Raw genomic sequence first — 288,358 nt, forward strand, 5'->3', positions numbered from 1 at the left:
AGCCGGGCAGCAACACCCGCACAGGCGCTTGCCGCTTCCTCAGCGGCACTCACACGTGCGCCGGCTCAGCACGGCGCCTCAGCCTCCGATCCAGCTGCAGCTGAGCCCGGACGCACAGCTCCCGGAAGGGCGTCACTCGGGCTCTCACTTCCGAACCTAACTGCGCGGTAGTTCCCCCGCCAGAAACTTCAAAACTACAGACCCAGAGCTGCACCGAAGCCCCCTACGCGCGCTCCGGACGGGCCGGCTGCGCGGCCACGCCAGCCATGTTTATATAGCCACGCGGAGACCTCGCGCAGGCGCTCAAGCCGCCGCCGCCACCCCGGGTTTCCCCGGACTCCGGCTGCCTGATTGGCCACGGAGCGGAATCGCGCTCGTGACGTCATGAGGGAAGGCTCGAAAGGGCGTTAGAATCTTTCCCAGAATCGGGAGGATGGAGGGGCAGGTTACTTAAAGCTTGTCACGTGTGAGGGGCAAACTGCGGCCTCCGCGGTCCTCTCCTAGGTGTCCGTGCGAACAAGAAGCCTAAACTAGATTTTCCCCCACGCTTTTTAAGGGAAAAATGTAGAGGACTGGTTTTGGAAGTGTAATTCATCAAGAACTCAGTCGCACTTCTTCAGGGTTTCTCTGCGGCTTCACGCAAAAGCGTCGCTAAAATTAACATTGAGGTTGACATTATGAAAATAAGAACAGTGTATAATGTTATCGTCCGTAAAACGTGCTTATTTTCATATCGCTTTAGAGTAGAACTACCTAAAATCTAGAACTACTTAAAATCTAAAATGAAAATTTTGTTTCTTCCTCTCTGCTGCTTTATATATGCCTCTGTCACCTCTATTTAAATTGTATGCCTGTCTCCTAAGAAACAGGTCAGTGACTTTTGATTCTCACACAAATTCTAAGATCTTAAGTTCTGTCAATGAAATAGTGTTCCTTGAAGGAACCAATACTAAAATTCAATTATGGAAAAAAGTGCCCCTTCTTAAGGTAGTCAGAGAAGATGCCTTGGTTTCAGACCTTTGTCGTAATAGTATATGTTTGCAAGATATAACGCTATCCTGAAGGAGATTTTGCAAGTAGACAGGTGCTATGCTGGGAAATGTGTTCCCCCAAAGTTCGTATGTTGAAATCTTATGGTATTAGGAGCTGGGGGCCTTTGGGAGGCAATTAAATCTTGAGTTCCTTTTAAGAGGGAACCTAGGGGCTGAGGCTGCAGCTCAATGGCAGAGCACTTGCCTAGCATGTGTAAGGCACTGGATTCGATCCTTAGCCCAACATTAAAAATTGAAACAAATTAAATAAAGACATGTTGTCCATCTACAACTATAAAAAAAAACTTAAAAAAAAGAGACAGAACCTACCCATCCACCACAAAAATTCTAAGTATGAATTAATTAGCAATCATCCCGCATTGTGTACATTACTCAGATTATCACCTTGTCACCCACAATTGTATAATTATTACTTATCAGTTAAAATTAAATTAAGCAAATAAAGAAATAGTTTGTTTTTTTTAAAAAAAAAGAGAGAGAGAGAGAGACCTGTTAGAGATCGTTTATCACTTCCACCAAGTGAGGTTAAGTTGCAATGAAAGGACCATCATTCTAGGAACCACCGTCCCCGCTCAACCAACACCAAATTCCTTTTTTTTTTTTTTTTTTTTTTTTTAATGTTTATTTATTTATTTTAGTTATCGGCAGACACAACATCTTTGTTTTGTATGTGGTGCTGAGGATCGAACCCGGGCCGCACGCCTGCCAGGGGAGCGCGCTACCGCTTGAGCCACACCCCCAGCCCCACCAAATTCCCTTTATCTTGAACTTCCCACCTCCAGAACTCTGAGAATTTTTTTTTTTTTTTAAAGTACCAGAGATTGAACCCAGGGGTGCTTCACCACTGAGTCACATCCTCAGCCCTTTTTGAGACAAGTTCTCACTTAGTTGCTCAGGACCTTGCTAAAGTACTGTGGCTGGCTTTGAACTTGCAATCCTCCTGCCTCAGCTACCTGAGCTGCTGGGATTACAGGCATGCAGCCACAGCACCTCTATAAAAATAAATTTGTTTATAAGCTAATGAGTTTATAGTATTTTTGTCCCAGCAGCCCAAACCACTAAGACAATGGGCAACCTGACATTTATAGTTTGTGTTAGCTTTTCGTCACAGTGACCAAACTACCTGAACAAGAACAACTTGGAGGAGGAAAATTTTGTTTTGACTCAGAGTTTCAGAGGATTCAGGACATGGTTAGTGGCCTTCAGGGAAGCAACATCATGGTGGAAGAGCATAGCAAATGAAGCTGCCTAGCTCTTCACAGTTCTGAAGCAGAGATAGAGAAATAATGGTGGGAGGGTCTGGGAAAGGAGATGAAGCCCTCCAGAGTATACCCCCAGTGATCTACTGCCGCAGTCTGGCTGGGCACGTCCCATCTTCCAGAAGTCCACTGGATTATCATCAAATGTATTAATCCACCTATGAGGCCAAAGTCCTCGAGATCTAATCATTACCTAAAGATCCAACTGCTAAACCTTGTAGCATTGAGGACCATTCTTCCAACACCTGAGCTTTAGGGGAATGCTGTAGATCTAAACCTTAGCACAACCTTATTTGCTCCCTTGCTGTAAACCTCTACTCACATGATCTAGAGAAGTCATGGAGACTTCTCTGCCTTAGTCATCTGTCTCCCATCTCAATCAATCTAAATCAAATCAAAACTCATGACCCAAATCAGTCACAAGATTTTCAGGAGGATCACCAGTTCAAAGCCAGCCTGTCTCTAAATAAAATACAAACAGAGCTTTGAGGAAAAAAAAAAAAAGTAAAAAAGGCCAAGGAGATGTGGCTCAGTGTTTAAGCACCTCTGGGTTCAATCCCCAGTACCCCCTCCCCCCCAAAAAAAAGTTATGTTTCCAAGAAGCTTGAACTCAAAACCAGTTCGTAGGATGCCAAAGTATAGTGACACACAACTAAATCAATCAGAGTCACTCCAGGTGAACTGGACTGGCACAAAATAATCACATAGAGACAGAGAAATACCTTTTTCTTTGGGTTCTGTGATGGCTCCTCTGATCCAGCTCCCACAAAGGAGGCAAAGCAGACAAAAAAAGAAAAAAGAAAAGAAAAGAAAGAAAGAGCAAGCCTCCAACCGCTTTTATTGGGGAGAAGCCATTAAGAGAGGCAAGGGGTAGGATTACAAAGGAACAGGTGAGTGTAACTCAACCCCACCAGTACTCCTGCAACCTGCCTCCTCATACCAGCAGTGCAAGTCATTGCGGGGTGCCATAATTGTTCAGTATCTCTTACTCAGGACTTAAGGGCGTGTATTTCCACCAAAGTACATCTCTTTCTACCACTGCACAAATGTCTGATTCATCATATGTCCCACAGAGTCTCTGGCAAAATGCCTTGAACATAAGCAGTGTTTCATAAATATTTGTGCTAAGGGGATCGACTGAATGGAGCTATGCCACACTTTCAGTGAAGCAAAACCCTGTAGTGGATTTAAATCTTAGATCTACCCTTCACTAGTAGAATAAATGCTTAACATTAATTTTTCTCACTTCAGATAGTAATGTAAGTTTCCCTAAATACTTGTGGAAGGAAGGCTCAGTTTACTTTGAGAACTCCACCTTCCTAAACTTCCCTTAGGACCACCCCCAAGTCACATACTTTGTTTAGTTATGCAATTAGCTTCAATTAAATAACAAAGAAGTAATACTATATACTTTTTTCTTTAAGGGGACCTTGCAAATTTTCTTCTAATGGTTTGTGTTGCTTTTATAATGTGTCCCACTGATGGGAACTTTAATTTTCTTATTCCAAAAAAATATACTCCTCTCTATCCAGCACTGGTAACCACTGTCCTGAATTTGAAGTTCAGTGACAGTTATGTTTACATTGTCATTCTTCTTCTTTTTTTAATATTTTATATTGTTTACATTTATTTTTTTAGTTATAGTTGGAAAGAATATATTTAATTAATTTATTTATTTTAATGTGGTACTGAGGATCAAACCCAGGGCCTCACCGTGCTGGGCCAGCGCTCTACCGCTGAGCCACAACCCCAGCCCCTGTTTACATTGCCTTTCTATAAAACTTAATAAAACAGGATATTAAGAGGCAAAATAATGCATTTTATCTCTATGTAAGAAAAGAAAAAATGGGTGGGGTGTAGTGGCACAGGCCTGCAATCCTGGAAACTGGAGAGGCTATACAAGAAGATCAAGAGTTCAAGGCCAGCCTTAGCAACTTAGTGAGAACCTGGGCTCAAAATTTTACAAAGTAAAAAAGGCTGAGGATGTAGCTCAGTGGTAAAATGCACCTTGGTTCAATGCCCAGATTTGGCGGGGGTGGGGGTGGGGGTGGGGGGAATGAAAGGAAGGAAGGAAAAAAGAAAACAAAATCTGCTTGAGGTTAAAGTGGTCATGACCTCAGCTTCAAAGTAATTCAGAAACAGATGCCTTCAGTTCTCTGCCCTTGAACTTGGCGCACTAACTGAGTGCCTTTACGTCAGAGCATTTAAATACCTTTTGAAACAAAACACATTCCTATAACAACAGGATTCACTCTCTCATTCCGTTCCTCTCTAAAAAACTGATTTAAACTCTTAAAAAGTTTTGAACCCATAAATGACATCCATTTCTTACTCAATCTCTGTGGAAATTTTAATAGTCTGAGACACCTTTTTAAATTGTGCTACTGCAAATGGAACCCCAAAAGCACACTACCACTGAGTTACATCTCCATTTTATTTATTTATTTATTCATTCATTCATTTATTTATTTATTATGTAAAGACAAGGTATTGTTAAATTACTAAGGCTGGTCTCAAACTTGCAGTCCTTCTGCCTAAGTCTCCAAAACAGCTAAGATTACAGATGTGCACCACTATATCCAGCAGAAGAATTACTTTTAAGTACTAGACAATCAAAAGTTTCTCAGATCTTGGCTCAGCGATGCATGCCTGTAATACCAGCAGTTTGGGAGACTGAGGCAAGAGGATCACAAGTTCAAAGCCAGCCTCAGCAACTTAATGAGGCCCTAAGGAATTTAACAAGACCCTGTCTCAAAATAAAAAAATAAATAAAAAGGGCTGAGGATATAGTTCAGCGGAAGAGCACCGCTGGGTTCAATCCCCTGCACCAAAAAATAAAAATAAAATGCAAATAAAAAAGAGTAGGGGCTTGGGCTATATTGCTCAGTGGCAGAGCGCTTGCTTACCTAGCATGTGTGAAGCATTGGACTTGATCCTTAGCATCACATTAAAAAATAAAACAAAATAAAGGCATTCTGTCCATCTACAACTACAAACAAAAAAAAAATTTTAATGACTGGGATTAAAAAAAAACAAATGCTGAATGTTTTCTCTGATATAAGAAAGCTGATTCACAGTGGGGTAGCTTGGGAGGAATAGACTAGATAGGGCAGAGGGGTGGGAGGGAAAGGGAGAGGGCAGGGGATTAGCAAGGGTGATGGAATGTGATGGGCATCATTATACAAAGTATATGTATGAAGGCAGGAATTGGTGTCAACTTACTTTAAATACAACCAGAGATATGAAAATTTGTGCTGTACATGTGTAATAAGAATTTTAATGCATTCCGCTGTCATTTATTTTTTTTAATTAATTAAAAAAAAACCCCAAAACAAAATACACACAAACAAAAACAGCAACAAAAATGACTGGGATATAGCTCAGTAGTAGAGAGTCCCTGAGTTAAATCCCCAAATATTAAAAAAAAAAAAAGTAAAAATAAATAAATATTCTTAAAAATGAATATAACTGAAATATCCAAACATATGAAATACATATGAAATATCCAAATAGTATGAAAAACTAATCAGCCTTTAATATTTATACTTATAAAGGTAAATTTATTGACATGGGAAAATGATCATGATAAATTGTTAGGGAAAAAAGGAATTCATAAAATATTATGTGAAGTATTCTCTTTTTTGATTTAAGACACCTTTAAAACCAATAATAGGACAGATTTATGTTTAGAAAAAAAAAATTAAAGACTATACACCAAAAATTAGAGGACATCTATCTGGAGACACTTTTTATTACATATGTATTTTTACTAACAATTGAAATTTATGAGTACATTTAAGTACTCTCCATCTGCTCCATTAGCACCTAAAAAACTTCACTGCATTTCACAAAGCTGGGCAATGTGGTAGCTTGCTAAAGCGACACCAAACCAAAGCTCATTACAAATATTGCCTTAACCTAAAAAGATAAGTTGTTTTATAACAATGAGATTAACCATTCCTTTCCTATTAAGTGTAGCAAAAGCAATGCATTTGTTTTTCCATTACTATAATGAAAAACTTGAATTGGGCAATTTAATAAAGAATCAAAGTTTATGGTGGCTCATAGTTCTAGAGATACAAAATCAAGTGACCAAATCTGATGATGGCCTTTTTGATTACAGAGTCCTGTAGGGGAGCATATGGCAAGAACATGGTTTCCTCCCTAAGTTTCATCATTTATTGCTTATAATTTAAAATGAGAGATGTGTAACCCTTCCTTTCACTTGAACAATTATAGGCAATGGTATGGTTATCAATTGGCTTAATTTCAATGTTGCTGTGTCTCAATAAATAGGGAGGCCCACAAAGAGGAAGAGAGATGGAGAAAGAGCCAGTGGATGGTGTAGTCAGAACACAAACAACATTTACTGATTTAAGTTCACCATCTTAAATGAGCACATATTTTATAGTCCAAACCTGTTATTAAAATAGGAACATCAGCTGGGCAGAGACATATGCCTGTAATCCCAGCATCTCAAGAGGCTGAAGCATGAGAACTGCAAGATGGAGTCCAGCCAGGCCAGTTTACCAAGATCCTGTTTCAAAATTTAAAAAGCAAAAATAGAAGGACTGGGATGTAACTCAGAGTCCAAGACCCTGAGTTCAATTCCCACTACTATATTACTAACTTCAAAGATGAATAATCAGCCCGGGTGTGATAGCACATGCCTATAATCCCAGCAGCTAGGGAGGCTGAAGCAGGAGGATCACAAGTTCAAAGCCAGCTAAAGCAAAGCGAGGCGCTTAGCAACTCAATGAGACCTTGTCTCTAAATAAAACACAAAATAGGTCTGGGGTGTGTCTCAGTGATTGAGTGCCCCTGAGTTCAATCCCTGATATCAAAATAATAAAAAAATAATATCCAGGCACAGTGGCATATGCCTATAATCCCAGCAGCTCAGGAGGCTGAGACAGGAGGTTCATGAGTTCAAAACCAGCCTCAGCAACAGCAAGGCACCAAGCAACTCAGTGAGACCCTGTCTCTAAATAAAATACAAAAAAAAAAAAAAAAGACTGGGGATGTGGCTTAGTGGTTAAGTGCTCCTGAGCTCAATCCCTGGCACCCAATACATAAATAAATAAATAAATAATCAGAGATGGGGATATAGCTCAGTTGGTAGAGTGCTTGCCTTGCAGGAACAAGGTCCTGGGTTCAATCCCCAGCACCAAAAAAAGAAAAAAGAAAGAAAGAAAGAAAAGAAAAAGAAAGGTTCAATAATCATCATGGATAAAATAATAATAAAAAAGTTTGAAATATTCCAAGAATTACCAAAACATGACACAGAGACATACAAAGTGAAAACAAAATGTTGGTAAAATGGTACCAACATACTTGATAGATGCAGAGATGCCACAGAAATTCAATTTTTAAAAAAAAAATAACAAAAAACAGTACCTGTGAAGCACAATAAAACAAAGTGCAATAAAATGAGATGTGTGTGTGTGTATATGTGTATATATACATCTATATATGTATAGATATATATATCTACGTGCTGTCAAATATATATATGTGTGTGTGTGTGTGTGTGTGTGTGTAACTGAGGATTGAACCTAGGGGCATTTTACCACTACCGTTTTACCACATCCTCATTCTTTTTTATTTTATTTTTTTTCACACACAGTCTTGCTACATTGCGTAGGCTGGCTTCAAACTTGTGATCCTTTGCCCCAGCCTCCTGAGTTGCTGGGATTACAGGTGTGTACCACTGCACCTGACTATCAGTGGTATTTTTAAAGCCATTGGATTCAGTTAGATCAAGGAAGAAAAGGGAGTATAAGTGGAGAATTCAAGAGGCAAGGGTCCAGGATACTCTAATGTTAAAGTTCAGGTTGATGAAACCAACAATAAAGGATGGCAAAATAATCTCCATTGTTGAGAGGAAGAGTAAGAGAGCGTGGAATCCTGGAAGGCAAGAAATGACTGAGTTTCAGATGAAGAAAGTGATCAGTTGTGTCAAATGCAGTTGGTAGGAAAAGTAAATTGAGTGCTTCTTATGCCCTGGGGATGTAGCTCAATGGTAGACTGCTTGCCCATGCACTAAGGCCCTGGGGTCAATCCCCAGTACCAAAAAAAAAAAAAAAAAAGGCAGGTTCAGAGTGCTCTTTATGTACAACAATGCAACGTGGAGCCTTCAGAAACCTTAATAAGAAAGGTGGAACTAGAAGGCGAAAACCTGATTAGAGTATTTCCAAGAAAAAAGAGAGAGGAAAAGGTTTGTATTATGAAGTTTGTTTGTTTGTTAATTTTTTTTTTAAATTTTTAGGTGGACACAATGCCTTTATTTATTTATTTTTAATGTGGTGCTGAGGATCAAACTTCACACGTGCTAGACAAGCACTCTACCACTGAGCTAAAACCCCAGCCTGACTCTGAAGTTTTAATGCAAAGTGGAGCAGGAAAATGGGAAAGTAGTAGGGTTGGGAGAGGCCAAGAGAGATTTTCTTTAGGATAACAGCATGTTTGTATGCTGATACTGTAGGGAAAATTGCCGATAAAGGAGTCAATAAAAGAGATTTGTTGAAACCATGTCCTTGAAGGCAAAATGGACTAGATTCCCTCTCTAACCACCAGGACCTACACACATGCCTGGCAAGCACTCTACCACTGAGCCCCATCCCCAGCCTAGATTGAGCTTTGGTAAGAATAATAGGCACCCAGGTGTGACTCCAGAGGTTGAGGGAGAAGGATCCAGGTCCAAAACTAGTCTCAGCAACTTAGCAAGGTCCTAAGCAACTTAGCAAGACCCTGTATCAAAATAAAAAATAAAAAGGGCTGCGGATGTGGCTCCGTGGTTAAACACTTCTGGGTTTAATCCCTAGCAACTCTCCCCTGCAAAAAAAGAGTAATAGGCAAATCATGTATGGCAACAGAAGTTCTTGGTCATAGCCACTGGTAGATGGATATTTGTATTGATGGAAACTTGAGTACGTTCTCTTTTATGGGCCTGTCTTCCTTCAATCCAGTCCACATCCCTCACTCTTTCTCAGATGATCTTACTACCAAGCAAATCTAATTAACTCTTCTACATAGAGCTTTTTAACATCTTCCCAGTACCCACAGGATAATAATTATGAACAGTTAGCATGGCACACAAAAGTTCATTATGATCTCACATCTGCTAAATTGTTCAAGAATTTCACTAGGCCATGTTCTCATGAGCACTTTTCATTAGCATCATAGTTAAATTAGGAATTTCCCAAATGTCCCAAGAACTTTCAGTTTCCTTCCTTGCATACAAGGACACCTCTCTTTGAAAACCTTTCCCCATTTGAAACCCTTGTTTTACCTGGCCAATTCCTATTTGGCTTTCAAAAGTCAATAATCAGCTAAATGTGGTGGTGCTGGCCTGTAATTCCAGCTATGCAGGAGGATCACACACCTTTGATCCTTTCTCCATATAAAATTTAAAACTGGCCTGGAGATATAGCTCATGGTAGAGCACTTGCAAGGCCCTGGGTTCAATTCCCAGTACTAAAAAAATAAGTCAAAGCCAGGCATGGTAGTGTATGCCTATAATCCCAGCAGCTTGGGATGCTAAGGCAGGAGGATCACAAATTCAAATCCAGCCTCAGCCAAAGCAAGGCGCTAAGCAACTCAAGTGAGACCCTGTCTCTAAATAAAATATAAAATAGGGCTGGGGGGCTGGGGTTGTAGTTCAGTGGTAAAGAATTTGCCTCGCATAGGTGAGGCACTGGGTGTGATCCTCCATACTGCATAAAAATAAACAAAAAAAGATATTGTATCCATCTACAACTAAAAATAATTTTTTTAAAAAATAGGGTTGGGGATATGGCTCAGCGGTTGAGTGCCCCTGTGTTCAATTTCCAGTACTCCCCCCTCCAAAAAAAAAAGTCCATAATCTACCTTGGCCCCTGTGTTAGTCAGCTTTGCTTTGTCACTGTGATCACAATACCTAATAAGTACAACTTAAAGGAGGAAAAGTTTATTTTGGACTCATGGTTTCTGAGGTTCAGTCCATAATCAGTGGAATCCATTGCTGTGGGTTTGAGGTGAAGTAGAACATCATGGTGGAAGGGTTTGGTGGAGGGAAGTTGCTCTGCTTCCTGTGGCAGCAGGAAGCAAAGGCAGGGAGAAGTGGGTGAGTAGGGTAGGAAGAAGATAGGGAGGAGCCAGGGACAACAAGTAGCCCAGGCCACATCCCCAGTGACCTAGTGACCTACTTCCTCCAGCCATGTTCCTCCCATCTATAATCACCACCCAATATCCTTTCAAATTGTTAATCCATCAAGTGAATTAATCCACCAATGAGGTGACAACTCTCATCATCTAATCACTTGACCTCTGAACATTCCTGTATTGCCGAACACAGGAGCTTTTCAAGGGACATTACAGATCCAAACCATGACAGCTCCCCTGAATAAGGTCAGTGCCTCTCTTTCTTCTCCCATAACTTTTTACCAGACCACTTACTAAGTTTCAAGTTGCTTTTCTTGTCTATCATCTCCCATTAAACTGTGAACTTTCTGATCACTAAAACTGTGTCAGGTTTTTCATGTGACCAGAAGAGAGAACCTAATATATAACAGAGTGTGTGTGTGTGTGTGTGGGGGGGTATATATATAAAATGTGTGTGTGTATATATAATTTTTTCCAGTACGGGGGATTGAACCCAGATGTGCTCTATCAGTAAGCTACAATCCCAGCTCTCTTTTATTTTTTATTTTGAGACAGAGTCTCACTAAATTGCCCAGGATGACCTGGAACTTGTGATCCTCCTGCCTCAGCCCTCTAAACTGCTGTGAGTACAAGAATATTACACCGGGCTTAGATTCATCAATTTTTAACATTTTGACTAGTTTTGTCCTTTGCCTTCTCTCTTTGCCCCTCAGTTAAAACTCTAGCACTCCTGTATCCTTTTGATGTATTCCCATCTTTCTTCCTTCCTTTCTTTTTTTTTCATTCTTTCTTTCTTTTTGGGGGCCTCCCTAGGTTGCTGAGGCTGGCTTTGAACTTGCAATCCTTGTGCCTCAGTTTCCTGAGTTGCTGGAACTACATGGACAAACACACAAAAATCTAACATTTATAGATTCTGTAATTGTGAATTTGCCTACTTGCTAACATTTATTTGTAACCCCCAAATCAGTACTTGAAGCACATTTACAGTCTTTTGTAGAAGGCACAGAGCAACAAATATTTTCAGTCCTGACTTGCACATTCTGGGCTGAGGCTGAACTTCTTATTTCAGTGTCCATATTGCAAACAAGTATCTTTTTTGCTGTTGCGTGCCACATTCATTTTTGCAGGGGTGAGTACTGAAGATGGAACTCAGGAGCACTTGACCATTGAGCCACATCCCCAGCCCTTATTTTGTATTTTATTTAGAGATAGGGTCTCACAGAGTTGCTTAGAACCTTGCTTTTGTTGAGGCTGACTTTGAACTTGCAATCCTCCTGCCTCAGCCTCCGAAGCAGTATTATAGGTATGCGCCACCGCGCCCACCTTTTAGCACCACATTCTTCATATTTTTGTGCCTTTTGTTGGCCCACAGGCATAACACTAAAGAGATATCTAATGTTCATAGGTGCAATTAGGCTGCATTTACAGACAAAATACACAAACTGGAGAATCTCAGTACAAGCACAAATTACAGTGCTGTTGGCTGTGAGCACAATGGTAATGGATCATTGATATATGCTAAACAAGGTGCCTTTAAACAGAAACACACATAAAACAAGGTTATATATTGATAATGGACTCTAAGTGTTATAACTGGAAGCCACGGGAGCCTAGCCCTATATTTCTCCTGAGAGCGATGGTCCTAGGTCCTAGGAGTGTTGCTACTTCAGCATCTGCAGAGGCTTACAGACCAGAGCAGCCTTGAATGAGGAGATTCAACTGTATATACACTTTTTCCTGAAATCACTTGAAAGTAAATCATACGCGTGCTCCTTTACCCCTAAATACTTGAATGTATATTTCCTAAAAACAAAGACATTCACTGAACTAACCACAGTTAACAAAATTAGGAAACTCACTACTGACACAATTATTTAGTCAATGGTTCTTAAATCAACAGAGATTCTTCAGTTTTTGCCAAAGGTCCCAATAATGTTCAGCTAGTAATTTTTGTTAGTCCAGGATCCAACCCAAAATCATACATTACCGTCTTTCTATATCTTAAATCTCCTTTAACATAAAACACTCAGCCTTTCTTTGTTTTTCATGACATTGGTTTTTTTGTTTTTTTCTTTATTTCTTAAGAGAACAGGCCACTTATTTTGTAGGATGTCCTCAATTTTGGTTTGTCTATTTTTTTCTTCATGGTTAGATTCAGGTTATGCTTCTTGACAGGAATACAATGTGAGTAGTATTATGAGCTCTCTATCATATTAGGAGACACATGGTATAAGTTCATTATTGTTTATGCTAAATTTGATTCCTTATTTATTTATTTTAAATATTTATTTTTTAGGTGTAGATGAACACAACACAGTGCCTTTATTTATTTTATTTTATTTTTTAATGTGGTGCTGAGGATCGAACCCGGGTCCTGCCCATGCTAGGCAAGCGCTCTATCACTGAGCCACAATCCCAGCCCCCTATTTATTTATTTTTGATGCTATGGATTGAACCCAGAGCCTTGGGCATGCTAAGCACTGTGCTCTGCCCCTCAGTTAAAACTCCAGCACTCCTGTATCCTTTTGATGTATTCCCATCTTTTTTCTTTCTTTCTTTCTTTTTTTTTTTTTGGTGATGGGGGGTTCGAGGGATTAAACCCAGAGGTATTTGACCCCTGGGCCACATTCCCAGATCCCCAACTCTTTTATTTTTTGAGGCAGTTCTTGCTAAGATGCTTGGGGCCTCCATAGGTTGCTGAGGCTGGCTTTGAACTTGCAATTCTTGTGCCTCAGTTTCCTGAGTTGCTGGAACTACAGGCATATACCACTGTGCCTGGCCCCCATCATCTTCTTTCCTTTTCTTTAAGTAATTTGAATTCCTAAATGACCCTTCTAATTCCAATTATGATGTGGAGAATAGGCTTGGGGAAGGCATAAAAGGAAACCAAGAGACTGCTTACTTACATGCCTCTTGCAGCAAATGAGTTGAGAAATGAAGGTGGTTTGAACTGTGGTGGCAGTACTGGATATGGAAAAATGTGCAGGTTTTAGAGGTAAAACCTATAGACCTTAGGTGTTGATTGAATAAAGTAGCTGAGTGATGAAGCTTTAAGAATGTCTCTCTAACCTGTACACTCAGAAAAATGAGAAATTATACCCCATCTGATTCAAATGTATGATATGTCAAGATCATTGTACTGTCATGTGTAACTAATTAAAACAAATAAAAAAGAAAAAAAAAGAATATCTCTCACATTTCTAGCTTAAGTACCTGGATAGATGGTGAGTGATTTTATTCATGGTGATGGGGAAGATTGGAGATGAAGCAGCTCTCATGTGAAAGATCAAGAGTTCAAGTTCAGAAAAAATCAAATGGAACTTGAAAGTGAAAAAGCAGTCTAGGTTTCATGTTACCTTTACACTTGCACTTCCTGGTACAATATAGATTATACTTGAAGGGATGAGATTCGATTTTACCACTGAGAAAGAAAAGGTACTGCAAAGACAGAGAAACCCATATCGAAGCTCAGCATTTCTCAGTAGCATAGAAAAAAGAGCCAATAAAGGAGACTAGAGAAATAGGAGAGGCTGCAGAGGTAGATGAAAACAACCAGCCAAGATAAAAGCTGCGGAAGAGAAAAACTAAAAACAAAAAAAAAAAAAAAAAAAAAATAAGAGTAAAACTGTTGTTTTGGTTTCAACATCCCCACCAAAATACATGTTGAAATATAGTCCTCATGGTTAGGTATTGCAAGGCAGGACAAGGTGAGAACTTCGTTTTATTTTACTTGGTACCAGGGATTGAACTAAGGAATGCTTAACCCCTGACCACATCTCTAACCCTTTTCATTTTTAAAAAAATTTGAGATAGGTTCTCAGTTGCTAAGGCTGGCCTTGAAATTGTGATCCTCCTATCTTGGCCTCCTGAGCTACTGGAATTATAGGCGTGCACCACTGCATTCAGCAAAGTGGGAACTTTAAAGGCAATTGGGTCAGAGGTTTTTTTCCTTGTGAATCAATTAATATATCCATGGATTAATGTATTATCAAGAGAGTGGTTTTCTTATTTTTATTTATTTATTTATATTTATTTTTGATATTACTGGGGATTGAACCCAGGGTCTCACACATGCTCTGGGTAAGAGCTCTATCCTCAGTATTTTTTTTTTTTTTTTTTTCGGTACCAGGGATTGAATCTGGGAGTGCTTAACCACTGAGCAACATCCCCAACACTTTTTATTTTTTATGACAGGGTCTCACTAAGTTCCCCAGGCTGGCCTCAAACTTGGAATCCTCCTTCCTCAGGCTTTGAAGTTATGGTTTCTAGCTAGGTATGGTGGCATATACCTGGAATCCCAGTGTCTTGGGGTTTGAGGAAGAAGGATTGCAAGTTGGATACCAGCCTCATCAATTTGGTGAGTCCCTGTCTCAAAATAAAAAATTAAAAAGGCTGAGGATGTGGCTCCGTGTGTAAAGCATCCTTGGGTTCAATCCTTATTACAAGAAGACACAAAAGGAAAAAGTAGGGGGAGGGAGGAGGGGTTCTTGCAAAAGCCAGCTGTTGTTGGGCATGGTAGTGTAAGCCTGTAATCTCAGCCTGCTACTCTGGAGGCTGCGGCAGGAGGATTCTAAATTCGAGGACAGTCTGGACAACTGAGCAAGACCCTGTCACAAAATTCAAAAAGCAAAAAAACAAGAAGAATTGTAGGTCAGTGTTAGTGTGTGTCCCTGGATTCAAGCCCTAGTACTGAAAAAAAGAAAGAAAGAAAGAAAAAGAGAGGAGAGGAGGACGGAAGGAAGGACAAGAAAGAAAGAAAAAAGGAACCTGTGTCTGGCTAGCTGGTTCTGTCTCTCCATATGGTGCCCTGCATCATCCTGGGACTCTGCCAAGTCTGTATTACCAAAAAGGCTCCTGGCAGATGCTCCTTGATCTTCAACTTCCTAGACTCTGGATCTGTAAGGAATCCATTTCTTTCTTGATAAGTTCCCAGTTTGTAGTATTCAGTCATCACAACAGGAAATGGACGAAGACAACCTAATGTAGAATGAAAGTCTCTCCTGACATGCTCACTGCCTGGCATCACTTCTGACTTCCTGCCTTCCCACACTACTGTCCACGGGAGACCATGTTCTTTTTTGCCAGGGAGAAGAAGGGGAAGAGCTCTCCACAAGAAGTCGTTGATCCTAGCTAGCCCTGACAAACACCCTTCCTTGTATTCCTGTTCTCCGTCTGGTATGTTCATTACTTCTCTGTCTTCCCCATAGACTCTCAAAGTTCCTTGACAGAGGGTCTGGGTTCTTTTCCTGTTTAACATGCAGCTTCTTCATAATATGGCAAAGATTTTCTGGTCTCCACCTACCATCATCTCTCTGGAATTTTTTCCCTGGGCCTCCCCAGAGACTCTTCCCTGTCTCATAAGTGTGAATATGTTTCATTTTCTTTTCCTTCTACTATGAAGCAATGCATTCCATTTTGATTTTATTGTTAGCTAATAAGTTATAATAAGTTCCTTTTCTTCTTTTTTTTTTAAAAAGCAACTTTTGAATGAAAAACGAAAGGCTTCAAGTTTTAAAGTTTAAAAAATCATGTTTCCTATAGTTTTTAATATATTAAATCTGGATTTAAATTTAAATTGCAATGAGCATTCATATATCAAGGACTCTTGAGAAGACTCACAGTAAAGCAGCTATTCTTAAAATATTTTTTATATCCAGGCATGGTGGCACATGCCTGTAATCCTAGTGATTCTGGAGGCCAAGGCAAGAGGATCACAATTTCCAAGCCAACCTGGCAACAGTGAGACCCTGTCTCAAAATCATTAAAATGGCTGAGGGTGTAGTTCAGTGGTAAATCACCCCTGGATTCTATCCCCAGTACAAAATAAAAGAACAAAAAAATCTTTTTAGTCTCAGGAAATGCTTATACTTTTGGAAGGGGCGGGCAGGGTGTACTGTGGATTGCTCAGGGGCACTTGACCACTGAGTCACATCCCTAGCCATACACACACACACACACACACACACACACACACACACATCTCATAAGTTGTTGATGGGCCTTTATTTTATTTATTTATATGTGGTGCTGAGAATCAAACCCAGTACCTCACACATGCCAGGCAAGTGCTCTACCACTGAGCCACGTCCCCAACCCTTTTTTTTGTATTTGTCTCACTGAGTTGCTTAGCACCTCCCTGTTGCTGAGGTTGACTTTGAACTCATGATCCTCTTGCCTCAGCCTTTCAAGCCACTGGGATTACAGATGTGGGCCACCGTACCCAGCTTATACTTTTAAAGTTAGTGAGGAACCCATAAATATTCCATTTCTATGGGCTATATCTATCAATATTTGTCAGGTTAGAAATTTAAACTGAGAAGGTTATAAATTATTAATTAGATCATTTAAAAAGAAGAATGCAAAAATCTCATTACATGCTATTTTAGAAAGAGTCCAGTCAGGAGGCAGATATTGTACTACTTATTTGAAGAAGCAAATTCTAATATAGAGAATCATTAGCTGGTAGAAGATGGTTCAGTACTATAAAAGGTAGAAGAGAACTCCAACATGTCCAGATGCAGCAGATGCAAAACTCATTGCTATGATTTGAAGGCATCTCCCAAAAGTGCACATACAGTATTTTGGGATCATGGTGTCTCCTTTGCTAATAAGTACCATGTGTTGTACAGTCAATCCCGGGAGTTAGCAGTGTTGAGAGGTGAGGACATTTAAAAGCTGATAGGTCAATACTGTGACCTTGGGGATGGGTTAGTTATCTCAGTGCTGATTCCTAATGAAAGGATGAATTAGGACTCTGACTTCTTCTCTGACTTCCTCTTCCTTAGGATCTTCTCTGACTTCCTCTTCCTTAGGATGCCTTCTACCATGTTATGATGCAGAAGGAAGGCCTTCACCAGAAGCAGCCCTTCCACCTTGGGCTTTCCAGCCTTTAAAACTGTGAGCCAAAGACATTTCTCTTCCTTATAAATGACAGCCTATGGTATTGTTATAGTAGCATAAAGAGGACTAAGACAACCATCTCCTCCCTCTTGAGAGAGAGAGTGGGCAATAAAAGAGCCACAGACTAGGAGAGGACTACTCCCAGGACTGAGATTCAGATCCTCAAAGAGATGCTGATAACGAAAAGAAACTTGCCAGAGGGACTGGGCCTCCTCAGATCTGTAAGCCATTGCAGATGGAGAAAGCATTGCCTGGGGGGTGTAACTGGAATAATAATAGAGCGCCAGAGTCCGGAAACCCTGGGTGTACCTGCGGCTATAGCTCTGCAGTGTCCCTCCAGTGCCCTCTATTGACCAAGTTTATCATTTCGCCATTTGGAAAAGGAGAAAGTTTTTCCCTTTAGGCCCAGCTCCACTATCACAAAGGAGGGCAAAGGAAAGTGGATTTCTATTCTAGAGGAGAAACGGATCATTAGCACACATTATCAATATTTCATAAATATTTTAATCAAAGTAACAACCCTTCCCCAAATAGTGAGAATAAGGTGGTTTTACATTGTTGCAAATATCTTTTAATGTCTGGCATAACTTCAGACAGCTGGATTGCATATCTATTTTTTTTAAAGATTAAAGATTGTTGTGGATATTTTTCATGCTGCACTAAAATGGTGAGTACAATAAAATACTTTGAGAAGGGACTAATTAAAATTAAAGCGACTAATTAAAATTAAAAATAAAAAGGAACCGGTGGTTATATAGTTTTTATTACAGAGTATTAAGTATAATTGTTCTTTTATATTATCAGTTATTGTTAATCTCTCATTGTGACTAATTTATAGATTAAATTTTATAATAGGTATGTATGATTTGTGTGTGTGTGTGTGTGTGTGTGTGTGTGTAGTGCTGGGGATGGAACTCAGGGCCTTGTGCATGCAAGGCAAGCACTCTACCAACTGAGCTATATCACCAGCCAATAATAGGTATGTATGTATAGGAAAAAATCAGCAATATATGGGGCTAGATACTGTCTGTCCATGGTTTCAGGCATTCACTGAGGATCTAAAAGTATATTGACCTGAATAGAAGGGAGTCTTCTGCATTCTCCATAACATCATCCATCTTACCAGCTTTATGTATAGGGAAGCTGTCAATCTCATAGTAATATAGATAAGTCTTCCAACCTTTTTTTTTTTTTTTTTTTTTTTTTGGTACTGGGAATTATAGCCAGGGGCACAGGGGCACTTTACCACTGAGCTACATTACAGCCCTTTTCTTTTTTGTATTTTGAAACAGAGAGTCACTAAATTGCTAAGGCTGGCCCTCAACTTGCCTTAGTCTCCCAAGTTGCAGAGATTACAAGCGTGCCCCACCTTATCTGACCAAGTCTTCCAAAATTCTAATTTCTGCTTGAAATGTTAAACTTTGTCATTTCAATAAATAGTATCCATGGTTTCCTTGAAGTGATGGGTTTACTATTTTCATTTCTGAAAAAGTGTTTACCAACTATTCAAGTCTGAAAAAAGCAATTTGTTCCTCCATGGTTCTTTTAAGAAATAGTGGTCCATGACAGGTATGACGGTGACTCGGAATGCCAGCAAAGAGGCCAGACTTAGCAGCTTAATGAGACTCTGTCTCAACATTAAAAATAAAAAGGAACCCGTGGTTATACCTGTAATGTTGGTGGCTCTCGAGGCTGAGACAGGAGCATCACAAGTTTGAGGCCCTATCCAACTTAGACCCTGTCTCAAAACAAAAATATAAAAAGGGCTAGGAAAGTGGTCCAGTGGTTAAGTGCCTCTGGGTTCGATTCCTGGTACCATAAATAAATAAATAGGGCTGGGGAGGCAGCTCAGTGGTAGAGCACCCCTGGGTTCAATCTTGATGGTAGGGGCAGGGTTGTGGTGACGGGAGGCATTTCATTTAAAAGTGGATAGGTGGCACTTCAAAAATCACTTAAGGTACTTATCTTTAATTCAGTTATCTTATTGTGGTAAATATGAATGTCTCACTTTATTACACAGAATATTCAAAAAGACATCTAATTTTACTGCTTCATCAAGATCGATCTTAAGTAAAACTACATTTAAAAAGAAACTGAGAGCTGGGTTTGTAGCTCAGTGGAAGAGCGCTTGCCTCGCATGTGGAGAGTGCTGGGTTCAATCCTCAGCACCACATAAAAATAAAATAAAGATATTGTGTCCATCTACACCTAAAAAATATTTTTAAAAAACCTGAATATGTGGCAGTAAAGAATATAACTACTGTGCATGTACAATATACAATACTATAGTATAGTTTGGTGTCTACATTAGGGTTCTCCAGACAGAATAGGATATTTTAAAGCTATAGACATATGAGAAGGGATTTCTTAGGGGAATTGGCTCATATGATAGTGGAGGCTGACAAGCCCATGATAAGCTACCTACAAGTTGGAAAACCAGGGAGGCAACAATGCAGCTCAGTTCAAGTCTGAAGGACACAGAACCAGGAAGTCCATGGTGTAACTCTCAATCTAAGGCTGTAGGACTGAAGGTCTGGGCAGACAAAGGCAGGAGAACCTGCCGTCCTGATGTCCCAAGAGAGGAACAGAACAATGTTCCAGTCTTGGAACAGTGAATGTGCCTTTTCCCTGTCTTTTTTGTTTTTGTTTTTGTTTTTGGTACCAGGGGTTGAAACTCAGGTCACTCAACCACTGAGCCATCTCCTCAGCCCTATTTTGTATTTTATTTAGAGACAGGGCCTCACTGAGTTGCTTAGCACCTCCCCGTTACTGAGGCTGGTTTTGAACTCTTGATCCTCCTGCCCCAGCCTCCCAATCAGCAGGAATTATAGGTGTGCGTCACTGCACCAGACTCCTCTGTCTTTTTGTTCTGTCTATTAGTAAATTGGATGGTGCCTGCCCACATCAGGTAAGAGCAGATCTTCTTTACAAGGTCCACTGTTTCAAATGCCAATCTCTTCTGGAAACTCTTATGGACACACCCAGAAAGAATGATTTACCAGCTACCTGGATATCACTTAGCCCATTCAAGTTGACCTCCAAAGTTAACCATCACAGTGTCCCTGCTCTGATTTGTCCTGAAGCCCCAGCAAGGGTATCCATCTTTGCTTTTGCATCATTAGTGGAAATGTCCAAACTGTAAAAAAATTAAATAGCATTAAATAAAAATAATTAAAACACCCAAATGCTTCTTGAGATGGTCTCAGATACTAACTGGTATACAGACTCCACTTCAATCACCACTGCAATAAAGAAAATTGCTTTCCTTTCTTTCTTTTCTTTTTTCTTTCTTTCTTTTCTTTTTTCTTTCTTTCTTTCTTTCTTTTTTTTTCTTTTTCTTTTTCTTTTTCTTTTTTTTTTTTTTTTTTTGATACAGGGCACTTAACCACTGCAGCACATCCCTAGCCTTTTTTAGTTTTTATTTTGAGACGGAGTCTCGGTAAGTTGCTCAGGGCCTCACTAAATGACTGAGGCTGGCCTTGAATTTGTGATCCTCCTGCCTTAGCCCCCAGAGTCATTGGGATTACAGGCGTGTACATGCCCAGCTGCTTTACTTTCTTTAAGCCAGTGTTTCACACATTTCCTTTATCAGGAACATGACACATGACATTCATTAGCATCCTACAAAGGATGCTTTGTGGAAGACAAGTTTTGGGAAACGGCTGCTCATTTGCCTTCAATCTTGCACTTTCCTACGAGGACCAGTTCTTAAGGAGGGTCACCTCTTTAATGGTGTGTGTACTTTTCCTATCAGAAAGAAAAAATCCTTCTGCACTATCTCCTCTTTTTCAGGAGTTGGGAAGCATATAGGCTTTGTTTCCTGCTTCAGGAGAGTTAAAGCTTGCTTATTTAGTAATCTTATTTTTTGGGGGGGTGGGGTGGATACCGGGAATTGAACTCAGGGACATTCAACCACTGAGCCACATCCCCAGCCCTATTTTGTATTTTAGTTAGAGACAAGGTCTCACTGAGTCACTTAGGACCTCGCTAAATTGCTGAGGTTGGCTTTGAACTCATGATCCTCCTGCCTCAGCCTCCTGAGCTGCTGGGGTTACAGGTGTGCTCCACTGTGCCAGTTTATTTAGTAATCTTAAGTTGAGGCCCACATATAAGACCTTACACCTGGACCTGAGAGGTCTAGTAGGAGACACAAGCATGAAACAAGTTACAGCAAAGAGCTGTCAAGTCACAGAGGTCAGGCTTTCCACCTCGCTGTGGATAAGCTTCTTGGAGTCAGACTACAGAGGTGAGTCATGATACATCCAGGCTGCTCAGAGGAAGGGAAGAAACAAGTGTTCCTGATGAGAGGAAGCACGTGCTTACACTGCATTGGTCAGACATGATTCCCATTCACTTACTTGCAGAAGAACTGCTTTACCTACACTGAGGGCAACTGCTGATGGAAACATTTGACCTCATACCACTGGCCACTGCTGATTGGACAAACAACAGAAAGTTGCTCCAAGAACAGCCAATCCTTTGGCCACAGTAACCCTTATAAAGAAAAGAAAAGAAAAAAGGAAAGTCAGCTGGTCCAAGGACATTGCAGAATTGGAACTGAGAACCTTGGAAAGAGAAGGCAAATTAGCCATGGCACTGTTCTAGACATTCGCCATGTTTCCAATGAATAAAGTGACATGGTTAGCATGTCTGAGGAACAGCAAGAAGGCCACTGTGAATGTAGCTGAGGAAGGAAAGAAATGGCAGAAGATGAAGTATCTGGGGAGTTGGGGGAAGATCACTAGATTAGTTAAGCTTTCCATTACTCCCAGAAAATACCTGAGGCAATTATAAAGAGAAAAGGTGTTTTAGCTCACAGTTCTGATGGTTCCAGTCCAAGATCATGTGGCATCCACACTTTGGGTTTCTGGTGAGGCACTGGCTGGCAATGGCAGGGGGTACATGGTGGAGTGAACTGCTTACCTCAGGAACCAAGAACAACAAAGACCCCCTGAGAGACTGGGTTCCACAATCCCCATTAAGAGCACACCCCCATGACCTCTAAAGGCCCCACATCTTAAAGGCCCACAGCATTTCCCAGCCACAGCATCCTAGGAACCAAGTCTCTAACACATATACCCTGGGGGACACACTATTCGTATTCAAACCACAGCAATCACCTAACTACTCAGCTAATAAGATCTAACAAGTTCCCACTTAATGTCAGTCTATCTTATTCTTGGGCTATACTGTAGGCCTTTAATGGGAGCTTGCATTTTAACAAAATCCCAAGGTCTGTATACACGCTACAGCATAAAAAAGTTATAGTTTAGATTACCTTTTTTTACAGAGAAACAAATTACAATTAGCATTTTTAAAAAAATTTTCCTAGGGGCTGGGGATGTGGCTCAAGCGGTAGCGTGCTCGCCTGGCATGCATGCGGCTCGGGTTCGATTCTCAGCACCACATACAAACAAAGATGTTGTGCCTGCCGATAACTAAAAAAAAAATAAATATTTAAAAAAAATTTTTCATATTAGGATGGAGTTTTCTGTTTCTGCAAAATACATCTCTGGGGCTGGGCTCAGCATGCCTATAATCCAGTGACTTGGGAGGCTGAGGCAGGAGGATCGCAAGTTCAAAACTTATTGAGACCCCGTCTCAAAATTAAAAAAATATATATAAAGGGCGGGGGATGTGCCTCTGTGGTTCAGTACCCATGGGTTCAATTCCCAGTACAAAAAAAAAAAAGTTGAGATTTTGATGGGGATGGTGGTGACTTTGTGTATAGCATTGGGTAGAATTGACGTCTTAACCATATTAAGTCTTCTAGTCTGTGAACACAGAACATCTTTTTCTCTTTTGTCTCATTTCTCTTTAACAACAGCAAAGTTTTGCATTTTATAGTTTACAAGTCTTTTACTTCACTGGTTCAGTTACTCCTAAGTATTTTATTCTTTGTGATGTTATTACAAATAGAATTGTCTTCTTAATTTCCTTTATGAATTATTTATTGTTAGTTAATAGAAACAAAACCCATTATTTGTGTGTTAATTTAGCATCCTGCAATGAATTGCACTGAAATCGTCTATAAGTGCTAGAACTCATAAACAAATATCTTCTGTTTACAAAAATAATTTTACTGATTTTTTTTTTTTTTTTTTTTTTTTTTTTTACAATTTGTATGGTTTCTTTTGGTTGCTATTGTTGGTTTTGTTTGTTTGTTTGCTTGCCTAATTGTTTTGGTTAGAGCTTTGCATACTTCAAAATTGCTCTTTAGACTACTGAGGAGGTTCCCTTTTCTCCTTCAGTTACTGAGTATTTTCATCACAATTGATCCTTTAAAGGTTTTCTCCATCTTGTGGCTTATCACAGATAGAAAAAGAAACCTTAAGTGTGTTTGAAAATGGGGAGCCACAGAACGGTACCTGGATTTTTACTTGCAGATTGCTGTCTACAGCAGTGGGATTTGTTATTTAAGAAATAAACTCTATTATGTGAATTCACCTATCATAGTACTGGTATTTAATGCAAAAGAAAGAGGGTAATTTCCCAAATATATAAAAAGCTCTTATAAATCAATGAGAAGAAAGACTAAAATCCTATTGGAAAAATTAAGCATAGGATCTGAACAATGAATGGAAAAATTCAAAAGGCTTTAAATGAACAAAATATTTGATATCATAATGGGAAAAGCAAATCAAAAAAAGCAAATTGTATTAATTTAAAAAAAAAATAAAGACACATTGGGGCTGGGATTGTGGCTCAGTGATAGAACGCTTGCCTAGCATGTGGAGGGCCCTGGGTTCGATTCTCAGCACCACATAAAATAAATAAATAAAGTAAAGATATTGTGTCTAACTACAGCTAAAAAATAAATATTAAAAAAATAAAGACACATTAATTCTTAATGTGAGATTTCCTCTATTTTGGAAAAAATGTTTAAAACTACTGTATCAGTTTGGGTTCAATTAGTGAAGCAAAACCACTGTGATATAGAAAAAGCAATTTCTATGGCAAATACACCTCAAACAATTGTGGGAGTCTATGTAGATTATGCAAAACTATTGCCCCTTTGTCTGGTATAGGAACTGAAGGCACAATGCTCAACTCTGTCTGGTAATCAGAAAAAAAAAATTGGATATGAATTGGGAGGAGAGAAACCACAAGGTCAAACTGGTGCCCACAAGTATCTTTTTACTGTTTGCAACTGTGATACCAGTGACCTTCAGGAAAAGCTGATGTTCTTTCCATGAAGAAGATCTCTCTCTCTCTCTCTCTCTCTCTCTCTCTCTCTCTCTCACACACACACACACACACACACACACACACACACACACACACATATGCCTGGTCGGATTGCCAGAGAATCTGAAGGAAGAGAAGAGCAGGATTTGGAGGAACTGGAGTAGTTATAGGCTTGAATGTCTCTCCACACCAAGGCAAGCCAGCTAATCAACATTTGGGAGTGCTACCATGCCTAACTCAAGTCGCTGAGCTGCTTCCTTCAGCCTTTTGAATCCTGTTCAAATTTCCCTGGTGGTCAACCCTAATCTGGAGCTATAGAAGAAAGAGAATTCTAAGAAACAGAACTCCTGTTTAAATGAATTAAACTAAGCCAGTGTAACCACAATGGGAAGATGTGAGAAAGAGGGATTGTCACTGTTAGAAGTAGCCTAAATTCATGTAATTGTATAAAATACTTTGATCTTGCAATTCTACTTCTAGTGACTTGCTTTATAAAAATACCCTCACGTATGTGACATGACAAATGCAAGTTTATTCATTGCAACATTATTTGCAGTGACAATATTATGAAAACTAATGCTTATCAATGGAAGATTGGTTATTAAGTTGTTATGTAAATATAATGGAAGGAAAGACACATGAAAGATCCTCAGTCTTCCATTTTCATATTGTTAGATATATAAGGTATAGGGGCTGGGGATGTGGCTCAAGCAGTAACGCGCTCACCTGGCATGCGTGTGGCCCGGGTTTGATCCTCAGTATCACATACAAACAAAGATGTTGTGTCCGCCGAAAACTAAAAAATAAATATTAAAAATTCTCTCTCTCTCTCTTAAAAAAAATACAAGGTATAGAACACTGTACAATATGCTACCATTTATATAAAAATATACTAATATTTGTGTGTACATATATGCATCATATGTATGTGTATATATATATATATATATATATATATATATATATATATATATATATATATCACTTGATGAATACTGAAAATATCAGTGGAAATTTATTGATAGTATGAGTTGCCTCCAAAGAGTATCTTAGTTGCTGAAGGGACAATGAAATGGAGATATTAAAAATATTGGGCTGGGCCAGGTGCAATGGCTCACACCTGTAATCCCAGTGGCTCAGGAGATTGAGGTAGAAGAAGGATCATAAGTTCAAAACCAGCCTCAGCAATGAATGGCAAGGTAGTAAGCAACTCAGTGAGACCCTGTCTCTAAATAAAATACAAAACTGGGCTGAGAATGTGGCTCAGTGGTCAAATACTACCCTAAAAAATAACAGTAATAATATAAGCCAGGCATGGCGATATAATCCTGTGATCCCTACAAATTGGGAAGCTAAGGCAGCAGGATCACAATTTTGAGGCTGACCTCAGAAATATAGTGAGAACCTGTCTCAAAAGAAAAAATTAAAAAGGCTGGGATGTAGCTCAGTGATAAAGCAACCTTGGTTTCAATCTCTGGTATGAATAAATAAATAACAAAAATTCCTTTCAATGAATATTACATTCATTTCTTTAAATTGTTCTTTTATCTCATATATACCTCTATGTGAAATTAAGATCTTAAAGAAAGTCTATTACCTGTATTTTTCTCCTTCTCCTTCTCCTTCTCCTTCTTGTGGGGGGACTGGGAATTGAACTCAGGGGCACTCAACCACTGAGCCTGATCTCCAGCCGTATTTTGTATTACAGGGTCTCACTGAATTGCTTAGCGTCTCGCTTTTTGCCGAGGTTGGCTTTGAACTTTTGATCCTCCTGCCTCACCCTTCCAAGCTGCTGGGGTTACAGGCGTGTGCCACCATGCACAACTACCTGTATTTTTAAATATGTAAAATGTATAACATGATGTACCTTTATATACATGTTCTAAAACTACAGTGAAAAATCTTTTTGTAGTTAGGTTTTTTCATAAACCTTAGTATACTGAAAATTTGTGGAGTTATGACAATTGCTGAATTTCTCCCTAAGGGAGTTAGTTAGTCTCAGTAGATGTACATAAAAACAAGCACACAATCACACACACATACAGAATTTTTCATTAAATTACATAAAGCATAGAAATAACCTCTTGTCTCTAGGAAATATGAAATACATGAATTTTTGGCAAATTTGGAGAAGCATATATTTCAATCATACCCTTTTGTCAAAGATCAAGTAGAAATTTATTAGGTTCTGAATGTTCCTTAAGTCTTATACAAATCAGTTTCCTAAGAGGGCTGATAAAGAATCATTTCAAATAATAGTGAGATTGTTATTATTTCACCCATTTGTTCATCTCTTAATGTCCAAGATGAAAAAATAAATTTTAAAGTGCTAAGCCTTCGTAATAAATCAGAGAAGACTTTGGCTCTGTTAGATAGTTACTTGAACATCTTGAAGACATACACAAATTAGAGTGAGTATTACAATGAGCATTCCATCCACTGTTTAATAAATATGACGTGTTGTGATGTACTGTCAAGTGAGGGTGGGAAACATTGGAAAGAATCCACTGCTTTAAAATTAGCCCAATTTATGTATGAGAATTTGCGATCTAAGCCTTACCACAAGTACAAACTTGAACGTGTATAACCCCTTTGAAAATCAATTTCCTCATCTTTAAAAGGGGAATGTTGACATCATCCAAATGATTTTCATGCGGATTCAATTATAGAAAATGCAAAGTTGTAGCTATCTCAGGTGTTATTATTTTTGAAAAATTGGACTTTTTTCCCCTAGTCTTTTCAGTTTTGTTCTTGCCAGAAGAAAAAATGTAAAAATTCTGAAACAAAAGGAATGCAAATATTCACAATTTATTTTTCAATGTAAACAATAGTAGAATCAATTATTCATTGATAATGTATTTGAGACATAAAAGATCCCATTCAGATGACCAGTAAACCAAGTAGTATCGATATCTTTCAGCTATTCAAATAGTTCATCCCAATTGCTATATTTCAATTTCATTAAAAGAAACAAAGTAAAAAAAAAATACTGTGTGTTAAATGCAGTTGAAGCTTTATGTTCCATTCTTTTTTGTTTTAGAGTTGTTTTTTTAAGTTGTTGATAGACCTTTATTTTTTATTTATTTATATGCAGTGCTGAGAATTGAACCCAGTGCCTCACACATGCCAGGCAAGCGCACTACCGCTGAGCCCCAGCCCCAGCCCTATGTTCCATTCTTTTTGAAACTGATTTTGCTTTTTGTTTTTACTACATGTAAATACGTTCATAGACATCACTTGACATATTATGCATGCTTTTAATTTTTCTGTGTTTCTCTGTGGCAAAGTATGTTTACATTTGTCCTAAAATTTATATTTAAATTGAAATTTTTTGGATTTGTAATTGTGACATACAGCACATAGTAAACAGAGTAGATAATTGTATGTGCAGTTTAGGGAATAAGGAAGTGAACACAAACAAAAGCCAACACCCAGCTTTCACCAGTTCTTTTGCATTCCCCTCCCCAGCTCCCAATAGAAGTTCTCACCATCCTGAATTTTCCAACTATCCCCGCTCCTTTTTTTTTTTCAATTTTATTTCATTTTATCTTTTAAATAATATATTCAGCTTTGCAGATTTTTTTTTGTGTGTGTGTGCCCAGGATTAAACTTAAGGACACTCAACCACTCAGCCACTCAGCCACATCCCCAGCCCTTTATTTTTTATTTTGATAGGGGGTCTCTCTGAGTTGTGGACCTCACTAAGTTGCTGAGAATGGTTTGGAACTTGTGATCCTCCTGCTTCAACCTCCTGCGCTACTGGGATTATAAGGTGTGTGTGACACTGCACCAGCCTGGCCTAAATTTTTTAGAAATGTTATTATATATTTGATGTAGTTTTTGCTTAATATTGTTTTTGAGACTTATTCATGTTGACACACATGGCTGTAGTTCCTTCCTCCTTTCCCCTGCAATATGGTATGCTCCTATATGAATAAATCATAATTTGTTTGCTTATTCTGTTGATGACTGTTAATTACTTCTCATTTTTTCCTGTCAGGAGGAATTTGTGATTATTTTATCCACATATGCAAGTTTTGGAAAGTTTATATACCTGGAAGTAGAACTGCAGGCACATGCCTCTCTGACTTTACTAGATGTCACTAACTTGCTGCCCCAGACTGTCATCTCATTTACTGTTCTAAAAGCAGTAGATAAAAGAGTTTTTGGGTTCCATGTATTCCCCAACAATTCATTTTTATTTTTGGGGGGATTAAACCAGAGGCACTTTACCACTGAGTCATATCCCCAGCCCACTTTATTTTATTTTATTTTTTTATTTTGAGTTAGTGTCTCACTAAGTTGCTTAGAGCCTCACTCAATTGCTGAGGCTGGCCTTGAACTTGTGATACTCCTGCTTCAGCCTCCTGAATCGCTGAAATTACATATGTGCCACCATGCCCAGCATAACCAACACTTTATACAGTCATTTAAAATTTGTATAATACAGTCATTTTTATTTTACAGTCTGATGGTTATAAAAAAGAGTAATTCGACATAGTTATGTGTTTGCTTGATTATTAGAATGACAAAGCATCATTTAATAAGATCCTCACAAGAGAAAATAATGTGGGTGTCCCCTCCTGTAAACTGTTTATACATTCCATTCATTTTTCTGTTGCATTTTATTCCTTTGAATCAATAGTTCTCTGAGCTGGAGTGAGAATGTAGCTTAATGGCAAAGGACCCATTCAATATACTTGAATTTCAGGGCTTCATTCCCAGAACTACGAAAAAAGGAGAAAACAGTGTTAACATCAGCAACAAAAACAGATCAAGAGCTGGGTTTAGTGGTGCATGCCTGTAATCCTAGCAGTTTCTGAAGCTGAGGCAGGAGGATTTTGAATTCCAAGCCAGCCTCAGCAATTTAATGAGACCCTAAACAATTCAGCAAGACTTGGGATGTGGCTCAGTGGTTAAGTGCCCTAGTTCAATCCCCTGTATCACCCCCCACAACACACACACACAAACAAAACAATCAATGGAGTAGCTGGGGCTGGGGGGGCTGAGGCAGGAGAATTGTGAGAACATAGCCAGTCTCAGCAATGGTGAGGTGTTAAACAATTCAGTGAGACCCTGTCTCTAAATAAAATACAAAAAAAAAAAAAAAACATAGGGCTGCTGATGGGGCTCAGTGGTTGGGTGTTCCAGAGTTCAATTCCTGGTATCCCCTGGAAAGAAATGAAGTAAAAAAATTTAATAAAAACAACAATCTCAACACTGCCACCAACAAAGGGGCAAATATAATATGGAATAAATGAAAAAGTAAAAAAAAATAAAATATAAACAAAACTTTAAAAAGGAAGAAAAAATAAAATGAAAAAAGAAAAATTAGACAATTAAAAAGAAAAAATGAGGAAAGCTGGAGAAAGGTAAGCAAGTGAAAAAAAGGAAAAAAATTAAATACTAAAAGAAAAAAATTTAAAAATTTAAATTAAAAATTAATTTTAAAAAAATGTATGTTCACTTGCTCTCCTTCTCTTTTGTCTTCCTGGCTGCCATATGTAAGAAACTGTGTTATTCTTGTGCTCCCAGAAAATTAAAAACCAACAAAAAGAAGTAATTAAAGAGTAAAGTTTCCCTCTGAGTTTCGGTGCTTAATAGTGTTTTGCAGAGTGGATGATCACAACCTATGTTATCTGAGCTTCTTCCTATGGCTTCTTAGGCTGCCTGTCCATTGGCAAGACCAAAGGCTAGGGATTATTCACCCTTCTTTTCCTTTGTTGTACTCACCAGACAACCAGTGAGAATTGTTTGTGGTCAGTAGAACACCTCCTAGTTGCCCTGCATGGAGAAAAAGACAGTGCAGAACCAAGCTTTCCAGGCAAAGATTTACTCTGGAGTTTGGGGTTGTGCACTCTGAGGGCCAGGCAGGTGCCTATGTTGCAGCAGGTCAAGGACTCTGGAGACTTTTGTGCTTTCCTCAGAGTTCAGGAGAGGTTATGAAATCTGTGATAGTTTGAATATGCAAAATCCTCTAAGGGCTCATGAGTTGAAGGCTTGGTCCCCAATGCAGCAATGTTTAGAGGTGGGGATTTGGGGAAGTGATTGAATTATGAGGGAACCGAATTTATCAATGGATTAATCCATTTGATGGCCATTGGGAGATGGTGTAAAGTTCCAATGTAGGTTTTTTGGAAGAGATAGGTTACTGGGGGCATGCCTTGGAAGTGTACACTGCTATAGTATTTTATTTTTGAGACAGGGTCTTGCTAAATGGCCCAGGATGTTCTCCTGCCACAGCCTTCTGAGTTGCTGGGATTACAGGCAGGAGCCACTGTGCCAGCAGGAGCATATGTTTTATCCCTGGCCACTTCCTTGGTCCTTGGCTTCCTGGCTGCCATGAAGTGAGCAGCTTTACTCCTCCACAACCTTCCACTATGATGTGTCTACAGTGGAACCAACTTAACCATGGACTGAAATCTCTGAAACTATGAGCCAAAATAAATCTTTCCTCTTCTAAATTCATTATGTCAAAGTGACAATAAGCTAACACAGACTCTGTGCTGGGTGTGGTGGTGAGCCCTGTGTAGTCCACTGCCTTCTGCTCTGATATTCTTTTGTGTGTGTGTGGGGGGGTACCCAGGATTGAACAGGGGAGGGTAGGTACGTAAGGTGGGGGTCTTAACCACTGAGCAACATTTCCAGTCCTTTTTTATATTTTATTTAGAGACAGGGTCTCACTGAGTCAATTAGGACCTTGCTAAACTGCTGAGGCTGGCTTTAAACTTGAAATCCTCCTGCCTTGGCCTCCCAGGCTGCTGGGATCACAGGCGTGGGCAACTGTGCCCAGCTCTGCTGTGATATTCTGATACTTAGCTCCCTTGCAAAATCACATGTAAATGCTAATTTCTCTAAAATCCTGCTTATAGAACCGCTGATTTTTAAGGGGAAGCACTCTCCATTCCATGTTACAGTATAGTTTCCCACAAGAGAATTCCCAGCAGCTTTGTGTCTGGGGCCCAACTCTCTAGGCAGCTGCCTATTGAGCCAGTACAGTAATATTGCTACAGGGACCTGCAGTCAGAAAATGTTCACTCCCAGAGCAGTAAGCTCAGATAAGACCTTCTCAAGATTGCCCCTTAGAGCATCAAGAGACTACACTGCAAAGTGAACTTCTCCAGAACCAGTTTCATGGGGATATTAGTTCTTTAGACTATTTCTACAAGGTACAGATTCCTGTGCTAGTGTCACTGAGACTCTTTCATCCCTACTCCTTGCCTTCCATCACACTGCTGCGTGGCATGTATTAGGATGCTCAATTTCCGGGGGTTTCTTCAAGTCTTTGTGTATTCTCCATTGAACTTCAGCATTCTTCCAGTCACCCACCTTGACTAAACTTTGTGGAGAAGTGTGTGAGTGCTGGGTGTGGTGGTGCATGCCTGTAATCCCAGACTCAGGAGGGTGAGGCTGGAGGATCACAAGCTCAAGGTCAACCTCAACAGTTTACTGATGTCCTAAGTAGTTTAGGAGGTCCTGTTAAAAAAAAAAAAAAGTCTGAGGATTCAGCTTGTAGTAAAGTGGCCTTGGGTTTAGTACTCTCTGGTACTAAAAAAATGTGTTAGTGCTGGGTTGTTATGCTCGAATTCGGGACCCCCAAAAGACCACCAGAGACCAAGATCGATGTAAACAGCAAAGAGGTGTTTATTTCCAGCTAGCTCGGTCCTCCGCGCGCACACACACAGCAACTGGTGATGCTGAGAGGCTCCGAGCCCAGGGTTTGCAGCAGTTTTATATATTCTTTGGAGAAGGCCACATACATCATAGCATCTCTTAGCAAATCATCACATACCACAGGAAAATCAAATAACAACTCTAAAACATGATTAGCACATTCACTGGCGGGAACAAGTTGGGTAAGGGTGATTGGTCAGTACAAAAGGGGTATTCATTTGAACTGATTGGTTTAAGCCAAGAGGGGTATATGTGCTGAACTACATGGTTTCCCAACATGTTATCAACTACCATAAACTACTGGAAGGGTCATCTGGCATCCCAGGTATTTCCCTGTCTCATGCTGACTGGTGGCTGCTAGGGGGCTGCTAAGGATCCCCACCTAGCCTGACTGAGTCAGGGACACCTGGTACAGCAGATCTCTCCTGTTATTTGTAGATAAACAACTTAGCAGGGTGGGAATGTGCCTAGGAGCGCTCTGTGGGTCTTTCCAAGGACAAAGGTCATGTCCCTTCCTTGGACAGGCTTTGCTCTGAGATAGAGGCTGGTTTTTCAGGTGCCTCTAAATCTACTATCTTTTTAAAAATTTTCTTAAAATTTTTTTTTTTAGTTGTTGATAGACCTTTATTTTATTTATTTATATGTGGTGCTGAGAATTGAACCCAGTGCCTCATACATGCCAGGCAAGTGCACTGCCACTGAGCCACAGCCACAGCCCCTGAATCTACTCTTTTAAACCTCAAGCCTAAGTGATGTCTTAAATTATAGCAGTAATGTTTGAGTTTTTTTGTGTGTTTATTTGTTTGTTTAAATCTTACATTAAATAAAAAATTGCTTTGTTGGTCTGGGGATATTGTTCAGTGAAAAGCAAGCACTTGTCTAGCATAAACAAGGCCTGGGTTCAACTCTCAGTACTGCATAAACAAAAATTGCTTTCTACAGATGAGTAAAACTTGGCCAAAATTAACACTTACACTTCCAGTCAAGTAAAGCAGTGAGCCAAAATATAACCAGACTCTGATGCCTGAGAATAACTGAGTCACTGGAGGAAAAAAACCCAATAATTAAAAAAAAAAAAAAAAAAAAAAGCTCTTGCCTCTCATGATGCATCTTTGTGAGGGAGAGACTGGTGAGAAATTACTTCATTTTGATGGACAGTTGTGTTGACAAAGCACTGTAATCAGCAGCACCAGGAGGGCATAAGTTATAGAACTTGTCTCATGAGGGTCATTAAGAAAATTAAATGAGTGAATGTTTGTAAAGAATTCAGAACAGTTTCTGGCATGCAGCATTTTATGAATATTTGTCAAGTAAAAATAATGGGTAGAATTACAACCATATCCTGAGACGATGTATCCCTATTTCTCCCAGAGAGGAAATGTAGAAATGCTCAGAGCTGAGCTATGGTTTATAAAAGAGCCATTAACATTTTATCTATTTACGTCAAATCCATCCGGAGGTGTAGAATGTTCTGTCTTCAGATATGTGGTGGAAACTGGGATACAGGGAGGTCTCACTCCCTCTTTTCTTTATTATCACCCAGAATAGATTTAATTTCCTTTTAAAAAGATCTGGTGTTGTTTGTTACATTTATTAGGGAAGATTCGAATAAGTTGCACGGGAAACACTAGCAACCTACCATACTATATTAAATTCACAGCTCATGAGGAAATAGACATTTTAGCATTCATATAACTCATAAGAATAGGCTTCACTATTGGCATTTGACTTCTTCAGGACAAGGACTGTATCTAGGTCATTTCTGGTACCTGCAAAGAGAATGTTCAATCAAGGATGAATAGTATAGAATGCCACTTCAAATTACTGCACCTTCAGGTTTCCCAGGATGTAGAGACTTACTTTGTTGCTTGTAATGCAGTCCTCTCTTCCTGGAAGTACTCCCATTTTTACTTAACTAGAGTCTGAATCCGCTGTTAAATATGTATTTATTGACTATGTGGTATCTTACCATCACTATAATGTTCAATGAGTGTCAAAGAGATTAGGCTTCTACAGTGAGTAAGTGATTAGACTAGTTGATTAGTCTCCTCTTTCTCTCAATATCTGATTTCTTTTTTGAAAACAGGGACACTCTAGTTACTTTTTTTGGAGACAGGATCTCGGTAAGTTGCTTATATGGCCTTGCTAAATTGCCAAGGCTGGCCTCGAATTTGCAATTCTCCCGCTTCAGCCTCCTCAGTTGCATGCTCCACCATACCTGGCCCAAAATCTGATGTTTTAAAGAATGCAATCTGCAAGTTAACAGTCCTACAAGCATGTATTAAGTCATAACTTCAGGCAAGCTGTGGAAACAAAGATGAAAAAGACTCAGATCCCAGCCCTAACATTTCTTACATATCTTCTAGTTTAAAAGGGAAGACAGAAACATACATTGGAGAAGAGAGAGTTTTCAACAAATGGTGCTGGGAAAACTGAAAATCCATATGTAGAACAATGAAACTAAATCCCTCTCTCACCCTGTACCAAAATCAATTCAAAGTGGATCAAAGACCTAGGAAACACTGCAACTGCAAGAAGAAAGCAGAGTCAACACTCCACTAGTGCAGGCACCAACTTCCTTAATACTCCCTAAAGCTCAAGAACTTAAACCCAGAATCAATAGAGGGTTTATTAAAAAGCTTCTACACAGCAAAGGAAACAATTAAGAGCAGGAAAAGAGCCTACAGAATACAAGAAAGTCTTTCCAGCTACTACTATTCCAACAAGGGGTTGATATCCAGAATATATAAAGAACTAAAAAAACAAAAACACACACCAAAAAACCAAAACAAAACCCAAATAACCCAATCGATAAGTAGGAAAATAAACATACATTTTGCAAAAGAAGAAATGCAAATGACCAACAAATATATGAAAAAATGTTCAACATACTTGGCAATCAGGGTAATACAAATCAAAGCTACAGTGAAATTTCATCTCATTCCAGTTATAATGGCAATCATTATGAATACAAATTATCAAATGCTGGTGAGAATGTGGGAAGAAACACACATTCATGCATTGTTTGTGGGACTGCAAATTAGTACAACCACTCTGTAAAGCAGTATGGAGATTCCTCAAAAGACTAGGAATGGAGTCACCCGCATGACCCAGCTATCTACTCCTTGGTATTTACCCGAAAGAACTAAAATCAGCATACTAAAGTGATACATGCATACCAATGTTTACAGCAGCACAATTCACAATAGCTAAGTTATGGAACCAGCCTAGGTGTCTATCAACAGATGAATGGATAAAGAAAAAGTTTGTATATACATAATGGAGTTTTACTCAGCCAAAAAGAAGAACAGAATTATGTCATTAGCTGGTAAATGGATGGAATCAGAAAATATTATTGCTAGGTGAAATAAGCCAGACTCAGAAAGTCAAGGGTTGAATGTTTTCTCTCACACATGGAAACAAGAAAAAAATAAGGATTTTTAAAGAAAGGGTATGTCGGGGCTGGGGATGTGGCTCAAGCGGTAGTGCGCTCACCTGGCATGCGTGCGGCCAGGGTTCGATCCTCAGAACCACATACATACAAAGATGTTGTGTCCGCCGATAACTAAAATAAATATTAAAAAATTCTCTTTCTCTCTCTCTCTCTCTCTCTCTCACACTCTCACTCTCTCTTAAAAAAAAAAAAAAGAAAGGGTATGTCATGAAAATAGAGGGGAGAAGAATGGCATAGAGGCATAGAGAAAGGGGGAAGACGGGGGATGTGAAAGGAGAGCGATTATGGAACAAAATTGACAAAATTATGCTATGTGCATGTATGAATACATTAATTCTACTTTATGTATAACTATAATACATCAATTAAAAATAAATAAGTAAATAAATTAAAGACCAATAAAGTAGAGTAAGGGGACTGGGGAAGGGAGAAGATAAGAGAAGGGGTAAGCACTGCAGACTGAAATGAAGCAAACAGTGTAATAAGTAATGACTTATTATGGAAGTCATTCTGGAGTTACAGAACCACTGGAAATTCCGTGGCAGCAAAGGACAGGAAAGACTACACCAAGGCTGGTAATCATCAGAAGCAATGTTAATTCCCTCAGGAATGTGTCCCCAAGCATTGAAAGTGCAAAGAACCTCACAAGGAATCTTCCAATCAGGTCTCATGGAAGCTACTTTGAATATTATATATACAAAATAAGTGACTGATGGTTACTTTCCAGCGAGCTGCTGTGAACTGAAGGTCTGCCATATGCCCATGCTGCTGGCTGGCTACATACAGAGAATAATGACCTCATCTTCTTTATTGCCTTCCAAATTTTACATAAAGGTATGTCATAGGTACATTCCAACCTGGAACCATATGTAGAAGGACATTTTGGAAATACAATTCTTATTCTTATTCCTAGGAAGGGGTGGGAGGGATGCTGAGTTGACAACTTGTACTTATACAGCTTGCACAGAGGAAACTGTTGTTTTTTTTCCTCTCCATTGGTTTCTCTAATTGTATATACAGTCCTTCTAATATCTTCTTGAATGAATAAATAACAGAGAATAAACTAGGAAAAAATAAATGCAACTCAATATTATATTCAATTTATTGTGGAACAGCCAGCTCTCTAACTGAGGGTGAATACTCAAACTTCACCCAAATTACTCATTTCTTAAAATTAGAATTTTTTTCTTAATTAAATCTGTTTATCTAAAGAAACCTTCACACCAATCTATGTAAGACTGAAGACAGCCACAAATTTGGCATTCTCAAAGTAGCACATTTGAGTACTAAAGGTAATACTGCAAACTAACTTATTTCTTTTAACTCTTCATTAAGTAATTCCAAGCAGTACAGCAAAACATTAAAAGCTCCCAGTGCTCATTCTAAGAATTAGGCATTCTTCTTTGATTTTTTCTTCTCTGCTTCTTCCTTTTCCTTTTCTATTTCAGTTACTTGTAACTCAATTTCTTTAGCACTAAACATCTGAAAAGAAAAAAAAAAATAAAGCAAATTTCAATTATGCCAATGTCTAAATATTTACAACATGAAGCAATCCCATTTTCATAAGCTTATATTTTGCTTATAATTTTGCATTTTATACCTTCAAGTGTACAACAAAATGGTTCAAAAAGTTTAAAAGCCACATATGTGTAATAATTATTGTAAAGATATTAAGATAAATTTAATTATCTTAATAATAAAAAAAAGAGAATCTGGAATTTGAAAAAAATAAGCAACTTAATGAGAAGAAATATTGTCAAAGATGTTAAGAAAACAGAGTAATTTTGGCAATTAATATGCCACCAGATTTTGCAATATAAGGAAGTTTAAATTCATAAAGTTTATTTATCTGGTCAAAAATTCAAGAGGGTTTAAAAATCAGGTCTCTGTGACTCTGATTTCAATTCCAGAATTCTTTTTATTTCACCAATAAGATATGTGGCAGAAAGTCTATATTTGTCAATAATCTGTAAAACATACTACCTGGACATATTATATTTTATATATTTTAAATGTAATTTTCCATGATTTGAGTGCCTTTGTACTCTCAGCTAGAGAGTTTGCTGGCAAACTAGACTGAACAGAGTTTTACCTAATGGACCCTATTCCAAATGCTATTTTAGCCAATAAGTCCTCTATCAAAATACTCGGAACAGTTTATTTTGTGGCTCAAGGGTTTTAATCCATAATGGCTGGAAAAGGCATATAGATAATGTCAGATTTGTCACAAAAGAGGTATGGAAAGATTATCATGCTAGGGACTAAAATGTAAGCCTGACAGAGGTTCAAGGAGCTCCAGGTGAAATGTAGAAAAATAGATCAAAACCAGCAGACAGAGGCTGAGGACACAGCTCAGTAGTAGAGCCTGTGCTTAGTGCACACAAGGCTCTGGGTGCAATCCCCAGCATGGCAAAAAAACGAAGCCGAAACAAACCCCCAAACCAGTACACAATCAGAAGAGGGTAGGAGTTTCCTTGATATAAGGAAGGATAACATTTATGTTAGAAACCTGGAGCCCCAACAATTATATAAAAGTAGTAGCTGAATGACACTGATACATTCAGGAGATCTAAAAGACAGGAAGAGTAACTGCTCTCTTAAGCAATGAATTTACAGAGGGTACATGTTCTCTAATGGCTAGGGGGCTGGCTCAGTAAGCCTTCCTTACAGAAACACAGTAAATGGTGGAGGTAGAGATCAAGTACCTCTAAGTCTTCAAAAAGAGCCCGGGACTCATAACTGCTTCCAATGAGTATGTATAAATTAGTGCATTAGCTTTCAGAAGCTAATACTATATAAAACAGAAGTCATCATGGTGTCAAAGGGTATGAAAGGATATCTGACACTTAAAATGAAGATTCATAGTTTCAACATTTTAACTTCTCAAACTGAAAGAATAAGGTTTGTCCTGAAAAGTTTTTAAGTTGCATTCGGAACCTAAAATTCATGTGGCAGTAAAACAATTCCCGGAACTGCCCATTAGATGTGTGTCGAAATCTTCCCTGACCACCTAGTTGCTCAACGAGAACAACCACCTTTCCTCAGAAGCCGTGCAGTCCCGCACGTATACACCTCAGGGCTTAAACCAATCAGTTTGAATGTATACCCCTTCTTAGTACTGACCAATCACCCCCACCCGACCTGTTCCCGCCAGTGAATGTGCTAATCATGTTTTAGAGTTGTTACTTGATTTTCCCTCGGTATGTGATGATTTGCTAAGGGATGCTATGATGTATGTAAAGTCCCTGCCCTCTCCAAAGAATGTATATAAACTCTGCTTAAATCGTTCTCGGGGCTCTTTTTTCTTTGCTTCTCTGAAGTGAGCTCAGAGCCCCAGCATGCTGGATCCCCAATAAACCCTTTGCTGTTGCACGAGACAGTCTCTTGGTGGTCTTTTCCTCCGACGTTCGCCCGACCTTTACAAAACTATATTACTGATATTTTTTCTTCTTTGGTTAATAACATACCTTCAAAGGTTGATTTCTTCTTATTATAGCCAGTTCAATGTTTTTTCCACCAGACTGGACAACCTAATGTAGAACAAGTATATATCAGAACTACTTCAGCTGGCTCGGGGTCTAGTTCAATGGTACAATTGTGTGCCTAGCACGGGCAAGTCCCTGAGCTTGATCCCCAGCACTAAACACACACACACACACACACACACACACACACACACACACACAATCATTCAGTAAATGTGTTTAGTAAATTAAAATGGATGAGGAAAAGTAGCTAGTTTTCTGAATGTGATCACTTACTTCTAGCAAAGCTCTTATTGCTAATTTAATAGCTTCGTTGTCATTTGCTATAGCATCTTCTGTGTAATTCTTTTCTAGAAATTCTCGAACAGTTTTAGCACTTCGGCCTATTGCATTTGCCTTTAAAAAATAATAATTAATATCATTACAATATAAATGAATTTATGATTTTAAAGTTAGGATTTTGAAGGTTTTTATTTCTTAGTAAAAATTATGGACTTGGTAACTTAGTAAACATCTCACAAACTCATTTGGTTATTATATGAATAATCCATAATGGTGACATTACTTTTATTTGCAAATATACCAATGTTTTGTCCTGATAAATGCTTTATATTAGTTCAATGGCTCCTAAGTCCTTCATAAAAGTCTTTTTTCAGTCATTAGAAAACACTGAAAAAGTTGAAACTCCAAAAGGTATGGAGAAGAAAGGAGGTATAACTTTTCAATAGGATGCAAAAGGAAGAGATAAAAAAGACATTAATGTCAATGTGAAAAAGAAAACTATTAACATGAATAGAACCAAACAGCATTTTCTTAGACTAAATATGTACTTTGAATAAGGTGTACTGGTCACTTACTCTTTATTTCTTTGACTCTATAAGCAACAAGGGCTTCTGTCCATTTCCTATTCTTTAGAAATTTCCCTCAGATGAAGGAAAGAGGTAAACTGATTTCCCTAGTTGCATGGCTATAGGTAGCAATTAGTGTGTTCTTTTAATTCAGATTAAATACCCCGATCAGTTTAGATTAGGATGATTAGGATGATAATTCATATTAACAGAGCACTTAAGGGCTAGAAATCATGCTGTTTTAAGTGGATTGTCTCATTTAACCATCATAAAAATGATTATGAACTCCAATTCTTGGATGACAAAATGGAGGCTTGGAAAGGCTAAAATAGGATTTCTGAGCCTCAGCACTATTAGTATTTTGGCCAGATAATTTGTTGTGGGCTGTCCTGTGAGTTGTAGGATATTTAGCAGCCTTTACTAATTGGATGCCAGAGGCACTTTGTTATATATATGCAATGTCTCCTAACGTATCATATGTCCCCAATGCAGTAATGTCCAGAGGTGGGGATTTTGAGAAGTGATTGGATCACAAGGGCTCTAACCCCATCAGTGGATGAATCTATTGATGGCTGGATGATAGGTGGGATTTGGTTGAAGTAAGCAGGTCATAGTGGGGGGTGGGGGATGGAAGGATTATCTTTTCCCAGTTTCTTCCTTTCTCTGCTTTCTGGCTGCCATAAGTTGAGCAGCATCCTCTGCCATCTTCTGCCATGATATGTCTTACCTTAAACCCAGAGCAATGCAACTAGCCAACCTCTTCTAAGTTTGTTTGTTTGTTTGTTTGTTTGTTTTTTGGTACCAACACAACATTCCATCCCAAGGGCACTTAACAACTGAGCCACATCCCCAGCTGTTTAAAAAAATAATTTTTTTTGAGACAGGTTTTGCTAAATTACTCTGGCCTCACTAAATTGCTGAAGCTGGCTTGAACTTGTGGTCCTCCTGCCTCAGCCTCCTGAGCTGCTGGGATTATACGTATGCACCACAGTGCCCAGCTCTTAGTTTTTTTTTTTATCAGATATTTTGGTCAGAGGTGAAAAACTGACTCATATACTCCCCCACACCCCATAGAAGTTGTGACAACCAAATGTCTCAAATCTCTTTTTTATTTTGCTACTAGGAATTGAACCAGGTGTTTACCACTGAGCTATGTCCCCAGTGCTTTTTATTTTTTGAGACAGGGTCTTGCTAAATTTCTGAGGCTGGCCTCAAACTTGAGGTCCTCATGCTTCAGCTTCCTGAGTAGCTGGGATTTTAGGTGTATGTCACCTCACCTGGCTCAAGTAGCTTTTAAACAATCCCTGATAACTATTGGCTCCAGTAATCTTGCCCTAAATCACACAGAACTGGGTTTTGAAACCAAGTGGTCTAAATCAACAAGTCATGCATTTAACTCTATACATGTCTTGCCTTATGCCCCTTTGTTATGATGATCTATAGAGGGGAAAGAATCAGCAGAAAGCCCCATCATTTTACTGGTGTTAAATGGGGGGAATGTCATAACAGCTCTACTGTGATCACAGGAAAGGAATCTCAAAGCAGATTTTAGGAAGTGGTCATGAAAATATATCTTTTTACTACATGAGATTACACTGCTCTGGCTAGTAGAAAGATTTTTCTACTTCACTTTTTTCTACATTATTATATTTCAGAGGATTAAAATAAGTAGCTGTGAATTTTTACATAAAATTTTGCAGCCCTGAAACTTTTCTAAGCTCATAGGGAAAGCCTGTGATTTTGGATTGTACTTGCTTCTATGTCTTTGTATTTATTTTTGATTCTTGCAGTACTGGGGCTTGAACCCAGGGGTGCTCTACCACTGATCTATGACCCCAGTCCTTTTCATTTTTTATTTTGAGACAGGGTATTTCTAGTTTGTGATTCTCCTGCCTTAGCACTGAGTCGCTGCTGTTGCAACTGTGTGCTCTGTACCCAGGTGCTTATAGTATTTTGTTGTTTTGTTTTTTTGCAGCTGGTTGCTGCCCAGCAAGGCACTTTAATAGTGGTTTATCCAAAAATATCACTGGGGGCTGGGGATGTGGCTCAGCGGTAGAGTGCTCACCTAACACATGTGAGGTGCTGGGTTCAATCCTCAGCACCACATAAAAATAAATAAAGGCATTGTATCCAACTACAACCAAAAAATACATATCTTTTTTTAAAAATCACTGGGTCCTTAAGGTCACCCTGTAAATTCCTGGTGGCTTTTTTGTCTACCTTCTCCAAATGCTGATGTTAAAATTCTTTAACTCTTAACAGGGCAGAGAAGCTCACATCTATAATCTAAACTACTTAGGAGGCTGAGGCAGGAAGACTGCAAGTTGATGGCCAGCCTGGGTAACTCAGTGAGATTTGGCCTCAAAATAAAATATAAAAAGTATTAGGGATGTATCTCAGTGGTAGATGCTTCTGGGTTCAATCCCTAGTACGACGTAACAACAATAAGAAAACGAACTTCAACTCTTACCTTCCAGACTGGTTTCCTAAGATCTAGCCTGTTCTAACACTCATATCCTCTGCCCCCATCACCTACTCTAGCCTATTTCAATAAAGGCTCTGATAGTTTTGCAATGTTTTTCCTTCCTATCTGCATAGCACATGATTTTTTTTAATGTGGCAAATACTAACAGTGTCAAATTTAATATTCATTTTTCCTTTGTGACAGACCTCTAGATAATGTGACTGCAGAAAAATGTCATTGTCTAGTGTGTGCTAATGAATAGGTAAAAAGCACAAGTATAATGGAGCTTCTGGAAATCTTTGCTGCTTGGAATTCACACAGGTTGGCTGGAGGTCTAGCAGCCACGTTGAGGGCATGGGGAAAAGAGTTAAAAAAAAAAAAAAAGCAAAATGCCAGCATCTTCAAACTTCTTATTATGTGAGAAAAATCAATCCTTATGTGTTAAGTGTTGTCAGGTCTTTGTTGTTAGTAGGGCTGGAGTTGTGGCTCAGCAGTAGAGCACTTGCTTAGCATGTGGGAGGCCCTGGGTTCAATCCTCAACACCACATAAAAATAAATTTAAAAAAAGGTACAACTAAAAAATAAATATTAAAAAAAATTTAAAAATAAATACCTCATTAATAACCCACTGAGCCTGATCCTGTGACATACTACCTCAAACTCCTTCAGAAATAAAAACTTTTTTTCTTCTTCTTCTTCTTTTTTTTTTTTTTTTTTTGTCCTGGGGGTTGAACTCAGAGGCACTCAACAACTGAGCCACATCCCCAGCCCTGCTTTTGTTGAGGCTGGCTTTGAACTCACGATCCTCCTGCCTCAGCCTCTCAAGCCACTGGGATCACAGGCATGTGCCACCACGCCCTGCAATTTTATTCTTGCAGCTATGAAAATACTACCGGCAGAAGGCCACAGCCCTTAACCCTCCTTGGAAAGTTCCTAGATTAACATGCGCTGCCTTGTGTAAGGTTATGGCTCTTTCAGAGGCAGCCCTAACCAACGACTCCAACCTGGAACAACTCTGAAGAGCCACCACAGATACAGAGCTTCCAATGGGGTCATTTGAAGTCTGTACTGAGACTGTGCCATAGGTGGCCCAACTCTTCCTTCTACCCTTCAACAGATGCTCATCCCAACAGCACTTCCTAAGAAATTTCCTAAAAATAACTGCCTCTTTTTGGAGCTGGTTTTTAAATGGAACTTAATTTGTAATAATCTTTCAAAGTCTAGAAATTACTTTTCTGTCCTGTTCTTTACTGCCTGTGTTTTCTGCCAGTGATCATGGTTCTCATGAAACACACATTGAGGAAGTCAAGGCCAGGTCCTCTAGTCCCCTGGATGACTTTCCTTGAGGTTGTGTGACTTCAGGAAGACTGAGGCCTCAATTGACAGAGGTCAGGCAACTTTCTTAACTGAAGACTTTCTGACTCCTACAGTGAATCTTGAACATATTCTCCCATATAAGAAAAATAGATATGGTAACAAATAAGGAACTTTGCCCATAATAAATCAAGTTAATCATAATTTCCATTATCTTTTGAAAGCAAAACAGGCTGTTTTCAACACAGTGAATTTAATGGTTATATTAAACATTCTTTGAAGTATTTTCTGCCCCGAGATTCTGTCCTTACAGCAACATTTTCCAAAGTGGATTTCACAGAGTACTAAAGTACAGAAAGAGGATCTATGAAGAGAGTTCTAAATTTAAGGAATTTTGGACACTACTATTTTACCTGCATTTAAAAAATTTATAGATACTTTCAGAAGACCCAAAAGTATTTCAATAATGAAAATTATTGAAAAATTTTAAAGAAACATCTCCTCAAATTATCTAGCTAGAGAGTTTGTTTACTTTATTTAATGCATCAAAAGAAAAATACTTTGAGCATTGGTGGTTATACTGATGTGCAAAGCTGCCTTGCAAAAGAAAAACACTTTAAGGCTGAGGCAGGAATATCTTAAGTTCAAAGTCAACCTCAGCAATGGCAAGGCACTAAGCAACTTAGTGAGACCCTGTCTCTAAATAAAATAAAAAATACTATTCTTAAATAAGCAACACATTAACTTTACTCACACTTTTAAGTGCTATGGTTCATACCCAGAACAGCAAAACGTGTCCCTTTATAAATCATTAATACTCTTAGTCACAGGGGGTCTTAAGTCTATGGATGTGTGTCTCTTTAAAGTGGTACAGGGTTATTTTGTTTGTTTGTTTTTTGGTACGAGGGATTGAACCCAGGGGCACTTTAGCACCTAGCTATATCACCAGCCTTTTCTTTTCTTTAACTTTGAGACAGGGTTTCACTAAACTGCTGAGGCTGATTTTGAATTTACAATCTTCTTGCTTCAGTCTCCAGAGTCACTGATGTTGAGAGCCACAGCCGAGTTGGGATGGCGCCTGGCATTGTCAGAAGGAGTGGTTGAGAGGTGACGCCAGTGAGCCATTAAGATGATGATAATTAAGTTAAGCTGTGTATAATTGCTGTGACTGGATGATGCTGGATTGGGGCAGGCTGTGTATTCAGTTGTATTTGGACCCCTGCTGTCCAGCAATAGGGTGGCTCCTGCTGCCTCCGGTGCCCACTACTTTTGAGTTCTTGCGGAGTTTCCCGTTGGGTTCTCACAGGGTGCCGTTGAGTGCTCTCCGCCCGGTGGAGGGCGTAGAGAGTTCCCGGGGAGTGCGAGCATGAGGAGTGCTGGTGAAGTTCGGGCAATAAAGGAATTCCTGTTTGAACCTACAAGTGCCTCTTGGCGGCTCGGTTATTTTGTGCCCAGAGTGTGGCAACTGGGATTATATGTGTGGGACACTGCACCCAGCCATGCTAGATTTCAGAACTACTAAGCAAAAACCTATTAATTCCCTCAATTAAATGTCTATATTATTTTGAAAAAAATCAATAAAACAGGACTACAGAAAAAGGCACTTGGAAGTAGAATTTCATGCTCTGAAGGCTCTAAGTGTTTTAACCATAAAACATGAGTAGTGATTACTGTAAAACAAACCTTAAATGCTTAAGACATAAACTTTCCCTCATAAGTTTTTAGTTAAGAGAGAAAATAAAATAAGCAAAAAAGGAAAGCATTACTTGCTGGCACACTGGCACACGCCTGTAATCCCAGTGGCTCCTAGGCTGAGGCAGGAATATCTCAAGTTCAAAGTCAACCTCAACAATGGCCAGGCACTAAGCAATTTAGTGAGACCCTGTCTCTAAATAAAATACAAAATAGGACTGGGGATGTGGTTCAGCAGTAGAGTACCCCTGAGTTCAATCCCTGGTACCAAAACAAAAACAAAAACAAAAAACATTACTTTTTTTTTTTTAATAACTACAAATGCTTCAGAAGTTCAAAAGAGCCAGTCACAGTGGTGCTGTAATTACAGCAACTCAGGAAGGTAAATCAGGAGGATCACAAGTTAGAGACCAGCTTCAGCAATTTAGTGAGGCCCTAAGCAAATTAGAAAGAACCTGTCTCCCCCCTCCCCCCAAAAAAGGGGCTGGGATTGTCGCGACCCCTTGTCCGCAAGGAAGACGCAACTCAGGAATCTTCTTTCAGCAGTTTATTCAGGCTCTTGATATTTCTTCTAATTCCTGGTCGGATGCTCCTCCCAGCCTTAATAAAGCATCCCAAGCCCCAATGCGAAGCTGCCACGTGGAACTTTCTCACAGGGTGCTGAAAAACCATGCACCAACTCTCCCAAACAAGAAGTTGTTTGTTACAGACCACAGTGGAGCCAGCGCCATCCTGCAATGGCGACCATAATCTGCAGAAGCGGCTCACCACATGGGATGCCATGGATTCAAGTATCTGATTACTGTTGATGGGGCAGAGGAATATGTCAGGACCATGTTAGTAGCAAACAACCTTGAAATAGGAGGTAATGTCTCCCTGCAGAAAGAGGAGACTTGATCACTACCTACTATAAAAGTGGTACCTTCCCCAAGTTTAGGGTTTCTTGGTACTAGGATAACCCATTGGTCCATCTGGGTCCTCTGTTTTGATTATGGCATTTTGAAGAGCATGGAGAACTGGCACAGTCATTAAGTTCATGTTGCTTGTTATGATGAGCTTGAAAGATGTAGTGTGATTGACCAAGGCTTGGATCTTCCTTTTTTTTTTTTTCTTTAGTGAAAGATAAAAGAGTATTTTTAGGTTGACTTCTTAATTTGTTGTTTTTAGATATACATGGCATTATAGCATATTTTGACATATTATACATACATGGAATGTAACTTCCCATTCTTGTGGTTGTATATGATATGGAGCTACACTGGTCGTGTATTCATATATGAACATTAAGAAAGTTATCAATTCATTCTACTGTCTTTCCTATTCCCATCTACCCCCCCCTTCCCTTCACTTCCCTTTGTCTAATCCAGTGAACTTATACTCTTCCCCAGGGCACCACCCCCCCCATTGTGCATTAGAATCTGCATATCAGAGAACATTTGCCCTTTGGTTTTTTGGGGTTTGGCTTATTTCACTTAGCATGATAGTCTCCAGATCCATTCATTTACCAGCAAATGCCATCATTTCATTCATTTTTATGGCTAAGTAATATTTCACTGTGTATATACAGCACATTTTGTTTATCAACTCATCTGTTGAAGGGCACCTAGGTTGGTTCCATAGCTTAGCTATTGTGAATTGACCTGCTATAAACACTGATGTAGTTGTGTCACTATAGTATTCTAATTTTAAGCCCTTTGGGTATACATTGAAAAAATTTTCTGAGGAATCTCCATATTACTTTCCAGACTGGGTACACCAATTTGGAGCCCTACCAGCAATGTATGAGTGTGTATTTTCCTCCACATCCTCACTAACATTTATTATTATTTATATTCTTGATAATTGCCATTCTGACTGGAGTGAGATGAAATCTCAGGGTAGTTTTAATTTGCACTTCTTTAATTGCTAGAGATGTTGGGCATTTTTTCATATATTTGTTGACTGATAGTATTTCTTCTTTTGCGATATGCCTGGTAAGTTCCTTTGCCCGTTTATTAAATTAGGTTATTTATTGTTTTGGTGGGATTTTTTATATATTGTGTACAAAATCATCTTGTTATAACTTCATAAAACAAACACATTAGAATATTACAATTTTGTATTAGTGATCTATAGACTTTTATCTTTTATCTAATGTGCAATCACATAAAGATTATTAAAAGTTAAAACATAACTGATTAATAAGCATTTTATTACTGTTTAGATTTTTTTCACTAAAATGCCCATTTCTATTCTAGTTTTATTTTTAAAGCTTACTAAACTGGTTGAGTATTTATTTTCCTGAAGGTATTTTAAAGACTCAGCTTTATATTGGTCTGTAAACATTGAATATATATGTAGTTTGATACATGTTTTTGCATTTGAAAATACTGTGCATTGTAGTGATTTTATACAAAATACTGAGTAGTAAATATTTTAAAATTACAATAATGAACTTAAAAATTTTAACCAAACAAAAAGTGGCTGTCAGAAGTTGAGGAGTCAGTCTTCTGAGATGTTTGTAATAATGTAACCTGATAAATTTGTAATTTTGTGTATAAATAATTTTCATGATTTTTTTCTCTTTATTAAAAATTTTCTGAACTTTCTTCTCTTTTAATTTCTATTTCTTGTTTAAAATTAAGTATTAACTGTCTTGGTATTCATACCTGTTCTTTATCATGTTTTGCATAAAATATTTTATTTCGTGTTCTGAAAATTCTTGGTTTGGATTAGAAGTCATACCAATAAAGAGTAGGTTTCTACAGATCTCTAACATCACATCTCCATATAAAGTCTGCCGAGAAGGGTCCAGGCATTTCCATTCCTCTTCTGAAAAATCAATGACCACATCCCTTAATGTCAATGGTTCCATTTTCTGGCTTTCAGGATGCTTAGTGTTCCCCATGTATATATTTTTTTCAGCTCCAGTGTAGCACAGAAACCTACAATGAAAACCTGAATTGAATATTCACAGGTTTATATTTAAAAGAATTTGTAGCTTGAAACCTTCCCTTAAAATTTTTTTTCAGATCCAGATAGCTTCACACTTTCTGGATTTCAGGATGCTTAGTGTTCCCCTTATATTTTTTTTCAGCTCCAGTGTAGCACAGAAACCCAAGAGACAGATTGAAAAGGGCTTCAGGAACTTCCTCCAAAATTGAGGCTGGTAGTGACACCACTGGTTACTGCTGACAAGTCTTACTTTTCCACATGTTGAAGTTTGAATATTAGAGAAGCATATTGAGGCAAGCATACAAAGCAGGGTTTATTTAGAAAAGGGTAACATAGACTTCTCCCACAAGGGAGAAGGAGGCATAGCTGGTATCAGGGTATCCCCTGTTTTCGTGGTTTTTGAGTACTTTACATATCCTGGAAATTAATGCTGTATCTGAGGGGCAGTGGCAAAGATTTCCTCCCATTCTATAGGCTCTCTCTTCACGTTCTTGATTGTTTCCTTTGCTGTGAAAAATCTTTTTACTTTGATACCATCCCATTTATATATTCTCAATTTTACTTCTTCCGCTTTAGGAGTATTGTTGAAGAATTCAGTTCCTAAGCTGACATGACGGAGAGAGTTGGGTCTACTTTTTCTTCTAGTAGGCACAGGGTCCCTGGTCCTTGATTTACTTTGAGTTGAGTTTTGATCAGGGTGAGACACGGGGTTTAATTTCATTTTGCTACATACGGATTTCCAGTTTTCCTAGCACCATCTGTTGAAGAGGCTATCCTTTCTCCAATGTATGTTAATGGAACCTTTGTTTAGTATGAGGTAATTGTATTTATGTGGGTTTATCTCTGTGTCTCCTATTCTGTACCACTGGTCTTCATGTCTGGTTTTGGTGCCAATATCATGCCATTTTTTGTTACGATTCCTCCGTAGTATAGTTTAAGGTCTGGTATTCTGATGCCTCCTGTTTTTCTACTAAGTATTACTTTGGCTATTCAGGGCCTCTTATTTTTCCAAATTAATTTCATGGGTGCTTTTTCTATTTTCATGAAAAACATCACTGGAACCTTAATAGGAATTGTATTAAGTCTGTATAGTGCTTTTGGTAGTAAGACCATTTTGACAATATTAATTCTGCCTATCTAAGAACATGGGAGATCTTTTCATCTTCAAAGGTTTTCTTAAATTTCTTTCTTTAGTGTTCTGTAGTTTTCATTGTAAAGGTCTTTCATCTCCTTTTTTAGATCAATTCCCACATACTTATTTTTGAGGCAAGTGTGAATGGGATAGTTTTCCTATCTTTCATTGGTTTATCACTGATGAATAAGACTGCATTGATTTGTGGGTGTTAATTTTATATCCTGCTACTTTGCTGAATTCATTTGTGAGTCCTAAAAGTCTCCTGATGGAGTTTTTTTGGTCTTCTAAATATAGAATCATGTCCTCAGCTAATAGGGATAGTATGAGTTCTTCTTTTCCTATTCATATTCCTTTAATTTCTTTCTTCTAATTGATTCCTCTGGCAAGAGTTTCCAGGACTATGTTGAATAGAAGTGGTTAAAGACGCCAATCCTGTCTTGTTCCAGTTTTTAGAGAAAACACTTCCAATTTTTCTCCACTTAGAATGATGCTAGCCTTGGGTTTAGTATATATAGCTTTTACAATGTTGAGTTATGTTCCTACTGTTGCTAGTTTTTCTAGTGATTTGAACATGAATGGATGCTGTATTTTGTCAAAAGTTGCATCTAATTAAGATAATCATATGATTCTTGTCTTTAAGCTATTGAAGTGATGAATTATGTTTATTTATTTCCAGATATTGAACCAACCTAGCATCCCTGGGGTGAACTCCACTTGATCATGGTGTTCTATCTTTTAAATATATTTTTGTATGCAACTTGCCAGTATTATACTAAGAATTTTTGCATCTGTATTCATCAAGGATATTGCTCTGAAGTTTTCTTTCCTTGATGTGTTTTTGTCTGTTTTTTGGTATCAGGGTAATACTAGCTTCATAAAATGGGTTTGGAAGGGTTCCCTTTTCTATTTCATAGAATAATTTGAGGAGGATTGGTGTTAGTTCTTCTTTAAAGGTCTGGTAGAACTTGGCTGAGAATCTGGTCCTGGACTTTTTTTTTCCTGGTAGGTTTTTTTTTTGTGTTGTTCTCATGAGTTACTTTGGTAGGCTTTTGATGGTGTCTTCAACTTCACTGCTTGAAATTTATCTGTCTAAATTTTCTATGTCCTCCTGACTCAATTTGGGCAGGTCATATGTTTCTAGAAATTTGTCATTGTCTTCAAGATTTTCCATTCCATTAGAGAATAAATTTTCCAAATAAGTTCTGATTATCATCTGTGTTTCACTAGTGTCCATTGTGATATTTCCTTTTTCATAGTGCATTTTAGTAATTTGAGTTTTCTCTTTGTTAGCTTGCCTAAGTGTTTATATCAATTTTCTTGATTTTTTTAAAGAACCAACTTTTTGTATCATCTTTTTTTTGAATTTTTATTTGTTTCAATTTCATTAACATCAGCACTGATTTTAATTACTTCCCATCTTCTACTGATTTTGGTGTTGATTTGTTCTTTTTTTTATAGGCTTTGAGATGTAATGTTAGGTTACTTTTTTGGTGACTTTCTGTTCTTTTAATAAATGAGCTTACTGCAATGAACTTTCCTCTCAGAACAGGCTTCAAAGGATCCCAGAAATTTTGGTATATTGTATTACCATTCTCATTTACCTCTAAGTATTTTTTTATTTAATCTGTGATTTTTTCTGCTAAATAATTTATTATTTAGTCTCCAGATGTTAAGAGTAGCTTATTTTATCTTTAATTTCTAATTTCATTCCATTATGATATGATAAAATGCAAGGTATTGTCTCTATGTTTTCATATTTGCTGAGAGTTGCTTTGTGGGATAAGATATGGTCCATTTTAGAGAAGGATCTGTATGCTGCTGAGAAGAAAATGTATTCAGTCCTTAAATTATTACATATGTCTGTTACATCTAAATTATTAATTGCATTTTTTAGTTCTATAATCTATCCAGTGATGAGAGAGCATGTTAAAGTCACCCAGTATTATTTTATTGTGGTCCATTTGATTCTTGAAATGGAAAGGGGTTTGTCTTATGTACATAGATGTTCCATTGTTTGGGGCATAAATATTTGCAATTGTTATGTCTTGTTTATGTATAATTCCCTTAAACAGTTATGAAATGTCCTTTTTATCCCTTCTAATTTGTCTTGAAATCCATTTTACCTGATATGAGGATGGAAACCTCTGCCTGTTTACATGATCCATGTAAGTGATATGTTTTTCTCTATCCTTTTACCTTCAGTCTGTGGATGTCTCTGCCTTTGAGGTGAGTCTCTTGGAGATAGCATGTTGCTGGGTCTTGGTTTTTAATCCAATCTACTAGTATATGTCTTTTGATTGATGAGTTTAGGCCATTTACATGCAATGCTATTATTGAGAAAGATTTTTATTCCCTGTCATTTTGAGTCATTTCTGGTTTTAATTTGTATTAGTTTCTCCTTTGATTCATTATTCTTTTAGTTTAGTTCCTCCCTTTGCTGGTTTTCACTTTCACTTTTCATTTTTCATCATGAAATATTTTACTGAATATGTTTTATAGTGCAGGAATTCTTGCTGTAAATTCTTTTACCCTTTGTTTATCATGGAAGATTTTTACTTCATGGTTAATTCTAAAGCCTAATTAGAATTTGCTGGGTATAGTATTCTTGGCTGACATCCATTTTCTTTCAGAGCTTGGTATTTATTATTCTACGACCTCTGAAGTTTGAATGTCTTCCTTGAGAAATCAGCTGATATCTGGACTAGTTTTCTTCTAAATATATCTGGACTAGTTTTCTTCTAAATATGACCTGTATGACCTGCTATTTTTCTCTGGAAGCCTTTAAAATCCTATCTTTATTTTGTATGTCAGGCATTGTACTTTTGCATATTTGGGGTTCTGTAGCTCCTGTATTTGACTTTTCCATTTCATTCTTTAGGTTTGGGAATTTTTCTGATACTATTTCATTGAAAAGATTGTGCATTCCTTTGGTTTGCATCTCTGAGCCTTCATCTATCCTGATAAATATTAAATTTGGTCTTTCATGTTATCCCATATTTCTTGGGAAGTTTTGTTCATCAACTTTTTTTATTTTTTAGTTTTAGGTGTACACAATATCTTTTATTTTTTATTTTTATGTGGTGCTGAGGATTGAATAAAGTGCCTCATGCATGCTAGATGAGCGTGCCAACACTGAGCCACAACCTCAGCCTTTGGTTCACTGTCTTTAACTTCTTTTCTCCATGGTCAACTTTATTTTCAAGATTATATATTTTGTCTTCTTTGCCTGAAAGTCTTGTCTTCCAAATGATTTAGTCTGTTGGTGATGCTTTCCGCTGAATTTTTTATTTGGTTTATTGATTCCTTCATTTTCAGGATTTCTGATTTTTTGTTCAGAATCTTTCTTTATTGAAGTAATCTTTCACTTCCTGTATTTTCTGATTTCACTCCTTACATTGTCCTTTATCTTGCAGATCAGTTTAACTATGTACATTCTAAACTCCTCTGATGTTTCTTCCATTGTGTCAAAGGATTCTGTTGTTGAAGCATCTTAGTTTGTTTTAGCAGATTTGCTCCCTTGCTTTTTCATTTTGTTTGTTTCTATGCATATAATAGTACAGATATGAGGCTGTAGAGATTCTACCCTGTGGACTTAATAGTGTCCCCAAAGATTTCCAGCACCTCACCATTTAGGGGGAGACAAATAATAACAACAATCAATGCAAACAATATAAGCATTAAATCAAAAATTCCTGCTATGACATCTACAACGTCAATTGTCACAATAAATAGAAATGAGGTGATTAGTTACTGCCTACAATAAAAACAGTAAATCTACAAAAAAGGTTTTACAATTTCAAATGGTAGACAAGGAGAGAACAGAAGTGATGCAGAATCTAATGATTACTAGGGAGGGGGCAGAGAAGATAGAAGTAAAAAAATAAAGGAAGAGTGAAAGAGAGAATAATAGTGATTGAACATCAGTAGAAGAAAAGAGAAATGGAAACAGATAAATGAGAGTAAAAAATACATACAAAGTAAAATTTTTTAATAAAAGTAAAAGAAACCAAAACTGAAATATACTTAACATCCTAGTCCACAACAAATTGATCCATGAAAAATAACTAGCTTCAAAAATACTAGAAATGAGAAAAAACAAATATAAATATATATAAATATCTATGAACCATTAAGATTACAGTTAAATAGAGAAAAGAAAAAAGAAATCTCAATGAAAAGTTAAATAATTGTTTCCATGGAGTTCAAAAGATTCTCAGCTTCCTTTCTCATCAGTGTTAGGTGGGGTCATCTGGATTATGATGCTTGTTCCACCCTCAGGGCGGGATCGCTGCAGTTAGTGTGGTAATCCCATAGGCAGAACTCCTGGAGGGAAGTTTAGGTTTAGGTATGCTCCAGGTTCTTCACTGAATGCCAACTGATCTGGAGAGTTTAAACCATTGTTCTTCCAGGGACTAGCAACTGTCAGTCCACACTGGAAGACTGCATTCCAAGGATCTCCTTTGGGTTCCACTTGTGTGGTGGAGGAGCCAATTCTTAGTTCACTATGGTACCTGTGGACCACATGTTTCCTGGTCTTTGAGCTCTATCTCCAAACTCAATCTCTCCTGCCCCTGCCCTTTCCAATTCCTGGCCTGGCACCTCTCTCCCAGCCGTCCCTGCAAGCAGCTGGATTAGAGCAGGAGGGGAAGAGATGGGTAAGTTTCCATGACCAGAAGTTCCCTGTGTAAACCTCTCTCCATATTTGATTTTCTCCTGGTGACTTAGGCACACTGTGTCGTGCAGTGTGGGTTTGCCAGGAGTTGGCTCCCATAGCTGTCAGCCCCTGCGCTGAGGCTGCAAAATGGTTCCTTCCTCTGTCCTCTACAAGTACCTGGGGGAGATGCAGCTTCTTTCACACACTAGGATATTGTGCAGTACACCTTTCAGTTTAGTTGGGCAGCGTCTTTGATCTCTAAACTCTCTGTACCCACACACACCTCAGTCACACACTAAAAATGCAGGTTCCTTTAATTCCCTTATCCCTGGCTTGTGGAGGGACCACTCTGGCTGATGCTTCTGGCCATGGCAGTGGCTGTGGCACTGAGGATTTCTTCCTTATTATATTCGATCTCCTGAGTCCCCAGTCTCCTTTGAATGTCCAGTATTATATTCCAGTAAAGTCCCCCTGCTTCCTTTTTTTGTTCACCCATTTTGCTGAGAAGCTGCCTATCTGCTTTCTTAGTTTCTAGGAAAGTGACGTTCTCTATTCTACCATATGGAAATCTCTCTAGATTGATCTTATTAAATAAAAATAGTCTGATTTATGGTTTTCCAATTGATCTCTAAGAAAGATTATTTCCATACATAGCTTAACTTTATGTTCAGTAACCTTTCTCAAAAAAGATCTGTATCAATGTATTACAGATATATACACCAGTGCTAAAATACGGGGGTCAGAAATTATAGCCTCTGGGCCAATTCACTGTTTTTATAATAAAGTTTCATTGGTACATGGTCACACACACTCCTTTACATATTGACAATTTCTCATTTTATGCTATTATAACAGAGCTTAGTAATTAGAGCAGAGACTACCCTATAAGCCTAAACTATTTACCACTTGGCTTTTTAAGAAAGTTAGCTCATTCCTACTATAGTTTATACTCCTAAAAATTACAGAGACCTGCAAAATGCTTTTGTTTATTTTACCTATTGGTATTTACCAAATTAGTGTTAAAAGAGTTCTGTTCCTTGGCCCCAAGTAAGGTCCTGTTTTTCAGAGTTGTCTATGTAGTTGGTAATCTTTATCTTTTTCAAACAGGAATATCTAACTTCTTTTATTTGCCAGTCAGCGTCCAATATAAATTTCCCCCAAAGCATATAAGAACTGCAAATTTCTGACCAGTTTACAAAACCACAAACTGACACTTTAGCATGATGGTCAACAGCTGCAGATCTTGATACAAAGTAATGTCTTTTTTTGGATACAGAGCAAGCTAGTTTACTCTTTGCTCTAAATGCAACTGATTCTCTTTATGTTAAATGTTCCTCAGCTGTGAAGCAAACCAATGGTGTATGCAACATTCAACTACTAGAACACATGACATCAACTATGTGGGACATGAAGACAAAGGGAATCTATGAAAATATGCTGATACTCATGCCATTTGCTGTGTCATTAGGAATAAATTCCTTTGTTTCAAACCCAGTGGGTCTTGTGGTTTGGGCCCCTATCCTTGAAATAGCAGCAGGCTACTTATTAGCATGTAAGTATTATAGTATAAAATCAAATCCAGACAGAATTAGAAATCAAAACTGAAAATTTAAAAACAATTAACTAACTTATAAATAATATATTACATATTTATTAGCCTCTCTGGTCTGCCATAACAAAATACTGGGTGGCGTAAACAACAGAATTTATTTTCTCAAAGTTCTGGAGACTAAAAATCTAAGGTCATGGTGCTGGCAATTCTGGTTTGTGGTAGGGGCTCTCTTCATAGCTTGCAGACAGCCACTTTCTTACTGTGTCCTCATATGGCCTTTTTCTCTCTATGTGTACCCACAAAATGCAAAAGAAATATCTCCTTGGTATATCTGTCATCTTATAAGGACACCAAAAATTAGGGCCCCACCTTTACAGCCTCATTTAACCTTAATTATCTCCTTAAGGCTCTGTCTTCAAATACACTAGTTCAACCTATCAATTTTGGGGGACACAGTTTAGTCCATAACATGTAATGTAAATAACATTTTTTAATGAAAAAATTGTATTTCCCCAAACAACAACATATAACTTCATGAAAAGATTGGTTCTGTTTTATATTTTTGTAATGAAATTTAATGTTTGCCTTTATTTTAAAAGCTGGATTCTTCTGTTCTGCATTCAACAATTTGCAATACTATTATTGTGGTTAAAGTGCAGTCTTATGCGAATGTACAGTTATGAGAGGGAGAAATATTTTATTTTAATTTTTTTTAGAGAGAGAGAGAGAGAGAGAGAGAGAATTTTTTTAATATTTATTTTTTAGTTTTTGGCGGACACAACATATTTGTTTGTATGTGGTGCTGAGGACCGAACCTGGGCCGCACGCATGCCAGGCGAGCGCACTACCGCTTGAGCCACATCTTCAGCCCGGGAGAAATATTTTAATACCCTCTCAGAAAGTGTGCATATTCAGAGATGACCATGGTGGTACATGCCTGTAATCCCACTGACCTGGAAGACTGCAAGTTCAAGACCAGCCTCAGCAACTTAGTAAGACGCTGTCTCAAAATTTAAAAGTGCTGGGGATATAGCTCACTCATAAAGTGGCCTTGGATTCAAATCATAGTACCAAAAGAAAAGTATGAATATTCCACTCAGAAGGTTGTTTGTTTTGGGTACACTGGGGATTTAACCCAGGGGCACTTTACCACTGAGCTACATCCCTAATACTTTTCATTTTTTATTTTGAAAATGAAAAGTGAGACAGGATCTTACTAAGTTCCTGAGGGTTTCACCAAGTTTCTGAGGCTGGCTTTGAACTTGAGACTCTCCTGAGTCAGCCTCCTGAGTGTCTGGAATTACAGGTGTGCATCACATGCCCACCCTGGGGGTGCACCGAGACCTGAAGCCAGAGAACATCATGGTAGATGCCAGAGGCAATATCAAACTCATTGACTTTGTCCTTAGAGCCAGGTTCATAGCTGGGCAGAAGCTGAACAATTTCTGGAGTACTCTGACATACCTTTCCCCTGAAATTGTCCTAAAGCAGGAGTATGTGAGAGTTCCCCAGTGGACATCTGGAGCCTAGGTGCCCTTCTGTACTTTATACTGACAGAGAGCCACCCATTTAGGGGAACCACTGATCAGGAGATGCTGATGGAGGTATCATGTCCCTAGCTCTGTTTCCATCAAAGCACAAAGGCTCATCCGCAAAATATTCACCATGAAACATAAGAAGTGGCCCACACTCAAGAAAATCTCACAGCATCCATGGCTAAAGCAGGATGAGCAGTGTGTACCCCATCATTCTTGCAAGGCACTCCCCAAAGACACAGACCCTATGATCATGATCATCCTGTTTGACATGGGTTTTGATCCATACCAAACCTGGGTGTTTCTGGCCAAAAGGGAATATGGCAGTGATGGCCACATACCTGATACTGAACCACAGCAAGGCAAAGGGGGTAGGGTGAGTGTTCCAGGGAAAGCCTGTGCCTCCCAAGCATCTTTCAGATGTCCCTGTCCTCCCAAAGGGGAGTGCAGCTTAGCCTGCCCTTTGTACCTTTCCCTTTCCCTATGAGTATCAGATGCCTGAGGAGGCCCAACAACTAGAGCCCAAGTGTGAGCCTGTCTACCATTCCTCCCATTTCCTGCCTGCAAAAGCCCCCAACTCTCAGCAGTTACTCCCAGTCTGATTCTGCTTCCATATGCTGGATCCCTCTGCCACCTTCATTAGGCAGTCCAGAACAGAGAGCAGCAGTTCTTCTTCTCAGGATACATCCACAGAGCAAGACCGTGGCAACAGAAATGGTTGGAAGTGGGTGAAGAGGAGGATCACTGCCTGTGTCTGACAAACGTGTTGCTGCATGACTTGCATCAGCAATAAAGTGGCTCCAATGACACAGAAAAGAAACGCATTACATCCATAAGCTGCAGCATCCTTCCAAGGAAGGGGAAAGCTGATCAGACACCACAAGTGGACAGCTCATCTCTCTTCTGCCCCCACTTGTGGAAGACCTCAGAGACTTTTCTGCCTGGGACACTTTGCCCTGCTCTGCTCCTCTGTTCTTTCTCCCATTTCTTCTGACCTGTTTCTTAAATTGGTTTTAGAAAATTGGATCAGAACATTTTTGTTCCAAAGATTAAAATGTAAGCTGATGAAAAGAAAGGTGGGGCCCCAAGCTGAGGGCAGGATCTCATCAGTTGTCCTCTCCAAGGTCTGGACCTTTATGCCTCTCTCTGCAGTGTAGATAGATACTCACTGGCCTTGAGCCAGAATACATGGGACTCACATGCCTTAAGCAGTATAGAGCATTTCTCTCCATGAACTAGTGCAGACAGTTTCACTCCCCCGACCTGGTGTGGAGGGGGTCTCTCCCCTTGAGCCAGTGTAGACATGACTTTTAGTTGGTGACCTTGGCCAGAAGGAATTCCTCCCTGAAGGTGTGAACAAGGTAGGTGGTAACTGTTGGTGGCAACTGAGAATGCGCAACCTCAGTATTCTATGGCGGCATCTTCATGATACTGTGTTCAGAGAAGGAAGAGATGGATCAGTGGGCAGCATGGACCTGCCTGAGTGGGCCAGGGCAGAGATGAAGAGACTCAGTGCCAAGATGAAGAAGGAAGAGTTGTAGAAAGCATTGCCAGTGCCAGGAAGGAGAGACGCGAGGACGGTACACCCAGGCATGTGTGTGCCCAGCTCTGACATGGCAAGGTCTAATGTCACTGCCCCATTCAAAGCATTCTTGATGAGGGAGTGGTAATTTCTTAAAAGTTAATTGCAATTTGGAATCTGCAACCATATGAGTGAATTTTTTTTTTGTATTTTTGTTACATTAAAGTATCTTGTCTTTTTTAAAAATTTTTATTTATTTTTTTTAGTCATACATGACAGTAGAATGCATTTTGACATATAATACATACATGGAATGTACATACATCAATCAAATTGTCTATTCTATTCTGCTGCCCTTCCTATCCTCCCTACTCCTCCCCTCCCATCCTTTCTCTCTACCCAATCTAACTGACACACTTTTTTTTTCTCATTACAACATCATATACGTATTCTGTATAACAATGAGGTTCTCCTTCCATCTTCTGTGTAACTCCCCTTCTTCCTCTTTTTTCCTCCCACCTCTCTTCCCTATTTAGTGGTAGTCTTCTTCTCATGCTCTTCCTCCCTATCCCATTTTGAGTCACCCCCCTTATATCAGAGAACACATTCGGCATATCTTTTTTAGGGATTGGCTAACTTCACTTAGCATAATCTGCTCTAATACCATCCATTTGCCTGCAAATGCCATGATTTTATTATTTTTTAGTGCTGAGTAATATTCCATTGTGTATAAATGCCACATTTTTTAATCCATTCATCTATTGAAGGGCATCTAGGTTGGTTCCACATTCTAGCTATTGTGAATTGTGCTGCTATAAACATTGATGTGGCTGTGTCCCTGTAGTATGCTCTTCTTTGGTCTTTTGGGTATAGTCCGAGGAGGGGAATAGCTGGGTCAAATGGTGGTTCCATTCCCAGATTTCCCAGGTATCTCCATACTGCTTTCCAAATTGGCCTTACCAATTTGAAGTCCCACCAGCAGTGTACAAGTGTACCCTTTTCCCCACATCCTCGCCAGCACTTATTGTTGTTTGACTTCATAATGGCTGCCATTCTTATTGGAGTGAGATGGTATCTTAGAGTAGTTTTAATTTGCATTTCTCTGACTGCTAGAGATGGTGAGCATTTTTTCATCTATTTCTTAATTGATTGTATATCCTCTTCTGAGAAGTGTCTGCTCAGGTCCTTGGCCCATTTGTTGATTGGGTTATTTGCTTTTTGGTTGTTTAACATTTTGAGTTCTTTGTATACTCTAGAGATTAGAGCTCTATCTGATGTTTGAGGGGTAAAAATTTGTTCCCAGGATGTAGGCTCCCTATTCACCTCGCATATTATTTCTCTTGCTGAGAAAAACCTTTTAGCTTGAATTCATTCCATTTGTTGATTCTTGGTTTTAACTCTTGTGCTATAGGTGTCTTATTAAGAAATTTGGGGTCTGCCCCCACGTGATGATTAGGACCAACTTTATCTTCTATTAGACGCAGAGTCTCTGGTTTGATTCCTAGCTCCTTGATCCATTTTGAGTTGACTTTTGTGCATGGTGAGAGAAAGGGATTCAATTTCATTTTGTTGCATATGGATTTCCAGTTCTCCCAGCACCATTTGTTGAAGACGCTATCCTTTCTCCATTGCATGGTTTTAGCACCTTTGTCTAATATAAGGTAGTTGTAATTTTGTGGATTTGTCTCTGTGTCCTCTATTTTGTACAAAACAGGTCTACCAGCCTGTTTTGGTGCCAGTACCATGCTGTTTTTGTTACTATTGCTCTATAGTATAGTTTAAAATCTGGAATCATGATACTACCAATTTCACTCTTCCTGCTTAGAATTACTTTAGCTACTCTGGGTCTCTTGTTTTTCCAGATGAATTTCATGATTGTTTTTTCTATTTCTGCAAGGAATGTCATTGGGATTTTGATGAGAATTGCACTGAATCTATAAAGTGCTTTTGGTAGTATGGCCATCTTAATAATATTAATTCTACCAATCCATGAGCAAGGTAAATCCTTCCATGTTCTAAGGTCTTCTTCTATTTCTTTCTTCAGGATTCTGTAGTTTTCATTGTATAGCTCTTTCACCTCTTTTGTTGATTCCCAGGTATTTTATTTATTTATTTATTTTTTTGAGGATATTGTGAATGGAGTAGTTGTCCTCATTTCCATTAGAGAATTTGTCACTGATACACAGGAATGCCTTTGATTTATTGGTATTGATTTTATATTCTGCTACTTTGCTGAATTCATTTACTAGTTCTAGATGTTTCTTGGTTGAATTTTTTGGGTCTGCTAGGTATAGGATCATGTCATCAGCAAATAGTGCTAATTTAAGTTCTACTTTTCCTATATTTATGCCTTTAATTTCTTTTGTCTGTCTAATTGCTCTGGCTAGTGTTTCAAGAACTATGTTGAATAGAAGTGGCAAGAGAGGGGATCCCTGTCTTGTTCCAGATTGTAAAGGGAATGCCTTCAATTTTTCTCCATTTAGAATGATGCTGGCCTGAGGCTTATTGTATATAGCTTTTACCATTTTGAGGTAATTTCCTATTATCCCTAATTTTTCTAGAGTTTTGAACATAAAGGGATGCTGTATTTTGTCGAATACTTTTTCAGCATCTATCGAGATGATCATATGGTTCTTTTCTTTAAGTCTATTGATGTGGTGAATTACATTTATTGATTTCCAGTCTTGCATCCCAGGGATGAATCCCACTTGGTCATGGTGCACGATCTTTTTGATATGTTTTTGTATCCAATTTGCAAGAATTTTATTGAGGATTTTTGCATCTAAATTCATTAGGGATATTGGTCTGTAGTTTTCTTTCTTTGAGGTGTCTTTATCTGGTTTGGGAATCAGGGTGATATTGGCCTCACAGAATGAATTTGGAAGTTCTCCCTTCTTTTCTATCTCCTGAAATAGATTGTAGAGTATTGGTATAAGTTCTTCTTTAAAGTTCTTGTAAAACTCTGCTGTATATCCGTCCAGTCCTGGGCTTTTCTTGGTTGGTAGTCTTTTGATGGCTTCTTCTGTTTCCTCACTTGATATTGGTCTGTTTAGGTTGTTTATATCGTCCTGATCAATCTGGGTAGCTCATATGTCTTAAGGAATTTATCGATGCCTTCACTATCTTCTATTTTATTAGAGTATAGTGTTTCAAAATAACTTCTAATTATCTTCTGTATTTCTGAATTGTCTGTTGTGATGTTGCCTTTTTCATCCCATAAGCTAGTAATTTCAGTTCTCTCTCTTCTTCTCTTTGTTAGCGTGGCTAGTGGTCTATCAATCTTATTTATTTTTTCAAAGAACCAACTTTTAGTATTGTCAATTTTTCGATTGTTTCTTTTGTTTCAATTTCATTGATTTCAGCTCTGATTTTAATTATTTACTGCCTTCTACTGTATTTCCTACTTATTTGTTCTTCTTTTTCTAAGGCTTCAAGGATAGTGTGAGGTCATTTATTTGATGGCTTTTCCTTCTTTTAAGGAATGAACTCCATGAAATGAATTTTCCTCTTAGTACTACTTTCATAGTGTCCCAGAGATTTCAATATGTTGTGTCTGAGTTTTCATTTACCTCTAAGAATTTTTAAATTTCCTCTTTGATGTCTTGTGTAACCCTTTGTTTATTCAGTAGCATATTGTTTAATCTCCATGTGATGTAAGATTTTTTCTTTCTTATTTTATTATTGATTTCCAATTTCATTCCATTATGATCAGATAAAATGCATGGTAGTATCTCTACTCCTTTGTAATTGCTAAGATTTGCCCTGTGACATAATATATGGTCTATTTTTCAGAAGGATCCATGTGCTGCTGAGAAGAAAGTGTATCCGCTTGATGTTGGGTGGTATATTCTGTATATATCAATTAAGTCTAAGCTATTAATTGTATTATTGTGCTCTATGGTTTCTTTATTCACCTTTTGTTTGGAAGATCTGTCCAGTGGTGAGAGAGGTGTGTTAAAATCTCCCATGATTATTGTGTTGTGGTCTATTTGACTCTTGAACTTGAGAAGAGTTTGTTTGATGAATGTAGCTGCACCATTGTTTGGGGCATATATATTAATGATTGTCAAGTCTTGTTGGTGTATGGCTCCCTTGAGCAGTATGTAGTGCCTTGTTTATACCTTTTGATTAACTTTGGCTTGAAGTCTATTTTATTTGATACAAGTATGGACACACCCCTGCTTGCTTCCAGGGTCCATATGAGTGGTATGATTTTTCCCAACCTTTCACCTTCAGTCTGTGTATGTCTTTTCCTATCAGATGAGTCTTCTGTAGGCAGCATATTGTTGGATCTTTTTTTTTAATCCATTCTACTAGCCTATGTCTTTTGATTGGTGCATTTAAGCCATTAACATTTAGGGTTACTATTGAGATATGATTTGTACTTCCAGCCATATTTGATTATGTATGTTACTTAACATGATTTTTTTCCTCTATGATTAGTTTTTCCTTTACTGTAGTACCTCCCACTGTTGGTTTTCATTGTTATTTTTCATTTCCTCTTCCTGTAATGTTTTGCCAAGGATGTTTTGAAGAGCTGGTTTTCTAGCTGCAAATTCTTTTAACTTTTGTTTATCGTGGAAGATTTTTATTTCATCTTCAATCCTGAAGCTTAATTTCGCCGGATACATGATTCTTGGTTGGAACCCTTTTTCTTTCAGCGTTTGAAATATGCTGTTCCAGGATCTTCTAGCTTTCAGAGTCTGTGTGGAAAGATTAGCAGTTATCCTGATTGGTTTACCCCTAAATGTAATCTGTGTCCTCTCTCTTGTGGCTTTTAAGATTCTCTCCTTATTCTGTATGTTGGGCATATTCATTATTATGTGTCTTGGTGTGGATCTCTTATGATTTTGTACATTTGGTGTCCTATAGGCTTCTAGTATTTGGATTTCTTTTTCCTTTTTTTTTTTTAAAGAGAGAGAGAGAGAATTTTTTTTTAACATTTTTTAGTTTTCGGTGGACACAACATCTCTGTTTGTATGTGGTGCTGAGGATCGAACCCGGGCCACACGCATGCCAGGCGAGCGCGCTACCACTTGAGCCAAATCCCCAGCTCCTCTTTTTTATTCTTTAAGTCTGGGAAGTTTTCTAGTATTATTTCATTGAATAGATTCCTCATTCCCTTGGTTTGGACCTCTATACCCTCCTGTATCCCAATAACTCTTTAAGTTTGGTTTCTTTATGTTATCCCATAATTCTTGGATGTTCTGCTCATGATTTCTTAACATTCTCACTGAGCTGTCTGTTCTTTTCAAGTTGAAAAACTTTTGTCTTCCTTGTCTGAAGTTATATCTTCTAAGTGTTCTACTCTGCTGGTAATACTCTCATTTGAGTTTTTAATTTGGTTTATTGTTTCCTGCATTTCAAGGATTTCTGTTTGCTTTTTATATTCTCTATCTCCCTATAGAGTTGATCTTTTGCTTCTTGGATTTGTTTATGTAATTCACCGTCAAAGTGATCTTTCATTGTCTGAATTTGCTGTATAATGTCTTCCTTGAGACTCCAGATCATCTGAAGCATGTATATCCTGAACTCTTTATCTGACATTCCATCAGCTGAAGATATTACCTCATGTAATGATGAATTGACCTGTATTGTTTGTGGTCCTTTCTTTCCTTGTCTTTTCATACTGCTCATGTTTCTTTCTAGCTTTTTGAAACTGTTGTGTTAATGGTTTTCTCCTTATATATTTATATTATTCTTGTGTATCTCTAAAATCCCTCTTTTGTGGAGAAAGACAATGTTAACAGTTCCCAATATCAACAGTACATCATCTAAGCACAAGTTTTCATTATTAATAAATTTATAGTTAGAGTCTAAGTCTATAGATATTGGTTTTAATTATTATTTAAGAATATAGCCATTAGCTTCATAAAAGGCATACCATACCTGGTGGCATAAAGAAAACTTAATTTCAGATGAAGGATGTTATACTTAGAGGGAAAGGAGTGAGGGTATGAGGTTAAACTAACTTAGCACCTTTGGAGAACAGACTGGTAATTTATGGAAGAATGTATAGACTCAACCTACTATCTGTATTTAGATAGTTACCCTATGTATAGATAGCAAAAGTTAGGAGGTTGAAAGTGGGATAGAGGGAATACAAATGAAAAAAAGAAAAAAAATAACAAGGAAGTAAAGAGAAATGAGAGAAGGAAAAGCAAAGTAAGATGGGAATAAAGAAAAAATGGGGGGAAGGTGGGGTATATGCAATTCCTCTGTATTATATTACTTTGGTAATTTGGTTGTTCATGCACAGTTCTTGGTTTCACATATGTTGAAGTTGTGAAAGAGAGAAGAAAAGAGAGAAAGAGAAAAAAAAAAAGTCTCTCAGAACACTGTTTTTCTTGCTTCCAGTAGGTGGCATTGTCTATTCCTAGTTTGAGCCTCTGTGTTCAGGGTGGTGGGTATAGCCAGTGTGAAAGGACATGAGTTTCCACCTGTCTCTTCCCTACTCTAGTCTCTGAGGTAGAAACCAGTTGCCTGTACAGTTGTTGTTTTGCGTTGATAGCTACAACCCTCAAAAGTTTGTGGGAAATATTTTGAGTTATCGCAGCTAAGGGTGGGGGAGTTGGAAACCACCGGGTACCTGGATCAGCCGCAGAACCCTGCTGGTAGCCACACCCCCTTTGATGGGTTTTAAGGGTTGATGGGCTTCCTCTGGCCTAGCACAAGGGGCGGGGCCGGGCTTCCTCCTCCGGTCTGGGCTGGCGCCGGGCTTCCTCCTCCGGTCCTTGTCTTATTATTTTTAAATAAGTTAATATTTAAGCAGGTTCACTACATTATGCAGATCTTTTAAATGTTGACCTATTTGATTTCTAATATCAAATAATTATGCTTGTTAATTTCTCCATCAGTCTTATCAAAGAAGTTTGTATGTACTGAGTAACTACCAAGCTTATTGTGGCACATGCATGTTTTCCAAAAATTTGCGTGAAAACCTGAATTTTAACGTTAGCAACAAATAGTATCAGTTATTTTTTTTAAAAAAAGATTCGAGTTTGCTCATTATTGAGAACATGGCTTCCAGAGCTCCATATCTCAATAATTACTGTTGTTGTCTATTTTTCTACCAAGCAAAAATGAAGTTCAAAAAGAATGCAAAGGGGGGGCTATTTCATCTTACAATTCAAAACAAACACATAATTACCTTTCCTCAGGGAAGTGGTCCATAGACCCAGCAGCAGACAGGCCTTCTATGTACTTCCATTTCATTGGACAGAATTAAAAAAAAAAAAAGTAGTTGGACACAATACCTTTATTTTATTTCTTTTTTTAAAAAATAAGTAGTTGGACACAATACCTTTATTTTATTTCTTTTTATGTGGTGCTGAGGTTTGAACCCAGTGTCTCGCATGTGCTAGGTGAGCGCTCTATTGCTGAGCCACAACCCCAGCCTCCCCAATCATTTGACAGAATTTTAGAAAGATGTATATGTGGGTCAAGATTTAACAGAATTAACTAATAACTTTTACTCTTTTCATCAAAGACAAGTTATATGAAAGTTGAATTTATTCATTTTAACACAAATTCATGGTGGTAAAGAATAAAAATGAGTATTAGCACAGATGGATGCTAAAGTATCAGAAATTTTATTGCTTTTATACCTTAAGGCACATGTCCACACAAGAAAAAGTGAAATACTAAAATGTGGTATATATACACAATGGAATATCACTCAGCCATAAAGACGAATGAAATAGGTATTTGCTGGTAAATGTATGGAAATGGAGACTCTCATGCTAAGTGAAATAAGCTAATCCCAAAAAACCAAAGGCCGAATCTTCTCTCTTATATGTGGATGCTAACACACAATAAAGGGGAAGAAGGAAAAAATATAAGTTCATTGGATTAGACAAAGGGGAATGAATGGAAGGGAAGGGAATAGGAAAGGCAATAGAATTCAGATGTAACTTTCCTATGTTCTTTTTTTTTTATATCTCTGTTTGTATGATGACACCCAATTAGATTCTTCATACATGTACTTTGGATAATGATGTCCTTCGCATTCTATCCTATGGTCTTATATGAATACACGACCAGTGTAACTCTGTATCATGTACAACTGAAAGAATAGGGAGTTATACTCCACTGTATATAAAATATGTCAAAATATACTTTACTGTCATGCATATCTAAAAATAAAAAATTTTAAAAAGTGAAATATCATCTTGGTATTATTATGAAAATCGGATTTTCCTCCTTCATGGGTCACTGAGATGTTTTCTTTTCCACACAAAGCCACTGAGCATCTTCCCTACTGACACCTTGGAAATACAACATGGGCCATATACCTGGTTCTAAATACGAAGTGGTTAGAAGAAAAAAACAATGTTTTGAGCCAATGGCATGATCACAGTGATGGGGTTTCCAGGAGGGTCCAAGTGGTCAATCTTGACTTTTATGTAAGTTGTAAGGAACCAATGAGAATATCACAGGGATGGGAAAGGGGAGCTAACTACCATAATTCTTGACAAGTACTAGTTGGGGGTCTCAAGCTCCCTACGTCAACATCAGGGACAGGAGCTAAATAGTCAGCTGGTACCTGCAGGTCACCGTGAGATCATTCCTGGTAAAAGGGATCTTTGACAGACAATACTGAATATTCCTTGATGAAGAACTTGTACAGGCTGGACAGCTATCAAGTGTGATGTACCTCTAGTGTCATCAGAAGACTTGAAGTCCAACTCATACTTCGCAGACCTGAAGAACTCAGAGACAGCTATATCCATGCTAATTACAGTCTAAACAGTATAACAGGTTTTTATTGATTTGATTTTTCCAGTAGCTCCAGCATTTCTTAATTTTCAGGATGTTAGGTGCAAACATGCACTTGACCCCACTTTTGTAGCATCTTTACCATCTCTCTTCTTCTTCTTCTTCTTCTTTTTTTTTTAACATATTTTTAGTTGTAGATGGATACAATACCTTTATTTATGTGGTGCCAAGTATGGAAGCCAGTGTCTCACACATGCTAGGCAAGTGCTCTACTATTGAGCCACAACACCAGCCCCACCATCTGTCTTTTTGATGACATTTTTCAGGTTATGGTAGTCTTCTACTCCAATATGCACGGATGAAGTTGGCTGCACTGACAGGATCATGAACTCCTGCCTGAGTTCTGACACCATGAAAGCCAGCAAAAATCATACTAAAAGCTGGAACTGGCAGGAGGAATTCAGAACTGGCAGTCTTCTTTTGGAGTTGCCAGTAAAGTCTGTGATATGGCAATACAGTGTACCTCCTTCTCAGTGGTGACAGTTTGAGAGAGCCCCAGAATGGGACTCACACGAACTTGGATTTATTTTCTATTTCACCCATTTTGATCACCATCTATTTATCAATTTATCAATCTCTCCCATGACACTCCCTTTATTGCTAACCAGGGAAGGCGCAATACTATTGATGTGCTCAGCAGCCTTTTAGACACCCTTCTCCATAGAACAAGACTTAACATCAAGATCCTGGTGCTATGGCCTCCACATATACCAGTTGAGACACTACTGGGTACAGTGGCTCTAAAAAGGTTTTTTTTTTTTTTTTTTTTTTTAAAGATTCTTATTTCTATTCTATTTTATTTCACTTGCGTCCATTTCACTGATATAGTTCCAGAATTGAAATTTTAGGGTTTAATGGGCTCAAGTGTCTTAGGACCTATAAAGGGCTTCTTAGATGTCTTTGTAACTGGCTGTGGAAACTCCATCTTTTTTTTTTTTAGCTGACTTTTTTTTTGTTTTAATGTTTATTTTTTAGTTCTCAGCGGACACAACATCTTTGTTTGTATGTGGTGTTGAGGATTGAACCCGGGCCGCATGCATGCCAGGCGAGCGGGCTACTGCTTGAGCCACATCCCCAGCCCGGAAGCTCCATCTTAAATGTGGATTTATTGTTACTCTCATGTCTGCATATACTTCTCTCTTTAATATAATTGTTGTCCTTGCTCAATCCCACCCTTCCATTTTTGCCTTATTTCAGTATGCATTCTGTGTTGTGGATCCAGAATCCTGAGTCATTGTTTATTCCTTGTACACATTTTGTTGTCTGTGTCTTTGGTTTGGTTTGGTTATGTATCTGTAGTGTTACCCAAGGAATATGCTCCAGAGTCTGTATTTTGATCTCCCACCCTTTACATCTGTCTTCCCTTTCTGCTTGCCTGTCAGGTGAACTTCAAAAGAAATTTTTGTTGCAAAGACTGGAATATTGTGTTCAGTGTTCAGAGCTGAAAGGCAGCTTTACTTTTCTGAGATTCTGGATTTGGTTTCAGAGGTCTTAGTCCAGAAAAGGCCGGCTCCATTCTGCTGGGCTTGAGGTGAGGCTGAACATCATGGCAGAAGAGTGTGGTGAAGGGAATCAGCTCACATCATGGTGATCTAGAAGCCTAAAAAGACTATCTTAAGGTGAAAAGAACAGCTTCAACATGAGATTTTCATAAGAGTAAAAGATCTCCCTGGGATGGATTTTGAAATAGACACGATGAATTTCTGACCACCAGCTCTTATTGCCCAGGAAAGAATCAGCAGAGGGTGCTGTGCTGCAGATGAAGCAAGCATTAATCTAGTGAGGTCTCTGAAAATGATTTTTTATTTTTTTACCTTATGGACCAGGGATTTGCAGATGGAATTTTGAGAGTTGCCACTTTAGAATTTTCTTTCTTTTGAGTTAAATATACATTTAAAAACTTATAATGAAAGTCATGCATGGTGGTACATTCCTAAAATCTCCATGACTTGGGAGACTGAGACAGGTGGATCACAAGTTCAAGACCACCCTCAGTAATTTAGCAAGGCCCCGAGTAACTTAGCAAGGCCCCATCTCAAGATAAAAATAAAAAAGGATGGACATGTAGCTCAGTGGTAAAATGCCTCTGGGTTCATTCACACTATCAAAAACAATAACAAACCTCATAACATATAATGACTATTCTATTCTAGCATTGGAGGTTTTTATAAAAGGATAGTTTTTAGTTAATGTAATTTGACAAACCCAGGAACCTATTACAACAATTTTAAAGAAGTTTCTTCTAAGTCCCAAAACACAAATAGTCAATGACCTCACTTACATTGAATCTAAAATAATCAAACTCATAGAATCAATAGAATAGCAGTTACTAGAGGCTGGTGGAGGGAAGGAAATGGGAACTTTCTTGTTGAAGAGTACAAACTTTCAGTCAGGATAAATAAGTTCTGGATATCTATTGCATAGCATGGTGGTTATAGTTAATAATAATATACTGGGGACTTAAAAATTGCTTATAGAGAATAGATTCTAGGTATGGTGATAGGTGTGTTATCAAAACATCACATTTTCACCAATACATAAAATTTTCATTTGTCATTTTTTTTAAATTAGGAGGCCTAGAATGCAGCTCAGTGGCAGAATGCTTACCTAGCACATGGGAGGCTCTGGGTTCAAGAAACAAAAATTTAAAGTTGACTTGCCAACATGACTAACTGATTTTGCTGAACTCTTCCATCATGGAAGGAGTAGCAGCATTATCTCACTGGAAGAGGAACTTACAGTTTACCCTTACATATGCCAAATGTACATTTACTGAATGCTTTTCAGTATTATACATCATGGTATCCCACAAAATATTGCTTCTAAGCAATGAATTAACTGTGAAGAAGCAGGGAAACCGACATATGCTCAGGGCATTCACTGGTTCTTATCATATTTTTTATCACCTTGAAGGAGCCCGTCAGATAGAAATATGAAGACTCAGTTACAGCAGCAGTTATATGACAACATCTGTCAAGGCTAGGATTCTGTTCTATAAGATCTTTCTCTGTGTCCTGAACCATGCACCAGTAATTAATTTCTTCCCAAACCTACAGATACAGAAACCAAAGAATGGATGCGCCTCATTAATATCCCTAATGGCCCACTTGTAAAATTTCTGCTTCCTGTCCCCATTTGGTTCTACTAATTTAAAGATCCTAGTCCTCAAGGTAGGGAAGGGGTTATATTTGTACCAGGAGACATCATAATTTTAACGAACTAGGAACTGAGACTTCCTCTTGGCTATTTGGGCCTTTTCATGCCGTTGAACCTATAGAAGGAGTTGTTATCATTGTAAGGATGCTGTTTTAGTCAGCTTTTTTTGCTGCTGTGACCAAAAGACCTGAAAAAAAAAACAATTAGAAGAGGAAAAGTTTATTTACAGGCTCATGGTTTCAGAGGTCTCAATCCACAAATGACCAACTCTGTTGCTCTGGGTCCAAGGTGAGGCAAAATATCATAGTGTAAGAGTGGTAGAGGAAAGAGCTCAGGAAATGACAGTTAGGAAGCAGAGAGATAGAAACTCCCCTCTACATGGACAAAATATATATCCCAAAGGTATAGCCCCAATGACTCATATCCTCCAGGCACACCCTACCTGCCTACAGTTACCACCCAGTTAATCCCTATCACAGGATTAATGCACTGATTAGGTTAAGGCTTTCATAACCAATCATTTCACCTCAAAGCTTTCTTGCATTGTCTCATACACAAGCTTTTGGAGGACACCTAAATCTAAACCATAACAGATACTATGATTTATTCTGATTATCAAAATTAAAAATGACTACTATACAATGGGACCAGGGAGAAGAGATTAGAACTCAAAAGAGATTTTCTGAAGGTTTCTCTTAGCTTCCACATAAAGTGAAAAAGTTAATGGAAGGCTCTATAACCCACTAAGGCAAGATCACTAATGGACCAGAACCTTCAGAATTAAAAGTTGTGAGCTGGGTTCAATGGTGCATACCTATAAACTGAGCCATTCAGGAGCCTTAGGCAGGATCAAAAGTTCGGATGCTAGTCCCAGCAACTTAATGAGACCCTGTCTCAAAAAAAAAAAAAAAAAAAAAAAAAAAAGGTGGGGTTTCCTGGGTTCAACCCCCAGTGACAAGGAAGGAAAGCTGTGTCATATGCCAGGTAATGATCCCTCAACAAACTAAAGTACTGGCATTAGCTACTTCTATTCTCATTTCTATAACAGGTCATGAAGCCAGTTTATTTTTATAACTTCCCATTTCTATTTCCTATTCTACATGTTATTCTTCCTGTACCTTGTAAGACTAAAATCTAGCACTGCAAAGTGTTGTAATTCCAGTCAGTGCCATGGCTGTTCCCAACAGTTTATTGCACCATTTTGTTAGGCTACGAGAAATAATATGTCATCATAAAAACAAACAAATGGAACACAGAAAAACAAAACAAAAAACTTGATCCTAGATAAAATGCTATGACTCCCTCAGAAGTAGAAATCCAATCAGTTTTTACTCTATCTTTCAAAAATGGATATCAGAATTTATGTGTACAGAGTGTCAATTGGCTAAGGGAGGTGACATGTTATGGTGGAAAGAATTAAATGTTTATTCCAATATTGCTTCAGTATGTACTGAGTTTTAATTTTAATGTTGTGGGCTGGGGATGTGGCTCAAGCAGTAGCGCGCTCGCCTGGCATGCGTGTGGCCCAGGTTCGATCCTCAGCACCACATACAGACAAAGATGTTGTGTCCACCAAATACTAAAAAATAAATATTAAAAAAATTCTCTCTCTCTCTCCCTTTCTCACTCTCTCTCTTTCAAAAAAAAATTCTTTAAAAAAAAATAATAATTTTAATGTTGCTATTAAATAGGGATGTGAACCTAAATCAATCTCTTAATCCCTGAATCTCAATTACCAAATTCATAAAATAAAAAATTTTTCAAATGTTTTGTTATAGATGAATTTTTTAAGTTGCATAATACTTCCTTCAACCAAAGCCTTACAAAAAAAAACATAGTATAAGAAGTGAGTAAGGGGCTGGGGATGTGGCTCAAGCGGTAGCGCGCTGGCCTGGCATGCGTGTGGCCCGGGTTCGATCCTCAGCACCACATAAAAAGATGTTGTGTCCGCCGAGAACTAAAAAATATTAAAATTCTAAAAAAAAAAAAAAAATAGTGAGGCACATGTGTGTGCATATTCACAACTGTTCACATGTTCTTAACTCTATCATGTGGCCTGAAGACACCACAGCAGAGCACAGTTCAGATCAATGAAATGATCAATAAAATTTACAATGATTATAAGAATTCCAGGGCTGGGGTTTTGGCTCAGTGGTACAGCGCTTGCCTAGAATGTGGGAGGCCTTGAGTTTGAGCCTCAGCACCACATATAAATACATAAAAGTATTGTGTCCAACTACATCTAAAAATAAAGATTAATAAAAATAATTCCATAATTTTCCCAAGAGAAAATTAAAATACTTCTCTGTAAGTCCCTAGAAAGCAATTTAAAATAAAAACTTCATTTAAACTTAGAAATTGCTGTTATAATATTGAAATAAATAGTAAATGTAATGATAAATGCAAACAGAAGATGGCAGGCTTGAAATTATTTAAAGATGGGAATATACTAACTTCTTTTGTTTAGGTCACTTATTTGGAAGGCACAGAAACCTAGTAGATGTTAAAAAATTCTTGGCATGAAAAAGTTCTGATATTTGCAGCAGGTAAATCCATACCTTCTGATTACCAATTAGATTACACAAACAGATTAAAAGATTGCATCTGGCACAAGTATTCTGGTATTTGTTGGAAGATTACAATCCACTGTTTTAGTGATCTGGTTAAACAGATTTATTTTTGTGGTACTGAGGATTGAAATCAGAGGCACTTTAACACTGAGCTACATCCTCAGGCATTTTTATTTTGAGATGGGGTATCTCTAAATTGCTTAGGGATTCATTAAGTTGCTAAGTCTGGCCGAAAACTTGGAATCTTCCTGTAGTAGTCATCTGAGCCTCTGGAATTACAGGTGTGTGTCACTGCACCCAGCTGGTTAACTGGTTTATAAAACAGTATCTTACACATATGGTCAGAGTCAACCAATTTCTTAAGACATGCATAAAGACCATATCAATATTTCCCACTTAATTTATTTGGCAATAGTAGACTAAACTCAGCAGGAAATTATTTAAAACCTATGTACTTAAACTTTTGATAAAGTCACATTTTTGAACTGTCATCTTATTCTATGAGAATATATAAAAATTCATTTCTAGAAACTGCTACTAGTTTTTCTGGGCTTTTGTATTGGATTTGAGTGCACCATAAACAAAGCAGTTCGGTACAAATACAAGAATAACAATTTATCCAAGAAACAAATTACATTCCACAAATTATGTACAGGTCATTGCTGCATACTAACAAGTAAGTATATATCAGAGTTTAGGGTGCTCTGATTGACCTAGAATAGAGAACACATTAAGAATTTCAGTACGGAGTTTAAGCGCCCATCTAGTTCTTCGCTAAAAGCAAAAACACTATTTTACTCAAAACAAACATCTATATGAAGCAATACTAATTTGGAAAAAAATGAATGCTCAATAGAAACTAGACAGTATTTCTCTTATTTGGCCATTTAGGTTTGTCAGTTAGGTCTGTCACATCTTTTCAAAAGTAAGGAAAGGATCCTGTGATTAATAAACACCAAGGCATTTCATTATCCAAAAATTGTAATTTCTGACCAGCTGACTATATTTATAAAGGTTTTGACAGTGCAAACATTTGTTTTTTAATTTTAATTTGTTATATGACAAGATTCATTAAATTAACATTACACATATAAAGCACAATTTTTCATATCTCTGGCCAGTGCAAACATTTTAATGCAACATAATTTTGTCATGTTCCTGAAAGCTATTAAGCATTTATTTATTTATTTATTTATTTTAAAAGATATTTTATTAGTTGTTGGTGGCCCTTTGTTTATTTTCATGTGGTGCTGAGAATCAAACCTAGTACCTCACACATGCTAGGCAAGTGCTCTACCACTGAGCCACAACCCCCGCCTGCTATTAAGCATTTAAAAGTGAAAACATTTATTTAATTTCTCAAAAAGTATTAACAAATTGAAGACTCACTTTCCATGCATGGTAAGTACCAGAGGGATCTGTCTGATATAATCTTGGGATACCATCATCATCAAAACCTACAATTAAGGCAGAGATTCCAAAAGGTCTTCGTCCATTGCTCTGGGTATATTTCTGAAAAATAAAATTTATTTTTAGAATAACACTATTAACTATTACATAGAAATTCTAATAATTAATAGAGCATTGCTATCAAAATGATCTCCTTTCCTAATTCTTATTCTACACATTTTTAGAATTCTTTCTGGACTAATTTCAATTCATAACAAATTTTGAAAGAAATTAATGTATACAATCTATAAAATAAAACCAACTTTATATAACTGTATAAAATTCTGTGTCTGTGTTTAATTATGTGGCTTGAAATAGCTTAATAGTATCTTTCTTCCTGGTCTTGTCTATATATTGTTTCTATTTTCCTTTTGTTTTTTGCAGGGGGAGGTACTCCGGACTTACATGTTCTCAAAATGTTTTCCTATTGTGTTGAGTACATTTTGGTAACAAACTAGACTGTAACCTCTTTAATAGTAGAGAACAGTGTTCATGCCATACCCATCTTGGTTCTCAGCAAAACTGACTTCAATGAGTTGTATACTTTTGAAGCACATCCTTGGTTTATCTGGAGGAACACTATAATTGCTACTATTATCACCCAGTATCCTTACTTGATACTATTATTAACAAATATATTCTGTTCACTTATACTAAGTTATCTTTACTTAAAAACCCAAATGAGATATTTCTTTCAGTCCCAAGACAAGGGACTCTTTGTTTCTCTTGAATAAAAAGCATGTTGTTTTTTTTCTCTCACAGACAAAGTGGCACTGGAAACCAATTATATTTCTTATTACTTCAGTGCCAGGGAACTTCCTGGATTTGTGCTCCAAGGATGGAATTCACACTGAGACTGGTGCCTCCTACATGTTATACAAAAAAGCAGCCATGATAGAAGGCTAAGGACTAAAAATTTGGGAAACTTTATATCTTTATATAACTGTATAAAATTCTGTGTCTGTGTTTAATTATGTGGTTTGAAACAGCTTAATAGTAGCTTTCTTCCTGGTCTTGTCTATATATCGTGTCTATTTTCCCTTTTTTTTTTTTTTTTTTTGCAGGGGGAGGTACTTGGGACTGAATTCAGGGGGACTCAACCACTGAGCCACATCCCCAAAATCTTAGTTTGTATTTTGGAGACAAGGTCTCACTGAGTTGCTTAGCGCAAAATCTTTGCTGAGGTTGGCTTTGAACTTGTGATCCTCCTGTCTCAGCCACCCGAGCTGCTGGGATTATAGGCATGTGCCATGGCACCCGGCTTTGTATTTATTTTCTTACTTTTCAATTTTATTATATGAATTTTTTAAAAGCCACTTCAGAATTCAATGTTAATAGTTAAACTATGAACCTCTTTCAAAATAAAGTTATGTGTTAATTCCTCTGTACTTCCTAATGTGCCTAGTGTACCTCTAGGCATGAAGTAGTTGCTCTGTAAATACACCTTAGAGGAGAAGACTTTTTACTTTTTTTTTGCTTAATCAACTTTGTGTGTGTGTGTGTGTGTGTGTGTGTGTGTGTGTGGTCCTGGGGATTGAACCCAGGGCCTTGTGCATGCGGGACAAGCACTCTACCAACTGAGTTATATCCTCTTCATCAATTTTTTTAAATAAAAAAATTATATATGCACAGGGTTAAAATAATATAAAAGTACAAAAGGTGCTCATGAGATCTATCTTCTGCCCCAGACCTTACCAGTCCCAATCCCATTGTTACAAATTTACAATTCTTTTCATAAAAATTCTATGCACAGCCTCTGCTGCTATAGACAAAATGCACGTAAAACAAGAGAAAAATAATACTTGTATACATCATGATTACATTTATCATTAAACCATGTATCTATGCATGGGTTCCAGAAGAAGTCATATCTAAACTTGATCAGCTGTGTTTAGGTTCATAGGTGAAAAAAATGGGCATTTCTTTGGAAAAAAAAATTAAAGAATGCTAGTATCTGTATCTCCAGAAGTGTAGAAATTGCCTTAAAAGATTATAGACTTATGTTCTTTTAAGTTTTATATAATTTCCAGAATTGAAATTGACTGGGATATCTAGTGATTAAGTCAATGCATTTTTATCTGAATAAGAGTGTGACTGTGAAGTAATTGTGAGAAAGAATAAAGTATCTAGTAGACTAATAGATCAAATGCTTGGGGTAGCTGTACTGTTTCTATGACAGAACCTAAAACAATGGATTATTACTAGATTAGATATTTTAACTTATTTGAAGAAACCTAATAGAATATTAGCTTACCTGCTTTAAAGTTGCTATGAAGCGAGTTATATATTCTACAGTTACTGGGTCTTCAACCGTAAGCTTATGGCTCTGGCACTCCACCCGGGCTCTGTTTATTACTACTCTAGCATCAGCAGTCAATCCTATAAAAATAGTCAAAATTTTACAAAAATACTTTTTTTCATAATACATATTTTCCTTCTCCAATCAAACCTTTCTATAACATCTTTTTTCTCAATACATGACCTTTATAAAGGAATTATGATATAAGGTGTCACTTAAACATTCTGATTTATTTCCTTTTCAAACTTAATTTGATGCATTCTTTTTTGTAAAAAAAAATAGTTTTCAAGATTAATGGTTTAGGGGCTAAGGATGTAGCTCAAAAAAAAAAAAAAAAAAAAAAAAAAGACCCAGACATGATGGCACACACCATAATCCCAGCGACTTGGGTTCAGCTCCTGTTAAGGCAGGAGGATCATGAGTCAAAGCCAGCCACAGCAAAAGCAAGTTGTTAAGCAAGTCAGTGAGACTCTGTCTCTAAATTAAATACAAAATAGGGCTGGGGATGTGGCTTAGTGGTTGAGTGCCCCTGAGTTCAATCCCTAGTAAAAAGAATGATTTAAACACTAATAATAAGCTAGATTTAATCTCCTGAAAATAAAGAGTTTTACTTTATATTGTGAAACATACTTCCACTGAATTAAAACTGCATTTAATAAAACCATAATTTTTTTGGCCTAAGATCAAGATTTAAAAATCAAGATGTTGAAACAGAAAAAAAGAAACTTTTTTTCAATGTTGGGGAAAAATCCAGGGCCTATTACATGCTGTGCAAGTATTCTACCACTGAGCTACAACCCAACTCTAAATTTTTTATTTTGAGACAGTCTTGTCCCAATGGCTGAGCTTGTCCTCTTGCCTCAGCCTCCAGAGTAACTGGGATTATAGGTGTGCACCACTACACCCAGCCAGAAAAAGAAAACATATGACTTTGCTTTTACAATATAAAAATGTCTTGTGATTAGTTCTCAATACTTCCATAAGGAAACAGGTGTGTTCTATCAAAGGAATAACAAACTGACTACAAACTTTAACTGATAAAATGGTCACAAACATTTGTATTAAGGATTTATTTAGCATTTGACTTTTATTTGGCCATTTTCTTTCCCCACTCTCTTAATACTAACTAGATTGCCAAAAAAACAAAAAACACAGTTTTATAAAATCTTTCTCACATAACTATCCATCTTTCATGGATTCCCTTCAACAGAGTTTCAAAACCTATTTCTAGAAACCTGAAAGAATCTGAAGACAGATAATATTAGCTAACAATGAAGAAACTGTCTAAACCTCTGTTTGCAATCCCGCTAACACTCATGTAGGGTGTGAATCATCATCACATACACAGTTAAAGAAAAGAAACCAATTCTCTTCTCTTTGCAAAAGTTATCGAAGATAAAGAAACAGCAAGAGATTGATTAGTTTACCCTACAGATGAAAACTTCAGTTAGTTTGCACTAGGAAGACTAAGCAGAAGGACTAAAAGTTCAAGGCCAGCCTGGGCAACTCAGCAAGGATCTGTCTTAATTAGTCAATTAATTTAAAGCAATGGGGATGTAGTTCAATGGTAGAACACTTGCCTAGCATACGGGGAACCTTAGGTATAATAGTCGATACTGCAAAAAATTTAAAACAAAAAAAAATCTTCAATTAGAAATATAATCAGATAGATAATTTTGTATTGAATCAAATATATGATATGTCATTGTACTGTCTTGAGCAACTAATAAAAAAAATTTAAAAAAAAAGAAATATAATCAGATATGGTATGCCAAAGTATTTTCTCTTTACAATGTGAAATGTGATACAAAACTAAGTGACATAAAGAAGTAGTAATATAACTGATTCAAGGAAAAAATAATCAAAGATAAATTTGCCAAACTTTATAAGTAATATAGTTTTATATGTATGTTTTGAATATAAGTGGCAATTATATCCATCATTTGGTTAGGCAAAAGAAAACAAATTCTATTTGGGGAAAGCATTTAAAATCATAATTTCATTTTGTTTAAAAGCAAGGCACATATAGAACAAATGAGCTCTCAATTTATTTTAAATTTATACCACATTATCTTGAAAATACTATCATCATATAAAATTTATACAATGGAACTCCATATGATATATAATTTAAAAAGATTCTTTCATTCTTCTGAAGGTTTGTTTCCTAAACATTTAAAGCACAGTATAACAATACCAACAAAATGTCATTTTCTTCAAAGTGAAACTATATATTTTTTATATATGCTCACTATAAACTAGGAAACAAAAGCTACCATTCCAAAATTCATAAATATTATTATATTATACATGTTCTTCTGTAACTTGCCATTTTATATTATACTTGCTTTATATTATACATGTATATTCATATAAATATAAAGTGGATACTTTCTTAAGCTAGTACATATTTTGCCACATCCTTTCTTGTTATTTATTTATTTAGGCACCAGGGATTGAACTTGAGGGTGCTTAACCACTGAACCACATCCCCAGCCCTTTTTATGTTTTATTTTGAGACAGGGTCTTGCTAAGTTGCTTAGGGCCTAGCTAAGTTGCTGAGGCTGGCTTTGACCTCATGATCCTCCTGCCTCAGCCTCCTGAGCCACTGGGATTACAGTCTTGTGCCATTGTGCCTGAGCTTTTTATATATTAATCATATATGGTACCACTAGTAGTAATAGTAATATCTGTTCAACACATGTCAGACATCTTTTTTTTCTTTGGTACTGGGGATGAATTCAGGGACACTTTGTCACTGAGCCACATGCCAAGATCTTTTTATTTGTTATAGAGACAGGGTCTCACTATGTTGCTTAGGGCCTCACTAAGTTGCTGTGGCAGGCCTGGAACTTGTGATTCTCCTACCTAGCCTCCTGAGTCACTGGAATTACCATTGTACCTAGACACTATTTCAATGAATCATATGTATTACTCCCTTAATTCTTGTAACAAATCAATGAAGTACTCAAATGGATGAGTAAAGCGAGGAAAGGGGCATTCAAGTACTCTGTCCATAGTCCAGGTATAGTAGATAAAGAAGTCTGGCTTTGGGCTGGGGATGTGGCTCAAGTGGTAGCGCGCTCGCCTTGCATGCGTGTGGCCCGGGTTCGATTCTCAGCACCACGTACAAAGATGTTGTGTCCGCCGATAACTAAAAAATAAATATTAAATCTCTCTCTCTCTCCTACTCTCTCTAAAAAAAAAAAAAAAAAAAAAAAAAGATTTAAAAAAGTTTGGCTTTGAACTCAGTGGGAATAAGGACTTCAGAACGTGTGTGTGTGTGTGTGTGTGTGTGTGTGTGTGTGTGTGTTTTTAGGTACCAGGGATTGAACCCAGGGGTGCTTAACCAGTGAGCAACATCTCTAACCCACGTTACTTTTTATTCTGAGACAGAGTCTCACTAAGTTGATGAGGCTGTCTTTGAACTTGTGATCTTCCAGCTTCAGCCTCCAAACTGCTGCAATTACAGGTGTCCTCCACCATGCCCATTTGTATTGAGGTCTTTTTTAAAAAGTACTTATTTATTTATTTTTTTTTTTAGCTGTAGTTGGACACAATATCTTTATTTATTTTTATGTGGTGCTGAGGATCGAACCCAGGGCCTCGCATGTGCTAGGTGAGCACTCTATCGCTGAGCCACAATCCCAGCTCTGTACTGAGTTTTTAAATCAAGAAATATGAGACCTCCAGCTTTGTTCTTTTCTAAGATTGGGCAATTCAGGACCATTTGAGATTTCGTCAATTTCAAATAGATTTTATTAAAAAATATCATCGGGATTTTGATAGGAATGCCACTGAAGCTGTATACTGCCTTGGATAGTACTGGTATGTTCATAATAAATTAAGTCTTCCAGTTCATAAATGAGGGGCATTTACTTCTTTGTATCTTCTTTAATTTCTTTCAGCAACATTTCATATTTTTCAGCATAGAAGTCTTTTACCTCCTCAGTTTAATTTATTCTAAATAGTATCTTATTCTTTTTGATGTTACTGTAAATGAATTCTGTGTATGTGTGTGAATACAGATTGAAACTAGGAATATTCTGCCTCTTAGTACCATCCCCTGTCAGAATTTTGAGACAGTTCCGTCTGTCTCAAAATAAATAAAGAACTAGTAAATGGTGCTTACTAGTTCTTTATTCGAGACAGTCTCCCTAAGTTGTTACAAATTGAACTTGTGATCTTCCTGCCTCAGCTTCCCAAGTAAGTAGGATTAAAGGCATGCACCTCTGTGCCTGGCATGACAAAATTTTTAAAGGTTACTATTCAAATTTCTCACTGTTAGGTTTAGAAATGACTGAATTCTTTTATATCTTTTTTTTTTTCCTTTTCTGTACTGGGAATTGAACCCATGGACTTGAGCATGCTAGGGTTAATACTCTATGAAAGCATGCACCTGATTTTTTGAGTTTTGATTTTGTGCCCTGCAACTTTGTTCAATTCATTATTTATAACAATATTTTTGTGTGGAATTGATAGAATTTCTACTTATAAGATCACAATGTCTGTAAACATTTTACTTCTTCCTTTATAATTTGGATGCCTTTTGTTTCTTTTTCATGCACAACTACTCTGAATAGGACATTCATTACTATATTGAATAGGAGCAGAGCAAAAGAGGCACCCTTTTCTTATTCTTGATTCTGGAAGAAAAGCTTTTCAGTGTTTTACCAATAAGATATGTGGTTTTTTCATATGTGATCTTAATTATGTTGAAGTAATTTCCTTTTATTCTGTAGTTATTGAGTATTTTTTAAAACTTTTTCGTAGTTGTAGATGGACAGCATGCCTTTATTATTACACATGTTATTACTATGTGTATTTTTTTATGTGGTGCTGAGGATCGAACCCAGTGCCTCCCATGTGCAAGGCAAATAATCTGCCATTGAACTATAGCCTCAGCCCCTATTTGAGTGTCTTTTGAGGAGTATAATTTTGAATTTTGTCAAATGCATTTTTCTGTACCAAATGATAAGATCATGTATTTTTTCCTTGAATATTCTTTTCCTGTTAACATGATGTATTTTATTGATTATAGTTTTCTTATGCCAAACCATCCTTACACTCCAAAAATAAATTCCACTTGGTCATGAGGTATGATCCTTTTAATATGTTGAATTTAGTTTGCTAGTATTTTGTTGATATTTTTATATCACTGTTCATCAGCAATATTGTTTCTATAATTTTATCTTCTTGTAGTATTTTTGCTTTTGGCATCTTGATAATATCAGTCTCATAAAATTAATTTAGAGGTGTTCTCTTTAATTTTTTGAACAAGTTTGAAAATGATTTATTAATTCCTCTTTAAAATGTTTGGTAGAATTTACCAGTGAAGTCATTAGATCTTGGACTATTCTTTGTTGGGAATCTTTGGTAACTAATTCAATTTCTTTGTTATGCCTATTGAGATTTTAAGTTTCATACTGAGTACTTAAAGGGATCTGTGTATTTGAAGAAATTTTGTTGGTATACAATAGTACTCTCTTAAAATCCTCTATTTCTCTAAAATTGGCAGTAAACTTCCCCCTTTTTTTCTTATTTTGATTGAATAATCTCTTTTTTAGTCAATGTAGTTGTCAATTTTGTTCACCTTTTCAAAGAACCAATTTTTGGTGTTATTAATATTCTATTATTTTTCTATTCTCTTTTATTTCACTCTGTGCTGACCTCTATTATTATCTCCTTTTCTAGCTTTGGAATTAGTTTGTCTCATCTTGTTTTTAACCTATAGGTTGTTGAGTTAGGTCTCTGTTTTTCAATATAAGTGCTTGCATCTATATTTCCTTTGTAACACTGCTTTAACTCTATTTCCTAAGTAAGGCTGCTGTGTGTTCAGTTATTTATTTCTCTCAAGATACCTGCTAATTTCCCTTGGGCTTTTTTTTTTCCCTCCCACTCCATGGATGATTTAGGAGTATTCTGCTTACTTTCCATTTATTTGTAAAGTTTTAGGTTTTATTCTTCTGCTACTTATTTCTAGTTTCATTCCATTTTGATCAGAAAAGATACTTTGTATGATTTTTATCTTTTATATTTATTGACTTGATTCCAAAAGGAAATAGGATAAGAGCTACATTTTGCTGAATAAGATTTTTAAACTTCAATATAAAATTCCAGCTTAAAATACACTTAAAGGGACCCAGGTTGTGGCTCAATGGTAGAGAGCTTACCAAGCTTGCTGAGGCACTGGGTTCGATTCCTGGCACCACATAAAAATAAAATAAAGGTATTGTGTCCACCTACAACTAAAAAATATTTTAAAAATACACACTTAGAATATGAGCAAAAACAAAATAAAAAAGATAATGTCTTATCCACTGTACAAAGGGAAATAAGCACATGAAAAATATGTTCAACATCATTAACCACGAGGGAAATACAAATTAAAACCACAATTAAATATTACTACATGCTTATAGGAATTTCTAAAATTAAAAAAAAAAACTGGGCTGGGCATGGTGGTGCACACCTGTAAATCCCAGTGGCTCAGGAGGCTGATGCAGGAGGATTTCGAGTTCAAAGCCCCCCTCAACAACTTAGCAAGGCCCTAAGCAACTCAGTAAGACCCTGCATCTAAATAAAATATAAAAAGTGAGGGGGATATGGCTCAGGGTTAAGCACCCCTGGGTTCAATCCCCAGTACCAATAAAAAATAAATTTAAAAAAATTAAAATTAAAAAAAAATTAACGAGCTGGGGATGTTTGTTTAAAAAATGAATAAGGCCAGAGATGTGACTTAAGGATTGAGCACCTCTGGGTCCAATCTCCAGTATCCCCCTCTCAAAAAAAAGTTTATAGTAGCTAGGTATATAGCTTAATGTTAGAGTGTTTACCTACCATGCATAGTCCTGAGTTTAATCTCTAGAACTACAAAAACAAAACAAAGCGCGTGTGTGCGTGCGCACACATACACACACACACATACACACAAACAGCTTAAAAGAAGAACTGCTCCCTAAAGTTCTAAGGAGTTAAAATACTTCTTCTAACATTTATGCTTTATTATCAAAGCATTATCATAAATCCCAGTTTATAAAGTCACAATTTTCTTTTACAAATGTTATATTGTTTGTTTTCAATAAGATATGAAGTATAACTATATATACTGCATATATACAGCAAATTGCAGTAGTAGGGCCAACTGTGTTGCCCCACTGCACTAGAATACTATGCATCATTATTGTTGGTCCATAATTACCTGCAAAAGCCATGCAGACGTGATCATCAAGAGCACAAATTTTCCTCACAGTTCTTTCATCTTGAAGTTTAGCAACAGATTTTTTTTCTACTCCAAGCACAACTATATTGGTGCCTCTAATTCCAACCTGTTGAGTCATTAAAAAAACAGTTAATTTGAAACTTAAGACTGACAAGTTATTCTAATAAATGACTTTTCTTTAAGTATTCAATAAAATGAGAAAAGCAGACTTCTAGGAAAATAGTTGCATAGATACTACCTTATGGGAGGCCCATTCCCTAAACTCAAAGCAAAGATAAATAGATAGGTAGAAATTGCAAAGAAAACACCACCACTGAGAAACTACATGAACATCCTAATCACACACAACACAACTGAAAAAGTACTATCTAATTACAGTACAATTTTAACTAAAACAAGATGGTAATCCATGTGAATTCCTTAGAGTGGCAGTACCAGAACTGATAATGAAAGTAGTTAAAAAAATAAAACCTGAAGTATACAAAATTCTGCAAAAGCTCTCTCAAGTATCTCACAATTTGGAGGGATAAAAATTAGAGGTTGTTGTAGCTCCACTCCAAATACACATGTTGAAATCCTGATCCCCAAAGTGATAATATTAGGCATTCGGGCCTCCGGGAGATAATTGGTTCACAAGGGTGGAGCGCTCACAGATTGGATTAGTGCCTTATAAAAAGTTCCATGGAAGCTCATTTGCTTCTTCTACTGTGTGAGGACAAAGCAAGTAGGCACCATCTGTGATGTAGGAAACAGGTCCTCATTGGACACCAAATTGGCCTTGATATTAGACATCTCAGTCTCTGGAATTATGAGAGATAAACTTCTTAGTTTATAAGCTAATCAGTTTATGGTACGTAAAGCCAAATGTGATGACATTAAAAATGCTTTATATAACAATGCAAAGAGGTGTTCTCTGAATCAGCATTTTTGAAGTACAGGTACACAACAGATTAAATAGAAAGACAGATTTGAGATTAAATCTTTCAGTTAAGTAAAACATAGACAATTTATCAAGGCATTTGCTTTTATTGTTCCCTCATTTCATTTAAATCTGTCAATTTATCCAAGAGACCTTCCCTAACCATCCTAAGATAAGCAATGCTCTCTGCATATCCCATCCTCATCGAATGGACAAATGTTTAACTTCATATATTACAGGTATTCTTCTCATGGACATTATAACAATTTAACATACGTTATGACTCAAAAACATCCCAGCATATTCCCCAGATTAAAACAAATCAAATGAAATTTATTGATCATAAGTTATTTCTATAACTCTCATTTAAATAATTTAACTCCCAAGGCAGATTATTTAGAAAATGTTGATAATAAATATATTAATATTAAAGTCTTTGGGATATGGCCAAAATTATGACCAGGGAGAAAATTCATTATCTTACGTTTCTAATTAAATAAGAAAAAAAAATTAAAAATGAAGTAATAAAGCATTCAAAAAGTACAAAAAGAAATTCAAATATTTAAGCTTAGCTAAAGAGGAAAAATAAAGAAGCAAAAATGAATGTTTAAGGAGAAAACAATAAAATTGATAAATAATACCAAGAGTTTTTTTTTAAACAAAAGAAATCTCTCTATTAATCTAACCATGAGGACAGAATAAAAGAAATGTATTCAGGGGCTGGGGGTGTAGCTCAGTGGTAGAATATTTGCCTCGCACGGGTAAGGCTGCCTCGCACGGGTAAGGCACTGGGGGTTTAGTCCTCAGCACCACATAAAAATACATCAATCAATCAATAAAAGGTTAAAAAAAAACTATTTAAAAATGTATTCAAATGTGAAAAAGTAGCAATTTAAAAATTATAGCTCTAATTTAATAAACTTGGAAATCTGAAAAGGATGACAGGGAAAAAATAAATCAACTCCAGAAAAGACAAGTCTGGGGTTGTGGCTCAGTGGTAGAGCGCTCACCTAGTACATGTGAGGCCCTGGGTTTGATCCTCAGCACCACATAAAAATAAATAAAATAAAGGTATTGTGTCCAACTACAATTAAGAAATAATTTTTTTAAAGAGAGAAAGAGAGAGAGAGAGAGAGAATTTTTTAATATTTATTTTTTAGTGGACACAACATCTTTATTTTTATGTGGTGCTGAGGACTGAACCCAGCGCCCCGTGCATGCCAGGCGAGTGCGCTACCACCACTTGAGCCACATCCCCAGCCCAGAAATAATTTTTTTTAAGAAAAAAAAAAAAAATACAGACACCTTAGTCTCGCTAATAAATACGGATAATATTCAGAAAAAGTATTGTTCTTCAAAAATAAGTATGAGACTTGGAGGACTCAATGGTGAATTCTTTTAATTTTCTGTTCTGAGTAATTCCTAAGCTATTTAAATTATTCTATGTTAAAGTTAAAACTACAGTAATACAATTATATTAAATATAGAAACAAATGTAAATAAGAAAACTTACAAAGGTATCTGATAAAATTCAACATCCATACCTAATTTACTAACAACAGAAAAACAAAGAGTATATTCCACATGATTAAATTTGTCACAAACTAGAAACCAGATTAATGTTTCTGATTCATCTCAGAAAATGAATCTCTATCTGCTCAACTGTTTAAACAAATGCCCAGTTGCTATGTGTAGTAGTCAGTTTTTTGTTATTTTAATAAAATATCTGAGATAATTAACCTATGAACAGAAAAGGTTTGGTCTGACTCATGGTTTTGGAGATTCCAGTACAAGTTCAGGTGGACTCATCATTTTGGGTTTCTGATGGGGGTGCTAGATGGTAATGGTGGGAAGCAAATAGGGAGCAAACTACTCACATCGTGAGCCAGGAAGCAAAAGAGAAAAGGAAGAGGAAAGAGATCAGGATCCCATGATCCCCTTCAAAGGCACAATTCCAGTGACCTAAGCACCTCCTACAATGTTCTATCTCCTAAAAATTCCACCATCTCCCAAAAGAGACCAAAAGTAAACACATGGGTGGGGGGTGACATTCAATATTCAACTATTAGCACCATCCTTTATCACTCTCTGTCCCTCCCGATCCTTTTTCACAATTTCCAGGGGTCCAAGCATCTGTCCATTTTACCTACAGAAAATATCTACTACTTTCTATCACCAATGCAGTACAAGCAACTACCATTTTCATCATCAGGCTACTGCAACAGCCTAACAAGATTTCTCAGTTTTTACCCTCGATTCCCGACTATCTGAATCCACACAGTCCCCACTGGACCTTCATGCAGTTTCCATAAAGCAGCCAAGGTGGGCATTTAAAAACATCAACAGAGTCAAATTATGTTCCTATTGACTTCCCTTTCACAATTTGCTAAGGCACTTAGTTATCTGACTCCTGCATGTGTCTCCAAAAGCATGTCATATTCTTCCTTATTCATCAGGTGCCAGCCAAAATAAACTAGTGTGTTTTCTTCCTCCAAGTCTTCATGTGTTACATTCCTTCTACCTGGAACACTTATCTCTCAACTTAAATTTTAGCTCAAAAAGTCCTTCATTTAAAAAAAAAGTTCTTCTAATCAACAAATTTATAATTATTTGCTTATTATAGTTATCTTTCTAAACATTAATTCTGCAAAGGCAAGGAAACCATGAGCTGAATCTAGAAAGTGCAACACTCTACAAACCAATTAGCCCAGTCTCTTTAAGTCAAGGCATAAGAATAGGGGAAGATGTTGTTCAATAATAAAACAGAAATATTTAACAGCTAAGTGCTGTAAAAAGATATTTTGTGAGCAATTAGAAAAATCAGAACACAGGCTATTATAATATATTAAACAGTTATCATTAATTTCATTCATAGTGAGAATGGTTTTAAGAAATATCTTTATATATATTTTAGAGAAATATACTGAAATGTAATGATTATCTAGGATTTGTTTTTAAATACTTCACCCAAAAATAAATTTCATTCTGAAGCTGACATCTACATAAAAATTAATTCAAAATGGACTGCAGATTTAAATATAAGATGTAAAATAATAAAATTTTAGAAAAACTTTGGGATTAAAGTTAGGCAATAATTCTTAGATTTGATACCAAAAACATGAACTACACAAAGAAGAAATTATAAATCTTCTTTGAAGTTACAATTTATCCATGAAGTTCTATGAAAAAATGATGAAAATATATGCAACAGACTGGTAGAAAATATTTGCAAAACACATATCTGAAAAGGACTAGTATCTAGAATATGTAAAGAACTGTCAAATATCAATAGTACAAAAATAAGCCATTCATTAGAAAATGCTCAAAAGATACATTTCAACAAAGACAGATGGCAAATAAGTACATGAGAATATGTTCAACCATCTGTCATTAACCATTAATGTCCAACTTAGTTAATTTAATTAAAACCACAGATACGAGCCACTACACACTTATCAAGATGATTAAACCAAAAAACAGTAACACAACCAAATGCTGGTAAGGATGTAGGGAAACTAGACAACTCATACATTGCTAGTAGGAGTATAAAACTATGTAGTTACTGTAGGAAACCATTTGGCAGTTTCTTATAAACTACCCAAGCAATTACACATAACCTGCACACTGAGGCACTTATACCAGAGAAACAAAAACTTGTTTTCATGCTTTGGCTTCCTTTCTAGGGATTGTTCTATCACTAGGAAAGGATCAATGCCATCAATGTGCTGCTTTCCTCTTTACTCCCTCTTCCCAGGCCACACTATTTGGGGGTTTGTCATTTTCCATATCTAATATTAAATGTGTAAGAGATTTAAGGCTATCCTTTGATTTTTGTTAACCAATTCACACCTGTGATTATTGTTACCATACACTCTGGATTCTAAATCGCACTTTAAAAGTTAAGCTCAGTTAAATGTAAACCTTTGGAGAACACTTTGCCAAGTTGGTGTTCTCCAAACTAAAAGTTATGTGTGGCAAAAGTCTTGGGTTTGTATGGAAATAACAAGTTTTGTTGGTATTTATTCATGTATTTGATGTTTTAGAGCTGGATAAAATAAACTATTGCCAATAAGTTATAGATACAATTTTGTGTTATTCTTCACACTGGAATTAGATTTCAAATTTTTTTGGGAAGGTATTAAGGAGAGTCTGATTTAAAGGTGATATTGTAAAACATGAAAGCATTCTTCCACTCTTTCCATAAAAAGAAAGTTAAAAGCTCTTAGCCTTTCTTTGACGTATCAGATATAATATTGTATTGTGTTATTTGTGAAGAGCCCCTCCCTATCTGAGATAGGGCTCTGGCTCCTATCTTACAACATGTTAGAATGGCTCCAAAATAGGCTAGACTTCAGCTCATTTAAAAGTTTTGTTTAAAAGATTGATTTCTGTTGTAAAGATTACAGTGATCTCAAACAGGGGATATAATATATAACTAAGTAAAGGTTCAAGATTTTAAAAACTTATTTTCACACAAAGCCTGCATAAATAAAACTATAAAATGTTTTCATACTATGAGATACTATTTATATAACATTTCTTTTTTTTTTCTTTCTCTCTGTGTGTGTTTGTGTGTGTGTGTGTGTGTTAGTTACTGGGAACTGAACCCAAGGGGTCTCTACCATTGATCTACATCACCAGTGCTTCTTTATTTTTCATTCTGAAACAATATCTCACTACATTACCCAGACTAGCCTTGAAATTTCGATCCTCCTAACTCAGCCTCCAAAGTCTCTGGGATTACAGGTGTGTGTCACTGTGATCTGCCTACATAATATTTCTGAAATGGCAAAATTTTAGATATGCTGGACATATGAATGCTGCCAGGGGTTAAGACATGATGAGAAGGATATGATGACTAGATATACAAAGGTACATGTACAATAAGATCTGACACAAATTTATATACACATTAGTACAAAAGAAAACTGGAGAAATCTGAATAAAATCGGTGGTGTATCAATTACAATAACCTGGCTGTGTTTTTATTTTTATTTTTAAGTTGTAGATGGACACAATACCTTATTTTATTTATTTATTTTTAGGTGGTGCTGAGAATTGAACCCAGTGCCTCACATGTGTGAGACAATGAATCATGGCTTTACCACTGAGCCATGACCTCAGCCCCTGTGTTATTTTTACTACAGTTTTGCAAAATGTTATAATTGGCAGAAAATGGGTAAAGCATGCAAGGGCTTTCTCTATGTATTATTCCTTAAAACTACATGTGAATTTATAAGTACTGCAATAAAGATTTAATTTTAACAAACTCCAGGCCTGGAAGCTAGGAAGTGGAATGCTTGCCTAGCATGCACAAAGCCCTAGGTTCAATCCTAGGCACACCAAAAAAAAAAAAATAACAACAACAAATATCCCACAAAACTCTAATAGAAAGCGAAATGAGTTTAACTGGAAGCAAACTGATAAAAATGTCCATAACTTTAACTATTAAAGCTGGGTGATGGACATAGAGCAGAAATTCATTTTTCTATTATGTCTTTTTAAAAAAATATATTTTATTTTAGTTGTAGCTGAACACAATACTTTTATTTTATTTTTATGTGATGCTGAGGATTGAACCCAGCTCCCCACATGTGCTAGGCAAGCGCTCTACTGCTGAGCCACAACCCCAGCCCTCTATTATGTATTTATGTATTTAAAATAATCCAAAATAAAAGGTTAAAAATAAACTTCAAAACAAGTAAACCTCAACTTTCTCTATTAGCCCTTTCTCACCAACATTTAAACATATTCTAGTCTCTCTTAAACATAATCTTAAAAATCCACTCCAGGGCTGGGGATGTGGCTCAAGCGGTAGCGCGCTCGCCTGGTATGCGTGCGGCCCGGGTTCGATCCTCAGCACCACATACAGACAAAGATGTTGTGTCCGCCAAATACTAAAAAATAAATATTAAAATTCTCTCTCCTCTCTCTCACTCTAAAAAAAAAAAAAAATCCACTCCACTTTAATCCAGCTTTTTTCCCCCCTCAACCCCTCCAAAGTCACATATTGTCATCTTCTCTCAGCTCACAGCAACCTGATTTCTATCTCCTATCTCCTCTGAGAGTTCAGACACAGGTCATTAAGGTCCTTCAAGGCACAGGCTATCCTCTCAAAGGAAGATGAATAGTACTCAAGAATTTTCATTTATTCAAACTTAACATAAGTGTTAAGAATGGGAGAGAAACGATACACTTCAAAATTATAATCTCCAGGAAAGATAAATTCCCTCAATTCTAAACAGGTATATTTCATAGCCTCACAGTCTCTGTGCGTCAGGAATCTGAACATCTTTTAGCCAGTGGGCTCTGGAACTCACAAGGCTGCAATCAAGTTGTGCCCCAGGACTGCGTTTATCTCATGGCTCCACTGGAAGAGGAACCATTTCCAAGCTCACACACATCATTGCTGGCAAGATCTAGTTTCTCCTACACTGCTGGATTAATGGTCTTGGTACCACACTGAATTTTGAGCAGATGTTTCTCTCAGGTCCATTGCCACGTAGTTCCCTTGGTAGGGCAACTAACAACATAAGAAGCTGGGTTCTATGACAGTGAGCTAGTAAGAGAGCAAGTAATGGCAAGCAAAAGTGAATCATCTCTTCATAATCTAATCTCTGAAATGACATTCCATCAATTTTGCATATTTCATTCCTTCAAAGTCACTCATTACAGGGGCTGGGGTTAAGCTCAGTGGTAGAGCACTTGCCTAGAATGCTTGAAGCCCTGTGTTAAATCCCGGAACCACACACAAAAATAAATAAATAAATAAATAAATAAATGGCTGGGGATTTAGTGGTAGAACACTTGCAAGGGGTTCAATCCCAGGACTGAAAAAAATTAAATCATAAGATTCATCCAACACCCAAGGAGGGGCATGAAAAACCAGGAAGTAGGGATCACTGGAGGCCATTCTGGAAGTGCTCAGAAATATCTCAATCTCAGGAAGACCAAAAATATTATATTCCTGCTCAAACCTGGTGCTTCACATTCTTTATCAAAAAGACAACACTATTAACTTAGTGGTCAACCCCCCAAACAAACAGAAGCAGCATCTTTGACTCTTCCCTCTCCAATACCTCTTTTTACCCCATCCCACAACCAGCAAACACCATCCAAATAATCATCACATCCAAAACTGCTGACATCTCTTTGGAATCTGCTGTATTTCCATTTCTACATCAACCCTAGCAAAATCTAGTAACATCTTTCATCTACACTATCTCCATAGTATCCTATTTCCCTGCTTCTAGTTATGATTTCATCCAATCTACAGATCACAATGTAGTCTGAGAAATCTTTGGAAAATGAAATGAAAGAGGAGAGAGTGTATGCACACAAGCACACAAAAGAGTAAAATGAAAACCTCAATGTGCCATTCTTCTACTTAAAACTTTACAGGTAGGGACCATTTCTCACTAAGCAAATCAAGACAGGACAAACTTGGACAAGAGGATCTATGAATTATAATATTTATTCTTTGCATGTTGTCCTTTAGCACTTCTAAACTAGAGATTTTCTCTCTATAGAAGCAAACATAGCCACCAGCATCTTGAACTCATATCCCAACAGCTCTCCCACAGAATAAAAGTTACCATTATCTCTAGTCAGAATTAACTCCCAAAGGTAGACTTATAGCACTGAGTCATGTGCTCATGACTGTGGCCAGGAGGAAAGAAACTATGATGACTCTACCTGGCTTATGTGAGTACCTACGAGGTTGGATAAGTGTACTCATGCTACTAGAAGGATAGAATAGCAATAATCTAGAAAGTTACGGTAGTCACATCAAACCCTTTTAGGCCTCTTATCTCTCAGGATCAAATATATTCTACTAAAACAGTTTTAAAAGTATTCCATGATCTGGTTCTGGTTTCTAGCTTCTTGTGTTCATATATTTCCATTACTTCACAATGTTAAGTGTCCTCCAGTTCACAGAACACAGGTGTCTTCTGCTACTGGTCCTCCCACATGCTATTTCCTTTGTCTAAAATATTTTTTCCTTTTTTAAATATCACTATCTCAATGGGGCTTCCCTTATACCTAGAATTCCCATAATTATATTCAATATATCCAATGTGATATTCTCTATTACTATATTCATTATTTATTCATTTTCTCAATCATCTAACCTTCCTACTAAACAGCAAATTCTATAATAAAATACTGGGGTTCAACACCCAGTTTAGCATGTTAAAAATGTCTTGAAGAAATAAATAAATGTGCTTAAAGAATTATAGACAAAATTGAACTGAAGGAAAGAGAGAAAAACCAAGAGAACAGTAAATAATAATGTCTTCAATTTATTAAGTACTTTCTGTGAACTAGGCACTATGCAAGATGTTTAACATGTATTACCCCAACTCTCACATCAACCCTAGGAAACAGGCATTATTCTGATGTCTATTTCCTACCAAAGACATTGAACCTCAGAGAAATTAACTGCCTTAAGCAACATACATCTATTTCCATATTCATGATAATGACAGCTTATTGATATACAAATATTTACTGAACAGAGTAACTTTGAAACTAGAAAAATATAAGTATGAATATGGACTCCCTTCACTTTCTGGCTGGGTACTTTCAGCAAACTATGAGAGCTTCCAAATCATGTTTCTCACAAATGTAAAAAGGTGGTTAAATGCTGTCCTTGATACCAGATGTGGTACATAAAATGCCTGTTACAAAATAGTGCCTAAATGTTAGTTCCTTCCTAGTACTTATATTGTGCAGCAGAATATAAAACAGAAATTACACCATTTAAAACCTCAAAGATCTTACTATCCAGTTGATGAGATTATTTCATTAAATATTTCTGAAATTAAATAGAATCTGATGTGAAACAGTAAACATGTACAACACCCAGCAGTACAGATTATAAAGTCAGAAAAAGAAAATGATCCACGATGAGTGTGTGAATTAGAAAAAGCTTTCATGAAGGAAGAGAAATGTATGGAGACTCTTAAAATATAAGTAAGGGCTGAGAAGGTAGCTCAGCAAGAGGATGTGTGCTTAGTATGTTCAAGGCCCCTGGGTTCAATCCCCAACACTGCAAACAACCACCATCACAAAGTTAAAGGGATATGTAAGATGTACAACAGTAGAGAGAAAGGTGTTTTCCCCTCTTTCTCCTCACAGGGGAAGAAGCATATATTAATGAAATCAAGGAACTGCTCTTCAATTAAGGCAGATTTAAAACAAACAAACAACAACAACAACAACAACAACAACAACAACAACAAAAAAACTAGGCATGGTGGCACAAGTTTTAATCCCAGCTGCTCAGGAGGGTGAGGTAGGAGGATGACAAATTTAAGGTCAGCCTAGACATCTTAGTAAGATCCTGCTTCAAAAATAAAAATAAGATGTATCTCAGTGGTAGAGCACTCCTGGGTTCAATTCTCAATACTAGGAGGGAAGAAAAGAAGAGAGAGAGAGAGAGAGAGAGGGTGGATAAGGATTATGGAAAACTTTGATGGCAGAATTGTGGAGCTGAGATTCATAAAAGAAAGAAATATGGAGCCAATTAAGAATTTGGGGTCAGGGAAAGGACAGACTGAGGAATGATAATAAATCTTATATTTTTTTCCACAGAAATAGCCTGGTTCATTTTTTTCCCTAAGAAGGAAGGTAGTACTTCTCCAAAATATAATTCAACATATTTTGCATTTAAAGAAAAAAAAAAACTAAAACCAAAAAAAAAAAAAAAAAAATCCAACAGCTTTCTCACCCCACGTCATGCTGTCAGGTAATCATCTCCAGAGGAGAACCCAAGCCCTCTAAGTATGACCCATATAACTTTTGTATTGCTAAACAATATAACATGTACATACTGGCCCAAATTGGCCAATCCTGGTTTATTTGTAATTCTTCATATTAACTGTTGTTTATAGACATACTAATTTACAATCTGTTTTAATAAACAAGTGTCAGTATAAACTTTACCCTATGCAAAAGGTCATAGCACCCTCAAGGAAACACAATGAATAACTTCATACAAAGATGCAAATTATAATTTCAGAATCCTGAGACAAAATTCTCATCCTTCCAATGTATCTTTAAAAATGCCCACTATAGGTATTTTTATATCCTTACCCTTTTACAGCTCATTACAAAGGAACTATCAATCAGTTCTATAGCGTTCTTAAAACATTTTAAATGAGCCAATGTGGTTTCTTATTACACCCCAGTCTTCTCCCATTACACCCTTTATTTTAGGCTCTAAAACTTGGGCATTATTTTCTAACCATATGCTACATGTCATGCTGGGGATTATATAACTTTTGTTTTTATCAAAATGGTACCCTTTTGGTTTAAGCTACATCAGGCTTTTCTTAAATTTACAATTCTAAAAAAATTACTTATAAAACAGAAGCTAAACTAGTGGGCCTAATTAAATAGAAAAATACTTTTAAATGATTCTGCTTTCTAATGTTATTTTTGCCCCATCATATTTGATAGATTTATAATGAAAGTGAATTATTTCCTTCCATTATCAAGTGGGTAAGAAAAGTGAGAGTAAAGACACTTGTAGACTCAGAAAGGCTATGTATTCTCACAGCTACTAATTTCCAAAACATACAACAAACATGCTCATGAAATTTTAGATATTTTTTAAAAATCAGATCCTTTTAAATTGATAGGCTAGGTCTTGAAAGTTTGGGGATAATAGATCTTTGGTCACCAGGGCACTTTTGTCCTTTTTAATTTTTATAAATCACTAAGCTTACTGAACGTAGTTAAAATTTGGCAGCAATATTACTGCTACCTTGAGTATTTGAAAGTTTTTCAGTAATGTGGTACCTAACTCTAACAAAGTATAATCTCTCATGAAACTTCCATTATCACTTAAAAACATCAACAAAGGTGGCAAAAAGTGGAGATTCTTGGGATTTTGAGCCTCTAAAAGGCCACCAAATATTGGGGTGGAGATTTTGGTACAATTATTTTTCATGGATGTATCTGGACTACCATTTTTAGCTGTTTCCTCACGAATAAGAGTTTAATATTATGTAGGTTTAAACCATATAAAAGGAAAATTTTAATTTGGGTGGGGGAAGGTACTGTGGATTAAACCCAGAGGTGCTTTATTACTTAGCTACATTCCTGGTCTAAGTGCCTTGCTTAGCATCTGGGTGGCCATTTTAAGGCTTTCCCTCCCTAGGGTTTTTCTGAGAAAGGCTCCCTTCAGCGCCTGCATTCTTTCCCCAGCCAAGGGCATAACACCACTCCCTCCTACCAATCCCACCCTTAATCGTCCACATCAGGACCCGCCCTATGCGGCTCTGCATTCCTGAGCCACCGCCATAAATCTCCAACCCCAAGCCCGTGTGGCCTCTCGCGGGCTATGGACTGATGCCCTTGGTCAGCTCTGACAGACTCTCCTGTGTATCTCCGCCTGGTCTCCGTCTTTCATTTCTCGCTGGCCCTTCCGGGTTCCTCGCTTTCCTGTCACCCAGCTCTTTTAAATTTTCAGACATGGTCCCTGTAAGGTGCTTAGGACTTCAATGAATTACTGAAGCTCGCCTTGAACTTGGGATCCTCCTGCCTCAGCCTCCTGAGTGGCTGGGATTGCAAGCGCGCACCACAGGGTCTGGACCCCTTTTTAATTTTTATGATGATTTAAACAATGGCTTCTGACATAAAGGTACCGTTAGGTTTCCCATGATTCTGTGAATTCCTGAGGCAGTGGTCTATGAGCATTCAGGTTAGCTGTGCTTGACTTATTTACGGTCAGACACAGCATTAATACACGTTGGGGTCCAGATTATCAAACACAAGTAGTCTTTGGTCTATAACTATCTTTAAACAAAAACCAATGAAATCTACCAGATTATACTCCGCCCAAATCTCAGAGGTAGCATCTCCTTCAATTAAAAAAAAAAAACAAAAACCAACAAACACTTTCCACAAGTGCCGGAATCTCTCCAACACTGAAGCACTAAGCTGGGGCAGTGCGGGGCGGCCTGCCAAGAACCAGGGGAATGAAGGTCGGGAAGTCGCTGCTCACCGCAGTGGATCCCTTCTTCACTGCTTCCTGGGCATATTCCACTTGGAAAAGGTGTCCGTCTGGGGAGAAGACGGTGATCGCCCGGTCATACCGAGACGCCATCGCATAAAACTAAGATTCCCGCGGAGCCTAAGACGCTACCAGAGCTACGCGTGGCTGGAAACCGCTTGCACCGCCACGTGCTGGCTCCCGGAAGTGCTCACGCACGCCCCGCGCCTCGAGCCGCCTCCCAGAAGTCTTTGCGCCTCACGCACGCGCACGCGCCTCGAGCCGCCTCCCAAAAGTCTTTGCGCCCACGCCTTTGGCCGCCTCCCAGAAGTCCTAGTGCCCGAAGGTCTAGGTGACCCCAGCCTCTTCCTTTCCCTTCTTGTCTCATAAATCTCCCAGATTGCCACCAGTGTAAACTTGGGCGTGGTGACAGCTCACTGATTTATAAAAATGATATGCAAGATTAAGGGCTTAAAGATAAGATCTTCAAAGGTCAGATATTTTTGTATGCACTTATTAACAGAAAGAATGGTACGTACAATTTCAGCCTCTTGCCTTTGGTTTTAAATTCTAAAGTCCCCTACCACCACCCCCTTTTTCTTTGTCTGGTTGTCTTTGGTCACTTGAATCCAAGAAATGATAATTTTCAAAATAGTGTTGTTTATTCTTTTTTGTTTTGTTTTGCCTTGTGAGCAAATAGATCCTGTGAGCAAATGGTCCATTAACTAGAGGAAATTGTCCATCAAACTAATACTAATGACAGTAATTTTAAAAAATACTCTTTTCATTGAAGAAAATTTTTAAAATCCAAAGATGTGACTTGAATGATTTATGGAAGTTTAGCTATATCTGTATTATGTTGTAAAACATTACTACCTGTGAAACAGCTCTGTCTTTATCAATAATATGAGAGTATTAAAAAATTCTTCAGCAATGTGGTCCAAAGGTCAAACATTAAATGTGCATTATAAAAATGATTCCAGGAGGTGCTAATGACCGAGTAAATTTGGCTATTATTACTTACTCTCTATTGTTTATTAGATGCTGTTTTACAATGGACAGGATCTTAAAGTTGGTGAAATCAACTTGGACTTAAGAAAAAGAGCTAGGCATGGTGGTGCATGTCTGTAATGCCAGCAACTTGGGAGGCTGAAGCAGGAGTATCTTAAGTTCAAGCCAGCCTCAGCAACTTAGCAAAATCCTGTCTCAAAAAGGGCTGGGGATGTGGCTAAGTGGTTAAGTACCCCTAAATTCAATCCTGGTACTGAAAAGAAAAAAGAAAGAAAGAAAAATTATCCACAAAAGAGGAAACTCATTTTTCTTAATTCCAAAAAGCTAGAATTGAGTTGACTCTTGAGAGCAATTTGTATTCATTCCCCTTCTGGTCTCTTTTTTCCATTGGAAAATAAGTTAATTCATTTTGGGGAATGGGCAGACATCCAATCTCAGAACTTCTGGAATTGCTTCTTGGTGCCAGCAGCCTTGATGACCTTGAGCACATTACAGTGCACTATCTTGTTCAGGGGCCCGCACTTGACCAATGTGATAATATCACCAATCTGGACATACCTGAAGCAGGGGGATAGGTGCACAGACATGTTCTTGTGGTGCTTCTCCCAGTAATTGTACTTGCACATCTAATGGAAATAGTCCCAGAGGATAACAGTGGTGCCTGCATCTTCATCTTGGTGACCACACCCAGACAGAATCTGCCCTTGGATGAAAATGTTACCAGTAAAGGAACATTCTTATTAATGTAGGTGTCCTCAATGGCCTCCTTGGGTGTCCTGAAGTGCAGGCTAATATTATTGTGGTATTTAGAGGCGTCTCCTTGCCAGTTTTTCCCAGCAAGACCCTCTAAGACCCTCTTCTTGTTTTGAAAGATGGTTAGCTGCTTTTTTTTTTTTAAAGAGAGAGAGAGAGAGAGAGAATTTTTAATATTTACTTTTTAGTTATCGGCGGACACAACATCTTTGTTTGTATGTGGTGCTGAGGATCGAACCCAGGCCGCCCACATGCCAGGCGAACATGCTACCGCTTGAGCCACATCCCCAGCCCCGGTTAGCTGCTTTTGATAGGCACACTAAGTCTAAATGTCTGCCACCTTCTCGGCTACCTGAAAAAAGAAACCCTTTTCTTTAATGTGGGAAACTCTAGAAAAGTTTGGTTCTACTGAGAAAAACAAAAATTTCCAACAGAACAATTTATTTTGTGGTTACAAAACTGTTGTTTGCCAGAAGATGTTTTTTTTGAGAAGTATTTCATTATTCTTGTTAAGTAACCCCCTTTTCTGTTCTATATTGAAATAATAGAAAAATAGTGGAGAGAAGTCTCCTCTACTCTTCACCTAGTTTGGTCCAATAGTAATACCTTACATACCTAACAAAGCTATGAAACTGACATTGGTAGAACCCATAGAGGCTTTTCAGATTTCAGCAATTTTACATGTACTCCTATATGTGTTTCTGTGTAATTTATCGTGTGCTAAAACAACTACCACCATTAAGATATAGAACTGTTTCAAATCACAAAGATGCCTATGCTGTCCACTTAGAAAACATAATATATCTCTCTACCATCCCTGACAACCACTAATCTGTTCTCCTCTATAATTCTGTCATTTCAAAAAATGTATATAAATGTAATTCTACATTATGTAAATGTTTGTGACTTTTTTTTAAATTGTGGACTCAGCCAGGTGCGATACCAAAACAACAACAACAACAAAAACTTATAGACTCACAAAAAGTTAAGGACATGTTACAGAGGGTCTTTGTACCATTCATTTAGTTCTCCCAGTTGGTGACATCTTATTTGATTATGGTATAATATGAAAATCAGAAAACTGACATTTGAATAGAGGATTTTTATAACTTTGATTGAAAGGAATTTTATGAATGTTATAACGTGTTATAGTGTACATTTTATAAATATTAACAAGGATTAATTCACACATTCAGGCTTCATATTGAGACTACAATTTAACTGTTTTGTGGTTTGGGGTAGTGTTTAAGTCAACTTTTTTATTACTGTTATCACAAGACCTGACAAGAACAATTAGAGGAGGAAAAGTTTATTTGGGGGCTCAAAATTAATTTTATAGAAGTCTAGTTCTATTCCTTAGGGCTTGAGGCAAGGCAAAACATCATGGTGGAGGAGTATGGAGGAGGGAAACAGTTCAGGACATTGCACCATGAAGGGGAGAGAGAGAGAGAAAACGAACACTCCATTCTTCAAGGACAAAGTATATACCCCTAAGATATGTTCCCAGTGACCCACGTCTTCCAGCCACACCCTACTTGCCTACACTTACATTCTGGTTGATACCTATCAGGTAATTAATTTACTGGTTGGATTAAGGCTCTTATAACCTGGTCATTCCACCTTTAAATCTTCTTGCATTATTTCACACATGAGCTTTTGGGGAACACCTGATATCTAACCTTAACAGGTAGATAAAATTAATTTTACTAAAACTCATTCCTTACCTGTAAAATGGGGATAGTATCTACTTCACAAGGTTGTTGTGAAGAATAAATGAAATAATACATTAGTCCCCAGGTCTACTGGATACAGAGTAAATGCTTACAAAATGGTAGCTATTGTTATTTGACATTGAGTTAACTAATGTTATTTGACATTTAGTTAATGCATTGTCAAATTTGGAAGTGTAAAGCTATAGCATGAACCCATTTATACTTTTAAAGAATATATGTATACAAATATATGATCCTAAATATGTGGGGAAAAGAGTGAAAGGACATACATCAAGTTGACAAAAGTGGTTTTCTTTGCAGGAGGACAGAGATTGGAAAGAAATGGTAAACAAAGAGAAGTTACCATTTTAAACTGTTTATGTGTAACTATATTATGTTATTTTTTACAACAAGCATAGTTTAGACTAACAAAAACAATGGTCAGAAACAATTTAATGCCTATAGATTTTTAACGATGGTAATCTTAATGATTTGAGCCAAATCTTCTATTGAGAATAACTAGAAATATGGGACAAAATATGTTTTAAAATCCATGTTGCAGGGTGCAGTGGTACATGCCTGTAATCCCAGCGACTGGAGAGGGTGAGGCAGGAGGATCCCAAGTTCAGAGCCAGCCTTAGCAATTTAGTGAGCCCATGAGTAATTTAGGGAGACCCCATCTCAAAGCAAAAAATAAAATACGCTGGGGATGTGGCTCAGTGGTTAAGCACCTCTGAGTTCAATTCCTGGCACACACAAAAAACAAATAAACCAAAACAAAAAACAAAATCTATATGCTATTCCTAAAGAGATAACAAGGAATGAGCATTTGTGGTGCTTATATTTAAAGGAGAAGGAAAACCCAGAGATATTTGCCTGTTCCTGATGTCTAGTTTAGAAGTTAAAGCAGATCTTTTTTTAAGTGTCCCTGGATTGAACCCAGGGGTGCTTAACCACATCCCCAGTGCTTTTTATTTTTTATTTTGAGACAGGATCTTGCTCAATTGCTGAGACTGACTTTGAACTCTTGCCTCAGCTTTCCAAGCTGTTGGGATTATAGGCTTGTTCCACTGTACCCAGCTGCCAACATGCCTTGTGTGAACACTGCCTTCTTATTTTACTTCTTTTAACTGTTTAGCTTGTAAGATGCAAAGAGGTTGGATCAAGTCTAAATAACTGTGCTGCCCCTTTCACATCAAAAAATTGAGAACTAAACCAGGTGTGGTGGTGCACACCTATAATCCAGTGGCTTGGGAAGCTGAGACAGGAAGATTGTGAGTTCAAAGCCAGCCTCAGCAAAAGCAAGGTACTAAGCAACTCAGCAAGACCCTGTCTCTAAATAAAATACAAAATATGATTGGGATGTGACTCAGTGGTCAAGTGCCCCTGAGTTCAATTCCCAGTACAAAAAAAAAAAAATTAAGAACTACTGACAGGGAAGGCCACATCTGCTCCTCGAGTATGCCTATCTAGCTGGCAGGTAAAGAAAAGAACTTGAATGTTGGTGTAAGAAATGGGGATGGGGTGGGATGATAATTGAAATCCAGAATAAAAACCAGACTGGTTCAAGGTGTCCTGAAGGCTGTAAAATGCAGTCTAATAGATTCTTTGTGGGTTTTCTTTTTTTGTTCAAAGATTTTAATTATTGGAATGTACAATTTTACAATATTCAAATAAAGTTTAAAGCTTAAAAAAACCTTTTTGCACAGAGACTAATAACTAAACACACTAGAAGTGCTTTATTACAGTGCTTTCCACACTTTGCCTTTTAAAAAATTACTGAAGACACCAGAGTGCTTTCTAAATGTGTGTTATGTCTATCAATATTTATCATATTAGAAATTAGAAATTATTAGTTCATGAAAAATAATAAATTTATTACATAATAATAATAACTAAGTTTTAAATTCACCTCAATCCCTGATTGAAATAAAGCAGTGGTTGTCATAAACTATTACATAGATCTTTGGAGCAATACCAAAAACTTTCAAGGGATTCTCAATGTTAAAATTATAATAATATTAAGACAATATCTTGTTTTTCATTACATGAATATGTATATTGACAATGCAAAAGCAAAAGTGGGTGAATCTACTGGAGTCTTAGCTGAATCAGGGCAGTAGCACCAAACTTACTCTAGTGCATGCTGTATTCTTTAGTCCTAAACACTCATGGGGGGAAAATAACCAATTTCATTTTAGAATCTGATTTAATAAGCATTAAGTTATTAATTATTTTGTTTTTAACTCTTGAATATCTATCTTTTTTAATATTTATTTTTTAGTTGTAGTTGGACACAATACCTTTATTTTATTTATTTTTATGTCGTGCTGAGGATCAAACCCAGGGTCTCGAATGGGCTAGGTGAGCGCTCTACTGCTGAGCCACAATCCATGCCCCAGAATACCTATCTTCTTACTCTTCATAATGACAAAGAGAGAAGTCCATATAAAGCACTTCTACTGTCTTTAAAATAAGATGGCTAGCTTGAAGCACCTGTGTAAATCTTTTAGTTGCTGGCTGAATCAGCCCCCTTTCTCATGGAACACCTTTTATATTAGAAAGAATGACTGACAAACTATGTTTATTCAGAGTTACTTATTTAGACAGACATTTGAAGATGAACAAAGTGAGTCTGTCTCTTCAAGAAAAACAACATTAATGATCGTATCTATTTCCAAAGATAAAAATCCAAGCTTTTAGGCAATAGTTGGGATTTTTGAAGACTTTCATCACTATGAACTTAACTGTTTCTCAATGATTAAAGACTACTGATAAGATTGATGGCGATGTGATTTTTTTTTTGATGTACTAGATTTGCAAGATATAAGATATTCATAACTTTGTGAGCCAGTATTTTCCAGAACTAAAGTATGATGTACAGTTGTGCATAAGTAAAAGCAATAGTCAAAGTTTTTTTTTTGTTTTGTTTTGTTTTTGTTTTTGTTTTTTTGGTGTGTGCTTGTGTGGTGATGAAGGGGATCAAACCCAGGGCCTTAGCACATGCTATGCAAGCACTCTACTACTGAGCTACAGCCCCAACCCTTAGAACTAATATTCAAATAGACGAGTGGATTTTAATGCAAAAGAGTACTAAAAGTTCCTTAATAGGATTTTAGATTACATACTTCAACTGATGTCTAGGAAACTAAATAATTGTATACATGCTTTGAAGGGATCTAAAAGGCCTATTTAAATAATTATCTTCTTTGTTCTACTATATATCTTTTTAAGGTTAGATTTTCTCCCTATATTTCAAGCAAAATAACATTGCAGCAGTTTGAATATAGAAGCAAATATGAGAATAAAGCTGTTTTATTAAGCCAGACATTGAGAGATTTACAGGGCTGGGGATATAGCTCAGTGGTAGAGAGCTTGCCTAGTATATATAAGATCCTGGGCTAGTCTCCAACACACACACACGCACACACACACACACACACACACACACACACATATAGGCAGAGAAGAGACTTGCAATGTCATTCTCATTTTTTTAAATTTAGAAAACGTAATTTTCACAAAAATGTGTTAACTGTGTAAATATATAATGAGTTTATTACTTTTCATGAACTAATAAAAGTAAAGCTTCTTTTAATTTCTAATATGATAAATATTAATAGACATAACCCACATTTAGAAAACACTCTGGGTTCTTCAGTAATTTTGTAAAAGGCAAAGTGTTGGAAGCACTAGAACAAAGCATTTCTAGTGTGCTTAGTGAGTAGTTGCCTACCAGAAGCAAAAGTAAATTCTGTGCATAGAAAGATAATGTCATGCAGAGCTGCATATAATTGTTGTATTGTTGCATTTTTATATGCAGTATTCTGTGCTCAATCAAAAATAATCATGCACACTTAAAGAAAAGATGGATCAAACAAGATGAACAATAGGCAACAGAAAGAGGCTCATATAATATATTAAAGTTTTCAAATACATATTTTTTTTGTACCAGGAATTGAACCCAAGGGCACCTAACCACTGAGCCACATCTCTATTTCTTTTAATTTTTAATTTTGAGAAAGGGTCTCACTAAATTGTTGAGGCGGCTTTGAATTTGTGATCTTCCCAAGTCTCTGGGATTACCACCACACCTGGATCAGATACAGATTTTTGAAACAAATAAGATAATTATAATCAAGGGATTAAAAACTAGATTGAGGGGTTTGTTTATGTTTTTATTTTGTTTTGGTAGTACTAGGGATTGAACTGAGGGTTGCTCTACTTCTAAGCTAGATCCCCAAACCCTTTCTTGGTCTTTTTCTCCCCCATTAAGCAGTCTATCTCTAAGCTACATTCCCAGTCCTTTTTCTTTTTGTTTTGAGACAGAGCCTTCCTAAATTGTTGAGGCTAGCTTCAAATGTGGGATCCTTCTGCCTCAGCCTCCTCAGAAGCTGGGATTACAGGCTTGTGTCACCAGGGCAAACCCCTTTTCAGACTTTGAGACAGGGCCTCACTAAATTGCCCAATATGGCCTTGAATTTGTGACCATCCTGCCTAAGACACTTGAGTAGCTGGAACTACAGGTGTGTGCCACTATGCCTGTCCTGATTGAGATTTTTTAACAGGAACTAGAACTATTAATAAATAGTCAATTGGAAATTGTAAAAATGAAAACTATATTAACTAAAATTAAAAGGTCAATAAATGAATTTAAGATTGGAGATTTAGTTGAAGAAAAATAAGAAGAAAAATCTATATTAAAGCACAGAGAAAAGAATAGGGAGCACTGAAAAAAATATCCTGGATATATTGAAAAATCTAATGTATAGATAGTTGGGGTGCTAGAAGAGTAGGAAATAAAGGTCAAAATAATACATAAAGATATTTGGTTTGGAATTTTTCAAAATTAACAAAAGAAACAAAAGATTTAGGAAAAACTGAATACTGAGCAGGATAAAATTCACATTTAGAAAAACCATAATAAACCTGCTATAAACTAAAAATTTACAGCAAGAAAAATTTAAAGCTATCCAAAGGGGGGAAATTAGCATATTACCAATATGCAATAATTGACGTTCAACTGATTTATTTCTATAATGACATACAGGATTCTATCTTCAGCATGCTAAAAGAAAAAAATGCAAACAAGATATTCTGTATCTAGTGAAAACTGTCCCTCAAAATTGAAGGTAAATGAAGGTATTTTTCATACAAAGAAAACCAGAAAACATTACTTAAATACTTTTTAAAGAAAATACTAAATAGTGTTCTTTAGACAGAAAAAAAATGATCAAAGATGTAAATTTGGAGATGTAGGAAGAAATGAAGAGCATTAAGGTAAATACATGCCTAAATTAAAAAAATAATTGACTAAAATAATAATAATCCTTTATGCATGTATTAAGATAAGAGTATTAAAATCAGTGACGAAATATAACTTGGGAAAGAGTGCAAATGAAATTAAGGTGTCCTCAATTGCCTTTCATTGCTGCCCAGTGTTCAAAGAGTAAATGTATGTTCATTTCACAGTACTGGGGATTGAACCCATGGGCACTCTGACACTGTGCTACATTCCCATCCCATTTTATTTTTTATTTTAAGACAAGGACTTGTATGTGTTAACATGCCTGTAATTCCAGCAACTCGGGAGACTGAGACAGGAGGATTGCAGGTTCAAAGCCAGCCTCAGCAACTTAGTGAGATCCTGTCTAAAATAAAAAATTTAAAAGGGCTGGGGATGTAAGTGTCCCTGGATTCAATCCTGTACCAAAAATAAAAAATAAAAAGATAGTGTCTTGCTAAATTGCCCAGTCTGGCCTCCAATTTGTGATCCTCCTGCTTCAGACTCTGGTCTGGTATTGCAGGCATATACCACAACGTTTGTAATATATTAATTTTCAGGTGGTCCAGAAGACATGTTGTAATCTTTGCAAAAATCACTAAGAGAATAATGTAATATTGTGTAAACAAATATAATAATAAAAGATATCACTAGAAAGAAGGGGTTGGGAGTGTAGCTCAGTGGTACAGCTTGTGCCTATCATGCAGAAGTCCTTGGGTTCAGTCCCCAGCCCCCAAAAAAGATAGAAAAGAAAGAGAAAGGAATAATTACAAGCTGGAAAAATAGAAAGCAAATAGTATTTAGTAGATTTAAAGATAACTATATTAATACTTTTATTCTCTATAATTATGTAAACATTTTAATTATAAGAAATAGTTGTAGGGGCTATGGCTGTGGCTCAGTGGTAGCATACTTGCCTGGCATGTGGGAGGCACTGGGTTTGATTCTCAGCACCACATATAAATAAAGAAAATCCAGGTCTATCAGTAGCTAAAAAAATAGCATTTATTAAAAAAAATTTTAATAAATAAATAAAGCATTTATTAAAAAATAGTTTTAGAGTAGATAAAAATAAATGCACTTATGTACTTACTGCTTAGAATAAATAATAAAAGAGTTGTAAAAAGTGAAAGTGAAGAAGATACATCATGCAACATTTAACCAAAACCTCCCCAAAACAAAAAACTACTAAAAAGTAGATCTTACCTCAAGATGCATAGCAAGGAGTTGGGCATAGTGGTACATGACTGTAATTCCAGCAACTCTGGGGACTGAGGTTGGAGGATAACAAGTTAGAGGCCACCCTGGGCAATTTAGCAAGAACCTGTCTCAAAATTTAAAAAAAGTTCTGGGGATATAGCTTAGTAGTTAAGTGCCCCTGGATTTAATCCTGAATACTGAATAAAAATTTTTTTAAAAAAGTATAGCAAGAGATTCTGAGGAATATTTTATAATGACAAATTTAATCTAGAAGATCCAACAATTCTAAATTTGTACCCAATACCAAGTATTATGGTTGGAAATTTCAATAGTTTTCTTGGTAATTGATAAAATAAGCAGACTAAAAAACAAAGAAACAAACAAAAAACCCAATAAATACTATTCAAACAACATGATGAATAAAATTGGCATGCTATCTCTGTCACTGTCTTTCCCATCATGTATGTACACACTAAATATATTAGTCAATGAATGTAATTTACCACTTTATAGTGTGTATAAAATAACTGCAGACTTCATTTACATTTTGAACAAACATTAGATATTTACAAAAATTGACTGTATAATAGGTTTTGAGGAAAGTTTGACAAATCTCAAAGGATTAAAAGTATACAAAGTATTTTCTCTGCCAGTAGTGAAATTAGGCCAGAAATCAGTAACAATATAAGTAGAAAACACCACATATTGAAAAATTTTTAAATCTTTTTCAAAACTATGGATCTAAGAGGAATTAATAATGGAAATTAGTAAATACTTTTAACTGAATCATAACAAAAACATAATATGTAAAAGTTTTGTGTTAGGGCCAAAATAGTGTTGGAGGGTGGTGGTTTAAAACAGCATTAAGGGTGCCGGGGATATAGGTCAGTTAATAGAGTGCTTATTTCATATGCACAAGGCCATGAGTTCAATCCTCAGCACCACAAGAAAAAACAAAAAAAAGCATTATAAAAGAAGAAAGGCTAAAAATCAATTTCTTAAGCATCCATGTCAAGATGTTATATATATTTTTAAGATGGTATATTTTAAAAATAGCATATTAAATCAAGGAAAGTGGAAGGAAAAAAATAAGAATAGTGGCTGTGGCTGTGGCTCAGTGGTAGAGTACTTGCTTAGCACATGTGAGGCACTGAGTTCCATTTTTAGCATCACATAAAAATAAATAATATAAAGATATCATTTCCATCTACACTGAATTAAAAAAATAGACAATAAACCTAAATTTTGGGTTATTGAAAAACTAATAAAATTGATAGATTACTGGAAAACCAAATCAAGAAAAGAAAGTAGTATGAATAATAGTAGTAACAAGATGAATCTTAATACCATGAAAATATTTTTGTAACTTAATGACAGTAATGAAAAATTGAGGTAAAATGAGCAAATTCTTAGAAAAGCATCAAAAACCTAACACAAGGTGGGGGTGATGGAAAGAAATGTCTTATATATCTCAAATTTGTTAAATCCATAAATAAAAATTCTATCTTAAAGAAACTCTTGACCCAGGGATATCATCACTTGTGAATCCTATAAAACTTTTAAGAAACAATACCAATCTTATTCAAATTCATCAAGAGAATAGAAAAAGACTTCTTCCATACTTGTTTTATGAAACAGTATAATCTTAACAAAACCCAAGATAAGAGAAGAAAATGAATGCATACAAAAATTCTAAGCAAAATAACAAATAGAAACAAGCAACATACAAAAAGATAATTGTATCACAAGTTGAATTTATTCTATGAATTAATCAATGAATGTAATTTACCACTTTATAGTTTGGATGTGAGGTGTGTCCCAAAAATTCATGTGTGAGACAATGCAAGAAGGTTTAAAGGAGAAATGATTGTCCCACACCAACCTTAATCCAATCAGTGATTTAACCAGTGATGGGATTAACTGAGATGGGGCTGAAGGTGGGTAGGCTGTGGCTGGAGGAAGGGGGTCATTGGGAGCGTGGCTTTAGGATATATATTTTGTATCTGGCAAGTGGAGTCTCTCTGCTGTCTTACCATCAAGTGAGCTGCTTCCCTCTGCCACTGTCTTTCACCATGATGTTCTGACTCACCTAGAGTCCTGAAGAATGGAGCTGGCTGTCTAAGGACTGAGATCTCTCAAATTGTGAGCCCTCAAATAAACTTTTCCTTTTCTAAAATTGTTTTGGTCAGTTTTTAGTCACAGCAGTGAAAAAGTTAACTGAAATACCACATTAACAGACTACAGCAGAAGCTGGCAAAGTACTGCTCCGGGACCAAATCTGTCCTACTGCTTCCCTTGTTCTTATGAGTAATGTTTTATTGGAGCACGGTTATGCCTATTCTTCTTTATATTGTCTATCATTGCTTTCCTGCTAAAATGGCTAAGCTGCATAATAACACAGGGCCTGTATAGCCTGCAAAACCTAAAATATTTACTATCGGTCCTTTATAGAAAAGGTCTTCTGATTCACAGAATAAAGGGGAAGTTTTTACTCAACAAATGCAGAAAAGCATACAATTCACCATCTCTAGCAATCTCATTGACTCAAAACAGTCTAAGAATAGGAAGACATTTCTTTAATGTCCCAAGGTCCCTCACAAGAACCCTTAAAGCTCCACGTTCCATCCCCATCACTGGGGGAAAAAAAATTAAGCCAGGCACAGTGGTGCATGTTTCTAATTCCTGTGACTCAAAAAGCTGAATCAGGAGGATTGCAAGTTCCAGGCAGCCTGGACAATTTAGGGAGCCTCTGTCTTAAAATAAAAGGGACTGGGGAGGTAGCTCAGTGGTAAAGTACCTGTGTTCAATCCCCAGCACCAAAAATTTTTGTTAAAAAGAAACCTTAAGTAAACATGATATTCAATGGCAAGGTGTTGGAACTTTTTTCATTTAAAATCAACGTAGCCAGGTGATGGTGTACAACTATAATCTCAGCAGTTTGGGAGACTGAGGAAGGAGGATCTCAAGTTTGAAGGCAGCTAGGACAATTTAGTGTGAACCTGCCTCAAAATAAAAACAAAAAGTGTTGGACTGGGAAAGTAGCTCGTGGTTCAATTATGTTCAATTCCCAGTACCAAAACATTTTTTAATTGAAAAAAATTAATTTTGTTGCTAGGAAGTATGCTATTAGGGTCTTTGGAGGTTCCTTTTACCTTTTGAAAGGTCTAGGAGGTGGCCAGTGTGGTGCTACATGCCTGTAATACCAGCAGCTTGGAAATTGGGAGGCTGAGGCAGGAAGATCCCAAGTTTCAGGTCAGCTAGGCCAACTTAGTGAGACCCTGTCTTGAAATTTAAAAATAAATGAATACATAAAGGGTTTGTTTTCCTTTGCTTTCTAAAACTCATTTTCTCTTAGGAGATAATGGAATTTTCCAGAGGTACAAGATGTTTGAGGATCCAGTAGCTATCAGAGCAAATGGAAAATGTTGAAAGACTCCAAATTTTCATATTCAATCAGGTAAATAATTGAGAGCCGTGACTCACTTAAACAAAAGATCTTTAAGACACACAATATTTTTAAGGGTGCTAAGGGATTCTGAGGCCAAAATGCTTGAGAATTACTACCCGTGGGTTTGCAATATTATGCTTTTTATTATCATATATTTTAACTTTTTATGCTATAATTCTTCAATTGTCATCATCATTTTCTTCTTTTATTATTATTGCAGTGCTAGGGATTGAACCCAGGGCTTTAGGGAAGCACTCCCAGCCTCTATTATTTTTCTTCTAAGATAATGTGTAAGAAATGTGATTATTAGTTTAATTTAATATATATTAGGATGGTAGTTTGCAATATATTCAATAACATCAACATTTTACTACATATTGTTGAAATCCCACATTATATTGGAAAACATTATATTAGTTTCTTATTACTTTTATAGGAAGTTATCACAAACTTAGTGACTTAAAATTACATATCTTTAAACACTGTTTTGAAGTTTGGTAAGCCTGATACCTGGGCTAAAATTCAGGTGTTAGAGAAGTTAACAGTGTCAGAAAGCTAGCAATGCCCATCTTCCTCAAGATGCCATCTCTCTGATTCTGACTTTTAAGTCTTGTTTAAGGGCACTTGAGATTTCACAAGTTCACCTGGATAATCCAGGTTACTCTTCACATTTTAAAATCAGTTGGTTAACCACTTTAATTCCATGTAGAATATTAATTCCAATTTGCTATGTCACATAACATAATCAATAGTTTCCAGGGATTAGGGAGTAGTCATCTTTGTGAAATTGTTCTGTCTACCACACCCATGCCTAGGGAACTTAGTTAATAGACAATATATTATAATCCTCTCTATAAATTATGAAGTAATTGGAGAACAGTTATATGTGTGTGTGTGTGTAAATATATATATATTATTTTTTTTAACTAAGGGTAGAGAATATACTAAATAACAGAGAGGAGTACATAAATTCTGGCCAGAAAAATTTCCAAGGATAGACTCAATATCATGTCTACTCTTGAAATGAACATTTTTCTCCTTATTACTTTTTTTACTTTATTTTTGCAGTACTGGGAATTGAAACCAGTGCTTTACATATGCTAGGCAAGTGCTGTACTGCCGAGTTATATCTCCAGCCCTCGAACTATATTTTTATGTACAAATCTAATTCTTGTAACTTACAGTACCTGATGTGTTTTTACATAGTTTATCTGTTAAAATTGAAACAATCTGTATTGAAGAATCCAATGTAAGTTAAGGCAATCACCAGCATACTGGCAAGTACATAATAAATGCTAAATAAATAAGAATTGATGGAGGATATTGCTGTATATTTATCATATTGAGTTAAGTTGGGTGAAACTATCCATGAAACTATGTATTTTTCAAAAAGCAATTCTTTTTTATATCATAAAATCCCAAAATATAATTGATTTGATTTATTCTTAATTCATTTAATATTTGATAATAAGAAGTGAAAATGTGCCAGATAGGCTATGTTATAATCTAAGTTGAATGAAATTTGCTGGAGTATTGAAAATAAGTCTTTTATGGAGAATTATGAAAAGGGATTTGTTCTGCCTAGAACAATGATTATATAAATATATAGCATATGCTTCTCTCCTTGCAATCTTGAAATCTGTGGAAGCCACAACTCAAATTGACTCATCAAATGCCACAGAGACTGTGAGCAGAAATATTTTGAAAGATATTACCTAAGGGATTGTGCCCTGAGCCCAATTATGGGCAGACAGGCTGGGTCTATGCCTTCCCAGTGTATTCTAAGAATTTATGGCAGCACAGGGGCTTAAAATATCAGCAAATTTGGTAGTACAGATGTTCTATTAATTATAACACAATAAGTGTTAAAAGAAATTCTTTTTTAAAACAAAGTTATCTCCATTATCTGCATATACATGATTTATTTGGGGAGAGGATTAAGATTTTTAATCCCATGATTACAATTTCACTGAATATTGGACATTATCCAGCAGCTCTTCATCAGTTCATTGAAATATATTTAAGGAATACAAACAACTTCATAGAAAGTAAATTAAAAATTGAAACATTTGAAAATCAAATAAGCAATTTTCTATAGCTACACTGTAAAGTACTATTTCTATTTTCAATTTGTTAAAAACAGTCTACTATATATTCATTAGTGTGAATAAACAAGAAAGAATTGTTAATATAGATTACTTATTCTGAGTCTCTTTATACATTCTTCTATTAGTATTATTCAAAAAAATCTCCCACCTCTTGATTATGTGACTTCAATTCCTCCTTCAGATATCTCTTTGCAAGAGTAGTCTGAATAAAGGGACTGATTTTTTTTTGTTTGGGGAGATGGTTAACTGAGGAGCTATTTTTTTTTTAAGTCCCCAGAGTCATTTCCCAGATTTAGGCTAACTTTGCATATTCCTTCTTCATTCCTTTCTTAACTAAATGCCAGAGGCTCTTGATTTTCCTTTTCCTCCCAGCTCTTCTATCAATCTACCTTGGGATTCCTCTCAAAACTAATGGTGAAGTGAAAAACAGGATTTACTACATTCCCTAAGACACTTCTGGCTGAGGCAACTCCTTGGTTTCAATCTTCCTTCTGTCTGAATTTTCAACTTTTGCAGGTAAGACTGAGTTTTACCAAGAAAGCCTGAGAATGAGGCAAGGTTCTTTTTAAGTGTCTTCTTTCAGTGAGATCATTTACATTTCCAGCTGAACCTTTTGGCTAGTGCCTTCCTACAGATTTCATGTAATGAGACACATAGAAAATTATAGTATTTTTTCCCCAAGCCAAACTGTACTCAGATTTATTAAAAATACTCTTCATAAACAATCATGGTATTTCATGTAGGACATGGATTGATGATATACCAGAACTTTCAAACTCCCTCTTGGATGGACTGCCCAAATCAGGAAGCCACCATAAAACCCAGTGAAGTCTTCATTTAATGTTCCGAATAGGAAAAGTTTGGACTGAGGTTTGATATTTTACATTTAGCATGTTGTTTTAACAACTTTTCATGAGTTGACCCTGAAATTCAGGAACTGAAATGAAAATGGCAGAATTACCAATCTGAAGATTCACAATCTAGAAAAGGAACTGCTGCACTTTTGAGGGACATCATCTCCCTAATGTCACTGGAAAGTCCAGATTGACAGGTCTTCATGAAATTGGTGAAACCAATAATGGGGAGTCAGGTCCCAACAAGTTTCTGGGTTCAGAGGAGTTAAGTCTATGTCAATGGCAGAGAGGGAGAGAAGAACATAAAGATGAATTTGAGAAAATGATTGTATTTTTAAGGCATACATAATGTAAGCACAAAATAACCTGGTCAGATGCAGACCTCACAAATTCAGCAAAGCCTTTATTCAGCAGCAGAGTCTATCAGTCAGGCACCAGAGCACAGCTTTCTGGACCAAAAATGGTCCCCAATTACAGCAGAGGTCTGTGTTTATATAGGTTACGCACTGGGAGATGACTCAATCTTAACAGAATATATCAGTTTGGGCATTCAGGAAGCATTTTCGAGAATTTGAAATTTGTTTTTACTGGGTAAGAATGGAGGGCTCAGAGTATAGCATTTAGTACTTATCTCTTACCCTCCAGGGTCTAATTGTACTGTCACTGGGAAAGGATTTATATGGGGAAAGATCAGTGTTTTGGCTCCTTCCCAGAGATTGTCATTTTTAGGCCTGATGGACATCTCCTTCCTAGAGATGGTCTTGTCACTGGGTAAGTTTTGTTTCCCTCCCAGGGATTGTCCTTTCACTGGGAAAAGATGTTTTGGGAAAGGATCAATGTTATTAATATGTTGTTTTCTTCCTCCTTCTCTCTTCCCAGGCTACACTGTTTTGGGGGTTGTCATTTCTATATCCTTCCCATAGAATCACTGTAGTTATTTCTGCATGGGGTCCTATGAGTGCCCTAGGCTGCTACTATGAAGGAGTAAAATACCTCAGGAGGACCCATAACCTGTTCTTAATGGATTTCCCTTCCCCATTGTTGGGAATTTGTAATTTAAAGAAAGATGGTACCTATCCCTGGGTGTCTTCCTAGAATGGGAGTTCCATTGGGGGATTTTTTTTTTTTTAAAAACTGGTTAGATAGCTGTTCTTATTGGTTCCTGTTGCTTTTTAAGATTTCTATATTATCTGCCAAGTGGACGTAACTGGAGCAGTTGGAGTATTTAGGATTTGTTTTTTCAGCCAGGCATGATGGAGCATCCCTGGAATTCTAGCGACTCTGGGGGTGGAGGCAAAAGTATCTCAGGTTCAAAGCCAGCTTCAGCAATGTACCATTGAGCTACATACCCCAGCCATTTTATTTTTGATTTTGAGGCAGTTTCACTAAATTGCTTAGGGCCTTGCCAATGTACTGAGGCTGTATTCCTCCTGCCTCAGCCTCCCAGTTGATGGGAATACAGGCATGTGCCATCAGGACTCTGGGCTTAAATAAGGTACTTTTGTGTAAACAAAACATGACCTTACATACTAGATGTTAGACTCACAGCCTGGTGGTAGGCAAGAATTAGTTTCTATTCTGAATTCAATAGATTATTTTTCAATTCAGTTTGATACATAAAGTACAAACATAACAGTGTTTTCTTCAAGGCTTAGAATTCTGAAGAATATTTGCCATTTGAAGGGAGGCAGTATAAACTCCCTTCCTTTATTTTTGGAATGGCTTGAGTTTTTTCAGGTTTCAGTTTAGATATAATGGAGGCCAGGCACAGGGATGCACACCTGTAATCCCAGGACTAGGGTGACTGAGGCAGAAGGATGGCAAGTTCAAAACCAGCCTCATTAACTAACCCTGTCTCAAAATAAAAACATAAAAGGACTAAGGAGGTAGTTCAGTGATGGAGTGTTTGGGCGCAATCCCTAGTGCTCCCTGCTCTCTTTATAAAGATGTCCCACTTTAACTTACATCATTCTCTTGTTTGCCAGTCTTTCTTTGGGCTTCCTATATACGCATATTAACTTCATTTTTGGTCTGTCAACTTTATTCAAATACAAATCATTGAGCAGAGGTTCCCTGTCCAACTCTTTCAGTTGTGTCTACCGGTACCTAGCATAAAGCCTGGCAAAGACGACACACCCAAATTTGCTGAATGAATGAAACTGAACTTATGCAAAACAATTTATTTGAAACAAAATTTAAAAATGTCTTTTTTATTTGTAAATATTGAATTTTGAGTCTCAACGTTGGGTAACATTTTATATAAACTTTTATTTTTTGTTGTATGTTAGTCTAGATTTACAGAATAATTTAAAAATCCACAGCAACACATTACCCACATTTGCTTGTGTTCTTCACTCATTGGAAAACTTTTTCCCCTTCACACTGACTTGAAGCCTAGTAGCTTGGGAGTACTTGACAAACCACTAAGTGTATCATTGAAAACGAGAGAGCGACAGTGCTTTCAAAGCTTAATCCCAAATTAGATGAAATCGACCCACTTCTCTGCTAGCCGTATTGGACGACTGCCCCCGAGTACGGGACACAGCCTTGGTGTCCCAATTTTGGGTCAGCATTACTTTCTAATTGTTAGACACGACTTGGCGTGCGAGCGAAGCTGTGGACGCGGAGGTGCGCTTTTGGGGCGTAACCGAGCCATTTAAATCAGCGAATCCGCGTTCACCGAGTTCTTCCACCTCTGGCTCATCTCGGCAGATGCTCCACGGGTCCGCACGAACTCCCGAGTCCAGACCGTCCTCCTCCCCTCTCCCGGCTGCCCGGACAACTCAGGGCCGCCGCTTCTTCTCAAGGAAGGGTAGCGATGAAGTTGGAAAAACTGAACTAGGTCTGTAACAGCGTACGAAACGCACTTCTGAGGCTGCTTCAGGGCGCCGGGGAGGGCGGCGAGCAGCACCCGCGCGAAAGGGGCGGGCCGGCTCGGGCCGCTCGCATTTCCTGTGACAGGGGCTGCCCCTGCCTCTCCCTCTCCCGCGGCGGCGGGACCATTTCCTGAATCGCTGAAGCGGAGGGAGGACTGTGGCACGGCTCTACCATTAGCACAAAGGAACGGGGGTGCTTACCAGAAAAGGTCGGGTGTGCTCCAGAGCATTCAAGAATGGAGAAGTTTTTCGGAGCTGTGGTTTGTAAAAACCGCACAAAAACAAGATCTCCACGACCCGGAGTTCCTTGTTGAGGACAGACCAGTTGGTTGTTTGCTCGGCACTGGAGCATCCCCCCTCTCTGCATTCCCGAGGTGGTTCCGCCCGAGAGGCCGGCGTCTTTCCCCCAGTTTGCCGTTCACCCGGAGCGCTCGGGACTTGCCGATAGTGGTGACGGCGGCAACATGTCTGTGGCGTTCGCAGCCCCGCGTCAGCGAGGCAAGGGGGAGATCACACCCGCCGCGATCCAGAAGGTGAAAGCTCGCGGGGCTGGGGATGCCAGGCTCATCCCGTCTTTGCGAGAGACCCCGGGGGTAGGGCCGGGCGGGAATCGGCCCGGCCGGGGGCGGAGGGGGAGGCGGAGGCGGGCCTGCTGGGAAGCGGCAGTCTATGGGAACCCAAGCCGCGGGCTGTGCCTGAGTGGGAGGCTGAAGAGGGCGAACCGGTTTTTTTCTTTCACGGAGTCTTCCGCGCGTTTAGGCTCTTAGAGGCACAAAAGCCCACGCAACCGTCGCCCGATTTCTCTAGGGATGGGGCGGCGTTCGGACGGCGGGGCGCGTGCGCCCGCGCGGGGAAGGGCAGTGTGTTGGAGCCTGCGGCCCCGCGCGTCGCTCAGAGTTACTTTGGCGTCGCTCCGCCCCGCCCCGCGCGCCGCTGCTGCCTGGTGCGGACCCGACCTCAGGTCGCCCCGCGCGGAGGGAGAGTCGGAACCCCGTAAACTCCCGCGGAGTTGGGGATCTCTCTGGAGAACTTGAGAACTTTAATAGAGTCTTTGCGGGCAGACGAGGAAGAACTCCATGGACTTTGGGGGTCATCCTGGGGCCCCTTTCTGCCTTCTGGATCACCCCCTGTACATTTATATCTGCAGCAAATATTTCTGGAGTGCCTATTGCAAGCTTTGGGGTTACTGTGGTGAGCAGTGAACCCTGCTCTCCTGGAGCTTGCAGTCCAGTGGTGGAGACACTCCTGACCAATTACATAAGTCGTGATAAAAACACAAGGGGCTGCGTCCTCCTTAGAAAAGCTACCGCAGTCGCTGCGGTATTACTGCCAGTTGGGGACACAAAGATTCTGTATTATCCTCCTCCCTGTTGTTGCCTACGGAGCAAAGCAGCTTTGTAAATTGTAGTGGGCTGAACTTGGAAAAGTTACTTGCTAATTTTAGCAGTTTATGTGAAATATTTCCATTTTCTTTTCTGCACTGGAGCAAGGATGAAAACAGAAGAAAAGTCAACTTTTAATGCCACTCAGGGAACCATTGTGTGCCCGTAGAATATGTTAATCGGTTTCTGTTTACTGTCAGGTTCTTTGTGGTGTGGCATTTGACATTTGCCCAACTGTTGCTTTAGCTCATGAACAAACCGGCTTGTTAGTGCCTGGAAAAGCAGTGCTTTCACGTAGTGCGCTGGACTAAGCCTGCAGCCTGGCAAACGGCGTCAAGTACACATGCACACAAAACATGTTTCTGGAGAAGTTCTGTCTTATTTTTGGACTCTAAAAAACTCTGGAATTTTTCTTTGTTCCTACAAAGTTTTTCTTAAGTAAGTCTCAGGCTGTTTATCATGAATAATTAATTTAGAGGATGCTGATTATCATGACATGAGAGGAGAAAAATGAATTTCAAACAGTGCCTCATCTTTAGTGTTGAATTGATATTATATATGAGACATATTTTAACGTCAAGTTTGTTAGATTGACGAATATACTGGAGAAGATACGTTGTGAATTCACTAAACTGGAGTTTGGATTAGGATGTTGAGACATTAAGTGCAAATTTTTTTTTTGGCATCCAGGAATTGTATTTATTGCAATCTTGTTAGACGGTTTTTTCCTCCTCAGCAAGGGAAGATTATGTTGACGATACAGGAAAAAAGTCACAGCTAATGTTATTTATTTATTTTGGTACCAGGGATTAAACCCAGGGGTGTTTAACCACTGAGCCACAGCACCTTTTTCATATTATTTAGAGACAGGGTCTCCTTGAATTGGTTAGGGCTTTGGTAAATTGCTGAGGCTGGCTTTGAACTGTCATTCCTTCTGCCTCAGCCTCCTGAGCCGCTGGGAGTACAGGCGTGTACCACTGTGCCCAGCACATCTAATGTTAAATGGGTCTTTTTTAATGAAAAAAAATTAAGTTCTTTAGATAGCGATTATAGCATTGTTCTTTCATTGAATTCTGGAAGACTGGGATAGGTGTATAAGGAACGTCTCATGTTCCTTGATCTTAAACCTCCTGGAAACTTAAGTGGTTTGTTCAGGATAGCAAAGTTGGCACTAAAACTAACTGACCTTTAATTGCCATAATTAGTACTCTTTCAAAGAGTGTGACTTATTTAACTTTCAAAGCCAAGATGGCTTCGAATTGTTACAAGAAGAATAAATTGCTATTTTTAAAAAAGTTTTGAGACAACATATATCTGGTAATCTTACAGGTCTGTATTAATATACATGTATAAAAATCTTTGTACTTTATTATTATACATATTTGGAGAATCATAAAATCATACTGGTATAGAACTTGGAAGCTAGCCACTACCTTATCAAGCCTCTTGAGCTGAGATTTTCATGTATTTACTTAATTCTGTATAATAAGGACAGACTTTCTCCTTACTATTACTAAGCTGTAGAATGATGCAAAGCCAACTTGGACTCTTAAATTTTAGTCTTAACTCGCTAAAACTATTTTTACAGATAGCAGAGGTAATTAAATGTTTGAATATAAAAGAAACCTAAATTTTCCTTTCTGGGCTTCAGTTAATAATACAGAGGGAGAATACTTACAATAGGGATATTTAAAATTATTGATTACGTATGATATCATTCCAAAGATATAAAATAGTTTTTTTGTGGTAAACCATAGTAGGTGCAGGAAAAGACCTAAATGAATTCAGTTTCTAAATAAATAAAGTATTTCTAGAAATCTGAAGGAAGAAATATCACTTGTTTAATACATTGTCCATATGAACTGTGTATTGCATACTTTTATAAAAGAGATTTCTTTAGGGTGTAATGAAATTTTATGTGAGCTGATTCACTAATCCCCTTTATAATTTGTTATTAAAATGAATTTTAAAATATAGCAGCAGGTAGCAATATTAACAAAGTATTTTTAAGAGAATTATGTTTTTTGTGTTTTCATGTTTGCTTAAATGATTTTAGAATATATAACAGTTGTTTCCGGGTAGCAATATATTGTTAGGGGGTGCACTTTAATGTTCTTTTATAATGACCTCCCTCAAATTTTCTAGTTTTTTATTTTACTTGACAGACTTTACAATAAACTTTTTCTAATTTTATTTCAGATGTTGGATGAAAATAACCATCTTATTCAGTGTATAATGGACTATCAGAATAAAGGAAAGACTTCAGAGTGTTCTCAGTAAGATTGATAAGAAACATTTTTTGTATTCATTTTTCTGTGTGTGTATTTTCTTTTTTTACTTTTTCATTTAAAACAGGTTGAATTATAACTATTTTAAAGTGTAAAGTTCAGTGTTTTTAAAATATTTTGTAGAGTTATACAGTCAATTTTAGAAAGTTTTCATCAACCCAGAAAGAATTCTTATGCCCTGTGGCAGTCATTTCCCATCCTCCTCTCTAATCTTTGAACTTCAGATCTACTTGCTATTTTTATAGATTTTAGATTTGCCTATTGGATCCAGACAATATGTGGTCTGTTCTGAGTTTTTCACATGGTAAAATGTTTTCAAGATTCATCCATGTTGATGCACATATCAGAACTTCATTTTCATTGCCAAATGTTTTTCCACTGTACATTATTTGTCAGTGATAGACATTTGGGTGGTTTATAATACTGCTATGAACCTCTGTGTACAAGTTTCCATGTCTTTCTTGGTATTTTACAAAAGAAAACTTTCTTTGTGAGGGAGGTGGGTATCAATTTTTTTTTACACTTCTTACCCTGTTTTATAAGTAATGAATTCAAATCTGTGTATTGATCGATCTATGGAAAAGTTAGATATTGATCTATGTAGTATGTTTGTTTGCTTCTCTGATATAGATGAGAAAGCAAAGCCTTTGTTTAATAAATAATTGGTTACTGTTTATGAGAACCACACTTTTAAAATTTGAAATGATATGTCTGAAGTAAATGGTATATCCTAATTGAAACTGATATGATAGAATAAGTTGAATATTTTATCAAACATCTCTGGGGTAGCATTGTCTAGCAGATATTTAAATGTAGGCCACGTATGTAATATAAAATATTCTTGTGGATGCAGTATATAAATAAAAAGAAAAAGGTGAAATGAATATTAATAATATATTTAAACTCATTATTTCCAAAATGTAATTTCTTTATGTAATCAACATAAAAAGTATTAATGAGATATTTTACATTGTTTTATTCATACTAAGTATTGAAAATCCATTGTGTATATTACTGTAATGACACATCTCATTTTGAATTAGCCATATTTCATTTTGTGTAGTACTGCTGTATTGGACAACACAGCTTTTGGATATCTTATTGAGACCATTTTGTGGGGCACATCTGTATTTCTTAGCAATCTTACTAGTCTATTTCCAGGCAGACATTCCCAGCAACCTCTGGCTGGCTTGCTTTTCCTTTTGTGCTGGTCTCTTGGTTGTTGTTTGATTCACTACATATTAATTTCAGGTCTTTGTTACTTTTTCTTCTTTGTGTAGAACTATTTTGAAATCAAAAAGTTGTATTTTGTTTTTGTAAAAACAAAATCATCCAGATTTGATGGTGCACACCTCTAATCCCAACTACTCTACAGGCGGAGGCGGGAGAATCACAAGTTCAAGGCTGACGTAATTAGACTCTATCTTGAAATAAAGTGAAAGGCCTGGGGGATAGGAGGATAGCTTTATGGTGGAATACTTATTTAGCATGTGCAAGGCTGTAGGTTCAATCCCTGCTATTGTAAAAAATTTTTTAAAAATTAAAAAATCAAAGTATAAAAACAGAGAACATAAGTATTCTTTTTATTCCTAGTCTTGTTTCTCTCCCTTCCACAGCTGACTATTTTTAATGCTTTAGTATGTATCCTTCCAAAAACTATGCTGTACATTTACATGTTGTATTCATATCTATGTAAACATACCCGGTTAAATATGGTTGTTCCAATATTTTTGTAGATGATAGTTTTATTTTTTGTGGTGCTGTGGCGTAAACCCAGGACCTTGCACCTGCTAGGCAAGTGCTGTACCCTGACCTGCATCCCTAGCTGTAGGTTACAGTTTTTAAATGGAATTACTGGGTCAAAGACCATGCTAAATTGCCAGATTACCCCACAAAGAGATGGTATTGGTTTGCTTTCCCTAATCAGGTTTTCAGAGTCCTGTTTTTAAACCATACCTGCCAGCAGTGAGTATTAGCCATCTTTTAAATATTTTTGTACATGTGATTGGTGAAAAGTGGTGTCTTTTTAAATAAAGCATTATTTTGAAATAATTTTCACGCTTAATGAAGGTTCAAAGATAGCACAAGAGACCAGGGGTGGTGGGGTAGGGGTGCTGGAAGGTATGGTGCGTGCCTGTAATCTTAGCAGCTAGCAAGGCTGAGGCAGGAGGATTACAGGTTCAAAGCCAGCCTCAACAACTTAGCAAGGCCCTAAACAAATTAGTGAGACCTTGTCTCAAAATAAAAAAAGTAAAAGGGCTGGGGATGTGGCTCAGTGATTTACTCCTTGGTACAAAAAAAGAAAAAACAACAAGAAAATTCTGTGTGATATTCACTGAAATTCCTCAAATGATAACATTGGCCTATTTGCTCTTTCATTTTTTTATCATAGTGTTTTTTTTCTGGAACATTTGAGAGTAAGTATAGATGTGATTCTCTCTTCTTACTTTGAGAAATCTCAGTGTTTCCTAAAAACAAAAATGTATTTTTAAATTGCCAGAATGTAATTGTCAAAATCAAGAATATAATACTATTATTCATTTTTTTTTAACATATACCTGAGAGCTTTATTGAAATATATTTTACATCCTTTAACATGCAACTTTTTAGAGTACACAATTCGGTGGCTTTCAGTATATTCATAGGTTGTACCACCATCACCACTGCCTTATATTATAAACATTTTTTCATCCCTCTGAAAAGAGATCTCTACTATTATTCAGTCTTTATCACCTTTTCAGATTTTGCCAGTTGTCCCATTAGTGTTTTTTTTTTTTTTCCTGGTCCAGGATCCAATGCAGGATCAGATGTTGCATTTAGTTTGCATGTCTTAATACTTTAATTTGGAACTGTTCCTTTGTTTTGTCATTATACTTTAATATAGAATTATTCCTTTCTATCTTAAAATTGATGTTGAAGAATACAGACCAGTTATTTTGTGGACTGTATTCCTTTTAGGATTTGACTGCTGTTTCTTCAGGATTAAATTCATACTATGTACTTTGCCAGTAGTACCACAGACACAATATTCTGTCCTTCTCAGTCCATTCTTAGTTTGTCCCAATATTGGTGATAACTTTGAGTTAATTTAGGTGGTGGCTACTATTTTCTCTACCATAAAGTTATTGTTTTTTTCCTTTGTAATTTATATGTATCTTGATGGGAAAATACTTTGAGACACACATATGCTCTTATCATACTTTTACACATTAATTTTAGCATCTCCCAGTGATTTTTTTCCTTATGTAGTTATTATTATAGTCATTGTCAAATGCTAACTAGACCCATCATTCCTTCTGTATTTATTTGGAATCCTACTTAAGAAAGATATTTTCCCTTCTCTCCCCCAATTCATTAATTCATTCCTTTATTTATATCTGAAAGGATTTGCACATTTTTGTTGTTTTCTCTAGGTTGTAATTTATTACACTAATAATACTATTTTTTTAACTGTTCCAGATTCAGTCACTGGGAGCCCCTCTGTATTCTTGACATTTCTCCATTATTTTTTGAGATTTTCTTATTTTGTTGTAACACAAAATGTTCTAGTTTTATCCCATCCTTTTTCCTGTAGAAGAGTGGAGTCACCAATTTCTGTAAGCCTAGTTCTTTTTTGTAGGATGATATTTAGAAACCAAGATCTGAGTATTAGATTTTTAAATTTTCTAATCAGCTGTCCATTTTGCATTTTATATGGATTGATTCAACTTGGGAGGCATTGATTAGAATAATTATTTTTACCTTTGGCTTTAAAGAACCCAAAATATGGCCAATGGATTTTATGGCATAGAACAATTTAACTTCTTTCTTTGTTTTTTTGTATTGGGAATTGAATCCAGGGCCATTTAACCACATCTCCACCCCTTTTAATTCATTTACTTATTTTAAGACTGGGTCTCACTAAATTGCTTAGGGCCTTGCTAAGTGCTGAGACTAACCTTGAATTTGTGATTCTCCTGCCTCAGCCTCCAACTCACTGGATTTACAGGCCTGTGTCAAAGCATCAGATCACCAGATTTAGTTTCTTATTGGACCCAGCAGCACATGTCATGAGTAGTAGATGTTCAGAGTGAGAATTAACTTTTGTAACTCAAGTCAGCAAAAATTTATACTGTATTGTTTTGTATATTTTCAACTTTTTCAGGAGCATATGATCACTTCCTTTGTTCTCTGTATATTGAAATAGACCTCATTTTCACATATGCTCCATGCAAATGGGGCTTAAATTGATTTAGGCTAGAATATTAAATTCTGCCCTTTGATGAATTTCACAACTTTCTTTTTCAGAACCAGGGACTCCTTGTGTTGCATAGGGTGAGCCTGAATTCTTGGGCTTAGTTTTCTGTTTCATTTGCCTAAGTAGCTGGGAAATGGGCATGGGCTACCAAACCTAGTTTGTAATTTAACTTTATTTTTTGTATTAAAGATTAAGTACCACTGACCTACATCCTCAATCCTTTTTTATTTTGAGACAGGGTCTCGCTAAATTGCTTAGTACTGTACTAAGTTGCTAAGCCTGGCCTGAAACTTGTGATCCTCCTGCCTCAGCCTCCAAAGTCCCTGGGATTACAGGTGTGCACCACTGCATCCTGCTTCAACCCAGCCTTGATGGATTTAATTTTATTCTTATTGTTCTTTAGATATTCTTATTTAAGTTGTCAGGGTTGGTTTGTGAGTAAAAAGAAAAAATTTCCTCTTACCAACTTTAAAAAATATTCTCAATTTTCATAATTAGAAAAAGAAAAAGGAAAATATGAGATGTGTTTAAAATTACAACTATTTAAGAATTAATAGGGGCTGGGGATGTGGCTCCAGCGGTAGTGCGCTTGGCTGGCATGTGTGCGGCCCAGGTTTGATCTTCAGTACCACATACAAACAAAGATGTTGTGTCCACTGAAAACTAAAAAAAAAAAAAAAAGAATTAATAGGCTAATTTTAATTAAATACTTCCTTCAGATGTGATAACTTTGCCTGAAGCAGTTTTTTTTTTTTTTTTTTTAAATTAAAAGAACTATTTTGGGGACTGGGGTTGTGGCTCATCGGTAGAGTGCTTGCCTAGCATGTGCGAAGCCCTGGGTTCTATCCTCAGCACCACATAAAAATAAATAAAATAAAGCTATTGTGTCCAACTGCAACTAAAAAATAAATATGTAAAAAGAAAAAGAATCAATACCTTATTAAAAAAAAGGAAATATTTTGCCAGGCATGGTGGCGCACACCTATTATTCCAGTGGCTGAGGTAGGAGGATTATGAGTTCAAAGCCAGGCTCAGTAATTTAGCGGGGTCCTAAGAAACACTGAGAGACCCTGTCTCTAAATAAGAATACAAACAAAGTGCTGGGGATGTTGCTCAGTGGTTAACGCCCCTGGATTCATTCCCTGGTACCAAAAACCTATTTTATGAAAAAAATATATGCATTGTAAAAAATTAGAAAACAAATATGTTGAGATAAGTGAGTGAATATCATATTTCTACCACCCAAAGATTTTTCACTGGCAGTGTGTTTGTATATATTGCTTTCTCCAACTTTATTTGCAGACATATACAAACATACCATATATTTTTTTTCTGGTATAGGGGGGTGTCAAACAGATATGAATCAATGGTCTGAATCACTTTTGGACGACCTCTATGTCCAGATCCTCTTCCTTTTTCATTCTGGTAACATGAGAACGCATTTTTAAGCTGTTATGGCAGTTAAGCATTTTCTAAATTGACCAACTGATTACTTCAGTCAGTCCTTATTTTTTGCATTTTGTGTTGGGTCTAGTTTTTTCATGATACTGAAAATTTAAGGGTTTTTCTTTTTTTGGGGGGGGGGTGATGTTAGGAATTAATCCTGGGGCCTTGTGCATGCTGGACAAGCATTGTACCACTGAGCCACATCCCTATCCCAAGGGAACTTAATTTTAAATTTCTACTTGGGAACATCACTTTTATTCTTTAAAATGTATTCCTGTTGTCTAATAGAAATGTATCCTTTATACCTTCTAGGTAAACTTTTTTTTTTTTTTTTTAAGAAATCTGACCTTTTCAGATTAATTTTTTAATTATATCAATAAATTTAATGGTTGTTATTTTACATTATGCAAGGTAATTGATGTAGTAGTGTGTTAGTGGAATCTTTAAGAGGTGAACATTCTCTCACTTAATATCTTAATAATAGTAAGTATTTGGGGATAACCATCAGTATATGAAAACAGTATTATCACCAAACATAAAACATTTTGCTAGGTATGGTTGTGCACAAATCCTAGTAACTCAGTAGGTTGATGCAGGAGAATCACAAGTTTGAAGCCTCTTGGGACCTCAGTGAGGCCCGAAGAAACTTAGTGAGACCCTGTCTCAAAATAAAAAATGAAAGGGCTTAGGATATATAGCTCAGTGGTAAAGTGTCCCTGGGTTCAATCTCAGTATCAAAAATAAACAAATAAAAACCTTCAAAATCATAAAATGTAGAATATATTTTGTATCTGCTGCTAGCTTAGAAAAGAATTACCAGCATCAGATTGAACATGTTTTATATGTGCCCTTAGCTTATATATTCAATTTTCTGTTCTTTTTTTTGGGGTAGGGGATACCGGGGATTAAACTCAGGGCGCACTCAACCACTGAGCCAAATCGCCAGCCCCATTTTGTATTTTATTTTAGAGACAGGGCCTCACTGATTTGCTTAGTACCTCACTTTTTGCTGAGTCTGGCATTGAACTCACAATCCTTCTGCCTCAGCCCCCAGAGTTGCTGGGATTACAGGCGTACAACACTGCGCTCAGCTACGCTTTTCTTTTTTTAAGGCACTATTTTAGAAATCATAAGTGTATACATTAAGAAAATGCAGTCATGTTGCTTAATAATGGGATATTCTGAGAAATGCATCATTAGTCAATTTTATCATTGTGCAGATGTCATGGGGTGTACAGTGTACAAACAAAGATAACTGGGTTACTTCATGAAATAATCTTATGGGATCACTATGATATATAAAGAGATATACGTCCATCATTATGTTATTATATGGTATGTAACTAAACTACACCAGTGACAAATGTAATGGTATTTATGGAATCTCAGGAAGATATTTAATTTTTTATTATTATTTTGTGTCTAACTGAAATTAGACTCTTGAATCTTTCCTGATTGCATTTAAGTTTACCTATACACAGACTTAGAAAACATAAATATATACTATATTTGTTAATATTTGTCTTTGAGCCTTGTTTTATCTTAGAATAAGTTTATTTGATGAATGCTGTAAAAAGCATGCAGTTTTGGGCTGGGGATATAGCTCAGCTGGTAGAGTGCTTGCCTCACACGCACAAGGTCCTGTGTTCAATTCCCAGCACAACAAACACACACACACACACACACACACACACACACGCAAATGCAGTTTTACCAAAAAGAAAAACCTATTGAAGTTAGAAAAGCCCAGTTAAAATGTTTTGTTTTTTTTCCTACCTTTTTGTATTGGGGGAAATGACTTTGGGGAGGTATCAGGACAAATTTAAATGTGCTTTGTGGGTTAGATGGTAATATTGTTAATGTTAATTTTAATTTCCTTATTATCATGGTTATACTGTTCTTTAAGGGAATGTCCTTATATTTGAGAAACTGACAATGAAGTATTAGGAGTAATGGGCTGTTATATCTGCAGCTGACACACAAATGGTTTTGGAAAAAAGTATGTGTGCATACCTGTGTGTATTTAGAGACAAATGATAGGACATGTGTTAAAATACTAAAATTAGGGAATCTTTTTTCTCTTTTCCCTAAAGAGAGAGAGAGAGAGAGAGAGTGTGTGTGTGTGTGTGTGTGTGAGAGAGAGAGAGAGAGAGACAGAGAATTTTTTAATATTTATTTTTTAGTTTTCGGTGGACACAAAGTCTTTGTATGTGGTGCTGAGGATCGAACCCGGGCCGCACCCATGCCAGGCGAGCACGCTACCACTTGAGCCACCTCCCCAGCCCCTAAAAATTAGGGAATCTGAAAGAAAGATAAATGGGACTCTTTACTGTTCTCAAAACTTTTCTGCAAGTTTTAAGTAATTTTAAAATTAAAAGTTAAAAAGTTTGGCGGGGACGGAAGGATTAAATGAACACAGATAAGGAAAGGGGGAGAGGGGAAGGGAGAGGGCACACTGGTAGGAAAGATGGTGGAATGCAATGGTCATCATTACTCTAAGTACATGTAAGAAGACACGAAGGATGTGACTACGTCTCTTGTGTACAACAAGAGACGTAAAAAATTGTTCTCTATATGTGTAATATGAATTGTAATGCATTCTGTTACAACAAATCAAAATTTAAAAAAAAATTGATGGTTAGAAGAAGGTTAGGGGAATTAATCTACTTCATAAACAATGCGCTATTTATAGTTATTTAAAATTGCAAGGGACTTTTGAAGAAATCTACTTTAACTTCATTTTTAGATAAGTGAGACTGTTGAGTGGCAGATTGGATTTAATAGTACTTCAACACTGGCTTAGTAAGTACTAATCAGCATAACAATATTTTAATTAAAGAATCATGAATACAATTTCGTAAGTTGCTTTCTGAGGTAAAGTGCTGGTTGCTTGAATCTTTGTGAGATTCTACCATGGCTTACAGTTGTGAGGGCCAGAAAGGGCAGAAGGTGATGGTGTAGCTCATCAGCCTTACTTTAGATACTTGCAAAACAGAAGCTGGATTCAGGTATGGTTCTGTGATTAAGCTAATATGCCAGTGGATGGCTGAATTTATTGGTTTTGATGAGTACATGAACCTTGTATTAGATGATACAGAAGAGATTCATACTAAAATTAAAGAAAACAATTGGGTAGGATCATGCTAAAAGGAGATAATATTATTCTGCTATAAAGTGTCTCCAACTAGATATGATGAATGAGTGAGAAATCACAGAGAAAGTTACATTTTTTTTTTTAGATGTTCTTTGCTGGGAGTATAGTTCTAATACATTTGTTTATATTGTTTTGATTATCCTTACATTATTATCAGATGACAGTGAATGCTGCGGGACTCTTTATTAAAAAAAAAGAATCATGAATAAACTATGCCTTTTAGTACAACTTATATTTCTATTTTTGGTGTGGTAGTCAGTGGTCCTCAGAAAATCTTGTATCTGAGTATTTAATACGACCATAGTAATAATTAAATATCAGGAAAGCATGAAGGAAGAGACTTTGAAATGAAGTATATTTGTTCTAATAAAAAAATGACAGATTGGCAGTATGGAAACCAGTATGGAGGTTCCTTAAAAGACTAGGCATGGAACCACTATCTGACCCAGATATGTCCCTCCTTGGTTTTTATTCTGAAGGTAGTGATTAGTGATACCCACATACCCATGTTTATAGCAGCACAATTCACAATAGCCACACTATGGAACCAGCCTAGGTGTTCATCAACCGATGAATGGATAAAGAAAATGTGTATATGAACAATGGAGTTTTATTCAGCCATAAAGAAAAATGAAATAGCTTTTGTAGGAACGTGGATGGAACTAGAGACCATTACATTAAGCATAGTAAGTCAAACTGAAAAGTTTAGGGTCCTGTATTTTCACTCATATGTGGTAGCTAGAGGGGAAAAGGAAAAGGAAGATGGAGGCAAACCTCATTAAAATCAAAAGGGGATTAGAAGAGGAAATGGACCAAGGGGTTGGAGTGGGGAGGGAGTGGGAAAGTACTGGGGAGTGATACTGGCCAGATTATATTGTTGTATGTTGTATAAGTGTATGAATATATAACAACAGAACTATCAGTATGTACAAGTATAATGCACCAATAAAAAATGTGGGGAAAAAAATGACAGGTTGGTTTTTAAAGAATTCTGTATCTTTTTAAAATTTAAATTTTTAAAAATCTTTTTCTGGTGCTGGGGATAGAACGGAAGGCCTTTTTTTCTTCTAGGCAAACTCTCTACCACTGAGATACATCTTCAATCCTTAGAATCCTGTATCTTAAATTCCATTTAAGCTGTCTTCAGAATACAAAATGGTTCCAATTACTTGTTGCTGTTAGTACAATTTGAAAAACAAAACTAATCATCTGAGTAATTCAGTACAACGTAATAACTTTTTTTTGGTCCTTGTTTAAGACTCATTAAAAAATAGATCATGTCTGACTAGGTACATGTTGAGGAACAGCATTAAATGTATAGACTTGTTAGTAAACTAAGGTTAGTGAGAATTAAGTTTTTTCCCCTTAATAAACAAAAATTGTGAAGCCAGTTGTTTCTAACAGGAGAAAAATATGTACCAAACAATTTACTATGGTTTCTTTTAAGGTCTTTTTCTAGGAAATAATTTCATTTTGGACCTGAATTCATATACTTTAATCTGATAAAACTTTTGACTTATTTTCATTATTTTAATTCATAGTTAATATGTGGTGAGATCTTTGTTAATTTTTACCTTAAATATTGTTGAGAACCACAGCCCAGTCAGAATGACCCCTGGCATTTGCCAGAGGGAATGGCTGAAAGGTGACCAGCGAACCATTGAGATGATGATTTGAATTAAGCTACATGTAATTGCTGTGATGCTGGATTGATTGAATTGTATATTTGACCTTTACTGTCGGGCAATAGGGCACCCGCTACTTTGGAGTTCCCATGCAGTTCTTGGGGTTCGGAGAGATTGGACTGGCCCAGTGGTGTGTGCAGTGCCGGTGAGAGTTGGGGAATAAAGAGTTGCTGTTTGAATCTACAAGGCTTTGTGGCAGCTCGGTTATTTGTGCCCAGCCAGACTGCGGCAAAATATATTATTACTTGGAATTATTTTGCAGAGGAAGTAGGAAAAATTGAAGTGTTATTGATGTTAAGCTAACAAATCTTCTATAGAAATGATTGGAATGTTTATATTTAAGCATATAGGAATAGTTTTTTTAATACTGATATTTGTTTTGTTTTAATAGGTATCAGCAGATGTTGCATACAAACTTGGTATACCTTGCTACAATAGCAGATTCTAATCAAAATATGCAGTCTCTTTTACCAGCAGTAAGTACCTTTAAAATAGTGTGAAGTAGATAGTCTTTATAGTCTTTATAGTTAAGGTATAACACATTTTTGTTTAGTGATTTTTGAGTTTTGTTTAGTAAACCTTGAATTACTTTGAGAACTTGAAAGTACACAATATTATTTAAAAGCTTTATTATTTTGCTCTCATTTAATTTGAATTAATCTATCTAGAATCAGTTCTTATCCTCAGAAAGTTATATCTACTCACCCATGCACCCACATACTTGCCCGCCTACCTATGTATTTATCTTTTTAATTTTAATTACACAAATAATTTGCTAATGTATCTGGAATATTTCACAGCAAATACCAGACGTCCTATAATTTCACTAATAAATGTTTCAGTATACATTTCTGGTAGATAAGACCATTATCCTACCCAATAAAATTAACTATAATTTCTTAACATCTTGTGATAACCAATCTGTTTGCATTTTTCCATCAGTTATCTCATAATGTCTAAAAGTTTTAAAGTTCAGTTGCTTCAGAATATAAACAAGGTCTGTGGATTGCATTGGTTGGTATATGTATTAAGTTTCTTTCAATGTATATCAGTTTGTCCTTTTAGATTTGCATTTATTAAAGAAATTGAGTCATCTACCATATAAATTTTATCACATTCTGGATTGTATCCTCCTGATTATTGTACATGTTTCCTCAATCTCTTATTTCATGTAAATTGATAATTGGGTAGAGAGGCTTAATTATAGATAAGTTTGGTTTTTGATTGAGAGTATTTATTGGTGGTAGGTACTATGTACTTCTTAGGGTATCACATCAGGAAGAACATGTTTGATAATGTTTTTAGCAGTGTTAAAATTGATCAGTGAGAATTGATAATGCCAATCTGATCAGTCCATTTTGAAGCTTACGATCTACCTTTCACCGAATTGTTTTAGTAGTCATTTATGTTTATTGAGGGTCCTATATTTCATTTTGGGATCACAGAATGGCAGATTTCTATTTTACAATTCTCTTAAAGTTAGTAAAATAAGAACTTCCTTTTATTGAATTCTTGGTTATACTGAAATTAAAAAAAAAAAAAAAACAAACCATTAGGAAAGTCAGGATAAAGGCTTGATGCTATCCCTTTATGAGTTTTCAGAATAACCAGTTGGTCCTTACAACCTGCCAGTGTGACCAATGGTTTTGTTTTTACATTTATTTGAATTTACAGATTTTAATTTGAGAATTAAAAAAAAATTGATCAATTGTACTGGGTTTATTTAACCCAAGGTGCTTTACCACTGAGCTATATGCCTATTCCTTTTTATTTTTTATTTTGAGATAGGGTCTCACCAAGTTACCCAGGCTGACCTTGAACTTGAGTGCCTCAGCCTCCCAGAGTTGCTGGGTTTACAGGCATATGCTGCCATCCTCAGTGTTTTTATTAGGTTATTTTGTCCAGGCTGGTCTTGAACTCCTGAGCTCAAGTGATCCTCATGCCTTATCCTCCTGCATGCTGGTACTATAGGTGAACAATACTGTATTCAGCTTCAATTTTTATATTTTTAATATTTAAATTCATTGCAATCGTTGTTTTTATTTTTTAATTTTTCTTTTGGTGCTAGAGATTGAACCCAGGGGTGTTTTCTCACTGAGTTACGTCCATAGTCCTTTTTATTTTTTATTTTTAGATAAGGTCTTGCTAAGTTGCTGAGGCTAGCCTCAAAGTTGTACTCCTTCTGCTTCTGCCTTTAGAGTTACTAGGGATGTGCTACCATGCCCAGTGTAGTTATTCGTTATGATACTCAAATTATCTTTCTTTGATCAGTGGAAGCCTCTTCATTTGGCTCCTATGTGCTTCTGATGTGACTCTGGTATTATTTTATAGCTTCTTTGATTTTGTGATTTGAGAGATCAGAGTGATTTATTTTATGTCTTAGGCCTGGAATCAATAGTGTTTTCAAGAAGTTTTTTTATTTTTCTAATGACAACTGGTATTTAGAGATCAAAATTTGAATGCTTGGAACATTCTTTATTAATCAAATATTGTGATAGTTCTACTTTAGGAAGGGATTTTTATTTAGTTTTGAGTTTATGTATTTCTAGCTTTTCTTTTAATCTAAAAATCTATGTTCCTTAATGACATTACTATAGTTCCTTATTTGCTTTGTACTCCTTTATATAAGGAATATTTTAAGTACAGTGATACCAAGATTACTGGTAACAGTAAGATATTTGTCTGTAAGATAGATCTTATTGTGTTATTTAATCAATTTTATTTTGAACTTGAAATAGTTCTTTGTGTGATTTTTGTCATAAACTTCATTATCAACCAAGTATAAAATTTAGTTTTGTGATTAGGAGGAGGAGTAAGTTTATTTTCATTTGTTTCCATATGAGTAGCTCTTTGTCCCAGTGTTATTTAGTGGAAAACTAAAACATTTTTTCTCTGTTTTGTGATGCCACTTCTGGCATATATCAAGTGTCTGTACATTTGTTGTTCTGTGTCTGATGTCTGTTCTGTTCCATTGGTCTATTTTCATAAATTCTACATTATCTTGTCACATTTGATGTTTATTAAACGAGTTCGTACTCTTTTTTTCTTTTCCTCAAAAAATAAGTGTCTTGGCTGTTAGTCATTTGCATTTCTATATATCCTTAAGTATCATCATGTCATGTTACATACATACATACATACTTATATTGGGATTTTCATTGATATCACCTTGACTTGAAATTAATTTGTGAAGAATTGATCTTTATAAAATTACGTTTTCCAAATCATGAGTATTGCACATATTTTCATTTATTTACTTCTTTCAAGTCTGTCAAGGAAGTTTTATGATTTTCTTTCAAGCTTTGAATATCTCTTATTGGACTTATTGCTAGGTATTTTATATTTTTGGAGTTCTTGATTTTTAAGTTTTATTTTCTAACTACAGTTGCTATTTACATGGAAATGCAATTGTTTTGAAATCTCACAATCTTGTTCATTTTTATTTCTAACAGTTTTTCTGTAGATAACTTTGTTTTCTATATTCACAATCATATCATTTGTGAATAGAAAAAAAAAATTTTTTTGCCAATCCTTACACCTTTTATTTCTTTCTCTTGCCTTACTTCTCTGGCTAGGATCTCCAGTACATTCCTGAATAGAAGTGGTACTAGAGAACATCCTTGTCTTGTTCCGGATCTCAAAGGGAAAGTTTTCACTGTTTGACTATTATAATTATGATGTTTAATAATGTTCATCACATTTCACCATCATTTCTAACTCTAAGCCCCTTCCCTTCCCCGTCCACCCCTCTTTGTGATGGATATTATTATCCAAAGTACATGTATGAAGACACGAATTGCTGTGAATGTACTTTGTATACAACCAAAGATATGAAAAATTGTGCCCTATATGTATAATAAGAATTGTAATGCATTCTGCTGTCATAAATAAATAAAAAATAATTAAGAAAAAAGAAAGATAGAATGAAATATAAAAAAAATAAGTATGATGTTTGCTGTAGTATTGTATAGATACCTAATATCAGAATAAAGAAGTTCCCTCTATTTCTGGCGGGCCAAGTAAGAATTGATACCTTGAATGGATTTAAAACTATCATATAATTTTATTGCATTTAATGAAATGATCAAAAGTTTTTTCTTCTTTAAACTGTTAATGTGATAAATTACACTGATTGATTTTTAAATTTTTAGTCTCTCATTCTTATAATTAACTTCCTTGTTCATGACATACTTGGTCACAATTTTTTTTTTTAAAGGCAGTTTATTTTTTTTTAAAGAGAGAGAGAGAGAATTTTAATATTTATTTTTTAGTTCTGGGCGGACACAACATCTTTGTTTGTATGTGGTGCTGAGGATCGAACCCGGGCCGCACGCATGCCAGGCGAGCGCGCTACTGCTTGAGCCATATCCCCAGCCCTAGGAATTGTTTTTATTTTTAAAAAGAGAGGGAGAGATAATTTTAATATTTATTTTTTAGTTTTTGGCGGACACAACATCTTTGTTTGTATGTGGTGCTGAGGATCGAACCCAGGCCACACGCATGCCAGGCGAGCGCGCTACCGCTTGAGCTACACCCCCAGCCCACTTGGTCACAATTTTAAAAAAATTGCTGCACTAGCACAATTCACAATAGCTAGATGGTGGAACTAACCTAGATGCCCTTCAGTAAATGAATGGATAAAAAAATGTGGTATATATTCACAATGAAATATTACTCTGCATTAAAAGAGAATAAAATCATGGTGTTTGCAGGTAAATGGATGGAGTTGGAGAATATAATGCTAAGTGAAGTAAGCTAATCCCCAAAAAACCAAATGCTGAAGTTTTCTCTGATATAAGGATGCTGATTCATAATGGGGATGGGGTGGGGAGCATGGGAGGAATAGATGAACTTTAGATAGGGCAAAGGGAAGGGAGAAGAAGGGAGGGGGTATGGGAGTAGGAAAGACTGTGGAATGAGATGGACATCATTTCCTTAATAAGTACATATATGAAGACACACACACACACACACACACACACACACGCAAAAATTTTGTTGCACTTAGTTTATTAAATTTTGATCAGGATTTTTGCATCTTTGTTCATGAGTGTAAATTTTCCTTTCTTATAATGCCGTTGTCTGTTTTTTTTCTTATTTTTTATTTGAGATTATGTGGTGTCATAAAATGAGCTGGAGAATTTTCCCACTTTTTTTTTTAACTGGAAGAATGTACAAAATATGACTGCCATTTATTTTTAAAATGATCATTATATTATTTTAGAAAAGCCACGTTTTCTTTGTGAGAAAACTTCTGTTTACTTATTTCTTTAATGATTGATTATAGGATAGCTTATATATACCCATACATATATATTCTTTTTTCTTTTTGGTACTAGTGATTGAAGCCTAGGGTGCATAACCACTGAGCTACTTTCCCAGTCCTTTTTATGTTTTTACTTTGAGAAAGAGTCTTGCTGAGTTGCCTAGGCTGGACTTGAACTTGTGATCCTGCTTGTTTCCCAGGTTGCTAGGATTGTAGATTTGGGCCATTGTGCCCAGCTATTTTAGTCTTTCGAAGAATCATTTTGGGCTTTTTTGAGGCTGCTTTTCTTTTTGAATTTTTTTTAGTTATAGATAGATACAATACGTTTATTTATTTTTATGTGGTGCTGAAGATAGAACCCAATGCCTCACGCATGCTAGGCAAGCACTTTATCACTGAGCCACCACCCCAGTCCTCATTTTTGCCTTTTTTGTCTTTCTCTTTTGTAGCATTTTTCAAATTTTTTGCTCTCAGAACCCCATTATATTCTTAAAATTTTTTGAGAACTCCAGAGAGCTTTCTCTTTATATCTTTTCTTTTTAATTTTTCTCATATCTTAATTTAATATTGAGAAATGAAAGAATTATTAATTCTTTAAGTAACATTCTTGAAAGGAAAATAAATGAATAGCATCATTTTTATATTTTTGCACATTTCCTTTAAATGTCTGGCTTAATAGAAACCACCTGTATTTTTATATCTATTTATGAATTTAGTAATTTGGAATTTTTTTTTTCAATTCAAGTAAAGAAAATCCAGTCTTAGGTATATAGTTGGAAAAGGGAAAGCTGTTTAGTAGCCTTTTCAGATTGTTCTGTATAATTTTCTTTGATGTTACAACAGACCTCCAAGTTTTTTTTTTCTCCAAAGCTTAGTTGTAGTATAGAGTCCTAAATTATATTGATATATGATTTTACTCTGGTACATTAAATTCTGTTGGTTTTATACTTTGAATAGATCTTTTATTCATATATAATTTTACAATATCATGCACTGGTTATTTGGAAAATAAAAGTTTGCTGAGTTAGGCAAATTTTCCGTACATTGACATTTTGTGATGTGATACTGAAGATGACATTTGATAAAATTACTCTGGTCTCACCAGGAAAGCATTGGGAATTTGTTAGAGACTTCAGTGACCTCCTGTTGTCATGCGTTTTAAATCTGTATGTTAGCCTACAAATGATTATTATTTGTTTCTTTTTTTCCCATGTTGGTCTTTTTTTTTAATATTAGTTCAATCAATTATACATGATAGTAGAAGGCTCTTCAATTCATTGTACACAAATGGAGCAGAATTTTTGCTTCTCTGGTTGTAAAAAGAGTCAAATCATTTGTGCAATCATACAATTCGTGTACCTAGGGTAATGATGTCCATCTCATTTCACCATCTCTTCTACCCCTTCCTGCCCTGCTCCCCAACTTTGCTCCATTCAGAGTTCTTCCACTCATCCATGCCTCCCTACCCCATTATTGATTAGCACCCACTTATCAGAGAAAACATTTCTGCTCCTGTTTTTTTTGGATTGGCTTATTTTGTTTAGCATGATGTTGTTCTTATTTGTTTCTTCTTTTCTTTTCTTTTTTTAGTATTTTCTAGTTGTAGGTGGACACAATACCTTCATTTAATTTTTTTATGTGGTGCTGAGGATTGAACCCAGTGCCTCATGTATGCTAGGTGAGTGCTCTCCCTCTGAGCCACAACCCCAGTCCCATATTTATTTGTTTTTTGAAGTTAACATTCCTTAGACTCATCTGAATAGTTGATGCATTTCAGTTCTTTCTTCAGTTTCTCTTAGATCAGTTTCAATTCTTAAATCAGTTTCTCTTTTTCCTTCCAGAAGAACATTCTGTAATATTGTGGGAGTACAGGTTTGCTGATGACAAATACTTTCAGGGTTTTTGTTTTTGCCCAGTGGCATGGTGGTTGGGGAAGGTATATTTTTGAAAATTCCTTTATTTCAACATAATTTTTTTTATTTTTAGTTGTAGGTGCATACAATATCTTTATTTTATTTATTTATATGTGGTGCTGAGGACCTAACCCAGTGTCTCACACGTGCTAGTCAAGTGTTCTACCACTGAGCCACAACCTCAGCTTAACATCATTCATCATTCTTGTTTTTTTTTTTTTTTTCTTTTTTTCCTCTTGGTGCTTGGTCAACATCATTCTTCTTCTTCTTTTTAAAATATGCTTTTAGTTGTCAGTGGACCTTAATTTTATTTATTGATAATGTGGTGCTGAGAATCGAACCCAGTGCCTCACACATGCTAGGCAAGCGCTCTGCCACTGAGCCACAACCCAGCCCAACATCATTCTTTAAAACACATTTTTTTTGCCAAGGACAGATTCTGGTTTGGCACTTGTTTTCTATCAGCATGTTGAATTCATCCTGACTTTGTATCTATTGAAAGTACAGATGTCAACCTAATTGTTGCTACTTTGAAGGTAATCTTTCTATTTTTTTTGGACTGGATTTAAGATATTTGGTTTTGTTTCAGGTTTTCTCTGATATGTCTTGGTGTGGATATCTTTTTATTTATCATGTTTGGTGCTGGTTGGAAATTTGGAAATCTGTAGGTTGATGTCTTTCAACAGTTTTGTGAAATTTTCAGTCATTATGTCTTCAAGCAGATCTTTTCTGTAAAAATCCAACTAATGTTAGACATCATAACTGAATTTTTGTGTCTCTTAATACCTCCAGATTTTTCCAATCTTTCATTTTCTGTATATATATATATATATTTTTCTTTTTCTGAGTATAATCTGATACTTACATTTATCTGTTGAATTCTTAATATCTGCGTATAGTTTTTTTGGGGGGGGGTACCAGGAATTGATCTCGGGGGCATTTGACCACTGACCCGCATCCCCAGCCCTATTTTGTATTTTATTTATAGTCAGGGTCTCACTGAGTAGCCAAGCACCTCACCGTTGTGGAGGCTGGCTTTGAACTCTTGATCCTCTTGCCTCAGCCTTCCGAGCTGCTGGGATTACAGGTGTGAGCAACCATGCCTGGCTCGTATATTTTTTTTTAGTTCTAGAATTTTTAGTTTTAAAATCTGCTCTGCTCTTTGCTGAAATTTTGAACAGTATTGGGTAGATTTTAAAACATACCAAAATATTTTAGAGATGAGTCACATACCCAACAACTAGATTCTGCAGTTAACATTTTATTATGTTTGCTTTGTCATACATGTACACACACAAACACATATTTGTTCATCCTTCTATTAATCTGTTTTTCATTTTTTAGGATGGCATTGTTATTTTTAAAGTCTGTCCAAAAATTCTAATATTTGAGATTCTTGTGGATTTGTGTTCTCTGTCTCCTGTCTCTGTTAGTTGTCATTCATGTTATATTGCCTTGTCATATGATTTTCTTGATTGTGAATCAGGAATTATTTCGGATTTTCATTGTAGAAATAATTTGCTGAGTAGGGTGATACTATCTTCCTCTAAGCAGCATTGTCATTTTCTTTTGCCAAGTGTCTAGGGACATAAGCCATCTAGTATCCCTTTAATGGGATTTCATAGATTGAGTGTTCTAGGTATCTTTAGATGAACTGAATTGGGTATACAGATGAAGCAAAGTTTTTTATACATCTGAGTGGGTCAATCTCACTGAGTTTTTTTTTTCCTTTTCCAGGATCTTGGATTGATCATTTTTCAATAATTGGCCTGTGCTTTCATATCTGTGAGAAATTTAAAAAATATTTTTCCATCTTTTTTTTTCTTTTGTTTCATTGTTTGAAACAAAAACCTTGTCTGCCTTTGTCTTTACTTTAAGTATTAGAATTGAATTCCATTTCTTGTCTATAGAATATTAGTTACTTTTGGCTTCTCAAATGTGATCATTTCTTTGGAGCAAGAACTAACACTTGAAGAATGACTAGTATGTATTAAGGCCTTTGAATACTTTATTTCATCCTGATAAAAACCCATTCTGTGGTTAAGGAAGTTAATTAACTTGACTAGAACTTATAGTTGTTAAGTGGTAGCACTGAGATTTTAACATAGGTCTTACTGAAAGCAAAGTTTGTGCTTTATGTTGTATTGCTACTAATATGAAATGGAAATAAAAATGTGACCCATCTACTTTCCTCCCCAGCTGTTTAACTTAACATTTTTTAACATGTTCATCAGTGTTAATGGTACATTCTTGAACATTTTCTCACTGTATATTTTTGTTTGTGGGAGATTTCATCCATGCTGTTCCTTTATTCTTTTTTTTTTTTAATTTTTTAGTTGTTGATGTACTTTTATTTATTTTTATTTATTTATATGTGACACTTGGTGTCTAACACATGCTGGGCAAGTGCTACTGAGCCACAACCTCAGCCCATGTTTCTTTTATTCTTGACTTTAGTTTCCATTGATACATAGATGATCCTCATATATGGATTTTCTTGCCGAAGTGTGAGTCATGAATCCAGCTTCCATAAGATATATGCATTTGGGTATTCTATAGACAAAACTCTTTTCTCCTCAGCCTGCCTTGTGTTGTTCTCTGCTATAAAAAGTTCACAGCCTGTATTTTCATATTTCCTATTGCAAGTGAGTATGTCAAAAATAGGATTATTGTCTCAATCCTCTCCCCTTTCTTTTACCTGCCCACAACTTGGTCTCCAAGTCTTTTTTTCCCCTTCTTGTACTTGGCATCGAGCTGCACAATAAAGGGCATCTAATTGCAACATTTAATACTAAAAACAGGAAGCAGGTTTACAGGTGAAATGTCTTTGAAGTGTTTGTAAGATTCAGTACAAATTAAAGGCATCAATATTTGTCTGATCTTGAGGTGAGACTTTGTTGAGAACAAAAGCAAATGAGAAAACTACAGAAAAATCTGATTTGACTCTTTTAAAAATGCAAAACAACCTTTTTACATGCTAAGAATTCTATAAGCAAAAGACAACAAATAGTCATTCTACAGTGTAATAGGGTGTGATTTTAGAAATACTGTGCATTTAAAGTATATTTGAAACAATAGGAGAGGTTATTAATTCTTTGATGAGGGGCTATTGAGGATAAGGGAAAGATCCCTTATTCTTTACATCCCAAAAGTGTAGATTCTCCCAAAAGGGAGAATTTTACCATGGTAATTATTTGCTGAATAGTATATATAAAATTCAGAAGATTGTCTGGTTGAACCTTGGTATGTAAAGATGTTGATAGGTCTTACTGTATATAATAGAAATGTTTGTGTGTGCATGTGTGTTTGAAATTTCTTTCTTTCTTTCTTTTTTTTTTCCCAGAACTGTATTAAAATCAGAGTAGCTTCTACATGTATTGGAAACCTAAAGATTATCCCTTGATATTAATTGAAAACAATAGATCTAGTTCATCCCTACGGGATATATAGCTGACAAAGAAACAATAGCAACAACAACAACTAGATACTAGAAATTAAGTAATTCACTATTATTGGCACAAATAACAACAGTATTTGTACAGCTAGTTGTGATGGTCTACACCTGTGGAGATCCCAGTGGCTGGGGAGACTTAGGCAGGAGGTTTGCAAATTTGAGTCTAGTCTTAGCAATTTAGTGAGACCCTGAGTAATTTAGCCAGACCCCATCTCAAAATAAAAGGGACCGGGGATTGTGGCTCAGTGGTTAAATGCCCCTGGGTTCAAATCCCAGCACCCTGCTCCCTGCCTCCACCCCCCACCACAAAAATAAAACCATAGTTGTAAAATATTATTTATTGAAACATTGTTTATATTAGCAAAACCAACAAACTGGAACAAATGTCAGCATTGAGGATGAGTTAAAAAGTGAATTTTAACTGTTCAGTTAAATTCTACACTTTTGAATGAGATCACCATATATACTGGTGAAAAGTAATGTCTACATTAGAATAAAATCACAGAATCATGTTTCCCTATTTTCAAAAAGTAACTTTATGTCTGAATTTTTAAAAAGTTTCTGGAAATGTGCACACCAAGTGTCTAATGGTTCCCATATTTATTATTTCTACTTTTTATAATGATCATATATTTTGTAATTGAAACAAATAGGCAGATATAAAAATCATATAAACAATGGAAGTTTAAGCATGTATATCTGTTCTGGTTTTGTTTATTTATTTATTTATTTTTTTTTTTTTTAGAGAGTGAGAGAGGGAGAGAGAGAGAGAAAGAATTTTTTAATATTTATTTTTTAGTTATCGACGGACACAACATCTTTGTATGTGGTGCTGAGGATCGAACCCGGGCCTCACGCATGCCAGGCGAGCGCGCTACCACTTGAGCCACATCCCCAGCCCTGTTTATTTGTTTTTGGTACCAGAGATTAAACCTTGGGGGACTTAGCCATGGAACCACATCCCCAGCTCTTTTTTACGTATTTTTTTTGAGATTGAGTTTTGCTAAATTGGTTAGGGCCTTGCTAAATTTCTGAGTCTGGCTTTCAACTTGCCATCCTCCTGCCTTATCTTCCAGAGTTGCTGGAATTACAGACTGTCTGTTTCTTAATGTGTGTTATTATTAACAACTTTAAGATGTGTGGTATTATTAACAACCACAGGCGCCACCTGTTGTTCAAACCTGTAGCTCTAGGGACTCTGGAGGCTGAGGCAGGAGGATCACAGGTTAAGGCCAGCCTCAGCAACTTAACTCTGAGACCCTGTCTCAGAAATTAAAAGGAGCTGGCATGGCTGGGAGGCTGAGGCAGGATGATCATCAGTTCAAAGCCAGCCTCAGCAATTTAGCAAGACCCTGAGCAACTCAGCGGGATTCTGTCTCTAAATAAATACAAAAAGGGCTGAGGATGTTGCTCAGTGGTCGAGTGCCTCTGGGTTCAATCTCTGATTACCCACCAACCCCTCAAAAAATGGACTGGAATGTAGCTCAGTGGTTAAGTACCCCAGGTTCAGTCTCCAGTACCAAAAAACAAAACCTAGACTCTCAACTTGCCATACTTTAGGAGTGGATTATTTTTATTTTTATTTATCTTTTATGGTGCTGGGAATATAACCCAAGATCTCATCATTTCAAGTACATGCTGTTCACTAAGGTACATCCTCAGTCCTTTTTTTGGGGGTGGGGGACTGGAGATTGAACTTAGGGGCACTTGCCCACTGAATCATATATCCATCCCTATTTTGTATTTTATTTAGAGACAGGGTCTCATTGAGTTGCTTAGCACCTTGCTTTTGCTGAGGCTGGCTTTGAACTCATGATCCTCCTGCCTCAGCCTCCCCAGCCACTGGGATTACAAGTCCCACTCTCAGTCCTTTATTTTTGTTTTCAATTTTTAATTATATTCTGGAGAATTCCTCAATTCTGGGAAGACTAGGGCATTTACTTTTTGTTATTTAATATTAAGTGAATTTGGAGTGACTGTTAATGAATATCCTTAGGGTTGGGTAGCCTTAGGGTTTTCAGAGCTGAGATAAAATGTAATGCTGGAGTTGATGTGTTGGATGTTTTCTGTTTCATAAAAAAGAGAAAGATTGAATTTAATGGAAACCTGGTGTTAAAATTGGGGAGAGTATAGTTAGTAGATGAATCAGTTTCTGGGGCCTGAGCCCTTGGGAAATTTATATAATCATCATCTTTTAAAAATAAGTGGAAAATATTATTAATGTAGAAGTTCATCTGGTAAGGTTTTATGGTATGAGTGAGTTCTCCATTAGGTCCTATTTTGGGTGGGACAAGATGACATGCCAAGATTATTAAAATAAGGAACTGAATTCATTAAGTCTAAAAATCTTGCTTAGATTCAAGGTTAGCCATGATGGTATCCTGAAATTTCTTATGAAAATAAATGAGGATAAGAGGGGACCTTCCTTAATTGTTTCCTATAAGTGTAGAGTTCATTTTTAGGAGACTTACTTGGGACCAAGATGGGGTTTTGGAGCCTTTCTTGATTGGCTCAATCATTTATCATTTATGTGTAGAGAAGTTATTAAATATAGAAAAATTCTTATTATATTTCCTTTTTGAATAATTTATTTTTCAATCATCTATTTCTGTGTTATTTTAGTGCCTCCTTGTGGAGAACTATATTAATGACAATTATATTAAAGATAGTTATACAACTGAAGGATTATTAAACTAAAAATTATGTTGTGGTGATATATTTATATTTTGAAGAAACACTGGAGATAATTTATGGTTGAGATTATTTATAGTATTATGATAAATCTTTTAAATTTGAGAACTCATTAATTTTTTTACAAAATATTAAAATGTTCTGTGTGTCAGTTAATAGTCATTAGGTACTTTTGAAACATAAGTGAACAGATCAATCTTGGATTTTATATTCTATCAAGGAAGGCAATCATCATAATAAATAAATAGATCATTAGCATGTTGGAAGATAAGAGCTGTGGAAAGGGAAAAATAGAACAAGAGTGGTGTTTTGGAATACTGGTTGTGGGGGTTGGGATTTGCAGTATGAAATGGAGTTAAATCTCATTGAGGTGGTTGACATCTGAATAAAGACTTGAGGAAGAGTGTTTTGGAAGAGAAAACAAACAGGAGGAGTGGTCCTGAAGTAAAACTATCTTTGACTTGTTAAAGGAACAGCGTGAAGGTTGTTGTGGCTGGAATGGAATAAATAAGGAGGTGTGGACAGATGATAGAGTTTTGTAGGTGTAGGACAGATGATAAAGAGTTTCTGAAATTGGAAGCTGTTGGAGGATTTTTGAGCAGAAGAATGAATTGATACATTTTAGTAAGCACATTGTGACTACTGTTGAAGAATTCAATATAGAAGAGCATAGATTGAAGCAGATAGTTAAATTAGGAGACTACAGTAATAATCAACATAAGCGATGTCATGGTGGCTGCATGGGGTGGTGGTAGAGGAGGTGATGGTAGAAATGGTTGAATTTGTGGTATATCTTGAAATTGAGTTCAAAGGACATGCTGAAAATTTAATGTGGGGCCAGGGAATGAGAAAGAGGAATTACGGATGACTCCCTGGTTTTCACCTGAGCAACTGGAAGGGTGAAATTGCTGTCACTGAGTCTAGGGATAAGACAATTTGAAGGTATGATATAACAAGAATTAATGTCCGGTAGACTTCCAAAGGGAGATATGAAGATGGAATGGGCAATTTTGAACAATTAAAAGCAATGTAAATTGCTGAAAGATACTGGCCCCTTATTTGATTTTGAACTGTTGTTTATATATCAAAAAAATTTTTTTTTTAATTTTTGAACTCTAACACATAGCAGGGAAGACAATCACACAGACATATTTGAAATTACAGCTGTAGTAAGTTCTCTGAAGAAAGGTTACCTGGGACTTTGGGAGAAGACAGTGGGGGCTTTATTATCCTGACGTTCTGACTAGGAGATTTTCTGGTGGATAGGGCTGGAAGTAATGTTAATAATTCACAAAAGTAAATCCATTCACTTAAAGTGTGCAGATACATAAGTCTCTACAAATCCATGTAACTATCATTACAATCAAGTTATGGAACAATGCTGTCATCCCAAAAAAGTTTTTTAATGTTCATTTCTTTCTGGTTTTTATATGGGCTTTTAATAACATTGATTTGTAGGAGTTCTGTATATATTCTAGAGTAAGTCTTAGTAGGCTGCATATATTGCATATTTTTTTTTTACTTTGAAAATTGTGTTTTTATTCTTCTAATGATGTTTAATTAACTAGAGTTTCTAGTTAAAATGAACGTTAATTTGTCAGTTTTTATGGGTAATTTCTGTATCCTGTTTAGGGAATATTTTCCTCTATCAAGGTCATAATGATAATGCCTATTTTATTCTTAAAGTGTATCTATGTTCCATTGCAGATTAAATTTGTGTATAATCTGGGCCAAGAATTAAGATTCTTTTCTCTTAGTTGCTGATGGACCATTTTATTTATTTGTATGTGATGTTGAGAAACGATCTCAGTACCTCACACATGCCAGGCAAGTGTTCTACCACTGAGCCACAACCCCAGCCCACTTCAGGTTCTTTTTTATTCCTATTATATGCAGTTGATCTAACATCATTTATTGTAAAGATCATTTTTTCACCATTGAATGTAAGTTGTATTGTTGTTATTGTATATGTGAGTTGTTTCTCAGCCGTTCTTATGGTGTATTTATCCTTGCATCAACCCCATGTTTCAGTTATGGTAGTTTATAATATGTCTGCATATCTGGTAGTATTGTTCTTTCTTTAAGACTGTCCTGTCTAGTCTATGTCCTTTGAATTTCCATATACATTTTAAAGTCAGCTTGTGAATTTCTGGGGAAAGCTTGCTGTGCTTTTGACAAGGATTACATAGAATCTGTAGGTCAGCATCAAGGAAGCTGATTATAATATTGAATCTTACAGTGTTTCAGTGTAAAGGTATCACGTATCTCTTGTTACGTTAAAAAATGTTTTTTAATTTAAAAAGTTTTTATTTTATTTTTAAATGTATGCAACTGTCAAGGGACCCTTATATACTCTTTAAATTTTTTAAATTGTTTCATTTAGATATACATGACAGTAGAATGTATTTTAACATATCATACATATATGGAGTATAACTTAGTCTAATTAGGATTCCATTCTTGTGGTTGTATGTGATGTGGAATTAACACTGGTTGTGAATTGATTCATACATGAATGTAGGAAAGTTATGTCTGATCCATTCTACTGTCTTCGGATTCCCATCCCCACTCCCTGGCTTTCATTTCCCTTTGTCTAATTCACTGAACTTCTGCCCCCTCCCCATTGTGTGTTAGCATCCGCATATAAGACAGAACATTTGGCCTTTGGTTTTTTGGAATTGGCTTATTTCACCTAGCATTATAGTCTCCAGTTCCATCCATTTACCTACAAATGCATAATTTCATTCTTCCTTGTGGCTGAATAATATTCCATTGTGGATGTTTTTATATCACATTTTATTTGTCCATTCATCTATTGAAGGACACGTAGGTTGGTTCCATAGCTTAGCTGTTGTAGTTTGAGCTGCTATAAACATTGATGTGGCTGTGGCACTCTAGTATACTGATTTTAAGTCCTTAGGGTATATGCTGAGGAGTAGGATGACTGAGTCAAATGGTGATTCCATTCCAAGGTTTCTGAGGCCTAGAGATTCAAATTTTTGGATCATGTTATATATAATGTCAGTTTTTAAATTTCATTTTGTAATTGTTAGAAATATATAGGAATATAGTTGACTTTTTAATATGTTCAGCTTGTATCCGGTTATCCTGCTATATTCACTTATTTTAAATATGCACTTACTCATGTATCAGTGAAGATAAAGTTGTTTTCTAATCTTTTTTTTTATTCTTCATTTCTATACTTTATAACATTGATTTGCTTATTGGTTATTTATTTTGTTGAATACAGTTCTTGTTAATGAATATTATTATCCTATTCCTCAATTCAGAGGGAAAGAGTTCAATATTTCATTTTAGGATATTGTCTGTAATAGGTTTGTAAGTTAGTTTTTTTCAATGAAGAACGCTATTTTGGTTTTCGTCACATTAAGGTTTGAATCCCGTGCCTTGTGCATACTAGATAAGTGCTTTACCACTAGGCTTCCCCCTAGCCCCAAGAATGCTCTTTCTTTTCTTACTTTGGAAAATTTTTGTTACAAATGGGTATTGAATTTTATCAAATTAGTTTTCTTTATATATTGATGGTTAACTAGATTTTACTTTGGTAATTTGGTGTATTACATTAATTAATTCTCAAAAATTAAATCACTTGAATCCTAGAGTAGAGCACATTGGTTTCAATGTAATCTGGATTTGATTTTCTAAAATTTTGTTTAGCATTTTTGTTATTTATAGCATGTGAATGTGACTTGTATATTTCTTCTTGTAGTAGTATCTTTGTCAGATTTTGGTGACCTCAATAAAGAGTTGGCGGTCCCCTTGTTTTTTGTTCTCTGGAAGATTGCAAATGATTAATATTAGAAATTTTTTATTATCTTAATAGTTTAGAAGTGAAGCCTTAGTGAAGCCATCTATATCAGGAAATTTCTTCAGGGAAGATTTTAAATTATGGATTCAGTTTTTTTAATAGGATTATTTAGATTTTTTTTGGTCAATTTCCAAAAGCTATATTTTTCAAAAGAATTTTTCCATTTCAAGTAAATTATCAAATGCATTGTCTAAAGTTGTTCTTTGTGTCCTCTTAACATCTTAATTTTCTCTTATTTGCTTTTTATTTCATTGAGCTTAGCTACTGTAGATAGCTTTTTTTTCAACTTCTTAAATACACATTTTAAATATAACTTATCCTGTAAACATACCTTAAACTCAGTCTCACAAGTTGATTCAGTTAAATCATTTCTTATTTCCATTGTGATTCCTTCTCTGAGTAATAATTTTCTATTGTTGGTTACTAGTTTAATTCTACTGTGCTTAGAAAACAGTCCCTATATTTTAGTCTTCTGTGTTTGTTGACCTGCTTTTTTTGGTCTTGTGACTTACTAGGCAAAGTATGTTAAAATCTCCAGCCATTATTATGAATTATTCTAATTCGTTGAACCTATATTAGGAGATGTATACAAATTTGTTATTGTCAAACATTCTCATTGAATTTATCCTTTTATCATAATAAGGCATAGCCCTCTATTACCAGTGATCAGTCAGTTGTACAATAGTAACATAACATTGTCATCATGCTTTTGATTAATATTTACATGGTTATGTCTTTTTCTTTTAAATAATCTGTACTCTTGAATTTAAAGTCTCTTGTAAACAGTACTTAGTTGTATGTTTTTAAATTCAATATAATGTAATCTTTGCTTACATGGCAATTAAATATTAGAATGAGTTTATGAATATTTAATATAGAAGGTGATATAGTAGGAATTGAATCTTATCAACAAGACATTTGCTTTCTATTTGTCCCTTTTTTGTCTTTGAATTAATCAAGCATTATTTTTTTCTATTAAATTTTTAGCTATCTACTTTTAATATGTTTTAAGTGATTTCCTTTGAGATTATATTCATCACTAATTTTTTAGATTCTAGTGTAGATCTATACTTTTAAAACTTGCAAAAAAAAGGAAAGATCCTTAGCAATTTAACTTCATTTAACCTACTGTCTTTTGTGTTAATTTTACCCTATATTCGTATTTTTATATATGTTTAAATCATACAAGTCATCATTAACTGTTATTTTAAATGTCAATATTAGTTTATACTTATCTATATATTTACCTTTTCTCATAACTCCTCTAGTCTGTGCTTCTATGTAAAGTCATTTCATATAACAAATTCTTTTAGCTTTTGTTCATTAAAAAATATTTTTATTTCATTTCCATGTCAGAAGGGATATTTTGTTCAATATAGAATTCTTTTTTTTTTTTTTTAAGAGAGAGAGAGAGAGAGAATTTTAATATTTATTTTTTAGTTTTTGGCGGAAACAACATCTTTGTTTGTATGTGGTGCTGAGGATCGAACCCAGGCCGCACGCATGCCAGGCGAGCACACTACCGCTTGAGCCACATCCCCAGCCCAATATAGAATTCTAAACTAATTGGTTTGTTTTCTTTTTTCTTTGTCTTAGCTCTTTAGAGTTGTCATTTTATAATCATCTGTTTCCATTATTTCTGATAGAAAAAAATTCAATGCTAGTCTATTGCTGCTCCATTTTCCTTGACTGATTTTAAATTTTTTCTTTTGACTTTGGTTTTCAGTACTTTGACTGTGATGTGTTTAAGGTAGGGTTTTCTTTATATCCTCCTGAGATTTGTTAGAGCTTCATAGTTCATAAGCTAGAGGCTTCTTTTCTCTTTTTTTTCCCCCCTTTCTTTCTGTTTTAGCTTTGGAAAATTCTTACAGTATTTTGCAAATAGTGTTGTGTTAAATTATCTCTTTTATATCTTTGTATAATTTTTCTGTAAGTTTCTTCTCTGATCCTCTGTTTTGCTGTTTCCAACCATTGATTTCTTTTTTTTCCCCATTTTTAAAAAATTGGTGCATTAGTTGTACGTAATGGTGGGATTTGTTGTTAAATATTTTTTTACCAGCGCACAATGTAACAATGTAATTTATCCTGATCATTCCCCAGAATTTCCCTATTTGCTCCTCTCCTACCTAACCTTTCTCTATTCTATAGATCTTTCAATTTTCATTAGACCCACCCCCTGCTACTTTTCTTTTCCTTTTTTCTGTTTTGCTTCCACATATAAGAGAAAATATAGGATCCTTGACTTTCTGAGTTTACCTTATTTTGCTTAGCATAAGTTCTTAAATTCTATTCTCCTGCAAAAGACCCAAGTCTCTGTTCATCGATCAATAAAACTCCATTTATACACATTATTATACACAAATTATTGTGTATATGTACCACATTTTCTTTATCCATTCATCCGTTGACAGACAGGTTGATTTTCACTTTAGTGATTGTATTTTCTAGTTCTAGATTTATATTTGATGGCCTTTAAAAAATTCTAGGAGTTTACTAAAGTTCTACATCTTTCCTGTCCCCTCACCTTTGAAAATATCAAGCACAGGTATTTCAAATTCTCTGTAACTCCAAAATTTGAATGAATTTGGTCTTTTAAAATTATTTGTTACTTCCTTTAGTTACTCATTCTTTTAAAATGTAATAAAATTAATTAATTTGTTTTTTGTACTGGAGGTTGAACTTGGGGTGCTTTACTGCTGAGTTTCATTCCCCAGTCTTTTTCATTTATTTATTTATTTGTTTATTTATTTATTTTAAAAATATTTCTTTAATTGTTGATAGACCTTTATTTTATTCATATGTGGTGCTGAGAATCGAACCCAGTGCCTCACACATGCCAGGCAAGTGTGCTACTGCTGAGCCACACCACAGCCCTATTTTTTTGAGATAGGGTCTTGTCACGTTGTTGAGGCTGGCTTCAAACTTGCCATTCTTCTGCCTCAGGCCTTCAAATAGCTGGAATTACAGGTGTGCACTATCCATTCCCCAGTTTTATCTTAAGATTAAATTTATAAAGCATAACTTTCATCATTTTAGCCATTTTAAGGTATATAATTCAGTGTTTGTTGTTAGTATATTCACAGTAGTCTTAAGTTCAGAGCACTTCCATCACCCCTGAAAATACAACTCATATATGATGTCAGTCAGTCCCACTTCCCCTTTTTCCCCATCCTGTGGCAACAGCTAATCTTTTCTCTCTTTCTCTTACTTATTCTGGACATTTAATATAAATGTAGTCACACAACATGTGGCCCCTTTTGTGTCCAGCTCCTCCCACTTGGAATATTTTCAAGTTTATCCATATTATAACGCGTGTCAGTACTTCATTCCTTTTCTGTGAATGAATAGTACTCTATTGTAGTCATGAACCACATTTTGTTTAGCTATTCCTCAGTTGGTGGACATCTGCGTTTTTTCCCATCTTTTGACTATTGTGAATTATGCCATAGTGAATGTTTGTATACAACTTTTGTCTGAATGTGTTTTATTTCTCTTGAATAAATACCAGGAATGGAATTGCCAGATGATATGGTAGATATATGTTTAACTTCTTGAGGAACTGCCAAACTGTTTTCCAAAGTGACTATACCGTTTTACACTTTTCCTAGCATATATGAGAATTCCTGTTTCTCTACATTTTAGCCAACACCTGCCATTTGGGTCGTTATTATTATTATAGCCATCCTATTGGGTGTTGGCCATTTATGATGGTTTTTTAAAATGCCTGTGATTTATGATAAAATATCAGACATTGTGGCTAGATAGGATTGCATACCTGAAATCCCAGTTACTTGGGAGACTATGGAGGAGGATTTCAAGTTTGAGGCCGGCCTGGGCAATTTAGTCAGATTGTGTCTCAAAAAATGTTTTTAAAAAAAGTTGGGGATGAGCTCAGTGGTAGAGAACCCCTGGGATCCATCCCAGTATTTAAGAAAAAGGGCAAACAGGGGCTGGGGATGTGGCTCAAGAGGTAGCGGGCTCGCCTGGAATGCGTGCGGCCCGGGTTCGATTCTCAGCACCACATACAAACAAAGATGTTGTGTCCGCCGAAAACTAAAGAATAAATATTAAAAAAAATTCTCTCTCTCTCCCTCTTTCTCACTCTCTCTCACTCTTTCTTTAAAAAAAAAAAGAAAGAAAAAGGGCAAACATAACAATTCTAGAAAGTCAAAGATTGTGTTCTTTTCTTCTAAAGAGAATTAAGTTTTCCTTTGGTATGAGAAGTACTAGGAGATCACCTTGAGTATTGAGGGTTCATTAAAAGATTTATAGGGCTAATCTATTTCAGTTTTGACCTTAGTCTGAGGTGAGGCTCTTCTGAAATCTGGAGAGCTGGAGTTGTTTATGAAGTCCCCTCTAACTGGATGGGCTGTACTCCAATCTTTTATCTACCTAGCATTAGGCAGTAGCTGGAATCTCTGCTTGGCTCTCTGGCCTCCTAACTGCTGTCTTGAATTTTTCGCTTTCTGTAGTTTTCCTTTTTTGGGGACTTTATTCTTCAATTTTCTGCCGATTTTTTAAAAACTGACTCATTCCCTCTTAATCCAGAAGAATTTCTGCTTTGTGTTTTGGCACTTTTTATTCCATACACTGCACACTCACAGAAAAAGCCAAAGAAATTGGGGAGCTAGTCTTTTTAACATTCTTCCCCTTTTTCAAGAAGTGTAGCTCCTGTTCCTCTTTGGTTACATAGTGCTTTAGTGCTTTTAGACAGTTTTTTTTTTTTTTTTTTTTTGCATTTTGTCAGGATTTTATCACTTTATTAGCAGACAGGTTTGAAAGCATGATAAGTAAAGGATAATTAAAAGTAAGATATGTAATAGACTTGATGTTTGGTTTTTGTATGTGTCTGAAAACTAAACAAGGTTATTATGTGTTTTAAGATACAAGTTGGATAAAAAATTAAGATGAGAGCTGAAAAGAAAATACTTAATAAACGCCAATTATCTGGATTTAGTAGTGACGAAATTAAAATTCTAACTTTTGTAGGTGCTATCAGAGTAGTACCTGCTATTTCTTTTTTTAAAAATAGGGTTTTTTTTTAAATTGTAGATGGACAGCATGCGTTTGTTTTATTTGTTTATTTTTATGTGGTGCTAAGCATTGAACCCTGTGCTTCACACATGCTAGGCAAGCGTTGTGCCACTGAGCTACAGACCTAGCCCAGCACTTGTTATTTCTACACTATGAGCTATTCTTTAAATGATTGGAGGTTTGAGTGCATGTGTTGGCTAAAGAATAACATATATATCTGTTAAGTGTTTCAGAGGCAACTGTGCTGACAAAATCTGGAAAGGTATATAGTAAATAACTGATCAACAAATATTGTGGAAAAATTTTAAAAATAAAGCAAAAATAAAAAATGTGGGAGGAAGTTACTGGATTGGACATTATGTTCAGATCATGGGGAAGCAGAGAAAAAAAACAGAAAGTAGATCTGTAAAGAATAAGTCCTTCTAACCTGTAGGGTTAAAAATAGATATTTGGAAAGAAACTAACCATTTGCTTTCTCCCCCAAAATGTTCCCAAGATGGGAGCCCTGTGTTGCGGACTGTCTTGTATCTATGTTTTTCCTTTTGCCCTTTTGTGAACTCTCAAGGTTAGTCAGTGGTTTTCTTGAAAATTTCATTAGGAAATTTGCCAAAGGCATCCTTTTGAGGCAGCTGTCTCTGTACCCTTGGAGGCCATCAGTAATGTTTCCAATCTATAGCCGTAGTCGACACAAAAATATTGAACTGAACTACTATCTTTGTGTTTTAAAACATTATTCCATTGCCACCACTTTTCTTTCTGCACCTCAAACAGTATAAAATATGTCATATTTTTGGACCTCTGGTCCTTTTATATTTTTTATTATTCTCCCTTTTCAAGTAAAAATAATGATTAGTAAATATATTCAAATATGTAATGAAAGGAGAATTAATTTTTAATGTTATTTAAATAACAATAGCTACATTAGAAATCCTTAGTAAATAAATGAATGAGAATTCTGTTTGTATAGAATGTTAACCTTTTTGCCATTGAGATTTTATAAATTAAAATGTACTTTAATTGTGATCTGTTTTTGTCCTAAGGTGCTCAAATGCTAAGCATCTTGTGAAGTTTTGGGGGGGGGTATTAAATATGATATTTATAAGTTCATGATTAAAATACATTAGAAGAAATTGAAATGCATTTGTTGTTTTGTTTGTCCAATTTAATAATATAGTCAACTGTTATTCCATATGCATCTTTTATACATTGGTGTAACTGTTTCTCTTGTTTTGCTAAACTGTCTTCTTTCAGCCACCCACACAGAATATGCCTATGGGTCCTGGAGTGATGAATCAGAGCGGCCCTCCCCCACCTCCACGTTCTCACAACATGCCTTCAGATGGAATGGTAGGTGGGGGTCCTCCTGCACCACACATGCAGAACCAGATGAACGGCCAGATGCCTGGTAAGTTTTTCTCCTCTAAGACATTAACACCAGAGTTGCTTAGCAACTGAAACGACATGGGGGCTCAAGGGATACTAGATTGTTGATGACAAAACTGCTTTGAATGCCCCCGAGTACAAGCTCTCTTAGAGTTTGTTAGCTACAGAGCTACGTGACCTGTATTCAGTGTTTATCAGGCTGCCCTTGGGCTTTGATGTAGCTGACACACAGCATTCCTCTGATGAACAGAACTGGCTAAATTTAGTCTGTCTGAAACTATGCAACATAGTTGGCTTTAGAAGCTTTTTTGGGGAGAAAGTCATTGTACCATGGCTTAAGAAATAAAATATGTTTACAAAAAGGTATTCTAACATCCCTGAGTTTTTATTTACTTAAAATTTTATTGATCTCTGAAGCAGTGTCACTGAGAAAAACACATGGGAAAAAGAAACAAAAACAAACTCTAAAGTGCTGGTGTATTTAGTATTTCTTCATAGATATTACTGATGCTGAATCAGGATTTTTATGAATACATATGTTTTTAGCATAACAAATATGGAAATTGATTTTAAAGCAAAATTAAAAGCTAAGAAATAGTGTAAGCTTTCTCATATATTTTGCCATTCTCGTTTCTCTTTATCCATTTAACTTTAGAGTCACTAGAATGGTGTCTTTTAGGCCATTGGTGCTTATTTAGTTATCGTTTGCTGAAAATATCTTCAGTTTGTGTAACAATAGTAATGCTGATAGCTACCATTTTTGGCAGAGTATTCTATACCTTTAATACGAGAATATTTTTGCTTTCTAAAGACAAAGACTATTTTCAGTAGGAAAAAGCAAACAAACATGTCTAGCAATAAGGATACTAAATATAAATCATAGAACAGTTTATTGTTAAAGTTAATAATTAGCATCCTTACGATAGTATCTTTTCCAGCTGATTGTGTTGTTGGTAGCATTGGTTCCAAGGACAACAGATATAGTAAAAGAAACAAAGGGGGAACACAGAGCAAAAGAGGCAAGGTAGCCTAGTTTAGAAGATTGATGTGACATTAATCATGTAGGAGGTAAATGCTATTTCATTGGCTCTCTTATTTCCTGCTAAGACTCTCAGCATTGATGGCTCCCACACAGTATGGAAGTAGGAATAAAGACAGAACTACTTTTTAGTTTGCAGTTAGGTTGTAGTCAGGAGAAAGCTGTTTGCTAAATCCACATTTAGCTTATTGGGACACATTGTTTTTAGAACTATAAGAGCAGTGCTAATACAGATTAGTTAGGAATTCTGTGATCTTTGATGATAGTACCTTCGATCAGGTATACAACATAAAGGTATGTATAATTATATTAGGTATATAACGTATCTCCAGATAACACTGACGCCCAAGACCAAGTAAGCATGTGAGAAGTGCACAATTAATATTATCCTGAAATTTTGTTGTTTTTTTGGTGTAAGGCCATCTGAAATAGTTACATTCTTTCCATAACCCAGAGATTATCAACCATTTAAGACTTGTATTGTAGAGCATCTAAAATAATTGTTAGGGCACTCTCCTAACAATAATAGCATCTAGTCACCCTTTTTAATGTGAACACTAATTTTAACTTGGCTCTTAATTTCCTATTTTAGTTCTAATAGGTTATTTGATAATTTAAGTTTTAGAGATACTTATGCCATTTGATTTTGGCCACAGAACCTCTCAGTCCCAGTTCCTTTTTAAAAAAATATTGATTAAAAAATCAAAACTAGATTGGGCATGATGGCACATGCCCATAATCCCAACAGCTGGGGAGGCTGAGGCAGGAGGATCACAAGTTCAAAGCAAGCCTCAGCACTTTAGCGAGGCCCTGTTTCAAAAAAAAAAAGTACCAAGGTTTATAGCCCTTACCTCTCCAAACTCTGAGTTCCAGAGAGGCATTGGTTATCCTTCAAGAGGTTTTTCTCTTTCTTTGTCTCTACCCCCCCAAAATTTTTCTTTTTTTCTTTTTGTACTATTCTTTTTAAAAAAACAAACCGTAGCACATTGAATAGGCTTATATGTCTTCTTTCCCTCTTAAAGATTTATCATAGAAACCATTACTCTATTCCGTGTATAAAGAGCTGCCTCATTCTTTTTGGTTACTGCATCATGTATTTTTTTGTTTTTGTGTTTGTTTTTTATGGATATACCCTAACTTATCTGAACCGTTTTCCTTTTGATAGAAATAAATGTTGTTTCTTGTATGTTGATAAAGTTGTGCTGCCATGAATATATTTATAAAACACATATACTTTTTTACATACTTGTACCAAATATTTATATAGAATAAATTCTTAGAACTGAAATTGCTGGGTTCAAAGTATGTACATTTAAAAATTTGATAACCTTATTGTGAAGTTCCTCTATAAAAAATAATACTTATTTACATTTTTTTTCTCTGTGTAGTATCTGAAAGTGCTTCTTTCTTTAAAATATAGGTTTATTAAAGTTGATTTTTGAGAATCTAAGGTGAAAATGTATTTTAGTTTTTTTAAGTAAAGCAATCAGTCATTCCTTGTTTACAAATCTATTTTTAGGTTTCTTTGAGCTTTTTATTCATGTCTTTCATCCCCCTCCTTTTTATCTTTTAATTGTTTTTGGTATCAGGGATTAAACCCAGAGGTGTTTAATCACTTCACTGAGCCACATCCCCAGCCCTTTTTATTTTTTATCTTGAAACAAGGTCTTGCTAAGTTCTTAGGGCCTTGCTAAATTGGTGAGGCTGGCTTTTAACTTGTGAATCTTCCTGTTTCAGCCTCCTGAGCCCCTGGGGTTATAGGTGTACAGCACTGTTTTATCAATTTTTGTTTTTAAAGGTGTGGAATTTCTAGAAAGCATTTTCCTCCCAAGATTATTTTAAAGTTTCTCCTTTTTGAGATTCTTTAATATGGTTTCTTTTTTCTTCTTTTTTAATGTTTAAATTTTTTATACATAGTAGATTAGTTTTATTGGGAGAAATGAGGTGATCCAGCTAATTTTTTTTCCAGATGACTACACCATTGCCACAATACCATTTACTGAATTAATTTTTTTTTTGTCCACTGATACTTAAAATAACTACTATTATCACTTACCTTACTATGTATTTGGGTATATTTTAGACCCTATTCTGGTTGATTGATCTGTTAATCTATTCATTCTATTAGTTAGTACTACATCTTTAATTACTCCAGCTTTATGTTTTGCTGTCTCATAAAGCTAGTTTACCCTTATTACTCTTCTTTTTCAGAGTATTCTTGGCTTTCCAAATACATCAGTTTCTTAATCTCTAAGATGGGAATAATAAGAATATTCACTTCACAGTGTTTTCTATCATTCATATGAGCGATTTGTTTGCTATTAAATATTCAAATTATTGTTTAGTGTTATGACTACAATGATGAATAAAACCTACAAATAGCTATTTTAGGTACTTTTGTATAAACCATCTCTTTAACTTTCAATATTTTGGTTCTGATCATTTTTCTTCAAAGGGCCTAACCATATGCCTATGCAGGGACCTGGACCCAATCAACTCAGTATGACAAACAGTTCCATGAATATGCCTTCAAGTAGCCATGGATCCATGGGAGGTTACAACCATTCTGTGCCATCATCACAGAGCATGCCAGTACAGAATCAGATGACAATGAGTCAAGGGCAGCCAATGGGAAACTATGGCCCACGACCAAATATGAATATGCAACCAAACCAAGGTAATTAAGCTTTTGTTCTATACTAGCGTGCTGTGTTAGCCTTTTAAAGTACATATTTATATCAGGTTGTTAGCTGATTCATAAAAAATTAAGTAGTAAGAAACAGTCATGCTTTTAAAAAATGGGGAATGTTGAGTTTGATGCTAGATTAAATCTTTTTTTTTTTTTAACATTTATAAATTAAGTTGCTGAAGTTAGCTTTTCAAGTTTTAAAAAATTTGTCATTTGAACAGTTTATTAGGAGATTTTTATATTATTGAGTTGTTTTTAAAGCAAATCATTGAATAATCAAACATTTTGTTTAGAGCTAGAAAAATGAGAAAATATAATTTTTGCCTTTGCAGGTACACCTTCTTAAATAAATCTGCTCTAAGGTTCATTTTACTTTTTAAGGATATATTAGTTTATATTACTTTCTTTGGACTTAGTGAGGGTTTGATATTAGAATGTTCAGTGGAGGTGCTGCTCTACTCTTCTTAGAGTGGTCTGAGTCCATTAAAGTTTATTACCAGTCTTGGAGAGTGAAATTGTTATCATGTTTCTCTTTTAAGTATCCTTGAATAAAAACTAAAAACCAGTAAATGGTGCTGTGTTCTGCTAATTGCCTGTTAAAACATTTGGCATCTTGCCAGCGTAAAGTTATTTCACTTACAAAATGTGGTGAGGTTAAGAATATAAGAAAATTAAGTATATTTGAAATAAAATGTCCTAGATCTGATTATAAAAAATAGATTACTGAAATGTACTCAGATAAAGTTAATGTACTACTGAATTATTTTATGATGAAATACTATTTAATTTTTAAATATTAGTAAAGAAAAAAGTATAATTTTGATGAGAGATATTGAAAACAGGTAATAGACTACACAGTTGGTATAGTTTCACAAAACTGGTGTTTGCTCCATTTTTCCCCCCTGAAGTTCTTTAATGCCCATTATGAAGTATTTTCTTTCTCTTTTATTTATTTCACTTAAAGGTTCAAAACAATAGCAAGATCCAGTCAGTGTTAAATCAGAAGGAAGGTCATTCAGATATATCTGAGAGAGTGATAAAACTGATGATGATTTTGATAGCATACTTCTTAAAAACCTATAGTTAGGGAAAGATAGGGTGTACACAGAAATGGATGCCTCTATAGGGTAGTTTGATACAGTATGATGTGATTGGAAGAAGAAAATAAAGCAGTGAGCATGTAGAAATTAGTTACTGTTTTTGGAGAAAAAGAGTCAAGATATTCATAGCAATTTATTTATTTATTTATTTTAAAGAAGGAGTGAGAGAGAGAGAGGGAGAGAGAATTTTAATATTTATTTTTTAGTATTTGGCGGACACAACATCTTTGTTTGTGGTGCTGAGGATCGAACCCGGGCTGAACACATGCCAGGCGAGCACGCTACCGCTTGACCCACATCCCCAGCCCCTATTCATAGCAATTTAAAATGTCATTTTATACAAATGTATCATTTTTCTTTTTACTATAGTACTAACATTACTTTTTGCTTAGTTCTCATCATTCATGAGTTTCTGGATACAAAACACAGATTATACAAAAAATAACTATGTAGAGGTGTGATTTGAAAAAATAAATACTTTTCAAAGAAAAAAAAATATGGAAATTATTGAGGAAATTCTGTTTTTAAATGTCTGTCTTGGGTACAAATAAAAATGTGCTTTTAAATTTTGGTATCTCAGAATCAAAAAACACCAAATAAAATTGTGATTATTTTAAAATAAAGAAAATTTAGAAAAGTTATAGAGTATTCTGGCAGCATCCAATTTCTTTTTTGTTTTTTTGTTTGTTTCATTTTTGGTACTAGGGATTGAATGCTGGGATGCTTAACCACTGAGTCATATCCCTAGCCCTTTTTATTTATTTACTTTGAGACAGGATCTTGCTAAATTGCTTAGGACCTCATTAAGTTGCTGTGGCTGGCTTTGAACTTAAGATCCTCCTGCCTCACTTTCCTGAGCTCCTGGAATTACACTTGTGCACTACTGCACCCATTTTCTTAATCATATGAATTCTTTAAAAAAGCATTAATTATATGGAACCTATTGTATCAAATTGTTTAGCATGATGAAAGTTTTAGTAATGAATTTTTACAATTCATTTCTTTATAAAACATTTTCTTAGGTAGTTTTTACAAAAAAATAAGGTATATATTTTACATTAAGTATGTTTTAGTTTAGACCCAGTTATGGTAACACATACCTGTAATCCCAGCTACTTGGAGGCTGAGGCAGGAGGATTTGAGGTTCATGGTTACCCTGAGTGATTAAGCCAGACCATATCTGAAAATAAATATAATTAAAGGTTTGGGGATGTTAACTCAGCAATAGAGTACTTGACTAGAATAAATGAGAAATGGGTTCAGTCCCCAGTATTAAAAAACAAAATAAGGATTTATTTTTGTTGTTTGTTTAGACCTAACTAGATGGAAAAAACTCTGTAATAGGAAAAATGTTTGCCTTTTAATAGTTTCTCACATTTATTGAAATATTAAGTGTTCTTTGAGTTAAAATAAAAATGTTAAAATCTTCTTTTGAATAACCTCATATTTCAACACATTTATCTCTGTATCAGGAAATGCTAGAAAAATGTTAGGAGTACTTAATAACTTTTATTAATGGGGTTATGAGTCATGGAAAAGAAAAACTTATGAAATTTCTTAGATTATAGCTCAGTGGTATTAGTATATGGTTTGCATGCATGTAAGTTCCATCCCCACCACAGAAAACAAAACAACAAAGAAACCTGTGGTGACAAACAGAAAAAAGGGAATAATTGAAGAATTATGTTTTTAAAGAGAGCTATTTAATTGGTAATTATTTAGTATATTAAATTAGTAGTATTAATATAACATTAATATGTTAATAATTATTGAGTAATTAGTAATTAGCCAATTATCAATTATATGGTAGTAGTTTTCTATCTTTTTTTCATGTTTCTGAGGATCCATTCCAGGGCCTTAGAAATCATGTAGACAAGGAATCTACCACTGAACTACGTTCCCAGACCCCAGTATTAGTTTTGTAAGCAAACCATTGCAAATATAGATACATTAATGCTAGTAGTTTTGAAGTGATTTTGGTTTTTAACCATACTTGCAAATTGCTCTAAGAATTCAAACATTTCCCCTAATTTTTCTCTTCCTTGCCTTCCTCTATTTCTGTCTCTCTCAATATCAAAAGCGAAATTAAGGAGAAAAAAGTAAATTCTAAAAATCTTCTCGTAATTTGGGAGTAGATTGAAATCAGTGCAAAGGATAGATATTTTACACAGTTATAATTTATAATTTTGATTGCTTGAAGACAAGAGAGATAGTCTGCTAATTTACACTAGTAGCTACAATAAGGCATACAGAGTTTAGTGTTATAGTAATGATATTATTTCCAGTAATAGAATAATGGAAGTTCTTTGTGCTTCATTATTGAGCTTTTTAATGTTTACTGGATTTTTTTTTTTTCTGTCATGGTGTTGCGGATTTGAACCTATGGCCTTAAGCATGCTAGGCAAGTGCTTATCACTGAACTACATTCAACCCTTGGGGGCGAAAAATCAGTACAAGGGCTAATATAACAACAAAATGGAAACCTATCACACAAAATATGTCATTTTAAAATGCTGCACAAAGTCAGGTGTGACGATTTTCCCTGTACTCCTGACTTCAGGGAAGTCTAAAGCAAGAAAAACACTTGAACACAGGAGTCTGAGGCCATTCTGGGCAAGAGTGAGAACCTGTCTCTTTAAAACACATAAACACATAGAGTTGACCCCACTGAGTTTACTAACTATACATTTTGTATTCATACTTACTATAAAAGAACATCAGCAATTATTGTTTTTTGAACTTTTTAAAAAATGAGCTTATATGTAGTGGTATATTATAATTGTCTTTTAGTTTATTTGTAGTGACTTACATGTGCTTAGGAATCTAGAAAACAGAAGTGTTATTTTTTTTAAGTTGTAGATGGACATGATACCTTTATTTTATATATTTTTTATTTTTATGTGGTGCTGAGTTATTAAACCCAGTGCCTCACACATGATAGTCAAGGGCTCTACCACTGAGCCACAACCCCAGCCCCTAAAGTTTTATGATTTTCTTTCTTAAACTTACTGCAGAAGGTTCCTTTAATGTAATAGGCAATCCAACCTATACTTTCCCATGTTATTTTCACTATTATCTATCTAGTACATTGATCATCATTTTGAACCTGAAGAGAACCAGATTCCTAATAAGCTTACTCCTTTGTAGAGCATAAACCTCACCAGAATTCAAAAAACTCTAAAAAGGTAGGAAATTGGTGTTTATTGCCATTTCCCTAAGTGCTGAGAATAATGACTGAGGTTAAGTAATACATCTATTCCATGAATAGGAATTGGAATAAGATGTCATGGGATAACCTAGAAAGACAGAGTTGGTGCATTAAAAATGTTTAAGAAAGCAACAGATACATTTATTGGAGCATAGTCAAATAAGATTAGGAAGACCTTCTGAAGATGACCAACATTGTATTTGATAGAATCAGCTTATTTTTCATTCCCAGACATTAGTAATTGTAGCTTTCCTTATTTCCAGAATTTTACTAATTACGTATTCAAAAGGAAAGGGGGTTTCACCAATTGTTACATTTGTTTTACAAATTCCATGTATATAATTCTTTTTGAACTCATGTCTTGGCAGGATCTTTGGAATAAATTGATTACTTTCTTAAAGTAAGATTAAATAATGGTGCATTTAAACATCCTGATTCACTGATTGCATAATTTCTAAAATATCAGTTGGTTAGAATAATCAAGTTTTTTCTTTTTAAATTGCCACAAAAATTTGAGATTGTTTTATCAACTGTCATTTTATTCACAGCATCTAGTTTATTTCTGGTTTTGGTTTTGTTTTGAACAGTATTAAGAAAGTCTTGATTCATTTAAATGGTAAGTTCCAAATCCATGGTTTTTAAATACCATGCTTTTTATTAGTGTGCTCTTTGGTTAGACTGATTCAGAGGCTTGACATTAGAGTAGTAGGACAGTTTAACAATTAATTCTGCATACCTATTGTGACAGGTATGTTTCCTTGTGCCTTTTTGTTATTAGTATATATAAATCTACCTCATTTCTAAAATAGTATTATTCTTTTTTTTTTTTTAAGAGAGAGAGAGAGAATTTTTTAATATTTAGTTTTTAGTTATCGGCAGACACAACATCTTTGTTTGTCTGTGGTGCTGAGGATCGAACCCGGGCCGCACGCATGCCAGGCGAGCGCGCTACCGCTTGAGCCACATCCCCAGCCCCAAAATAGTATTATTCTTTGTATGAACCTAGAATATATTTTAGCCTAACTATATCTACTTTTAAAACATTTTTCTAGTCTTTTTATTATTACAAATAATTCTGGAAGAAAAATTTTTGTTTGAGCAGTTGTGTTAGATTTTCGTAAGACAAATTCTGGAACAGAATTGTCAGGATAAAATACATGAGAATTTAAAATATTTGAGAGAAGTTATTTTCAATAAAGATGTAAAGGATGTGTGAGGTCACATCCCTAGAGTATATGGAAGTGCTGATTTCACTACATATCTATGGTATTAATTTTTTTAATCTTTGCTGAACAAGAGCATTCTACTTCTGAACTACATCTCAGTCATTTACATTTGATTTTGAGACAGAGTCTTGCTAAGTCTCTGAGGCTTTCCTCCTGCTTCAGCACCCTGAGTCACTGGGATTATAGTTATGCACTGCTAGATCTAGCAGTCCTCTTAACTTTTATTTCTTTGATTATTAGAGAAGATTCTGAACTTCTTCAGTTATTTGCCATTTGTGGGTTTTCTGTGAATTGCCTCTTCATGTTCTATATTGTGTTGTTTATACCTCCATTATTAATTTGAAGGAGTTCTTTATAGATTAAAGCTGTTCAAATTATATGAATTTCACATAAGTCAAACATTTTGTTCATTTTTAAGGTATGGCAGTTTAGTTTTTTGAAATGTTTTATTCCAGCAGAAGGATTCTGAAAATGATAATATTACTTTCATGGAAAAAAATATAGTTATTTCCTAATTGTAGAAGAATGTTCATTCTAAACTTTCAAAATTGTGGCCTAGATTTTAGTAATTATTGGTAAAATGCTTATTCAGTATGCTTATTAGCATATTAACAGGTCTGAGATTCCCTACAGGAAAGAAACCAATTTGATTTGGTTACCTTAAGTATGTTCACAATAGAACTTTTTCTTTTTTAGTGTTATTACTTAAAAAATTAAGAGTTTTGACTTAAGGGAGAAGTGAATGTATTAAAAGCTATGGTATTAGAAGACATACATTATTAAACAAGTAGATAATAGGAAGGAAAAAACATCTGACGATTATTACCACATTTTAACATGGAAGCTTAGACTAAATAGAACTAGCTGGTAAGTTGGGAGGGAAGCCAAGAGATTAAAGTTTCTTAGAAGCTAAGCTGATTTTAAAATCAGAGAATTGTGTGAGCAGGTGAGGTGAGGATTGAAAAATAACTTGGATTTTATGACAAAGATGGACAGTTTTATGGAGGGATTGGGGCAGAAGCCTGACTGACATGTTCATGAGAAAATTGAAAGAGAAAAAAATGGTAATAGTGAGTAAAGACAATTATTTCTAGTTATTTTTTGATACAGGAGGGCTAAAAAAGGATTAATAGCCAGAAGAAGATATTATGTCAAGAAATATTTTTTTAAATGTGGGAAGATGTTAAGTCTTGTTTTATATGATAGGAATGATACATTAGAGGGGAAATTGATGATGCAAGAGAGAAAGATGAGGCACAATTGCAAGAGCCATTCATTTGAGTCACTGTGAGGAATTAGATGGCACAGTTCCTAGGACTACCCTTAGCTCTGAAGCTAACTGTGAAATTTTAGTCAATTGTGAAATTATAGGGGATGACCTCCTAGACTGGCCTTATTTCTGACACTGATTACAAGTTCAAGGGTTCCCTAAACCATCCTTTGGTTCAATCATGTTTTTGGAAGGATTCGCAGAACTCACTGAGTGCTGTTACACTCATAGATAGAATTTATTACAGAGAAAGTATACAGATTTACATTAGTTAAGGGAAGAAATGCATAGTGCGGAGCCCAGAAGTGGTACCTGGTGCAGTGTTTACATTATTTTCTCCTTAAGCAGTCAGGATGTTTTCTCTCCTGGTATGGACATGTGATGATGCAGAATATTGCCAACCAGTAGGGTTCATCTGAGCCTTGATGTTAAAAGATTTTTTATTAGGGCTTTGTTATGTAGGTTTAACTGATTGCCCACATGGTTGATCTCAGTCTCTAGGCATAATCCCTGCTCTATGAATCCATATCAAAATCCCGATTCAGGAGCTATAGGAATCCCCAGTTGTTTGTGTGTGTTTGTGTGTGTGTGTTGTGTGTAATATAATATACACATAATATACATATATCTTATTTAATATAGTAATAAATATTGTGATGTTATGTAACATAAAATAATTACTTTTAGGGGTTGAAATTATAGGGGATGGTCCCTAATATTGGCCCTCACTTTTGTGAAATTATAGGGGATGGTTCCCAAGACTGGTCACACTTCTGCCTTGATATTACTGAATATATGTACTGAATATTAAGTATGACATAGAAAATTTAAAATGAAAAATATTTTAAATACTCCAGTAAATGTCATATTTGATCTCTAGTGTTTTGGTTGAATGAGAATTGCGTATACCTTTATTTCTTTTCACTGTTAAAATCAGTAAGTCTCTGAAATGCTGCTAATATTGCAAGTTTCTGTTACAAAGAATTTTAGGTTTATTATAGCCATTATATTGTAGTTCAGACTATATATTTTGTTTATACCTTTGAATCAGTATTGCCTATATTGAATAAATTTTTCAAGGTCATGATTTTTCCCCTGTACATTTTTTCTATTTATAAAATAATGTTCAATATGAAAAAACCTAAAAATACAAAAAAAAAAAAACATAGAGCACAAAAAAAGGATGATCTCTAATCTTGATATGTAAGTTTTAAATTACTCCATAGATAAGTCCAGTTAAGTATAGTAGTCTGTACTTAGGCTATATGTAGCAGCAAACTTATAGTTATCTAAATGTAATTATTTATAAATATTTGTTTATTTCCCCCTAGACTCTTCAGTTCTTAGAAATCAGGAACTGTGTTTTGTTTGTTCACTATTTTGTCCTATTTGTTGATTGACTGATTAGCTAGATATGTATTCTCCTGCCATAACAAGTTAGAGAAATCAACTTCCTTCTTTCTGGTATTGTCTTCTATCAGCTTTCATTCCAAGAATGAAACAAAGAAGGCCTTGTTAGTTAACTATCAGGTAAAATGAATAACTGGATAATATCAAAATCTTCTGGGTTTGGGAAATAAAATCCAAGTGAGTTTCACTTAAAACAGTAACTGAGCAGAATTCAGGTTCATTATTTTAAAACAAAGTTTTAAAATGGGTTCACAGGAAGTTGCAAAGATGAAATAGAGATGTTCTGTGTACCTTGGCCCCCCCCCCCCAGCTAGCTCTAGTTGCTGAAAATTCCTGTTACTCTTTCCTCATTTCTTAATTTTGTTATTTTGAGAATATTGAATAGATGGAATTGTACAGTGTTTGACCTTTTGAGATTGTTCACAGCATAATTAATACCTTTGGGTTTTTTCCAAATTGTTTCATATAGTAGCAGTTTATTTCTTTTTATTGTTGAGTAGTAGTCCATGGTATGGATGTACTACAGTTTGGCCTTTTATCTATTTTTTTTTTTTTTTTTTTGTAGTTGTAGATGGACAGAATGCCTTTATTTTATTTGTTTATTTTTATGTGGTGCTGAGGATCGAACCCAGTGCTTCATGCATGCTAGGCAAGCACTCTTCCACTGAGCTACATCCCCAGACCCTGGCCTTTCATCTATTGAGGAACATTTTAGTTACTTATAGTTTTGGGGTTTTTACAAATAAAGATGCTATGGATAATCATATGTGTCCATATTTTTTATTGGACATTAATTTTCATTTCTCTGAGAAATGTACCCAGGAAGTATAATTGTCTTGAGTTGTAAAATACGTGCTTTACAAATTACATTTTAATAAATATGAAAAGTCTTGCTTATTTGTAGTCTATTCCTTCAGAATGTTTCTGGTTAGAATAATCTATTCTTTGCCAGATGGTTCATAATTTTATGACTTTCCTGCCCAGTAACAAAGCTAGGTATTCTAATGTAGCCCAGCTCCGTGGCTATCTGCTAGGGTAAGTTAGGGTCTTCACAACAGAGATACATGTGCCACATAAATGTAGATCTTTGGAACTCTTTTCAGTGAACAACAGATGTTTACCAGTGACTTTTTTTTTTTTTAAATCACTATTGTGTAATACAGTTGAAACTATTTAAGAGGAAATCTTTTAAGAAGAGTTATCTAAATAGCATAACCTTTTATTTTGCTGGATTTTTAAATTCACTACACATCCTTTTCCCAGTTCTCAATCATGAGGAAGTTAAATATATAGTCTAACTCCCAGCCTAGTTTATAAAAAGCCCTGTGAATTAAAATTATGCCCTTGAGAAATTAATGATTTCTTAACTCAGCTTTATTGATATTTAGAGGTGGATAATTCTTTCTTGTGGGAACCTGTCCAGTGCATTATGGAATGTTTAGCAGTATTTTTTTCCTCTGCATACTAGATGACAATTGCACCCTAACCCTCCAGTTTTTTTTTTTTAATCGTTTTCTCCCTTTTTATTGGCACATTATAATTATATATAACAGTGGGATTTGTTGTAATATATTCATACATGTAAACAATAAAACAGTATAATTTGTTCATTTTCATTCCCCAGTACATCCCCTGTTCTTCCCTCCTTGTTCCTCCCGGCTCCCCTTCTCCAACCCTGGAGTTGTGACAACTAAAACTCACCAGATTTTGCTAAATGTCCTCTGGAGGACAGATTCATTTAAGGCTGAGAATCACAACTTTAAGGAACGGGGAATGTGAATAACTGCATATAAGATGATCTGTGTCACTAAAGAAACAAATGATAACAACAAAACATTGATGATATTGTTCATAACTTTTAATACTTCTATGAGAATTTCTGTAAAAATTTCATGTTATTTAAAAAAAAAAAAAAAACCTCCCCCCCTCCCCCGCCTTCTCCTATGGATTGAACTCAGGGGCATTTTACAACTGAGCTACATCTATCCCTAGTCCTTTTTATTTCTTATTTTGAGACAAGGTGTCGCTAAGTTGCTGAGGCTGGTTTCGAATTTATGATCCTCTGCTTCAGCCTCTCAAGTAGCTGAGATTACATGCCCCACTGCACGTAGTCAAAATGTTTGTATCACTTAATGATTGTTCTTTGTTTGTATCACTTAATGAGTTGTTCTTTTTACTAACTAAAATGTATCATGGTTTTATTTTTCATTAGTTACTTAGGTAAGTAACCAGCTAAGTTTGTGCCTAGCTACTAAGTTTCTGGGATAATTGCACATTTTCTTATTCAGCTTTTGTTCTTTTGTCCTTGGTATTGTGTCCAAACATCTGACTGTGAACTATTTAAAATTCTTGATGTGGACAGACGTATAATTTAGTTATGTAGAGAATCTTTTTTTCATTTTAAATGACTGCTTAAACATATAGTAGTGTAGCTACTTGAGTTTGCTAGAATACAGGAATTTTTTTCTTGTAAACCAACTATTACTATACTTGAGCTATAAATGGCTTATTTTGAGAATAATTGGTTAAGGAACAAGTAGTAAAATATGAATAGTAAATGATAAAATATGAAAATGAAAATAATGATTGTCAACAGTTTCCTTATAGAATCAATGCTGATTCTTATAATTATTGGTAAATTGAGGAAATTTCTTTTATTTTAGGAAAATTAAGTTGATAATACCTGTTTTCGTAACGTTTTGGGAAGATAAATAATATATATAAAGCTTTTAGCTTAGTTCATGGCTCATAATAAGTGCTCATTTAATGTTAGTTATCATTTTTAACTATGTTGAAATAATTCTTAGATTAATGAAACAATTTATAGAATTTTAGTGTGTTGGTTTGCATCTACAGATATGAATAAGTGAATATGTCAGAACATTTTTAAAAAATTATATTGTTTCAAAACTCTTCACAGATTAATTAAAACAATGTCTGTAAAACCTTTTTTCTTCTTGATCTATATAATTGTAAGTCATTGAGATTGTGGTAATTCCTGTCACATCTTTGTGCCACTTGGCTTTTGGCCCATCTTCTGGTATATAAGAAGTACTCAAATTTGATTCTCAGCTTTCTCTTTTAAGAAAATTCTTTCTGACTCAGATAATCTAACTAAGTATTAACCATCTCAGTGGAATCAAGAATTTCAGTAATATAAAGTACAGTAATTTGGGGAATATTTTATGTTTTAAGATATTGTCATTATTTCTGTAGAATATCTAGAAGGGTATAAAACTCAAAATGGAAGTAAATAACATGGTAATTTTTGTTTTATGTCCTTGTAAAAAGTATATTATTAGTAATTAAGATATTAGTACGAGTCTTCATATATTATACTTTGTTAGTGCATCTTAACATCAAAATGGTTTAAGGAAAATATGAGGAATATCCCTTAAGCATATAATAACATATAATGCTATTATTCACAGAAAATGATTATTTATAATAGACTCATTTTGTAGTTTTATTTTACTCTATAGTGTACATTTTTGAAACTTACTTTGGGGTAGTCTTTTGAGATTTAGCTCTTATTTTCATTAGTGTCTCAGGAGATGATACTCACACATTACCACTATAGCATATTTCTTTATCATAAAGAAAATGTTTCCTAAACAATCAGAAGTGAAGTTATAAAATCGTAATTTTTTTATCTTTAGTGGGTAAGTCTTCAAGGAAACAATGAAAAGTACGTTTTTATAGTAGAGCAAGCCTGTTCATTTTCTCTGTGGTTTTAGGCTTGATCCTGAATGATGTTAGGATCCTCAGAAGGAGGAAAGTGACTGAGAATAAGGGAAGGGTGGTAATTGAGTTCTTTGGGATTGGAATTGCTGATGGTCCCAAAAGATAAAGCACAAGCAGCATGGTCTTTGCTGTCTAGAGCTTAAGCTAGAATTACTTTTCTCCTTTAGAGCAAAGCTTAGAATTTTATTATTTATCTTTTTGGATCTCTTCCCCCGCCCCCCCCCCCAGTTATTATGGTTTTTCTTTTAATTTTGGTTTCAATGCATAGAGCATACACTAGTTGTATTGCTACTTTCAGTTAAGGCAAGAGGTTTTCAGACAGTGTTGGAGAAGAAAGACACAGCAAAACATTCATTTCCTGAAGATAAATTCCACAAATAATCAGGTTGCCTATTATACTGTGACTTTTAGTTTCAGTACTTAATTATATATAAATTATACTTGAAATTGTAACCTCAGTTAAGCTCATTATGGTCTTAGAACTTTTTTTTCTGGATGCAATACCTTTATTTTATTTATTTATTTATATGTGGTGCTGAAGATCAAACCCAGTGCCTCACACATACTAGGCAAGCGCTCTACCACTGAGCCACAACCCCAGCCCTAGAACTTTTTTACAACAAAACTTGTTTCTGAACTACAGACCAAATATAGCTTATTTTTTAATAGAGCTAATGAAAAATAGTGGAACAGGTATATGCTTTGAAATCAGATTTGAGATTTGTCTTAATCCCATCTAGTATCTATTAGTTATATAATCTTGATCTTTGGATTTCTTGGCTGAAAACTTGAAATAAAAAGAAAAAACAACTTGGGATTGTTCTCTAGTAGTTAGTTGTTAGGGGTTTATAGGAAATGAATGTGAAAGCATGTAACTGGCAATGTAGCTGTGCATTAAATGTTAAGTTTTCTTCCTCTCTACTGTCACTGAGCTACTTAGTTCCTATTATTAAGAGTTTATTTCCTTGTTGAAAGAAGGGCCTGGAGTAACTTTTGAAAAGACTTATTTTACAATGATAAAATTAAAAGGAAAAGAAGAATTTGGAAAAAAAAGTAAAACAGAATAAGATGAATAGGAGAGCATTCCTTTGGATAAAATATTTATCTACTTAGAAAGTATTTCTGCTTACTTTGTTACTATTATGATAGGTCAGTAATACTTTTGAAGAGGTGATTTTGCTTTGCATTGTTTTTGGTTGTTTATTTAAATAATTGAATAATGAGCTTTTGGCTCTTCTAGGCAGGTTTTCCTGTAAAACTTTTCCAGGCTCTTGATTGTTTCTTTGCCTTTTATACTTTCTTCTTAAATTGTCCCCAAGACAGTCAAGGGGGGAGTATTTGTAGCTGTATCAACAGTAGACTGGCAGTGACTCAGGAGGCTGAAGCAAGAGGATTGCAAATTCAAGACCAGCCTCAGCAATTTAGTGAGGCCCTATCTCAAAATAAAAAGAACTGGGGATATGGCTCCAATGGTAAAGTGCCCCTGGGTTCAGTCCCCAATCCTAAAATTAAATTTATGAAATTTTACTGATGTATTTGCAGATGTTTGTATAATTACCTTTTCTGTCATTATTAAGTGGCTATTCAAAATAAAACAAAATAGAAATCCAGGAATTTGATTTCTTTCCCTTCGTTTGACTACTGACTTGTGTATTTCTAAAAAGGTGGTATAGGTAAATATTAGGTAGAACATGGAAAATATATACATTCAAGATATTCATATATTCTATCTATTTTGTCTTTATTTATTTATTTATTTATTGAATGACTAGAATACTGCTCTAGGGGTCAACTACCATATATTGGTTGTTTATATCCTTATTTATAGGGTTTTTTAAGTTGAGGGAGCTTTAATTCAAAGATTTGCTTTTAAGTTGATTTTATTATGTTTATTATATATATTTTGTATTATAAACACAATCTTTTTTTTTTAAAGAGAGAGGGAGAGAGGAGAGAGAGAGAGAGAGAGAATTTTTTAATATTTATTTTTTAGTTATCGGCGGACACAACATCTTTGTTTGTACGTGGTGCTGAGAATCGAACTCGGGCCGCACGCATGCCAGGCGAGCGCGCTACCACTTGAGCCACATCCCCAGCCTCCTATAAACAGAATCTTGTAATTCTCTGAAGATGTTAAAATTCTGTGCAAAAAAATTATGTGCATAATGTTTATTTTCAGGTCCAATGATGCATCAGCAGCCCCCTTCTCAGCAATACAATATGCCACAAGGAGGTGGGCAGCATTACCAAGGACAGCAGCCACCCATGGGAATGATGGGTCAAGTTAACCAAGGCAATCATATGATGGGTCAGAGACAGATTCCTCCCTATAGACCACCTCAACAGGGTAAGGTTACATTTGGAAAATTTCCTGCTTAATATTAATAACAGTAATTGAAAGGCTTTGAGTTTAGTGAACTTTTTGTCTAGACATAGTCAGGGTTTTTTGTTGTTATTCCCCGACCTCCAAAGACAGTGGATATAGTAGGTATGAAGGGTCCTACGAGTCATTAAATAAATAGGAACTTCCTGATACACAGCTTTCTCTTATCCTAAAATTTTTAAATCAAAAACTTGCTAATTTGCATTAGGAAATACTGTTTTCTCTTTTAGAAGTTTAGAATATATGGCTAGGAACAAGCCCAATTTTATCTTGATGTGCTCTAATATGAAAATGAAAAGGAAATTAATCTTCTACCAAGTTGAACCTATTTTTAAGAACTTAGTATTTGTGTTTTCTGAGTTGTTTTGTTTGATATTGCATGTGTGGTCTTAACGTTAATTTTAGTAAATGTGGTATGTAGAATTGCTGTGTTTCTATGTGTGTGTGTGTATATATATGAATAATTAAAAGTACCAGAAATGCCAAAGTGTTGGAGGGGAATCTGCATCTGAAAAATAATCTCTCATTACATCAGAATAGAAAGCCTTTGATGACAGAGAACGAATTATTTACATCTTGACTGGTTGTGGTTTTTCAGGCCCACCACAGCAGTACTCAGGCCAGGAAGACTATTATGGGGACCAATACAGTCATGGTGGACAAGGTCCTCCAGAAGGCATGAACCAGCAATATTACCCTGATGGTAATCTCTCCTAACGTTAACCTTCCCATTTTCTATCCCTGCCCGACATTAATGTAGACAGTGAAGATGAAGAAACTATCAATTTGTTTCTTCTGAATTTAGAAACACTTTAGTAATTTAAATATTAGTTTATAACCTAATTCAAAGTATATTTTGAGTAGCTATTCCATTAGTACCATCAGGAATCACATTCTGTTATTGGAATCCTTTTCGTATATAAGAGGATCCTTTCATATCTGTGATTGCTCATTTGAACTGAAGCGAATGTTATTGATTTACTTTTTTTTTAAATAACAGCTTTATCAAGATACAATTCACATACTATAAAATTCAGCTATTGGTTTACTTTTATACATTGTATAAATACATGGAGAATATAGTTCTTGAATTTCAGTTAATATTGCATACTTCTCAAAGAACAATGTTCTGTTGTGTACATTAGTGTTTGATTTGAGAAGAGTTAGGGGGACTATACTCTATCACAGGATATATAGATTTGTATAGATTTAGTAGAATAAGCAAGATAATTTAGAAACCAGATTTTTGGTTATTCAGCTTAGTGGGTTTGTTTTGTTTTGTTTTTAAAGAGGGAAGGTAGATTGTGAAAAAATGATTAGTAAAGAAGATCACATTTTAAGAAAATCTAATTAGTAATAATAAAAGTATACAAGTAGGTTTTCACTGTGCAGTTTTAAAATATTTCTTTGTTTGAAAATTCTTACAATGTAATTTTGAAGAAAAAATAATCCAAATCTGTAGAGATGATAAATTAAGATGTAGTCATATTATAAAATAATTTGTCTTATTATGAAATGATTTCCCAGAAAATTCATTCATAGTAAATTCCTTTGGCATATTTAAGTTAGTAGAGAAACTGAGAATTTTAAAGCTAAAGCGTCAGGAGCTGTTGACTAGATACTAATGTAAGCTAGCAAGAAGATATAATTTGGTGTATTTGAAAAATTGTTTCACAAAAAATGGTTTGGGAATATTCAAATGTTAGAGCACGGAGTATATTTAACTATATTCTTCTTTCTGTAATTAGATATTCTTATAAAATTTAGTTCAGATTTTAACAACTTGAAATACAATTAGGGAAACTTAAAGTGTATGAATATAAAGAAAAGTACATTGGTACTCTAAAGACATTGATTTTTACCACAGAGGCTCTAAATATACAGAAAGGGCAATCATCTATAATAGTTACATCATTAAATGTTTATTAGTGATAATGACATATATGGATTATTCTTGTTTAGAGAATGATGTATTTTTTGATCTCAGATTTTTCTTGCCATGAATTATTTAGAAAGTTGGCTTTTTTATTTTTTATTTCATATGTACACATCGTATTTAGCTTTTTCTAAAAAAAAAAAACAGTAATTTTAGTATGGACTGTAGATTTTTAAAGAGTTGAAATCTACTTTGTTAAGTTATATTGTTGAAATTAATAATTATTTTACTTGTTTAATTTTTAAATGATTTAGTTGAACTTATTTTTTTGGGTCCTAATTATTTCCTGAAATGTGAAATTTGCCTTATTATAAATATGACCTTTCTATTCAAAATAGATAGGTATATTATTTTTGTAACTATCAAAACCTTAAGGTTATTGTACTTTTTTATTACATTAGTGGATTTTTTATTTGTACAGTATCACTTTTGCATTAAAGTATATAAGTATGTCTTGATATGTGCATAAATATTCCACTTATAGCAACAATTATTTTCTTAAACAGCATTGGATATTTTTTTCCGCATGTCCAGATAGTAACATAGATGAGGCGTTGGCAAACTTTCTGCAAAGGGCCAGATAATAAATTTTTTAGTCTTTGTAGGACATATTGTCTTGGTCTCAACCACTGAATCCTTACTTTTTTTATGAAAGCAGTTTGACATAGTACTTAAATGAATGGCCATGACTATATTACAATAAAACTTTATTTACAAAAACAGGCCACTGGCTATATAAAGCCTACAGGACACAGTTTGCCTACCTTTGATATAGATAATTACATAGTGGTTTGGGAATATTCAAATGTTAGAGCACTGAGTATAATATTTATTCATTAACCATATTCTTTCTTCTATAATTAGACATTCTTGTAAAATTCAGTTCAGATTTTAGCAACTTGAAAAGTCATTTTCTACAATTAGTGAAATTTATTTAAAGGATGAAAATAGAATCTAGTTATCTTATAGGTGAAATTTATTATTTCTTAAAATTGAAGGTGTACCCTAGCATTTAACACTGTTAATTTTAAGAAGGTATATGTTTATGATACTCCAGAAATATTTTCTAAAGACTTCTAAAGTGGCAGCATTAATAAATATATTTTGCACCTGAAAACACTTTGAGATTATGTGAGAAAATGTTAAGAGTGTGAAAAAATTGTTTCAGTTTCTTTCAGGGGAAAAAAAGTTATGGAGCTCTTTTATATTTTGCATTGTTTTTAGCATATGCTGTGGAATTGGAGACCAGCAGAACAGGTGTTTGACAAAATATGATAATTGCTTCTTTTGTTCATTCTAATTTAATTCAAGTTATTTACATGTGAAAGGCCTGAATGCTTTCATTCTCTTAAAAAAAAAAGATAAAGTTTTTCCCTCCTCAATGAGGAATATCAGAGTCAAGTCTATAAGTGTAATGTTTCTAAAACTACTGCTTTTTGCTTTAAAAAAATTGCACGTTATCTCAATATGAAAACAGTCACATTTGTAAATATTTGGCTAATGCAATTGAAATTATTTTTTATGTATTTCCATTTCTTTTTCTTTTTTTCAATTTTATCTGAAAGTTTAAATATTTTTAGGGTTTTCACTCAGTGGCCATTAACGTTTCTTCCTGTCTCTTGTCGAATTGATGTAGGTCATAATGATTACGGTTATCAGCAACCGTCGTATCCTGAACAAGGCTACGATAGGCCTTATGAGGATTCCTCACAACATTACTACGAAGGAGGTATCTATATACCTTCACACACATACATATATATCCCCTTCTACAGGAATGAAAATTCTTGCATAAGACAACTTCTACCCATGCAAAGCTCTTGTAGAATACTAGTTGCTGGCTGTCTTAAAAGTTACAGGGAACCCAAAACAATCAAAATAATTTCCTTACAAATATTTAAAATGTATAACCATGACTTGCCATTTCTAACAACAATAAAAAGACTAAAACATTTAAAAATAATTTTTTCCTCAGTGGAAATTTTCTATTTGAACATAAACCCATCAATCCAATTTTTTTTTCCTCGTGTGTGTTTACATATGTATAATTTTACATATAAGTATAGTGCCTTTAGGAAACAGCTTGCTGATCTTGTGTAGCTAGTGTGTGCTCTTGTAGCTGTCTTTAATTTTGTCTTTTTTATTTTATTTAGCATAGTCATGATCTTATGACTGTGATGTTCCAGTAAATGTAATGCTCGTATGGCAGAGACGCTGAAAATGCTGCAGTTCAACCTTGCAAAATTGGCTTTAACTGCAGTTTGTTTGGCCGAAATCCTTCTGTTTGGTTTGAGTTTTTCTTTGTTTTGTTAACTTTTAAAAATCAATATGGCATTTTATTTTGTTCTTGTGTTGTTGGCTATGCATCTTAGAGGGAAAAAGTTAATTCAGCAAACTTCTCAGTGTTTTTTTTTTTCCTCTTCTCCAATTATCCTTTAGGAAATTCACAATATGGCCAACAACAGGATGCTTACCAGGGACCCCCTCCACAACAAGGATATCCACCCCAGCAGCAGCAGTACCCAGGGCAGCAGGGCTACCCAGGACAGCAGCAGGGCTATGGTAATAACTTTTAGCAAGTTTTATTCCCCCCATCCCAATGTGATGATTTCTGTTTTGAAATATGAAAGTGGAGATATTTAACATTTAGTTTTATAAGAATTAGTTTTTAAAATTCATAGGTTTAGCCTAGTCTCCTATTAGAGCATTTGTTTAAAATATTCCTCTTAGATAATAATAATAATCCAAATATCACAAACTAAAGGTAGTTCATTGACCAGAGTTAAGATGTGTAGTCATTTAAAAGACAAGAAAAAGGAATTCTCAGACCTAGTTGGTATTCATGACCAGCCAATAACTTTATGTGTTTGGAAAACTAATGATTGGTATTAGAATTAACTATATGTACATAACTTGCTTAGCAAATTTGTTTTTAAAAAAGAATAACTGCAAAAAATAACATTGAGCTTGGTATGGTGGTGCATGCCTGGAAGCCCAGCAGCTCAGTGAACTGAGGCAGGAGGATTGTGAATTCATCATCAGCATCAATAACTTAGTGAGGCCCTGTATCAAAATAGAATAGAAAAAAGTGGGGCTGGGAATGTTTCTTAAGTGGTTAAGTTCCTCTATATTAAATTTCTGGTTCCAAAAATAAATGTATAAGTAACACTGAATGATGGGGACCTGCTATCTCAGTCTTAAATTTTAGGCTACTATAGTCATTTTAGAAAATAAGGTTTAATAACATAGAAGTAGCTGCTTTTTAATACTAATACCACCTCTTGCTAAGTTGGTATCTTTTTCACATCAGTCATAACTTACTGTTTATAGTATTTTTTTTTTTTTTAAGAGGAGAGGGGGAGAGAGAATTTATTTATTTATTTTTTGGCAGACACAACATCTTTGTTTGTACATGATACTGAGGATTGAACCCGGGCTGCACGCATGCCAGGCAAGCGTGCTACCGCTTGAGCCACATCCCCAGCCCCTGTTTATAGTAATTGATTTAAGCCCTGCTATTCCAATTGGCACCTTCGGCTACATATGATAGAAAATCTAAAAATCCAAGGTCAGGATGAAATTCTCTTGCCCTTTCAACATAAACATTAGAACTGATATTGGGAATCAGGTATATTCCTAAAGAAGAGAAGTTCTGGTTCCTTGATTCTAGACCTGTCTTTAGAATTATTCCATGCATTTATTATTTTTATTTAACGAAGAAGTTTGGCATGATGCCTTGAACCTGTAATTTCAGTGACTCAGGAGGCTGAAGCAGGAGGATTACAAATTCAATACCAGCCTTAGCAACTTAGTGAGAACCGTGTCTCAAAATAAAAAATAAAAAGGGGTGGGATTGTAGCTCAGTAGTAAAGAGGACCTGGGTTCAATCCCTAGTACAAAACAAACAAAATGACAACAAATAAACAAAGGAACTTGCTTACCCCTCCCCTTCATGACTATTTAGTGTTTGTATTTGCATAAGAACAAATGTGATGTGACTTAATCAGGCAAATTCATTGACTTAGGAGAAACATAATCCTCATTCGGAAGAGAGGGTTAAAGAAATGTTAATTGATTTAATAGAAAGTTTAGAGTTTTAATAAATGAGATATAGTAAATAGATGATTGGATTTATTTAAAATTGGAAATTTATTGTTTTCTTTTGACACTTTCTTCTGTAGTGATTGTTTTTATGCCTGGTTTTGAATGACTGGCAGAAAACATTGAAGTGTCAAAGCTTTTAGCTTATGCTTTATAAAGCATTCTTTATAGTAGATAAGAGAATTTCTAAAATACACAGATTTGTTTAGCACACCAAATCAATTCCTTGTTATCTCTGGAACTTGAAATCATTTTTGTGGGTTAAGTGTGAAAGGTGATTGATTCTCAGAGTAACCTTTTTTAAAAAAAATTATAGCATTAAAATTATGCATAGTATTTGGGTTCATTTTGACAAGATAAGACATGCAAGGACTTTTATTTTATTCTCCATTCTTCTCCCTTCCCCTTTTCTTTTCCATTCTCCTATTTTCTCTCTCCTTTGTTGAACTTCCTTTCACTACTTATTTATTTTTGATTGGCATTTTCTACATATATACACAGGTAAAATTCTTTTTGGTACATTTATATATGTATATAACAAGCTATTATTAAACTCCTTCCATATTTCTACCCCTTTTCCTTCTTTCCTCCCTCCCTCCTGTTCTCCTTCTGTTCTACTGATTACCATATATCTTTCTGATGTCCAATCTCGTTCTCTGCCACCTTCCTTCCCTTATTTTGCTCTAGCTTTAATACATGAGGAAATAGTCTGCTCTTGATTTTCTGAATCTCAACTTATTTTACTTAGCTTGATTTCCTTCATTTCCATTTATTTACCAGCAAATGGCATTATTTCATTCTTCTTTATGGCTGAGTAGAACTCCATTTTTCAGAGTAACTTTTGAATCATGTTTTTTCATATTCAACCTGTGACTTTTCAGATTTTTAGTTTCTGTTTTAAAATACTGTCATAATAAGTTTACTGATATAGAATATAGCCATAGGATTCCTTTGGTGATGGCATATGTTAATCTGGAGTTATAAATATCATCAATGCTCGGTCTATATTTTGAAATTATTTCATAATTTTTCTTTGAATCTACATTTTTTTCTTTTGTTTTTTTCTTGCTTGCAGTTAACTTTCCAGTTACAAATTATAAATTTTCAGTGTGTAAATTAATTTTATTATTATACTTTATAATTCCTTGAGTATTTCTTCCCTTTTATTTTATACATTTACTAATATCTAGGACATGACACAAAATAGTTTTTATTGAAGCAGCATTAGAGTATTTTCACTCTTACAACCACTGAAATTTATTTCACAAAGCATTTTGGAAAATCTTGGTACCAAACTTTCCTTTGTAGTTTAGATATGAAAATATAGTAACATCTAATTTAAAACCCTTCTCAAATTCTAGAAACTTACTATATTTTTGCCTAGACCTGTGTTTGTGAATTATTTTATAGGTCCTTCACAGGGTGGTCCAGGTCCTCAGTATCCTAACTATCCACAAGGACAAGGTCAGCAGTATGGGGGTTATAGACCAACACAACCTGGACCACCCCAGCCACCCCAGCAGAGGCCTTATGGATATGACCAGGTAAGTTATTGGGCCAGCTATGGAACTTTCACCTTGTTAGTTCATTGTTGATTAAGTATTTTTCACTTGAAAGTTCATATTTTCTTCTTTTGTTTCTGGGACATTTGTAAGTAAAAAATAAGTATGTTACTTTTAAGTCTCTTTCATAGAAAGCTTGTATAGTTGATCATAGTCATTCTGACATGTAAAACACATCTTGAAATATGGCAATGGTATATTCTCATTCTCTCTCTCTCTTTATTTTATCCTTAGGCACACTTATTTCTTCCTCATGTTTATTGGTGAAAGCTTTGCCTTGACTTGGTGAGATTTTAAATCCACCTATGTTGTTGCTTTTATTAGCTCCCCTCTTATTTCTCGTGCTTCTAGAAGTTGTATGGTTTTAGATTTTACCTTTAAGTCTATGATCCAATTTTGAGTTAATTTATTGATACCTTACAGAATATGAATTGAAGATTGGTGTGTTTTCTTTTCTACATAGCTAATGATCTCAGCTATAACTCTACTGAGTTATCTTTTTACTTTTGCTGAAAATCAGTTATCCATAAACATGTCTATTTCTGTTTTATTGATCTATTTTCATTTCAGTACCATACTGTCTTTATTGTTACAGTTTTATAATAGTCTTGAAATCAGATAGTGCTAGTTTTCCAATTTCATTCCTTTTTCAAAATTGTTTCATCACTGTAGATTCTTTGTATGTCCATATAAATTTTAAAATTAATTTGTTAATTTCTACACAGAGCCTATTTGCATTTTGATTGGAATGTTCTTGAGTCTGTAGATAATTTGGGGAAGATTGTAATGATACCAGTGAGTGCTTCAACATACGAAAACGACATGTTCCTTAAAAAAATATCTTTTCAATAGAACTACTGTTTTCAGTGTATAGATCTTAACATAGCATTTGGCAGAATTATCCCATAATTCTGCTGTTGTAAATTTTTTAAAACTTTCAATTTCCAGTTGGTTGCTAGTATATATAAACATAATTTATTTTTGTATATTGATATTTTATCAGAACTATAACCTTATTATGATATTTTATCAGAACTGTAACCTTATTAGTATCATTTGTTATATCTAGTAGTTTTTTTTGTAGATTACATCACATTTTATATATAGAAATATTGTCTTCTTTTTTTCCAAACAGAATGTTTCCCCCTCCTATCCCTCCCATCTTCCCTGCCTCAACTACAGTTTTAAGTAAAAATATTTAGAGTGGACATTTTTTGTCTTGTTTCTGATCTCAGGTGGGAGGTGATCAGTTCTTCATTCTTATGTAATGCTTTGTTTTTTGGTAGATATCTTTTATCAGGTGTGGTATTCCTAGTTTGCTGAGAATTTTGGGGGATTGTGATTTTCTTTTTTTAATTTGTTAATATATTGAATAACATTGTTTTATCTTCAAATTTTAAATCAACTTTCCTATTTGAGATATACTCTTATTTGGTCATTGTCCTTATTTGGTGTTATCCTTTCACATATTGAATTTGATTAGCTAAAATTTTGTTTAAAATTTTTCCATCTATTTTCATGAGGAATATTGTATTCAAGTTTTCTTTCCTTATAATGTTTTTGGTTTTGTTATCAAGATCAAGTATTAGTCTATAATAGAGTGATTTGGGATGAATTCTCCTTCTACATTTTTCTTGCAGAATTAGCAGAAAATTGATAATATTCTTTTTATTAATTATAGGAGTGTTTAGGTTTTCTATTTCCTTGGGGAACTTTTTTTCTAGAAATTTGTTCATTTATATGTGCTGTTGAATAATTTCTTTGTTAATCCTTTTTAAAGATTTTTTTTTAGTTGTAGGTGGACACAATACCTTTATTATTTATTTATGTATATGTGGTGCTGAGGATTGAACCCAGTGCTTCACGCTTTAGGTGTGTGTTCTACCACTGAACCACAACCCCAGTCCCTTTATTAATCCTCTTACTAGCTCTAGAATCTATAGTGATAGTACATCTCTCATTTCTGATACTGGTAATTTTTATCTTTCTTTTTTTACCTTGCTTATCTGGCTGGGTTTTATCTACTTCATTGATTTTTGAGTTAGCTGTTGGTTTATTTTATTTTGCCCATTTACTCTTCTGTTTTCTGTTTCTTTCTACCAGATCTTTATTATTACTTCTGCTTACTAAAGTTTCATTTGCTTTTATTTTTCTACTTTCTTAAGAAGGGAGCTGCAGCTTCATTGATTTAGGACCTTTCTAATCTAAGTGTTTGATTCCATATAAGTGCTCTGAAGCTGCATTACACAGTTTTTATGTGATCTGTTCTCATTTTCAGTAAGTTTGAACTACATTCTGATTTACTTTTGATTTCTTTTTTGACCCGAGTTATTTAGAAGTTTATGACTTAATTTTTAAATATTTAGAGATTTTCCAGATTTTTTTAAGTTATTGATTTCTAATTTAATTTTGTAATTATAATAGAACATAGTTGCCATGTCTTGAATTATTTTTTGTTTATTTAGATCTATTTTATGGCCCAGAATTTGGTCTGTGAGGGTATTCTATAAATGTCAATTAGATCAGGTTGGTTGATAATATTGTTTCGTTACTGGGGATTAAACCCAGGGACACTGTATCAACTGAGCAGTATCCCCAGTCCCTATCCCCATTTTTTTCTTTTCTTTTCTTTTCTTTTTTTTTTTTTTTTGAGACAGGGTCTCCCTAGATTGCCCACAGTGGGCTCAAATTTGTAATCTTCTTGTTTCATTGTCCTATACCTGGGATTGGAGGCATGCACCACAACACCTGTCTGTAGTAAGTCTATGTATTAGGTGATTTTTTTTTTACACATTGAGAAAGGAATATTAAATATTTGTCTACAGCAATACATTTTTCTATTTCTCCTTTAGCGTTGTCCAGTTTTGCTTCATGTATTTTGGCTCTACATTTTTTTTTTTAAAGAGAGAGAGATAATTTTTTAATATTTATTTTTCAGTTTTTAGGTGGACACAATGTCTTTATTTATTTTAAAGAGAGAGAGAGAATTTTTCATTTAATATTTATTTTTAAGTTTTCGGTGGACACAACATCTTTATTTTATTTTATGTGGTGGTGAGGATCAAATCCAGCGTCTCGCGCATGCCAGGCGAACGCGTTACCACGTTAGCCACATCCCCAGTCCTTGGCACTACATTTTTTTTTTAATTGGTTGTTCAAAACCTTACAAAGCTCTTCACATATCATATTTCATATATTAGCATACATTAGCTACAAGTGAGTTATGAACTCCCATTTTTACCCCAAATACAGATTGCAGAATCACATCGGTTACACATCCACATTTTTATAAAATGCCATACTAGTAACTGTTGTATTCTGCTACCTTTCCTATTCTCTACTATCCCCTCTCCCCTCTCCTCCCATCTTCTCTCTCTACTCCATCTACTGTAATTCATTTCTCACCTTGTTTATTTTCCCATTCCCCTCACAACCTCTTATATGTAATTTAGTGTAATAATGAGGGTCTCCCTCCATTTCCATGCAATTCCCCTTTTCTCTCCCTTTCCCTCCCACCTCATGTCTCTGTTTAATGTTAATCTTTTCTTCCTGCTCTTCCTCCCTGCTCTATTCTTAGTTGCTCTCATTATATCAAAGAAGACATTTGGTATTTGTTTTTTAGGGATTGGCTAGCTTCACTAAGCATAATCTGCTCTAGTGCCATCCATTTCCCTGCAAAATCCATGATTTTGTCATTTTTTAGTGCTGCATAATACTCCATGGTGTATAGATGCCACATATTTTTAATCCATTCATCCATTGAAGGGCATCTGGGTTGGTTCCACAGTCCGAGAAGGGTAATAGCTGGGTCAAATGGTGGTTCCATTCCTAGCTTTCCCAGGAATCTCCATACTGCTTTCCAAATTGGCCAAGCCAATTTGCAGTCCCACCAGCAATGTACAAGAGTACCCTTTTCCCCACATCCTCGCCAGCACTTCTTGTTTTTTGACTTCATAATGGCTGCCAATCTTACTGGAGTGAGATGGTATCTTAGGGTGGTTTTGATTTGCATTTCTCTGACTGCTAGAGATGATGAGCATTTTTTCATGTACTTGTTGATTGATTGTATGTCCTCCTCTGAGAAGTTTCTGTTCAGGTCCTTGGCCCATTTGTTGATTGGGTTATTTGTTATCTTATTGTCTAATTTTTTGAGTTCTTTGTATATTCTGGATATTAGGGCTCTATCTGAAGTGTGAGGAGTAAAAATTTGTTCCCATGATGTAGGCTCCCTATTTACCTCTCTTATTGTTTCTCTTGCTGTGAAAAAACTTTTTAGTTTAAGGAAGTCCCATTTGTTGATTCTTGCTATTAACTCTTGTGCTATGGGTGTCCTATTAAGGAATTTGGAGCCCGACCCCACTATATGTAGATCGGAGCCAACTTTTTCTTCTATCAGACGCAGAGTCTCTGATTTGATATCAAGGTCCTTGATCCATTTTGAGTTAACTTTTGTGCATGGTGAGAGGAGGGGGCTCAGTTTCATTTTGTTGCATATGGATTTCTAGTTTTCCCAACACCATTTGTTGAAGATACTATCCTTCCTCCATTGCATGCTTTTAGCCCCTTTATCAAATATAAGATAGTTGTAACTTTGTGGATTAGTTTCTGTGTCCTCTATTCTGTACCATTGGTCCACCCGCCTGTTTTGGTACCAGTACCATGCTGTTTTTGTTACTATTGCTCTGTAATATAGTTTGAAATCTGGTATCGCTATACCGCCTGATTCACACTTCCTGCTTAGAATTGCTTTTGCTATTCTGGGTCTTTTATTTTTCCATATGAATTTCATGATTGCTTTATCTATTTCTACAAGCAATGCCTTTGGGATTTGGCTCTACATTTTTAAGGCACATAAATCTTTAGAAGTTTTAGTTTTCCTGATGAATTTATTTAACATTATTGGTATGGCTAGGTGTATCCTCTTTATTATTTTTTCCCTTATATGTCACATCTGATTTTTGTTCTCTTTTTCTTATTTTGAATTTTTCTTTTTTTTAAAGAATAAGCTTTATTTAAATATATTCACATAACATACAGTTCACCATTTTAAAGTGTACTATTGCCAGGCGTGTGGTATATGCCTGTAATCCCAGCGGCCCCAGAGATTGAGGCAGGAGGGTCTCGAGTTCAAAGCCAGCCTCAGCAACAGAGAGGCACTAAGCAACTCAGTGAGACCCTGTCTCTAACTAAAATACAAAATAGGGCTGGGGATGTGGCTCAGTGGTCAAGTGCCCTGAGTTCAATTCATAGTACCCCCGGCCCCAAGTGTTATTCAGTGTTTTATAGTATATCCACAAAGTTCTACAGCCATCACCACTATTTTCAGTTTAGACATTTCACCACCTAAGAAAGAAACTATACTCATTAATAGTCACTCATTTCTCCCTAAATACTCACCCTCAGGCAATAGCTAGTTTGCTTTCTTTCTCTTTGAATTTGCTTATTCTGTACCTTTAAGAAAAAAGGAATCATATACTAGGTGGTATTTTATGACTAGCATTTTGTTTTCTTTCATTTAGCATAATGTTTTCAGTGTTTGTCCATGTAGTCATTTCAAGTGAAAATAAACCACTTTATGTATTATGGTATAAGAGCCTTAGAATGGCTTACTTTTATTTCTTTTTTTCCTCAACCTTCATGTTAGTGTTATAAATTTTACTTATACAAATAGTATAAACCCTACAGTATATGGGATTTATTTTTTTAAAATAATCCTTTAAAGTTATTTAAAGAATAAAGAAAAAAAATATTATACCTACATCTTAACCTACATAGTTCCTGTTTCTTGTACTCTTCATTCCCATCTGTACATACATATGTACCTGGTATCATTTTATTTTGCCTGAAGAACTCCTTTACCATTTCATGAAATAGACATCATCTGGTGATAAATTCTTGCAGCTTTTGTACAGTTAAAAAAATATTTTTTTATCTTCGTTTTTGAAAGATATCAACTACAGGTTGATTCCCAAGTATTTTATTTTTTTGAGGATATTGTGAATGGAGTGGTTTTCCTCATTTCCATTTCAGAAGTTTTGTTGCTGATATACAGGAATACCTTTGATTTATGTGTGTTGATTTTATAACCTGCTACTTTGCTGAATTCATTTATTAGTTCTAGTAGTTTTTTTGTAGACTCTTTTGGGTCTTCTAGGTATAAAATCATGTCATCCGCAAATAATGATAATTTAAGTTCTTCTTTTCCAATTTTTATGCCTTTAATTTCTTTTGTCTGTCTAATTGCTCTGGCCAGTGTTTCGAGAACTATATTGAAACTATATTGAAACTATATTGAAAGATATCAACTACAGGTATAGAATCTTAGGTTGACAGATTTTTTTCTTTTTCTTCACAATACCTTTAATTCATTTATTTGTTTGTTTGTTTATTTTTATGTGGTTCTGAGGATTGAACCCAGGACTTTGCATGTGCTAGGCTAGCGCTCTACTACTGAGCCACAACCCCAGCTCCTAACTTTTTTCTTTTCATACTTTAAAAATGTTTCTCTACTGTCATCTTCTTTACTTTGTTTCCAAGGAGACATTTGCTATTATTCTTTGTCTTAGTGTGTCTTTTTTTCCCCAGCTGCTTTATAAGGTTTTTCCCTTTATCAAATTGTTTGACTGTAAAGTTTTCTCTTCTGCACATTGTAATTAGAGAATTCTTTGTATAGATTTCTTCATGTTTATAATGCTTATGATTTGTTGAGTTTCTTGGATGTGTAGCTTTTGAATTTTTATCAAAGAAGAAAAATTTTTGGTGAAATATTTTTTCTGTCTCTTCCCTACACTCCTTTCTCTCTTCTGTAACTCCATATATGTATATATTCTTTTTGTTGTTGTTGTTTTCCCTTGGTGCTGGAGTTTGAACCCAGGGCCTTGTGCATTCAAGGCAAGCACTCTATCAACTGAGCTATGTCCCTACCCCTCCATATATGTATATATGGCTGTCTGAAGTTGTCCAAAGCTCACTAATCCTCTTTTTTTAATTAAAAAAAATTTTTTTTAGTTGTAGAAGGACAGAATGCCTTTATTTTATTTATTTATTTTTTATGTGGTGCTGAGGATCAAACCTAGTGCCTCACACGTTACAAGCATTCTGCAGGTGAGCTACAGCCCTCACCCTAATCCTCTGTTTTTAAATCTGTATTTCTTTCCATTTTATTTTGGGTTTTGTTATATCTTGAAATTATCTAATCGTTTTTTTATTGTCTATTTTGTTTTTAATTTTCCCCAAGATTTTTTTTTTAAATCTTGGTCATAATAATCTGCACCTCTAGAAGTTTTTATTGGTCCTTTTTAAGTCTTTTTATGTGTCCTTAAAATTTTTGAACATATTAAAGAAAAATTTATGCTTTCTGTTAATTCTTGTCATTTCTGGTCAGTTTTGATGATTGATTTTGTTTCCTCTTTTTTGTGGGGTATATTTTCTTCCTTTATAATGTATGATAATCTTTGGCTTCTAGACATTATGACTGTTACTTTGTTGGGGGATAGATATATTTGTATTGCTAGAGATATTCTTGACCTTTGTTTGAGATTTGGTTTAAGAAATTAAAAGTGCTTTGGTCTTTTCAGATTTCCTTTTAAAATTTTTTTAGGCAGGACCAGTGCAGTATAATCTTAATTTAAATGTTCCCAACTCTAAAGGTAAAAGCCATTTAAGTACTCTACCAGTGACCTTCGAAACATAAGGCTTTTTCACTTTATCTGGCAAAAGGGAATAAGCACCATTTCTGTTCCTATGTGATATTGGGGTTTTTTTCTTTATTTTTATTTTTTTGGGTAATGGGTATTGAATTCAGGGGTACTTGACCACTGAGCCACATGCCCAGCTTTTTTTGTATTTTATTTAGAGATGAGGTCTCACTGAATTGCTTAGCGCCTCACTTTTGCTGAGACTGGCTTTGAACTCGAGATCCTCCTGCTTCAGCCTCCCCAGCCACTGGAATTACAGGCATGTGCCACCAGCCAGATATTGTTTCTTATAATCCTCTTGTATGTTTCTTCCCTCAACCCTGCGTATTTTTCTCACTCATTGGTGTATCAGTACTCTGTTGCATACTTAAGGATTCTGTCCACAGGTCTTTATGTGCAGATCTTTCTCCTCTTGTCCTATTAACTCTAGTTACCTGTTTTTCCTCCAGACTCTAAGCTTTATCTCCTTAATTCAGAGCATCTGGCAGGCTCAGCCTGTTTCCCTCCATCCACTACAGCCTGGAAATTCTCGAGGCAGTATGCTCATCTCATTTGTTTTCTACGTCTCAGGATTCTTGTTCTTTGTTGCCTCTGTCCAGTATTCTGAATACAGTTGTTTCTCTCATATATATATATATATATATATATATATATATATATATATATATATAATTTTTTTATTGTTTTAGGTTAGAGAATAAATCCATCTTTTTAAAAAAATATTTATTTTTTAGTTGTAGTTGGACACAATACCTTAACTTTATTTATTTCATTTATTTTTATGTGGTGCTGAGGTTCAAACCCAAGGCCTCACACGTGCTAGGCAAGCGCTCTACCACTGAACTACAACTCCAGCCCAATAAATCCATCTTGGCCAGAAAAAAATGCTTTAATTTTTAAGCATAACATTTGTCTCCATTTGATGGATTCTTTAGTTATTGTTTATTGTCACATTTTACTTCCCTTGATGTAAATTCTTTAAAGACATCACTTTTTGTATATTGTTGGGTCTTCATTACCTAGTAGACAGAACATAGTCAAAAATATTAATGAATAAAGTATAAATAGATGCATAAGTCCATTACTTTTTAGATTGAATGGCAACCACAAGAATAGAGAAAAGAGCCCTCAAAAAATTATTATGAAGAATTATTGTGAAGACTTTTAAGTGATTAGATAAGTTGAATGAAAGAAATTAAAGATGATTGCTTATTCAGTTTTCTAGCATTGGAGCTTTTCTCATTCATTGCCTCTCACTAGACAATCTCTTTTTTTCATATTTAGTTTTAATTTACTATGCAATTAACTCCTAAATTTCTACTTCTAGTCTGAATTGTTCTTTTCAAAATCAGATGCCTACTGAACATCCCCACTTAGGTGTATCATATGTCTATTAATTCAGTATAACCGAAACAAACTCAATAGTTTTTCTCCACCCAAACTTATTTCTTTTTTCAGTGTTCTTTTCAAAGAGAGGGGTACTGTCACCAAGCTGGAATGCCAAGTATTATATTTAACATTTAAGTTTCCCTTCCCTCTCCCCTGATAAATGACCAAAATTTTTTTTGGTTCTCTTGAACAGTTCTTTCTTTCTTTTTTTTTTTAATAAATACGTATTTTTTTAGTTGTTGATGGACTTTTATTTTATTCATTTATTTATAAGTAGTGCTGAGAATTGAACCCAGTGCCTCACACATGCCAGGCAAGTGCTCTACCACTGAGTCACAACCCCAGCCCCTCCTGAAAATTCTTGAATCTATCCACTTACAATCTTCTGCTTTGTCCTGGTTGAGATCATTATCATCTTACCTTTTCATTCATCATGGCAAGATTTTCCATATTGTCTTCTTGTTTTCTTTTTCATTACTTCTTGACATTCTTGAAAAAAAACTACCAAAGCAAGTGAAACTGAGGCTTGAAGTGTTGGGTTGATTTACTCAAGATAACAAAGCTAAGAAGTGATGAGGGTGAATGACAAATTCTGAGTGAAAAGAGCCTGTGCTCAATTTATTATACTGTGGTCCTCCTACGCCTGGGTTTTGCTTTCTTCAGTTTCAGTTATCTGCTGTTAGCCAAAATCTTAAATATTATGTCTTAACTTTTTCGAGAGAGACCACATTCACATAACATTTATTACAGTATATGTATTTGTTATTAATCTCTTGCTCTGTATACTAACAAATTAAACTTTACCATAGGTAAGTCTGTATAAGAAGAAAACAGTATATGTAGGGTTTGTTACTATCTGTGTTTTTAGGCATCCACTGAGGGTCCTGGAATGTATCCTTTTTGCACAAGGTGGGGAACTATTCTACCACTTTGCCACCAATGATATTAGTGAGAAATTGAGTAGTTTGCAAAATATTTTCATGAGTTTTTTTGGGTTGCATAACTTTTGAATTAGGATTATAATCACCCTTAACTTGTCAGATGAAAAAAATTGAGACTCAAGGAAAGTTAGGTAACTTCTTGTTCAAGGTCCAAGAAAGCCATTAAGTGGTGAAGGTTATTACTAGAAATTGGCTTCTGGCTCTAAAACCCGTATTTATAACCCATTATTCTGCCCTCAAGTTTGCTACTGGTGTCAGATACAGTTATACATTTTTAGGCTTGATTGTGATTTGGTTTGGCACTAGCAATATGGTTGAGTGTGGTCAAGTTATTTAAACTTTGAGTACCTCAATTTTTTCATCTATAATATGGAGATAATATTTACTGTAGAGGTTTATGTAGACACAAAGGACTTACTACATGTCTGACACATGGTAAGGTCTTAGATATTCGGGTGCCATAAGGGTTAATTTGTTAGTATTAACTAGACTTGTTTCTTCATTACCTCAGCTCTGTTTTACAAAATAATTGTTAGCTTGTACTGCTCATTATTGTATTCTTTCTTTTCTTCCAACTTCTCTCAGCATGATATACCCCTGACTTTGTGTTAGCTATTCCTTCTATTAGAATTATTCCCTCTTCTCTGCTTTCTAAATCTTAGTGTTTTCTTAAGGTTCCCACGTTCTCTGAAATATTTTTCTAATTATTTTAGTCTATGCTAATCTTTTCCTATCTGAACTTTTATTGAATTAATCTTCTGTTGTATAATTATACTTTAATTATTCATTTCTAAGTCTTCCTTCTCTTTTTAAGTTTATTATGGTGATGAACAATGTGTTCTGTAAATGTTTATAATTACTTAGATATAATTTATTTGGCATACATTATTGAAGATGTCTTATGTGTGAGGCTTGCCTGAATACTTGGGGCATAAAGATGGATAAAATAGGCTCCATGTCCTCAAGTAGCTCATACTGTAGTAGATAAATTATAGCTTATATTTCTGTGGCATAGTAGTTTTTAGCTTCTCTTCTGCTTTCATATCATTCATATGGGCAATGCACTTTTATCATTAACATCTCATTTCACACATTCACTAAGAAAGCATTTTCCTCCAGCATTGAGTCTCACTGATTTTCCTCTTTGAGACAGGGATTTCATTCTGTTACGCAGAGGATCACTGGGCTCACGTGATCCTCTTGAATCAGCCATCCAAGTAACTGGGAATACAGGAATGGGTCACCTCATCCTGCTGATTCATAATTCTAAAAGCCCTTTCTCATGTTCTTTCGTTTTTATGTATTATAGCAGATAAATCAGGTAGGAATTAATATAGCTACTAACACAAAGGAAATTATGATCTAGAGAGGTAGATGATGATATCTCCTCTCAATGAGTAAATAAACAATTTCAGAGTTTTTAAAGATTCAAATAGAAAGTTAGTAACTTTTATTTTAAGAGAACTTTTCAGCTTTAATATTTAGATACTATAACAATGGATTAATAAGCTACAGTATCCTCAGAATTGACCTTTTTCTTTAATTCTTTTTTTTTTTTTTTTTTTAGTTATTGGTGGAGACAGTACTTTTATTTTATTTATTTATCTTTTTACATGGTACTGAGGATCAAACCCAGGGCCTCACATGTGCTAGGCAAGCTCTCCACCACTGAGCTATGACCCCAACCCCTTAACCTTTGTTTTTTTATTTTAAACTTTTTAATACAGGAATCTTAAATTAAAAATAAGTAATATAATAAATACCCACATATATAACTATTATACAACTTCAGCAGTTATCAACATAATGTTGCTAATGCTGTTCTTACTCCCTAAATTATTTTTTTTCTTTTAAAAGTAAAGCAAATCCTAGATATAATTTTAACTCTAAGCAATTCAATATGAGCATTGACTTTAAATTTGGCTGAATATAGCTTTGTAGAATACATTACCATGAAATACTTTAATAGTATTTAGAGTAAGTAGTCCATTTTATACATGGTGACGACTAACAGCTAACAGTTATCAAGTATTTATCTACTTCTGTGGGAATATGAATTTTCAGGGTACTGTTATGGTATTGAAGTATTTTATCACTAGAATATTTTCTTGAGTCACGTCCATGTGACTTGTAGGAAGAAGTTTAGCCATGTGAAACAATGTAAACTTCCAGTGAGTACTGTTTTTAGAAAATAGGTGCTTTTATGAACGTCTATTTTAAGCACATATAAGAAATTTTTAATAAAATATGTATTTTCTAGTTTGTCCTATTGTTTTTAGAGGAAAAGATATTCCTTCTCTTCTGAAACTAACCTTAGCAGGCTTTTAGTGTATATTTTTACCTCACTTGTAGAATTTTGCTACTTCATCATGTCTTTTTCATTTGTGATCTTTTTTTCCTCTGCTATCCTGCCAACGTACAGGTCTTTGAGACTACCTTATTAAAAAAATATCAAAGTGGCACATGCCTATAAGTCTAATGGTTTAGGACGCTGAGGCTGAAGGATCACAGGTTCAAAGCCAGCCCCAGCAACTTAGCAAGTCCCTAAGCAACTTTGTGAGACCCTATCTCAAAATAAAACATAAAAAAAAGCAAGGGAGGGGGCCCTGGGGAATGTGGTTCAGCATTGTTAAGCACCCTTAGGTTAAATCCCTGGTACCAAAACAAAACAACAACAATGACAAAAATAAAACAGGAAAACAAAAAACCCAACAACTACAAAAACAAAACAAAATTTTCCTTGATTTTTATGTTGTAACTGCCTATCTGAATACCTCTGCTGACCCTTTTGTTGGCCTTGTGGAGAGGCCCAAATTCTTTAGTTTAGACAGAACATTCTTTACCTTTTATCTCTCAGATGCCTTTTCATTCTTACTTTACCTCAAATACTCTTGGTGTTGATTTATAATAGTAGTTATAAGTTATAAGCTGGTCCCTCACCAGGTTGTCATATCAGTGTATGATTTATACACTCATATTTGCCACATCAGAGTTTTAGAATAGAACTTTTCACATATCACTGCTCAATCCAATTCAACAAAATTTGCCAAATATTTAAATTCCCACTATGTGACAGCTACTGTTTTCTAGTCTCATTTGCTAATCCCTTGGGTATTTTTGACTATGAATTTCATTTGCTATTGAATAATATCAGAAGAAATTAGAGGGATACTGTGTACCTAATATATAACTATTTTGTTCATTGGCAGTACTATGTACTGTGACAACATAAAAGTTATCTTTTTTAAATTTTCTGTGCTAACTGAATTTAGGTCAAACTATTATCTAATTTTTTTTTTAATTTATCTTTTAGGGACAGTATGGAAATTACCAGCCGTGAAAAAGTACTTACATTCCAATAGCCAGTATCTATTAGCAGCCATATTGTCACCTCAGCACTGTGGACACCTCCCTGTGAAGAGTTCCTTTCATTCCATCTAGTTTTTGGAAAAACCTTGTGGATAAGTGGCTGTTTCATCATTAAGCAGCCTTTGTGGTTTAGTTGTAAAAGGCTTTAGTAGCTCAAAAATATTCAATTTCACATTTCTACTCTAGATGGCAACATTGGACAGAAAATGCAATGACATAGCCAATTTGCAGTGATTTCCAAACTGTGTTTCAAATGGACTGTTACAGACTGAAAGGTGTGAACAGCTTTGTATGTTTATGAAGGTTAAGGGGATTTAATACTTTTCCACAGATTCTTTTGTAAGGGGAAGAGGGAAATGTACACTTTTTACAGCAGCAATATTTTGTATATTATGTTTATTTCATGTGGTAAATATGCAAGGCGGTACACTACGCACTGGACAAAATCAGAAATCCTCTGTTAATGTGGACTAGAGTGTGGTAGATGCTTGACTGTGTTGGTTTCAAAATGGTGTACTGTGAAGATAGAGGTGAGGGAAAAGACAAAGCACACCATATGTCCACTGTTAATGTTCTTATAGAGGAAATTAAATCCCTTTTATCTGTCAGATAATCAAGGGCACTGTGATACAGTTTTGAGTAAAGACACATTTTTTTAAAAGCCTTCCAGTTTTGTGAATTAAAACCTTTTTTATAAAGATCATTTATAATACTGTTTTAAAATATAAGGCAATAAGAATAACTTTATGTTGAATCTGAAGAGTCTTTGGTAGTAATTTCAGGTAAATGAAGTGGTAATCCTTTCCTAAAATAGCAATAACAAAGTCTTAATTTTACCTTGTTTGAGTAATCAGGGAACTTAGAAAGTAATATCAAAACATTTTATAAATGATATCAAAAAAGTGTCAGCATTGATCCAGTAACTTTATTTTTTAACATTAGAAAGATAATTGGTTTATATAACAAAATAGTTTGGGAGACTTTCTAAATCTTTATTTTAACTTTCTTAACTGGAAATAATGCCATTTATAAAGGGACACTTTATGTTTTCTCCCCCTTTTTATGTTAATTAATATACTACAGAGATGTTTAGGAAAAGACTCATTTGTGGAGTTTTTCTGATCTGTCTTAAAATCATAGAGGTTACATTTTAAATCTCTTTCTAAGCACGGCATATTTAATCGTTATTTGAAATTGTCCTGTACCTGATTATTTTAGCTAAATTCAAGGGTATTGCATTAAGCAGGAAAGCATGCATTGAGAAATTTCTAACCACAGTCATTTAAGCATAATCTGAAAATATCTAGCCCAAAGGTAAGTTGCTATTTTCATCACAGTTGCCTGTGCCCAGGGAATTAGATGTATTCTTTATAATTGAATTGGTTTTTCCCACTTCTAACTGGAAACAAAACAGAAGGGGTGCCATAAATTTGAATAAGCAGAATATACTGTTCTCAACATACTGTAATCAAAAGGAGGAATTTCATTGTGTGTGTGTGTGTGTGTGTGTGTGTGTGTGTGTGTGTGTGAGAGAGAGAGAGAGAATATGCGTGTGTTTTAAGGTAAGAACAGGTTTTTTCCAACTTGGTCATTAGAAAATGGACATCAAGTTTGAGCAGATAAAGCATGGACAGCCTTATTGTGATTGAAATGCTTATAGGTTCTGTGCCAATTTTCCACCACTGTGTACTTTGTTGCTATTTAAAACTGTATCAACTCTAACAGAAGAATAAATTATTTGTGATTTTAATTTTCTCATTTGTTTCTTTAAATTAGATCTCTTTGACTCTCTTGTTTTGTCTGGAGACTGTGCTGTGGGTTTTTATATAAGTTAGTCCAGTATAAGCAGACTATATTTGTATTCTAAGACTTTATCAAAATTCTCTTGCCATGCCCAAGTTAATTAGAATTAACTGTTCAGTAATCAGTATGTTGTGTAGGTTGTTTGTTACAGAATTCTTTCTCTGAAAATGAAGTCCATGAGGCTATAATCAAGATGACTGAATTAGATAAATGAGTTGAAGAGACAAAATTGTACTGAACCCAACCTGGTGTAGATACGTTATCTCATTTGAAATAAGCTCAACTGACATTAAGAAATAATTTGTCTTGCCAACCCATCTTCTGTTGTCTTATTCTCCTTTTAATGGAAACTAAAATTGCAATTTTAATAAGCAGAATTTCCTCCAGGACTTTCTTCCTGGAGACTGGTGCATTTGCAAGGTTTAATTGTTTTATAACAGTCCTATTTCGTAAAAGTTTTTAATTGGTGGTGACAAAAATTGCCTTACTCCTTTGATACCTAGTAGAAAGAATAACTTTACCAGTGGCTTTCTAACAATTACAACATTTCCATACAGACTACATAGTCCAAAACTTTCATTTTATCAAAATGTATTATAATGAATAAATATCATACTATCCCAGCAGTTTCTAGAAGCAAAATGTTACTAAGAAAAGAGCAGGTTGATTATTGATGAAACATTTGAACTATTGTGTTCTAGTATAGACTTTGTTAGTATTCTGTAGCTTTATTCAGGTAGTACATCTTGGCTTTATTTATTTATTTTTTCATGTGGAATACTTCATGAATTTGCATGTCATCTTTGTCCTGGTAATCTTCTCCGTATTATTCTATTTTTAATATATGTGTTGCCAAAGCAAGCACTAATTTTAATTTTTTAAATGGAGCTTTCAAACACACTGAAGTGGAAAGAATGGTATAATGAATCCCCAGTTCAAGTAACTCAACTTATTTACATCAATTCATGGCCAATCTTCTGTTGTCTACACAACATTCTACAAATTGAAGCAAATACTATATTTTTTAATCCCTAAATATTTCACTAAGGATCTCTAAAAGATACATTCTTTAAAAAACAAAACCTCTTTGAACCATAAAGGAGTCTTTATTCTCCTAAAATTCTGCATTTTCTGTGTTAACATTTGATTTAGAAACCCATCTTAAGAATCCATACTTATAAACCACTGCCTTTTCTTTCAATTTTAAAAGGTAATTCATATTAAATAAAAGATTAATAGGAACATTGTATAAAAAGAACATTTTCCATAATGACATTCCTTATAGGTAACAATTTATTAAAGGTTTGGTACATTTTTTCCAACTTTATTTTAAGCACTTAAGCCAACATATATTAGTGGGTTTTTTTTAAAGGAATTATACCACATACTATTTTGTAACTCCATTTTTCTTTCTTTTTAGCCTAGAAATATCTTAAGTACTTCATATTTTTGTATTGCGTCTTTTCTTTCTTTTCTTCCTTTTCTTTCTTTCTTTCTTTTCCTTCTTTTCTTTCTTTCTTTCTTGGTTTTTTTTCACAGCTTCTTACTGTGTGTTGCCCCAGGCTGGCCTCAAATTTGTTATGTTCCCATTTCAACCTCCTCAGTAGCTGGGATTACAATCATGTGCTACTGTACCTAACTTGTCTCTCATTTTTTACTATTGCAAAAACAAAGTTTTCATTAAGTGTCTGGCATGGGTTTTTTTTGTATGCTTTTAGAGTATTTCTATACAGTACATTTCTAACATGCTGGGTACGATGTTATATGCACATTTTACTAAGTGTCAGCCTAAAAATGTACATCCTTACCAATTAGTATTTATAATTCCAGTAGATTTTTAAAAAAATGTTCTCTGAACTTAATTACATTTGAATTATTTGGGAGTCGAGCATCATTTTAAATGTTTAATGACACTTTACTTTGTGTTCTGCATTGCCTGTTTATTTTTTAGTTGTAGTTGGACACAATAAAACCTTTGTTTTATTTATTTATTTTTATGTGGTGCTGAGGATCAAACCCAGGGCCTTTCACATGCAAGGTGAGCACTCTAGTGCTGAGCCACAACCCCAGCCCTCTCTCTGCATTGCCTTTTAAAGTACTTTATCCAGTTCTCTGTTGTGATGAGAAAAAGAAATTTTGTGCACACAGGCACAAACACCCATTTATGAAACTATACATAGCTCTGAATGCACACATTAATCCTTTGTCTCTTTTGTCTGTTCGTTATTTTCCCCCCACAATTAGGTTTATTAAAACTGGCAAAGAAAATCTGTACAAAAATTATCCCAAGTCATTTTATCACTTTCAAACAGTAATCATGTTGCCTGAGGGTCCCCTCTTCCTCTTTTGTTTTTTATTTTTTATTGATTTTTTAGAAGTAGTTGGATACAATACCCTTATTTTGTTTATTTATTTTTATGTGGTGCTGAGGATCAAACCCAGGGCCTCGCGCGTGCTAGACAAGCAATCTACTGATGAGCCACAATCCCAGACACCCCCTCTTCCTTTTTCAGGGCCTCAGTCTCTTCCTGCAACATCTTCCCTTTTTTTAAATTTCACCTTAGGTTCAACATCCAAAGTAGGGTATGCAGAGGTAAACTGTCTGGTAGGACAAAGGATTGAATGTTATTTCCCTGAATAATCAGTGTTTCCAGCTATACAGTATCTCTGTTCTTCGGGGTCATTTTTACAGCTTTAAGATTTGTATTCATGCTGACAATCTATACCTGTAATTGTTCCATGGACCTGTGTTCCATTCTTCAGTTCAGTGGTTACAGTTTCATGACTCAAATTCATCAAAAATCTCACGAGGGGCTGGAATTATGGCTGAGCGGTAGAGCACTTGCCTCGCATGTGTGAGGCCCTGGGTTCAATCCTCAGCACCACATAAAAATAAATAAATACAGGTATTGTGTCCAAATACAACTAAAAAAACTAACCAAACAAAAAAAATCTCATGAACTTCATCCTAGTGGCGGCGCCATTAACCATTTGGCCTCATAGTGCATAGTATCAGACAATCCAAGACCCACCAACTCAGTTATGAATGGTCAGAAACGCCTACTCTGGATGCTCATTTGTTCATTATTTTTAAAACTGGTTTTGATGTGTTTTACTATATCAAAGTTTTAAGGTTTATATAGTCAAAAAATGTGTTATTTGTAGTCTCCCTAACTTTCATATTTATAAAAATATTCCTCATATTTGCTTCCATTTTTGTAAAAATTTATGTACATAATATGATTAGAGCATTGTTTTTCTAGCTGAGTAACCAGTTGTTTAAACATCATTTATTGCAAAAACTATATTTTTTCCAGTGATTCAAGATACCTCTATATAAAAAAATTAAAAATTAAGGCATGGTTTATTCCATTTCAAAGGCCAGTTAAATTAATTTAAGCATAACTACTTAATTGCCATAAAGTTGTGAATTGCCCCCAACAAGGTTTTTTTTTTTTTTTTTACATAACAATGACTGAGGCTGGGGCTGGGACTGGAGCTCAGTGGTAGAGTGCTTCCCTTGCAAGTGTGAGGTACTGGGTCCCATCTTCAGCACCATAAAAAAATAAATAAAAATATTTTGTCCATCTACAACTAAAAAAATAAATAAACCCAATGACTGGCTTTTAAATAGTAAAATAATTATTAAAATGTTTTTATATAGAATGACTAGACTCTCTCAGAGATATTTGCTTGAAATTTAGAAGGTTTTAATTCTTTGTGCCCTGCTAATTAATTACCTGTAGGTGCTCAGAAGTATCTCTATTAAGTGACTAAGGGGAAAAGAATCAATAGAAAAGCTGGTTTTATTGTTTACAAATTCAAGTCTCTGAAATAGACAATGGAGTATAATTTTCATTAATTCAGTAAAAACCTATAAATAGGGTGACTAATTTATTGCTTGATTTGGAGAACTTTTGAAAATAAATGGGGGAGTGTTTCATATACCCATAAACCTATGTATATATAAACACAGACACACATACTTAGATGTTTATATATTATGTACATTCCATATGTGGGTAAATGTGTGTACTTTCAAAATTTTTGTTGTTTTCCTGATGGAGATATCCATAGTTATGTGAGTAATACATTTATATTCAGGTTGTGATCTTTTTTTTTAAAAAAAGTTGTTTTTTAATATAATAAATATATATATATTTATTATATGTATTTACAAATATATATATATATATATTTAGTTGTACACAATATCTTTATTTTTTTATTTTTATGTGGTGCTGAGGTTCGAACCCAGAGCCTCACACATGCTAGGCAAATGCTGTACTTCTGAGCCACAACCCCAGCCCCATGTTGTGATCTTTTAACTGTTAGAACATACTGTGAGGTTTTTCAGTACATTTTTTTAAAATGCTAAACTAGTTGAATAAGAAATTCTTTGGGGCTGGGATTGTGGCTCAGCGGTAGAGCACTCACCTAGCACCGGTGGGACCCGGGTTCGATTCTCAGCACCACATAAAAATAAAGACATTGTGTTGTGTCCATCTACAAAAAAGATTCATATTCTCATTCTCTCTCTTTCAAAAAAAAGAAATTCTTAATATTCTGAGGTGGTTTTTAAAATAATTTCTTATCTTTATTAGGGAATACTAATCCCCCAATATTTTTTTTAAATAGCCCTATCTGTATTTTGAGTAGGTACATGGCTGTCTACCTCAAGACACTTAACATCCTCTTCAGCAGCTATATAAGCTGAAGCGATGATGTGTGTATCCTCTAGATCTCATTTTTAAAATGTGGTCCCTTTGCTGTATTCCATTTCCTGTGGACTGGAACATGGCATATTGTTGAAAACTTTGGTTTTACAGATTATACATACTCTAGAGAAAGGCAGTGCTTGTATATAGAAGCAGAAGTCCCCAGAATGGTCTCATAAACACCAGTCTTCTACTTATTAGCTTGGACTTCGACGTGGGGGAAGAGAGAACACTTCTATCTTATTAAATAATTTGTTATAGCAGCAGAGCCTGTACCTCTAATATGAGGTCATAAAGTGGATGGCCAGTTCACACTACCTATGGGCATCATATGGAATCAATAGTTTTCACAAGTGAGAAGTTATTGTATTATGTATATAGTATACTTTATAATTACTCATATTCTTGACTAATGAAGTAAACAAAATTTTTAAATATTTTAATATCATCCCAAGCTTTCCATCATTTGAATGTCTTAGAATGCCACATTTAATAACACTAGATTTTGTTAAGTATTGGTAAAATATACCTAACATTTATAATCTTACTGGTACCTATCTAGTTATAAATTTTGTAAATATGTTTTCTTTACATTGAGATTCCATCTCACTCCAGTCAAAATGGCAATCATCAGAATACAAGAAACAATAAATGTTGGTGAGGATGGGGGAGGGGGAAATTCCATACATTTCTGGAGAAATTGGTACAACCACTTTGGAAAGCAGTATGGATATTCCTCAGAAAACTTGAAATGGAACCACCATTTGACCCAGTCATCCCACTCCTAGGTTTATTCCCAAAGAATTTAAAATCAGCATACTACAGTGATGCAGCCATATCTATGTTTATAGTGGCTCAATTCACAGTAGCTAAACTATGGAACCAACATAGGTGCCCTTCAACAGATGAATGGATAAAGAAACTGATATATATATATATATACACACACACACACACACACAATGGAATATTACTCATCCTTAAAGAAGAATGAGATTATGGCATTTGCCAGTAAATGGATGAAACTAGAGAATATTATGCTAGAACCAAAGGATGTTTTCTCTGATGTGCAGATGCTAATTCACAATGGGGGACACACAGAAGAATAGTGGTATTTTGGACTAGACGGGAGTGAAGGGAGAGGAGGGTGTATGCAGGTAGGAATGATAGTAGAATGAATCAGACATTACCCTATGTGCATATATGATTACATGAACTACCAGATGAATGAGAAGTTATACACCATTTGTGTATGATGTGTCAAAATGCATTCTGCATTTTGTATAACTAATTAGGACAAATAAATATATTTAAAAAACAAATAACATTTTCTATTTACTAGAGAATTATATAGGATCTCTTTAAGGTTTTTCACTCTATTTTCTATCACTTTAGTCTGTTCCCTGGGTTTGTTTTTATTTTCTGAGTATTTTTTGCTGTTCCCTTAATTTTCTGGCTTTTGTTATTGACATGTATTTTGATTTTATATTATGTACCAACTTTTCTTTGGGGAAAAAAAGACATAACAAAAACATTTTGATTTTATACCTACAGTGGCTCTAATTATTCAGCTTGGGTCAAATGTAAAGAACTTGATGTCTACAGATGTAGCAGTTTTATCAGTGGAAAGATATTTTGGGATAGTGTCATTTCATATTGTTCTATTCACATGATCAAGTTTTGTATATTTAGGACTCCGATATCAGAGAACCAAAATATTGTTCATAGCTATCAAGAGTTTACCTGCCTTTCTGTCAGTACATCATATCTCTTAATGCTTAGTAAATTAAGAGTTAGGAAGTGTGGTGGTGGCTTTCTTTTCAGTACTAATATTCTACCCAAAGAAATTTTATTTCCTGTTCATTTATTTCAGTATTCATCTTTCCCAAGATCTCACTTCACAGCAAGCTTTAATACTTGAAGCTCTACATGTTCGTTCTCAGTCCTCATTCCCACATAAACACAACCATTTTGAAAACATGAACTGATATTAATTACCCCCTTGGCACCAAAAAGTCAGGATTTCCTGATGCGGCACGCTAATGTAAAATGCATTAGTGCAAACGCTGGCTCCAAGGGGTAATACTCTCTAAATAAACACAACAATGTTTTTCTTTATTCACGACTCTCAGGCTATTCTGAAAGTCATTCATCCTCCCCCCTCCCCCCTCCCAAAAAAGTGATTTGAGTTTTAATAAGTTATAACTGGATTTTCATAAGGAGGAATTGAGTTCCATGCTGCAAATCATTGGCACTTCACTCTTTGGTTTAGTGAAACAAAATCTACCAAAATGTTCCAGTGATTAAATGACTTTGAACTATAATTTGCAGTAGTCCATTGGAAGATAACAGTTTTATATTTAATCTTTAGTATCCCTAAAAATGTGTTTTACTTTTCGACCTAATATATTTTTTTGGAATTAGAAAGCCATCCACTAAAGACCAGAAAGTATGTGTATGGGTGTTTTGGTTGGTTTGGGGGTATATGTGTGTCTTTTTGAATATTTCATGTAGACTTTTTGATTAAGAAGCATTATTCCATGCTTAGATGTACCCTCTCCAAACGTACAACTGTTGCTGCTACTACTACTATTAATAGAAAAATGTTAGTGCTACCACTACTACTAATAGAAAAAAACTAAAAACAGAGAATCAAGCTAAAGAAACCAGGCTCAAAGGCTAAGCATTTCTGTGCACCAAAAATTAATAAAAAATATAAGTTGGCGAGGAAAGCGGAAGCCATGGGTTTCCTGGGTTCTAATTTAGAAGCTAGTTTTAGCCTTGAGAAACTGGTTTTCCATGGAGTAATAGAGAATATAAATGCTACACAAAGTCAACTACTGAAGCAAAGTCTGTTTTAAGGCAGGGGCTAAAATGTGACTCCTACTTTTCTCCTTTTTAGCAGGAAGCATTTAAAAAGAAAGATGCTTTTTGGCCTTGTTTTGAGGGATCTGAGCTCGATGTTGCTAGAAGATAGATATATTAATGTCTCGATCTAGAACTGAATCAAGCAATTTTGAAGTGTGTTATTAGGTATAATTAGAAGAATAGGATGTTTTTAAAGTCATAGAAGAATAGGAAGTTCTCTCAAAGATTTGGTTTTATAGTTGGTTTAGAATTCAGTGGGAAAAATGGAAGTATAGAAGAAAAGAGGAAGAGTGGAAAAGACAGAAAAAAAAGATAAAACAAAAGCACATTAGCCAAATTTTCAAAATTATGCCAATAAACTCATTTAGTAGAACATGCATTCACACCATGTGAAATCCATTCATTCATGTCATCTTCTAATAGATATAAAATCAGAAAGCAAATGAAACAACAGGTACATATAAAATCCACTTAGAAATCTAACAAGTGAAAAATAGAGCCATTGAAATATGCTCAATTGGTATAATTAGAAATGAACACAGTTGAAGAGAAAATCTGTGAATTAGATAGTAGTATGAGAAAGTGTCCCATACTAGAGCACCAAGAAACATTTAAATGTATGGATAGGAACAATAAAGAGATATGAAAGTGTATGTAGAGTTTTAGTGTGGGATCTCCAAGAAAAAATGGAGAGATTGGTAGAAAAGCAAGATACCAACAAAAGATAATTTCCCACAACTAAATTAACAGTGCACATATTTCAAGTTCACAGTAGTCTAATCAGGACAAATTCATATATATGAGTACTCATATACATACATATATATGAGTACAATTCATACCAGGCATATTTGTGTTCAGGGAGAAAAAAATCTAAAAACCTACTTGAAAGGCAAGGCACATTACCTGTAAAAAAAAAGAAAATTTAGGCAAAAAAGAATTCTCTGCATCATAAGACATGATAGAAAAAAAAACATGATAGTTAAATATTGAGGGAGAAATAAGTCAGTTTAAATGTGAAACCCAACTAAAGTATAATTTTAAAGTGGGGTCAAAATAAAATGTATTCAGGCTAACAAAGATTAAGAGAATATATCATCCACAGAAGACATACTTAAGGGGGGAAAATTCAGAAGGGAGGTATAGGAAGATTTTACAGTTCTGCTCACTGAAGGAACAGAATTCCTTGATTCTGTTGTTAACCATCTGACTTGCTGTGGCCAGTGGGATAGTAAAGTGACTGAATGAAGCTTGTGAAAGTACTAAGGTAGTTTTGCTTCCACTTTTGTTCCTCACCTTTGCCCTGGAAATCTGCTCAGGCTAACCCGCTGGAGAAATGTGAGAAATATAGAGGGTAAAGCTGGGTTGATATACCAACACTAGCCAAATCCTAATCAGATTCAGCAGAGCCATCCAGCCAACCATCCAAATGATCACAGATTCATAAGCAAGCCCAACTCAAATCAGCTAGAATCTGCAGACTCTTAAGCTAAACAGATTGTTCTTGTTGTACAAGCCATCAATTTGTGAGTATGTTTCTTTGTTTTGCAGTGAAATTATAGTAATAAAGAGCTGATCCATTAACAAGGTGCTAGGACAAGATAGGAAGCAAGATAAATGAATAGGCTGTAATGTGCTAAGGGTTTTTTTATGGTCAGGAAACTGAAGTCAGAAAAACTCAAGAAAAACTCTTGGAAATTTTTTGGGTAAAATAACAAAGGTAATGTTAAAACTATTAATATAAAAATGTAGAAGTCATTAAAAGAATACATATACAACTCAGAAATGTATAATCAAAAAAGAAAGGGGTGGGGATAGGGGCGGGTGGTGGGTAATGCATGCTTGTAATCCCAGCAACTCTGGAGGCTGAGGAAGACACAAGAGCATCACAAGTTCAAGGCCAGCCTTAGCCTGGTGAAACTGTCTCAAAAAAGAAAAAAAATTTTTCTTTTAAAGTATACAAATAAAATAAATATGAAGAGGTAAATATGTTTAACCTGATTTAGACATTTCTCATTGTATACATGTATCAAACATTACACGGTACCCCATTAATACATACAACTCTTCCATTTTTTTGTATCATTTAAAAATAAAATTTAAACAACAACAACAAAACAAAAAGTCCTGGGGAAGCAGCCCAGTGATAGAGTATCCCTGGTTTAGTCCCCTAGTGCTGAAAGAGAAAGAAAGAAAAGAAAAGGTACTCATCCAATGAAAGGAATGATTAAAGGAAAGGGAGGCAAAGGTGGTTAAAAAATACAAAATATGATAGATTACATTTAAATACATCAGTAGTCTCAAACTGGTTAAACTCACTTATTGAAAGACTTTAAATTGGGGTAACACAAAATATTAAGGATATAGAACAGTTCTCTGCCATTTCTATATTATAGAAGCTTCTATAATATAGAATTTATATTTAAAATTATAGAAATACAATATTTGTCTCACGGAATTTTAAATTTTCTAATAACTACACTTAAAATTCAGAAATAGGGACACGTTATTTTAATATATTTTATTTAACCCAATATATCCAAAATGCTATTTCAACATTTAAATTTATGAGACATTTTACTTACTTTTTTTCATAGGGAGTCTTAGAAATCTGGTTTGTATTTTATGCTTTCAGCATATCACTTGCAATATCTCAGATGCTTAGTAACAGTGTCCAGTAGAGGAGGCATATTGGCTATCACTGGTGCAGAAAATCAAATAAATATAGAAACCTGTACCTAACAGTATTCAATTTTTTCAAGTACATGTGATATTTTACAAAATTGACTTCATGCTTATTTACAAAAGAAGTCTAATAAAAATTTAAAAATATTATACAAATCACTTTTTCTGACAATATCATATGTGCTAGGAACTTTCAAAATTGATTAAACAACTTGTGGTTAAAGGAAAAATCACAGCAGAAATTTATAAAATTTAGGAATGAACTACAATAAAAGTTCTCTATCAAAATTTGTGCCTGTAGTCAAAAATAACAATGCACACTTAAAATTTTAAGAGGGAGAGAAAAAAAAAGGGATGCAGATACTGTAGTTCTTAGAAGTAAATTGATGACTTTAAATGTATTTATTAAAACACACACACACACACACACACACACACACACAAACACACAAATTAAACTCAGGAATGTAGATGAGCCAAAGCTAAAATCAGATAAAACTAAAATATTAGAAAAGTGTTTTGAATAAAATAACAAAGATAGAAATTAATAAAATTTTAAAAATTAAAGGATCATCAGAAAGAACCCAAAGCTGTTTTTACAAAATAAAAATAAAACCAGAAATAAAATGTTGATCCAGAAATAAAATTTTATGACTTGTGTCTTAGTCCATTTGGACTGCTATAACAAAATACTCACAATGGGGAACTTAGAAACAACAGGAATTTATTTCTCTAAGTTCTGGAGGCAGGAAAGTCCCAGATATGGTACATGCAGGTTTGGTGTCTGGTGAGGGCTCCTGTCCTAGGTCATAGATGGTGCTTCTCCTGTGTCAAGGTATGTGTCCTTATATGATGAAAGGGATGAGGAAGCTCTCTGAGATCTCTTTTATAAAAATTGGTCAGTCCCACGCTTGAGAAAGTCTTCAGGATCTTGTCACCTCCCAGAGAGCCTGCCTTCTAATACCATCATCCTAGTGATTACAACTCAACACGTGAATCTGGGGAAGCGGGGCGCAGGAGGAAACTTTCAGAGGATAGTATTCCATTCTCCTACCCCACTCAAAATTCATGTCCTCATTTGCAAAATACATTCACTTTATCTCCATAGTCCTAAAAGTCTTAACTCATTCCAGCATCAACTTTAAAATCTAAATCCAAAAGCTCATTTAAAGATCATCTAAATCAGATGTGGGTAAGACCCAAGCTATAATTCATCCTGATGCAAATTACTGTGAGCCCGTGAAATCAAAAACAAGTTATAGCTTCCAAAATATAACAGTAGGACAAACATAAGGTAGATAGTCCCGTTCCAAAGGGGAGAAATGGGAAAGAAGAAAGGGGTAAAAGTTCTCTAGTAAGTTTAAAGCCCAACAGGGCGAACAACATTAAATCTTAAATTCCCAGAATAATCTTCTTTGAATCAAAAGTGTGATTTCTGGTCACCCTGGGCAAGGGCTGGCACCTCAAGTTTCCAGCTGCCCTTCCCTAATAAGTATACTGATGCAGCCACCTGCACTCTCCTGGGTTATAGCTGGGTTGTGATTGGATTGTCTGTGGCTCTCCAGGGCTGGAATTGCAGTGCTGATGGCTGTAGGATGCAGGTATGGCACTTAAAATAAGCAGTTTTAGGGCTGGGGCTGGGGCTCAGTGGTAGAGGGTTTGCCTAGCATGTGTGAGGCACTGGGTTTGAGTCTCAGCACTGCATATAAGTAAATGAATAAAGATCCATCAATATCTAAAAAATATTTTTTAAAAAATAAGCAGTTTTAGGGAGGGAAAAGAGAGTACAACTATATGTGTGCTGTTTTATTCAGTTTTTTCCTCTGATGTGACCAAAAGACCTAACAAGAATAATTTTAGAGGAGTAAGTTTATCTGGGGGCTCAGGGTTTCAGAGATCTCAGTCCATTGATGGCTGACTCCATTCCTAGTGGCCTGAGGTGAGACAGAACATCACGGCAGAAGTGTGTGGTGGAGGAATACAGCTTAAGACACAGCAATCAGGAAGCAGAGAGACTCCCCTCACCATGGATAAAGTTTACACCCCAAAGGCACTCCCCCTAGGAACCCATGTCCCCAGCCACACCAGACCTGCCTGTGGTAAACAAGCCAGTCAATCCCCATCAGGGCATTAATTAACTGATGAGGTTAAGATGCTCATAACCCAATCATTTCACCTCTGAACCTTCCTGCATTGACTCACTCATGAACTTTTGGGGGACAATTTACATCTAAATCATAACATGTGCTATGTATTCTAAACATTTGCTAAAGATACACACAAAAGAACTGCATGGCAAGTATGATCATGATGATCATCTGATATTTGTTGTTAATATTATAAGAGGTGAAATGTGATGTACCATGTGGTCTCTGTTTTTTTTAGAAGCCATAACTAGACTTGGGAATCAACACTAAATTCTTTGATCATCTACAGCTTTTTAATAAATTTCCTCAATGCCTAAAGGGAGTCAGTGTCAGCTCTCTGAAAACAGGGACTTTTTGTGTACTGCTGGTCACGATGCTAGAATGATGCCCAGTATGTAATGGAGTTCCATAAATTCTGGTTGGGAATGTTGTTTATTAATTAGGATGAATCCAGACACTTAAGATTCTTATATTTAGAATTAAGTAGTAAAATAAATGAGCTACAGGTAAAAGTTAGGGCTTCAACCCAGATACATTGTGCTTGATCCACAATTGCAAAATCCCAATCTGCTCTGTGATCATTCTGCTACAAAACCTGGCCTGACCCTTGGTGAGGCTATTTTGTAGCCTGTCTGTACCTAGTCAAGATTCTCCTGGAGGCGCCAGGTGATATACTATCTCTGCATATATCTGGCTTTGGGAGATTTGCATAAGGGATTATGAACCTGTGTAAATGTCTACACTGCAGCTCTATAACAGAAGAATTATATTTCATTTTGAGTAGGCCAGGAGTAGTGGCCTGGTCATAATAATGATTCACTAGTGAATGATAGCATGCACCAATATAATGGTTATGCAAAGAAAAGCATAGCTAACTTTCCCCTTGTTAATAAACAAGTCACTAAGATAATTGCCTTGGTGGACAATATTATTGTGGGAATGAAGATGGGAGAATGATGACTTTGATGACCATCTTTCCTTTCTTTTGTCTCTAACCCTCTACTCTCACAGAGGCCCATCTTTAGAATCCTACATGTTAGGAAAGTGTGTGCTACTTGGCTCTTTCATCAATAGAGCCAACTACCTGATACCTATAATGGTCTCACCGTCATGAGCTTCCTCTGCCTCCCTGCATCACATGGCTTTCATAGCCATGACCACTGGCCAGTCCTGCCTTAATGATGCTGCTTCTACTTCCCAGAATTCCTACTTCACTCTGTATGATCCACCCATTTTGTTCCATTCCTGGTGGCTTTCTTTACTGCATAATATTCACTCAACTATGTTCAATCAAGCCTCCTGTTAAATCTGTTTCCTTTGGAAACTTTTATGGTTTCAAAGAATTTCCAGGTTCCTCTGATAGATAGTTTCCTTTCATTCAGGGGTGATGGGCTTCTGGACTGGCACATGTGATTATTAGCAGTAATTTCTCCTTTTCTGTGTGCAAAATCGATAGCAAGAGCTCCTTGGTGAGCAGGTGATAGATTTGTACACTTATACTGTGCATCAATAGAATGCTGTTGAGAGCCACAGCCAAGTGGGGATGGTACCTGGCATTTTTGCCAGAAGGAGTGGTTGAGAGGTGACACCATCGAACCATTAAGATGATGATAATTAAGTTAAACTGTGTATAATTGCTGTGACTGGATGATGCTGGATTGAAACAGGCTGTGTATTCAGTTGTATATAGACCCCTGCTGTCCTGGCAATAGGGCGGCTCCTGCAACAGGGTGGCTCCTGCTGCCTCGGGTGCCCCGCTACTTTTGAGTTCTCACGGAGCCCCGAAGCCCTGTTGAAGACGAAGTGAGTTCCCGGGGAGAGCACGTGCAGTGCCAGTGGAGTTCGGGCAATAAAGGAGTTCCTGTTTGAACCTACAAGTGCCTCGTGGTGGCTCGGTTATTTTGTGCCCAGCCAGACTGCGGCAGAATGCCAAAGTGGGAAAAGGATAATTAATGAAAATTCAGGCTGAAAAGATAAGCTACTAACTCTATCAATTCATATTTGGAAATTTAGATTAAAAATTATCTTCGGAAACAAATAGAGTCAAGCCTCCTAATTTGAACTAAATATACTATATTTCATCTAATCTAAGAGTTATTTAGTTCACATTTTAATTTATCTGAAATTGGGAGGAGTTTTTCCTTTCTTTATAACACATAAAGTAGTGATGTATCTTACAATCAATAATGTTTTAGAATAGATGAATTGCAATATAAATGTTTAGAAAAATAATATACTAATATTTTTTAGGTTATTTATTCATTTATATTTAAAAAAATTGTTCTTTTTAGTCGTATATGACATTAGAATGTATTTTGACATATCATACATACATGGAGTATAATTTCCTATTTTTGTGGTTGTACATGGTATGGAATTATACTGGTCGTGTATTCATATATAAACATAGGAAAGTCATGTCCATTTCATTCTATTGTCTTCCCATTCCCATCCTCTCTCACTTCCCCCCATTTCTGCCATGTCTAATCTGATGAACTTCCACTCCTCTCCCATCCCTTGCCTACATCCACATATTACAGAGAACATTTGGTCTTTGATTTTTTGGAATTGGCTTATTTCACTTAGCATGATAGTCTCCAGTTCCATCCATTTACTGGCAAATGCCATAATTTCATTCTTCTTTAAGGCTGAGTAATATTCCATTGTGTATATATGCCACGTTTTCTTTATCCATTTATCTATTGAAGGGTACCTAGGTTGGTCCCATTGCATAGCTATTGTGAATTGAGCTGCTATGAACATTGATGTGGCCGCATCACTATAATATGTGATTTTAAGTCCTTTGGATATATGCAGAGGAGTGGGATAGCTGAGTCAAATGGTGGTTCCATTTGAAGTTTTTGTTTTGTTTTGTGGTGCTGGGGATTGAACCCAGGGCCTTTTGCATGCAAGGCAGGCACTCTACCAATTGAGCTATATCCCCAGCCCTGAATTCCAGGTTTTTTAAGGAATGTCCATACTGCTTTCCAGAGTGGTTATACCAATTTGCAGTTCCACCAGCAATGTATGAGTGTATATTTTCATCCACATCCTCACCAAAATTTATGATTACTTATATTCTTGATAATTGCCATTCTGACTGAAGTGAGATGAAATCTCAGTGTAGTTTTAATTTGTGTTTTTCTAATTGCTATGATGTTGACCATTTTTCATATATATATATATATATATATATATATATATATATATAGAGAGAGAGAGAGAGAGAGAGAGAGAGAGAGATTTTAATATTTATTTTTTAGTTGTAAGTGTACACAATAGCTTTATTTTATTTTAATGTGGTGCTGAGGATCAAACCATGCATGCTAGGTGAGCGCTCTACCACTGAGCCACAACCCCAGCCCTTTTCATATATATTTTGACTATTCATATTTCTTCTTCTGTGAAGTGTCTGTTCAGTTACTTTGCCCATTTATTGATTGGGTTATTTGGTTTTTGTTTTTTTTTGGGGGGGGTGTTAAGTTTTTTAGTTCTTTGTATATCCTGAATATTGATGCTCTATTTGAAGTGCAGATGGCCAAGACTTTCTCCCATTCTGTAGGTTCTCTCTTTATGTTCTTGATTGTTTCCTTTGCTGTGAAGAAACTTTTTAGTTTGATACTATTCCATTTATTGATTATTGATTTTACTTCTTGTGCTTTAGGAGTCTTGTTGAGGAATTTGGTACCTTAGACCACATGATGGAGATTTGGGCCTACTAATTCTTCTAGTAGGTTCAGGGTCTCTGGTCTAATGTATAGGTCCACTTAGAGTTGAGTTTTGTGCTGGGTGAGAGATAGGGATCTAATTTCATTTTATTACATATGGATTTCCAGTTTTCCCAGCAACATTTGTTGAAGAGGCTATCTTTTCTCCAATGCATGTTTATAGCACCTTGATCTAGTATGAGATAACTGTATTTATATGGGTTTGTCTCTGTGTCTTCTGTTCTATACCATTGGTCTTCTTGTCTGTTTTGGTGTCAATACCATGTTGTTTTTGTTACTAAAGCTCTGTAATATAATTTAAAGTCTGGTATTGTGATGCCTCCTGCTTTACATTTCTTGCAGAGGATTGCTTTGGCTATTCTGGGTCTTTTATTTTTCCAAATGAATTTTGTGAGTGCTTTTTCTATGTCTATGAAGAATGTCATCAGAACCTTAATAGGAATTGCATTAAGTTTGTATAACACTTTTGGTAGTATGGCCATTTTGACAATATTAATTCTGCCTATCCAAGAACATGGGAGATCTTTCCATCTTTTCTAAGGTCTTCTTCAATTTCTTTCTTTAGTGTTCTGTACTTTTTATTGTAGAGTTATTTCACTTCTTTTGTTAGATTGATTTCCAAATATTTTATTTTCTTCATGCCATTGTGAATGGGATAGTTTTCCTAACCTATCTTTCAGTTGATTAATCACTGAAGTATAGGAATGCAATTGATTTATGGGTGCTAATTTTATATCCTGATACTTTGCTGAATTCATTTATGAGTTCCAGAAGTTTTCTGGTGGAGTTTTTTTGGGTCTTCTAAATATGGAACCACATCACCAGGAAACAGAAATTATTTGAGTCCTTCTTTTCCTATTTGTATTCATTTAATTTCTTTCTTTTTCTGAAATCAATTTCATTGATTTCAGCTCTGTCTAATTGCTCTGGCTAGAGTTTCCAGGACTATGTTAAATAGAAGTGGTGAAAGAGGACATCCCTATCTTATTCCAGATTTTAGAGGGACTTCTTCCAATTTTTTTCCATTTAGAATGATTTTGGCCTTAGGTTTAGCATATATAGCTTTCAAAACGCTAGTTTTTCTAGTGTTTTGAACATGAATGGATGCTGTATTTTGTAAAATGCTTTTTCTGCATCTATTGAGATAATCATGTGATTCTTGTCTTTAGGTCTATTGATGTGATAAATTATGTTTAATGATTTCTGTACATTGAATCAACTTGCATCCCTGGGATGAACCCCACTTGATCAGAGTGCACTATCTTTTTAATATCTATGTTTTTATATGCAATTTTCCAATAGTTTACCAAGAGTTTTTGCATCTATGTCCATCAGGCATATTGGTTTGACAGTTTTTTTCCTTGATTATGAGTCTTTGGTTTTGATATCAGGGTGCTACTAGGTTCATAGAATGAGTTTGGAAGGTTTCTTTCCTTTTCTATTTTGTGGAATAATTTGAGGAGGATTGGTATTAGTTCTTCTTTGCAGGTCTGGTAGAACTCAGCTGAGATCCATCTGGTCCTGGGCTTTTCTTTCTTGTTAGGCTTTTTGATGGTGTCTTCAATTTATTGCTTGAAATTTATCTGTTTAAATTTTCTATGTCCTCCTGATTCAATTTGGGTAGGTCATATGTCTCTAGAAATTTGTCAATATCATCAAGATTTTCTATTTTATCAGAGTATAAATTTTAAAAATAGGTTCTGATTATCATCTGTATTCAAGTAGTGTCTGTTGTGATATTTCCTTTTTCATCACAAATTTTAGTTATTTGAGTGTTCTCTCTTTTTGTTAGTTTGGCTAAGGGTTTATCAATTTTACTTATTTTTCAAAGAACCAACTTTTTGTTTTGTTAATTTTGGGGATTGTTTCAATTTCATTTATTTTAGCTCTGATTTTAATTATTTCCTGTCTTCTACTACTTTTAGTGTTGATTTGTTCTTTTTCTAGGGCTTTGAGATGTAATGTTAGGTTATTAATTTGTTGACTTTCTATTCTTTTAATTAATGAGCTCAATGCAATGAACTTTCCTCTTCATCGTGTCCCAGAGATTTTGATATGTTCTATCACTATTCTTATTTACCTTTTAAGTGTTTTTTATTTCATCCCTAATTTCTTCTGCTGTCCATTCATCATTCAGGAGCATATTATTTAGTCTCCAAGTAGCTTCTATCATTTATTTTATCATTGATTTCTAATTTAATTCCATTATGATCTGATAGGAGGCAAAGTATTATCTCTGTGTTTTTGTATTTGCTAAGATTTGCTTTGTGACCTAAGATATGGTCTATTTTAGAGAAGGATTCATGTGCTGCTGAGTAGGCAGTGTATTCAGTCACTGATGGATGAAATAATCTATATATGTCTTTTAAGTCTAAATTATTAATTTTTTTAGTTTTATAGCTTCTTTGTTTAGTTTTTTTTGGGGGGTATTTATCCAGTGGTGAGAACGGTGTATTAGAGTCACCCAATATTATTGTGTTGTGGTCTATTTGATTCTTGAAATTGAGAAGGGTTTGCTTGATGTATGTGAATGCTCCATTGTCTGGGGCATGAATATTTATGATTGTCATGTCTTGTTGATGTATAATTCCCTTAAGAAGTATGAAATGTTCTTCTTTGTCCCTTCTGATTAATTTTGGCTTAATGTCCACTTTATCTGATATTAGGATAGAAACCCTGCTTGTTTACGAGGTTCATGTGAATGATGTGTTTTTTCCTATCCCTCTACCTTCAGTCTATGGAGATGTCTTTGCCTATGAGATGAGTCTCTTGGAGACAGCATATTGTGGAGTCTTGTTTTTCAATCCAATCTGCCAGTCTATGTCTTTTGATTGATGAGTTTAGGCCATTTACATTTAATGTTATTATTGAGATGATTTTTATTCCCTGTCATTTTGATTTATTTCTGATTTTTTAAATATTTATTTTTAGTTATAGTTGGACACAATACCTTTATTTTACTTATTTGTTTTTATGTGGTGTTGAGGATTGAACCTAGGGCCTTGCATGTGCTAGATGAATGCCCTACCGCTAAGGCACAACCCCTGCCCCTTATTTCTGATTTTTAATGAATTAGTTTCCTCATTTATTCACTATTCTTTTAGTGTAGTTCTTACCTTTTCTGATTTTCACTATTATTTTTAATTTCTTTTTAATGAAACATTTTATTGAGTAGGTTTTATAGTGTAGGCTTTGTTGCTGTGAATTCTTCTAACCTTTGTTTATTGTGGAAGGTTTTTATTTCATCATCAATTCTGAACATTAATTTTGCTGGATATAGTATTCTTGATGAAATTATTTGAGTTCTTCTTTTCCTATTTGTATTCATTTATTTTGTATTCATTTAATCCATTTTCTTTCAGAGCTCGGTATATGTTATTCTAAGACCTCCTAGCTTTGAGGGTCTTGGTTGAGAGATTAGCTGAGGTCTGGAATGATCTCCCCCTAAATTTTACATTTCATCTTTTTCTCCATCAGCCTTTAAAATTCTATCCTTATTCTGTATGTTAGGCATTTTCATAATAATGTGCCTTGGTCTGTTGTAATTTGTATATTTGGAATTCTGTAAGCCGCCTGTATTTGATTTTCCATTTCATTCTTTAGGTTTGGGAAATTTTCTGGCTTCATTGAAAAGATTGTGTGTTCCTTTCATTTGTATCTCTGAGCCTTCATCTATGTTGATAATTCTTTAATTTGGTCTATATTCCTTGGAAGTTCTATTCATGGCCTCTTAACATCTTTTTTCTATGGTCAACTTTGTTTTCAAGATTATATATTTTGTCTTCATTACCTGAACTTTGTCTTCCAAGTGACCTAGGCTGTTGGTGATGCTTTCCATTGAATTTTTAATTTGGGTTGTTGATTCTTTCATTTCGAGAATTTCTGCTTCTTGTTGTTGTTGTTTTTTTTTTTTTAATCAGAATCTCTGTTTATTAAAGTGATCTTTCACTTTCTTTATTTTCTTTCTGATTTCATTCCTTATACCATCTTTTACTTTTACTTAACAGATCAGTTTAACTATGAACTCCTTCTCTGACATTTCTTCCACTGTGGTGTTGATGGATTCTGTTATTGGAATATCTTCATCTGGGAAAGTTTGTTCTCTTGCTTTTTCATGTTGTTTGTGTGTCCACCACTGTAACAGTATGGATGTGAGGCAGTAGAGCTTCTGCCCTGTGAACTTCTAGTGTCCCTGAAAGCTTCTAGTACTTCCCTGTTTAAGGAGAGACAAATAATAATGATAACCAAGGCAAACTATATACAGCATTAAACCAAATATTTCCTACCATGAGGTCTGCAATGTTAATCATCACAATAAACAGAAATGATAGATCAATTATTTACTACAATAAAAATGCCACTTTTTGATATAAGAAGAACAACTAAGAACAGAGCAGGGAGGAAGAGCATGAGAAGAAGATTAACATTAAACAGAGAGGTGGGAGGGAAAGGGAGAGAGAAGGGAAATTGCATGGAAATGGAAGGAGACCCTCATTGTTATACAAAATTACATATAAGAGGAAGTGAGGGGAAAGGGGAAAAAAGACAAGGGGGAGAAATGAATTACAGTAGAGGGGGTAGAGAGAGAAGATGGGAGGGGAGGGGAGGGGAGGGGGGATAGTAGAGGATAGGAAAGGCAGCAGAACACATCAGACACTAGTATGGCATTATGTAAAATAGTGGATGTGTAACCGATGTGATTCTGCAATCTGTATACGGGGTAAAAATGGGAGTTCATAACCCACTTGAATCAAATGTATGAAATATGATGTGTCAAGAGCTATGTAATGTTTTGAACAACCAATAATAAAAATTAAATTAAAAAAAGAAGAAAAAATGCCACTTTTGCAAAAGGGTTTACAATTTCAAATGGTGGGCAGGAAGAGAACAGAAGTGATACAGAATGTGATGATTATGAGTGAGGAGGAGAGAAGATAGAAGTAAAAAAGTTAAAGTAAGAGTGAAAGAAAGAACAATAGAAATTGCTCCCAGTGGAAGAAAAGAGAGGAAAATAATCAAGGGAAGCAGAAAGGTAAAAGAAAAAATATATATAAAGTGAAAAATTTTAAAAAATAAAAAGAATAGAAAACAAAACTAAAATATACTAATCAAACATCCTAGTCCTCAAAAAACTGGTCCATGAAAGATAACTGGCTTAAAAATGCTAGAAATGAGAAAAAAAACAAATATGAATATGTGTAAATGTCCATGTACCATTAAGGTACAATTCAACAGAGAAAAGAAAAAAGAAAAAAGAGAGAGAAAAAAAAATCTTGATGAGAAGTTAAAGGATTCTTTCCATTGGAGTTCAAAAGAGTCTCAGCTTCTCTTCTCAGCAGTTTTAGGTGGGGTCATTTGGAGTGTGATGCTCTACCCTCCAGATTGTTGGAGTGAGAGAGGTAATCCCAAATGCAGAATTCCTGGAGGCAGGGTTTAGTCTTAGTTGGGCTTCAGGCTCTTCACTAAATGCCAGTTGATCTGGTGGTTTTAAATTAGCACACGTCCAGAGCCCAATAATTGCTTGTCCATGCTGGAAGACTGTACCCCAGGGATCACCCCTGGGTTTCACTTTTATGTGATGAAAGAGCCAATTCTTAGTTCCCTAAATCACCTGAAGACCCCATGTTTCCTGGTCCTGAGTTCAGTTTCCATTTCCAAACTCAATCTCTCCTGCCCCTGCCCTTCCAATTTCCTGGCCAGACTTGTCTCTCCCAGCCAGTCTTGCAAGTACCTGGATTGGAGTGGGAGGGGTAGAGATGGGTGGGTTTCCATGATCAGTTGTCATGTGTGCAAACCTCTCTCCACGTTTGATTTTCTCATGGTCTCTTAGGGACACTCCGTGTTGAACAGTGTGTTTTCTAGACCTGTATTTCCAGCCAAACTTGGGTTTGCCAGCAAGTGGCCCCCCTAGCTGCTGGTCCCTATGCCATAGCTGCAAAATGGTCCTTCCTTTGTCCTCTGCATGCCTCTTGGAGAGATGGCGGTTTCTTTCCCACACAAGCATATTGTGCAGCGCACCTTTCATTTAGTTGGCAACGTCCTTGATCTTTGAATGCGCTGTACCCAGACATGCCTCAGTCCTCTTAAAAAAGAACCTCATAAGGGGTTCTTTTAATTTCCTTACGAAGGGAAAGGGAGGAAGGAGAGATGGGTGAGCGAGAAATGAAAGATGGAGACAGAGATATACATGAGAGTTTATCTGTCAGAGCTGACAAATAAAGTCCATCTCTATAGGAGAGAGAGGCAAAACAGGCTTGGGTTCTGGGACTTTTATGGGGGAGGCTCAGAAATCAGAGCCAGGTGTCCTGATGCAGGCAGTTAAGGGTGGGGTTGGTATGAGGGAGTGGTGAGCCTTTCTCAGAAACGCCCTTGGGCGGGAAATCGAAACTTTTTCCTTAAAGTGGTGCCTGTCACTTAAGATGGCCACCCAGATGCTAAGCAAGGACCTTATACCTTATCCCTCCACTTTGCTTATGGAGGAACTACTCTGGCTGGTGCTTATAGCTTCGTTGTGGCAACAGCTGTGGCACTGGGGATTTCTTCCTTATCTTATTATGTATCCAACCTCCTGAGTTGGATATATAATAGGGGATCTGCTTTGAATGTCCAGTTTTAATATCCAGTAAAGTCACCTTTTTTTTTTTTGTTCATTCACCTTCTGAGAAGCTGCCTTCTTTCTTGATTTCATGCTATGGAGCAGCCAAGAAAGTGACCTCCTCTATTTCACATCTTGAAATGATCCTTCTTAGATTTTATAATAAACTAAATAATAAAAAACCCTATAATTAAAAACCCACATTTTAAAAAGTATACCTATCATCTATCCATCTTTTTCTTAATCAATTCTGCAATTGTAGGATGTTTGGTTTGCTTATGGAAATTCTTAGTAGGGCAGATGTGAACATCTTTGTACCTGTGCTTATTCTATACAGAGGCAGTGTTGAGGGGTTAAACACAGAACCTGGAGTTAGACTGCCTGGGTTTGAATCTTGCTTTCTTCCATATTTACTGTTTATGAAAAGTGCTGAATTTGGCTTTGTTGTAAGGATTAAGTGAGTTAATATACATATATTATTCCAGCTTTCTAATGTTATTGCAGGCTAATGCATTAAGTGTAGTAATTGCAGGCTAATGCATTACTAGTAGTAGTGCCAGGTACACAGTAACTGCCACATTTCTTTTTCTTTTCTTTTTTTTTTTTTTTTAGTTCTAGGTGGACACAATGTCTTTATTTTAAATTTTTTTTTTAAAGGAGAGAGAGAGAGAGAGAGAGAGAGAGAGAGAGAGAGAGAGAGAGAGAGAATCTTTTTTTTTTTTTTTTTTTTTTTTGCAGATGGACACAACACAAGGCCTTTATTTTTTTTTTTGTATGTGGTGCTGGGAATTGAATCTGGGTCCCGCCCGCCCGTGCTAAGCGAGCGCTCTACCGCTGAGCCACAATCCCAGCCCCAATGTCTTTATTTTACTTTATGTGATGCTGAGGATAGAACTCAGTGCCTTATGCATGCTAGGTACGGTCTCTACCTCTGAGACACAACCCCAGCCCAGTAACTGCCACATTTCTTTCCAATGAGTTTATATTAATTTATACTCCTTGAATAATCTGAGTTTGCATTATCTTAGCCTTGCCAATTTTTGGCATCTAAAGAAATAAATCCTTATTAATCTCACAGATAAAATGGTATTTTACTCTAATACATATTTCTTCAGTTATTGATATGATTTGAATTGGACATTTTCTGTATGCTAGATATTTGTATTTCCTTATTATCCATATTTGTCATTTTATCTATTTGTATCCATTTTATCTATAGTTTTAAAGGGTTCTTTTATATTTGGATAAATTCAATGGGTAATATCATACTTTTATAATATAATTATTCAGATAAATTAATTCTGTAGTCAGTTATACTTAAAAAGCAGGACTCCCCAATTTTGGCTTTTAAATGTATAAGTTTTAATATAATGTAGGCAAATATATCTAGTCTGTTACTTGAAAGCTTGGACAATCCTTTAACGTTCACCTATATTTTCTTTTATTTTTTTTCTACCTATGTTTTCTTACTTTTACAATGTTTAGATTTTTTTTAAACACATAGCTTTAATTAATCTTTAATTTTAAAAGTGGAATATATTTTTAAATCATTTTAACCTACACATTTATTGATTCATTCATTCCTCTTGTAAAAATTAAATTTGCCTGTAATTCCACTATCTAATGAGAACCATTATTAACATTTTTATGTTTTTCCATTTTTTTTGTTTTGTTTTGTTTTTTAAATATTTATTCACAATACCTTTATTTCGCTCATTTATTTTTTACGTGGTGCTGAGGATCAAACCCAGGGTCCCAAGCATGCGAGACGAGCGCTCTACTGCTGAGCCACAACCCCAGCCCCTGTTCTTCCGTTTTTAAGAAATTATTCTATATGATGATATATTTTTGTTGTTGCTTTCTTTGTCATATATTAGAATCTTTCCCTGGGCTATTTATCTTGTGTCCCTATCTATTCTATCTTTACCCTAAACCCCACGCCTTTTAACTATAGGATTGAAGGATGTTCAATGCAAGGAGATCATATGTGTCTCCTCACTGTTCTTTCTTTTTTTTTTTTTAATATTTTTTAGTTGTAGTTGGACACAATACCTTTATTTTATTTATTTATTTTTATGTGGTGCTGAGGATCAAACCCAGGGCCTCACATGTGCTTGGTGAGCCATACCCCCAGCCCTCCTCACTGTTCTTGAACGTGCCAATCACACTTCCACCTTAGGGACTTTGCTTTGTCTTTTCTCTTAGACATCCACACCACTCACTTCTACTTTCATCTTCTCAGGTTTCTACACATTATTATTATGGTTTTCTCTGTCCGCTCATTTAAAAATGGAAACCTCTTCCCCTTTTCTAATTTCTTCTAAGTTCTTATCATCAACTCATATAATCTCCTTTTTTCTTGAAACATATACATATAAACATGCACATATCTTACATTTGTTTATTGCCTCTTTCTCCCACTATAGTATAAGCTTCGTGAAGACAGGGGTTTTGTTTTCTTTATATACATTTACAATCATTGTACCCAGAACAGTGCCTGGCACATACCAGTATATTCAATAAATACTTACTGAATGCATGAATGAGTATCTAGAAAAGAAGACGCCCCTCCCCTATTCCTTTTATTTTAACTTCACTTGCTTATTTTGGTTGGTTATATATATCAGCCTTTGGTTTTTCAAGTCCTTGAGACAAAGTTTTGTAACTTAATGCAGAAATATTTCTTTCTGCTACTTCTTTTCTTGCAGTGCTAGAACAGTTTCTACTTCTATGCATGTACATTTTGTAGTCGCTAAGCTTTTTTTTTTTTTTATTCAGTATACTTTTTTCAGTTGATTCTATTACTCTGACACTATGTGTAATATCTAATGCTTCTTGGTAGATCTGAATCTCTTGATGTCCTTTGTTTGTTGGTTTGTTTGTTTTAATCTTTAGTTTCCTCTGTTATTTTTAAAAATAAATTCCTAAGCAGCATGTTTTAAAACACATTTAAAGATATATAAAGAATATAATTTCTCCTTCTGTAGTTGCACGAGATAACCAATAGTAATGGGATTTTCAAATTCTGAGACAGTCTTGCTAAATTGCTTAGAGCTTTTATATATGTAATAAGAATTGTAATGCATTCCACTGTTGTGTATAAATAAAAATAAATAAATAAATTGCTTAGAGCTTTGCTAAGTTGCTGAGGCTGGTCTCGAACTTGCAGTCTTCCTGCCTCATCCTCCCAAATTGTTCCACAAGTTTCTCTGGACTCATACAGATATACAGATACTACACTTGTGTCTATTTTTTAAAATTTATATATAACAGTGGAATGCATTACAATTCTTATTACATAATAGAGCACAATTTTTCATATCTCTGGTTGTATACATAGTATATTCACAGCAATTCATGTCTTCATACATGTACTTCGGATAATAATGATCATCACATTCAACCATCATTAATTACCCCATGCCCCTTCCCTTCCCCTCCCACCCCACTTGTATTTTTTAAATGAGTAATATTATGTGCATTACATATTACTGTGTGGCTTCTTTGTAAAATATCTTTATTGATGTATTGATGGGTAGTTGTCACTCTGTATCATCACCTCTTGTTATTTTATGCTAATTATCACTCCTTTCCCAAATCCCTTTTCCTCTTTGGGCTCCTTTGACTACCCTCTCTCTGGACCCCATTTCTACCTATCCATCTGCTATTTCTCATCTCCTCCCCTTGTGGTCTTTTTACTGCCTGCCTTTTAAAAGTTGGTATCCTCCAGGGTCTCATCCTCAGTTAACTTCTCTTTACCTTCTTACAAATATGTTCTCCCTGGAGGAATTTTCTCCCTATTGCTGGTTTGACTATTATCTCTACACTTTGTGTCCTATCCCAGACCTCTCCCAGACTTCACCTCCAGCCAAGGTATGTTGTAGAGTCTCATGAGGAACAATTGTTAAATTCTAGGAATTTTTGAGTCAGTTGCTAAATCTGCCCTTGCTCAAGATCATATAAACTTGTGATTAAATTATATTTTAGGAAGGTAATAAGTACTTAAAAGCATTGTTTCCTATTTTGCTACATTTCCTTATTGTCAATGCTTTTCAGGTTATATATGTCTGTTATTACATCTGAATGGTGGAAATTACTGGTGGAAATTGTTGGTGGAATGCTATTGCCAACCATGTGTTCAATGATGTTATGTTGGCAACTTGAAAACTGTCACAGTGGGAATATTTACACCATGAAAATTGGGAAATGCTATATATTAGGACTTAATTTGTTATTCTATTGACTTTCTAGACTTCAGGAAGTGATCTGAAAAATGTTGATAATGTAGATTAAGCTAAATAGTGTGTGGAATCTATAAATGTTACATTGTGACTAACATGAAAAATTAAGGAAATATTCTTCAAATATTAAAAAATTACTATTCATTTCAGCAAAAAAAGTGCTCATATCATTGATGAACCAGAGAAATCCTGACCCACATCTTCATTGTTTCACTTTCTCTTACTCCTTAACATAAATACCAACCAACATTTGAGTCGTAATTATACTCATTCATCAGTTTCCAATGTGGATACAAGAGCTTAGCAAAACTGAACAAAAACATTCTGTGAGAACTGATTGATGGAACAGAATTTATAATAAAGCATATTGTGTATTTTATTATTGTTGTGAATTATATCCTTCATATCAGTAAAATGTATAAAAACGTATGTATACATATACGCATGCATCTCCCCCTCCCCTGGAGAGCCAGTTAAATATTTACCAGCAAGTCACTTCTGGAGACCCTCATTATCAACTGCCTAGCAGACATTTTAAATTTAAAATGATAGGCATCTCAGACTTATGTCAAAAACTGAATTTATTTCTCTCCCCAAATCTTTTTCTCTTTTGGTATACTGTATCTTGAAGACTTAACAACCCTAAGGAGGTAAAAAAGGGAAAACAAGAGCTCTCAGTTGCTTTTTCAGCATGTTGTATCTGTAAAACTGGAAAGAAGGTAAGAGGAAGAGAAGGTTTGTGGGAATTTTTGTTTGGCTAGCTTTAAGAAAGGGGGTCTTGCATCTAGTCATGGGAACAGAGCTATGGGAAGAGGTTAGTTGGAAGCTGAAGGAAGAGGGAATAGACAACAAAGCCAGAAGAGGTACGATCCTGAGCATCTAAGCCTTGGGTAAGAAGAGTCATCTCCTCCACACTGACAGCAGGTAAGGAAATTAGGATCACGACGTGACCAGGATGGGTTTAGGAGCAGAGCCTGGGACAGTGATTCTTGTTCAGGTGGTTAGGGGGGAAGTTGGACAGGTGTGAGAAGAAATCCAAGCCTAGGAGTGAACTTGACTGGGGGACACTAACTTTGGCCTCATTCTGGAAGGAAGTGCTGCATCAGGAGCTGCACCACCAGGGTATCCCCAGCTTGAGGCAGGAGACTGATCATTCACGCATGTGCTGGCTCTACATGGGCAGGGGGCATGGCCTTCAGGTTAGGTGGGGCCTGTCTGGCTGAGGGCAATTCTCCAGGGAAATAACAGGCTGTGATTTTTTTTTGATACTGGGGATTGAACTCAGGGGCACTTGACCACTGAGCCATATTCCCAGCCCTTTTTTTGTATGGTATTTAGAGACAAGGTCTCACTGAGTTGCTTAGTGCCTCACTTTTGCTGAGATTGACTTTGAACTTGTGATTCTCCTGCTTCAGCCTCCTGAGCTGCTGGGATTACAGGTATGTGTCACCATGCCTGGTCACAAACTGTGATTTTAAACAATCAGCTATCAGAACAGCTGAGGGACAAGAGTACCTGCCAGCAAAGGGGGTCTGAGTGGGGCATTTGGGGGTGGGAATGAAGACAGTTCCTTATGAGTGGTCTCCCTTTTAAAAATAGCTTATTATTTATTTATTTATTGGTACTAGAGATTAAACCCAGGGGCACTTAGCCACTGAGCCACATCCCCAGCACTTTTTATTTTTTATTTTGATCCAGAGTCTTGCTAAATCTCTTAGGGCTTCACTAAGTTGCTGAGGCTGGTCTTGAACTTGCAGTCTTTCTTACCTCAGTCTCCCATGTCTCTGGGATTATAGGCATGCACCTCGGTGCCTGGCTGGTCTCCCTTTTTTTTTTTTTCAAAGAATAAATAATAAACTGCTGAGGGTGAGAAGGAACCAAGAAGGACAGTGAACTTAACTAGGGTAGGAAGGTTTGGAGCAGGTGTTATAAGTAGGTAATGGGAGAGGGGCTGCCCTGGGCAGTGCTCAGGGTGAACTTACTCTGGAGCAGATAATGACAGCAGTTTGTATTGTTATTTAAATAGTCTTTAGCAGTCTCAGTGTAGGAGAAAAAGGCAGATGGAAGGCTTGATCCCAGGCTTGGCTGGGTAAACAGTGCAAATACAATTATAACCATGTTTTGATATGGCACCTGACCCGGAATTACTTGTGAGCAGGCAAGGAATGCTTTTCGGAGAAGTTCCTCTCTCCATATTGTAGAACTATTATAAAATTCTTTGAATTTGAAAAGAAAGATACATTAGTTTTAACATTTCTTTTCCTGTTAAGGCAGCTTATTTGTAATCCACATTCCTGAGGGGTTTAAAATATATTTTGTAGACATATAGCAATTGTACATATTTATATGGAGCAGGGCAACATTTCAGTACTTTGTAATAATAGTAAGGATCAGATCAGGGTTTAATTGTGTTTTACCAGTAAGAAGCGAATGTGAGTGCCAGCCATTGGCACTATATTATGTGTGCATCTGAAAACACATACCTAGATAGAAAGGAAATTGGAAACATCACCATTATAACAAATACTTCTTCCAAAGTTTGTGTCTGTATCTCAGGAATACCTTGATCTCTGTCTCTGAGCCATTTTCTCATGGCTGTTTTGAAATATAACTTTGAAACAAAATGTAGTTGATTCTTGGGCTCAGTTCTTCCTCTATCATCCATTCACTTCCTTTCTGGATCCTCCTGGCATGAATGGAATGTACTTCCCTGCTCACGCCTGTAGGTTTGGCCACATTCCTTGCTTTAGTTTGACAGAATCCAATGGACATTCTAGTTTTGAGCCTAGGCTCAGGAGGTGAGCACATTCTAGCTAGCCCTCTGGTCCAAGGAGGATAAGAGACATGTGGGACAGATCCATAGTTACACATGAAGGAGAACCATCAAAAATTCATTCACACAACCATGGAAACAGTGCTTATTGATGTGTGCCACTGTTTTGTGTGTGTGTGTGTGTGATTGTTATCCAGTGTTGTTTTGGCAATAGCTAACTGATACACAATTTCTTTTTTTTCTAAAGTTCTTAGTGTTTCTATAAAGTCTCAACCATTTTTTAAAATTTGGCATACCTACTTCTAATATGTTCTGTATTTAATGCTAAGGTCTTTATTTTGTATTGGGATTTCTGAGTCCAATCACAGTCTAAGAAAAAATTTGCCTGATTTTGTTCTCTCCGATTCTGGTAAAAATGAGAAAGCAAATTGGATTTTATTTTCCTCAAATCATGTTAAATTATAACTAAACTTTGTCTGTCTTTTTAAAATCTTTTGCTAAGGTCATGACAATGAGAAATGGATACTGGAGTTCGTACCGTGTTTTCTTTTTAAAGCATTCAGTTTTCAGAATTCTCTTTATGTTATGTAGGTCTGAAAGGTTAAAAATAACTGTCTCTTCAGAGACTTCTTCTTGGACTATATTCTTCCTTGGGATTCCCTAAGCTTTTCCTACCCAAACTTGGTCATCAACCTTGCCTAATTTCAAAATCTCCAAGACCCAATGTTCTACATAAAATCAGTGAGATCTTTCCCACCAGATAATCCCAGCAGCTGCACATTATATTCTCTGGTCTGATTCTGCACGAATTTGATTTTATATACTCTATTGTAATAATTTATTAACTTGATAAAATCTGCTGACTCCTCATGGAAAATATTGTTTATATTTTATATTTCCTGCAGCTTTTTTCCATAGTCTTTATTATTGAGTATTTACATGAGAATAGGGCCTTTGTTTTTTAAAAGTTCATCTGTGCCTGTTGTTTATTGTCTCAACAGCCCTCCACTTGTGACATACATCGTGCTTTTCATATTGAAAGCACTCACTGAACTCTGAATAATTAATCTTGCCATCCTGTTTGAGTTATCTAGTTGAATTGAATTAGCCCTGTTTTCTGGTAGAGCAACCTAGAGTGAGAGAGGAGATGGTCACTTGGGGATGTCTGGGTCCCAGTATAAAAGCTCATGCTCTTCTTATTCAAGGGGAAGCCCTGGTCCTTGGTTAGTTCTCTGGATTATTGTCATGTGGGTTTTGTGAATGCTTGCTTTTCCTCTGTAGTGTTTCTGAAGGCGAGATATCCAGGATACAGGAAAGATGCACCTTGGAGAAAGAAATTTCACAAATAAAGTCACCACTGAATATTTCTCAGGGAGTGGTTGCTGCATAACCTGTTGGTAAGGTCAAGGCAGTGTCTTTCATAACAGCGTGGGCTGTGCTGCCGCCTGGAGCTCTTCCTATACCTTGTCTATGCCTGGACCACAACTCTGGGATCAACTGGCGAGTAACCAATTGAATTATTAAAAGAAGATCCATTGTGTTCACAGTAACCATTAAACTAGTTTGATTAATCAGATTCTTTCTTTTTATGTTGTGCTCATGGATTTCCGACGTGGCTTACTAATTGGGGATCAACAGCAGTATGATTAAAAGACAAACAAAATTTAAAAAATCGATGGAGCACTTTTAATATTCAATTCAGTTTTGCAAAAAAAAGGAGAAACCGTGCAGTTTTTACAGAGCACTAGGATGAGCGTCCTGTGTATTCTTGCCCTCTGGGATGTCTTCCTCGACTTTCTATTTCTCTCATTCCTCTCGGTAGATTCCTGTTAAAATTCTTCAAGGCCCTTCTCAATCGCAGCAACCTCTATCTCTCAACCCATCTTTTCCTTTTGAATCCACATTATATTTTGTTTGAAGCTCTCTTATGTAAGTTATTACAGCCTACTGTCTTTATCCTCCTGCTAGATTATAAACTTCTTGGGGGCAAGGTCTATAATTAATTCATCTTTATATTCTCTGAAGGCCTAGGAGCCTTCTCTTCTTTTATTTGAATAATGTTCAATTCAATGTTAAAATAACTAATGAAATGTAATACATATATACCCTTCCCCCAGTTGGGTTAGACTTGGACGGGAAATCTCAGGCTAAAACTCTGAGGAAAACCAAATGTTAGCAAAATTGGGATAGTTATATTGTTAGGAACTTATGCAAACCAAATCTAGAATTATGGTTTTAGCAAATTTCACAAATTTTTGTAGTGTCTGTATAATAGAGACTCCAAACCTTTTGGCTCCAATTTTCAAAAGGACCAGGTTGCCCCAGTTAGAGAGCAGGATCTGTGAATGGAAGCTCGGTTTGCCCTTCATCTACAGGAAAGAACACAATGGGGTAGAAATGGGAGAGAACTTGTTCTCCTGTGTACTCAAAAATTAATTCCACTGCTATTCAGCAATCTTTAGGAATCTGGAAATAATATGCCCGTTGGCTATTTGTGTTAGAACAGATGTAAAATTAATCGGTCTAGCTAACACTCGTAGGTCAGCCTTGGCCAGTGAAAGATTTTAAAATAGTTCTTCCAAACAGGAACCATAACAAAGCTTTCCAAATCACAGTATTAGTAGGCTCAAATACTGTCACGTGTCATATGTATCCCTGTTTCCCCTCTGGTGAACTATTTTTACCTTCTCTCAAAAAGCACAGGATCGTTTTCCCTGCATAACTGCCTTCTTGCAAGGTAGGTCTCTTGCCCAATATCAGTGCCTTCTATAGTGGGCTGACCCAAGCAGCTGGGTCTTCTGCAGCTCTTCAGGTATTGATTGACAGCCTCTGTCCCTGGAAAGTCTAGGCAGCAGGGGTGGCCCTACTGGACTGCAGAGAACATGTTACCCCCTGTTAGCCATGGTATTTGCAATGATTTGCCCCCTAATTCTCTTCTATTGCTTCCCCATCCTTTTACTGATAACTTATTTCAGTAAATATTCTATTTCTATTTTGAGTCCTCATCCTCTTCCAAGTTTGAAATATGCAAGAAAGTCATTAATTAAGCTCTTAAATAAGAATGGCATCTATAATCAGGAAAGCAGATTCAGGAAACCAAGAGCTTTCTACCTTAAAAAACAAACAAACAAACAAAACAAACCCATAAATAGCATTTCACTTTGAGAGAGAGGACCTCAACTTGAGTCCTAGCTTCAACATTTTCAGGTCAATCTTACACTATGGCCATTATATTTTTATTTAAACATAAATCTTAGGCATGTGAACATTTCTGTTGCTTTGTGGCAGTTATCCAAAACCTTCTTTGCTCATGCACATTTGTGCCCAAGCACCCTGTTTCCCTCTCTCTCTCTCTCTCTCTCTCTCTCTCTCTCTCTCTCTCTTTTGGTACTATGGATTGAACTCAAGGGCACTCAACCACTGAGCCCCAGCCCTAGCCCTATTTTGTATTTTATTTAGAGTCAGTGTCTCACTGAGTTCTTAGTGCCTGACCTTTGCTGAGGCTGGCTTTGAACTTGAGATCCTCCTGCCTCAGCCTCACAAGCCGCTGGGGATTACAGGCATGCGCTACCACACTGGGCCTGTTTTTTTTTTTTTTTATTAATTCCCAGAATTCTTTAGGGCTTCATTGGTGCTTGCTTCACTGCCATTCACTCAGCCTTTTTTTTTTTTTAATGTAGATGGATGCAATACCTTTATTTTATTTATTTATGTGGTGCTGGGGATTAAACCCAGTGCCCCATACATGTGAGGCAAGCGCTTTACCACTGAGCCACAACCCGGCCCTCATTCAGCCTTTTTTAGTTGGATTAGTGATCCAACCCTAGCACCGACCCTTGGTGACCCAAGGCCGGCTCTGGCTGCATGGGAGTTATCTGTAACTCCTCAGAGCCTCAGGTTTCTTCATCTTGGAGGAAACGATCTTGTATGATTTTGTGAAGTTAAACCATCATGTTCATTCAAATTTATTCATCAAACTCACCGAGGGTTGCCATGGGCACTCGCATTTGTAGAGGAGTATGTTGTGATTTTCTGGTGAAAACAGACGAGGAGTCAAGACTTGCGGGGGAGGATGCAGAAAGTGATGGGAGCAGGGATGCTGCTTTATCTGTTTGGAAAGGAGAGAAGGAGGGTACATGGATCAAGGCCTCCAATGGGAAGTGACACTTGAGCAGAATTTTGAAGTGCACTTGGAAGTTAAGACAGCTGAGATAGGATGAGACATAAAAGGAACAGAGAAGTGTTAAGAAGCAGTGAACTGACCTGGGGTCCTAGGTAAGTATTTTAACCTCTGTGAACTTTAGTTGTCAAACTAAAAAAAAAAAAAAAAAAAAAAATGTAAGAGAGAGGGAGCATTATTTGTGATTTTGAATCTGTATGTTATTGTTAGTTATTATTTACCTTTCCTTCCCTGTTCTAACTGTATGCTGATTGCGCTTTGGGAAAACTACCCATCTCTCACTTGTAGTGAGCCTCATGGGGCCAAGTTCACATTCAGCTTCAGGAAAAGGCATACATCTTGGGTCTGGGCCTGTCAATGTCTTGCTTTTCCTAATGGCAATGACTGGTTCAGGACTTGGCACCTGCAGTCCAGCAAATCTCGATTTTTGAGGTTTGTGTGCTTTAATTCTTTTTTTTTTTTTTTTTTAGTTTTCTCTTTTGTCTGGGAAACCTTGAGCCTAGAAATTACGTTGAGTTAGAACTTCTTCAGTTATCTGAATCCCCTAGAAATATCTGTGGGAATTTGGAGCCAACCTAAAGAAACCAGAATTCAGAAGTGAGAAAAAGAGAAGCGGAGAGTGAGGTTCCTACTGTTACCCCGGGAGGGCAAGGCTAAAACCAGTTTTACTCCTGGACTCTTCAGTTATTAATCAATAAATCTCCATTATGCATTAAATAGTTTCTGTCCCTTGCCATTAAAAACAAAAGTTCTGACTGAGATAAATTATTGTGAGAACCAAATGAAATAAAATATTAAAAGTGCCTGGTTCCATAGTTGATCCATTGCAAGCCTTAAGAAATGTTAGCTGCTGTCTGAGCAAAGACCCAGAAAACTGAGAACAGGCAGCACAATTTAGGGATTGCTGATAAGTTGCTAGGGTAGGGACCAATTGTGCACACAGGGAAGTGAAAGTCACAAATTGGATCCTTTAGCTGTAAGGACTATCTATTTATTATATCTGGATAAACAATTTGAACTTCTTCCTTCAGCACTTGGGTTTTTGTTTTTTTTTTTTTGAGTATTGGGGAGTGAATCCAGGGACACTTAATCACTGAGCTGCATCCCCAGCCCTTTGTTGTTTTTTATTTAGAAACAGGGTCTCACTGAGTTACTTAAGCTCTCACTAAGTTGCTGAGGCTGGCTTTGAACTTGGAATCCTCCTGCCTCAGCCTCCTGAGTGGCTGGGATTACAGGCATGGACTATTGTGCTCGGTTGCCTTTAGCGCTTTGAAGAGTGATGCATACCACGCTGAAGAAAGTCAGCACACTATGAGGACATCTGTCCTGGGCACCTGACCCGGTCTGTAAGTTGCAACAATACTCTCCTGAGCACGTGGCATTGTGGATGAGGTCTGGAGGATGAATAGAGTAGGAAACATAAAATTTGGACATCACTGTGGAAAGTGAGTCCCAGTGAAGTTAAGACCACTAGATTGTGACTCCCATGAGGTCAGGCATTTATTTATTTATTGTTCATTGCTCTATCTTCAGCTTCTAGAATAGTACTTTGCCCAAAGTGGGTATTGAAGTATTTGTTGAATGAATGCTGTATGAATAGTAGTAGGGACAACTTTAGAAAGTGAGATAGTCCAACAAACAATGCAGGCCAAGAATTACTAAGAATCTAAACTGAAGTATGGATGTAATAGGTATTGAGAAGGTCAATTTACTAGATCTGATGACTGGAATAATAAAAGAGCCTCAATGTATTGAGCAACTACTCTATTCATGGCTCTGTTCAATTAAGGATAAGATGCTTTATGTTGTTAGCTCACGGTGTTCCAGAGGACGGAAGGGAGAAAACTGTGCATTTGGATTTAGCGATTGAGTGAGGATTTCAGTGGTGCTGAGTGGCACGGTGAGGACAGACCACAGGAGTTGAAGGAGACTGTTGAGTAAAGAAAGATCGAGAGTTGTCCTCGAAGGAGCCGGACTGGTCACTTCCAGAAGAGTGTCGAGTTCAGGAAATGCATGTTCCGCCATCTCAAACTTTCCTCTAGAGATAAAATAGATTAAAAGAATGGAAAATATGAACGAGCTCTGCTCTAATGAGGCCGAGCCAAGGGCAGAGGGGAATCTGGGAGAGTGGTCTCTGCCCTGATGATGTATGGCTGCAAGAGTGTGTTTGGATATGCATTGTTTGTGTTCATTTGTTTATTCCATAAATATTTATGGTCTCTCCTGTGCTAGGAACTGGAGATACAGTGAACCACAACAGAGATGCACATCCCTTCCCTCAAGGTTACATCCTAGTGGTGTGCGTGCGTGTGTGCGTGTGTGTGTGTGTGTGTGTGTGTATGTGTGTGCAGAGTGGCCTGGGGAGAAAGGAAGCAGAAGGAGGTTTGGGGGGTAGAGGGGTTGCAGTTTTACCCAGGTGGCCAGGAGGAGTTCCCCAAGAAGGAGGTAATTGAGTGACTTGAAGAAGTCAAGGGAGAGGTACCATGACATCCCTTTGAAGTGTATTTGAGGCAGTGAAAACATACTCATTTGAACAGCTCAGAATTTTTCAGCATGAGAAGCGAGTCTCTTCCTTTCTGTCTGAGTCACTTTGCAGAAACAATGCGGTTCAGTATGAAGCACTCTGAAAAGAAATAGTTACACAGAAGGGAACTTGTCACAGGGGCCACTTAGTCATCGCTTCCTTTAGTCAAGTGAACTGGCTCTGTGGGGGTCTGGGCTGATCAAAAGAGAGAGGCCTAGTCGCCCTGAAGATGTTAGGATAGCAGCTGTAAAGATTGGGTGAAATTTAAAATCTCAATTTTCCCTTCAATGTTTATGTATAAATTTACAATTATGTTTCACTAAGTCTAAATGAGTTCATTTTGCCTTTGCTCAGAACCAGTTTATGAGAGAAATGTTACAAATCATCCTTTTGTATTTGCTAAATCTGGACCTAATTCCATTTTTCAAGAAATCGTGTTTGCAGAAATAAGGCCACATGGAAATGAACAAATAATGAAAAATTGAATATAACAAACCCCTGAGGTCCTAGAGAATTAAAACTCTGCCAGAATTATTTATAAAATGTGCGCTAGTATCCAAAAGTATTTACAATTTGCTTCATGGCTTGTAAAATCTGGTGCAATCCAAACATCCTTGGTAGTTCCATGAGACTCAAAACATGTTTCTGAAATCCTGTGCCCAACTCCAGTGCAAAGCAAAGAGGCCCATATGGTGGGACCATAATCCTGACATGCAAAATTCTTTGTATCTAGAGACTTTCAGGAATAGAATAGAAGTAGGTTTCTGCATGGAAGTCTGGGCTATTCTCTAATAAAACTATAAATATATGGGAGCATCCAAATATCCTATTACTCAGTGAGGTTGGTGTGAAGTGGTAAGCTAAGAACTCTGAATTTGGGATGCGTGAGGCAAGAGGATCAGGATTGCACAAAAATCAGAATGTGGGAAGAAAAGTGAATGGAGGGGTGACCATAAGGCTCTTCATACACAGGGGTATCTCAACATGAAACCATCAAGTGATTTATTAATGTTCCAGCAGTGTAGACTGAGATCAGGCTTTAAAACGTTCCCCGGGATGTAGCAATTTTGGGAGGGACACAGCAGAGGGATTTTGGTGTCCCCCTCCACTTCATCGGACCACACGTCCCTTGCTCCTGTGACCCATTCAGATGGCGGAAACACAAAGCCATCCATCTGCACCTCTTTGAAACAAGACTCTCACATTCCAGCATCCCTTTTAAATGGTGGATACGAGAGCCAACTCTTGCTGCTATCACAAGGTCTCACAAGGCTGTTAATCATCAAGTACTGATAGCTACTGTTCAGTGTTGGATGAATACCAATTAGAGAGATGGGGCGACCTGAGGAATGGTGAGGAGAGAGCAGTGGGGGACTGGCTTTGTTGTTTTGGGGAGGGGTTGCCAAAAAAATATTACCTGGGGCGCCAGAGCTCTTCTCGCCAACCCTGAGGGGCCGCTGATGAGAATGGCAGACTAATTTACAAAGTATAAAGTAGGGGATGTATCAGAAGCATCATATTATTATTAATAAGGTTTGTTTTTCAAGATAGCAATGGCTGAATTGGACTTGTTTTTAGTGTTAGAACCAGGCAGCATTTGTCTGAACTTTATAATTCTGTTTGCACATTCTCTCATGGTATCTCCTTTAGAAAAGAGGTTGTGTGAAGCTTTAGGCAAGCTCAGAATGGAAGGCTCTAGAAAGAAAACAAACAAACAAAAAACTTACCAAACACACAAAGAAGAATTGGCCAGGGAGTGTTTAGGAAAATAGAATGAAGACTCTTTTCCTTTCAAGTTAAGAACATCTCATTTGGGCACATGGTCCAAATTGGAGCAGGTAGCTTAAATGGACAGGTCTTTCAGTAATGTGAGACTTTATTTGCTCATGGGCATCTCTCTGCTTAGTCAATGATGCAAATCCAGCATTGGGCAAGGAGACTGGCTCTCTTGTGTGTCCTCCTTTGTCTCTTGCAGATCCCCCCATGGTATCAGAAGTCTCTCAGTATCTTTGGATGCATCTCAGGGACAGTGATTCTCAATATGATGATAAGGTTTTATGACTGGCCACTGTAGCAGAAGCAAATTCGTTGAGAGCCAACTACAGACTTGGGAATAAGGAAGGAAAAACATATTTTCCCCCAGTTCATTTTAGAGCTGTCTTCCACTGCCCCCGAGTGCTGAGAGCACAGCGTGGAGCTGCTCAGAAAACCTGATTAGGTCCCACAGTGCTCAGCACATGGAGTTTCAAGAGGCTGGGAAATTGTTCATGCCATTGGAAGTAGTTGTATGAAAAATGGTCCATGTGGAGGCAGGACAAAAATTAAACTGAGATGACTAAGAAACATATTAACTAAAATTATGTTTGATTTGCCATCAAGAGCTCTACTCTTTTAGATGGTTGGGAGAGTGCCCCCATGGGGAGCTGAAAAGCTGTGTTCAAGGTCTCTCCTGAATTCAGAGTGTTCAGAGGGCTGATGTGAACAGTTCCAGGGCGGGGCAGGGGGAGCCACAGAGACCTTTCAATGGGTGGGAGGCTCTTGCGATGGATTTGAGAAGACTTGACGGAATAAGAAAAAAAAAGACCCACTTTAGCTTAAAGAGATGTCTCTTTGCTTTTGAGTTCCTTGCATGTAGTAGGCACCCAATAGAGAGTGAGGTTATTCCATGAATGTGTAGTCCTCCATATGAAAAGTGTATACAATCTGAAACCAAGTAGTGGATCTGTCCAGATGTTGTTTCTCAGATCACTATCCCATGACGAGAAACACCTCACTCTGTGAAAAGAGTCCAATGACAGCCTTGTAGGAACTTTTCCTGGAATGGAGCTTTTTGGCTTATTGTCTCAAGTGATTCATGATCTTGAGACCATTGGAAATCATAGCTATGCTGAAATAGCCATGTAGAAATAATGGCAAATCCTCTGCTTAGTAAAGTCTTGTATTGAACATAATCATGGTGGCAAGGGACAAGCAAGGAGGGATGGGTGGGGGGAGGAGAAGAGTACAAAGCCTCCTTTGACCTTTGATTGATAGACTAGTTACCTTAATGGCTGATTGGACTTTGCCATCATTGAAACTTTTTTATTCTTTATTTTTTAAATAAATTTTTGGTTATCAATGGACCTTTATTTTATGTATTTAGATGCAGGGCTGAGAATTGAACCCAAGGCCTCACACATGCTAGGCAAGCACTCCACCGCGGAGCCACAACCCCAGTCCCCCATCATTAAATCTTCCTGTGTCATTATGAACGTAATGCTGTGAACCTCATGTAGCTTTCTTTTCTCATGTGTTTCCTTTTTTCTTAGAGATCTTTAAAAGGAACATTTCCTTAGGTATTTATATCCTGGTAAGTCTTCCAACAAAATCATCAAAGATGGGCACCAGGCTTCTATCTCCATTATTAAGGTAGAATGAAAAAGGAGGCCATAGAAGAGGACCTTTGGGATTTGGGAAGGCACATTCCTGATGGACCACATTTACAAAGTGGCCACCTTTATAAATTTATAATATTTGAGAGATGTTACTTCACAAGGGTTTCCTTTTGCATAAAGACTATCAGATCAAAATGGATTAAACTCAAACTAACGGAGAAGAGAGTATCTATCCATGGGAGAAAAATTGAAAGAAGAACAGGAAACTTCACAGACGTGGGCTGCCAAATGGCAGAGGACGATGAGACCAGGGGAGACCAATGTCAGATACGTAGAGAAAAGCAATTCGTTCTAACAATATTTCAAGAACAAAAAGATCGGTCTGAGTACTAAATTGAAAATACCTTGTTAACGTTTCTCCAAGAAGCTCAGTGAAAGCAGCTCTTGTGAAAAGAAGAGAGGATATTCAATCTCCTGGACCAGAGGGTGTTTGGGAAGAATTCTGGAAAGTACCAGAGTGGTGTGACTTTCGGGAGACCAGCCATATCATGAAGATCAAGGAAGAGAGTGACTGTATGACCAATGTGATTCTGCAACCTGTATAATCAGAAAAATGAGAAATTATACCCCATTTGATTCAAATGTATGAATTGTCAAGATCATTGTACTGTCATGTGTAACTAATAAAAAAAAAAAAGAGAGAGTGACAAGTGGGGAGACAGAGAGAGGAAACAATGGAGACGGTGTTGTCCAGGGACCCACAGGTTTTGTAAATTTAGGCCAACCTTGTACTTGGAAGCAGGTAGGAAACCAAGGGTGTAGATCAGCACTTTTTAATCTATAGGAATAAAACAAGGGCAGATCTTTTTTGTGCCCACCATAAAGGGTTATAGCTAACATCCTATACAAATGTCAGGTTATCAAGAGAAAAGCATAACAAGTTTATTTGATCACAGTTTTGGGTAACACAGGTGCTTTCAGATTGACGATCCAAAGACCTGGGTGAACTATTCATCTTTATGCTTAGCTTCAATGAAGCAAGGACAGCTGGGTAGGACAATGATTGGACAAAAAGTGGATGAAATACTGGTCATAGGCTGAGGGAGCACCCAGCAAGACCTATCTGTTTAGATTTTCCTTGGACCATTGGGGTGACCCTTTCTTCCTCCCAGGTATAGTTCTTGATTTCTTTATGGCTGGTGAGGGAAAAGATAGAGTAATACCGTTAGGCTGTATGTCTGGCTTTGGTGACAAGGGCTTCTGGTTACTCTGACCTGCCTTGGGGAAGGGGAATTCTAGTTTCTGTGGCTTTCCTAGAAGGAGAAGTAGGCATGAGATAATGGCAGAAGAAGATCCAATGCTTTTTTTCCAAGTCCTTCACTTGAGAAATCATTTTTCTGAGCACCAACAAAACTATAAATATACACACATATTACCTGGAGAGCTTGTTAAAATTTAAGTTCTGACTTAGTGAGGACTTGGGTGGGGTCTAAGATTCTGCATTTGCAGCAAGCTCCCAGATACTGTTTCAAAGACGGAATTTGAGTAGTAATGGCTATATAGCTATCATGTCTCAGTTTGTTCCACTTAAATTCTCTGTTTTTTCTTTATCTTTTTTTTTTATGGGTGCATTGTAGCTGTACACAATGATGGGATTTGTTGTTGCATATTTGTACATGCACACAATATGACAATATAATTTGTCCAATATTTAAATTGTCTTCAAAGAGAGGAGTTTAGCATTGTGGCATGCTCAAGAATATATTTTAGTTTTATTAGGTAATTTGTTCGCGTGTTGTTAATTGTTGATATTCTGAGGATGTCAGATTGTAGGTTGCTTAAACTGCCTTTGCTAACAACTGTAGTATTGATGTCTCCTTCAGATTACTGACAATTCGTATTTTTGGTTGTTGGGATTTGACCAGCTCTCTCCAGAGAAAGGGTCAGTCTGCAGAAAACACAGAAGATTTTGAGAATTGACATTATCTTTATTCAATTCTAATTGTAACAAGATGTATGATGAACTAGGACTCTAAGACTCTCTCTTTTTTATTTTGCCCTTCCCCCCACTTCTTCATTTTTTTTTTTTTTTAACCACTACTGAGTCAATGGAATTCAGCCAGATTCCTGGAAATAATCCAGACCTACACATTTCTCCTGCCCATTACAACTGAAACAGGAGCAGCGAAACAGAAATAGCTCTACTTATAAAAACATTTTCCCTCTACAATTTAAGATTACAACTGGCATGCCAAATCAATATTAGGGACATGTTTAATACACTTATGTATTTTGGGGGTGGGGAATAGAAATAACACCTTTTATTTCAGAATCAATTTGAAGGCAACTGACTTCATACACTGAATAGAGATCTCAGCCCATAATCTTGGGTTCCTGAGCACACAGCACCAGTTAGGCTTCTAATTTACTCTCGGGTGACTTAATGGTATTGCTTAATTATAACAGTTGCAAATTCCATCCTCCAAAATATATCACAGGCAGCCAAACATCTGCAGGGTTTTGTAGTAGGGAGCGTGCCAAAATGAAATGCTCATTTTTTGTATTATTTTGCTTTTATTAGTTTTTAATACATATATGTAATAAACAAGATGAGCAAGACAACACTTAAATATGCACCAATGGTAATCAAATGTAAGATATTAAGTTGCAAAAATGCCCATTCTATGGAAAGGAATATGCTCCTCGGGAGAATCTAGCCTGTGACAGGGGACGTTTTAAAATAACATTAACTTTTCGGTGATAGGATACAAGTAGGAAGAGTTCTCAACATGGGAAGTATAGATCAGAGCCAGAGAAAGCCCTGCAGAATGTACTGAACACCAGCAAAAAAAAAAAAAAAAAAAAAAAAAGAAAAAAAAAAGTTGTTTTCCTTTGAAGAGCAGAGCTAACTGCTGACTAATTGAAACACCTCTGTTTCTCAATACTGGATCTTCCAGAAAGGTTGAGAAAGGCAAAATCATACTAACAAAGTTAGAAATGGTGCTAGCTCTCATTCACTCTAAGCCGGTGACTGACAAATACTAATGAAAATAATACGTTATTTTCAATAAAAGGTGTTTCCAAGATAAGCATAAAATACATAATGGTCATTTCCAAACTTTAAATATATCCTTTTTTGTGGCAAAGTGATTAAAAAAATGTGATGTTACAAGTACAATAGGGCTCAGAAAACTATTTTGGAGCTGGCTTTTCTTCACTTTGTTACGCAGAGGTATCTGCCCTCATTAAAAAAAAAAATACATCTATTTATGAATTGTATACACATTTTTAAAAAGAGTATTTTTTACCCCCATGCCTTAAAAACATTCTGGCAAACAAAACTTTAAATTTTGCCAGTGACTCAACTCCCTTGTGCAATAGTGTTTGTGCAAATTAAAAAAAAAAAAAAAGGAGAAAGAAAAGAAAAAAGAAATGTACAAAATATAAAAAAAATAGCCAATTAAAAAAATTGCTTCTGTATATGCTCAGCAGGGATCTGGTAAAAATTAAGCTGGGCCTGATGAAGCTCTAAGCCCCCACATACCGCCACAGAGGGAGGAAGGCAGAATATTGCCTGCCATGAGGCAAACTGCTTAGGAGCTCGTGAAAGTCTCACTGAAACCAACTTAGCAAACGCTCCTGTCCCACAGTCTTTATGAAGATCATCTCCAATTGGATAATATCACTGCCACTGTGGAGCTAGGTGTGACTCTGATGCATGCTTACGGCTTAGTCACCTCAGTGAGGTGTTAGCTTGGAAGTCAGGGGAGCCTGGGAAGAGGATCTTATTAAACAATCCAAGTCTCCAGGCTCCTATATTTTCCTAGGCATATAGATGGTTCATTATAAGACTCACCTACTCCCTTTGCTGAACTGCTGTGTATACTTTCCAAACCCTGGCATCTTCCAGCCAGTTTTTGGTGTCCTGCTTCTTTTGGGTCTTATGACTACATTCAGGCCTTTTGTAGAGGAGTCCCAGAGCCTCCCTCTAGGGGAATTCCCAAGGTCTGGCCTATCTGAAACTGGGACTCATGCTGAAATCTCACCGTGCCCACATTTGGGCCTCCTGTTCTTCTTGTGAAATCTTTTCTGAAGTCCTGTTTGCTATTTTCAGATAGACTCAAAGAGTGGCCTTAAGCCCAGTAGCCTCTCACCTAAAAGCTTGTTAGAAATGCAGAGACCTGCCGGGCATGGTGGTGCATGCCTGTAATCCCAGCGGCTTGGGAGGCTGAGACAGGAGGATCACAAGTTCAAAGCCAGCCTCAGCAAATGAGAGTTGCTAAGCAACTCAGTGAGACTCTGTCTCTAAATAAAATACAAAATAGGGCTGGGGATGTGGCTCAGTGGTTGAATGGCCCTGAGTTCAATCCTTGGCATCCCCTGTCCCCCACCAAAAAGAAATGCCAAGAGGTAAGAACTGAGGTAAGAACTCCATAAATGCGTGTTGAATTAATTAAGCCCCTTGCCCAAGACAACATAGTGGATTAGTGGCCAGATACGAAATTACCTCTTACCCACCCCTCAAATGAAACCCCAAATTGCTTTTCAGCAAGATCCCAAGGTAAAGGCTCTGCACAATCAATTTTGTAAAGCACTGTTCTAATTCATTTTGGAGGTCTGACTGAATGAATTGGTCTATCTGGGAGCACATGTATTAGACAAAGGGACTTCTGGCCACACAAAATTTGGTACTGAGAGAACAAAAGCTTGTGATGGGAATCTCTGTGAAAACAGCTGGTGAAATGGAGTCCTTTTAAGTGTTGCCACAGCCACTCCTCCCCAACCCTTTATCTCATCTCATCTTAGTCTTGGGAAAAGCCAGGTAGCCCAGCATGACCCAGCAGAAATGGAATATATTGCCCTTGAAGTGTTGCATCTACTTTCTTCTGAAGCAGGGGATTGAGAAATTATTCAGAAAATATTTATTCAACTGAGGGTCATAAGAACTGTGAGCAATGGCAGGGATGACACTGGTCTGAGAATCTGGAGAGCTAGGTTCCAGGCCCAGCCTGGCCACCAACCCACTATGTTGTCGTGGGCAAGGGGCTTAATTAATTCAACACACATTTATGGAATTCTTACCTCAGGCCAAGGCAGAGAGGGCGCCAGGGGAAGTGAAGGTCATCTAGTGGCTTTTTAAAAATGTGTATTGCCTTTGGTCGAAGTTTTGTTTCCCGGAGGAATCCTTTTTTTCAGAAAATGAAGCTTTTATACTATTAAAAGGCAAAATGACAATGAATCTAGTTTTCCAGCTTTAATTAGCTTTATTTGGCATAGTGGAACTGGGCAGCAATTTGGACCTAAAATGGTTCAGAATGCCCCACTTCCCCACGTGAGCAGGTTATAATTATAGCCAGAGAAAAGGAAGCAATTTTGGGGGGAAAAGAAGTGGGGTAGAGATGGCCCGATTGGTTCCAGATGACAATTGTCTTGTTCGAACATGGTTTCAACAGTTAAGAATCTTGCAATGAGTAGTTCAGATAATCTTAAACGTTGTCATAAATGTCTTTCTGAGAAGGAAGAAGAAGGGGATTTCGTACAGAGCAGGAGATGGCAACTTGACCTCAGAGTTAAAGACTGGAATGATGTAGCCATAAGCCAAGGAATGTCAACAGCCAACAAAAGGTGGAAGAAACAAGAAATAGGTTCTCCCTTAGATCCCCTGGAGGGAGAATAGAGCTGCCAACTCTGTGATTTGGCCAGTGATATTAATTTTGAATTTGTAGGCTCCATAATTGTAAGAGAATAAATTTGTTTTAAGCCATTGAGTTTGTTGTAATTTTTATATTGGCCATAGGAAAATTATAGAAAGCAGTTTGGAACAAATGGTCTGTTTTGTTAAAAAAAAGAAAAGTATTGGAATCTTACAATTTGCTTTGCAAAATGGAAAGAAAATTAGAGATAAATATTTCCTTGCTAGAGTTTGAGTAGATGCCGGGTACATGGTGTACACTTGTAATCCCAGTGCCTCAGGAGGCTGAGAAAAGAGGATTGCAAGTTCAAAGCCACCCTCAGCAACTTAGTGAGACCCTAAGCAACTTGGTGAAACCCTGTCTCAAATAAATAGATGGATAGATAGATAGATAGATAGATAGATAGATAGGACTGGGGATGTGGCTCAGTGGTTAAGCATCCCTGGGTTCAAGTCTTGGTTAAAACACACAAACAAACAAAAAACCCAAAGATATCTATGAAAGGGAGATATAGTTTTGTATTAACGTATTTTATGTCTGACCAAATTGTGCTGTTTTATTGTAATTAATCTTAGGTCCAATTTAGTCACAGTTACTTGTAGACCATATTTAGCTGCTTCTAGGCAGATTGGAGATAGGTAGGAAGAATATAAAGAGTACAGTGATTTTTCAGAGGCCTATACTTAGTCTCCAAATCTCTGGTAGCAAGGAAAATTTTCATTTAGTATCATTTTGGGGCCCATGAATTCTTCTGAAATGGTCCTGTGGTGCTCCATGGAGGGTTGGGAACACATTTAGTTCATTTGGTGAGCACAACTGAAGATGAAAGTCATATTCTTACATATGCCACTTTAAATAGCATGATTAGAATTTTGTGTTTTGAGGGAACTCTCAGGCACATTAATATTGATGTGCAAATGAAATATATATATTTCATTTTATTATATATATATAATTATATATATATAAAATTCTTTCTTTAGATTTATTTATACATGTAATAGTGCATCTAAAAATAGTGTATTAAGATAGTATAAACTAAATACTTACTGCCGCTTTCCAAAACTGGCTTTGCTACATTTTGTTATATTTTTAATTATCTCGATAGGTATTGCGAAAGTATTAAAGAGTTCTGACCCAGGTCACATAACAATAGATGCTGACTACTCCCAAGTTCTGGGCCATCAGGCCAATGATTTTGAAGGGGTCGTCTGAGAATTGGCTTTGTAACTCTTGGCTGATTCCCATTTCCAGCCAGTAAGAACTGTTGGGAGACATAAGAGGAGAGTTGGATATAGAAGAAATTTTAGAGCAAGTTTGGTCTCTCAGTCTATTTGGACTGCTCTAACAAAACACCACAACTTGGGTGACTTTATTAACAATAGAAATTTATTTCTCACAGTTCTGGAGGCTGGGAAGTCCAAAATCAAGGAGCAGATCTGATGAGGGCCTGCTTCCTGGTTCTTAGATGATGTGTTCCTGCTGTGTTCTAAGGTGGTGGGTGGGTAAGTGATCTCTGTCTCTAGACTCTTTTTAAAGGGCATTAATCACTAATCACTTCTCAAAGCCTCACTTCTTACTTATCATCACTTTGGGGGTTAGGGTTTTAACAATTGAATTTGGGGAACACAAACCATTCAGTGTTTGAAAAGTATTTTGTAATTCTTAAGGAGGAGGAGGAAGAAGTGTTTATTTCATTTCATGCCTAGGAAAAGATACTTCACCATGACTGGTATCGGTTTCTTGCTTTGACAAAAAGGGGGCCTATTGGTTCCTGATTATGGGACTACCTGCACACTCAGGATTTGTGCAGCAACTAATGCCTGAGGGTTTCTCTGGAACCTGTGTGGGCTGCAAGAGAGGGAGAAATGATGTGAGACTGTCAAAGACCCTGCCATAAAGGTCCGGCTGGGGGATGAGGAGGTCTTTTTATTTTATTTTTTTAAATTTGTTCTAATTAGTGACATGTACAGCAGAATGCATTTTGATTCATTGTACACAAATGGAGCACAACTTTTCATTTCTCTGGTTGTACACAATGTGAAGTCGTACCATATGTGAGTCATACACATACCTAGGGTGATGATGTCCATCTCATTCCACCATCCTGCTCCATGCTCTCTCCCCCCGTCTCCCTCCCCTTTGCCCAAAGTTCTGGGGGTCTTGGCAGGAAGATGCTAGAGGAGTAGAACTAGATGGCAGAGACTGTGGGAGGAAGGTATCACCTCCAGGAATCACAGGGAAGGGGTCCCTACTGCCCCAGAACCCATTGAAGAGCTCATGAGAGAATGAGTCAGCTATTGACATCTTTCAGAGCACAGTTTAACACCCATTGCTGCTCTTACCCCCTCTGCATTCCTACTCCCCTCAGCTGGAGTTGTGCTGAGCATGATGAGAAGCAGGGGGCACAGTGCTAATTGAGTCAGTCAAGATTCTCATCATGCACATCTTGGCTGCTGTCCACATATTCACCCGAACCAGCCTAGCTTCAAGTTGTAAGAAAACTCAATTTTAAATACAGTTGGAGAATTTGGCAAGTACCAGGGATTGAGCATAATATGAATGAGAATAGTCAGAGTAACTTGTATTATCTAAAAATATCCAGAAAAACTGTGGAACCTGCCTTGATTTTTATCCAACAAGGTGCGAAAACTGATTTAAAGGACCGTGGGAGACAAATAGACTATCAGTCCTATTTGCTCAACAGTTTTGCTCAACAATTAATTATTATTTAAAATTTTTTTTGTAATTGTAGATGGACAGAATCCCTTTATTTTATTTGTTAATTTTTATATGGTGCTAAGGATCGAACCCAGTGCCTCATGCATGCTAGGCAAGTGCTTTGCCACTGAGCTACAGCCCTAGCCCAACAATTAATTATTTTAACCCATTAATACATTTGTTAAAGGAAAAGAGAGCTTGCAAAATCAAATAACAATAATCATGTCAAACTCTTAAACTTTGTAAGTTTAAGATATTGTAAGTCTGACAAATGATCACACACTACTAGAGAACATGTAATGAAGGTAATTTGATAACATGCTCCTGAAAAGTCTCATTTTAGGTAATGGGTTACATTCTCTCAGGTTAGGACTTTCAAACCAAATGATAAGTGAATGTTTCTGAAACATCCGTTGGGCTACTTTAGCCGTATCTGTGTCATGTGAAGTTTAACAAAATACTCTTTCTTCTCTAAAAAAGCACCTTGACCTTTGGGGCCTATATAACTCAAAGGACTAAAGCCATAAACTTCCAACTGGATGGAGACCGGAGCATTAGGGCTTTTTTTGAAGAAAAGGAAATGAAGTCAAATGAGGGGGAAATGTTTTTTTGTAGTTTTTAGATGGGAATATTAAAAAATTAAGCCCATGACCAGACATCTAGAGAATTCACATGGCTTTTGGAGTCACTCAGGTAAGGCTATTTGCATTATTTTGACTCCTTTTTTCTACTGAGGAGATTTCTAACTCATAAATGTATCTGTTTATAAAATGTGTAGATGGGAAATGAAGGGTTTTATTTTGAAATATTATTGAAATTGAAACAATTCGTAATGTTGTATTACTCATATTTTATGATATGATCCCCCATTTTATTCTGGGAAACTTAAAGGGGCCAAAGAGACTAACCCATTCTCCTACATGTTAATGTAAAAACTAGGTTCATTTAACAAGTCATGTTATTAAAATCTTCTGACCAGCTTACTAATATTAACTACATAAAAACAAGTGACATAGGTGGCTTCTCCTCTTCCTGGTTGTGCTAGTGGATTTTACAAACTGTCTAGGGCCATCACTTGATTTCTTTGTTCCTACCATATTCATAGTGTTGACATTTTCTTCTTTTCTATGTTTTAGAGTTAGAATAAAAGGAACAGCAAATCCTCTTTGGAGAGAGGGATTCAGTGATGGGTATAAAAGAGGCTGGACAACTCTTACACTCTCCTAGAAAACCACTTGTTAAATGAACAGATGAACCCATGCCTCAGGCCCAGTATAGAGGCATGTTGTACTGGGTCTTCTACCAATGATGGGTCTTGTGGCTTTCATTACCATCAATTTCTTCTCTTCAAGTTGCTTTGTTTAACATACTAGGAAATGGGGAGAAATATTTTTTAAAATTTATGTTTATATTAGTGCATTATAGTTTTATGTAATTCTGGTGTTCATTCTGACATATTCATGAGTGCATTAAAAAAACCAAAATAACAATTCAAATCCACTTTCTTCTTGCTACCCTCACCTAGTCCCTTACCTCTCGTCTGTTGGTCTTCCTTCTATTATCTTTTTAACTGATGCATTATAATTATATATACAAATGGAATTCATTAAGTTATGTTTATATGCTGGGAGCCATCAGCCAAGTAGGTATGACAAATTCCTTGCCAGCTTACTCCCATGCTGTCTAGTGGAAGGACTTCTGAAAGGTGACCTTGCTCAAGGACCAGGGCAGGACCCGTGTTTAGGGTGTTCCCCCTTTAGACTAGGGCAGTTTAGCATAATAGGAGATTAGGGTGTTCCCCCTTTAGAATAGGGCAGTTTAGCATAATAGGAGATTAGGGTGTTCCCCCTTTAGAATAGGGCGTATCCTGCTGCTGAGTTCCTCTTGAGTGCTTAGGGTCAGACAGTATATTTTGGGAGACAGAAGCCCATGCGGTGAGGATTTGGGCAGAGAGTGGATTTTGGGAGAAGTGGATTTGGGCAGAGAACGTGGATTTGGGAGAGAGTGGATTTGGGCAGAGAACGTGGATTCCCCCAGAGCGTGTTTGTAGACGGCCGGTGTGAGTTCGAGAATAAAGAATTGCTGTTTGAATCTACAAGCTGTGTGGAGACTCGTGATTTGTGCCCAGCCAGAGACTGCGGCATCTGGTGGCTGGTATGCGGAACATCTGAAGACAAGGTAAGTAAAATTGTTCGCCCCTGAGGAAGAGCGAAAGAATGGGTGACCATTTCAAAAAACAATTCGTTCTTGTTTTGATTTATTTTGTTTTTATTTCAAGCTGCCTATTCCTAGAACTTTCTCAGGCAAACTGGGGAAAATGGTTGGCTCAAAGTTTGAAGTTGTTCACCTCCGAGGAAGAGAAATTGTTAGAGAAAGGAGGCACCCCAGTAAGACCAAGAACAGTTAGGGCATATTGATACAATACAAAAATGTAGCCCATGGCTTTTTAAAGACGAGTTATTAAATATATCAATGGGACCATCATGGTATCCTGTAGAAGGATTTTTCTTCAACAAGAAAGAGATTGCTAGTTCTGTTTACTATGCTTGTCTAAGATCTTGGTTTTTACAGACATCTGATTAATTTACAAAGCTAAAGTGTTAAAATATCAACCACTAAATATGAAATCAAGTACTCTTTACTTATTAAGTTCCATAAGGTAATATATTTAATCATTATGTGTGTTTTCATAAATTGGTGAATGGAAAAATGTTTAATTGCTTTGGTCTATGTCTTTGCTGAAACAAGGTTACTAAATGTTAAGATTCTATCAGGTGTAATTTATATACAAAGAGTATAAGAAGTTTCAGTTGGGTTTCAATTACAGTATCATAAAAAACATGAAAGTCTTTCATCTTCTTAAAGTGGAGTAATTTTCTAAATAAAAAATTTTTATAAGGGTTATTTCAGAATGTGAATTTATAAAAAGGGTTAACGGCTAGAAAAGAGATTAAGATTAAAGATGTGAAGATATATTTTAATATGGAAGGTTAAATGAAAAAAAAAAACGTTTCTAGATGAGATAATCTCTGTGTGGTAAAGTAAAAAGTTGTAAAATGCCATTTAAAAAGATTTTGAGGAAACTAGACTTACCTTAAAAGCGTGAGAAAGGAAGTGAGAAGAAAAAGATATTTGTACATGGCAGATTGAGACAAAGCTTCTTAATGGAGTAAAAAAGGCCTTTGGTTGAAGGGCAGCCATGTAAACTAACATTTAAGCGATTTAAACAGAATCTAAGCCTCATTTAAAAGAGTGAAGCTGTAGGTAGTGAAAAAGTACATTTAAAAGTACAGTATAGATGATAATTGTAAGGCTTTAAAAGGTTAAATTGAAGGTGGTTAAGATGCCTTCATGCTGGAGGAAAGATTGTGTCATTCAAAGCCTAGTTAATCTTAAAAATTGGAAAGGGGTATATATCCCCCAAAGATAAACTTAAAATAACCCTTTTTACTCTAAACTTTTAAAATTTGGATTCATCAGGACTTAGTGCTGCGGAAAGACATGTATCCAAAAAATGTACATAAGACTAAAGTACTTTGGAAAGATATTCTAACAGGACAATGGAAAGAAGTTTCAGTTGGGTTTCAATTACAGTATTATAGTACCATAAATAACATGAAAGTCTTTCATCTTCTTACAGTGGAGTAATTTGTCTAAATCAGAAATTTTATAAGGGTTTTTTCAGAATGTGAATTTATAAAAAGGGTTAATGGCTAGAAAAGAAATATTAAAAGATTGAAGATGTGAAAATATATTTTAATATAAAAGGTTAAAAGAAAAAGAAATGTTTCTAGATGAGATAATCTCTGTGTGGTAAAGTAAAAAGTTGTAAAATGCCATTTAAAAAAATTTTGAGAAAACTAGACTTACTTTAAAAGCTTGAGAAAGGAAGAAAGAAAAAAAAAGGTATTTGTACATGGCAGATTGAGACAAAGTTTCTTAATGGAGTAAAAAAGGCCTTTGGTTGAAGGGCAGCCATGTAAACTAACATTTAAGCGATTTAAACAGAGTCTAAGCCTCGTTTAAAAGAGTGAAGCTGTAGGTGGTGAAAAAGTACATTTAAAAGTACAGTATAGATGATAATTAAAAGGCTTTAAAAGGTTAAATTGAAGGTGGTTAAGATGCCTTCATGACAGAGGAAAAAAAAAAACCCAGGATAATGGGAAGATAATAGGATAAAAGATATTTAGATAAAGAAGATTAAAAATTTTAAGTGGAAAACTTTAAGACAGAAATACAGAAAGGTAAGAAAAAAGAGAGAAGATGTAGGAAGATAAAAAAGTTAAGAAGACAAGAATTTTAAACCCACAAAATAGGGAACAAAAGAAAACTAGGAAGAAAAAAAAAAGCAACTAAGGGTGAATGTACAAACCTTAGGGGGGAAAAAAAAACTAGAAGATAGAATTAAGATAGAAAATGGTTAAAAATGTAAAGTAAAGGTATTTCAGATAGAAAATGCAAAAAGCTAAGACAACTATTAGATACAGACATTCAAGACAAAAAAAGTTAGAAGAGAGAAGTTTAAAGTCAAATATTGGATAAAATAGAAGATTTAAATGTACTTATTAAAGCAAAAGGAGGGAATTGATAAGGGGCATATATCCCCCAAAGATAAACTTAAAATAACCCTTTTTACTCTAAACTTTTTAAATTTGGATTCATCAGGACTTAGTGCTGCGGAAAGACATATGTATCCAAAAAATGTACATAAGACTAAAGTACTTTGGAAAAATATTCTAACAGGACAATGGAAAGATCCTGACCCAGTGATTTTCTGGAGTTGGGGTTCTGTTTGTTTTTCCACAGGAGAACAGCAACCGATTTGGATTCCAGAAAGACTAACCAAAACGATTTCTACAGATCGAAAAGAAGATGATTTGACTCAAATCCATAACAGCTGATATCCAGAACTCCAGCTTGGCCATTCTTACATCTGCAACAGTGATTAACCAGGCGCGGTCCTTAAGCCACATTAACCTCACTCCCCCACTGGCACCAAGGCCAAATTTGGGGGCCAACAGAGGTGAGGCAAAGAACCTCACCCCCCCCCCCTGGTGCATAGACCTATCCACAAGTATGGCTGTATGCTGGACCGGTAGTCAGTGACGGGTATGATCCAGTTGCAGTGGTATCAACCTAAGACAGGGGGCTGACGCCTAAAGGTCAGTTTTCCAATGACGGGTAAGAGCCATATGTTGAACTGGACAACCTACCAGGCACGGTCCTTAAGCCACATTACTTGTTGTTTAATTAATCAGAAGGGGGGAGATGCTGGGAGCCATCAGCCAAGTAGGTATGACAAATTCCTTGCCAGCTTACTCCCATGCTGTCTAGTGGAAGGACTTCTGAAAGGTGACCTTGCTCAAGGACCAGGGCAGGACCCGTGTTTAGGGTGTTCCCCCTTTAGACTAGGGCAGTTTAGCATAATAGGAGATTAGGGTGTTCCCCCTTTAGAATAGGGCAGTTTAGCATAATAGGAGATTAGGGTGTTCCCCCTTTAGAATAGGGCGTATCCTGCTGCTGAGTTCCTCTTGAGTGCTTAGGGTCAGACAGTATATTTTGGGAGACAGAAGCCCATGCGGTGAGGATTTGGGCAGAGAGTGGATTTTGGGAGAAGTGGATTTGGGCAGAGAACGTGGATTTGGGAGAGAGTGGATTTGGGCAGAGAACGTGGATTCCCCCAGAGCGTGTTTGTAGACGGCCGGTGTGAGATCGGGAATAAAGAATTGCTGTTTGAATCTACAAGCTGTGTGGAGACTCGTGATTTGTGCCCAGCCAGAGACTGCGGCATTTATACATGAGCATAGCATAATTTGGCCAATTTTATCTTTCAGTTCCTGAGGAAGAAAATCTTTCTTTTTTTCTTATTTTGGTACCAGGGATTGAACTCCTGGATACTTAACCACTGAGTCACATCCCCAGCCCGGTTTTATATTTTTTTAGAGATAGGATCTTGCTGAGTTGGTTAGGGCCTTGATAAATTGCTGATGCTGGCTTTGAACTTGTGATCCTCCTGCCTCAGCCTCCCTAGCTGCTGGGATTATTAATGTGCGCCATGATGCCCTGGTCTTTTTTTTTTTTTAATATTGAAAGTGATTATTTACTTCACAGATAACTTCTGAATTAATATAAAGAAATAACAATGATTTGTATATACACTAATTTGAAATAGTTTCACTAAGCACCAAGTAGAACAGTTTCCAGTATTTCCACCAAAACACTTTTATCACTGAAAGCTTGTGGGGAAATCTTGCTATTTTAAAATGCACTGATATTTGGGGGCATAATTCTCCCTTTTGGTAATGTTTTCCTCTTTTCTAAAATAATTGAAATCTAGATTTTAAGAATTCTGCTGTCATATATAAATAAAGAAAACAGAAAATAGAAAAAAGACTGAATGACAAGAAGGTTCAGAAGGGAAGAAGACTTTAATGCTAATTTGCCTAGGATTATTTTTATTATAAAAAAGGTGATTGATGATAAAAAAGATATAATATTTGATAACTCATAAGAAACTTGTCTTTCCAGATACCAGGATATAGTGATCCCTGTTTTTAATTTTTTAAAACATTTATTGTTAAGTTTTTCCCTTTTGAAATAATGCTCCTTTGCATGTAGTTTTAGGATAGGACATCCTACTAGGAATCTTGATCTTTTAATGTGTGCCTAATTATTCAAAAATTTCTAAAGGATTACATGGAGTAAAAGCTTAAACTTATATTTTTATTTTAAAATATTTTAATTTTTGCTTTTGATTTTGACATAGTTTCATAATTACAAAGACCTTGCAATCATGGTACAAACAATTGCTGTATATAATTCACTTAAATTCTCCAGATTTTTATACTATATCACATTTTCTTTACCCTGTTCCCATTCTCCCTGTGTATGATGTATATATACACACAAGTATGTATTTTTAAATTCATACTTTTAAAACTTTATTTATTTTAGGGAAGGAAAAGTTTATTTGGGGCTCATGGTTTCAGAGGTCTCAGTTCATAGAGGACTGGCTCCATAGCTCTGGGCCGCAGGTGAAGCAGAATATCATGTGGAGATAGGAAAGCAGTTCAGGAAATGACAATCAGGAAACAGAGAGCTTGAACTTTTTTCTGAAGAGTAAGTTGCAGATGTGATGTTGCTCTGCCCTTTAATGCTTCAATGTGCAAATCCTAAAGCAGGACATTTTCTTATAGTGGTTATAGTGAAGTCATCAAAATCAGAATGCTAGCATTGATAAAATACTATTATCTAATGTACCTTATTCAAAATTTTGCTATTTTTCCCAAGAATGTTCTTTATAGCTGGAAAAAAATCCCAGGTGATGCATTTTGTTTGACTGTCAAGTCTCTTTAGTTCTCCTTCAATCTGCAACAGTTCCCAGTCTGCCTTTGTCATGACCTTGACATTTTTTGAAGAGTACAAATCAGTTATTTTGTAGAATGTCTCTCAATTTGGGTTTGCTTATATATTTTTCAGAGTATAAAATATTCACTATGAGGGAGTTAGAAAATTCTTGTTGCTCTAGAAACGCATAACTTCAAAATTGATTGACTTATGTGAGTTCAAATATGCGACACACTAAAGGGATTTAATCTCTGAAATTATACGTATGGTTCCTGAGCCATTGGTTCATATGTGTGCATTCTTCAGATTCTGTACATTTTGTTCTTAAATAAAAATAATAAATGGCCAAAGTCATGATCTGAAAAATTTATCACTAATTTTTAAGGGAAAAGTTTCATGTTCTCGATTTTAGTAAGCATTACTAATGGAATTTTTTTCTTTTTCTTGTTTAGGTTATTTGTCTCACTTTGTCTTGAGCAATAGAATGGAGTGAAAAGTTGCCACTGGAAGGTTCAGGAGAGGTTTAATAGATAATTGGGCTAGTTTATTGAAAAAGTTCACAGAGATGTGCTATCGACCAAAGACCGTTTTTGAGTGATGACCGGCCCATTGCTAACCAGGGATTCTTTGTCTTCTTTTTGCAAAACTTTCTTCTTTTCCTCAGTTGCATCTATGTTTTGGTGACCTTATCATATTCATGCATATTGGGTAAATATGACTGTCCTCACACAACATTGTAGGGTTCCTGCCCCTTTTAATCATAAGTTTAAATTTTGGATTGAAGTGCAGTGAGGGCTTGAGAGATTGACATCCTTTCTCCTCTCCTGCAGTAAATAAACTGAAGCATGGCGACTACTTCAGGAATCACAGGAGAGGCTTTTATTTTAGATCCGAGGAGAGGGCTCTTGGGTAGCACCATACATGGTTATTGTTAGGATAACATATAAGCAAAAATCTCTTTCCTACTGAGATTAAATGTTACCCACCTAGGACATGAGAAGTTGACTCCCCACCCCACATCTATTTTAGAAAAGCAAAAAGATATCATGCTAAATATATTTAAGAAAACATAAATAGTGAGTGACATTCCTGCCCCAGATGGCATTGATTTTAGCAGAACTGTCCACTCGACATAAGGAGCATTTTGTGCTGAAGCGTCCGCAGGTCTGTGTCTCTACAATCATCAATTCCCTCTTTCCCAAGATTTCCTCTGTAATAGCAAACAGTTAGTGCAAGAATTATTGAATAACTGTCTTAGAAAACCATTGTTGCCCTTTGCACCATTAAAAAAATGTGACTGGTCACTTAAAATACTGTACTTCTGATTTAAAAAAAAAAACAATAACCTATTGTACAAACCTTTCTTTTGGATTTATTGTTCTTCTCCAGTGAAGCAATTAATATTAGGATTCTTTTAATTGGGCCCAAACCTTGCAATGTTTTTCTTCCAGAAAAAAATCAATGTAAAAAAACTCCTTTGTTCTCCTGTTAATTGCTACCCCCTGCCTGCCAGAGGTAACTAAATTATTATTATTGTTATTGTTGTTTTTTGGTGGCTGGTTTTGAACAACAGGAGGCTAGTTTTCCACTTACTTCTCGCCACCTAGTGTCATCCAAAATGCTCTTGCTGAATCAACTTTTTGAGCTCTCAACTTTGTTTGCAGTCGTCTCACCTCTGTTGCTGATCTGTCAGGCCTAGGGATTCGGCTTTGTTGCACCAACGCACACTTCAAAGATGTTTCAGAATTCGCACTTCAAAATTAAAATATACATTTTCTTTTCAGCGACTGAGCCATGAAACAGAATCACATGGGATAAGGAAGTGGTAGAGTAGAACAGAAAAAAACTACAACACAGAAGCAAGGACTTCCCAGGGAATTAACTTTCTCAAACATGTGTTTCCCAGAGCTCAGGAAACACTAATTCCTGTGTTGTTGGTATTGTTTCTTTGTTCTACTCTGCCACTTCCTTATCCCATATGATTCCATTTCACGCCTCAGTCACCAAGTAAGAAAATGTATATTTTGGGTTAGATTTTAACTTTAAGCACATTTTTTTGAAGGGAGACCCCAGTATTAAAAATGCTCACACTTGGGGTCTCAGCTGGAAGCTAGCAAGTATGATCTGAAGGACTCCCTCCCATCAGGAATAACTGTGTGTGGAGACAGAGACAATGGCTCCCTCCTCAAGCCATAGGGACCAATGGAACCCCAGCGTCTGAAAGGGCTGATATCTAATATGGAAGGTTCAGAACAATTGCCCAATGACAAGGCTGTTATAATGGGACTGATCTGTCCCACCGCTGTGCTGGTGGGTGGCTGATCAAAATAATTCCATATGGTTTCTGCCTATTAGAGGGCTTTCTTTTCCAGTCATTCTTCTTAGATGATATTGTTTACTCTCCATTCTGAGAGGCACTTACTAATGTGCTGAGCCATCATGGAATAAGAACTGTGTAAGAGTAGGGAGAGGAGGGTACCCTTATGAGAGTCACCCCAACTCAGTGATGTCTGGGCGATGGGTTGGCTCTTGTCAGCTCAGGGCCTTTGAACACAAGACTGACCCGGCGTGGGCTCAGGATGCTGGCTCCAGGGATTTTTCTTCTCAAACATTCCCAGCATGGTGACTTCCTCTTCTTTTCTCCCTTCCCAGGTGGGAAGAGAACATTTTCTTATTTCTAAGATAATAAAAACCCATTTTGCAAATGTGCATTTGCAACTTTCTCCTTGGATTTAAGAGAGTTGACTTCTCCTACTCCCAAGTGAAGTAAGTGCCTAAATATTTTCCTTATGGTTCCTGAGAAAAGACTTTGACTTTTTCCATGAGTTAAGGAGAAAATAGGCTCTCTGAGTATAAATGGAAGAATTCAGTGGGCCTGGGGAGGAGCCGGGAGTGATAAAAATAAACACTTAAAATGATCTCCGTCAACATGTTTTATAACTCACTTAGCAGACAGTAAAAAATTAACAACTCTTAATCTACCTGGAACTTTGGTAGACAGCACTGGGAGAAGATGGAACTTCCAAAGCCACCTGGGAGCCAGACACATCCCTAGTGACACATTTGGAATTTTTAATCACACTTAAAACTCTTTGTTCAGATAGAACAAACCCTAATTTAGCCCCTAGAAAATGGTAAGCCCTGTACTAGGGTTAAGGTGCACAATGAGCAGTAAAATTCTCTTCCTCCTGGAGTTCAGTGCTGAGCACAAGGCATAAATACATGAAACAATACTGACAAAAATAAGGTCTATAAAGAGCAAAGAAATAGTGCTGAGCTGGGGTGATTTATCTTCATGAAGTGAGGGGGTTATTTAGGGAATTTTTTTCAGAAGTGATAATGCCCGACTCAGGTTTGAAAGATGCTTAGAATTTTGACAGATGAATAAGAGATAGGCATAACCATTTGAGTGGAAGAGACATGGAAAGGAAGAGAGATATGTCCAACTTTCTAGCCTATACTCCTCTGCTGGCTTCCCTTGGGATCTTTGAGGAACTTGGGGAAAAAGACTTTTCAAGGTTCCTGGGAGCTTGGGCATCTGCTTCCTGGATCTGGAAGTCTGGAGATTTCAAGGGGAAAAGTGAGTTCTAGATTCTCCAGAAGATTCTTGGAAGAGCAAGTGTGGAAAGCGGTTCTTGGAATTCTGTTTTGCTCCAGCAGGTCCATTTTTAGTCTCCAACGTTCCTGCTCTTCGAATGGCATTGTGTGCTGACCTCTGCTGCTCTTTTGCTGCTGGGAAGATGTCTGGTGGTCAGAGTTGGAACAAGCCTGAGAAGACCAGGAGAAAAGCTGGCTTCCATGCAGGGGGCTATAGGAATCCAAGCTCTCACACTTTTGGAGAGAGAAGGAAGAAACCCCAGCATTCCTGGTTGCTCTTTGACGTTGTCTGTAAGCTCCTGGTCCACTTGGGAAGGTTATCTGGTGCTGCCAATGGCTTTCAATGGATTTCAGTTGGGGCATTCAGAGAGTTCAGGAGGAGCCAGTCCTAGAAGAAAGGCTGTTCCAGTCATAGGATTCTTTGTGACTCTGGGACAGTACTTGGTTGACTCAGTTGGTCTTACCTTGGTGAGATGGTCAGCAGATGTTGACCCAAGAAGTCACTGAGGACCCCCAAAGGTCCTGTTGCTGGGTTCAAGGTCACACAGATGTGAATCTGTGGAAAGTGACAGTGTGGCTGGGCAGGCAGCCGAGATAGAACATTCAGCTTCCAAAAGTATTTCAAAGACAGGACCTTTAGTCCTTTTGAAGATAGGTTTCCATAGCTCACAGCAACTTCATATTAGGTGGTTCTATCCCTGGGGCCTACGTCTTATTGGCCTATGCAATAAATTCTCCTTTTACAATTAAAGACAGATCCCATATGTGCTTCCTATCAGGCAACGAGAACTACGTAACTGAGGATATTTTGCATTTTTACCTCAGCCACCAGGAACCTCAGAGGTAAAGATTCTAATCAAATCCATCATTCTAATTTATCTTTCTGTTATAAGACTCATACTATCTTATCCTTTATGACATCCTTCCATTGTATATTATAAGGAATTTAGAATTCATTATAGAAATAAGTAGGGGTATAACAAATAAATCCGTGCAAATAAACCATACATTTCATGAAGTAGCAGTGTCTTATTGTCTAATGAAATATACATTGGAAACTCTTTTTTGTATTAAGCATACATTGAGGTTCTGACTGTGTTTATTTATTTGGAAGTATTACTGACAGAAAAGTACTCTGGATCTGTCTGGATCCTTCTGGAATGCCCATGTGGGTAGTTCTCCTGTTCAACCCCCCTAGATTAACTTGCTCATCTCCAGACACTCCTCAGCTCCCCTAAGCACTCATGTATATGTGTCTGGGTAACCATAACTGTCATTAGTTTATGTATTTCATAGAACACAGAAATTTAGAGCTGGAAGGAATATAATCACCCAAATCCCATTTAGCTAAAACGATGGATGGGCATTTTGAAACCACTAAAAGATTACGACAGAAGTTGGCGTGCTGTAGGTTATTGCATGGGCTCAATGGGACTCTCTTCAAAATGTGTAGGCTGGGCCTAAGAGACGCTGGGTGGGTTTGTGTTGTTCTTTGAATGGCAAACAGAAACTTGGCTTTGGGACTTTCTTCTTAAAAATAAATTTTCATCTAGTTATTTGTTTCTGGTTTCTATTTATACATGTCTATTTTCCCTTCTGGAAGGGATGGTCTTTGAGGGCAGGGACCTATGTCTCAGAATTCTTTCTGTCTTTGGCACCAGGTCTTGGTATACAACGAGCACACAGTTAAAGTTGGCCGAGTAGATGACTGAATGGCATACTGTGTCTCTTGCTGGACTGGGCATTCATTGGTGGAAGGTCCTTCCTTTGTCATTTCTTTCCTGCCTCGCAAGATGCAATGCCCACAGAGACTCCATGAACAGAGGTTGGCAAAAGCAAACAATACAGGCAAAGCAGTGAGCGCAGTACCTGACCTTAGGAGGTTGGCAAGTTGTCACGGCCACCATCTCTACAAATCAATAGCTGCTCAGGCAAGGCCAGGCTTGGAGGAAAAAGTGAAAGGGTGTGGAGATAAAGAATCAGAAAGACGTGGTGAAGTGTTAGCTGTCTGATGATGGTAAAAAGATGCTGAACACAATGCCAATGTTGGGGGAAGTTTTGGACAGGGAGGGTAGTAATGCCATACCTAGAGATTGTGGAAGCTGAAAAGGAGATTTGAGCCAGAAAAATGGTGCAAAGAGGTCTGAAGCCCAGTTTCATTCCTCGTCTGTTTGATCCAGCGTGGTGGCTAGGGGTCTGGCTGTCACAGTGGCATCAGGCATTATGATGGAGGAAGAGGAGCAAGAAGGGGGAAGAATAGGTGAAGAGACTTCCGGGGAGATGCACCCTGGGGCTTACGTCTTATTGGCCAGAACTTGTAACACGACTGTACCTTGCTACAAGGAAGTTTGGGAAATGGAGTGTTTTATTTAGTATATGCTCTAAATAAAATTGGAAGGTCTTTTTTTTTTTTTTTTAACTATGGGAAAGGTGAAGCTGAATATTGAGGGGTCCCTCGCAGTGAATGTTTCATAAAGCTACATGTTGAACATAGTCTCTGACTCCTAGTTCAGTGTTCTGTTATTCAGCTGAAGATTTGAACTCCATTGCAAAGGCAGCACAGAAAAGTGAGAAAAGTCCTAGGCTTAGTGGTCAAGGTCCTGGCTTTGCCATTCACTGTTAGGTTGGACATGGCGAAAAAATTCTCCTTCTAAATCTGTAAAATGGTTTGTTGGATTAAGTGATCTCTGAATGCTCATCAGCTAAAAGATCTTACAATTAAAAAAAAACAAACTATGGTAACTAAACTTGATTGAACAAATCCAAGGAACCTGAGTAGGTTTCTCATGGATGGGCGTTTTTATCTAAGATTCATTATGAGGCCTATGATTTCGATGATTATAAACCCACCTCTTCTCCTCAGACACAATTTGGTCAAATGAAGGCTAAAGTGTTTTTGGCTGTTTTTCTGTCTTTTCCTCCTGAACTAGATCTTGACTTTTTTCTAATCAAGTCAACAATCCTACCATAACTTGACTTCAAAGATGACTGCTGTGAATTCCTTCCCTCCTGGTACATTTTCCACGTCTCCATTGAGAAAGAGAGTCTCTAGAATCTGGGCTGGACTAGTCTGACAAATCGAATATCAAAGAAGAATGTGGCATAGTAGAATATGTCATGTGCCACATAATGATGTTTTGGTCAACGATAGACCACACATACAATGATGGACCCCATTTATAGTGGTGGGACTGTTAGAATACAATGGAATTGAGATTTCCCACCACCTAGTGACTTTGCAGCTGTCATAATGTTGTAGGGCAACACATTACTCACATGTTTGTGGTGATGCTGGTGTAAACAAATCTGTACTGTCAGTTGCATAAAAGTGCAGCTCATGTAATTATGTAAAGTGCATAATATGTGATGATGACACATAATATTTGATGACAATGTTGCTGATTTATGTATTTACTCTGCTCTCCTTACTGTTAGAGGTTACTCTTATTTACATGAAAAGTTTACTTTCCAGGGGTGTGTTGTATTATCCTGGTAGCAGCCTTACACATCCCATGTTTTCTGTATCTCTTGATTGCATTAAGGCCACATTCAATGATTGAACTGTACCATCTAGGTGTGGGTATGTTCTTTTTCTTAAAATATTCTTTTGTTTTTTTGGTACTGGGGATTTAACCCAGGAGCACTCTACCACTGAGCCACTTCCTCCCCCCGCCTTTTTTTTTTTTTTTTTTTTGCTTTTTAAGACAGGATCTCACCAAATTGCTTAGGGCCTTGCTAATTTGCTGAGGTTGGCCTCGAATTTGCAATCCTCCTGTCTCAGTCTCTTAAACTGCTAGGATTGAAGGCAGGCACCACCACACCCTGCATGAGATGTCCCTTCTAGGACAAAACTGGCTAACAGTGCATTTCTTAGTACACTTCCCTGTCATTAAATGACATAACTGTTCTAGCCATTTCCAAGCTTAGTGTTCAAGAGGAATGGCAATTTCTGTTTCTTGTCTTTTGGAGCTGTGCTGTAAGAAGTTCAGAACACTCTGCCAGGGACAGGAGTCATGTGGACAAGACCTGCCAGGCCAGAACTGTGAGTAAGGAGGATGTCTGGAGAAACCTTCCAGCATAACTGAGCATCTGAAAGACTCCAGCTCTGGTCATCTGATGGCAGCCACATGAACCCTCAGAAACTGCTAGCCGGGTCCACCAACTCACAAAACTGTGAGAGGTCACAGTGTCTTAATTGCTTTTTTTTTTTTTTTTTATTTTAACTGTAGACGGACACAATAACTATTTTATTTATTTATTTTTATGTGGTGCTGGAGATCAAACCCAGTGCCTCACACATGCTAGGCAAGTGCTCTACCACTGAGCCACCATCCCAGCCCCTCATATTTGCTGTTTTAAGCCTTTAAATTTTTTGGTGGTTTGTTGTGTGCTAATAGCTAATCAGAACAAATGCACACAGGAAACATCTCCCTTCTCAGTCCAGAAAGTGAATCATGATGGATCTAAACCAGTGTTGGTACTTTAATGTTTTTTTTTTTTTTGCAAGGGTGTCTATCACTGAGTGATATATCCAGCCCTTTATATTTTGAGACAGGGTCTTGCTAAGTTGATCTTGAACTTGTCACCCTCCTGCCTCAGCCTCCAGAGTAGCTGGGATTGCAGGTGTGTACCACCATGCCAAGTGACCATTCAATTCTTTTGCCAAACTGTTTTAGGTATATGTATGTGACCCAGCTCCTGTCAATGAGATGCTGAATGGCTTTTCCTTACAGATAAAAAGAAATTCAAAAGAGGCAATATCTGTGTTTTTCAGCCTGACATTCTGTGTCTACATTGATTTCAGGAACTATGGCCACTATATTGTGACCATAGGGGATTACTTCAAGGTCTAAGCCAGTAAACTAAGGATGACAGAGCAAAAGTGATAGAGCTCATGTCCTAAAGTCAATCCCAAAGCTCCCAACCTCTAGCCTTCTTGTTACATTCTGTGATAAACCCTTTCTCTTTAATCAGTTTGAATTGGGTTTTCTAGTACTTACAGACGAACATATCTTAATTGATACAAGGGAAAAATGAATCTCTGTACCAATACTCGCTTCCACTGATGGGAATAAGAAAAAAATTGAAGTCTCTCCTCTTTCATTTCTGCTGTTTAAGGTGGAGCCCCAGAGTAGACAGGGCCTGCAGAAACTGCAAAGGGAGTAACCGAGTTGTGGTGAAATCCAAATTGCTTTGCATCATGAAGTCAAAGGAATTGAGTTTTGAGAAAAGAGGGCCAGGGAATAGAAAGTGAGGGGTAGGAAGAGTCCTGAACGTGCACAGGTGGGGGTATTTGGGTATGTGCGTGAGCAGCAGGATGAGAAATAAGAGGGGAAGATGAATCTGGGGAAGAAGGAGACCTTCTGTACAGTCTGGTGCACACAAAGCCTTCTATGAGTGTGAGGAGGGCTCCATGTTTGTTTCTGTGTGAAGCAAAGGAAAGCAGAAGCAGGCGGCACAGGTGGGTGAGATGGAGGGTTAGTGGAAGAGGAAATCAGAGCCAGAGGTGGCTGGGGGAATGTGAGACCCTGGGGATTTAAGGAATCTGGAAGCTGGTATAAAAGGGGGAAGGGGCTAAGTTAGGTTTTACAAAACCTCTAACTCTGGAAGTGCAGGAGAACCTCTTCTGACATATTGACTGAAGATTAGCTTCTTAGACAACAATTATATACTAAAAACATGGTTTGGGGTTAAGTTTTAAGAATTCAAATTCCATATTCAAGTTTCTTTGGGTCCTCATTTTTTGACTCATAGGTTAGATCAAGACTTCTCAAGCTATGTCAAGATTGCCTGAAATTATAGTAACAATTGGAGTGCCTGGGAGTAGTGTGATTCAACAGAGAAGAGTTTCTTCAGGAGGACTGAGTTCCAGCTGTGGTTCTTCATCTTGCTGGGTCATCCTGAGCAAGTGTTTGATTACCACTACCCTCAGTTTTCTCATCTGGAAACTTGATGGCTAACTCTATCAGTTCCTGAAAAAAAAATTTTAAAGTTCATCTTGAAATTACCAAAGTAGTCCCACCAGCATTGTAGAGTATACCTTTTCCCCCACATCCTCGCCAACACTTATTGTTGTTTGTATGCATAATAGCTGCCATTGTGACTGGAGTGAGATGAAATCTTAAAGTGGTTTTGATTTGCATTTCTCTAATTGCTAGTGATGATGAACATTTTTTCATGTATTTGTTGAATTGTGTATTATTTTCTGAGAAGTGTCTCTGAAACCAGTATGGAGATTTCTTGGAAAATTGGGAATAGAACCACCATTTGACCCAGCTATCCCTCTTCTCGGTCTATAGCCAAAAGACTTAAAACCAGCATACTACAGGGACACAGCCACATCAATGTTTATAGCAGCACAATTCACAATAGTTAAACTGTGGAACCAACCTAGATGCCCTTCAACAGATGAATGGATAAAAAAAATGTGGCATATATACACAATGGAATATTACTCAGCATAAAAGAGAATAAAATCATGGCATTTGCAGGTAAATGGATGAAGTTAGAGAAGATAATGCTAAGTGAAGTTAGCCAATCCCCCAAAACCAAATGCCAAATGTTTTCTCTGATATAAGGGTGCAGGAGCATGGGAGGAATAGGGCAGAGGGGTTGGAGGGGAAGGGAGGGAGCATGGGGTAATTAATGATGGTGGAATGTGATGATCATTACTATCCAAAGTACATGTATGAAGACACGAATTGGTGTGAATATACTGTGTGTACAACCAGAGATATGAAAAATTGTGCTCTATATGTGTAATAAGAATTGTAATGCATTCCACTGTCATATAAAAATCTAAATATAAAAAAAGAAATTACCAAAGTAGTATATCATTGTCAGTAGAGGGAGCAATATCCTGGCATCCCACTCTCTAACACTTGTAAATCCTTGCAAGAAAACAAACAGAAGCCTGTGTTTACTATATGTAAATATCTATGGGTTATAAGTCAAGGTAACAAATTTTAAAGTAGAATATGTTCTGTCTGTAAAGACAAATAATATAAAAAAAATAAGAAGCTTAATTCTTCCTGTTAAAAACAAGGGAAGAGGGGCTGGGCTGTAGTCTAGTGGCAGAGCACTTGCCTGGTACCTATGAGGTACTAGCCCTGGGTTTGATACTTAGCACAACATTAAAAACATAATAATAGGGTTGGGGATGTGGCTCAAGCGGTAACGCGCTCGCCTGGCATGTGCGGGGCGCTGGGTTCAATCTTCAGCACCACATAAAAATAAAATAAAGATGTTGTGTCCACTGAAAACTAAAAAATAAATATTAAAAAATTCTCTCTCTCTCTCTCTCTCTCAAAAAAACCCCATAATAATAATAAACAAATAAAATAAAGTCATGCTACCCATCTACAACAATAAATAAATAAATAGATAAATAGATAGATTAAAAAAAAACAAGGGAAGAGGTTCTCATCTTCTTCCCATTTATTAAGGAATTTACTTTAGAAAACTTGTTATTGAAAATTGGCATAAATAAAAAAGTACATATTTAAATGCAATTAAGAAAAGAAAGAAAATTTGTCATTGTGGGTTCCTTCTCTATGTCTTTGAAATGTATGTAGCTCTACTTAGAAGCTAAGTAAGTCTCTTGACGGCTTTGTGACCCAGGAATGTCTTTCTCAAGGTTCTGGAAGCCATATTCCTGCCTATCACCAAGGGATAGCAACCCTATCTCCAGATTTATGAGATGTTAGGAGACCAACTTGGGAACCTTGCCTCTGGTTGCAAAATTGCCTCTGTCCTGTGGTTAAAAGTGTCTTTGTTCTTTGTATAAAACCATTAACTAATACAGGTGGTTACCCCAATTACCAGGAGAATTTAGGATGAACTTTGTGTAACAAATGGCATTGCCAAATTCATATTTCAGGATTAATTGTTGTTTATTTGAGAACATGTACATAATGAGGTTGTATTTGCTTGGCTCCATCAAGGGTAAGATTTCTTTGTCTTTGGAATGTCTCAGTGGATTGCCTGTGATATGTGTCACATTCTGGTTTAATGCTGATTCAGTAATAAAACTGTTTTCTTTCTCTCCTACCTTTGTGGAGAAGGGGTCTGAGTTGGAGAATACGTTGCTTTAAATGACATTTCCCCAGCATATTCTTCATCTCGATAAATATACCATCCTAATGAATTGCAAGATGGGATTCGTATGAAGAATTCTAAGTTCGGGGTTCTCCGTCAAAACAAGACATGGTAGAGACAACTGGCCCTGGCTCATCCCCCCTTCCACCTTCTCAGCCCATTGCAAGGGGCCTGTGCACATGTGCATGAAAACCCACTTTGCACATCTGACTTCGTCATCTCCCACTCTTCAGCCCCCCCAAACACCCGTTCCTTGTCAGCCCTTAGGATTGGGATACACACTTCAGAATTGTGCAGCCCCCCCAAACACCCGTGCCTTGTCAGCCCTTAGGATTGGGATACACACTTCAGAATTGTGCAGCCACCCTCTAGAGGGTGGGTTTGGGAAGGAACTCTGCATAGGCACCTTGGATGGGGCATTCTGGAGTCTCAAGTGTGTGAAATGCAGTCCAGTGTTGAGGGCAAGGAACCTGTGTAAACATATGCCCTGGGTCCTGAAAACTTCTAGTCCTCTGGAGAGAGGCATGGACAGAGAAGGGTCAGAGTGCAGCTGCAGGAGGGTCAGAATGAGGTTGTCTATACTGCAAGACCAGGAGCGGACACTTCACTCTTTGCTTGGGTTTAAGGGTGAATCATACAAAGTGATACACTTTCTTGCCCCAAAGGCATCCAGTTACTATTGATAGTTTGGTATGTGTCCTCCTGCAATGGTTAATTTTATGTGTCAGGTGGGCTGGGCGGTGGCGCCAGATGCCGGTCAAACACTATTCTGGATGTTTCTGTAAAGGATTTTTTTTTTTTTTTGGATGAGATTAACATTAAAGTTAGTGTTTTTTTTTTTTTTTTTTTGAGTACAGCAGATTTCTATCCATAATATGGGTGAGACTCTTACAATCAGTGGAAGACCTCAATAGAACAAAAGACCCTCTAGAAGAATAAGGAATTCTGCCATCAGATGACCCTAGACTGGAACTGTACTCTTCCTTGCTCTCCAGGCTTCTGGTTGACCCCAGGATTTACTATACCTTTCAGAATCCATGAGCTAATTCCTTCAACTGTCTCTTTTCTCTTCTCTCATAGACACAAGCATCCTGCTATCCTGCTGTTTCTGTTTCTCTAGAGAAACCCTTGCCATCCTTTTCTTGAACATTTTCAAATGTACACACTCAAACACAGGTGTTTACGTGGAATTCGATTGCCCTGCAATTTGCTTTATTCACTTGGTGTCTTTTTTTTTCCTCTGATGGTATTTATAGTCTAACTGATATAATGCAATAAAATGTTCAGCCCTGTGCTTGGCAAAATCAGCACTTGATAAATGTTAATGCATCGTTACTGGAGCACGCAGGGCTAGCATCAGAAAGCAATTGTTTATTATCTCCCGACCCTTTCAACTTTATTCAGTAGGGGATGCCTTTCCCCCTGCTCCTGGGTGAGAGCTCTGGGAGTCTCACAACTCTTCTGAGCATCCTTCTGTAACGAAAAAGTCCTCTAGTCACTTTAAACCATGAATGTGGTGTCAATTCAGAAATTAGAATGTCCAGGAATATGTGAAAAAGAAAATTTCAAACTGGATTTACATGCAGGCCTTAAACCTCTCCCTGCTCAGCAAGGAACGTCTGTATACGGGAAGCCGACTCTTGGGTTGAGTTCAAGTTCTTCATTTTCCACATTCTTTGTACATCTTGTCCTCTTCCTCTCTTCTGGTGCCGTCTGTGGTCTCTGACACTTCCAGGTGCAAAACAGGGGAGGGGTCGCAGTAGGAGGCATGAAAGTTGTTTCATGATTGGATTGTTTCAGACTTTGTAAGTCTGGCAGCTTTTAACATGGGGTTCTTTCTTTTATGGATGTTTGCATGAATTCTTTGGTGTATCTTCCAACCCCAGAGGACTTCCCACCTGAATGTCCCTCTACAAGAACCATGAACTTACTTTCAGGTGGCTGCCCTCCCATTATGCAGCCATGAGGAACACAATGCCATCATTGGCTTCTCTCCACTAAGGGCTGCCCACCCTCAGTTGGCCCAATTGGACAGACACCAAGAAGACATCAATCTGAACCACCATTTGACCCAGTTATCCCCACTCCTCGGTATGTATCCAAAGGACTTAAAATCAGCATACTCCTGTGATGCAGCCACATCAATATTTATAGCAGCTCAATTTGCAATAGCTAAACTATGGAACCAAACTAGATGCCCTTCAACAGATGAACGAATGAAGAAAATGTGGTATATATTCACGATGGAATATTACTTAGCCATAGGAAGAATGAAATTATGGCATTTGTCAGTAAATGGATGAAACTGGAGACTATCATGCTAAGTGAAATAAGCCAGTCCCCCAAAACTGAAGGCCAACTGTTATCTCTTAGATGCATATGCTAATGCACAATAATGGCTTTGACAGGGGAGATAGAAGTTTATTGGATTAGAAAAAGGGGAATGAAGAGAAGGGAGGGGGGAATGGGATTAGGAAAGACAGTGGGATGAATTGGACATAATTTTCCTATGTTCATAAATGAATATATGAGCAGTGAAACTCCACATCATGTACAACCACAAGAATAGGGAGTTATACTCCATGTATGTATAATATGTCAAAATATATTCTACTGTCATGTATATCTAAAAAGAAAAAAATTTTTAAAAAAGAAGAAGACATCAGGCTGGCTGGCCCTCTCCCATGGTCCCCATATCCCCATGGATATCACTCAGGTCTTCTTGCTCCATAATCTCTGGGTGCAGGCCACCTTCAAGACACCCATGTCCTTTTCCAATCACCACTAGCTGGACAGACACCTCTCCTTTTGCATTTCTCAGGTGGGATCAGACCCAGCTCTCCCTATCTTCCTTCTCTCCACACCCCCCAACTTTAGAGGGTGTTTATTCATTTTCTCAGTAGTTTTTTCAATCCCCAGGAGGTACTGGGGATTGAACACAGGGGCACTCAACCACTGAGCCACATCCCCAGCCCTATTTTGTATTTTATTTAGAGACAGGGTCTCATTGAGTTGCTTAGCACATCGCTGTTGCTGTGGCTGGCTTTGAACTCACAATCCTCCTGCCTCAGCCTCCTGAGCCACTGGATTACAAATGTGTGCCCCCGCACCTGGCATCATTCTCTAAGTAGTTTTGAGGGAGCCCCTCTCTATTAACTTGAGACACACAAGGAGAATCTCAAACTCTGTGATCTTGCTGGTACATCAATAGCATTTGCCAAAGAAATATTCCTCACATCCTTTCAATTTCCCACAAATGGATCTTTTTAAAGTATTCAAATAGGTTTAAGATTTTTTATATAATTTTTATTGAAAAGTAGATGAGTATCTGGCTTTATGTGCTATATTTTGTAAACATAGATGTTGTACATCTTAGTGCAGCAATATTGGACAGAATGTCCAATTTAACATCCTGTTACAGCAGTTATTAATTTTATCACCTACCATTTAAGAAATTATTTCATGGTGTTTCATAGTATGAATGTTGTAAATTTATTTAATTCTTCTGCCACTGGTAGTTATTGAAGTTGTTCTGAATTTTTCTTTATTAAAAAGAGTGCATGAAGACATACTCAAAGATGTTTATCTTTGCGTACATGTTTGGAATTTCTGTAAGATATATATTTAGAAGTAGTATTCCTAGGCAATTACAATTTAAAATTGGTATTGCTGCCCAATTGTGTTATACTACCTCCCTAACAATGCTCTCTCGCCTTCTCGATAATATCAGTATTTGTGTTTTGACCAGTGTCATGAATCAGGATCTTTTCCTGCCTGTTTCAGTCTACATTTTTTCCTACTAACAGGGAATTTCATCATCTTTTCATATCTTTATTAATATTTCTTCTTTGGTGAATTTGCTTTTCATGTACTTTGCACTTTTCTCCATTGGATAATCTGTCTTTTTTTAAAAATTGATTTCTATGTATTTTTAAGATATTGTGGATATTAATCCAATACCATGGTTTTCAAACTGTGTTCCATGGAACTCCAAGATTCAGTGGAGCAGTATATGAGGGGTGAGGCTCCCATAGCTTCCTTGGAGCTGGGAAGCAGAAGAGATGGGGATTTGATTTCCTTCACCTGTGCCTCAATCTGAACAGCTAGCTCTTTCCCTCTCCTTCCCCTCCCTCTTCCTTCCTTCCTTCCTTCCTTCCTTCCTTCCTTCCTTCCTTCCTTCCTTTCTTTCTTTCTCTTTTTCTAAACCTCACTGAGAAATTAGAAAGCATTGATAAGATTGTGTGTGTTTAAAAGGATTGATCTGTTGCTAAACGTAACTTCTTAAACTAGATCATATTTGGGTATCTCTATTGCTCAAACATACTATGATCTTCAATTCTATGAATTAAAAAAATTGATGTAGTCACTCAGGAATAGAAGATAATCCAGGATTGGTAGATGATGCTGTGGACGGAATGTGTAGGTCCTTCCAACATTCATAGACTGAAACTTAATCCCCAAGGCGATATTATTAGAAGGGGACTTTGGGAGGTTAGGTCATGAGAAGGATTAGTGCCCCAGGAGTGCTCGTTGGTTATATGTGGACAGTGAAAAGGCTCCATCTTTGAGGATCAGGCCCTTATCAGACATTAAATTTCCTAGTATTTTAATCTTGGGCTTCTCAGCCTCTAGAGCCTTGAGAAATAAATGGTTGATGCTTATAAGCAATCCAGTTTATACTAGTTTTGTTAAAGCAGCCCAAACAAAGGCAGATCATCATATTTTTGATAGCTTCATTTATGTTTTCATTTACTAAGTGATATTATTGAGTACCTACTTTCTTCTAGGGAGTATGCAAAGTGCTGATGCAGCTCTATGTAAGACAGACACAAGTCCAATCTCTCAGACTTATTGATTGGTGTGGAAGACAAATAGTATATAACTAATTACAATAAAATATGTTGAGGGTTGTGAAAGCCACATATGACATGTTTTCCTAAACTAGTTTAAAAAGCAATGTGCTAGGCAGCTTTTTGTTGCTGTGACAAAATGCCTGAGAAAAACAACTTAAGATAACAGGCAGCGACGGAGAGGTGATGTTCTGCTATAACCTGAAAGTGACTGTGAATGAGAGAGGGGAGAGAGGGGCTAAAGATTGGGGATGGGTGAACAGGACACGGGATAATACATGACTTAATAAAAACATTTACTTTCTAGAAATATTATCTATGATCAAGTCTTCAAATGATCAGATCTAGAGAGATTTTTTACTTACTCTCATATAACTATTAAATTTTAGAGTTGTCATTCCTCTCAATTTTCCTCCCTTCTCTCCTTTCCCTCCCGTTTCCTTTACTTGGATAACTTAAAAATGAAAATTGTCTTTCTCAGAGGGAACATACCTACATTGACAAACTCTTCAAAATGACAGTAAAATGGAAAACTTAAATGAGAAAAGAGAATTTTGACAAAATTACAATAACACAAAGAACTACGGACTCAATTTCAACCAAAGCAATGGATCTGGAATTTATAATCATTTTGAGATTTCGAACAGAAAGGGACATGCAGGAGATTATCAGAAAGGCTTTGCTGGACTCCCAAAGGAACAGACAGAACCCAAGAGATTCGAGTGTTTCCATCTGATAGGCTTGGGCTATCCCCAGTCCCCTTTCTCTTTCCTTTCATGATAGAACATTTAAAAGACCATTGCGAATCCTCCCAGTCTCCTTCTCTCCTCACCACTCAACACTTACCGTGTTGCAATCAGTTTTAGTTCCCCTTCTCTAAAGAAACTCATTTCTTGACAGTCAGTGGTGACCTTCTAATGGCTAAGCCAATGGCTTCGACTCTGTCTTCCCAACCTGGTGTTTTCTGTGGTGTTTGGTACCCCTATTCTATTTTCACCAAACTCACTTGACAGCCTTTGTTTTGGTAATAAATCTTGGTTTTCCTACTTCCGTCTTTCCCTTTCCCTTTCCTGACTATGTCTCCTCTTTTCTCCACTTCAGCATGTGAATTCCTGAGACAATCTCCCTCTCTTCTTTCTTCCTTCTTAAGGAGGTGAGTCCCATATCTCTATATGCAGACCTGATTGGTTCAGTCCAGCAATTGTTGTCCGTTGACATCTCCCCTTGGTTCCCCCTCCTCACCCCAGCTTCTAGGTGAGGTCTGTCTCCATGAATGGTACCAGGATTCTCCAAGTTGCTCAGGGCTCAGCATTATACAGGATTCCCCCTTTTCCTTTTAACTTCCTAAATCTCGTAAATAACCCCTTTCTGCTTCTTTTTCTTCACATTTTCTCTCTCATCTCTCTTTTCCTTTGGCTTCCACCAGCTAAAGGAATCAAGCATTCCTCTTTCCCCCACAAGTGCCCTGGTTAGAACCATAAATTAGCTAGTCAGCCTACAATAACAGTAGACCAGGTTTTAGATACTTAACTTTTTTTTTTTTTTTTTGCAATACTGTGGACTGAACCCAGGGGGGTCTTTACACATAGCTACATCCCCATCCCTTTTTTATTTTTTAATTCTGAGACAGGGTTTCTTTTAGATGCCAAGGCTGGCCTCAAACCTGCCATCCTCCTGCCTAAGTCTTTGGTGTGTGCCACCACCCTGAGTTTGAGTGCCTCTTTCAATACCTCTAGCTTACCCTGACTGTATGCTACTGGGAACCATTTATCTTTTTAAATTACTTTTTCTTTTCTTTCTTCTTTTTAATACATTTACTTGTCTGCTTTAACTTTTTTTTTTTTCCAATTCATCACTGCCTTTTAAATAAAATAAATGCCCTTTGGTCTTTGTTTTAGGTCCTCTATAATTTATTTCCAAACTGTTTTTGGTCTTATTTCTTGTTTCTCTCTGAAAGGAATCAGAATAGGTGGCAAGTCCAGACCAGCATGCCCACGCGGCTACCAGTGTAGACATACAGAAGATTTAGGAACTGTCAGAATGAGGAATAAGTCCTCCTCTTAGGAGAGGCCCAACTTTGGTTCTTCTAACAATAAAATAGAAATGTCATGACTCCAGTAGTTCTTTTTTGGGGGGCAGGGCCTACCAGGGATTGAATTCAGGGGCACTCAACCACTGAGCCATATCCCCAGCCCTTTTTTTGTATTTTATTTAGAGAGAGGGTCTCACTGAGTTGCTTAGCGCCTCGCTCTTGCTGAGGCTGGCTTTGAACTCATGATCCTCCTGCTTCAGCCTCTGGGGCTGCTGGGATTACAGGTGAGTGCCACCATGTCTAGCCTGTCACTCAGTTTTTACAGCCCCTTTATTCCAAGTCTAGGACGATGTGAAGGTCGTGTTTGATACCTCTTCCAAAGGTGGACTGCTTCACTGTCAGAGTCGCCCACCACCCCTTCGCCAACGTGGCCCCTCTGCCAACCACCCAGTTCCATGAGCCTGACTAGGCCAGTATTTCCAAGGACCAAGATGTTCTAGCCTCTGAGGAAGATCTGGGAATGGAGGTGAAATCTAATCACAACTTTCTCTCCTTATTTAGAAATGGATTTTTAATCCTCTAATGGAAAAATTGCCCAGCAAGTAAGTTTAATTTCACAAGCATGGACTTGGCTTTCTTCCAAGACTTTTGGATACCTTCCCTTGCTGTTGTGTCTGATTTTTATCATATCCTGAGTGGGGCTTTTGTACATAGGAAGAATATTTTTTAATATTTGAGTTTTAAATTAATAGTTTATAAAAATTAAAAACGTTAAATCTGTTTAATTAAGCTTTTAATTTACCAATCTAGGAACATAAGAACAAATAACTTCTTTTGTTTCTCAGAGTATTTAATTAAGTAAAATTGAAAGACTGAAACAACCAATCCTATTTACCACTTTAGCTTAATTCCTTACACATTAAAAATACACCAATAAATTTAATAGATTTTATTTTCTTTTATAGAACTTTGAATGCCTGACAGGGAAAATTATTGACTCTAAAACAATTACTTTCAAAACTCTCATAAATCTAAAACTAAGTTCACATAGTAAAACAAATGATAAACAAACAGAAATAGTTTTCCTGAACCATTCCAACATGTTTGGTAAAATTCTCTTAATTTTTTTCAGGACAATCCTAAAAACAATTATACATGTTAAGTAGGAATCACAAAGCTCAGTAACCTATCAGAATCCCTAATATTTCAAACTCTCTTATAATTACAAATGCTTTAATATCAGATGCATACTGATTATGCCAATGATATAATTTTTTTTCCTGATTTAATACAAATTGTTCATTCTATGGGTTTGATTTATTTAATTATATTTGCCTTTTATTCTCCCCCAACCCCAGTCTTGAAAACAGTTACTTATTAGATAAGATTTATTATGGTGGATAAGCTAAGGTTGGCTATTTGGGGTTGACAAACCATGGCCAGGGGTACAATCTGGGGTGTAGGGCTTGAGGATGACATGCTTCCATAATAGTTTTCTTTCTTTTAAAAAAGAAATAGAGTGTTGCTCTGTTGCTCAGCTGGCACTGAACTCCTGGGATCAAGAGATCCTCCTGCCTCAGCCTCTCAAGTAGCTGGTACCACAGGTATATGTCACCATATCTTGCTTCTAAAGACCACAGATTATGAGATTCCCTTTTCTCTTCCTCTAAATATTGGTATTGGGGATTGAACCCACAGCCTTGAGCATGCTGAGCATACACTCTACTAGTGACCTCCAGGCTTCTGTGATGATTCTGTGTTACTAACCGAAGACTTAGTTAAACTTCCATGTTTCTATGTCAAAGGGAGAACTCCAAATCCACACTTTGATCCAATATTGTTATCTGAGGTGAGTTTTTACATTTTTCCATATTGCTGTTAACTTTATTCCGTTAATTTCCATATCATTCAGTTTAAGTGAGTATCCTTTTCATCCAGGACTTGAAAGCATCTACTAAACACTATCCAGTAGAAATACAATGTGAGGGCTGGGGAAGTGGCTCAAGCAGTATCGTGCTCGCCTGGCATTCGTGCGGCCCAGGTTCGATCCTCAGCACCACATACAAAGATGTTGTGTCCCCGAAAAACTAACTAAATAAATAAATATTAAAATTAAAAAAAAAAAAAAGAAATACAATGTGAGCCATGAACACAAGCTTTACTTTTCTGATGGCAACCTTAATAACAACAAGAACAAAAACAACAACAACAAAAAAAAAAAAACAGGTAAAATTAATTTTAATAATATATTTTCTTGGGGCTGGGATTGTGGCTCAGCGGTAGAATGCTCACCTAGCATGGGCGGGACCCGGATTCGATCCTCAGCACCACATAAAAATAAAGGCATTGTGTTGTGTCCATCTACACCTAAAGCATAAATATTTAAATATAATAATAATAATATATTTTCTTGAACTTAATACATTCAAAATGCTATCATTTCAGTACTTGACCAATATAATTGCATGCCTGTAAACAGTGTTTCAGAATATATTTTAATAGAAATACCAGATAGCTGTCAGGATCTGTGTGGCTATATGTTGCTCCTCTACTCTAAGAAGAGACTGAGTATCCTGAATGTGAAAATATTTTCCCGTTACCTCCTAACACTTGATTGAGTAATAAATTCTAAGCATGTTAAATATGTTGTGAAGAAATAAGTAAAAGAAGGTAAGAGAGGGGGGTCATCCAGTCTTAGAGTCTTTGAAGCAGATACAGGAATTTCCAGAGGACAGGAAAACGTCCATATTCGTAGCAAGATAGGGACCCCTATGAACTGCCTCTTAACTGGGGTTGGAATTCTGGGTCTTCAGCAAATCCTGGCAAACTGCTCTCCTCTAACTCATTGACATCTTATATGCCACGCACATTCAGGTGACAGAAGAAAAGAATCTTGGAAGGCTTTGGGAACCACTCAGATAATAGTTACACAAATAATCCATTCTTTTTTTAAATATATATTTTTAGTTGTAGATGGACACAATAAGTACCTTTATTTTATTTATTTATTTTTATGTGGTGCTGAGGATCAAATCCAGGACTCCATATGTACTAAAGCGCTCTACCACTAAGCGACAACTCCAGCCCAATTAATTAATTCTTGAAGATACCGAATGCTGAGAAAGTGGGCTGCAAATGACTGATTGTGATAACTAAAGAATAGTCAGTGTTCTTGCCCTTAGATCCAGCAAATTTATTTGTGGGACAGTAGCATAAGGAAATATAGAAAGAACCTCTATCAATTGACTTTTGCTCTATAATAACAGACTTCAAAACAAAGTGGCTTGAAGCAATACTCATTTATTCTGCTCATGATTCTGGGTCTTAATGAAATCCTGGCAAGGTCTGTGGGCAACTCTCCTCACTGAGGCCAGCTCCTTCCTGTTTAGGGAGGCTTGCTCAAATGTGTGTTGGGTTGGTGAGTTGGCCGGCAGCTGGGTGGTGAGAGATGGCTTCTCACATGTTCATGGTGGGTAGGTCTGCAGATGGGAGGCGTCTGTTTTATCATCCAGCAAGCCAGCCAGTGCTTGTTCAGCTGGTGACCGTTCCCAGTATGACCATGTGGCAAATCTCAATGTACAAGTGTTTGCATGCCCCAGGATTACTGGTATCTGCCTTTCTGAGCAGGTCATGTTGGCTGAGCTCAGACTGAGAATTGGAGGGAACTGGCAGGTATGTGGCAAGAGGGCATGGACATGGGAAGGGGAAGAATTGTTGACAGTTTTTGCAATCACTCTACTATAAAACATATGCATTAAGATGTTCATCACAGTGGTTTGGCAATACATAAATGTAATTAAAATGTCCAATAAAAACAGTAAAAATTATGACCTACTAGAAGGACCATTTGGAAGCAATTATGCAGTAACATTAAAAATGCTTTTGAAACTAGGCACGGTGGCATGTACCTATAATCCCAGTTATTTGGGAGGCTGAGGTAGGAGGATCACAAGTTTGAGGCTGGCCTGGGCAACTTAGTGAGACCCTGTTTCAAAAATAAAATCAGAAAGGTCTGCGATAGAGTGCCCTTAGGTTTAATCCCCAGTACCAAAAATAAAAACGCTTTTGATATGTTGTTAAGTGAAAAAAGAAGGCATACACAATATATTTTATGATGACAAGTATAAACAAGTCAAGTGTATTAGAAAGGAATATATAAAAATTTAATAATTGTATCAATGGATGATATTATGGGTTAGTCTTCTCTTCATTACTCAAAGCATCTGACATTTTATACTACATATACATTTATAAGGTTTATGTAAAATTTTATTGAAAATCAACTTTCATGTTTGTTAAGAAGAGATAATTTTGCACATCTCTAAATTATTAACATGTCATATTTTAGACAACTCAGAAAATGTGTTTCAGCAACATTTTCTTTTGATAGAAAAGAAAATTTCACAATTTCTTCTTATGAAAGAATAATATAAGACTGCAAGAGCACAAAGTAATTTAAATATGTTCAGGGACCATTTTCATCTTCAGAATTAAGGATTATTTTAATTTTATATCATTGCCTTTTTTCTTTTACTTTCCTTTTTAGTTTTATCATTTTAGGATTTCCTATTTTTAATTTTCACACAGAGATTTCTTTAATTGATCATTATAATTAAGCATAAAGTCACAAATTACAAAGTCATATTTTGCTGGATCCTAGAGTTCTGAATTATTCATTCCATTTGCTGCTTGCAGATGAGTTTATCCAAAAATTTCCAGCTTATTGTTGCTGTTTTTTATTTTGAACAATTAAGGCAGAAAAGAAAAGGAAGGACTTTATAAAATAGATCTTAGAGTTTCTATACTTTTTGATACGTATGCGTCCTCAGCCAGGCGCCAATTTTCTCTCAGGAGTTCTTGATGTTATTTTTCTATAAACCTTGATGTGCTCAGTGTATTCCAGCAAACCCTCCCTGTTTCTTCATGGACCTTAAGTTATTAACTAAAGCCACTTATTGATATGCTACTTTTTTTTTTTCAGTCAGGTAGCAAATCAAGAAATTAAAGATTAGATCTGTGCATCAGTTCTCCTTGAACATTTGGGGCGTCTCTCTCTCTCCTCGGGTGGATGAGGGGCTGGGTGGGGCAGTAAAGGGCTTTCCCGTCAGACTTTTTTAACTGCCACCTCTTGTACTAATTACTGAGTTTCAAATTGTTTTAGATGAGAAAAATCGAGTGTTCAAGTGTTACTAATTAAAATCATTTTGTAAACATCCTATTTTATATTATTCTATCAGGCTCAGGCCTAGTTTTAAGTTATCCTAAGTAATTTAACTATTCTTTTGGGAGATAGTTTTTCATTACATAAAACAAGCCCACTACCACGGCCCTTTTTTTTTTTTTTCCTAATTGTAGTTGGACCTTTATTTTATTTATTTATTTTTATGCAGTGCTGAGGATTGAACCCAGCGCCTCATACATGCTAGGCAAGCGCTCTACCACTGAGCCACAACCCCAGCCCCCACCCCCAGTATCCCTATTTTTATAGCCATGTAGGGGGGATATGTGAGTGCCACACTGGATGCCATCAGTTTTATCTCTTGGACTTGGTGCAGTCTGTGTACTCTGATATTGTTCTGTAGACCTTCTTCACAGCCATTGTGGAGGACCCGCCTCTCCAGGGAGAGTGTTGTAATTCAAAATCTCATAACATTGTATAGAACCAAATTTGGAGTTTCTATCCCCAAATATTTGATATTACCTTCATTTTTAGTTAAGAGCAGGTAGATGTCTCATCAGAAATACTTTGTGGGGATGAAAAAGAAAAGATTAGCCATAGGAAGTGAGGATCTGAAGTCACAGAAGAACACTGTTTAGGGCTAGGGGTTGTAGCTCAGTGGTAGAGCGCTCCCCTGGCACGTGCAAGGCCCTGGGTTCGATCCTCAACACCACATAAAAATAAAATAAAGGTATTGTGTCCAACTACAACTAAAAAATAAATATTAAAAAAGAACATTGTTTAGTAATCAGATTTAATATGTTTTGGTGGCTAGTTTTGACTGACAGGTTTACAGAAGACCTTGTGGGAACATGTTTAATCATGCTGTACATTTATGGATTTAGAGAATATGGTCAGAACAAGTTCTATTCCAAAGAAACAGAAAGTCAAAATAATAGGAAAACTACTTAGGGTAAATGGGGAAAATACATGCTCTGATACACTGCTGGTGGGAATGTCAACTGGTGTAATCCTTCTGAAAGGCGATTTGACAACTATAGAAAGTCTGTATAATAGCCTAATCCCAATAACTCAGCAATATGACTTACAAGACTTCAAGGAACTAATTCTTTATTTAAGCAAAGATAAAAGGTTGTTCAGCACAATTTGGCTACTGACAGAAAATACTGGAAACAAATCTCCAACAACAGGGATGATGAAATAACTAGGTAAATTCATTGTATGAAATATTATGTGTCCATTGAAAATCATGCTTAGAAGATTATTTAATAATATAGGAAAATGTGTGACATATTAAGGGCGGTTTATAGAATAATATAATTCTATTTTAGAGTATATAACCCAAGTATATTTATTCATATAAAACCAGATTGGAAATATGTGCATCAAAATGGTAAGTGGTTATCTCTGGGTAAAAGCTTATGACTGATTTAATTTTTCTTCTTTGTACTTCCTTTACTTTGTAAGTTTTCTATAATAACCATGTATTCTATTTGCAGTTGGGGAAGATTTTAGTTTAGTAAATCTTGAGAATCAAGGGAAGGGAAAGCATCACTCACACCATATATGGTGTGCATGTATATTTGTGTGTGTATATATATCCACTACAAGAATTCCTATTAACAAAGAGACATTTGCATTTGCAAAGGAGCTCATACAGGCTGCTAAAATCTGATATGTATATGTACACATGAAACCAGTGGTCTGAAAACCCAATGATCTTTATGTAAAAAGGCATATGCAAAATTAATAACCCATATAATTTTCTCTTTGCACAATACACTTAAACTTTTTTTTTAACAGAAATCTTGGGGTTGATAAAAGTAATAAAGTAGTGAAATGTGGTACTTTTTAGACAGGACAATTTTGAATCAGTCTCCCCAAGCCCACCTGACTGAACATTCTTGTTAGGAGAGCTGTCAGGATTTCTGGGTGATCTCCAAATGTGTCTGTTGTCTATGGGGACAGAGATTGCCCTCAAGAATGTGAGCTGGGAGAAATTGGGAGTTGTCCCTGTTCCTCTAGTGTTTGCCCGCTCAGTTGCATAGCCCTGTGTCCTAATAATAACTGGACACACACTGGTTCACTCCAATACATACAATAAAATAAAATAATTGTAAAAGTAACTGGGAAACTTTTTAATTTTATTATTATTATTTTAAATTTTAGCTTGGTAACAAGAGACTATCAACCTGGATAAGAGGGCATGTCCTCCTATCGGCTCTGCTCTCCCAGGATGCACAGGGTGATTTTCCTAAGAGGTCAAACAGGGTAAAATACTGTCTCCCCTATCCTCAACGTGGCCTTGAGTTTGCCTGGTAAACCTATTATCATTGAACGGTGGCTGCACATGCTTCTTGCCTGGCTGCTTTGTGAGCTTGGCATTGGGGCCGCGGCTGCTCCTAAACACCTATTTTCAAATCTGGTTCATTTACAGGAATTGGGATTAACCTTCTCATTGGCAAAGCCAAGAGGCCCTGGGACCTTTTAGAGAGCCTGCACACTTCTTCTTCGCCGAGTCTTTTGCAATACACTCTTGTTCACTGGTCTATGGGAGATTCTCTATGAGAGGCAGGAGCTGCTGAAGGTTTTCTGAGGACAAGTACCCTCCCTCAAAGTGTGCACCTCAGAAATTCAACAATGAATTTACTTCAGCTCAAAGACTTGTGTCTCTGTCAGCAAAATTCTTGGAGTCACTTTTAGGGAATTTACTTGAAATCATGTGCTACATTTTACTTGCTTGTTCTAATTCTTCTCTACTGATTAATTAAAAGACTATTAAGAATTCTACCAGTTTGGCCAAGGGTAAGTGAACAGAAGCAGTCTCCCCTTTATTGATTTTTTGGTACAGACATATCCTTTCCTCATTCTTTCTATTACTTCCATGGGTCAGGTTGAATCCATCAGACTCACAGCTGGGAAACCCAGCTTTTCAAGGGGCACTCATGAGTGTCAGCGTTTGAAAAAGGGGCTAGTATCCATCTCATAACCTAGATATCTAATTGACAGGAACATTTGTAGTGATTCAGCAATAGAGCAATCAGCGAGTACAGAGACATCATCTTGGGACTTAATGGGAGGTGCTGGGGTCCTGAGGGTTCCATTCTCATGAGCTCATTAATGCTGTTATAAAAATATCAAGCAGAAGGGGGCGCTCTCTCTGCTGCTCTTCTGCATGTGGACAACGCTCAGTGTCCTTCTATCCTACGCCCTTCTGCTTTGTGCCAGGTGAGGACACATTGGAAAGCCTACACCTTGACCTTGGACTTCCCAGCCTCCAGAATGGCGAGAATGTTTCTGTTCTTTATAAATCACTGTGAAAGCAGCCTACAACAGACCCAGGCGCTGGGTGAGGGCTTTCATCATTGGACAACTATGTTTGATTTCTTATATTTCTGGGCCTTGATTTGAATTTTCAATTTTTGCTTCCTTTATCTTTTTTTTTCCCCTTAATGTGTTGATATTGTGCCTGACTCCGTGGTGGCATGTTTTAGGAGCACTGGAAAACTAGGGCATTTATACTCTACTTACCACTTCTTATAAAGAACTTTCAAAACTATACATTCTTACTCCATCAACTGAATCATTTTTTCCCCTGTCTCTTTAATTTTTCCAGTTCCTGTGGCTCCTTCCCAAAGACATGCAAACCCTCCTAGGTCTCTTCTGTTATTATTTTGATTCCAGTTGCCATCCCTCACTCCAGCCCACCCTAGCCGTAGTTCTTGAGTCTTCTGCCCTGGCTTGGTCTCTTTCTACCGTCCAGTCAACTCTTCAAAATCTGCAACATTCTGGCTTTTGCTCTCACAAAACTCCTGACCCATGGCATGTGGTTCCTCGGGTGCCCCCAACTGCTCCTGTTCAGTGTTTAGCCTATGGACCTCTCTTTACCTCTGGTCCTATTTAATGAATCTCTACTTCCTGGTTGTCCAAGATGCCTTTTTCTCCCAGCTCCACATTTCTGACTGCTGTCTACTTCAGTTCTGTATGATCTGGTGTGGGCTCTTTGATCTTTCGCCCTTGTCACTTTTCAGCCTACCTATACGAGGTAACAGCATTTAGTGACTTCATGTTGCCCAGAAGGGGAAGCCCCAACTCCTTAAGCTGATATTCAAGGTCATTCATGAGTCTGTCTGACACAACTGGACAGCCATGCCTCCTCCCCACCGTCCCGTGACTACTGCAGTTAGTGTGGCCAGTCTTCTGCTAGTGACTGGCCCCTTCTTGGGTACATCTGCCTCTGCACCTTCAGCCATGTTATTATGCACCACAGTTTGTGACTCAACAAATATAAGCTGAGTAAATGAATAGAATATCTGCTCAACTATCTGACAGGTTTCTTTTCACCCTTCCTGATGTAGTTTTTAATCTTTCATCTCCACGAAGACTTTCCTGATCATTCCCTGGAAACCATCTCTCCTCCTTTGAGCTCTGGGGGCATCTGTTTCTGTATATCAGTCCTAGGCTACTTTGTATGTTTTTATAGTCTTTCCAACAACCACCACACCACCTCTACCTATCAGGTGCAGGGTGGATGAAAGTCTTAGTACAGCCTTAAAAACTTGGGGAACTTTGTGCCCAAGCAAAAAAAAAAAAAAAAAAAAAAAAAAAGGAAACAAAAAGTTAAAACCCCTTACCTAATAAATGTTTAGTGAGCTCAAACAAAAACAGAGTGATTTCTAATTTATTTTAATGCTGTAGAAATGTTCTTAGAACCCATATAGAGCAGATGAGTATCAGGATCTGACAAAGGAGTTGTAGGATATTAGAGTCAAAGCAAATAAGGTTTAAGAGATTAGGGTATTCCCCCTATATTAGCAACGGATGCTTTTTTGATATTATCTGCCAGTTCAACAATGTCTTTCATAATTTGTCATTTCTAACTCATCATCAGGTTACCCTACTGTATTTGGCTAGTGGAGCCTTACTGCATTTGTAGATGGTATGGCTGGATTAAACAGTAAAAAATCACATTCGACTGCTGTATGATAAGCGTGGGTATTAAAAGATGTCGCCACTTTCAGGATCATTTCATTCTGTCCCAATATATGTGTAATTATGGCTGATACTGACCTTATTTATCTCTATAACATGAATGTGACAACTCTTGAACAGAATATTCTGCTTCTTAGTAGTAAGATACATTTTGGAACTTTTTATTTATTTTTATTTTTATTAAATATATATATATATATATATATATATATATATATATATATAGTTGGAGTTAGACACAATACCTTTAGTTTATTTATTTTTATGTGGTGCTGAGGCTTAAACCCAGGGCTCACACTTGCTAGGCAAGTGCTCTATCGCTGAGCCATAACCCCAGCCTGCAAACTTTTTATTTTTAATTAACACATAATAATTGTGCATTTAAAAGTTTTTTTTGAACATTTTTATTTTTTTGGGGGGTATTAGAGATTAAACACAGGGACACTCAATCACTGAGCTACATCCCCAGTCCTTTTAACATTTTGAGATAGATCTCCCTAGGTTGCTTAGGACCTTGTTAAGTTTCTGAGGTGGGTTTTGAATTGTGATCCTCTTGCCTCAGCACCCTGAATTGCTGGGATTATCTGTGTGTGCCACTGCACCTGGCAAATTTTTATTCATTTATTTTTTGAGGTATGGGGAATTGATCTCAAGGCTTCATGCATGCTAGGCAAATGTTCTACCACTGAGCCACAACCTCAGTCCACAATTGTATATATTTATGGAGTTCAATGTAATTGTATACATTTATAGAGTTCCATGTGATGCTTGGATACATTGTGGGTTAAATCATGCATCTTAGCATATCTATTATTTCTTTGTGGTGAGAGTATATACAATCCTCTCTTTTTGCTATTTAAAAAAATGAAATTTATTGACTGAGTCACATTTCTAAAAATCTTTGGGTTAACTATATTTTCATTGCAAATGTAATTGGGCTGTAGAGTTGGTCCAAAGCCACAAATGAGCTCTCATAGACATATGTGAAGTGGGGTCCCCTGTCTGCGATTGAGACCTGGAGTGAATGAATATAGGAGCATTTTGGAAGGACTGAGATGTTTTTAAACATTGGACTTCAGCTAGATTTCTGATGACCACTAACAAAGAAAAACCTGCTAATGAGTAGGCCACTGTGTAATTTTTTTGTACTTAAAGTAAAATGTAAAATGTCAGGCAACTATCCATGACTTACTCTAGGGAAAGGGAACAGCTAATGATTAGTCTTCTGTTTACAATTAAGGTCTGATTCCTTCTCCTAATTTTGGTTGACTTGCTATTGGTCCTCTGCACTCCTAATAGGCCTTGTGGATTCTACATAGATTTAGCTTTGACTCCCAATTACCATGCAATTAAAGGACCTCCAAATGCTGCCCTTTAATTTTGTTTATGTTCCTTTTCTCTGGGCTCTTATTCTGCAGGCTACTTTTAGTTACCATATCAGTTCTTTATAATTCCCTATTTGTTGTTAATGATGCACTCCACCAATTTTCCAATATAGCCCTTCTTAAGAAAAACAACTTAAGAAAAATCACCAAAATACCTGCATAAACTTGATAGAAATGAATGGTAGGAGAATGAACTAAACCAAGAGAATAATGGCATAAGAATATGGGTTGATCTCCAGCCCTGGACTGATGGGCAAGTAGAATAACTTGGTTTCTTTGTGCCTCACCTCCTATATTTATTTATTTAGTGGTACTAAATAAATTGGGATTGAGCCCAGGGGTGCTTTATGTCTGAGCTATATCTCCAGCTCTTTTTAAAATTAAAAAAAAAATTTTTTTTTGAGGCAGGATCTATGTTGTTGAAGTCTTTGCTAAGTTATCTGAACTGGCCTTGAATTTGTGATCCTCCTGCCTCAGTCTCCCCAGTCGCTGGGATTACTGGCATACACCACCAGGCCTGGCTTACCTCCTAGATGTAACTGAAGACTTGGAGTCTTCATTTGTTTTCGAAGGTAGAAGCCTGTTTTGTGTATTCTTTGGAGTCCCAGTGTTAACTTAATATGTTTTTAAACAATGAATAGTCAAGTCCTGTCCTTCCACCATTCGGGTCAAAGCCCTGAAGTTATTTATAAAAACTTTCCATTGCAAGGTCAGAGTCTCTGAGCCTTCTCAGGGAATAGCTGGCTAAGCTGAAATGGGAGAAAATTAGGGCAGATTCCCCAAGCAAGCAGGCCACAAAAATACCTTCTAACACTGACCTTCAAGGGATCATGTCCCAACCTCCCACAAAGAATCCTTCAGTGACTACGTCAGACTTTTTCTGAAACCAGTCTGAAAAGCAACTTCAGTACTGGGGATTTCAGGAGGGGAGAACAGGTGGTACTGGTGAGGCTTCTCAAATCACCCCTGGTCTCCTCCAGCTCCACAGAGAGGTGGCCCTGGACCTCAACATCCTCCAAGGTTTGGGAGGCTAGAGTAAGAAGCCAGGGTGCAGAGCTCTTAATGAAGATCAGTTCAGCACAGTCAGCAGTAACCACCAGCAGGCCTGACCAAAAGTGCTGAGTGACTCCTCTTTCTGCCTTCTCTTGATGACTCAGAACAGTAGAGGGGAAGAGTCACTGATACGGGTTACCCCAAACCATAAATAATTGAAAGAATATGTAATGCAAATTCCAATCTATTTCATTTCCTAACAACCCCACTTCAACAGCACTTTGTTCAGCTGCCGGTAAATGGAGTGGAGTTGGCGTTGACAAGAGGGGTTTCTCCTGATTGTGCTTGAATTGCCCACCGAGTTGCCGAAGTGCTTTCCGGTGCAAAACAAAGAAATCAGCAAAAGCAGGCAGTTGTTTTGAGCTACCCCACTTTTCCCTTCCCTTCCTGATGAAGCAGCTAATGAAATGTGAAGTGGTCTGAAGAGCTGTGGGCAGAGGAATGACTAAGTGGAATAATATGGTGTTGCCATAGAAGTGGGTCCAGACTTCTCTGTGACAGCGTCCAACAAACTTCCAGGCTGGGGATGAGTGGAGAGCAAGGCTCAGGACCTGAGAAGGAAGGAAAATAGCCTGCTTAGGGAAGGCATCTTTCCATTTCTGGTGTCTTCTGAGATTTAAGAGCAAGACCCTTCCAAATCAGATAAGAGTCCATGCAACTGTGAAGCCACTTAAAACATGAACTCAAGAACAAAATGAAAAACTCTCAAGTTGAGAAATAAAAAAAGAGAAAACAAATTAAATAGGAACCCACAATTTTTTTTTCTTTCTCCCAAGTGAGTTAATATAAAAACTACTGCCATAGGCTATATTCTCCTCTTCCTCTTTACTGCTCCATCCCATGCAGGAATTCTTCAAAGGTCAGAGAGAGGGGACATGACAAGATGTTGAAAAGAAAGCAGAAGTAGCTTTGGTCTCTAAAACCTCAGACCCAGGGAGAACTGAGAAGAATTGGGATGGAGGTAAGAGTTTGGTGGGGTAGGATTGGACTAGGAGAAGATTCTCTTGGGCCATGGAGTGGAGGGGACAGCCAGGGGAAGGGATGAGAGAGATGTTGGTGCTAGACACAAGGGAGGGTGGTGGCGACAGTGCTGGCTACAGAGACCACACACAGCTTTGCAGAGGCTGCTATGCCACAAGGTGGCACCCAAAGAACAAAGGGTTCCTGTGTCCCTGCTAGAGAGGCAGCATCTGTGGAGAGAGCTGGGGGCCCAAGGGGCCATGGAGGAACACAGAGCAGACACTCACTCCATGGCCTCCCGTGAAGACCACACATTTTAGCACTGTGTGCGGCTCCTCACACTTAAATACAGCCCTGGGGAAAGAGGGTAGATTCCAAATTGGCTGCCTCTGATTTTCTACCACCCTAGAAGAATATGGTATCAATAGAGAAATTAAGTGAGTTAATATAAAAACAAAGAGTTAGCAAAACGAAGCGTTATGAACCATGATTTGTACCTGCCATGAGTGGAACCAGATTGAGGGTTTTTAAGCTCCTAAAGGAAGGGTTGCAATCCCTGGAACTAGAGGAGCGCCATTTTGAGGCAAAGGCCAGGACCCAGGTAGGGAATGGGAGGGCAGAGATGAGCTGGACTTTTGGAAATAGAGGTGAACCATAAAGAACTGTGTTTTAAAAACTGTCAGACTGTTTTAACCCCTGGGGACAGGCCCAGGAAAAGGAAGGAGGAGAGCAGGGATTGTGGCTGGTCAAACCCAGAAGGAGTATGCCTTGCTTGGACCCAGAGAAGAGACTCACTTGATTCTCAGGAGACTCTTCTTGGAAGGGAAGGAGAAGTGAACTGAGTGATTCCAGCTCTGATCCTGATAGGACTAGTGGGAAGGGCAGTTGATCCTCGACTAATACTCCTCAGGCTTTGTGGGGAGGTGGGAGGATAGCACGTACTCACAGCTGGTCCCACACATCTATTATTAGGCACATATCTTGCTGCAGTTGTCTGGGCACCAGGGGACATTGTTCTTAGGAGCAGAGAGAACTCTGCAGCATACTGCCCAGGTGCAGAAAGGCAATGTTTGGAAGAGTTCCAAGAGTTTGGGGAAACACAATTTCTCCTCTTTGTGCTTTTCTTATTGAAAAAATAATAAAGGAGAACTAGAGTTGAGAATGACAGATCTAAGTTAGGACAGAGGGGCCCTTAAGAAAGGAGAGAGCAGACGAGAGTGTGTGACTTTCTTGACTCATGAGAATCAAGAATCAGGTGAGAATTTCTCAGGAGCCCATCCAGTCTCATCTGGGTCACCTACCCTGGGGAACTCACTCCCCGCCCCACCCCAAGGCCCATCTAACACTGGTGGGAATTCTACCAAACGGCAGTGAAGTTTTTGCCTGTGGCCAGACTCCCTCTGGTGGATGGGTCTGTAAATGCGGAAAGAAGAGTCCTAGGGGCTCCTAGATTAGCAACCTCTAGATAAATGAAGAAGAACTTGCTTTCCAAAAGGAACCCCCTTCTTGAGCCTGGGGAAGGTGGCCTCCACACTACTATGGAATATTTTGCTTAAGAAGATTCCTGTTATGGAAAACTGAATTTGAAACAGAACCCAGTTTTCTGGGGAAGCAGGAGGAAGTCTAAATTTCCTCTGTGGGAATATAGACATTTACAAGAACAGTGTGGTCAGAGAATAATTCTGCATCAATGTTCACTTCTCTCTCTCCATATTTCCCACTCAGGCAGTCCGTCACCATCTTCTGTAGACGCTGGTCTTTGGTTTGTGTGTTCCCAAAGCCTAAATTGAGGCTGAATCTATCATGAGCCAATATCCCTGAGTGACAAACAGAGGCTGAGAGGGGAGACCGTTTCCTCCAAGAGGTTAGTAAATGGCTCCCCTGGGTTTGTAGGGAAGGAAGAAATGGTATTGAGAAAAGAGGATATCTATTTTATTTGGGGAGTGAGTCTCTTTAGAGACTTGAAAGGGAAGAATGAAAGACACCTTCATCCTTTACACCTTCTCTTGATGTGTGAAGTGGTGTTGGAACAGGTGCATCAAGATCTCAGTGGTTCAGTTGGGTCCAGCTTGGCAATGACAGCATCTGTGTACTGTCATGAGTGACTCTGGTCTCATGAGTGTGAGTTTCCAGTGAATATTTTGAGTGATCACAATTCCTTTGGTTTCGGAATTTCAGAAATAGTCCCCTTTTCTACCACTTAGCTGGAAGGTTCTAAGTGAAATCAAAGAGAAGCAGAAGAGCAGATGGGTTCCTCTTACTCTTTCTACTTGCTTACTGCGTAGTGTCTTTATTCAACACCCCAAAAACTACTACTGAAGGTCTCCTGGTACATCAGGCATTGTTGGGTGCTGGAAGTCAGGTAGCAGCCTGTCACTGTGATGGAGAATACAGGCAGGAAATCAGAAAGTCACAGAACAGCGTGACAAGGGCTATGGCCGATTTGTATGCTGGCGGGAGAGGGACATATGATTCAGCCTTTTGGGATCTGGGAGGACTTCCCAGGTAGAGAAGCTTCTCAGCTGTTTTTACTATTTTTTTTTTTAAGGAGGTGAATTTTGTAAAACAATCATAGAGATATCGACCTAGCAAGCTGACATCAGTGAGAGACTGAATCAATTCCTAGAATTTCCTATCAGTCTTCTTGTCATTTGAGATAATTAAATGTGTTTATCACTTGGACAATGTTAGAATTTCTGTAGCTTTTAGTTAAAAGCAGTCCTGACTGATATAATCCTTTTGAGGTCAATTTTCTTATTAAAGCATATTGTAGAAATAGTTGAAGTTCTGTATTATTTTGGCTATAATTATCATTCTTTTTTATTTGCATTGTGATTTATTTAAGGAGAAAGAGAAGTGGTTTTACAGTTCCAGGAACATTGGAACACACTTTTCCTTCCTTCCTTTCTCCCTCCCTCCCTTCATTCTTTTCCTCCTTATTTCCTTCCTGGTTGAATTATTAAAATAATGCCAGTAAAATAAAACTCAGTGGGTTAAATATCACATGGTTGAGTTAATTTAAATTCATTTTCATGTACAAATGAACAATGAGTAAAACATCCTATATCAAACAAATAAGTGTACTTTTTCATCTCAAGATTAAAGGCTGTGCCACAGTAAAATATCATATAGAAAGCAGAATCTTGCTGATGATCTATCCTGAGCTCAATTTTATAATAATGAGATATAATTAAGAATAAAGAGGATAAGAAAGAACTTTTACTCTGACCTGGGTAGTATTTCTGTTTTTTTTTTTTTTAGTTTCTTCCATGGATCTGAGTTTTAAATATCCTGAAGTTTCTTCCTTATCATTATAAATAAAGTGTTGAAGTTTTGTGCAGTGTTTTGCTTTTTCAATATTTTCTTCTGCTATTAAAAATTTGTGGCCTCTTTAAGAATTGTAATGCAAAAATAAAAATAAATAAATAAATAAATAAATAAATAAATAAATAAATAAATAAATAAATAAAAACACACCAAAAAAAAATTGTGGCCTCTGATTTTAACTGTAATTTTAACCAAGGTTAAATGTAAGTAATAGGAGCTTGTAATCTTGAGGGTCTATGGTAGTCATCTTTTTCTCAGTAATTTACAGCGGGCCTTTAGGTGCTAAGACATTCCCTTTGTCCTACATGTCACATCTTCTTCCATGTGTTGTTTGCATTTTAACTTTGCAGTGACTTTTGCTTTAGAGGATTTTTATGCTGTCTTCTAGGCAGTCTTTAATTTTATAATCTCTGACTTCTGTAAACATTAAAGAGGCTTCTTTCAAAATCAGGATTATAAGAATAGTTGCCCATATTTTCTTCTACTGCAGTGTTTTCATAGATAACTTTTAAATCTTTGATCCATTTGGAATTTATTTTGGTGTAAGAAATAAGTTAAGGGGGTGGGGATGTAACTCAGTGGTACCAGGCCTGCTTAGTATGGGAGAGGCCCTGGGTTTCATCTCTAGCAACAACAACAACAACAACAACAACAAAAACCCCACATCTCACACATACACACACACACACACACACACAGAGAGAGAGAGAGAGAGAGAGAGAGAGAGAGAGAGAGAAATGAATTAGGAATCCAAGCTTACTTAATTTGGGGAATAGCTCATATATTGTTTTAGTAAAATGCATTAAGCATACCTTCTCCAATGCTTTGAGATGCCGCCTAATCATATATACATTGTCATGTCCCCCTGCCCCACACAATGGCAGGTTGACTTAGTTGGTCAGAGCGTGGTGCTGAGATCCCATTGCCTCTATTGTGGAGCTCTGTGGGTTTAACTCATCTGTCCATTTACAGATGCTGCTCAACTGAAGATGAGTTCACATCTGGATAAACGCATTGAAAGTTGAAAATGTCATAAAAAGCAGATGATGCACTTAATATACCTAACCTGCACGGCCCACTGTCAAGAGCCAGCTGCTGTTTCTCATGATCTTCTGGCTGCCTGGGTGCTGCCCAGCACCTCGAGACAGAGTCTTTCCCCATATCTCAAACTCAAAATTTGAAGTATAGGTAAATATACCACCAATAAGTTTTATGTTGAGTCACCATAAGTTGGGACCTTCTGTGGATACCCACACTACTTTCTCACATAAAGAGTAATCACAGCTTTGGGCTGGGGGTATAGGTCAGTTGGTAGAGTGCTTGCCTCACATGCACAAAGCCCTGGGTTCAATCTCCAGCACCACAAAAAAAAAAAAAAAAAAAAAAAAAAAAAAGAGTAACCACAGCTTTGAATACAAGAATTGGTAGCATTAGTTCTCACACAGTTTTCATTTTTTTTTCTTTCTGAAACTGGGGGCTGAACCCAGGGGCACTTTACCACTGAATACACCCCCAGCCTTTTAAATTAATTAATTAGTTAATCAATTAATTTGAGACAGAGTCTCCCCTAAGTTGTCCCAGGCTGGCTTTGAACTTGCAGTTTCCTGCCTCAGCCTTCAGAGTCTCTGGGATTACAGACATGCACCAATGCCCCCGGCTCACAGTCTACTTTTTAAAGAATGCCTTGGTTCTTCTTGTATTTTTATTCTTCCACATGGATTTTAAAAAAATACTTTTTACTATACCCAGGCATTTAATTCATTTATTGTTTTTTTTTTCTGTATTGATTTTTTTCAAGAAAACAAATTATAAAAGTAACATCTGTTTGCTAGAACAAATTCAAACAATGCAGAACAATGGAGAATATGCCTGGCAACTCCCCCTCCCCCTTTTCCAGAGCATCCCAGCAGGGGCTCCTACCAGCCACATGTCCAGTGTCATTTCGGACTTTCTCCTCTGCTTATGTATAAACACACCTTGTGAAGTGCCTCCAAAGTACCAATGATGTTTTGACTAGGATTGCTCAATAAATATTTGGAAGGAAATATCTTCTTTCATGTTTCTGGATTTCAAATCCTGTAATGCCTAAGTGTTTCTTTTCTTTTTTCTTTTTTTGACATATGCCCTGTTACAACATTACAGAATATCTACACCACAGAATCATGGGAGACAATTTATGATCCTAAAACACAGTTTAAAGATATGTCTTCATAGCATTT

At 36.4% G+C, this 288,358-nt stretch overlaps 2 protein-coding genes and 2 pseudogenes across 7 annotated transcripts; 1 reads left to right on the forward strand and 3 right to left on the reverse strand.

Moving 5' to 3' along the window:
* Nucleotides 1-37,058: 37,058 nt before the first annotated feature.
* On the reverse strand, nt 37,059-97,312 carry Psma8 (proteasome 20S subunit alpha 8). 4 transcript variants are annotated; one of them, XM_076837127.1, is made up of 8 exons: nt 97,211-97,312; nt 86,734-86,741; nt 77,687-77,691; nt 77,012-77,136; nt 74,698-74,820; nt 39,431-39,550; nt 39,137-39,199; nt 37,059-37,151 (listed from the first exon to the last, which is right to left on the reverse strand). In XM_076837127.1, exons 1-8 carry the CDS (start codon nt 97,310-97,312, stop codon nt 37,059-37,061), a joined length of 639 nt encoding a protein of 212 aa, XP_076693242.1. The 4 variants fall into 4 exon arrangements, with proteins under 4 accessions (XP_076693242.1, XP_076693241.1, XP_076693240.1 ...); XM_076837126.1 differs by lacking the exons at nt 77,687-77,691; nt 86,734-86,741 and adding an exon at nt 84,372-84,384; XM_076837125.1 differs by lacking the exons at nt 77,687-77,691; nt 86,734-86,741 and adding an exon at nt 84,258-84,384.
* Nucleotides 97,313-98,643: 1,331 nt separating this feature from the next.
* Nucleotides 98,644-107,203, reverse strand: LOC143382639 (small ribosomal subunit protein uS17 pseudogene; annotated as a pseudogene).
* Nucleotides 107,204-116,860: 9,657 nt separating this feature from the next.
* On the forward strand, nt 116,861-195,020 carry Ss18 (SS18 subunit of BAF chromatin remodeling complex). 3 transcript variants are annotated; one of them, XM_076836716.2, is made up of 11 exons: nt 116,861-116,977; nt 120,026-120,102; nt 131,028-131,112; nt 154,075-154,228; nt 157,701-157,922; nt 172,072-172,239; nt 172,874-172,978; nt 175,848-175,940; nt 176,651-176,773; nt 179,723-179,856; nt 193,215-195,020. In XM_076836716.2, the coding sequence occupies exons 1-11, from the start codon at nt 116,909-116,911 to the stop codon at nt 193,239-193,241; spliced, it is 1,257 nt and encodes a 418-aa protein (XP_076692831.1). In that variant the 5' UTR covers nt 116,861-116,908; the 3' UTR covers nt 193,242-195,020. The 3 variants fall into 3 exon arrangements, with proteins under 3 accessions (XP_076692831.1, XP_076692832.1, XP_076692829.2); XM_076836717.2 differs by lacking the exon at nt 175,848-175,940; XM_076836714.2 differs by lacking the exons at nt 179,723-179,856; nt 193,215-195,020 and having other exon boundaries at nt 175,848-176,735.
* An 819-nt stretch (nt 195,021-195,839) lies between these two features.
* Nucleotides 195,840-195,938, reverse strand: LOC143383056 (U6 spliceosomal RNA; annotated as a pseudogene).
* Nucleotides 195,939-288,358: the final 92,420 nt, after the last annotated feature.

Source organism: Callospermophilus lateralis, chromosome 17 (assembly GCF_048772815.1).
Source record: "Callospermophilus lateralis isolate mCalLat2 chromosome 17, mCalLat2.hap1, whole genome shotgun sequence".
In the NCBI taxonomy this organism is placed as follows: Eukaryota; Metazoa; Chordata; class Mammalia; order Rodentia; family Sciuridae; genus Callospermophilus; species Callospermophilus lateralis.

What these genes read in the sequence shown, in the direction of transcription:
- Psma8 (XM_076837124.1), bottom strand. Translation starts at nt 97,312, where the DNA reads ATGGCGTCTCGGTATGACCGGGCGATCACCGTCTTCTCCCCAGACGGA. An exon ending in TCATAGCAACTTTAAAGCAG is followed by an intron (nt 74,821 to 77,011) that starts GTAAGCTAATAT and finishes TTTATTTTTCAG; the next exon opens with AAATATACCCAGAGCAATGG. An exon ending in GAAGAAATCAACCTTTGAAG is followed by an intron (nt 37,152 to 39,136) that starts GTATGTTATTAA and finishes TTTTCTTTTCAG; the next exon opens with ATGTTTAGTGCTAAAGAAAT.
- Ss18 (XM_076836714.2), top strand. Translation starts at nt 116,909, where the DNA reads ATGTCTGTGGCGTTCGCAGCCCCGCGTCAGCGAGGCAAGGGGGAGATC. An exon ending in AAGACTTCAGAGTGTTCTCA is followed by an intron (nt 120,103 to 131,027) that starts GTAAGATTGATA and finishes TTGTTTTAATAG; the next exon opens with GTATCAGCAGATGTTGCATA. An exon ending in CTATAGACCACCTCAACAGG is followed by an intron (nt 172,240 to 172,873) that starts GTAAGGTTACAT and finishes GTGGTTTTTCAG; the next exon opens with GCCCACCACAGCAGTACTCA.